At 40.5% G+C, this 250,927-nt stretch overlaps 1 protein-coding gene and 1 long non-coding RNA gene across 2 annotated transcripts; both read right to left on the reverse strand.

Annotated features, from left to right (window-relative positions):
* Positions 1-12,911: 12,911 nt before the first annotated feature.
* LOC106040351 (uncharacterized) lies at positions 12,912-17,279 on the reverse strand. Its single transcript, XR_001209862.3, has 3 exons — positions 15,833-17,279; positions 14,299-14,469; positions 12,912-13,508 (listed from the first exon to the last, which is right to left on the reverse strand). It is a non-coding gene; the product is annotated as an uncharacterized lncRNA (long non-coding RNA).
* A 13,600-nt stretch (positions 17,280-30,879) lies between these two features.
* DDX10 (DEAD-box helicase 10) lies at positions 30,880-224,559 on the reverse strand. Its single transcript, XM_013188158.3, is given in 19 exon segments — positions 30,880-31,396; positions 43,945-44,078; positions 89,262-89,318; positions 112,050-112,211; positions 114,450-114,563; positions 171,905-172,361; positions 178,266-178,354; positions 185,384-185,471; positions 193,908-194,009; positions 207,045-207,129; positions 208,712-208,874; positions 210,095-210,221; positions 212,396-212,484; positions 212,486-212,586; positions 213,710-213,830; positions 214,265-214,423; positions 216,126-216,256; positions 216,462-216,522; positions 224,297-224,559. Coding segments are annotated over 19 exon segments (2,631 nt in total). The 5' UTR covers positions 224,495-224,559; the 3' UTR covers positions 30,880-31,203.
* Positions 224,560-250,927: the final 26,368 nt, after the last annotated feature.

Consider the following 250,927-nt stretch of genomic DNA (forward strand, 5'->3'; position numbering starts at 1 on the left):
ATATTTTTTCCTCAGTGTCTGTGCCAGTAAATCTACACTTTAAGGGGTTTTCTGAAGCCTCAAAACCCAGGAGCTTGAACCTTTGCAGCTCTTCTAAACTGCAGCAAGAGCACAGTGCATTGAAGCCAATGAAGAGACCTCCCCGACCAGGACCTGACCCAGAAGCTGCCAGGGCCAGCAGACAGCCCTGGCACTGACGGCTGCCCTATGGCTGGGGATGTGGAAGAGTCATGAAGGTGAAAGAACAGGTAAACACTGGTTTTAGCCCCCAACATTCAGCCACTCTGCAGTGGGTAAAGTGCATATGTATGGTGGTTTTACTCTGCTACGCTGCTGAACTCCACCATAGCCTCTTTCTCACTCCTCCTCCTCAAAGGAAAAATGGGAGAAAATACGATGAAAAGGGCTCAAGGATTGAGATACGTATGGGGAAATTGCTCAACAATTATCGTGATGGGCAGCACAGACTCAGCATAGGGAGATTAGAGAAATTTATTAGCTATTACTAATAAGCTAGAGCAGTGAGAACTGAAAACAAACTAAAACCACTTTCCCCCCCACCATCACCCTTCCTACCTCCTCCCCCAGAGCGGCGCAGGGGAGCAGGCAATGGGGGCTGCGGTCAGTCCCTGATGCTTCGTCTCCGCCGCTCCTTCACGGTCCCTCCCTGCCCCTGCTCCCCGTGGGGTCCCTCCCACGGGATGCCGTCCTTCCCGAACTGAGCCTGGGGGGCTGCCCACAGGCCGCAGCTCTTCCAGAACTGCTCCCACACGGCTCCGTACCACGGGGTCCATCCCCCAGGAGCAAACTGCTCCAGCACGGGTCCCCCACGGGCGGCAGCTCCCCCCAGACCCCCTGCTCCTGCGTGGGCTCCTCTCCACGGGCTGCAGCTCCGGCCCGGGGCCTGCTCCTGCGGGGGCTCTCCATGGGCCGCAGCCTCCTCCAGGCCACATCCACCTGCTCCACAGGGGGCTCCTCCACGGGCTGCAGCGTGGAGATCTGCTCCGTGTGGGACCCGTGGGCTGCAGGGGGACAGCCTGCTCCACCAGGGGCCTCTCCACGGGCCGCAGGGGAACTTGTGCTGCGTGCCTGGAGCACCTCCTGCCCTCCTGCTGCACTCACCTTGGGGGCTGCAGGGCTGCTTCTCTCTCAGCTCTCACCCCTCTCTCCCAGCTGCTGTAGCACAGCAGATTTTCCCTTCCTTCAATCTGATCTCTCAGAGGTGCAAACAACATCGCTTATTGCCTCAGCTCTGGCCAGCAGCAGGTCCCTTTGGAGCCAGCTGAAACTGGCCCTTATCTAACACAGGGCAGCTTCTGGACTCTGCTCACAGAGGCCACCCCTGCAGTCCCCATGCTACCAAAACCTTGTCACATAAACCCAATACAATGTTCAGTCCAAGGGTTATGAATGCAAACCCTCTATCCTCAGCAGCACCACCAGCACTGACAGGTGAAATAAGAAAGGACTGAGTTTGTACACTCACTTATCTAGTAGCCCCTTGCTGCAGCTAAGAGATCAGAAGAAAGAGGAGAAAGAGGAGAGACCAGATATCCTTTTACTATGAAAGGAAATAAAGGTTATAGATGGAGATTAACATGTAAACTAGACTTTGCAAAGTGACAACAAACTTAAGTCGTCAGTCGCTGGTAAGTAAAAAGACTGAGGTGTCAAAACTGTGGGCTGGGATATTTCTTCTTATTTAGGCTCACAGTCCATCATTTCCAGAAAGTGAAACCAGGCCCTGGCAGGTGTCTCACTCACAACAGTTTTGGCTTATATAATTAAGCCAACACAACCAGGAGCCAGATGTTATAACCACAGAAGATAGCAATTTTCTGAACAAGTATGTTCCATGTCACAGAGTTTCAAGTGGTAGAGCAGAGAAAGCCGTCAAAGACAGTAAAATGCTCACAAGTGTGTTTATGGGAGTTTGGGAACAAAACTGCCTCATTTGCTTCAAACTAAAACTGGCATAATCCTACTGGTGGGAGGGAAGATGAGAGCTCATCTGGACTTCTTCCATTCTAAAATAGAACGGGAAATCTCTCAGAAGCAAACCTGTGCACTGAGCCACGTGGGGAGCTGAGCCTCAGGAGTCTCCTGGGGTTTTCCAGACCAGGGCAAGCACAGCTTCACAGGAGGTACCACTACCTGCAGGGATGCCCAGCGGATGAAGCTGGGGAGTGGTGGCCACGTGGAGGAGCGATGATCAGTGCAGGACATCGGTTTGCAACCAGTTGAGTCAGGGACATCCACAGAGCTGCTGAACCAGTAGATGGGCACAAACGGGAGGTTTTGATTAGCTAGAGGAATACTTCTGCACCAAAATACTAAATAGGGAAGAATGGTGTATCATCTTCAGAACTCTTTGGTACCATGCTTAGTCACTTCCTCACTGCTCCTTCCCTGGTCATGGCACTGCTTGGTGAAGGAGCATGTTCCCAATCCTCAGTAGGGTTAAAGAGAGTTTCTTCTGAACTGAGCCACGCACATAATCCTCTTCAAATTATTTTGGTGGCAGCAAGTATGGAGTAGAGTACAGCGCTAATCAACACAAACAAGGCTGTCAAAATAAGAGAAGAATGATAGATTGAATTCTCCATTTGTGTTTTTTTTTCAAAAGATCATGAAATTGCTTCTCTTTAAGTGTAAACACTTCAGTTGTTTGGTGCATTGTAAAATTGTCCTTATAATGAGAAATGTTTATTTTTAAAAAAATCAGCCAAAGATGTTATTGAAGGAATTAAAAAGACATTTTGTTATTTTCTCAGGGTAATTAAGCAAAAAAAAAAAATGGTATAACTGTTATACCCAAAACTAGGCAGAAGGAATTCAGCTATTTATGTGGGTTGTTATAAAACAAAACGTTAGAAAAAAAATGAATCAGAATTGTCCCTTCTGTTAACAAGAACACAGAAGGGGGTGAATCTATCTATATTAGAAATGTAATGAAGAAATGTGTTACACCTGAAAAATAAATGATAAAAATCCCTTCCAGCTGCACATTCTCCTGCTGCTATAGCACTGACCTACACCACTGTGTAGTCTCCCAAATGTTTCCCCAAATGCAGCCCTAGCAACCCTGTGTGAATGCACGTGCTTTAATGCAATGCTAGGTAAGTGCTGTAATACAGAAATATGAAACTTTGCTCATAATTTTTAATTGCATAAGGATTTTTTTAAATACAAAAATCACTTCGTTTTTCAATCTGTAAAACGATTGCAAACAAGGGAAAGTAAAATTTAATTAAAACTAATTCAAATCTAGTTCCTATCTCCCTGTGGAAAAGCCTTATCTACAAAGCCCCAGCTGCCAAGCATGCTGAGAGGGGCATATTCACGGTGGTTGACGTGAAGCAGTCACTGGATTAAGTGTATAAACTGTTCATGTAGCAGAGGCTGGGACCCAAATCTTTCAAGTGAGAACACGAGAGCTGCATGCGCTCAGTTGCTTGCTCTCTAATTCCATGACTTTTCTCATGCACAGGGCAAAAATCCCTTATTCGATGATAAAGAGAAGTGGGCTGAACTTCGTCAGGCGTTTGGCCTGGGTCTTCTGCATGTCAGAGAGCATCTCTGTCATTCTAGTATGGGACTGTAAAACAAAGGCCTGATCTCTGCTCCTTCTTTTTGGTTGTACTAATCCTCATGAAAAGATTCCAGGTGTTAATCCAGCCTGCTGAAGGTGCCCCCCTTAGTTCTGAGAAAGATCTAAGTTCTGGAGAAGGAAATTATTTAAACCGCATGCTCATCTTAAGTGACCTTTATTAGCTGGCATAGCTATAGCCTGTTCAGTGTGCTGCCTCCTGCTACTGCTATCCTTAGGTAGTTAAACCTTCCTATACACCTATATATCTTGCAGAGAGCCAGGTCTCTTACCTGAGGCTCTGGAGTCCACTGCCAAGTTATAGTGACTAAAAGTCAACCATAAAACACTCCACATCATGGTGCACAAGACCTTTTCTGCCTCCAAACCAGCATCCTTTTGGCCTATAAACCTACTGACCTCAGGTAATCAGCTTGTGCTCTTGTCACAGGCAGATCTGATGAGGTGGTCACAGGCACCAAACCACACCACTCAGTGACATATAATTTAAAATGTATTTATTTGCCAGGGCAGGTATAGCAGGTAGACAGCCATTCCTGTTTACACACCACAGATCAGAGCACCATCCCCGCAAGCCTTGTGTGGACCATTGCAGCACCAGGGAGCTGGGGTGCAGGACATCTCTCTGACCTGTCAACGTGCAGGTCTGTGGCTGGCAGCTCAGCTCCTATGTGTTGTGGTTCCTCCCCTCAGGCTTCAGCCTCTCCATGGTGCAGGGTGTAGTGTATGCTGCTCCCTTCCTGCCCAATTGTCTTAATTATTTTTTCCATGTTAATCAGCCTAACTGCCAGTGGCTTTGCTAGACATACAGCCCAAGGCCAGTTAACACTTGCCACCACAGGTTTCATCAGCTTCTGTCTCCCACCAAAATGCTGGAAAAATGAAATGTTACTTTCATTACCCAGCTCACACAGGATTAATTGGGTCCATGCTGGCCAGTCAGATGCAGACAGGCCTCACCAGCCTAGAAGGTGCCCCGAGGCTGGATGTAGCTTGTGACAGATCTACCACCTTGATACCTGGGGACCGAAAGACCCATCAGACAAACAAAAAATGTACAATATGGAACTTTCTGGCTAACACTGAAAATCGTAAGGCTGATTCTTCAGCCAGAGTATCTGTTACAAACAGGTCAGTATACCCATCATGATGCCAAGAAGTGACATTACAAGAATCAAAAGAAGGAAAAATCTTAATTCTCTCTCCTCAGATGCCTTCTCAAAAGCCACTGGCTTCTGCATCACCCCAAGAATGGAAGCCCATATAAATTCATATAAGTAGCAGAACTACAGAGTCATACATCCTTCTCATTGCAAAACTTGCATTTGTTTGTCTTCTCTCCATGGTGTGTACTGCTTTCACCTCCCCTTCACATGTTGTAGTGGGTGTACATAGCAAGGTTTTGGTAGCATGGGGACTGCAGGGGTGGCCTCTGTGAGCAGAGTCCAGAAGCTGCCCTGTGTTAGATAAGGGCCAGTTTCAGCCAGCTCCAAAGGGACCTGCTGTTGGCCAGAGCTGAGGCAATAAGCGATGTTGTTTGCACCTCTGAGAGATCAGATTGAAGGAAGGGGAAATCTGCTGTGCTACAGCAGCTGGGAGAGAGGGGTGAGAGCTGAGAGAGAAGCAGCCCTGCAGCCCCCAAGGTGAGTGCAGCAGGAGGGCAGGAGGTGCTCCAGGCACGCAGCACAAGTTCCCCTGCAGCCCCTGGAGAGGCCCCTGGTGGAGCAGGCTGTCCCCCTGCAGCCCACGGGTCCCACACGGAGCAGATCTCCACGCTGCAGCCCGTGGAGGAGCCCCCGGTGGAGCAGGTGGATGTGGCCTGGAGGAGGCTGCGGCCCATGGAGAGCCCCCGCAGGAGCAGGCCCCGGGCCGGAGCTGCAGCCCGTGGAGAGGAGCCCACGCAGGAGCAGGGGGTCTGGGGGGAGCTGCCGCCCGTGGGGGACCCGTGCTGGAGCAGTTTGCTCCTGGGGGATGGACCCCGTGGTACGGAGCCGTGTGGGAGCAGTTCTGGAAGAGCTGCGGCCTGTGGGCAGCCCCCCAGGCTCAGTTCGGGAAGGACGGCATCCCGTGGGAGGGACCCCACGGGGAGCAGGGGCAGGGAGGGACCGTGAGGGAGTGGCAGAGACGAAGCGTCAGGGACTGACCGCAGCCCCCATTGCCCTGTTCCCCTGGGGTGCTTGGGGGGAGGAGGTGGAAGAGGGTGGGGGGAAGGTGGTTTTAGTTTAGTTTTCTTTGTTTCTCACTTCTCTAGCTTGTTAGTAATAGGTAATAAATTTTATTACTCTCCCTATGCTGAGTCTGTTTTGCTCGTCACAATAATTGGTGAGCGATCTCCCTGTCCTTATCTCAACCCTTGAGCCCTTTTCATCGTATTTTCTCCCCCTTCCCCTTGGAGGAGGGGGAATGAGAAAGTGGTTGTGGTGGAGCTTGCCCACCCACCGGAGTAAAACCACCACAGATGTCCAGATCAGAGTCTATGCTTTCTAGGACAGGGAATATGTCAGTAGTATTTATTTATTTATTTATTGGCTTGTGCTCCGACCAGACCAGCACATTTTTGTTTCTTTATAAATAAATAATAGACAATGAACTTGATCTTGCATATCCTAACTTTAATAAAATTCCAAGTAACTTTATAAAGACACTCTGCTGAGTAAGCATTACATCTGGATCAAAATACATAGTGAAATACTGATACGACTAATGGTCACACACAAAGATGTAACTTAAAGCTGGGTTTATGGAGGCCTTCATTAAATTTATTTCATGAAACCCAGTAAATAACTGGTGAGAAATCCTTAATTACTTATTTCTGTAGATTACTTTTGGACCTTCTTCCCTCCTACTTCTGGACACTGCAATAATTATACACTCTTTCATTAAAAACATGCCAACTGATTATTTCTAACCAGAAGTCTTCTTTGTGAAAAGCCAGGATGGTTGCTAAAACATGTACTGAAACCATAGATGTGTGCACTTAAAGAAACGAAGCAATGATCAATATTCAATATGAAACTGTGAATGTATTTCTGTACCGCATGGCTATTCCTGAAGATGTAAAGGCAAAACTCCAGATCAGTAGCCAACCACCACAGGAGCCTTGTGGTTTAAAGAGAGGTCTTCTCTGCAAACTATACTCATTAGATGAATCTTAAGTCTGAAATCACTCTCTGAGTGATTGCAGACTGATCATTTGCTGCACTTCGAATTGATTTCTGGTGTCTCCTCACCCCACCTGATCTGGTCTGTTCAATGCAGCTGCAGTCAAGTGTCTACAGCTGAGTCTACTGCAGGCCTCGCCTGAGAGCTGCAGATGTTCTCTAGATTGCCCTGGAATATGCTGTCGGCCATGCCAAAAAATCAAGTAGAGCAGAGCTCCTGCTGAACAAAAGCACTGACTGTGCCCAGGCACGTGGGCCTCCACTGATCCTGTGCAAAGCTGTGCTGTGAAGCAGCACTGCTCAGCCCTGTGCAGGAGCGTGATATTCTCTCACAATAACATATCCCAGCCGAGCACAAAAGACATAATGGAGCTGGTTGAAAAATCTGTTTGGGATTTTATGGTGTGTTTTTTCCCACTTTATTTGTTCAGCCTGTCAGAAACTGCCCAGAGCAGTTAGAACAAGATGTTCAGGATGCAGTGTAAGGCAGGAGAGCAAGAGCAATTTATTCCATATTCAAAACAGGGCAAATAACTCAGTGTAACAAAGAGGAATGGAGAGAGAGACAAGCAAGCCGAAGATCTCCTTTGCAAACACTTTCTGCATTTATTTTTCTCACTGCCAGCATGCCACCCTTCCTGAGGGGACAGACTGGTTTTATTGACAGACTGAGCAGCATCGTGTTCAGCTTGGTGTGTTCGGCACAGGCACCAGCACAGAGAGCTGGGCATTATTTCCCTTTGTGTATGCATTTGATGAACCAGGCAGCTTCCCCACAGCACCAGAGGCGAGGAGGACCTCCAGGCTGGCCGCACCAAGCTAGGAGCTGAGACCACAGCCTGCAGGAAGGCACAGGAATGCTCGCTTGTATCTCCCTCTCCTCTGTCACCTAAAGACTCACAATGAAAGAAGAAGTCACAGCAGCGCATTTGGTGTCACTACAAGGGTGTATGTAGTAGGAGAAGCCGGCGGTGAGTTTGTCTTGCACCCCCTGCCCCGGTACTGCTGGATAAGTCACTGTGCAGCACCTCAGGCTGAGCATCACCTCTGACTTACTCTAAAGATCCACCAACCCACAAAGCACATTGCACCAGGCAGGAGAAACCCAGTGGGACTTGGAAGGCAGAAAGAAGGGGTATAAAAACCAATTGCTCAGGGGACTGGTCTGTCTCTCCTAATCCGTCAATGTTTTGGAGCCTTGGTGTGACACACGCCCAAGACTCCTCGGGTTACATCCTCCTTCATCCTCTTTAACAGCGTCTCAATGAAATGGAGGTGTATTAAAGCAAAAGGGGGGTTGATACAGTCTTCAAAGGACCCCTAAATTCACAGGAGTTGCTGAAATGGAAAGGCTATTCTGAGGCATCTCCCCTTGTTTAACTACCTAATCAGACTGATTCTTTCTTTGTCTGATTTGTGCCAATGTTGAGATTGAACTCGAGATTCACATCACATAGCTCCTAATTCCATCACATTAGTGCTCAAATGAGATACTGCAGCACACGCTCTTTCCAAATGGTAGCCTGCAGGACTCCTTTATGAAGTGGGTTAAAAAAGACCTTTGGTACTTTTCTAATAGATAACCTTCATTATTTACAGGCCCTAGAATGACAAAAAAGATTCACTGCAGAGCTAAAGCAAGCTGACAAGCTATATTCGAGTCACATCTAATAGATAAAGAGGCATTGCAGTAAAATAGACTTAAAATATTTCTGCAGCTCTGTTTTTCAGCCTGTTTTTAATAAGTGGAGAATTTGCCACCCTGTTCTGCTGGACTTTTTGAACATAAGAAGGGTATATTTTGAGACAGTTCCTTTCCTGGAGCCCACGTGCTGCTCATTTAAACTACGGGAGATGTGATTTACCTTCCTAGTGTCAAGGGGTTTTAAAATAATTTAGAAAGGGGGAGAGAGGGGGGAAAAGGCATTTTGTGAGAATTTCTCTTCTCCTGACAGCTAACAAAGCAAGAACAAAAGGGGCTTTACAGGGTTGTTTTCTACCGAAACCTAAAATACTGCATGTCCAGTCACAATCTAATGCTCTTTTGCTATGATGTAATAAGCTATCCAATGGACTAAGGGCAAATATTGGACCACGGATTTGGGGACAATATTTTTTTCCAAATTTTTTCATCATGAGCAAAATAAGTGAAGAAGCTGATTCTATGCCAACATGGGTTATCAATTTCTCTAGTCATTAGTTACAATTAACTGTGTAATTATACAGTTTGCTGTTTTTTGCTTCCTGGCAGGCTAATGTTTTATCTGAAGCAGAGGGTGCAATGCGGGGGATTTAATTGCTGGGCCTTTTGTCAAGCAGCTGTCATCTCTTCCACATGCACAATCCTTGGGATGTTGTAACTCCAGAGAAATGAACACGCGACAGGTTTCCTCTCCACAAAAGACAGAGTAAGAGTAACCACTACCATTTCTTTTGGTATTTGTATAGAAAGAATAGAGTGCGTGCTGGGAACTGAAGGATGAAGAGGGATGCTTACTACTGTAGCACGTTGACAGCTCAGCGAAAGTCCATGTCCCACTGAGTGAGGTCCTGACCAAATGAAAAATAAAACCCACCCTCAGTCTTTACGTGCTCACAGCTTAGAGACAGGCCAAGCAGGGAACAGAGGGCAAACTGGGACCAGAAAGAAATGGCGTTGTCCAATGTGGTGGTGAGGTGGAAAATGATCCTTTCAGCTCTGTATTTGGGATTGTTCTCCCTTCCAAGGATACAATCAGTCCTGTTATACTGACTTGGTATTCACTAAAATGAAGGAGAGCACATTCAAACACATCCCTTTAGCTAAGGCAGTTCCGTTTACAAAGGTTTCAGGATACTTGCGGCAGACTGCTACTTGCCCCAGTCATTGGGCCATCTCAGACATTTTCACCCAGATGCTCAATTAACCCAACAAGAGGTGGAACACAGGCATTGTGATTGCAGCCTTCCCCCGTTTTTCCCTATCACGGTCCCTGCCTTGCTCAGAGAAGACAGCAGAGCAGGCTGAGGAGCCACATGGGCATTCAACATCCCTCCTGTGCCCAGGATCCAGGGAAGGCTGTCATTGAAACTCATCCAAAGCAATGAGATCATGTGGCATGAGTCCATGATATTTGTGTAGCCTCAGAATTCATCCATTGTATGTGATACGAAACACACTCATATGTATATAGAGACTTAAACAACAGACGGGACATACAGCGAAGGCCAAGTTGTGCTTATGTTATTTACAGACACACACACACACACAGCTGAGTCATGAACAATACCCAGCTTTCACATGAGGGCAGCTCTGAAAGATCCCCGTAAGCTCAGAAGTACGACTCCACAAGTTCCACCAGAGACATCCATGTTCAGATACCGGTGACCGCAGAGGAGAGCATTCAAACTCAGCCCAGAGTCACAAGAGTTGGTGGAAACCTGAGGTGTAGAGGTCTCAAGCAAACCCCAAAGCGATGCTCAGGCCACCCTGGTACTCACTGATCTTCCTTTGGCTCACTGGAGTGGGGCTTTTCCCAACACAAGGCTCCCACTACCTGGGGAGAATACTGCGCTGTCAATATTTCTTCTGCAAAAGGCTTTGACACTATTTTTCGTAAATGCCAGATTATTTCTATTCAACCAAGCCCACATTAAAGAGCTTTATCAAGTCCCAGCAGTACTCATCCCACCACCTAATGTATCTTTTAATGTGACATGCTTATGACCTTGTACCTTTCTACTCTTCCAATGCCCAAATTTGATCAGGGCAGAGCGCACACACAAAAAAGGCCCTGACGGGGCAAGCAGAAGCTGACAAAGACAACCTGAACGTCCATGGAGGTTTGTTCCCTGCACCTGTAAGAGAAACCAGCAAGTACATGCTCCCCTGTCCATCCAATTTGTGCCATTATCCAGGCAGCCAGACTCACCAGATCAGGTGAGTTTACCTTTGCATTAATTCTCTGTAAAATTGGGCATCACTGCGTCCAAAAAGCAAGGAAAGAAATCTCTTAAGTCCTTGTGCATGCAGTCAGCTGTAGGATGAACTGGCTAAGTTGACTAGAGCTGTCCCTGTTGAAGGACCATCAAGGAAAGGTGCCAGCAGGGGCATGTACACGAGTCAGCTCCATCTCACAGAAAGTTAACAGGGTGTCCTCGGTGCATAGATTTAAATTAACTAAAAATAAAACAAAGATGCGGCAGCATGAAGGTGATCCATTAAGAAGGGAGTGGAGGAGGGAGTGATGGTGGTTCTGAGCACAGAAGTAATTTGAGCACAGAAATTCGCCCTGTCTCCAATAAGCAGGGTGGGTGCCTGGTCGTGGGAGCTCTGCTCTGAAAATGCAGAGTTGTGTTCAGGTAAGGCTGCAAGTGGACACAGTGGGAACATGCTGCTGAAAGTACCTGTCACCTTCAGACCCCATTGCTCCCTACATCTCAGTCATCCTCAGAGAGCTGCCCTCCGCTGTGCTTTGCAGGAATCAAGAGAGCCATCCTGTCCCTAACCTACGTGACACAGTTCAGCTCCTGCGCGCATCACAGCGTTATCTGTCTCCTTGTGAAAGGACAGAGATAACATCCTCCTCCGGCTCATCAGCACGTGTGTCCCCAAAGTAAATTAACTACAGCAGCTGCTTTTGGTTTTCTCAAACAAATTAAGATTTTGTTCTCAAATTAGGCTCCAGAGAAAACATGTACAGCACAGGGACAAAGAGATTATGGGCTTCATTCTCAGGTTGCTTACTGTTCCGATGTCATTTCAGGGGATTTTCTCTCCGCTTCCACCAACATGATAGTGATCAGAATCTCGATGTGCCCCAGTTCTCCTCCTGGAGAAGGTCAATGAGATTCTGTCCTAGACTTTGATACATAAGAAGTAAGATGATACTTCACTCCTATGATGATAAATTGCTCCTACAGATTCATTGAGGCTTTCATCTTCAGAGTCAGGGGGTTGGCATTAATTTCAGCAGCTTCAGAGCAAGACTGTTACCCTAATTCTTGCAAATATGAGACCTCTACTTAACAAGAAACTATGAAGTGGTTAAATATTTGAAGTTCACTTCTAAATAAGATTGTCTAGAGCTTAAAAATTGCCACGCCTTCCTGTTATTTCAGCAGAATGTAGAAATGCTCCTGGATGAAGTAAAAAGGCAGAGTGTCCTGTGTGATTAGGGAGAAGATAGGCAAATTATTTTGTGTGAACATTACTCAGTAGCTGAGCTGGAGAGCTGAGACTACTGCCCACCGCACTGCCAGCCCTGTCGCATTGTTACAAGGTGTTCCCCACCTCTGAATAGGATTTTGCCTCCTCATGCCCAGAACAGGTCACCCAAAGAGGCTGAGCAATCTCCATCCGTAGGGTGGAGTTTGAAACTCAGCCAGGCTGAGCAGCCTAACCTGACTGGAACCTCTTCAAGCAGGGTGTGGACTGGTTGGCATCAAGGTGCCATCGCCAGCAAAGCAGGCAGACAGCACTGGCATGGCTGGGAGCAATGAACAAACCCACAGCACCGTCAGCCAACAGCACATAGCCCCAAAAGACCCAGCAAGAGACCCAGCAGGTGGGACAGGCACACACGCAGTGTCGCCCAGCTGCTGGACCTGCACACTTACATGGTGAAAGTGGAGCGCTACCTAGGGCTTTGCTGGTAAAAGGACAAAAGGACTGGTCCGATTCTACTTTACATTGCATTACTTTGCTTAAAAAAAAAAAAAAAAAAAAAAAAAGGAGGTAGGAGACATTTTGGTGTTCAGTGCAGAAGAGTGCTTTAACAAAAATTGCCTGCACAGCACCAGAAATGTGCGATCTGCACTTTGAATAAATATTTAACACCTAAAATGGAGACTCCAACTTTGATCAGGGACCACACTTGGGAATAAATAGTCATTGCTTTTTAAATTGCTGCAGTTAAGCTATAGCAGGTTATATACAGCAGTTACATAAAGCTATGTACAAGGAACTGTTTCCATGCCACCACGCCAGGAGCAGAGTATGAGTTATGCAATAGACTGAGACAGTCTGTCCAAGGGAATCCATATTCCTCACTCTGAGATTTCACATTGGACGTTTATAACCTGGGCAAGAAAATGGATTTTCATAGGAATACATACCTATAAATCTTATTCCAACACAGCATTAAAAATGCCCAAAGCATTTTTAAAACCAAATTAGAATTGAGTTGCCCAAAGTGTTCAACGTCAGGTCTCCTCTTCCTCTGAACAAAACTATCTGAGATATTATGGACTTAAAAACATCCTAATTAAAGCATTGCTATTCATTAAGCTGTTCGTTCATAGTGTCTGTTGTTTAAAATGAACTGATACCTGGTAATCAACACCAGCACTGTGGTGGTTGCTGACTCTGGGTCCTGCCATTGCACCAAACCACAAAGAAGTTATTTTAAAACTCTGTTACATATACATGAAAATAATCAGTGAGAGGAAGAAAACAAAGCAAAACAAACCAAAACAAATATGATAATTACAAAAATTATAGAACTGTGTAACTGTTTCCAAATACCTGACAATTCCTGCCTGGAGCACCAGTTCTCTCATCTTTTAGACACCCTCTTGCATACTTGGAAAATAAAAATGTCTTTCCCTCTCCAGAGTCGTAAGTCATCCCAAAGTGATGTAAAAGACAGACTGCAAAGAGCTGACTTGCCTGTGGCAGAAAGTATTTTTAATTTCCACTGGAGAACCAGCACAGCCAGCGGCCATGTCCCCGGGATGATGGTGAGACTCTCGGTGGTCTGGAGAGCAGAAAAAGCCACCCACTAAATCAGTGACTTAACTTTCTGCAGCCAGCAGATGTTCTCCAGGTGTCCCTGAGCCGAGCCAAGCTGTTTACAGCATCCAAGAGCTGTCCCCAGCAGCGCGGTGGCTGCGAGTGGTGATCTCCTCTCTCAGAAAAGGCAGCATGCACTGCCTCCCACCTGACTTGCAACCATCAGCACGCTTTTGGAAGGGTGGCAGCCTTGGGCAGACACCCCATCTATCACACACACGTCAGGGCTTCCTCCTCACGTCCCCTTTTCCACCTGGCAGCTTTTACCCAGATCATGGATTTCCCATGTGCCCAGCACTGCCCTGCATCACCCCCATCACTTCTCCTGCAAGGCTGCTGTTCAGAGAGGAAAGCAACGAGTGAAACAGCTTCCCTGTCTGTCCTAGCATTGGGACGGGTTGCCCAGGGTGGTGGAGGAGTCACCGTCCCTGGGGGTGTTCAAGGAAAGGTTGGACGTGGTGCTTAGGGACATGGTTTAGTGGGTGACATTGGTGGCAGGGTGATGGTTGGGCCAGATGATCTTGGAGGGCTTTTCCAACCTTAATGACTCTGCGATTCTATGATTCTAGCAGAAGACAGCTGCTGGCTCACCATGCAACTCCAAAGGATAAAAAAATAATTCAGCTCTCCACATCGCCCAGCTGCAGCCCACGTGCCACGCCATGGGAACTGCACACCGAGCCTCCAGCAGTATGCACAAAAAAGCAGCTTGTGCATTAAAGCTTTATACGTAGTTATCGTGTAATATATATTACCTGTTGCAAGGTGAATGATTTGAGTCCTTCTCTTCTTAGAGGTTTCTAACAGCCATCTCAGCTCGAGGAAGTCTCATTACCCGATGTATGAAGCCAGCCTGGAAAGCCTGGAGCTGCTCCTGGGCTGGCACCTTCTGCAGGTTTTCAGTCACACCAGGAAACCTGCAAGCACTGAAAGATTTTTTTTCAGTTTTTTTTCAGTCTATTTGTCCATAGCTTGTTCGTGGCTGTGTGCATCTGACCTATGGCCCCGCATGCAGGCTGTCCCTCTGGTGGCCCCTGGTAGCCAACACCAGCTCAAGAGCCACGGGTGCAAGAGGAGCTCCGGGTCTCAGAGGGCTTTGGATAAAGCTGCTGCGAGTCGTCCTTCCCGAGCTGAGGTGGGAAGCACAATCAGCTCGGAGGAGGAGGACAGCTTGCAGGTTACCCAGAACAAGAACAAGCCAGTGTCAGAGGTCAACTGCAACAAGACCGTGCTTGGGATGAAATGGGAAGCCTCTGGGGAAGGGAGACTAATGCCAGCTTCATGAAGATTTACCAAAAGAGAGCATTGCCAGGGAGAAAACACAAAATTAGTTTCATATAAAAACTAACAAATTCCTTGCCCAGCCTAACAGAAACAAAATCTTTTCTTGATGACTTTTCGCAGTTGGGCAGCAGCAGAAAACCTTTCTGTAAATGTTGAGGAGATGAGTCTCTCTCCTCTCGCAGCTGCCCCCAGCACCGAGGGAGATGAGATTACACGAGAGCTACAAAAGGCCAAGCATTAGCAGAGGTAAGGAGCGTTGTCCTGGGAGGACGCTGCAGCTGCCTGGGCCATAGCAGGGGATGGACTGTGGGCAGCGATGTCCCTGCAGGACAGTGCTCCTCTTTCGGACTCCTCTCTGACACGAGGTCCTGGAGGCTCAGCTGGGGGTTGACCCAATCAAGACGGCTACAGGAGAAGAAACGGCAAAATGAAGCCAGCAGGAATGTGACGGGGCTTGCAGGAGCCAGCAAGCACTTCCTCTGGTGCCTGCTCGGCTCCCTAACCCAGAGGAGTGACCTTACCAGAGCCAGCGCGACAAGCCGAAGGGCACCCTGAGGGACTGAAGCTACCTGCTGCACGTAAGGAGGCTGCAAATGAGAAACTCACCCTGTGCCAGAAACACCCACCAGCCCCTCGGGCTGCCCAAGCACAGCCCCACCGTTTGCACGCTCCGGAGGGCGAAGCAGCCGCCCTGGGGACGGCAGCTGGGCAGGGGCTGCTGCCAAGGCAGAGCTCCGGCGGCTGCAGACATTGACTGAGCTCTGCGGAGCGCGGGGCTGGTCTGAAGGCAGGAGGAGAGAAATGAGAACAGGAATCAATTACAGAAAGGCAGATAGAACTCGTACCTGCCACAAATGGAAGAAAATTGAAAAACGGTCACAGCCTTCAATAGCAATAAAAGGAGAGCGGCTCAGCCTGGGCCAGGGGCTGGGAGCAGATCCTGCAGAAGCACCCCCCGAGGAGGACAGGCTGGGTGCTGTGGTCTCCTTATCCCCCTGTACTTACCTGTGTGACCTCAGTGACCTCCTCTCCAAAGATCTTTTAGATAACGCTGCATTTTCAGATAACGCACACACCCGTCTGTGCTGGTTGGGGGGTGATTGACAGTGAATAATTAAAGTGCTATAACAATTCTCCAGATATTTCACTGACAGCGAGACAGGCAGAGATGTGTGTATATGTGGCAGAGCACAAAGTAATTACACACATCTAGGTCTTCACTTTTCCTAGTCTCAGCTGCTTGGCAGTTTCCTCAAGTTGCCTGTGCTCGTAGCCAAGTTTTAATCACTGTTAAATCACACCATATGACTTGCATTTGGGAGCACTTTGTCAACATCAAAAATAAATATTATTCCCACAAGGAATCCAGCTGGCCTCTAATTAGGTTTCAGAATATATCAATTAAGGTGTTAACGTGCTGTCCGATGATGAAAGCCGTCATCCCATCAGCTCCTAGAAGATCAATACAACTGTATGATAGGAGATATCCACCCATTTAGTTTCCTGGCAAATGAATCAATACCGCAATTTTAATGGGACCAATCATTAAATGAATATTATTCCTGAAGAAGACCCAAAACCAAACAAAACCAAGCATATACAGTCTAGCAGCATTTTTCAACAGTTGCAAACTTCTTTAGTCCTGAAACCTCCCACTGCAGGGAAATGACACTTGAATAATAGCAGCAATACCACTAATACAGCTAATCACTGTCCTGAGCTTCAAGCTATGCATTACAGGGCACTGCTGTCCTTACTTTTCTGAGGAGCCATCTCCTAGCATTACTTTGCTGTCAAGGAAATGTGCATGAGATACCAGAAAAAATAAAAACCACAACAATTTGCATTTGCTGCCATTCCATCGGCTATGTTGTATTTCTCATCTGAAAGTGGCCAATAACGTTTGCTTCTTCAGAAGTCCCAACAAACCCCATGGATTTCATGGGCACCTGAGCAGTGTCTGAAACGCCTTGAAGCCAGGTTTGCTGCATTTGTGCTTCATTTTGAGATTCACTTGGGTCTATTCCATAACCCTGAGTTTTGCTAGGTGATGCCGGGGCGGCGGTGCGAGCTCCGGCACCGAGCTCCCAGAGTGCCACTGCCCAGGACACAGGGTCAGGGATCAAAGCAGAGGCCGTTGCCGCATGAAAACATCTCATGGAGGTGTTTCTATGAACTAAAGGAAAATCCTAGAAGAAATCTCTGATCAGACCTAAAAATGGATCACGAGTCAGCTCCGCTTAGACTGACAGAGGTACAAAATGCTACAAAAGCGCCTTGGCTGTGTCAGGGGCTGTCATCGCCTGCTGCAAAGCGCTTGTCAAACCAGAAGAAAAGCTGAGACAACGGCAGGTTTCTCGTATTGCTGGTGAGAACACATTTGCATCACTGCTCGCAATAGGCAATCATTAGTGTAAAGTGTTTGACTCTACGCTGAGCAGCAGCAGCAAGCTCGCAGGCAGGGGACTCTGCAGATCACCACAACCAGGGGGATGCCAGGCATTCAAAGTGCAGCATCCACCACAGGCAGCCCTCTCTCTACCTCCCCCTGCTCCCAGGTGTTGCCTGGATGTTTTAATTTCCATCTTCTTCATCTCCTGAAGACTCCAGACCTCTGTCCATACACCATACACCGAGCAGACAAACCCACAGCTGACCCAAACTGACACAGATCCACTGGGGTGATGCTGGTGGCCACCAGCTACATTTCTGGCCGTAGAAATCTCTTGGTCCCGGCAAGCCGGGGTTGTCCCCTTGCTTTCTAAGCAGCCCCGCCTGCCAGGCTGGAAGATACTCCTCTGGGGACATGGTCACTGCTGCCACCTGCCCATCTCACATCTCTGGGTGGAGGACAGCCCCAGAAACAGCCCGTCTGGATCCACATCTTCTGTTTGCCAGAGCCTCTCTCATGGTCAGTAAATAACAATTAACATCAGTGCCAACACAGGGATTAGGGTGTGTTTTTCACATATGAGCTCAGATTTTGCAGATGCAAAATCAGTCCCTTGTCTCATTCCGAGGGTTTCTCCATCCTTTTCTTGCCAGCCACCAACTCCAATTACAAACCCATGGTTTGCTCCAGGAGAGAAAGCAAAATGAACTTGGAGTGAGCTCAGGGGCTACTTTCAATGCTAATGCATGCTGCCATTGCTGTTGCCTACAGTAGCTCCAGAGCAAGATCCTGCTTTGGATATTTTCAGACCCTGATCAGATCTGCTTCACAGATGAAGGAACTTTCTGTTTTCTCTCCTGAATACAGGCAACTCTAAGTACATTCTTGTTTTAACACTACATTGAATTATAACTCCTTCCTGACTCTGTGTAATTACTTCTGCAGTTGGATTGCATATGCATCAAGTGCAAATTCCTGAAAGAACAGCAGATACAGAAGCTGCTCCTAAACAAAAGGCACAGGCTGGTAAAATGAACCAGTCACCTTTGCAGTTGCGTTCACCACCAGGGTGAAACTGTGCCAGAAAACAGCTAAATCCTTCTCCCCCCTTTAAAAATCATTTCTCCGCCCGGTTCAGAAAGTGCCTTTGTAAGGCCACCAGACAGTGATGAGAAAGGAATCAATGGTTTCTGTGCTAATTTGCAGATTTATGTTTTGTTGGTGGCTGATTATTGCTGAATTCTTCTAAAGCTATAAGAAACGTTGAAGCACTGCAGCAAACTGCCTGACCTAAGCACACTCAGCTCCTAAAGGATTGATTTACACGGCACATGGGCTTTCTTTCTACCAGCCCTCATGCAGCCCGACACCACCTGTCTGCTGCTGCTGCTCAAACAACATACTAAACAGAGAAGTGTTACTTAAGCAGAATTTTGTTTATGAGTTAGATTATTCTTTATAAGAATAAAAAGAGAAAATTTTTCAAAAAGTGGCCTGAAGCGAACAAAAATGCTTTTTCCCGTACATCAACCGCTCCTGTGTTCTGGTAGAGCACAGGTCATCTCTTAGAAGGCTGTAAAAGGCTGCATTATGCTAAAAGGCGCCTGGAAAATCCCATCCCTACAAAGGTCTTGCTCTGTAAGAACGAAAAGACAGAGGATTTGCCATATGAGCAAATTGTCCCAAAGTGTCCCTTTTGGCCAAGTCATCATCAGCCCAGCTTTTACATTCTTTTTTGAGTATATATATCCCGCTGCTGCTGGGCCAGGGCAGGTCTCCACAACGTGGCATGGCACAGTGCAGTGCCGTGCACCTCCCAGCAGTGAGGACAGAGCAGCCTTAATGTGCCCTTTTGGACCTCCACCACCAGTTTACCACGGCTCTCCCAGCCCCTACACCAGCTCTGGGGGGGTCACTGTCAGCCCCTGTTTCTTGACTACCTTCACTTTCCTGTGTCTTTGCAAGAAACCTAAGACGACACAAAGGTGCTCCCAAATTCATTACCAACCTACTTTCCCTTTTCCCCCACGCAGGAGTTAGCTGCCAGACTTTTTAGGACCCCTACACCAACAGGTAAGGTGGCATCACTAGCTCAAATACTGTTCTCCTGTCTGTCCAGGCCTGGACACCATCGCTGGTGCAACTGAATCGCTGCCCAGAAAACTAAAGCAGTTCCCCAGAGCTGCCTGAGACAGCCTCTCTGGCTGCCGTTTCATAATGCTCTGGCTAAATATAGCTCCTTGAACACATCTCCAACTGGTAAGTGCTGTTTGGTGTGAGCACAGGTGACAGGTCACGAGCTGGGCCACCATTTCTCTGGAGCTGGGGTCAAATGTTAGGCTTTTTGTCAGAAATGCCAGCCCTGAGCCCACCCCTGCTCTTAACAAACCAGCAGGATTTTTATTGCTGACCTCGAGGTGCAGAAATTGCCCAGCATTTCAAAGAATCGACCCGGTGACTTTCAGACACTTCGAGGGGTGCTTAAAGCACCATAAATGACCGTAAATACACAGAGAGATCCTTGGTCACGCTGCAGGTTGCAGGCTGGTGCCAGCGGTTCCTCAGACACTGATGTGAACAAGAGGGAACGAGCAGGAGACCGTTTCAACACACAACAAACCTGGTGTCTCCTTCTGGAAAGGAAGGCAGAGAAACCAGCAGGATCTGCACCCAGCAGACCATTGCACCCAGCAAACCATTGCAACCAGACCCAGATTCTCTTCCCAGCTCCACCACTGGCTCAGAGTTAACCCGGGGTAAAATCCTGGCTTACAAAATGGGTGCAGCACCGACCACAGCCCAGGAGTGCTGCAGAACTTCCCTAACACCCTGCCGAGGAGCCCTACAATCCGTAGCAGAGACTGTGCACTTTCGTTAGCTGCAGCTGAATCCCAGAGCAGCAAATGGCAGCTGAAACACCTATTTTTAATTGAAATGAGCCATGCTAGAGAGGTTTTCATTTCTGTCCATACATAACACCAAAAGTGCTCTTCATGGGATAACCACCCATTAATCTGATCAAGATCATGGTTTTCTTAATGGTGTGGCAACTCCATGCAACATTTTCAGTAAAGTGAAAAATTTCTCCTCTCACTCCAGGTTGAGCGTTGTGCATTTCCACTCACTGCGATCTTCCTTACGCTGTGCGTAACATCAGCCTGTGAAGAACTGGCACCATTTTCTCTGTGCTTGGCTGCAGGCTTAGCGTTCCCCTAGGGCACCCCTTGCCCAGAGAGCACGGGTTGCACCAGGGACGTGCTCAGGACTTGCAAAACAAAATCAGGATGTGCTCTCGGCAGTTCTCACGTTGAGCAGGGAACACCAAAGGACAGCGGCCCTGCCGGATGGGATGCTGAGTGTTAGGGAGCACATCTGCTCCTTCACTCAGCCCCTGCTCCACTGAATCTTGGACACATTCCAGGTGACAGAGCAGGTGATGGTGAGAGCTGGCAGTGCAAAGGTGACATGTTCCTCATTTCACATGTGAACCACAAGAAATCTGCAAAGTTTTAAGTATAACAAATGCAAGGCTAACCAAAGACACTCTCCACAAGTAGCCAGGTAACACATTGCAGACGGCCTCTGAGAGCTACCTGGGGACATGCTCTGACCCTGGATTGCAGAAGGACTAACGTGGGCAGCTCAGCTTTGCCTTTGGTGGAAGGAGAGCACAACACAATCCGATCTAATATCTAATCTAAATCTAAAAAAGGATAGATTTAGATCGGATGTTAGGAAGAAATTCTTTACTCTGAGGGTTGTGAGGCCCTGGCACAGACTGCCCAGAGAAGCTGTGGATGCCCCATCCCTGGAGGTGTTCAAGGCCAGGCTGGATGGGGCTTTGGGCAACCTGGTCTGGTGGGAGGTGTCCCTGCCCATGGCAGGGGCGGGGTGGAACCAGGTGATCTTTGAGGTCCCTTCCAACCCAAACCTTTCTGTGATTCTGTGACCTTGAGCTGGGAGACATCAATCCCACATTTCAGGGATGATCCTCATGCAGGCACAGACATGCAGGAGCAGTGGTAGAGGCCAGCAGCATCGTCCTCTGCCCTGCACGGCCCCAGTGGTCCCCAGAGGCAACTCTCACCATGGCTGCAAGGCTTCACGTGGAGGGGGACATGGCAGGCACTGAGGGAACAAAACTAGAAGGCTGAGAGGAGTCAAGGCAGCAGTGAAGAGGTGCTGGAGAAGGAAATAGCCTCCTGTTGGGCCTGGCTGCCCAATGAGCCCATGGAGGCTTTGCCCCTGGGAGGCTGTAGCAGAACAATAATAGACAGCAGACCAGGAAAATGGCAGGGGGCTGTGAGCTGAGGGACAATTTTAGGTGGGTTACCACAGAGGAGCAAACTATGACCTTTGTGTTTCCATAATTTAAAATATATACATATATATATATATATATATAATTGTGTGGTGTCACTCGTTCCTGGGGAAGCGGTGGCTGTTGCAGTCACATACATTAACTGAACACAGAACAGATGCTAAAATCACTGCAGAGCTAAATAGACAAGTTCATATTTTCACTTAGTTAAGAAAAACTGCCCCTCTTAATGCTTTATGACTTGGCTGACAGAAAGAAAATTTCAGTGGCTGTGCAGACAGTCAGCACTAGATGGGAAAATGATGAATATTTACAATAAGGAGGAGAATATTTAGGTGGGATATTGAATATTACCCACAAGAAATGTGAGTGGGAATTCTTAAATATCTAAGACCCCACATTATCGCAGAGAGAGTCACATTTTGAACATTCAGAATAATTCTCTAAGTAGCTAATGCAGTGGAAGAGCTTATCTTAAACACAGTCTTGCAAACCAGCATAGCTTGCCGGATCACGCTTGTCAAACAGAGAGGATTCGGTCAGATTTCAGGAGACCAATGCTTGTGTGTGCACCAACAGCCACGGACAGTGTGGGACAGCTGAGCACACCGGTCCCCAAGCATGGCTGCACCCCGGATAGGAACAACCACTCCAGAGCAGGCAGCCGCTGCCGATGCCCCGGAGATGTCACCTCCTGGCCCTGCCCTGCATGTGTGTCCCAGGGCCAGTTTACAAGGGGTGGCAGCCCCATGCCTTCAGGACAACCATGAATCCATGGAGGCAGGAGCCATAAGCTCATCTTGCACTTGGCTGACAAAGCAGAAATAGCCCCTCCGGCCCAATCTTTCCGATGTGGCTGTGCTGCTTTGCTGAGGTTTTCTGTAGATCTCTGATAATCGAGTCCCCGTGAAGGGAAGAGGATTATTCCCTGTGGTTTGTGTAGCTGCAAGTTTTTGTTTTTACACTAAGGAAATCTCTCAGGGAAACTGCCAAATTTCGGCACCATGCCCGGGTTTTGCAGTAAGTTAAGCCCAAGCCCATGCTGGCCCAGGGCCATGGGCTCCATCCTCCTCACCAGCACTGGGGGAGCAGCCAGGCACACCCATGTGGGTATGGAGGGGCCCACCAGGAGGCCGGAGAAGCCACCGGCCACAGCCACCTCCAGCCCCATCTCACCCCTCCAGCTTTGCTCTCCTTGGTGTTTTCTAGCTCCTTGGTCTGCCAAGGGTCTCCCAGTGCTTGTCCCTCTCCTGTGCTGTTGGTCTCTGCAAACCCAAGCTGGTATGTGAATGCACGTGACGCTGCTGGGGGCCTCAGCGCCGTCATGGTGCCCACCCTTAGCAGGAGGAGCTGATATCCAGGGGTGGGACCACCCTGAGAGGCAGGCAGGGATGGCCTGGCAGTGGCCCAGTCCTACCCTCCCTTCCCCTGGAGGATGGAAACAAGAACCTCAGATACTTAGCAGGATAAATTCACTGTGAAAAAAAAAGAGACCTTCATGCAGAGTTTTTACCCTTCCTTGACTTTATTTAGCAAGTTTCTGAAGGAGAGCAGCTCTCTTAGCCAGGCAGTTCTGCATCACTAACAGCTTGGTATTGTTTATGCCGAAATTAGGTGCTGAAGAAGCACATCGGTTCACAAAAAAAAAAAAAAAAAGTATCAGCATTCACACGAAGAAGCAGAAAGAGTAAATGGGCCTAATTAGTCACTAGACAAGGAACTAGATTAGCACATTCTTACACATATATTTAAGAAATGCAAGCTCTTCATCCACCGCGGCACACTTGCTGGGGAACTTATTTTTATGGAAAGACCATTTGAACAGCTGCATGGGCCAAGGAGCACCGGCCTCTGCAGCTACATGACAAGATCCCCAGGATCCTGGACAAGAGCCCCAGGGAGGACAGTGGTGGGGCTCCCCCTGCACGCCGGGCCCTTGTAATCCCCTCCACCAGCCTTCTGCTAGGTCAAGTTTAGGAAAGGCGGTTTATGGAGTTTTCAGGAAAACAGTTGTCAGCAGGGCTGCAGGCATGAGGCCTACAAGGCCCAGTCCTTGACATGACCTAAACCTGAGAGCACTGCTTTGCTGGCAGGGACGCTGAACCTCTTGTGAGAGGGGTGGAAGGGCTTTTGCAAGAGGGTGCCCAAGACAAGCTTGACATAGGATGAAGAGATTTGCAGAGGAAAACCCTAAAAGAAGTCAGATAAAAGCAAATACCACTATTTATCTCTTGGAGGAAGAGAGGGGGCTCATGTATTTCAGCCAGTGTTAGAGTGAAGTGGGATGCTTACTGCCCACAGTAACCTCGCTGGTTATTTTCTACTATATTCCTTAGCCATGTCCTGGGTCTGCATCACACAAATGTCCCTGTAGGCCAGGAACACCAAGGGCAGGTTTAGCAGCACCCATCTATTTATAAATTGTGGTATTTACCATAACTGTGAACTGTGAGCAGGACATCTGTCTTCCCTTCAGGGAACAGCATCCATCTGCAAGCTGACTTGCAAGCATTTAAGCGTGCAATATTTTGCAGGATGACACCAAATCATTTACTGAGTTCCCAGCATTTCTCTGCACTCATCAGTGACCATTTTAGCCAAAGCCAGTCAGGATACTGTTGCACAGATACTCAGAGTGTTTGTTAATAGGGAAAAACCTAAATTACTGCGATCTTGGCACATGGCATCACTCACGTGGGGAATCCAATTCCCAGCTGGGCCATCAGCTGCTTTCCAGTGGCAACAAGAGTCTCCATCACAGGCTCCTTGCAGCTGCGTCTTCAGCTGGACCAGGAGCGACTCCTTGGACTTCTGGTTTGCTCAGTTCTTGGCATCCAACCAGTCTTGATCCTGTGTGACCATCCTTGTGCATGCAAAGTTTGCTGCTACTGATGTACCTTAACTACATAAAAAAATATCCTTTAAATGTCTTAATTGCATGCAGAAGACTGTCCTGTGTCAACAGTTTTGCAGGAAAAATTTCTAACAACTATTTCCAAATGTCTTATCTGCACACAACAGCCTAGGCAGGTCCGGGACACTTCCCCAGGACGTCCATCACCACACCTGGGCATACGAACTGGGCCAGACACAGCTGCTGGCTTGGGGAAAAATTCTAAATCCATCCAAAATTCCCACCTGGAGGGCTCCTGTCAGTCAAGTGCTGAGTCGGGAGGCCAGCAGTGAGCTCGCGCTGCTGCTGCAAGACCCAGGATCAGACCCAAGGCAAGGCACGCTTGTCTGCCTGGGAGCAGCCCTTGTATTGACAGGACAGCATCGACTGGAAGCATGATAGCAAGTTTTTCAGTGCAATTGAGTGTGTGCTGGAATAGATTCATCAGTACTAGGAGAAAGGGTTCACACATAATACGTGCTTGTAAAAAGGGAACACAAAGTTCTTTTAAAAACAAAAACATATCCTGATGTCTTCCACAAAGGCCTGGTTCCATCTCCAATTAAATAAAAACCCTGCTCAGGGAAGTTGCATCAAAAAAGCCGTGACCCTGCCGAGATGTAATTCATAAGACGTTTGTGGTGACTAGGAAGCTTAATTAGTTCCTAAGGTACCTGCATTAACTTTCGTGTGGAATAAAAACAGGCTGCATCTCAGTATAATCTAATGTAGTTGGTGGAGAGGATCACGCCAGCATGGCCACTGAAAGTGCAGGCTGAAGGAACCATTTCACAGGCGCAGCACAATGAATAGATGACAGACTTCCAAAAGATGAGCCAAATTTCCTATCACCTTAGATGTGATAAGCAAATGCACATTAACATTCCCTTTACAGGCTGTACTTGCACGCATGCATTTTGGTAACAGCTTAAGTTTAGCATCAGAGGCACAAGCATGCACGGGAGAGGCCTTGTGTAGCGCTGCAAAAGCCACATCCAGGAACATCACCCGCCGTCAGCATCCCATGCGTGGTTGGGAGAACAACGCTCGTTACTTCCCTCTTCATGCCGCTGAAATCTCAGCACGGCTACTCTCAGCTCAAAAGGATCTCACATGCTGCTCCACAAAACTAATTTACTTTAATTAAACTTATCTATATTTTATAGACAAAACACATCTCAGATGATGTGCAAAACTTGCAGATAGCGTCTACCCAAGAGATTCCACTCCTGGGTAAATCCGCTAGCTGGTAGCCCCGTGTAATTTAAGCAATCATTTTTACATGACTGAATCTGATAAATAGTTTCCTTTGCAAAAAAATGGCTTCCAGCCAGACATGGACAAAAATAGGCAATGCACAACACATTCTTGGAAGAGATAGACTTCTCTCGACTGATTTAATCATAGCAGAATCTCCTAGCAGGCCTGAAAAGAATCTTCTTCTGCACTGGGCTTTCTAATTTGTTGGTGTTCTTAACTGCCTCATTTGCCTTTAAAGTTTGGGGAGTACTTCATTACAAAAGCATTCACGTGGTATAAACTAAAGCCTCGATAACAATTTTTATGATTTACAAGGACGTCGACAATGCAATTTTCTAGCATCTAGTTCCACCTTTTAGAGATAAAACTTGAAGATCCTTCAGAGAATAAAAAAATTAATCTGAAGGGATGAGATTAAATTCAGAGGAGCTACAAACACCAGAGAAGAGAGTAATAAAACAAAGAAATCTGATAAAACATGGTCAAAAAGGTATGGCAATAGCCTTTTCTTACTAAAACTATTGATCGGAAACTTTCTTCCTTTTGGAGTTGGGCTGTGTTCTGGATCTTCTAGCTCGAGGCACGCTGGGCGCAAGGCTTGGCTTCACTCCACACAAGGTCGCAATCAAATTAAAAGGGATGCTTCTGCCCTCCAGCTGTTCTCAGCTTTCTGCCCAGTTAGCAGAACGGACGGCACCGGGATTCATCTGTTTCAGCACGGAATCAACCAGCTTGATTTCAGCTCTGCTTTGAAAGCTCCTGTTGTTATTCAGGGGAAGGTTACAGCTGGGGCAGCGACCTCCAGCATAAAAGCAGCAACATCCTGAACCACGGTGGCCATTTCTGCAGCACAGCCCAGCTCAGCATCCCTGCTACAAAGCACAATCAATCTCACAAGAAACAAGCATGAATCAGGTCAAACTAGAGTAGCACAGTAAGGAAAAATATCCATTTGCAACCTTTACCAAGACACGTTTTCTTCTTGTGTTTTATTTCAGATTTTATCATATGTATCCAGGATTATAGGAACCCGCAGGGTCACTCCAGTATCTTCAGATCTTGCAGTACTTTTTATAGGCTGAATTGAATGTTCTCTGCCATAGCTCTCTGGTTTTTAATGTTTTGCTTCAGGCATTTCTCTCTCTTTATGAGTCTGGCCAGAGAGCAGGACAGAGCAGTCACTGCTCGAGCAGGACTCAGTCAGTTGCAAGAGGAATAAAAATTATTTTTTATTTCTGTTCGTATAATATTTAAAGGAAAATACCCATTAAAATGCTAAAAAATAATTTACAACCACTTATGTCAGAGCCTAAATTTCTCATACTCTTCACCCAATTTAATGTGCTGCATCAATAAGCGCTTTACAAAGTGACCACCTAACAGAAATTTCTATGATGCTGAGGCAAAGCAGGATCTTTGCAATGACACTTCTATATGCCCCATGAAAATACTGCAAGCTGGATACCCTCAGTTGCTAGCACATTTAATGTCAGCCTATTTAACTAACTAAAAAATAAATAAAATCTCTTCAATGCTGACTTTTACCTGGCTTCCAGTTTCCATCTAGAAGAGACTTGAAACAAATTGTAATAAATTGTCCAATAAATGAATGGCTCTATTCTTCTGTATGCAACAAACCAAAAATTTTAGACTCTGAACAAATCCCCGCTAAAGTATGCCATACATATGTATATATACGTGTAATATATAGTTTTAGAACTAGCTAAATGTACTAGATTTAGTCTTAACATAACACCTAGCTATAAATCAGCACAACTGAATTGTTCTAGCAGCAGAAGGAAATTGATTGCTATTAATGTAAAGTACAGATGCAAACTATTACAAAACCCCATATCTAAAACAAGATTTCCTGCTTGGCAGCTGAAGGATTTCTCCTGGCCAGTGGCCTTGGGAGACGCTGGCTGCCGTAGCCAGACCTCGGTGCCGCTGCCACCCGCGCAGGAGCAGCCCCACCTTCCCCCTCCCAGGAGGGCTGCAGGAAGCCCAAAATCCACCCCGGGATGCTCGGCAGCACCAGTCCCTGTGACTCCCAAAGGCCAGGGCCAGCACAGAAGGCAAGTCAGACTCTGCTCTCGCTAAAGCACAAGGGATTTAGGGTATGTGGATTCCAGTACCTAAAAATGTCAGTGGATTCTTTGATTACACATCAGCTGAATGATAGCTGCACTTCCATTTCTCCTGTGTAAAGCAGGGATGTGAAATACAAGCTTGCAAAAGCTCGGGATCTGTTCTGATACTACAGCACCACATACTGCAACTCCACAGCCAGGAGAAAGGAGATGTTGGGTGGTGTCCCCAGCAGGAGCCATGCCCCAGGGGGCTGGCCCCTCTCCGCCTGCCCCTTAGCCCTGGACAGACGTGTGGAGCCCTTTGGCAGCAGGTCACTGCTGAGGGGTTCACAGGTGCGAAATGCGAATGAGCTCCTGGGAAAACACCCTTCGGTCAGGTCAACCCTTGCAGTTCTGGTATTAATTTGTGTGCTTTGTGCTTTTCTTCTTGTTGCAGAAACACAGCTAAAATAAGGGTTGGTCAGGAGCCTCTTAAAGCAGATCTACAGTTGACAGCAATGCCAACCCACTGCCATTGTCTCGAAATGCTGAAGCCTGCCTTTTTTTGTCTTGTTCTTTCTAGTTCCCAGATGCACCCATCACATACAGCATCTGCTTTAAGGACCTTCCCTCTTCTTTTTCACAAGGCTCCATTGTTGTGGGCCTTACGCTCTGGATATACACCTCCCCTCAAGGACAGCTGCATTGGAAGTAGACAGACAAAATCTGTGAGGATTCTAGAAACAATAGCTCTGTATCAGACAATACAAAAATATTAAAATCTCCATTATCCCTATATATATATATATAAAAGGGCACTAGCAAAATTATTGTATGCAGACAACGAATACATCACAAAGACAGAAATGCAGCACAATCCTTCCAATACATGCAGTTTGTATTTCCCTGGGTAATAATTCTTCCCTCACACCCACACACATCATAGAATCACAGAACCATTTAGGTTGAAAAAGACCTCTAAGATCATCATGTCCAACCACTATCCTAGCAGTGCCAAGAGTGCCACCACTAAACCATGTCCCTAAGCACCACATCTACACGTCTTTTGAATCCCTCCAGGGACGGCAGCTCTGCCACTTCCCTTCCGCCTGCTCCAATGCCTCATGTGAATGGGAATGTTCCAGTAAGAAATGTTAAATCCTTCGTTTGCCCTGTGTGCAGGCTCCCAGCAAACTGTTCGACCTTCTCAGAACAACGATTTGAATGAACAGACATCAGATGATGTGCAAGCCACTGGACCACTATGAAGTACACCCAGCCTGTGAACACATCTGAGTAAGATGCACACAGCACTGCATTATCACCTGCATCCAGCTCAGTTTTGAAAGGCTGCTATTGATGCCCCTTGCTCCAGTTCTGAGGGTTTACTGCCTCCACCCACAACGGCAGAAGCAGGACCTCGAATAGCTCAGTGCAGAGGCATTTGCTGACACCGCTCATCACAACCCCTGCAGCTGCCCACATGATGAAGTGTAAGCACAGTCACCACAGCGTCGCATCAGATCCTTCTTCATCCACAGATTCATCAGCAGTGCTATTACCAGATCACAGCGTTTTCAAGGCCCACTGTGGCACCGTAAACAACGCTGCCTCGGATGCCAACAGGTCCCATCTTTCATGTTTAGTATTTGTGAAACTCGGTCATTTCTTCTTGTTCCACATTGTCAGGAAAGAGCAGATGGCAGATGTGCTCTGCCTGTAATACTGTTTTGATGATACCCTGCCTGCTGGCAGAACAGGGGAAGCAACATTTGGAGACAAGAATTTCCCATTTTGAGTAACCAAGCTAAAAGATAATACAGGGTACGTTGAGAGGATGAAAGACTTTTGCTGAACTGATGTTGACAGATTTCTGTAATAAAAATAATAATAATAATAAAGGAAAAAGTGATATTGAAAAAAAGGAGTATTTAATGTGTTCTTAATATATGTGATGGGGAGACCAGACATACACAGCTTTTTGAGACCATGTGTACTTTTTGATTTGCTGAAGAGCAGCAACAGGCAAAAGCCCTCAGGCAATTATACATACTCAGTGTTTTTCTCCAGATTTTGGAGCTTGCCATGTAAATTTGCTAAGACACAGGTCTGCTGAAAACAGACAATCATCACTTTACATGCTTCTTCTCTGCCAAAAATAAAAAAAAAGTCGGCAAACGAAACACTATTTTCCTGTTCTCCCTCATTTTCTTGCATAGCAACTTTCCCTTTGTCTAGCTCATTTCTGAAATGTGCAAAATTTAGCAGTCCTGATCGTTCTCCATATTGCCTGCAAGCATTTACCATGCTTTTTTTTTTCTGAATGATGTGCCAATATTGTCGAGGGGGCAGTCAAGAATGCAAGCAAGAAGGCAGCAAGTCTGACTTGTAGCTGGTGTTTGGGTGCAAGCAAGAGATGAAAACCTACTTGAATAACTCAGAATTTGGTATTGTATTCATTTTTTGCTTTGCTTTGGGAAGAATGGTGCTGCTTCTCTTTGTTGAGAAAGGACCAACAACAGCACACGCCTGGTTGCTGTTCGTCAAGATGTAACAGTTAGGGGAAAGCATGCACAAAATCCACAATAAACAACCATGGTTTGGCAGGATGAAACTTCAAAATATATAGAAAATAAAGATAAATAATCTTTTCTTCATTGTATATTGTCTACCAAAAAAAAAAAAAAGTAGCTGATTCCTGACTGGAAGTCCTTCAGGTGCTCCTACCACAAAACCTGTACCTTGTAACCGATTTTATCAGGCAGTGATACTTTTGGGAGCATCACTGTGATCTCGCTCATATGGCATTCAAACCCAAGAATTTACCTTCTAAAAGTGGTTTTATGAATTGCCTAATACAAGTGACAGAATCATAAGAGAAATTATTAACTGATGGATAAATAAATGCTTTCAAAACAAGGCCAAAAGAGACAACAGAAGTTTATACCAAAGCTTCAGGAATTTTAATAAAATATTTTAAATATATGTGCATGATACACAGAAGAAAAAAAAAAGTTTTTTATTTTTAAGTAGTATGGTTTGAGCTGCCAATAATATTCCTCAGTAATCTTAGGACACATTTATCTTCCAAAATAGCAAATCTGACACAGCCAAGAAAGGAGCATTGTATTTTTATTTAAGATGAATTATTTATTCACTTTTTTAAAAAAAGATAATTGCTTCAAAACCTGTGGATTTAAAATTATAAACCTGTTATGGCAAAATGACATACAGGGATTTAGGTCAGAAAGTTGGTTTAGAAAGCCTTACATATCAAACTAAACCCTGTCTATAATCTCCAAGTCGATAGAAAACAAGCCCGTTGCGCATGGAAAACATTTTTCTCCATCCACTGGTACCCATCTGCCCAGATGCCAAATTGTGTAGACTACTGACAAAATTGTGAAGACATCCCTGAAAAGAAAACCTGCAGGAAAATAATTAGCTGTGACTGTTGAGCAGCTGTAGCACAAGCTCTTCATCTTCTGCCAGAGAAAGCCCAGTATCCAATGGCAAAAAGGGATCCTCCTCCTCTTGGCTGATTTTAGCCTTCTTTCTTTTCAGTGGCATTTCTTCTGCTGCATTACTGCTACCGTAGCTTCTTTTCTTTCTTCCGCTCTTCTCCTCAAGTTCACTGCAGAAACAAATCGATTACTCTTTTTAACAACTGTGGTAATCAATATCATCATGTAATCAAACAATTCATTTTAAACAAGGCATATTTATGTCGAGATAAGGGCAAACAAAATTACAATTCAGAAGGGTGAAGCAACAGAAGCTGATGAACTCTGCATGCCTAAATTAGAACTGCTTTCAGAGCGAGGTGGTGGTGGATGTTCTGCTGTCTTAATTGATTACAGTCTATCAAGATATTGCCATCAGCCTTATCCAATATTCACTGCCTTATGCAGTGACGGACAACTTGACAAAACTGGTTTAGTAATATGTCAGTGGACCTTGACACGCTTTCAGGATTTTGTCTGAAATAAATATGCACCCACAATAAAAAGATAAGAATTGTCATTTCATTGGCAAATCCTACCCTGACTTAATACAGTTTTGATTTGAGTCCATCTCACCCAAGCCACTCTTTCCTCTTCTTTCAGAATAAGTCCTTGGAAGCCATTAACGTCCTCTTTGCCATCAGAGGAAGAGACAAAACCAAACCCAGTTACTTCCCCTGGTGAGTTCTTATTCCTTCTGCTGCCGTTGTTAAAACTGGAACAATTTGGCTTTTGCAGCCCTCAGTCTGGACAAAACAGCCGTGTATCTGTTTTACCACTGTGACTTCTGTCCCATGGCCAGATGACAGCAAGAGGAGGAAAACCCAAGCCCACTACCGGCCTCCTCCTCAATCCCTCACGCTGGCTGGACCCGGGCCTCGAGAGGAGATTTTACAAAAGAAGGAATTTGTCATCTTTGTGCAGATTACCCTTGCGTAGGTTTTGTTCGTAACACAAAAAATTTGTTACAAACCTTCTAAGATTAAAATAATTTCATCTAACAAAATCTAATCTGAGATGTAACAACCGTGTAGCAGCTTACACAGAGCTGGCTGTCAGACGCCACAGGGCAGAATGAGAATTTGTACCAAAAAAAGGACTATGCAGCCCCTTGCACACCAGACCACTCCATCTGAATAACTGAAACAAGATGACATTCTCAGTTTTTTGTGTTTGTATTTTAAAGGAAATAGCAAAAATAAAAACAGAAGTCCACGGACCGAGCTTGGACTTTTTAAAAAATAGATGGTTAAATTCAGATTTTCAAATAAATATGGCAAATTTCTACCCAGAAGACTGAATCTACTTCAAAAAATGTTTCAACAAGATTTTTTTCTTAATTGCCCTAATTTTTGAAATTACTTCAGTGTAATTTTTTTTTTTTTTTTTAATATTTCACTTGGAAACGCTGTTTAGAGATTTAGCAATCAGCAACAGCCGTTCTTACAAATCACTCAAGTTGGTGAACGCTGTGTCCTCCCAACTTAGATGGCACAGGAACCCCACGTGCACTTCAAGCCACTTTCAGCTGGCCACCTCGTTTTCCCATTAATAGAAACGATTACCAGCACATGAAATGTTGATTTCGTAATCCACTGAAAAACAGCATAATGTAGCAACTCCAGACAGGGCAGTTTTCAGGAATTTCCTGAACACAGGCAAACATTTTCTCCCTTTTTCCCAGCCTGCTCAGGAGCTACCATCGTGCACGCTGGTGCCTCTGCATCAAGACCGAGAAGCAGACTGGACCGGGGAGGGCTTGCAGTGGGCTGCGGGCATGCAGCTGCCTCCTGCTCTCTTCTACCCCACCTTCCACAGCAGAGCACCACCAGCTCCTGCCCATTCATTACAACACAGGGAGAGGAGGAAAAACCTATGAGAAGTACCTCACATTCCCACAATTAAAATAAACCATCCTGAACTTACATGGTTCTTCCCCTTCCTAGCCAGAAAAACTGGTGTAAAGCAACAGCTGATGCATTAAATACTCTTCCTGAAATTGGGACATTTCAAAGGATATAGCACCTTGCTGGTTCTGAGCTGTCATTTGCATGGGGGGAGCTTTTCAGTGCTTGCTACCAATGTTTATTTTATTCCTTTTCTGGGGAAAAGGGCTGTTTTTTCAGTCATCTGTGCTTAAGATATTCCATAAACATTAAAGCTATATGGAGAGTATATAAAAAGATTGTCGAGGCTTCCTTTCCTAAGTGGCCACCGTGGGTTTGGGATGGAGTTTCACAGTGCCCTCTTCAATCAGGACAGATTATGGGGGTTCGCTTTAGAAGCATTAAGGCTGAAACCTCATTAAGTAAAAGCATTCTTAGCTTGTCTGCAAAAGAGTTAATTATTTCCGGCATTTGAATGGACTCTGAAGCCTACTTTGCATTCATAATTGACTAATGCTTCATCTAGGACACGAGTTCAAAACATCTCAGCAATTAAAATAACACAGACCTCTCACAAGTTATGAAATAGACTTTAAATGCCAAAAACCTAGCATTTCACTTTGGAGTTTGGATGTTTGCAAGGTGTAAAATTTAAATCTAAAACACATTCTAAAGGAACTGTGAGGCTTCTGATTTTTCCACAAACAAAAGCACAATGACAACAACTTTCATCACAAGCTTTGTGGAAAGGTTACGTTGAGTCAAGCTGTTCCTTATTATTACTGTGGGATCATGGTGCTGGATTAATAGTGCATCCTAAAGATGTGTCCACACGTCAGCAGCAGGTGTATTTTCACACTAATTTGACCCCTACTGGGCTGTAAGCTCACGAAGTAAACAAGGAGGGATGTGTAACACGTGAAAATGGCAGAAAAGCCATTGAGTGATGAAGAGAGCTAAAGGCTTGTGTTTTCGTGATGCACAAAAAGTAGAAACAAGACAGTATGTGATAAAGGTTACCTAGGAGAAAAAGCAGAGAACCACATTGGGGGTGAAATGTACAATTAAGTTCATAATTTTGGGACAAAGGGTGCTGAAAGACAGCGGCTGTGCCAGGAGGGTGGGTCTTACCAGCAGTGAGTTGGGTGGCGTGGAGATGGGCTCTGGAACTACTCTGGAGGAGCAGTCAGAGATGGAGCTTTCAGAAAGGAGCAAAATTTTGAAAAAGGTGCCAGGAAATGGCCAGGAGAGATACCTGCCATCATGACACCACGGCACATCCCATACTCCCTTCGGTGCCTCTCCTTAACTGGTCAGACAGAAAGCTCTCTGGAGGAGATGTACGAGGCGCAGCTCTCACGTGCAAAAGGAAGGTGGGTATGTGAAAACAACTACACGGGGATGACTTAGGCACTTTTTGTCAAATTAATTCCTCCGTGGTCTCCCTTGACCTCCTGTCAGCCCACCCTGCAGAGGTAGCCTTTTATTGTTGGTCACTTCCCACAGACATAAACGGCCCCTTACTCCTCACGTACACACACACCCCGATGCACTACCAGCTGGTGTCCCCAGCAACAGCCAGAATAAAATAAAGTAATTCTGAGGTGAATTATTTTCTGACATAAAAACGTAGTTAGAAAACAAATCCACAATTCAGATCCAAACCAAAGCCAACGTGTCTCTTGCTCTCCTATTAATAACACTCAGAAAGCGGCACGTACAGCTGGATTACAATTCCTTCCTTTCACCATCTGGTGCAATTTAGTTTTTCATTGCTGCAGCAGCCCGAGCTGCCCACACGTCCTGACGCCGCCGATGGAGTGATTTACTGGGCTGGGCTGTGTTTATACAGGCAAAGAGACACCAAGAGCCGACTTATCAGCACTCACACTGATTTCTGGGGTCACCGTTTACACAGCTGTAACAACAAAGGAAGATACTGTCCTGTGGTAGGTAACGGTTATTACACAGGCACTAAAGCAGATTTTCTGAATCCAGGCCCTGAAATGAATGCCAGCATATACGGCATCTGGGCAACAGGGGGTCTGAGACCCTGACAGCAAGACACCAGGGAACTTTCTTAATTTAACCACAAACAAATAATCTCAGGAGTGTGTTTTGAGGAGATACCAGACCAAAAAAAAATTAAAAAATTCTTTAAATTCCTGGTATTCAACCTGCATCTGGACTTCAAGGTCTGGCCAACCTCTGCTCTGTGAGGTTTAGCTTTTTAGGTGCTTTTGAGTCAGCTATTTGAGATGTAAGGCCACAGAGCTACGTTGCTGCTGGTTAAACAGCAGCAACTCCAAGCTCTCCAGACAGGCTGTGCTTCAGTTACCATTTATCAGAGCTTGCTCTGGAGCCGAGGTTTAACAGCACTTGGAAATAAACTGCCCTCGCCACTGAACTGCAGGCCATGAGTTGAGTTCCCAAACCGTAATACAGCTGCACACGAGCTCTTTCCCAAAGAAATGTACATGAATAATGAATGAATCTGTTAATAAAATACAGTTCAGAAAAGTTAGGAATAATTTATACCGTAAATATTAGCATTTTGCTAATCAAACATGTTGCGCCACAAACCTTCTTCCACGTAATAAATTTTAATTCATAAGGCCATGGCAGCAGTCCTAATGAAGATTAATTACTGCAGTCCCTTCCGCAAAGCCCAGTGCAGCTTCTTTCTTACTTGCTGTCAGAATGCTATAGCACACTGAAATGGTAATGAAAATATATTGTGTTGTGTTATTCCCTTTACTGGCCATTCTACTGATGTAAATCAAAACCGCTCTAAAACTAGATTTATAAAAAACAATTGCAGGAAAAGGGAAGATTAATCTACTTGTAATGAAATACCAGTGTAATCATACTAAAAGCGGAATACAAGCTGAGCATGTCTTGGAGCTAAAGCACTACAATCTGGAACAAGAAAAAATACTCGAACAGAAATCAGACCAGCAAGACAATATGCTGAATATTTCTTCTTATTGCATGGGAAGCATACAGAAGATTTGGTGAGGAAAAGCACCCAAACCAACCATCAACATTTTGCTTCTGCTCTGTTGTCACCTTTACTTCCTAAAGGCTCTAGCAGACAAGAGGCAGTGGATTCAAAGGGGGTGGCTGAAGCTCTTTTCTTGCCCATTTCTGGGCAGACACCACTGACCGTGAAGCAGCAGAATCTGATCCAGCCCTAGGCCGCTGGTTTCCACTCGATGTATTCAGGCAGAGCAATTTTAGCTTATCTTTATACAATAGTCTGAAAACTGATATTATTCAGGGGTTGATTCTCAAATGGATGAAATAACACCATTCTGGGTTTAAATTGCTCCAGCTGAAGGTGCTTGATTTTGCTTTATGTCCATCTGTCAGAGGCATAACTCTCTCCGAAATGCACTGCTGCCTTTGGAGATACAAGTAGCCACCCACCTAACCCTTGCATCCACTCATTCCATCTAAACTTAATGTAGCACTGACATTCTTCAGATTTTTTTCTCTGCCTACCTATCACCTTCCAATTGCTGATAATTAATTTCTAAACTACAAAATTTTAATAAATACTAATACCATTTTTGCTCCGTACCATTTTGTAGATGTACAGCATGATTAAGCCCTTAAAGAGATTTTTTTTAAGACGCTTTTCTTACAGTGCTTTTCTGGGTATCAGAACATTAAGTTCTGGCCTTCGTGAACATACTGATGTAACAGCCTGGAAAAGAGGAGGCTCAGGGGGATCTCATCCATGTCCCTCAATCCCTGAAGGGAGGGTGCAGAGAGGCCGGAGCCAGGCTCTGCTCAGCGGTGCCCAGTGCCAGGACAGGAGGCCATGGGCACAGCCGGGCACCCAGGAGGCTCCCTCTGAGCACCAGGCAGCACTTCTGTGCTGGGCGGGTGACGGAGCCCTGGCACAGGCTGCCCAGAGAGGCTGTGGGGTCTCCCCCTTGGGGATCTCCAAAAGCCGCCTGGACGTGGTCCTGGGCAGCCTGCTCTGGGTGTCCCTGCTTGAGCAGGGGTGGCACCAGGGGCCTCCAGAGAGCCCTGCCAACTCCAACCATTCTGTGATGCTGTGATTAGAGGGAAAACCATGACTTGCAGGTGAATCATCTCAGCAACTTGGCAGGTCAACATCAGCATCTAGGTTTAATATACTGAAGACGGTATAAAAAAACTGCAATTTGCCCATAATTTTCAAATAAAACAAGGCACACAACTGAGCAGCAATGACTGCTGACTTGCACACCTGTAACCTGCTGACTGGCCATAAAATCACAAACTAAATGGTACCAGAACAAAGACATTTCTCCTTTCCCCTAAAATTTTCTTCTCAGAAAGAGCAGTCAGGCATTGGGACGGGTTGCCCAGGGAGGTGGTGGCGTCACCGTCCCTGGGGGTGTTCAAGGAAAGGCTGGACGTGGTGCTTAGGGACATGGTTTAGTGGGTGACATTGGCGGTAGGGGGATGGTTGGATCAGATGATCTTGGAGGGCTTTTCCAACCTTTATGATTCTGTGATTCTATTCTATGAAATCCAGGATCTCTCCCATGCTGATCTAAGAGTTAACATGATCAGTTACACATAATAAAGATTTAAAGAAGGTAATGATGAGGTCATTCATAACTTTGTTCTTCTCCCGTATTTTTATATAAAGAGGTTAAGGGATTAGAAATATCAGAAACTCAATTTGACTGCAAAATAAGTATTTAAGAAAACCAGCTGATTTTCTTTCACCCTATTTGATACACTTAAATTTTTCACCTCATTAACAATTTACATTGATAGCCTTAAACCAAATATGATGAATGTTGCTAGATATACAAAAATTAATCTCATATTACATGCTTGGAGTCATTAATTACTCAGCTTGTGGAGGTATTGCTGGAAGGGAATTCTATTCAAAGGCAAATTTAACTCATTATTTGTATAGCTCCCCTGGTTTAAAAAAAATGCTGGGGGCAGGATAGAGGGGAAAAAAACAATGACAACATTTTTGATTTCCTAAACCATGGACAGATGGTCTCTATTTTTAAAGACTGCTGAAGGAAGATACCCTAGGTCTTATATACTTGCTTTGAGTTACCCCTTTCAGAAGCACTTTTTTCCCTTACAGCAAGTAGTAGGTGGTATAGCCCAACATATTTATTTCTATTTTAATCCAAACACTTCTTGCAAAATCTCTGAATTTTGAAAATATAAAACAGAACAGAGTTGTATTTTCCAGTTTCAAAGCCTAATTTCACTGTATGCTACTTTCAACTGATTTGGTTTTGATAAAATCATTATCTTGGTATTTCACAGCCCCTAGAGTGACTCACTCATCAAACAATTCAGGGACAATTTTAAGAAAAGTGCATGAGGCATCACTGTTGATTTAACACAAACCCTTCCTCCCCAGTGACAGCAAGACTTCTTGCCTCTGTTCTTCTTGTCCTACGCGATATCTCCATCATCCTCCCTCCTCCTTCCATTCATACATCCCCTCTGCCTGTTTTCTCTCTCAGCAAAATTTTGTATCACTTTTCCATGGCCTCATGCTCTACAGCCTCTTCAGCTACCGTTTTTCTTTAGCTCTATGGCTTATTGGTCATTCAAATTCTCTGTTTTCTTGATTTCCTCTTTTTCCAGCTCTGAATTAATTTCCTTCACTGAAGCTTCCTCTTTCAGTTGTGCCTCTGCTTTCACAAAAGTCTGCTAAGGGATGCACAGAAGCAGCCCACAGCTCCCAGTCCATCTAACAAGTGCCTCGAGGCGTTCTTCAGAGCTGGAGAACAGAGAAGAAACGTGACTTCATCAACGCTGCCTCCTGGAAACAGTCCTTGGCCTGTCCTACCACAGTGAAATACGTTGGGACTTTGCCCAGAGGAGCTCTAGCTGGCACTGCCCAAAATCCCACCAGTTGTGGGCAATATGGACAATCATGCGCCAGTACTCCAACCTTCATCCTGGCCTCATCTATTTAATCTGTAAAGACACGACTGCTGCTTTCCTGGCAGGCCCAAGTCAGCTCTAGATGAACTGCAGCACGCTGCGCTGCACATCAATGGCTCTCAATTCTGGCACGGTCCTTTCAGGCACTCCTAGAAATTTAATTTTTCCTGGATCCTGTCATCTTCAAATCCATCAGCACATTGTCACCCACCATTATTCTCTGCTCTTGCCCTTCTGAGCACCCCACCATTTTTCATTCTCCTCCTCCTTTTGTGTGCCTGCCCTGGCTGTTCTCTCCTCTCGTTTGAGTTAGTTACTATCTCTACCACTTACTTACAAACCCTCTCCCAGCCCGTCTCCAACTATAACTCTTACACTGGTGTCTCTGCTATCTAATTCTAGATATTGCTTTTGACAGTAAACTCAGAATGGTGGTTTTTGACATTACAGGTTTATCTGTAGTACTCTTCCCATCAGAGCAATGCATAAACCAATGTGGCCTATTCTTCCAGCAAACTCTCAACGTCTACCTATCGATCATAACTGTTTTGTTTTAAACTGCTTTCAGGGACATTGTTAACTTCCGTCCAGCTTAAAGGCTGGAGAAAAATTTGAAGCAATTTGACACACACTGAAAATTTCGGTCCTCATCCCTTCTTAAAAAAGGCTGAAAACATTTACGATCCATTTCTCCAGTCCTCCAGCAAACAGAGTAAGGACTAAAAGCAGGAAAGCATTCAGTCTGATTGTGTAAAGAAGCGGGGGGGGGGGGAAGATAACTTTAAAAAAATCTCTTTGAAGAAGTTAAGTACCTTTTCCATTATTGAAAAGTCATCCAAAATTCTGGGCAAACAACCGAGACCAGTATTGTTGTGGTGGTTTAACCCAGCCCCAGGTGGGGCTGACAGGCCTCAGGCCTCAAGCAATGGCATTCTTGAGGCCTGTGTTACCCCAATGTCTTGCTACAAGCCAGAGGAAGCTTAAACCCCAAAACTGATAGCAGAAAGCAACCCAACCAGATTATAACCCCCCAGAAAACTAAACGGACGTGAAAGATTTACACAGTTATGCTATTTAAGGAAGAAAAACAAAATTGCAACTTTGCAGGCATAAAATGAATGCTAAACACTTAACTAATTCAGCAGGGTTTGCATGCCAAAAATGTCCTGATACTGCATGTGAAAATCATAACAGAAACTATGTTTCAACAGATTCTTTGCATGGACACCTTTTTAATTTAAAGAAATTATAAGATAAAATTTGTTTTATTTGATGTGCCTTCACTTCTCCTATTCAAAACCTGAAACACGATTTTTTAGACAAAGTAACTTATACGCATGCCTAGGTTTCAAAGACCAAATAAAATGCAACCTTCAAAATAAATCATTCTTTGCCAGGCTCAAGGCGAAATTCATAAATGAAAAGGGGAAAAGACTATTTTGTTGGTAAACCTCTCCTAGATTTTAAGCTATCTTTCAAATAAATGAACACAATGTAGATAGCATTGTAGCATGGAAAATGTTCTACCATTGCACTTCATTCCAAAGTCACCTCCAAACATGCTCCAAACAACATACTTAAAGTACACTTATTAAAAGAAAACCTGACAAGACTTAATACATGGCAGAAAAAAAATCTATATGCCAGCTCAAGTTTTGGATCATATATATAGCATTTTTTTTTGTGCTCAAAATTACTCTCTTCAGCCCAAATTGCATTCAAAAGTAATCTCCTTGGGAGAAACTGAAATACTATAGGCACAGAGAAGTTCAAAAAAAACTATTCCCTGCAAAGGTAATTCAAGTGAGGACAAAACCAATAAAATGGTAAAGCAAAAACTGGGTCTACAATGGTATTAAGTTTATATGTGAAAATTTGGCATACTGACAAATATAACAAAAATACAAATATTTTTATATAAAAATATAAAGATTAGTTACTGTTTTTCCCCCTCGTTACAAAGGGAACGCTGTGTCTAGCAGTCAGAGCACTCAATAGGCCCCCAGGGCACCTGAATTGTATTCCCAGACCTGTGTCACCAACATGTTATGAAGCTACTTCGTGATTCAACATTCCTTTCTATAAAAACCATACTGACCTCCTCTGTAAAGCGTTTTGAGATTTGCTGAGGAAAATACTTTGTCAGAAAGTATTACTACACTCCCATTTTCCTTTTTAATACATTCTTCCTTCTCTGTCCTACCTCACAGGGAGGGGTAATGACCAAGGCCCTAACCTTATCCCTCTCTCTGTGAGCTGACATTCTGCCTCCAGTGGGCCAGGTCAGCTGCTGATTCCAAAAAAACTGCACTGATTACCACTGCCAAGAACCTGTCCAACCCTATCAGCTTTTATTCTTAAAGCTTAGCAGATCTTGAGTCTAGCTGACATCTTTGGGGAAGGGATTAATATAAAAAGTGATGTAAGAATACATAAAAGAGAGCCAGAAGCGATCTTCCCTAATAAATGGCTGTTTAATGATACTGAAACAAAATTCCCAAATTTTAAACTGAACACCCCCATCACTTTTTCAAAACACTTTTTGAACAGTTATGCTACAAAACATGGTATTGTTGAGACAGCCTTTCCTAGCTAAGGCTACAAGCAGAAACAATACTAAATCTAGTTTAAGAAATGCAGCACTGCAGTACCTTTTTCCTACACTAAGTACATAACAACTTAGGAGTAATCAGGAAATGCCTGAGCTACTAACTATTTAATGAGTAGTATTCTGACATTAGGTTTCCTATACTCAGTTGCTGGTAACTCCTTCCCACCTACATGCTGGTACATCAGCTTTATGGATTCCAGGAATCTGTCCTTCAAAAGTGACATACTAACTAACGACACAAATACTGCTTAGTGGCCAACCTCCTACTGAAGCTCTACTTCAGACTTTCCCAATAAACTCTTGATTTTATTCCTCCCAAGAAATGCACTGCCAGTGGTTACCTGTTATCTCAAGATACCCTCTCCACTTTTTTTTTTTAACCTGCAGCAAAGCATTACTAGCAAAGTCACCTCAGAATTTGCTCTCAAAGACAGAACAACAGAACCAGCACTGCTAAGGTCCCATTAGTATCCTGAAATACTTCTCCAACCACCTTTGTTAATCTTCTTTGTAAATCAGAATTCTTAAATACACTTTTCTTCTGGTCTCTATCTTACAGCTAATGTCAGAACAGAAACAGTCCCTTCCAACAAAATGGGGTTCTACAGGATCCTCTGGCTCAAGTCGCTGCCTTATATCCAGGTATTACTCACCAGAATCTCATATATTAAAAAGGCAATATTGACCACATTTCTGATATTATCTGGGTAAAGCTGATTAAAAATTTCACTCTATTAACCCACTTCTGCTCCATGCAATACAAAAATACCACTAGAGAACACATTTATCAAGTATGGACAGATATATTTGAACTCCAGTAACACATGAAAAGCAATCTACAAATCCTCTTACATAACCCTCCTCAATAAATGCTGAATCTTAAACTTCATTAAAGAACATCTTTAACAAATTATGCTGCTTCCTCCCACCAAAAGCTGATGAGTAGTCAAGCTGTCATAAATACTGCAGGAACTGGAAGAATCTTGTTAAGTATTGGTGGGTCTCTGATGTGCTGCCTGTTTTTAGAAGGCTGTATTGATATTTTACACCCAGCTTTTTCGCTCATTTACATTGCATACAGATACTGAATCAGCTTAGGGAAATAAAAACACAGAAGGAACTACAATTCAGTTACAGTTAGCCTCTTTCTCCCCCCTTGCACTGAAAAGCAACAATTTACTGCTGCTTAGGAAAAGCTCTGCATTTACCCTGCCCTTGTCAGTTCTAATGACCAACACACTGGGAAAGGGGCTAGAGGGGGCATGGTCTCCAGCTGTTTACTTAGGGTAATCCAGCTCTTAAATCCATGTCCCAACACCCAGTCCTGCATACCACCCCCACAGCAGGCAGTCACATCAGGGCTAGTGACAAACTAGCTGGTAAGATTTAGCTAATTCAGATGTGAAAAGCAAGAGATTTCTAAACCTAGATATCTAGAAGAGAGCAAAATAAAGATCTTTACTCCCACTTAACAGCACAAAGTGTCGATAATATGTTTCTGAATCTGTTACACATTAGGCTTTTTGTCAGAAACACCCAGGTGGACCTCTTGTTGCTGTGAAGCCAATGACAAAAAGCACACAGGACTTTGCTTGGAATCCTTTGGTCTTCCTGCAGTACATGGTAAAACATGCAGAATGTTGCCATCAACTACGGATCCTCATCCCCACCCTGTGCTTTTCTGTTAAACTACAAGGAACAAAATCTCCTGTTTTATATAATTAAAAATGCACTTTAAAATTAACAAGAAATGTCTAACATAGTTAATTTCATTACACTAACTCAGATTTCACTTCTTTTGTAGTGTTGATGAGCCTGAGCAACACTGAATCAATCATGCAACTCAAGTTTTACCATGCGCTAATTTATTTAATATAACACAGGTACAGAAGGCTCATCCAAATCCTCAAATGAGTTCAATGTTTTCTCTTCAAACAGAGCCTGGAACGTGACAGTAGAGAAACCTATTTCTGAAACACGTGAAACCTCCTGGGAATTAGTCAAGATTTTTGCTTGTGGAACATTCTTACCGAGATCCCTTCAACACTGACTCAAAAAAATCTTTCTCACACAGCTTCACAAAAGGAAATGAGACCCTTTTGAACAGATTCTGTTTAGTAGTTTCCTCACAAAAAAATCTCTTAAATATTCAGTACTGGAAGCAACAAAATGACTGTAAAATGAATTCTTAACATCTAAATACAGCAGTTTCTAAAAAACAAGTACTTCAAAATCAATGTAGAAGACATGTACATACCTATGACTATCTTCGCTTTCTGAATCTTGCTCTTCATCAGAGTCTTTGTATTTATCAGGATCTGGAAGAGTACTTGGGTCAAACTCGTCTTCACTTCCACTGTGTGCAAGAACGGCCACTGTTTCCCCTTCAGCCTGACAGGTGACAAATGGAGAGTTATAAGACAGGCAAACAAATCCATGTTAATTACCATGACTCCATTAATAGAGATGCATTAACAAAAAACATTCAACCACACTCAACGGCCACCACTAGCATAGCCAAGAAAACAGTATCGTTTCTGCCATCATCATCGTTCCAGGCTGTTAAAGGCTGAAGAAATACTATTCAAAATGAAGCTCAAGGATTTACATTCAAATTCTTCCTTCCTAACACCATCATCTTAAATCTACCAAAATTGGAAGTGATTTTGGCAGCAACTAATCAACAGTCATCTGAAGGTATTTAATATGAAACTCTATGGTCTCTCAAACACACTGGCAAAGAGATGTGAGCTAGAGGACACATTAACCACTTGGGTAAGGTGTACCTTATAACGCACCCTGACTTAAAATTCAGACGGTTGTCTTTGCAGTTAAAACCCAAAACGTCACTTGAGCTGAAGTAACTGTCCTATCCACCACAAGTGATGTGTGGTCTTCAGGCTCCCTCCCAGAAGCTCCCATCTCCCCTCTCTGGAGCTCAGCTCCCCTCCTCTCCACAGCCCAGTTGGGGAAGGCAAGTTTCACCCAGGGTGCGGCAGCGCCTCGTGAATTCCTTAACAAAGAGGGCACAGAAGCTACTTCTTCATAATGGATAATCTAATTAATCTGACTGCTTTGGAAATACGCACTCTGCCCAACACAGTCCTGAACTAACGGCACCACTTTTGTAAATATTACTACTACTAACAGACACAAAGAAAGCAGATGGGCTGGAGGGCATATGCAATTGCATATGCACACAAATAAAAAAAAAAAAAAAGTTTACAAGCATTTCTAAGCAACACAAATGCTAGATGCATGCATTTTTATAGTGAAAAACAAAACAAATGGAAGGAAAGTATAATTAAAGACATTGCTACCTTTTGTTTACATTTCTAAGCAATATTCACATGGCTGAGTTTCCAAAACAGTACTCATTTAAACGACACTTCATTCTATGAATAACTTCACTTAATTAAATATTTGAAGTTCATTTTTCTTCCGATTTTTCCATCTACCTCCAGGCCACAGTTTTAAAAGCACAATGTCTTCAAGTGCACACACCTCATCAGAATAAAAACAAACAAAAAAAGCCAACCCATATCAAAGGTCCCTATTATACTGACATATACAGTATGTGGAAGGAAACAAGCTGCTTGGGGTACGATTAGTCACTGCTGCAAGAGCTTGGCCAGTGACACTTCCACAAAGCGTTGAAAGCAAGCAGGAGAAAGTGCTAAAAGCCAGATTTGCTGTTAGAAGGCAGAAGAAAAACATACTAAGCATGCATTTTATTCTTGATTATTTTGAAATACTAGTAAAGGTAATTGCACAGGTGGGTGTATAAAATCACTAAGGGCATCATCAGACTCAGCAGCACTGTGAACTACCTACAGTGATATAACCACCTACTGAAAAGCATGTTGATTACCAGGGAACTTCAGGTGCAAAATTTCACAACAAAATCAAGAGAAAAAAGTATTTTCTAGCTTCCAAAAATATCCTCTAGCTCATCTTCTAGTACAACATCACAGAAATTCAACAGAAAACTATTTTGAAGGTTACCTTTTTCTAAAGCATTTCCATATTCAAAAAGCATCCTGCATTAAATTACAGCTTTTTTCAATTTCTTTTAAACATTAAATATTTACTCTTTACTTGTCCCACTGCATCTATTCTTTCAAAAGAAGTAGCACATAACAATTATGTATTAAAAAAAAGGCAAATGAGAAACAGTATTCAAAGCTGTGATATGGAACAAAATATTTTTAATATTTATGCATGACACTATGCCACAGAAGGCTAACGTTTAATGGCAGTCATCTTTTAAGACTTGGGCTGTTCACATCCGTATTCTCAGTTATGTCAGCAAAATGTTGATATTGCACCATTTCTTAAGTTTTGTCATTTATATATGTGCACATAAGACAATTATGCACACACAGATCAAACCTTCACTTTCGTTACACACTCATATTCATTTTTCCAGCAGAAAATTTGCAGAGACTTGTTCAAGGTAATGCTTACTATTACAAGAGAAATAATTGGCAAAGATGCCTCTAATTCATCAGGAATCGTGAGGTCATATTTCTTATGAGCACTGCCTGTTACATATTCATTATAATACTCGTAAGTCCCTGAAATTGTTAAGAACTTGAGCATGAACATTTATCATCCACAGTTGAACAACAGAAACTCATTATTTTTCACTGTTGCTTCAAATTTTTATCAGCCAGTCAGGAGGAAGAAGTCTTGTGACTTCACATTACTCACCACAAGAACTGGAGAAAAAAGTCACATCGTAGCTCAAGATAATACCTGCAAAAGTTCTTTATATAAAACTTACAAATAGGATGCAATTTAGAGAACTGGGACTGGATGCTACCTAAGGCAATCACTACCAAAGACAGTATTAACTGTAGAATAGATTTGGACCATCTGTATTTTATGTCTAAGGATAGCGACAACGTGCTTTGCAGCATGATTTATTACAAAGTTCTGCTGTGGACAGAAACCCGTTCAATCATCACATCAGGCCAGTCAGGAGAACAGGATTCGGTGGCACTTAGCTTGTTACCCCTTGGCAGAATGAAAACAGTAAGGTATCTCTTTTACTATACCAGAGAGGTTGCCCCCCTTTATTTTGCAGTCTAGTTCCAGACCATACAAACTTTCTACGAAGTCTTTCAGTTTTAATACGGCATTGGGTAGAAACATTTCTGCATTTACAAAGTCTCTCTCTAGGGCATAAGGAGATCATTCTTATGCAAAAACTTTGCAGAAAAAAAGATCAGCAAAATACCTTTGCTGGAATCTAGCAGGTTTGTAAACCTCATTGCCATCGACTTGCCATATGTATCAAGTAACAATAACTCACTTCAGGCATTTTGGAAATGCACATAAGATGAAGCAAACAGGGCAGGTTCCTCTAGAGATTTTGTCCTGCTTGAAGACAATACAACTTCTCATTGTCTTTGTTGTAAGATACAACAACTCAGTTTCCCCTATAAAGCAAGATGAATATGATGAAGATAGGTAGTTGTGCTAGGCAGACTGAGAGGAGCTTAAAATGAAGAAATTAATGTAACTTTTAAAGAAAATGAGCACTCAAGGGGTTAATTTTTTATAAATAGCAAAATGCTGTCTCCCTTCTACCACCCAGTAGTCATTCAGGTGAAAATTGTCTATTATCATGAGATAAAAGAAAAGCTGAAAAAATATGCCATGAAAACCTATGCGCAGACAGAAAACTTCACATTTTCCAAGATTAAATTACAGAATACATTTATTGTGGTATTTAATTTATATCTAATTTAATTTAATAGGTATTTATTTTTTACCTAATTAAATTATTTGGAGTTGCAACTTTTACATTCAACCCTTTAAGCAATTCATTTGTCCCTAGCGATCAGGTTGAGCTGGGGGAAGAATTGTTTCAGTGGTGCCAATCTGTCCATAGTACTTTACACAAAACACAGTGGAGGAGTATTTCTGGTCCACTACAAATAAAGAGTTTTAAAGTTAGTTTAGAAGTTGATCAGACTTGATTTACATCTGTCAACAGTCACACATTATAGTGATGTTTGTGATTTTAATGCAATACAAAAATAAGCTTTAAATACTGTTAGTAGGTCATTACACAAGTACACAATATTTTAAAATTTAAATATTAATATTTGCATAAAGGGATATTTAAAAATGTAACCCCTTTCATGACCTGATAGCATTCAAAATTGTATTCACTTGCTTCTTTCTGACAGTTATTTTTGAGATGAAAATGGGAGTTGCTTCTGTGCCATTTTTATGATGAAGCACATTCACAAACAAAGTGCTTGTAGGTTTGTAGCATTTCCTTTAAGCCTTCTTACTCTAGATTCACCTGCTCGCCTCGGGGAGTTTTTTTCATAGCCTGAAACCCTAACCCAGAAGTAAGCCCCCTGCTGAAGCGTGGTTGCTCTGATATCCCATCACTTTGTTTGCCCCAAAGGAAAACAGCTATTCTGGCAGTTCACAAATAGAAATACAATCTTTGATGTAACCAGGGTGTTTGATCCGATAGTTGCTTTGAAGATCAAGAACAAAGCCTCAGACAACACTGGAAACTGACTGGGAGCCAGTGGAGCAAACCAAGTGCAGACCTGAAACAGCTGCGTAAACCACGATGAAACTGGGCAACTACACGGCCTACTGTCTAAAGCTCATCAATAGCCTTCAAATCCAGCTCCATCTAAACTGAATTACAACACTTCTAACTGGAGGTGACAAAGTATCATTTCCACTGAGGCAAGGATCTGTCTTAAGATGATTTTTTCTTGTACGTTAAGAGGGGAAAGGGTGTATTTCTATGTTGCGTGCGGTGGTATTTAAGATTAACCTTCATGAATTGTGATCACAGAATCATCGAATGGCTTGGGTTGGAAGGGACCTTAAAGATCATCTAGTTTCATCATGCCACCTACTAGATCAGGTTGCCCAGGGCCCCATCCTACCTGGTCTTGAACACCTCCAGGGATGGGGCATCCAAAGCTTCTCTGGGCAACCTGGTCCAGGGCCTCATCACCCTCCTAGTGAAGAACTTCCTCCTAGCCTCTAATATATATCTCCCCTCTTTTAGTTAAAAAAACATTCCCCCTTGTCTTGTCATTATCTGACTGAGCAAACAGTTGCTCTCCATCTTTTTTATAAGTACCCTTTAAGTTTTGAAAAGTTGCAGTAAGGTCACCCCTGAGCCTTCTCTTCTCCAGGCTGAACAGCCCCAACTCTCTCAGCCTTTCTTCATAGGAGAGGTGCTCCCAGCCCTCTGATCATCTTCGTGGCCGTCCTATGGACCCGCTCTAACAGCCCCACATCCTTCTTGTGCTGGGGGACCCAGACCTGGACGCAGCACTCCAGGTGGGGCCTCACAAGGGCAGAGTAGGGGGTACAATCACCTCCCTCTACCTGAAGGCCACCCCTCTGTTGGTGCAGCCCAGGACACAGTTGGCCTTCTGGGCCTCAAGCATGCACTGCTGGCTCTTGTCAAGCTTTTTGTCCACCAGAACCCCCAAGTCCTTCTCTGCAGGGCTGCTCTCAATGAGTTCTTCTCCCAGTCTGTGCTCACATCTGGGATTGCCCCAACCCAAGTGCAGCACCTTGTGCTGTGTAACCTCGTTAGGTTCACATGTGCTGAATTCTCAAGCTTGTCCAGGTGATCAAGTCATGTGAGCTTTTTTCCCCAGTGTCATTTACCCTACCATCTGCAACACTGAACAGGCAATATACATATCCTTTCCAAAACTGTTTTTGTCAATCCTTCTAGGCTAGTTTCTTCTTGTGGATAAGTAGGAAGTGGTATACAAAAGGGTAGGAAGAGCAGAGAACACGTTGTTACAGGAATTTCTGTTTTCTTGGTGTGAAGCACACAGAACGGATCAAGGCACACAACAGAAAGGAGATGTGGACAGGAACAGGGTCCTCTATTTCAGAAGGATTGGTCAAATTCAATGGGTCTGGCCAGAAAGACTGGTAACCAAAAGATGGAGTAACCAACAGTTCAAGTTAGTCAGGCGGACAGTCTTTGACACTACGATGATCTAATCTGCCTTCCCGCCTCTGGGAGGAGTATCAATCTTGGGTTTTGGTAGAAAGGAGAGAAAACTCTTAGCTTCATCTTCAAAATATTTGCCCTTCCCAAGCATTAGCAGTCACGCCAAGATTCAGTTTCATCCAGTCATTCTTCATTTCTTTTTAAGCAATCTGACTTCTTAATAAAATTAGCCTAGTTTAGCTACCAGAATCTTGCTATTTAGCAACCATCTCAAATAACGTACATGTAAATACCTAATTTTCTTTCTTACTATTCCTATATGCTCAAAATTTATGATCAGTGAATGGGTGAGCCTACGGCCCAAACTAGCACACGCTGATGCATATATACTGACATTCAAATCTTTGCTGTGTAAATATACCAACACAGTTCATGTTGTAAAGGGCTCGTGGCACAAGCACAGTTGAGAACCATCAAAACCACAAAAATCATAGATATTTCCACATTCACTTCTAAATTTTTGAAATTTCTGTGAAAAAATTCTTTGAAATTTTTGAAGTTTCTGTGGTTATCATAGTAGTAGGTATACATCTTATCTGTAATCTTGATCTCTATGAAGTATTGATATTCTCTATCAGAGTTAATATCAGCACAACAAATGCATATAGAGAATGATAATATAATTTGCTAAATTTAAAATCACAGACTCAACAACCTCAAAATGAAATGTTGAGAACTCTACCCAAATAACTTTTTTTATTTCAAAGTATCTGTTCCTATTTGTATTTGAATTATAATAGTTATGCCTCACAGTTGGAACTTATGCTTTTAATTTTTTATTTTCTTCCTAGAAGGCCAATGTAGAATACTTACAGTAAATACAAGATTTTTCAAGTTGTTACTAGCCACAACTACCAATGTGATTTTAACAAAAGGGCAGACTAATACAATTCTGTTGTGAAAGCTCAGGATAAAACCACAATACAGTTAACTTAAATGCAATTCATGCTACAAACATGAAAATACAACTTAGAAGAAATTAAGTTACTAGGTTGGTAGCACTGGAAATGAAATATACAGTGGAATATATGAAATTTTGACACCCCCCCCCCCCAAAAAAAAAAAAAGAGTTTAACCTACTGCTTATATTGTTGATTTTAGAGATTGAGCATACCCAGATTGCACAAGAGCGCAAGCTAATAGTTCCAGTGACATGGGCATGTGCACGCAGTTGTTTTATTTGCCATAAACGACCAAAACTAAGATCTTTAGTACCACTAATAAAATCTCTGGCATTTGAATTAACACAGTAGTAGCTTAATCTCTGGCCAAACAGAGAGGTTCCAGTGTCTGCCATGGCAGCAGCTAGACAGAGATGCCATCATGTACACTAAATCCTTGTCTGAAAGAAAACTGATGTAAAACATTTGATAACACAAAAGCCTCAAAACGAATTTTCAAAATCTTTCTAATGCTATGTTGTCAGGTATTATTTTGCTTGCAAGTGAGCAAGTAATACGAAAAGAAAAAAAAAAGCAGGGGGGGAGAGGGTGGGAATAAGAAATGGCAAAGAGGAAGATGGTAAAGAGTAAAAAGCCATAAGACCTGCCCTGGAGCTGATTGAGAAAGAAAGCAGAAAAATAGCAAAGAGGGAGGAGAGCTGGTAGCAAGTGCAGAAGAATAAAACCAATGGGAAATGGAACTAGGGAGCGCGAAGCCAAACAACACAAGCACCTCCTTCGTGCAACAAGTGGCAAAGCCATGAAACCTTCTGCCAAAAAATACAGAATGAGCTAGGTGTTTAAATGGGCTCAAGAGGTAGGCAGATAGTTAACAGTGAGAAAAATCTATCAAGGGTTATTAAGTACGGTCGTGCTGTGCCTTTGCCCCCGAAAGTCTTTGAGCTGCAAATTTCTCCAGCCAGAGAGCATAACACGGTAAAAGGAACTATTAGCGGTTGTCCTGTTTCTATAACAGTCCTGTCTGGTCTCAAGCAGAGAAACAACAGCAGAGTAGCTAGGATCTCAGGTCCAGCAGCCAGCTCCCCATCTGTTTTTACCTTACGAAGGTGAAAGAAGTCACAATGCACAACAGTGCACCATGGTCATCCTGCAGATATCCAGAGTTACCAAATCCGAGTTTGAAAACTACCGTGCAGGTACCATTGCAGGTTTTCCTGCTAAACAGCTAGAAAGAACTATCAAATCTGACCAAGAGAAAGGACGAAGGCTGTCCTTGTTTGAATGTGTAGCCATTTATGGAAGTAATTTTTTATCCCCCTGCTGCACTGTATTGTATCAATCTCTTAGGTCTTCCACAAATATGGTATTTTGTTAAATGAGTCAGGTGAAGACTGTCATCTCATTCAGCACAAGTACAAAATGTTTGAAACAATGCAGGGAGGGGAAAAAATCAAAATTGAGACAAGTTTCCATCAAAAGCCTAAGCACGTGGCTAACTATATTTATTAAATGTAACAGTGACACCCCTATCCGATGGCTCTTTAAGGAAACAACACTGTACTGTACTCAAGCAGTCTTTGGCTTTTGCACTACTGTCAAAATGTTTTCACTCTATTTCCAGTGACTGAGTAACAACTTTTGGTTTCAGTAATTGAAATACAGGTGGTATGCAAACGGTGAGAGCAGAAGATCTGGCACTTATCCGTAGGTATAATTAGTGTATTAACGACTTCTTGCTGCTCCCCAGAAGCCTCCACCCCATACTTACAGCAAATCGATCTCAAACATGCTGTAGTCATTGATGTTGTCTTCACAAATTTTAACTTAAGAAATTGCAGTTTTCAGCTAAGGACACCTTATGCCTTGCAGTTGCTCATTCGCTTGCTTGTTCATTTCAACATCTGAAAAATCTTTATACTGCATAAATAATGTATTATATCCATAACAACAGGATACAGTACACTGTATGATCGATTACCTTGGCATTTAGCTCTTGTGAGAATGGCTTTTGTGAAACATGGCTCTACTGGGTTCCCACAAAATTACATTTTGGTAAAACTGTCTGAACTATCAAACTTAGGTATGGCTAGACATAACGTTATTAACAGTGCACAGGCAGGTACAAACTTTAACTTCTTATACTGTACCAAAACAACACTATTTGTTGTCAGGGTGGGTGGACCAATTTAAATCAGACATTTAAATCACCAGCTATAATCCTGACTACAAGCAGCAAACATTTAGTTCACCGAGTAGTAGATGCAAATAACAAATGTCTCCCTTGCTCTTCTTTTCAGTATTCTGAAACACGGTTGTTTTACACTGGCTTTGACATGAAATTTGGTACTACTTTATGCTATTTGAAGTCTCAATTTTTCTTTTCCATTTTCTTTTTCCATAGTGATGTTAGCAAATGATAGAAGAGCCATCATGTACTTGTCCAGTGATTACTGTTCATTTTTGAATCATGATTAGTGTCTCATTCTATCTGAAATGGAAACAGATTTCAACCAGAATTTTAATTATTTTGTAACTTTTAAAATTTGTTATATAGCTTATGTATATTATTTTAAAGTTACTCCTAATTAATAGTTTAAGTAGAACCATCCTGAATACTGCAGATATGTGGAAGAAAAAAATATGAGTTTATCCAAGCAGGTGCTGTAATTTAAACTAACATTTAACAAGATACACATTCTCTGTTGCTGAAAAATAAAATTTACTTCCAGGTATCCTGCCTTTCATGATTTCAGTATGGTTGATGACCTCAGACCTAATTTCTATTCAGAGACTGAACGAGTAAAGGAAGAATAAACAAAAATGCCCAGTTCCTCAAGTACATATCGAACTTAGTTTAAAATATGTATTTAAATAACTATTTTTGTCTTCTTACTGAACTTTTGATTTTTATCCATCACACTCTTAATTTTAAGATGGTTTTCAGTTGTGGTGTTTTGCTGTTTTTTTCCCCCATCTTTCTCCCAAATACTTGCAACATACACACAAACTGTCAAGGAAAGGGAGAACAAGGATAAATGTTAGACTCACTGATTTAAAAATAAATTGTAGCATGCTTAGAAAGGTGTCAGAAAAAGTAATTTTAGCTTAACTTTACTGCTCATTATGAACTCCAGTGCGAACAGCTCACTTGCTCTACTGACTTCTTGGTGTTATGCAAGCTGCTTGCAATTGTGATTTGCCGTACATTAGTAAATACTGGAAACAGAAACAGCAAACTGAAAACAAGACTGCTGGTTTGACTGTAGACATATTGCCAGTTCTCATGAATTCACTGGCCACAACAAACAGAAAAGTGTGAGCTTTTATTACCCCAGAGGACCTCCACCAGAAACAGAATTTAGTACAGATCCACAACATGCTTTCTGTATAGGCCACACAATGAAAACCACCATCTTCACTACAAATAAAAATAAATGCACTAAATAAATGCTTAAGCCTAGATAATATTCATGAGTTCACACAATGTTATTCTGTAAAGTAGGGCTTTAAGTCTTCGTGCTATCTTCATCCTCCACAACCTTTGCTTGTTTTAAATTAATAAAATGCATTAATTTTGGTTTTCAGATTTGCCATTAGAAGGTCAAATGCATGAACTAGCTGAACTGATGTAACGATAACTTCTTGAGACTGAAAGCAACTGGATGCTTAACACTCCATTAATCTCAGTATGTTGATAATTTCAAAACCCACAGAAAAATACTGTTAAACGCTCTCTTAGAGCAGCTTCCAAGAAAAATCCAGTCGATGGATTTGTTCCATAAATCTGTCTCTGTCACATTCCTGGATGGGATATTTCTGATCCTGACACAGAAGCCTCTCAGCCACACACAGCAGCGCAGGTGCATCAAGACAAACCAGGCAGGACTTGCAGGACATAGCTGGTGGTCACCTTCTCCATCCTCCCTCAGCAAGTAAGCTCAGTTACATCGTTACCACCTTTGTTTTTCGAGCCTTCAGTAAGGAGGATCCCACAATCTCCTCAAAAACTTGTTCCAGTATTCAGATAACCTCACCATTGGAAGATTTTTCTAGTGTCTGTACCGAATTTCCCTGTTATAAACCTGTTATTTTTGCACCAACCTGAGAACAGATTGCTCATTTACTTTTCAAGTTTTCGAAGTATTTCCTCCATTTCTCTCCTGTAGATCACACCAGCTAACGCGTAGCTCATCAGCCAGGGTGCAGCTTTGGAGAAAACTCTTTTGGCCCGATGAAAGCTGAGGTAAAAAGCCACTGCTTGTCCTGTTCTAGGGCAAAAAGGCACTGCCTGACTACTTTCTGAATGGGTCACCAGTTAAATAAAGATGCATCCACCAGCTGGTTTGGCTCCTAACCGGCAGAAAAATGTGTATACTGACTGATCAATCTGAGAAGAAATTTCAACAAATTCAAATCATAATTACATTTTCAACAAAACCTTCACAGAACATTTGGTTTCAGTGCCATACAATTCCTATTTGGAAACTCTGCAAGCAGACCTAGAATCCAAACTACCAGGAAGCTGTGGAGGTCTTGGCTCTATCCTAAGATATAAACAATAATCCACCCATCAGACTGTAGGTGGACACTTCAACCAACTGAATTTAGGAAACATGTTTTACCACTGGTAGAAGCAAATATTTAAAAATCTTTCCTAAACTGCTAAAGGGACGTACAGGATTTACTATGGCCTTGTTAGTACCCCCCAGAATCCTCCTCAAGATTTTATAGGTCTGAGAATTTACACAGTCACATAACAGATCAATTAGAAGTCATTGGTATTTGTTGGTTCAATCTCAACAAAAATCCAAAACCAGCAACTGTAACATACCTCATACATAAAAAATTATATTAAACTGCCACTTTCTCCAACACCTGTCGTACAATGCCTTAGACTTGCATAACTTTTTCAATTCTTGACCTAATAATTAAAATGATAGATGAAAATCAATCCTTTTTTGCCTCACAAACATTTTTTTTCCACTTGTTATAATAAACAAAGGTAAACAAGAAAAAATCAGATGTGACTTGAAAACAATGTTAAGTTTTAATGTAGTTTTACAGACATAGCAGTATTGCTTTGTTTGAGAAACGGCAGAGCCAAAGTGCCTGATCCTCCTTACATAAGTCTCATATATTTGCACAAGGAATATTTGATCTTGAAAATATTATTTTTGCTTTCTTCAGGACTACTACTCTTTGCAAAAGACAAGTTTAGGATTTCAGCTTTATGGAGTTACTAAAATTATTTCTGCCTCAGTAGAACCACCTGATCGTAAAAGCCAGTTGTGATTTGGTTGCAACTACAAACCTATCTCCTCTCGCACGTTTAAATGTGTTATGCTTTCTTTTTAAGTTCTTGCAGTTTCACAAAATTTTAAGGATAAAATTTAATGACCTATATAAAATAAATAAATCATTTGTTATATCACATTCTACTTGGCATACAATATTAGCACAGAGAACATTTGCTAGAGGTACTGTTAAGCGAAAACCCTTGTTACATTATGCATGACTCCCCAAAGCACTGAGTACATAATATCCATCACGAAATTCAGAATATATAACTAAATTTAGAAAGAAGTACTTTCAGACCTGTGATCAGCGTTCTGACATCTCCGGTTATGAGTTTTAATTAAACTTGCTTTTTGTATTAAGTCTATTTTTATTAAGTAGGCACAGAATCATGTTTTATACATTATGCATAACTAAAAAGAGATAAAGTTATTTGTAAATGCCTTTTCTTAAAGCGACATCATAATTCAAGTCACCGTTCTGTAACTTTTCTTCACAACTGTGATGAAATGGAAACACCACTGAACATAATGTACCTCTTTGAGGGCTTCAGCCACCTCACTGGCAAGCTATTTCAACACCCCAAGTAACGCTTCTTGCGCAGACAGGCTGATAAATGAGATCTTTGGATGATCCATAGCATGTTTTACTTTTGTCAGGAATTAAATTATCAAAAAATAAAAACAAAGAGATTCCCAGACAGCTCAGTTGCACCAGACTAACCCTCAGATTCCTGAATTCCCATCTTCTGGCACTGGAGATCTCCCATCGCTAACCAGGTGAGGTCTCAACTCTTTTTCTACACAATAATCACATTTGAAGTTTCATAACTCCCTGCTATCACAGATAAGAAATACAAAGGTACACCTAGATAAAGCTCGGACAGCCGAAGAGCTATCTGTCCCGTCTCCAACAAGCAATGGAGTCCTTTCATGTAACCGCTGAACACCAAATCCATTTAATCCAAATGTACTCGACTGTACTTTAGCCTGGTGCCCAGCACGTGCAGTTCTGACCGAGCTCTATACGCCGCGCTAGCTTGTACAGACACACATGAGAAGTGCCTCCATCTTCGCCAGACGAAGTTGACAATGCCCATTAAATCCAGCATCTCAGCTTTCTGAGCACAAAGGACCACTCGCCCAACAAGAAATAGCAGCAAATTTACCAGCTGCTCTCCCTCTGCAGATTCCACCCGCAAAATGAACCATTCAAATAAGTCTCAAGCAAGAAACAGACTTAAATTACCCAGCATACCAAATTACCCAAACCAACAAGCACCTCTTAAACAACAAAGAAAGCCCAGCTTAAAGGAGTTGATGTTTACAGCTCCAGGATATCTGCCTGGATGGTACGCTGAGACCTGACGTTGAAGAAAGGTTTTTAACAATACAACGCTTTTCTACAAAGCATTCCTTGAAGGACTATTTTCTTCAAAGGTCACTCTTTCCACATTTGTCAAGAAAGAGTTGTAACTAATGAGCCTAGTACTACAGCATTCGGCTTTTGGATAAACACCTTTCCAAAACAGTCCAAACTGAAATTCCTTGGAATCGGCACGTTTATATTTACACATCCCAAATCACTTCCTCTTTGGCTGCAATCAAATACATGATCAGATTCACTGGCTAACCAATGTTAAAAAACATTGGAAAAAGGGCTTTATTAGAAGACCAGAAAGCTATTTTCCTGCTGGAGAAAGAGCTACTTGGTATTCAGGTGAAGAAAGAAGCAACTTCTGATTTATCTGAGCAACTTCACTCCATTTCCTGAAAATCAGACAGCCAGAATGCAGCACCTGCTAATGTAGCACTACTATTATCTTCAAACTGGGCTTTTACCTGTCTTTTCTTTACCTCCAAAGTAATCCATACCACCAGAAAATTCTGATTCTTCACGTTCATTTCCTCCTGTTTTTTCAGACTGGTTGGTAGCCAGAGGATGGGTATGGTGCAAAGAACTCCCAGCACACTCCTGTGCTTTGCACAGTGCAAAGAAACACCTAGTTTTCAGAGTCATGAACAAATAAAATATACAGCACTTATTACAAGTTTCAGAGAAATTAAGGTTTTTCTGCAGAAAGGAACCTGAAAGAGAATTCTTTTCAAAATATTTATTCACCACCTTATTCCTATAACAACCAAATTTTGTGTACAGGCTGATAAAATGCTGCTTCTAAGGAAAGAGCACAAATAAGAGGATATAAAGTGCTTTAAGGATGAGTGCAGATAAATTGAGAACCACCATCAAATAAATTAGTATCAGAATAAATCTAAGCATTGGAATGCTATTTTGGTTCTAACTTTGCGCTTCATTGCTAACATTGTTAAATTCATTTTATTGCAGGCATTGCAATGCAGTGTACTGCATTTTCAAGATCAATTTCATTTTGCAAATGTGAAATACCTAGATTTTCATTCTAGATTTTTTTTGGAGAGAGTTTTGGACAACTGGTTTCTCAAATTTGTTCTTAGCTTTATTTAGTCACTTCTCCCCATCTTTTCCATCTATTCAGTGCTTTTGATCTGGTTTGCATAATGTACGGTGCAGTCATTTTCCTTTTGTTAACGAACGCTTATTTGGAAATGAAGATTCACCAAATTATATTCCATAGCTTCTGATAATGAGAAGTGAACACCAGTAAACCTCCTGCATGCTAACTAAAGCTGCTGCCTGCAAGACATACAAGAAGTACTGCACCAAAATGCTCTTGCTGCTGCACCACTGACATCTCTGAATTGGAACAAATGTGGCTCATTAAACTGAAGCAGAATAGAGACAAAACTGGAATGGAGATTTTCCAAAGTGCTCCATTTTCAGGGACTTTTTATTTATGAATTTTATCTGCTTTCCAATATAGATAGAACGGCGAGAAGCAATGTATTGCATATGCTGTAATAAGTTAGAAGAGACTTATTCTCTTATTATTAGATCTTATTCTCTTATTATTAGAGTGTCATGGCTGTGCTGCAACTCCCACTGGGTTCTGGTGGACCTCAGCCATTGCAACCATCAGGGCAGGAGCTGCCAGGGAAAGGTGGTTCCCCTCCAGTCTTAAATCTGCGGTTGCTTCAGAAGGCACAAGAGTGAGATGAATGGTCTTAGGATAATTCTACAGATGGCTAAAACAGGCATTTTTGAGAAAAATTTAAGAGAGTTTTTTTTGAGAAAAATTTAAGAGAGTCATCATGGCACATTCATAGGAATAGTTGAGAACAGTTAATTCTGGAAGCCTTCCAAGACAGAGCATGCTGACACTTATTTATTTTTAACTGAATGGTGAACTTGAGTGCAGTGTAATCCTGCGTCAATGTTCAAATCCCTGTACTTGACTGATATTGTGATTTTTATATCTATATATATATAAACAATTTCTGAAGAATACTGTATATGCATTTTTCAGCAGATCAGACACATTTTCAGGGAACTAAATAAAATTCTCCCTGGTACAAACAAATTAAACAGGGATTTCTCAAAGCTAATCACACAGGTTGGAGTTGCTAAGAAGAATACAAAGCAAGGAGACAGAGGGCCAGGTGAGGTTCACACTTTCAAAATCATGGCCCATAACCAGCATACTGGTCCCCCACGTATGCCGTACACTGGTTGAAAACAGCATCACAGCTGGACTGTGCTATCCACTGCTCCTTCCTAAACCTGAAGTTTTAACATGCCTGGTGATAGGACGAGGGGGAATGGGCGAAAGTTGTGCCAGGGGAGGTTTAGGTTGGATATTAGGAAGAACTTCTTTACCGAAGAGGTTGTTAGGCATTGGAATGGGCTGCCCAGGGAAGTGGTTGAGTCACCATCCCTGGAGATCTTTAAAAGACGTTTAGATGTAGCCCTTAGTGATATGGTTTAGTGGAGGACTTGTTAGTGTTAGGGCAGAGGTTGGACTCGGTGATCTTGGAGGTCTCTTCCAACCTAGATGATTCTGTGATTCTGTAATGTTCCTATATTCACTTGCATATTCTGGGAATGTTACAGGAGCAGCTGCTACAGACCAACAGCGAGAAACAGACTGCCAGGGCTGTTCTGATGGCAAAAGATATCACACAGAAATGGACTCCTGATGTTCCCCCCTCCTCTGCACACGTACCGGGTAAATTTTGCAGAAAAATAACTGGCTAACAGAAAAATGTGCAGCACATACACTGACGCTTTTCACGCTTCTGTAATTTAACAAATGTCTCAGTAGTGTCTCCAAAATTATCATTAATAATTTACTTGACCATTTAGCAAAAACAGTTCATATTGGTATACACATTCTCAGGATTTCTTTATTGATTTTCATTACCTGCTATATTATTCTTTTTATTTCTTCTCATTCCTATTTAGTCTGTTAATAAGAGCAGTGATTTACTATGTCATATACCAGGTATTTGGAGAACATTTACACAGCTACATCAATTAGCTGTTTTCCTGCAGTCATGAATTTATAATATTTAATACAAATATACAGAAGAAAACACAATGGGCTACACTGGAAGGGCTGCAAGACTGATTATGTCAATGAATTCATACATAAGAAACAAAACTAAGCTTATTATCCATTCCAATTTAAATCAGGTGTGTTTATTTCTCTAGGAGTACTTCCAACTAGAGGCAAGCATAATTTTCAACAAGCAAATTATCTTTTCATCTAACGCTTCACCCTAGTTGAAGTTGCCCAGAACCACAGTGAGATGGGGTCCCACATTGCCTACCAGTGCAGAACAACACGCCATCAGTCCATTTACCTTCATTCAATAGGTGAACACTCCTCACACAACTCAGTCTAGCACTCCTATGGAGATGGTCGGCAGCAGTTTTATGTCAGAAGATTAATTCAGTATCTACCAATTCATTCTTAATTAAATGAACTGACATCTCTCCGTTAGTGATCCAATATTCAAAACAGAACCAGAAAGCAGCCAATTTCCAGTTAGGATTGGCTCAGGAAAGCAGGCACGTTTGGTTTAATCTGCATTCAGTGAAAGCATAAACTGCGGTCGTGGGTTGCAAAATAAGGCAGTTGTGTCCACCTTCTCCTAGATGAAGCTAATCCTGATTATACTCGTGCAAACGCTGGTAGCTCATTAGGACAGTATTTTCTGGCAGGATCTTATGGGTATTTTTCAGTGCTAGCAGTGGCACATTAACAATCACATATTACTGAATAAATCACATAGCTGAATAAATTTCCAAACTAAACTTCTAGATGCCAGCCAAGACAAAGCATGGCTATCTTAGCGTGCGTCTCACTGACCGGGTTACAGCTCAGGGAGCAGCCTGAAATTTAACTGTTCATGTAACATTGTTTGGCATGTAAAATTTTAAAATCCAGAATCGTCTGTAGTGCCATACCTTTAATCCTTGCTTAGATGAAGCCAAAATGGCAATTAGGCTCAGCTGTACTTAGCTAATTACTGGAATCAATATATGCTTTTAAAATAAATCCTAATTATAAATGTTAATTAGTAGAATATGCAGTTACTCACAGTTACTTAAAAACATTAGCAGGCATCTTTAGGATCAAACAAATTTCTCATTGCTTTCTCACAGATTGTTCAAGTTTCACAGAATCACAGAATCATCTGGGTTGGAAGAGACCTCCAAGATCACCGAGTCCAACCTCTCACCTAACACTAACAAGTCCTCCACTAAACCATATCACTAAGGGCTACATCTAAACGTCTTTTAAAGACCTCCAGGGATGGTGACTCAACCACTTCCCTGGGCAGCCCATTCCAATGCCTAACAACCCTTTCAGTAAAGAAGTTCTTCCTAACATCCAACCTAAAACTCCCCTGTCGCAACTTTCGCCCATTCCCCCTCGTCCTGTCACCAGGCACGTGGGAGAACAGACCAACCCCCACCCCGCTACAGCCTCCTTTAAGGTACCTATAGAGAGCGATAAGGTCGCCCCTGAGCCTCCTCTTCTCCAGGCTGAACAACCCCAGCTCCCTCAGCCGCTCCTCGTAAGACTTGCTCTCCAGACCCCTCACCAGCTTAATCGCCCTTCTCTGGACTCGCTCGAGCACCTCCATGTCCTTCTTGTAGCAAAGGGCCCAAAACTGAACACAGTACTCAAGGTGCGGCCTCACCAGAGCCGAGTACAGGGGGACAATCACTTCTCTAGACCTGCTGGCCACACTGCTTCTTATGCAAGCCAGGATGCTGTTGGCCTTCTTGGCCACTTGAGCACACTGCTGGCTCATATTCAGCCGACTATCAACCAATACTCCCAGGTCCTTCTCGGCCAGGCAGCTTTCCAGCCACTCATCTCCCAGCCTGTAGCGCTGCTTGGGGTTGTTGTGCCCCAGGTGCAGGACCCGGCACTTGGCCTTGTTGAACTTCATGCAGCTGACCTCAGCCCATCGCTCCAGCCTATCCAGATCCTCCTGCAGAGCCTTCCTGCCCTCGAGCAGATCGACACACGCACCTAACTTGGTGTCATCTGCAAACTTATTGAGGGTGCACTCGATCCCCTCATCCAGATCATCGATAAAGATATTAAAGAGGACTGGCCCCAGTACCGAGCCCTGGGGGACTCCACTAGTGACCGGCCTCCAACTGGATTTGACTCCATTCACCATGACTCTTTGGGCCCGGCTACCCAGCCAGTTTCTAACCCAACGAAGTGTACGCCAGTCCAAGCCAAGAGCAGCCAGTTTCTCGAGGAGAATGCTATGGGAAACGGTGTCAAAAGCCTTACTGAAGTCAAGGTAGACCACATCCACAGCCCTTCTCTCATCCACCAAGCGCGTCACTTGGTCATAGAAGGAGATCAGGTTCGTCAAGCAGGACCTGCCTTTCATAAACCCATGCTGACTGGGCCTGATCACCTGGTTGCTCTGTAAGTGCCGCATTATGACACTCCAGATGATCTGCTCCATGAGCTTCCCTGGCACTGAGGTCAAACTAACAGGCCTATAGTTTACCAGGTCTACCTTCTGGCCCTTCTTGTAGACGGGCGTCACATTTGCTAGCCGCCAGTCGACTGGGACCTCCCCCGACAGCCAGGACTGCCGATAAATAATGGAAAGCGGCTTGGCCAGCTCCTCCGCCAGTTCTCTCAGTACCCTCGGGTGGATCCCATCTGGCCCCATCGACGTGCATACATCTAAGTGCTGTAGCAGGTCGCCAACCATTTCCTCGTGGATTGTGAAGGCCACATCCTACTCCCCATCCCCTTCCACCGGCTCAGGGTACTGGGTATCCAGAGAACAACCGGTCTTGCCGCTAAAGACTGAGGCAAAGAAGGCATTAAGCACCTCAGCCTTTTCCTCATCTCTCGTCACTAAGTTTCCCCCCGCATCCAGTAAAGGATGGAGATTCGCCTTAGTCCTCCTTTTTGTGTTAATATATTTATAAAAACATTTTCTGTTATCTTTAACAGCAGTAGCCAGATTGAGCTCCAGGTGAGCTTTGGCCTTTCTGATTTTGTCCCTACACATCCTTACAATCCTTCTGAGTGGCCTGCCCTCTTTTCCAAAGATCATAAACCCTCTTTTTTTTTCTAAGCTCTAGCCACATCTCTCTGTTCAGCCAGTCTGGTCTTCTTCCATGCTGGCTCGTTGTTTTCCTAAACACATAGGCCAGTTCTATAAAACGAAGGTGCTATTTTAATTAAACTATTTACACTGACTGATTTAAAGAAAACAATTAGCTATATTCCTAGAAGTCAATGTACAATCTCACAAATGATGGGCTATTAGCAAATGCGCTGATTTACAAAAATCACAACATTACTTTCTTCATTTCAGCCTCCTTACTGGAAGACGGGAAGAAAACTATGAATTCAAATTGTCTTCCCTATTAAGGCAGACTGCGATTTAAAACTCAGAAAAGGTGTATTAAAAAGAAGCAAATGCATTTTTAAATCAGAAGACTCCACAGCCTGGTTTGACATATAGTTGCATGAAAAGGTGGTGGCAGAGGTAACTTCTGGCTGTAGAGTGCAAGAAGTGACAGCAGAAATGAGATGATCAGGACACAGAGACAAGACCTGCCTTCAGAGGAACAGCAGGAAAAATAGCCTAAACCTAGAGGAAGATCTGTAGCTGAATTTTACTCCAACTTCCTTGCATGAGTTTCCACATTTTAACAACCTAACTTATTAGGATATTGAAAACGCCACGGGAACACCAACAATCTCAGCTCTTCCCCAAAGCTCTAAAATTTCCAGTTTTGCTATTCTTGTTTCTTCACTCCAAGGCTTAGCTTGAAATAAGGTCATCATTCCATTTCCACTATTTTTAAGCTTTCTTAATAGTTTATTATTAATAACCCATTAGTTACATTAACAATCCAGAACTCCTTGTACTCTAACACGTCATAAAACAAATAATTAAAAAAGAAATCAAAAGTTAGGATACCAAAATTACCAAAGAAGGTTTATTAAATAAATAAATAAATAAAATCCCACATTGTTCTAGCTGGCAAAACAGATTTTGCTCTTTCTTAAGAAACCTTAATTCTCTGTCAGCCACCACGTTATTAGTGAAGTGACCACTCAGATGCTGTTAGGTGGAGATTTCCCTTGTAGGAAGCCCAAGAGGTAGCGACATGAACTAGTTGGTGCATTATTTCAGTTACAATGCTGTGACGCCTGAAGAGCTGTGCTAAAGAGTCGTTTTTTAATGAACTCCCCATTTAAGAAAAATAAATTAGGAACTGTTGCCAGCATGCAACTCTTTCAGTGCAGTTATGATTAATGTAGCTGCCATAAGGACATATGCAAGAAGCAGTTTAATTTATTCAGAAATAATTCAGGACATTTGGGTGACTGGAGGCTACAGCAACACCTCCAACCAAATAAAATTGCATTAAAGCACTTGCTTTGTAATTATTTTCTCTCTTTATTCCAACAAGTTTTCCGAGTGCACAGGTTTTCAATATCAAGAAGAAATCACCTATCAACATGCAAAAATAATCTAGAGATGAGATAAATCATTTGAGCTTTTTTCTTGTCTGACAGTGTATGTAATAGGGAAAGTGACAGATTAAACATCTGCTCTGAATACGGTGTCAAGTAATTGAGATTACAGCAAACAGAAAATCTGGCTGAGGCAACTGGTTATGATTTTTATTTGAACTGTGATATAAGCTAAACAGTGAGCATGACATTCAGAGCAACAATATTTACAAGCAGTACCATGCCAGAAATGCCACTACCATGATTGTGCGAGGTAGTTTGAATTAGACAATAGTACAATAGTTTATGTACTGACATGTTTAAACTCCTTTTCATTTGCTATCTTCAGCACTGTCTGGTTCACTGAACTTCTTCCCACAACAACTGACCTTTGAGTAAGTTCAGCCAGTGGAAATTTTCCCTAAGACAGTAACCACTTCTTCTGCAAATAAAAAGTAGAGTAAAATACTACAACACAACCTTTTTCCCCTTTAGCATTTATTATTTCAAAATATCAATTCAATTGTAATAAAATTATTTGGAAACAAAATCTAAGATAGCACCAAAAGTGCAAGCAAAGGAGGAACGGAAAGGGTTGCCTTGGTTGCTGGATCCAGCATCTCACAATTGCAGCCAACTACTCAGCAACAACCGTGCTGCCATATACTAAAACAATTCCCCAAATTATACATGAGAAACTTCAGATCCAATATAAACACCAAAAAGCACAACTATAAAATGCCCCAGGAAGACTTTTCCTAGTTTCTGTGAAAGGTAGAAATTTGTACAGGCAAATTCTCAGAAGATGCTGTACCTTTAGTTACAGAGCAATGAAAAAAGAAAACCTCAACTATAATGATCCAGAAGAAAATATATAAATAAAAACGTTGGTGACTGATTAAATCCTGAGCTCAAAAATAAAATGCACCCATGAGATATCTAACAGATTTTAAACAATCCTCACCAATAAAACCTATTTTCAGCTGCCAGAGAAGGCAGAAAGAACTCACAGACAAAATTAACATTAAAATGTGCTATTACTATATCAAAACCTATTCATGTTAAATATACACAAACAATTTGCCTTTAATTTTAGCTCAAATTTAAAATACTTTGACCATAGAAGCAAACCCAGAGAGAACATCTCATCACGATCCTTTTAAATGCAGTTTACCCATACAACTTTTGATAGCCTACTTGACCAGATGTCAGAATTAGTATGAATCCTGTTAATTACTCTGCAAGACAATTTTCACCTAATACAACAACATGTTTTTCAGTGACATCCTCACCAAAGGAAGATCATGTTATCAGCAACCAGGACAGAGAGCAGCAGCAAGCTGGCCTAGCACACAGCTACTCAGCAGCTGAAAGTCCTGGACATATTTAGGTAACTCCAAACAAATCCCTGGGTTATGAAGTCCCCTTGAGTCCTACATATTTGGTCTTCAGAATGAATGTGTTGCTGTCTCTTACTAAAACAATTAAACATAATAGTCACTTCAGGATTTAAAAAACCATTCGAAGTTCTTCTACATCATCCTGAAGTCTCTGCTTCACCACATTACAAAACAGTGCAGTGGTCTGTGCTTTAAAAATGACGGTGAAACATCAAAACCAATTTGAAACGTAAGATCAAATCCGAATGAGAGAAAACAAACAAACAAAAAAGCCTAACTCTAAGCTAAGTGGGTTTTAAAAGCACTGAGATAAAAAGATGGAAACACTGATTATAAATGCATTTACTGAATTCTGAATGGAACAGGCCATAAGATTAACATAATACTTTTTTTTTTTTTTTTTTTTTTTTTTTTAATAATAAAGCCTTGGTACAAAGAAAAATCCTTAAATATTTCCACAGCCGAAATAACCCTAATACTAACAGCTGGCCATGTTTTACATGTTGCTACACAAATTTGGAAAAGAAGCTATCAATTGCACTGCTCCCAGCTACAGGCAGCACAAGAGCTGATGTACAATTCATGCAACTGCCATGCTCAGCCTGACACTGGTCGGCTGGTATCTGAAGTCTGACACCTCAGCTTCACCGTGTTCCAAGCTACCAACGAAAATGCTTCGCTGCCAGGCACTGACCATTGCTCAAGTCTTCTATGATGTATTGGGTTTAGGTGGGCAAGGTTTTGGTAGCAGGGGGACTGCAGGGGTGGCCTCTGTGAGCAGAGTCCAGGAGCTGCCCCACGTTAGATAAGGGACAGTTTCAGCTGGCTCCAAAGGGACCTGCTGCTGGCCAGAGCTGAGCCAGTAAGTGATGTTGTTTGTGCCTCTGGGAGAGCAGATTGAAGAAACGAGGGGAAGAAAAAAAAAAAAAAAAAAAAAACTTCTGCCCAACAGCAGCTGGGAGAGAGGGGTGAGAGCTGAGAGAGAAGCAGCCCTGCAGCCCCCAAGGTGAGTGCAGCAGGAGGGCAGGAGGTGCTCCAGGCACGCAGCACAAGTTCCCCTGCGGCCCGTGGAGAGGCCCCTGGTGGAGCAGGCTGTCCCCCTGCAGCCCACGGGTCCCACACGGAGCAGATCTCCACGCTGCAGCCCGTGGAGGAGCCCCCGGTGGAGCAGGTGGATGTGGCCTGGAGGAGGCTGCGGCCCATGGAGAGCCCCCGCAGGAGCAGGCCCCGGGCCGGAGCTGCAGCCCGTGGAGAGGAGCCCACGCAGGAGCAGGGGGTCTGGGGGGAGCTGCCGCCCGTGGGGGACCCGTGCTGGAGCAGTTTGCTCCTGGGGGATGGACCCCGTGGTACGGAGCCGTGTGGGAGCAGTTCTGGAAGAGCTGCGGCCTGTGGGCAGCCCCCCAGGCTCAGTTCGGGAAGGACGGCATCCCGTGGGAGGGACCCCACGGGGAGCAGGGGCAGAGAGGGACCGTGAAGGAGCGGCGGAGACGAAGCGTCAGGGACTGACCATAACCCCCCATTCCCCTGCACCGCTCAGGGGAGGAGGTAGAAGAGGGTGGATGGGGTGAAGGTGTTTTTAGTTGGTTCTTTTTGTTTCTCACGTCTCTAGCTTGTTAGTAATAGGCAATACATTTTATTAATCTCCCTATGCTGAGTCTGTTTTGCCCATTACAATAATTGTTGAGTGATCTCCCTGTCCTTATCTCAATCCTTGAGTCCTTTCCATCGTATCTCATCGAGAGTAGAGAGTAGTGCAGTGGAGCTCAGCTACCCAACTGCATAAAACCACCACAAACAATGATAACGACGTATGCATGGTTCATTTGTTTTTAATTCCACCTTTACTTTTTTAATTCCACCTTTCCATTTATAAAAGCCTTTCAGATAACAGAGAAGGACTGTCAACTAAGCAAGCAACTAGCCTGGCATTTGGGAAGACTGAATCAGCTCTTTACTCCAGCCCAGTCAGAAGCAAAGTGTAAGGAATGCCTGCCGTATCTCACTCTGCTCTTTGCTTGCAGAACAGAAGTAAATCCTGATCACAGGCTGCTGTGAGGAAAACCGCATTAAAAGATCACGAGGCACTCAGTACTACAGCCACAAGGTTTGCAAAATTTAGACAGGCTAAAATACTTTACAATTTATTATCCTATCTAAGTAGCACGCATAGGAATAGCATTTCAGAATTCAGAGCTAAATGACAATTTAAAAATCAGTTTGTGAAGACCTCTATACTATTATTTTAAATGAGGCTTACATTCGCCAGCAATGAGTGTTCTAGAAATACCTTAAATTAGACTAAAGGCAGATTTGCTTCATTTAACAGCCTCTTACAGTGGAAAAGCTGTTTTAAGGCCAGTTTGTTAGATATGACTAGAATTTTAGAGGACATCTCCTGCTTCTTTGGCAAGTTAGATAGTTGTTGGTAATGCAGTACAGGCAACAGTTTGTCATTATTCCTTGTTATAATTTTTCAATAGGCAACTCAGTATCTTAGCTCGCAAATATCACACAATGCATTTATTATTATAATAACAGAAAAATTATAGTTGTAATGATTGATGGGCAAAGAGACTTCTTCACTGACATCTTCAGCATTATACAGCTGTCTAAAAGGAGTGATATGCAAAAACTGATGGAAAGTAATTCCAGTGAATGGTGAAGGTTATGGATGAATAACTCAAGCAGCTATAGATCTATTTGATGTATCAAGCTGTCAATAATTAAGAGCCAGGAAACAGGTAAAATGCACTGAAAAGATGCTGTATGATGTTATTTGATAATACAACATAAATCAGGGCAACTAGCTCAATTTTTAAAAACAGCTTTTCATGCTAGTATAGAGATTTTGATCGCAAAATTTTAAATGTGCTTGCACTAAAGGTGCCTTTCAAAGGATGGTACTATAGGAAGACAACTTCAAAGATGCTAGGCATCTTACTACCAAAGGTAATTTTAGAGATCAGTACGCAGAGGGACAAGATACAAGCCCTACTCAAAATCACCACAAAGACAGCAGATAAACAAACAAACAAACAAAAAATGCCAAACTCGAACATTTCAATTTCCTGCTGTGTATTCAAAATTATTCACCTGTTTGTATTCTGGATATGGTATCAAACATCTACATTGAAAAAAACTGCAGCTTGTTTTGAGGTACAGCTGACAAACGTTAAAAAAAAAGGTAAAACTGCAGGACAATTCTATCTACAAGATAATTAGCTTTCACCATGGCCAAATCATCTTTGTTTAACAACACACACAATCAGAAAATGCTCTACTTCTTTGGAATGCTTCCAGACTTCAGGAAGCAGGAAAACTCTTGCGGCTATTACCTGTTTAGAAAACAGCATGCTCTTCGTCCCTGGATCCTGCTGGTTAGACTGTAGCCAGAAGGCAGAATAGGAGAAAGGAAGAGACTACAGCAGCATTTCTCACACAAAGTAAAAATGCAATGTGTATGAGAACTGGTCATTTTTAGGACTAACATTCGTAACTGCAGTGTTAAAATGGGATAGCAAACAGCATGATCTGCAGGACTTTCTGTGATGTGTAAGAGGAACTAATACCTATTATACAACAACCCATACTGGCTAGAAACCTTACAATGTACTTTGCCTTTCTCTGAAAGTTACCTTTTTCTCTGAAAGTTATTCTGCTCTGAAAGCAGACTCCACTAGCAGAGAACAGCAGTGGGACTTGAATGAATCACTGTCGTAATCTTGTATCTCACAACTTGCATCAGTTAATGAGAAGTAGTCCAACAGGCACACAGAGTGTACCATTGAGACCAAATGCATCCTCTGTTCTCTCTTGGCCATGAGTTTTCCAGAACCTCCTTGTACCCTTGCAAAGTCACTTCACCCTGCCTCATTACTCTAGAGGGGCCTTGTAGACATGGTTCAAAACTGGCAGACAGTTCATAATCTGGAAAAGACTCGGTTAGGTGTTGTCTATAAGAGAACAACATGCATATCGAGTCAGCTCTTACCTTTGTTCTCAATGTAACAAACCATATCTGAACAAAATTGTTCTCATATCTCCTGCTTACACCGAAAGTTAAAAATAAGCTGAAACAACATTCCTTATTAGAGAAATCCATCCTTATATTCATAGAGCTTAACATAAAGAAAGCCTAGAAGAATATAAGTCTCAGACTGTCATGAACTGCTTCTTCCATCAAGTCAATAGCTGCCTGTGGAGGCAGATTAGAGAATAGGATTACACAATTATTTTTATGCACTAATATTCTTTTAACTATCTGTAAGAACAGGTGCAGTGATATTTTGTCACATATCTTCTAGTCAGTCATACAGTAGGATATTCTTCCTGAAGCTTGAAATATTTTGATGCTACTGTGAATGTTCTCAGTGACACAGGATTTTTTTTTATTTTTTTTTATTAACACATGCAGACTATATTAATCTGTTTAATACTCATTTGTGTTGCTACCAAGAAGCCTTTCAGGACTTTAATTCACTCTGTGTCTGACAGTCAAGCGCAATTAGCAATCTGTAAAAATATGAACAATTTCAACCAAAGACTGTTTCTGAAATACAATGCCTAATGAATTATAAAGGGAATTGTCTTCCAAATGCATACAAGAAAATAAAAGGGGGAAAAAAAAGCAGATTTTGTTTAGCAACTGGAAAACTTTATTCTCATGCATTTGCAATAATGAATTATGTCATTCCTTTTTAAGCAGAGCTAATTAACAGAATTGGTATTGTAGTTGGTCGATCAGGAGCCACCAATATTACCTGTGTAAATCTCTCAATCTTTGACTACATTTAGGTACTTTCTGAACATTTTTAATAACACCAGCATTACCACTCATAAGAACAGAGACACCAGAAACCACTACAGAGTCAACTAGAGTGTGAATTCACAACAGTTCCTCACTGATTACCTGTAAGAGTGCTTTCATCCCATGGTAATCGAAGTAGATGACTCTGAGAAGAGCAATGGCTACCACTTCACAATGGCTTCTTGTGAATAAGCATGTTCACACAGGGAAGCCAGCATGCTGCAAAGTACAACCCCAAGCTTATTCCTGACATGTACCTGTAGTAAATCCTTAAAGATTAATTAAATACGTGAACCTGTTTTTTCTGCCACAGTATGGATGAAGTATACATTCACCAGCAACAGAGAAAACTGGAAAGAATTTCCCCCCAAATACATTTACTAGAAAATTCCTTTTTGTGATGTAAGAATATAGTATAAAAAGTCCATTCTCTAACAGCTGATTGCATCCCATTGTTGTACGTTTATGATAATCTTATTCGAGAAATATCTTCAAAGTTCATAAATTATCTTTTTTTCTCTTTGGATGCTCCAACAGTGGACCTCCCTTCTGCCAAGGGCCAAATCCCAACATCTGGGTGATACTGGTGGTAGGAGGACGGTTGGACCAGATGATCTTGGAGATCTTTTCCAACCGTAATGATTCTGTGATCAACCAGCTTCAGAGACTTGACAACTTTTGAGAAACTTTAATGAAGTTAAAAAAGCCTTTTTACAGCACGCTACCGTACTCTTTTCTACAGATCCTTGAACTCTGTCTGAGCTACAGCCTGACCTAATAAACAGAGCAGACCTAACTGGCAGAATGCAGCATAAATTTGTTGCTGGTAAGATTGTTCAGACAGCTTCCCAGCCTTTGTTTTTACCTCTTCTAATTTTAGCTGTTTCTTTGCTTTACATCTGTCAACTGGGACCTTTATGTAACTTTTGTATAATCTTACTGGGAAAAATAAAACTATTTAAAGAAAGAAGGTACTGTATGTAGTAGTGTAGTGCTAAGACGCATTCTGGAGGAACAAGCAGGTGGCACAGTCATTTTTTCAGTGCCAGATTTAGCTGCTGCCTGCTATCTGCTTACCTCCTACTGACTGAAAACTCCAAGGTCTAACTCTAGAAGCAGAAAGATTGGAGGAAGGAACCAAAAAACCGAGTGTGCTATTCAGGGAAGAGATGGAAAGGTAGGTGGAAAGAGATCTCTTGAGATCCCTAGGCTCATTTCCCATGCAAACTGGTACTATCACCACCATTAGATCAGGTCAGCTGAGGCTTTGGTACATCCGAGCCTGGAAAGCCTCCAACGAGAGAAGTCCAGCCTCTCCGGGTAACCTGTTTCAGTTCAGCACTATCCTCTCTGTAAACAAGTTTTTCTGAGAATCCAATCAAAAATTCCTGAGTCACAATTTTTGGCTGCTGCCCCATACTATGTCATCTATCACTACCAATAATAGTTTGGCTCCACCATCTCTGTAACTGCCCTTCAAATGCACTATTAAGTTGTCCTTTAGCATACTCTTCACCAAACTAAACAAGTCCAGCTCCTTCAACCATTCCTCACAGACTGTATCTGTGCTCCTTTCCACTTCCCAAAATTTTCCTCCTTAGTTTTAGACCACTGAGATGCTCCCTGCTTGTCCAAGTCCAATACTCTCTGACAAGGTTCTTCCAAACACTCCACATGTGGAGGGCTGAATGTTTAATATCAAGGCTACTTATTTGAAGTTATTTGACATTACACAGGATTTTTACTTAAAGACTGATACAGCAATGTACGTAAATCAACGCACAAGTACAAATTACACTTTGAGTACAGAAATGAGAGTACACAGCTGAATCACAACACATATGTGATTCCCATTACCAGTCCTTGTAACGTCCTCACCATCACGACACCAGACATCACCAGTAAGCAGATATCCAGTAAATCTGATATATCAAAGGGGAACACATGCATAAAAAATAAACAGATCTGTTCTGATGAATCTGGGACCAACCCTCAAAGTATCACCTGGGTACTTCTCGGGAATTAATTAACAGCATTTGTTAAGAAGCAAAACAGTGAGCTTAGCTCATAATCAAGAAAGAAAAGGAGCAGACACTCCAAAGAATGTCATCTCCTATTTATCAGAGAAAATAACACTTTGTGAACAAGACAGGAACAGCCACCAAAAAAACCTACAGGAATTTACAAAAGAAAACGAAACAGGATAAAAGATCGTTTTAGAAACCTGCTAGATAAAAACAATATCCCTGGAGAAAAAGGATAGGAAAAAGGTAGTAAAGGATACAATCAACAAAGCATAAATTCTAAGCAAAGGTTAGTATGACTCATGCACGATGACAGCAAGCTCTGTCTAACTGTGTCTTTTGTTCAGATCAGGCCCAAACCAATTGACACAGCCGAACTACAGGAAGGATTTCTGGGTTAACAGTGATCTATGAGAGAGAAAGGAAAGGCAGTGCAAAGGTTTACCTCTGCATGAAGGACCATATGAAAACAGTTGTCCTAAGTCAAGCCAATGGCCCTTCAGGCCTAGTCTGTGATGGAAACCACACTAGAAGTTTACAGAAAAACTGTGAAAGAGGGCAACCAGATGGATGCTTCCCTGTTACGTTTTTCCAGCTTCAGTGCCTAGCAGGTGAGGGATTCTTGAAGCAGAGGATACATTTGGGCAGCTACAGAGCAATAACACCTCCCTAAGTTTTTCTCTTCTATTCTCAAACTGTAGGTTTCTCATTATGCAGTCACAATGTGATCTACGATGCTACTCTAAACTTGGTAAAAATGTATGTTTACATACATTTTGATATGTAACAATTTTTTTTTCTTTAGCCCGTTTCAAACCCACTGTCGGTCCCTTCAACAGGCTCCAGCAGTGCACACGTTCCTGCAGGTTTAGCCATCGGCATTCCGGGACAAACAGAGAATCTCTAACAGGAATCATCCAATACATTTTCATGCCACTGTCCACACCTGTCCCACTCTCTCTATATCCTTTTTGAAAGGGACTGCCCAGAAACTCACAGAGTTGTAGACATATTATCTGCTTTGTTGTGTATTTCTTTTCCTTGCTGTTGCAGAGGAAACCAAAAGCTAAGCTCTAGAAGTATAAGGTATCTTCTGACCCCAGTCTGACAGCTTACGCCTTAGGACAGCTGCATTCACGTACAGCCTCTGTGGTTTGAAAACAACGCTTCCCAGCACCCTCACAGCAGACTCTCACACCGCGATCTGTAACACCTCACTGGCCGGACTTGCTCAGGGATAACGACTCCAATTGCCCTTCTCATGGGGATAAACTAGACTTCATCCCAATTATACTTTCTAGAGGTCACAGAATCACAGAAATGGTGGCAACTCTTAACCTGGTACAAGAAAAATAATGCCAGAGAATTTGAAAGTTCAGCTAAACTAAACATAACAACAGAAACACATGAATGATTTTAAAAAATAAATCAGAGTAACACAACATTAACCAAAGAAGGGGGAAGTTAGCTTTTGTATTATTCACGGAGCTTTGCCACACGAGCTCAAGGACCTGGGAAGAACAACTTTCCTAAACTGCATGCATCTCCTAAGTCAGTCAATACTTTGATCGTAGTGATAATTACTCTAAGCACTACTTTTACAGATATGCGATCTGCTAGAATATTAGCTGACAGGAAATTAAAAATGCTAATGACTTTTGACATCTTTAATAGCACATGAATTATCAAATAAAATGGACTGTTTGAGATTGCCATTAAAAGCGAAGCCTACTGATCTTTATGAGTTTTCAGCTCAAATAGCTGCTAATGTAAATCATGTAAATGTAAGTTGACTGTGACTGTAATTAATCACTCACCTTCCCTTGTCCACCCACAATTCCTCGTGCTGAAAATTTCAAAGCTCTGTCAGGTTGTCCAACATGGATGAACGGAGGGTAGCGATATACTTGTATAAACTAAGTCTAATCCTGTTACATGCTGCTGACTGGATTTTTAAATCATCTTTATGAACATCCATTTGAAAAACTCATTTTTGATACAATATACAGGAGTGCTGTATTGCAAAAACAGTAACCTAAAGATCATATGTGTATGGAGTACTTTATAAAACTGCTATGGTGTTATCCTTATAACTACACACAGAAAAACCAAGTGGCAAATAGAAGGCTTAAAAGTGCTTTTTCAGCATAATATTGGGGTTTTTCTCCACAATGACAAATGTTGAACCTATTGTTCTATCAGTGGTAGCTGTCTGCTTGGCATAACTGCTTCCAAGGCACTTCTATCTATACAGAAGTACTTTCCACAACACAGGAGGAAGACCAATGTCAATATACCACCAAAGTTGCTACCAAAGTGTAGCAACCTATTTTGGAAGATATGGGGCTGTTTTTTCTCCCATGCCACAAACAGAAGGGCATCCGGCGATCCCACATTAGTCTGAAGGGTCAGTTGTCTATATTGAGTATCAACCACCACATGGGAAATGGTCGGGAAGTTCTGCACAACAGAAGCCCAGAACAAAACCCTGTAACTACAAGGTCCCCTTCCCAGCTGTTGTTCCAAGTGGACAACAACGTGAGAACAAAAATCTCTCAGATTATTATGGACACTGCTCCATTCTTCAGTAGTAATTTAGAAAATCTCATGTGGTAAGCCACTAATCACTCCTTTTCTAACTCAAAGTTCAAATACAAGGGAAAATCAAGAACCAAACAAAACTAGAAAAAAATCTGCACAAACGCAAAAAAGGATAAGAGGAAATGAGACTGCAGGCAAATACCAGGCAAACAGCAAGGCAGGCTGTGACCATCTGTGTAACAGAAATAACCACTGACTGAGCATCTACGTGGTTACCACAAAGCAAACCTATTTCCAGATCTTAGGGAATTTCAGGCCTAAAAAGTAAGATTGATGGCTAGGAATGCCACAACACACCTTGCAAGAACTACGCACGGAGCTCTGGCGTGGGTACATTCATGCTGACTGTACATTACCTCACACCCAAGTCGCAGTTCTCAGCTGTTGTAATGCAGCAAACTGCATTTCCCAACAGTAACAGAGAGAGAAATGATGTAAAGGAAATTAAACATCCCAGTTAAGAAGCTCAATCTCAAATGTTTAGCAAACTGTTTGCAAACCAAACGTTCACTAGCCTTAGATTTCCAGCTCTCACAATTAAGGATAAGGTTTGAGAATGGCTCCATGTTCCCCCTGTCCAGTTTTACTCTACCAGTTTTTCACAGTGCTCTGCACTGGGTGGTCAGGGAGGGAGGAGAGGAACCTGAGCTCAATCCCTTCGCTGAGCCAAACCAAAGCTGGGCTACATGTCTGGCATGAGCCTGATTTCAGAAGGAATTACACAGGGTGGGAGACCTTACCTTCTGAAAATGTTAGTGAAGAGTTGTACTTTCAGTCACTGAGGAAATACCTTGTTATCTATCCTAGCCTAGCTTGCCTTTTTTCCCTACTGATATCGGGTGTTTTTTTGTTTGTTTGTTTGTTTGTGTAGAAAGAGGTCCAGAAAACACGAGGAAAACTACAACATCCATTCTGAGCTGCAGGGGCCAAAACAGCACATAGTTCCACAACTACTCTGAGGCTCTGTGGATTTGCACCTCCCACAGAAACCTTCTAAAAAAAAAAAAAAGGGTGTCATATAAGTCCACGCGAGTAGTTCTAAGAGTTTAAAAGACAATTTACATATCACAACTGCCCATCCAAAAGAGAACTCGGGTTTCCCAGACCCAACTACTCTTAGAGGTCTTTTCCAACCCAAATGATTCTATGATTCGCAAAATTAACATCAGCAAAGACTGAAACCTGAGTTTTCTGGGAAATAAGCCAAATGGCTCTGCTTGTACACTCAATAGGGTCTCTTAAGAGATGACTCAAGTTTGCAAAAATCAAGAACTCAAGAATGCTAGAAATGAAGCTGATAGCAACAGTCCAGCTCACTGTTTATGTGGACGTGTCGTTTGTCACGAGAGGTTTTTTTAAAGCCATTTAATGGATGGCACTCTTATGATGAGCAAATGAAAATCCTAAATAACTGAAAAACACACAGCCTCCTTCACTCGTGGCTGTACACTAAGCAAGCTCCAAGTTGAAGATCTGGCTCAGCAGGAAGTTGAGGCCAGCGGACGGGGAGGAACAGAATCGTCTCTTCTAATCTGCATCACCGGATTTATACAGAAAGGGACAAGGACTGCCAACTTTAATGCTGGCTTTTCTTAGCTTAGGAGTGATTAGCTTTGAACCCTTACTGATGCTCTTTTAGCAAAAGGTTTCGTGCAAGAATATGAATGTGTGCAAGGAGCAAGAGAGACAGCCTCTCAGCTCTCCATAGAAGGAAGGAATGGGGGCACTGGAAAACAAACTTTTATTCAGCCATACTAGAGCGGATCAGCCCAGCAAAACACAACCAGTATGCATTTTCTTGAAGCAATGTCAAGAAAGTATGACACAGTACAGAAGGAAATCAAGAAAAAAAAGGAAAACAATAAAACCAAAATAAAACTCACCAACCTTTCCCTAAAAATACCAAGCACATTTATTAAAGCTTAGCTTCCAGATGATGCTATTATCTTCATTCCTGCTGTTCTCCATTGTTTGTACTCTCAGGTTCCACAAGGCAAAAAGTAACCCAACAGAAGGAGTAGCAGCTGGAATTTCAGAAGAAGGAGCAAAAGATAAGAGTCCCAGAAACTCCCCCAAAATTCATAAAAGACCAGAGAAAAAACAAGAGGGAAAGAAAACAATAAATGGAAGGTAGAAAATTAAAGTTGTGCCTTGCCATAAGGCAAAGAAACCTTGAGGGAGACCTGGAGTCAGCATACAAAGACACCAGGAGTCCTAATGGACTTCTCGAAGAGAAGGCTGTGTTCTGTTTGGGGCTTACTGGACTCTCCGTAGAAACACACAATATCCTGAGTTGGAAGGGACCCACAAGGCTTCAGCTCCTGGCTCCACACAGGACTGCCCAAAACCCAAACCACATGCCTGAGAGCTTTGTCCAAATGCTCCTTGAACTCCAGCAAGCTTGGGGCTGTGACCACTTCCCCAGTACCTGACCACCCTCTCAGTGAAGAACCTTTTCCTAATAACCAACCTGAACCTCCTCTGCATCCATGAAGGATGTTTAAATGACCATACATGTTTATTACTAGCTTGAAGTTTCCTAATAACAAACTGTTTGCTTTATCAATGCAGATGATAATACAAAAGAACAGAATACCTACCATGTACACTGAGTGCTGTCTTAAAGCACGCTGGGATAGTGCACTACTGCAGATCTAGTGTATTTGGCAAAGGAGGAATCTGACAAAACACAGAATCTTTAAGAATGGTCTGAGATAAAAACATATTGAGACAGTCATTAAGAGCTTTTTCCTTTTCTTTTAAAGCTCACGTAAAATTCAGCATAAAGCAGCTGGAATCCTGGTGACTACATGACCCGGGAGTATTCTGAAAACAGCCATCACAAGAATTTTAAAACATTGGCAACTGCAGCATTATCAGTCAGAATGCAGATAATGATTTTCTGATTGCACAAATCAATTTTCATCACTAGTAGCAATTACGACTGCTGAGAGTAGCTATAGCTGACTACGTAGAATGCTGCAAGCAACACGTTCCAAGAATCTAAACAGGGGCGATGCTGAGAAAACAGAGCTGCTTAATTTAAACTAACTATGATTCCTTATTGCATGAGGATGTCGGCATCATCCAAACACATCTGAAAGATTAACCCTGCTCATCAGCCAAGTAACTCGTTCTTAAGAAGTTTATACCTGAGATACGCAGCAGAGTAGAGTCCCAGCATCTGAAGACTATGCTCTAAAGAAGTTTCAAACATAACAAAAGCTGGGAAGTAACTCAGAGTAATACCAGAACAAACCCAGATGCAAATAAAGAGGTTTGAACAGTTCTGATCCAGCTTACTTATAAATATTATGCAGATGGTTGCACTTCATAGAGCCAGAACTGAGGCATGTGAATACAAGTGCTGTTCACAGAAGAACATATACTCACTAGATTGCATTGCTCTCAGAAAAAGGCTTACAAATACAGAAAGAATTTCAACTTCACAAATAAAAGCTGTGTGTGAAAGCTGTTGCAAATCTCAGATTACTAGATCTGGATTGTTTGGGGTTTCCCACATCTTCAGGACTGAAGATGCAGACAGAGAAGAGGGTCTCCAAAGTTTCAGTTCCAGGCTATTCTGCCGTGCTCTGTTGGTTAAGGCATCCAAGGACTGTGGTGAGGCACAAAGAATAAGAGCTCCACAATAATAAAAAGCTTGATCTGCTGTTTAAAACATATATGGAACAGAGCAAATGCTAGAACAGCAAATACTTTAAAGCATTTAAAATTTGTGGTTGAGAAGGAGGAAAAATTTAAACGCTGGTTACTATACGATAGTCGGCTGAATATGAGCCAGCAGTGTGCTCAGGTGGCCAAGAAGGCCAACAGCATCCTGGCCTGTATAAGAAGCAGTGTGGCCAGCAGGTCTAGGGAAGTGATTGTGCCCCTGTACTTGGCTCTGGTGAGGCCGCACCTTGAGTACTGTGTTCAGTTTTGGGCCCCTCGCTACAGGAAGGACATGGACGTGCTCGAGCGAGTCCAGAGAAGGGCGACCAAGCTGGTGAGGGGTCTGGAGAACAAGTCTTACGAGGAGCGGCTGAGGGAGCTGGGCTTGTTCAGCCTGGAGAAGAGGAGGCTCAGGGGCGACCTTATCGCTCTCTACAGTTACCTTAAAGGAGGCTGTAGCGAGGTGGGGGTTGGTCTGTTCTCCTACGTGCCTGGTGACAGGACAAGGGGGAATGGGCGAAAGTTGCGACAGGGGAGTTTTAGGTTGGATGTTAGGAAGAACTTCTTTACCGAAAGGGTTATTAAGCATTGGAACGGGCTGCCCAGAACCTAGAAATCTGTGATACTGTGATACTGTGATATACACACCAGTGTGTGGCTCCAGCACTGTCCATTTCCTCTTATTCCTTGACCAAAGTCAGGGCAATGTGGCCATTTACGTTCTGCTGAGGCTGGGACTGCTGAGGAGAGTGTCAAATCAGTGAAGAAACTGAACAAGAAAATTTGGAAGCCAAGAATCCCAAACACATCCCAGTGGCTAGTTACATTTAACCTGCACACTTGCTACCTTTACAAGAGAGCATTGTGAAAAACAAAAGGCTTACATACTGATGAACTGTGATCACAGCACCTTAAACAATCTCTCTCTCACATTTTTTAATTAAAGAGAAAGGATAAAGAGCAACAGGCTAGAAATACAAAACAGTCCCAGTGTGCTCTTCTTCCCCTATTTAAGTTTACAGAACATGGTGTTGTGCAGGTAGCATGAAAACATCCAATCAGTGCTGAAATGGAAATCTGAAGCTCAGGTGGGAAGGTCTTTGCCCCTGAATACACTGTGTTCAGTGGTTTGCGCTCTGCAATACACAAATTGTTCTTGTTTGGTTTCTTGCGTGCTTACTGTTTTTCTAGATACAACTATTGAACTGAAATACTGGATTGATGAAATGTGCATTCAAATGGAAAAATGTATATAACCTAAGTCACTGGCGCTCAGTCATTAGCCTCAGAAACGAACCTGCGCAAGAGTAACTCTTACCGCTCTCCCTGTGCTCCAGCACACTGCCACGTGAGAGGAGGAATGTGACGGTGGAATCCTGCTCCTGATGCCCACAGACATAGGAAAGGAGGAAAAGGGAATGGAATAATACACACCTCCTTTGTGCAAAGGAGAAAGAGAGCTCAAACAGCGACTCGAGCAGCTACTCGGTTATTTGCTGATCCCCCTTCAAGAGCCTGGATGGACTGGTGCCAAAGCACTCCTTAATTCTACAGCTATTGAGAGTTAACATACCTCTTCCTCACTAGCCGCATCATTTGATTTCCTCGCACCCTGTCTATTCCAAGTCTCCTTGAATTCCAAGAGCAAGAAACTTGGCAAGAGGTCACCAGCTACAGGGCAGCCCCTTTTATGGGGTGGGTGCCAGCGTACATTGAGGTGACATCAGAGTAGGTGGCAGCTGACATCACAGGAAGCCCCTTCGTGGCAAAGGAGGCAGATACTGAGTACCCCCAGGATCATTTTGCTCATCCTTACCACAGATATAAGAAGCAGTCTTCTTCGTTTCATCTCCAATTCATCCATGGCTCAACAAATGGGCTACCTTGCAGTGGGAGATGGTGCCGATTAGGAGAAACTTCTTAGAAAGAGTGGTTAGGCACTGGAAGGGGTTGCCCAGGGAAGTGGTGGAGTCACTGTCCCTGGGGGTGTTCAAGGAAGGCTTGGACGTGGTGCTTAGGGACATGGTTTAGTGGGTGACATTGGTGGTAGGGGGATGGTTGGACAAGATGATCTTGGAGGGCTTTTCCAGCCTTAATGATTCTATATGATCCTAATAAACCGTAACGCAGCCCACAGGATTCCAGAGAAAGAGAGAAATGCATATATGTTAATGCATACTTATTTCAATTCACAATCTTGCAATTTTGGTAGCCTAAGCCTTTAATAAAAAAATACTCAGTTTTTCCCCAATGCCAAAACATTGCTGTTCATGTTTCTAACAGGTTGAAAATTTTGGAGCTCAGCTGTGAAAGTAAGTCTAAGATAGCTCCAAAGATCCTGTTCTAATTATTTCAAATTTATATGGATAAACCAGAAACAAAAAGTTCCCTAATGAATACTGAATTAAACACTGCAATCTGCAAAGCTTTAATACTGGTGAAATTTCTTCAGAATTATACTAGAAATTTAAGAAAGTCACTTAACAATAAAGACAATAACTTTTGTCCTCCCTAATACTGCAGAGATAAGGGACACCTCTCCTGCGCCTCTGTGATCACAAACCTGTATCACATCTTGCATCAAAACCACTCTCAAAACTGCAACCAAAAATTAATTAACAAAAAAAGCATTACCATACCTCTGATTACCATAAATTTGAAAGCAAACACAAACACAGAGTATACATGTGTCAGGCACTGTAATGGAAATGCATTTGTTTTGAAGCACTGTGCATCTGCCTTACTGCAGCAGACCTTCTGGGTCTTCAGGCATGTGAAAGGTCCACGTCCACCCAAAGCTATGCTTCTGCCAAAGACTGGGAAGAAATCACCTCAATAACTGGCAAATCATCAGCTTACTGCGTGTAGAGCACTGGGCTGTCATTACATACCACATATGATTAAAAATAAGAGTTGTGAATTTCATACTCACAAAATTCAATTGCTGTGGCTATGCCCAATTATTATAAATGGTCACTTATAAACATCTTTAAAACTCCCCATGTGCTGGTGGCTGCAATGATAAGGTTCGCAGCAGTGTGCATAACTGCAAATCAATCCATAAGAATCCTTCCTTCTCATATGTTCAGGGCTACAATACATAAAAGCTAATTTAATCATATATTTTTATTGGCAGAAAAGGCAGGACTTATTACAGCTTTACTTAAAGTAAAGTAAGTCTATGTTAGCTGGAATCATCAACATGATATTTTCAGTAAGCAAAATATAGTTGACATTTCCATACAGGCATAATAGCCTTTTTCAAATATGAACTTAAATATTGTAGAATATGTTTATTTTTAAAATTATTTCAGAATACAGATAGTTCAGAATCACTTATTTCTTTATTTCCTTTTAACAACTTGAACCTGAAATTGAGATTCTGCCTCAAAAAAGAAAAAAAAACTGTTTGAAATTACTGAACTAGAAGGTTACAATATTAATTTTCCAAATTTCTGTTCATCCACAGAGCTTCTCATGAAAATACAAAACATTACAAAACCAAAATGGTAATAAATACAGCTACTTACAGTTTTGGTTTTTTTATGTGTACAGAATGCAGGAGAGACCAGATCTACTTCTAAACCGAGGTTAATTAAATTGTTTTAAGTATGACTTAATAAAAGGGAGCTAACTCTCAGAGTAATTTCAGTTGTACACTCTCCACACAAGACATACTGGAACATTTTGTAGCTGAATTATCATTCAGCTACAGAATTCTCATTGTTCTATTTTTATGTTTGTTTGTTTCTCTTTGTGGTTTGCAGAATCAAGAGCAATGATTGCTGAGGACTCAGCAAATCTTTTGCAACTATCAAGCAGCAGTGATAAGCCATAGCCTGTCTTGAGGCTTTACTGGGCCATGATAACCCTCTCCTGAGGTCTTCTATGAGCAAAATAAACAACGTCTACATCCTGCAGTCCACCAGAAGGATCTAACCCTGAAACCCTGCTCCACTTCTAGAAGTCGCAGGGAGCTAAAGCAATGGTTCCTCAACACCATCCACCAGGTCATGAGAGGTGACCCAGAACCAAAGCACCTTTACCATTAACCAGCTACCCATCACAATGCAGGGTATCCCACAAGACTTTCCCAAGAACACGTAGGGATAAACTGGTCAAAGGGATTTGGGAACCTGTACTCACAGGAGGCATGGACCAAATTCCTCTCCTTCAGTCCCACACACCCCTTTCCACAAGGAAACTACTGTTCACATCTGCAGCACATCTGGAGTCTCCAGCCTACTGACAAGGCTGTGGGCTAAATTCTCAAGGAAAAGGAAAAATCAAGGCAGAAGCCAAGCTCTCAGGTAATAGAAGTCATTTCCAGTAACCCCAGGAATGACATACAATGGATGTCGAATTTTCATCGTATCTTGAAAATTGTATTTCTCCCACAGGATTATTGGCAATAGGTTCCCAAGAGATCCAGTTCTGTCCCTTTGCTACCTGGCACAAAGATCTCTTGAGCTACCTTCAGCCAGTTTATCACAAATCCCATGGAGGGTACTGAAGAGTAAAAGAAAATAGGGTTTTAAAGTTGTTTTCCGGTTAACATCTCAACAGAGCATGGCATAAGGAGCAGAAAACAGAATGCTATACTGAGGATTATACCTTGCAGTGATGTGATACATGCAGATATCAGTGCTTTAATCTGTCTTGGTTTTATCTTTTAAGTATATGCTTCCTGCTCACCCAGGTGTATTTTGTAGATGTGCTCACATACATCCCTTCATAACAGAGTACCAAGATTCCTAACTTCATTGCAACTCTGAGAAAATTTTAGATTATATATAAAGTGTACTAAGAATACATTTAATAAAATATGTAAAAACTCATACAGGAGTGCTAACTCTTGTCAGAGTACCAAAACACATTGAGGAAGAACAGGGGAAGAAGAGAGGATATCAGAAATGTTAAAGCATACTTATTATCCTGATTTTGCTGTTCATCTTGTAATGCTCTAAAATTATTCAGCAAGAATTCATTCCTATGAAAAACTGCCTCTGAAGACTGAGTACTTGGATCTCTCTCTGTACTCAGAGGACATCAGCTTTCCTGCCTGATAACAATCCCCAACCTCAACTGTATTACAATGATTTGTCTTCCTCATTCTTTTCTAAAACAGAAAATCCCTCTCGTGCTCAGGCTGGTTTTCCCTAGGTTTAAGTAGGCAACACTTTTCTTACAAATGTTGGGATAAACAGCCTCTAGTCTTTCAGACACTCCTTTTTCAGTTTTGGACATTAGCACGGTGCAAATTCAACCACAAGTGTGCATCCTGTTATATGTCAAGTAACTCATATCAGTGAACATGAATGACTTGTGAATTACCTAGGAGAGCTATATTACTTTTACATCATGCAACACAATCAGTTTTCTGTAGTGTTGACAGTCTTAAGAGAATGACTCTAGGAGAATAATGAATAAAGTGACTGATCCAGTAACACAGAGAAAAATAAGCTCGTGTAGTATAAAGCCATAAAATATAGAGCTTTGATACACTGATCATCTTATCCAAGCAACATGGCACGAGTTGAGGGTCAAACATGAGCAGAAGTTAATACCACCACTCACCACCAAACTGTCAACGCTGTCAAAAATTGTATTAAGCAACTGGTGAGATGACAATCCCTAAACAACCAGTTTACACAACGTACAGTGTAAACTCTTAAAACATGAAGTGCTTGGGTAGACTGCTCTCAGAGTGACTCAACACCAGTAAGTTCAAGATGACAGGTACAGGAAGGCAGCTAAGTTGTGTAGCTTTATTTTTATTTTAATGCTTAGTACTTTTCATTCTGTAACTGCTACAGGATTGCCAGTGGCTGAAGTGATCCACCCAACTGTCATGACTGAGCAAGTTTCTCCTCCTGGCACTGCTTACAGATGCTGTCCCAGCTCTTTCTAGCAGATGCTGATGCAGTCCTTCAGGGGCTAGTTTGCATTGTTTTTGCATGATGTTGGGTGTTGGCTGCTGAGGATCACAAAGAACATCAGTGCTGGAGCTGGAAACATCACCTTATCCTGACTCCTGGTCTGCTCCCTGCCCTTAGTCCCACAGAGCTGTACAGCTGCTTCTAGAAAATGCCTTTCCTACAAAAATAATTTTCTTAAAAGCAAGAATTATGAAGCGAGGAAGTTTCCTTAACACATCAACACTGTTTTAAGGCACAATAGCAGAACAGTAAACTCACTAAATGAAAACTACAGTCATATTCAGCTAAACTGCAGCTAACAGCTGCTTGCACAGTAAGGACCAGTAAACACCAGCTGAAGCCTAGAAGGGAAGGGGTAATTCGGGGCCAGTAAGTGCCAGCCACATGGGGCTGCTCAGGCACAGAGACATGCTATGGCCAGGCCCCAGGTCAGCGGCCGTCAGCCTGTGCTTCTGCTTCTTCCGCACACTGCTTTACTTGCCCATCAAAAGACAACATGATTACTCAATTTTCTCTAGACCATTTTCAAGAGCAAACCACAGCAAACAGTATCCAGACTTGTTCAAGGGTTCAAGGACTGCAATTTTATCAGTACCAACTAAAGATAAACACCTGCTTTTTTCAATCTTGAAACACTGCATTTGTTAATATCTCATCCAATTTGCCTACACTGGGGGAAAAATAAATATCTATTGATAGGGGGAAAAAAAAACACTAAACCTATTTCCAATTCCTCTTTAATATAAATAGAAGACATCTTTTATCCGATTTCACATACCTTTACACTCAAATTCAATTAATGGCAATAAATTCCAAGGAATACTTTCTCCAAAGTGTTCTTTAAGAGCCCTTACTTCTTACCTGGTTTATTTATTGCATGAGGGATTTCTCCAAGGTGGAGTCAATAACACTGCGGCTAACTACTCCTCTAAGCCCCTGTTCCAGGACACTTAGTAGAGTACGCCAGAATTGGTTATTAAATTCCAGTTGCAGAGCCCATCCCAGTACAACAAAGGTTGGGGAAAACCTTCCCTGCAATTGCTGTAGGCTCCTGTGACACCAGGAGAAAAATCATAAGGCCCATCTCTCCTGTGACCTTCCCTCTTTGTTGGCATACAGACAGAAGAGTCGTGCTCATGAAAGGCATGAAAACTCCTGCACTTTGAAATGAAGGGAAAAAATTGAGATATTCCCCTTCTCCCCAGAACAATCTGGGGCTATAAAGCTGAAGGAAGGCTGTTATTAAACAAAAATAGGCAACGAGTGAAAAGAGCATAGGCAGAGTAAATGAAAAGTGTCAGTAAGTCAAGATTCCCAGCACATGAAATGGATGAAAAATCCTAAGCCAGAGAAATCCTAAAACTAAGAATATCATAACCAAAGAAACTAGGATTAAATTAAGGCTAAAATAATGATGAAAGATAAAATCCCACAGATGTATAGGTTAAAGGGTGAAAATGAACTAACTGTAAGCTGTTGCAAATAGATTCCATTTTCATTTTCCTTTTGGAAAGAAAGCCAGCATACATTAAGATTTACCATACTAGGCACTGCACAATCAGCAAAACAGCACAAGAAACGTCAGGACAAAAGGTGCAAATGACACCAAAGCAGAGATACAGAAGTTGTCATTGATGAATTATTATGTAATATTTAAAATGGAAAAATAAATAGCAGTTTTGGTCATGTCAGACCCTGTGGGCTTGGTACTACAGAAAGACAATAAATAATTCTCTGTAACCCAGAGTTTATCATATGACAGAAGCAGTTAATAAAACAAACAGGAATGAAGCGGGTAGAAGAAGTGGAACAACAATTTACGACCCCAGCTGCTTTGAAGCAACTGACTGTTCAGAACTGTTGATCTAGTCCTTTTCTCCAGCTGCCGAACTGCATTATTATATAGCTAAAAATACCTTTGCTGCTTTTTGGTTTTCCATATTCTATTCTCTTTTAACAAAACCCTATTAATTGACAAAGGAATTTTGTATGGCAGAGCAAGTGGGTCACAAGCCATACTCTGAAAGCACTAGTGAAAATGTGAAGGTTTCTGAACTCCTGATTTAGGCAGCGTATGTTTGCTAAACTAGTTTCTGTTTCAGTAGTTTCTCTGTTTTACTGTTTTCCTTTGTTGTATTTTTTTTTTTTTTTTTCCCCTGGGTGTCTCATAGGAGCTACTGGAGTCATATCCCACACAGACTATGGAGAGCTTCAGCTGCTATAGCTTCATCCATAAGCTTTTGTGAAGCAGGGAGTGTTCTTAATTAATTCCTCAGACACCTCACAGCCTGAAACCGCCACCTTTATCTATCGCCTACTGCTCCCTTGCATGTCCAGGACTGCAGTGCCCAGCTCCAAGCTGTCACAGCCTTTCCCAGTGGAAGCATCCTCCCTTCAAATGAGCCCCACAGAAAGTGACAGGACCCGATTGCACAGAGTTTTGGCAAAAATAGCCTCTAAACAAAACAAAAAGCCCAGCAGTTTTCAAAGAGGATTATGTCAGCTTCTGAGGCTTGCCTCTTCTTGCACAGAGTGAGCTAAGCACTTGAGGAGTAAAATGAAGTCCAAGTAGTGGCAGGTTTACGCAACTGGCACCCTCACAGAAAGCGTGTGCCACTTGCACACTGCAAAAGGACTAGAAAGTCTGCCAGGCAGCATTCAATGTGCCGGTGTTGGAAAGAGGAGAGAAAATTTGTCTTTTTTACCTTACACAAATTGTCTTTTTACCTTACACAATTTTTGGGGGGTGACTCTGCACGTAACCCATCCTGTACACATGTGCACGCTCACACAGAGCACAGACAGATCAGTCCTTTCCCATCAGCAGAGAGATTCGTTTGATTACCAAAGAATAGGATAGGGGAAGTACATCAGTAAGCAGAGCCTTTTAAGAGGACTGGGCTTATTTCTCCAGCTGCTGAGTAATGTGACATAGGGCTTTTTATTCCTGAAAAAGAGGTGAAGTGAACTAGGAGCCAAATATTTACAAATGCGATGCAGCCTGATCTGATCAGTGTTTTCTCCCTATATTAAGACATTTGTTAATCACTCATTCGATAATTTTCCTACAATGCTTGCTGAATATATTAAAACTATGCATCTCTATACATTCAATTACATACAGAAATTTTCTACTGCTTGACTGGGGAGTCATGATGCCAGTGGCTCTCATAGCTTGCCACTCTGAAGACAAAATCATAATTAATACTTAGTATAACTAGGCATTCCATCTTAAACTGTAATTACTTTCCACTTCAGAACTACAGTAGGAAGTACCTTCCTATTCTCAGGTTTCCCAATGCATGGTCAGCTTCAAAAAAAAAAACAGAACATTATCCAATTTCCTAAGGGAGTAAGATACTTGCTAACTGCTGAGAACAAACAGCAACTATTCTTGTATAGCATAGGAGATGCACTGTGAGAAATGACACACATTCCCCTGTCTATATTCTGGAAAATCACTGCAGCTGAATGAAACCCCAGTTCCTCAAAAACACGGAATATGGAAAACTAGAACAGTTAAACACATATGAAAAAGGGGAGCAAAGGGTTTGGGCCTAACAAGAGGCAGGAATAAACTTCAGTGTAAGTAATTGCAGCTTAAAGAAAAGGTTCCGCAGAAACAAGTTGAAATGAGATTTCACCAAAAACCTTACTGCCTGCAATACTGCAGCAAGTTATAAACACGTCCAAGTACTCAGAGGAAAAGAAAATGGCATCAGCACTGCAGCTGAAATGGCAACTCACCTGATATACAAAATAAAGTGGTTAAAATTCCAAAAGGCTTCCATCTATATATTACTTATTAACCCTACTCAGTACCTTTCCGTAATAAACCATTACAACCACATCACAGCGAGGGAATGACAAAAGATAAGTAAAAAGAAAATATCCGGAAAAAGTCATTAATCAAACCCTCTTTATTATAGAAAGGAATGCAGTAATTAAAAAACAATTTCAAAACCACAATCATTCACTCGATCAGAAATAAGAAAATAATAATCCTTACCTCGGCGTTCTTATTCCTGGCTTCTCTCCTTGCTGCTTTTTCTTTTAGCCTTTTCTCCTAGAACAAATAAGAAGATCCACAGTTTTAAAACAAATTCCTGGTATGTTTTTCTTCTAATATTTTAAGATTAAAATTCAGACACCGAGATGTTTAATGCACATCTAATATACAGGTGGAATTCATCCTACACATTACTGATGAAAAATGATATAAAAGATCTGATTGAGATATTATTTATAATTCTTGATCTTTAAAGGAAATCAGAACTATAAGAATGGTTCAAACTTACATTTCATCTTCACTGAGACTTGTTACTCTTAAAAAAAATGATGCAACTAGGCATTTTGACAGTTAATTAGTACTTTGACAGAAAGTTAGAACCTGTCTGTAACAGGTTAGTTAAAAATCACACCAAGAAATCAGTTTCCTTATTCGTCCCTGTTTTAATATGAAACCCAATTTATTTAACAAGCAAAAATGATCATTTCCCTAACTTCTAAACTGCTAAAGCCACTGGAGAATGAAAGCTAAACCATATTCTCCCTAGCTTTCATATCTCCATTATGAAGTAAATGCTACTGCAGAGTTTTTATTAGTAATCGCATATCGATTCAGAAGCCCTAAGAACATCAAGCTGCCTCCACCAAAGGAATTCTGCTATGTGAAAATGAGTGAAAAGCAATGATAAAATTCATTCAGAGCTGCCAGCCAGATATTTGAACATCCAAAAGTAGCCAAGATCTTTAATGTAATTGTTATTAATTGCCTTGGTTGTTTGTTGTTGTTGTTACTGAGATTTGCTTATTTTTAAACCATCTTAAAGATTATGTTACACTCCGTCAGGTCCTTGCAATTTAACATCCTTTCAGTTATTGGTTTCATGAGGTAAGGACAGAATTCAGACTAGGGCACCCATCAGTGAGAAAAGCACACCACTCCCTATTTTTCATTTGTCTTAGCAATGCTAATGACTGGTTATTCAAACTTTTTAATGCCAGCATAAAAAAGCCGATGCAATGCAATGCTCTCTGTTTCTTTATGCAACATAAGCTGTCCCTAGCATCAGCACATCTAGAACCAAGTCCACATAAAAACCCTTTACCATCAGTCCCAGAACAACACCTCAGCATGGAGGACACTCAAGACCATTTCATGGCATGCGGTCACATTTCAGATCACTTTGGGGAATAACGAGAAAGCTCCAACTGTCCTGGTGCCATATCATCACAATGAAAGAAGAGTCACCATAAAATTAATGAGTAAGGTGATCTGGTCAGGAAAAGCACAGATGACAATGTCAGTGCTAGCTGGGGATGACAGTATCAAAGCTACGACTGCACAGAGACCGTGGGGTAAGGGACACCGACGCAAAACATTCAGGTCCCTCTGTCCCATTTTTCTGTTGGTCAGCCTTCATCCTCTTTTCCCATGCCTTATTGCTGCACTATTAATTCCCAACAGACATTCCTGCTGGTGCTGTTGAGTCTCTAGCAGATATTTTTGCTGCAGTCTTTTCAGCTGAGGACTGACAAAGGCTTATTACTCTGCCACATAACTCTACTGCCAAGCCAATTTCAATTTTCCAGCACTAGCCCCAGTTTTACCAAGGCGTATTGGAAGCTACCACACAAAGCTGCTTGGAAAAGCAGTGTGGTTCATGTGCAGAGATGGGAAAAGAAGAACACAGCTGCCACGATTTTCAAAAACGGTGTCTAAATTCAACTTCTTCTGAGACTTCTGTCTGGTATGTGCCAGTTTCTATCCTCCCAACTACCCAAACTACAGAAATGTTGGTTTTCTTTCAAACGTTGAGTAAATCAACCTTTCCTCTCCAAATCAAAACTGAACAGATCGAGTTCATCCCCAAAGGAAGGCAGGGACAAAACTGCATGACGTCTGTGTCTCTCTGCTTTGCACAGTTCTCCAGTGCTGTTCCTGACAGCTTTGCACACCAACACCTCAGCACCTCCAGACCTACACGCCAGGGCATTCAACACATGCCATAAAACAAACCAAAGACATCACTGGAGTCAGATCTAACACAGCTCTCGTATTATTTCAGGTATTTTAAAACACAAAAAAAGCAAGGAAAAATAACAATTATATTTAAGGGCATGTGAGCCAAAAGAAGCCCCTGGGACCAAATGCTACCTGCTGTGGACACAGTCAGAGTGCTCTGCAACAAACGAGACCCACAAATCCTGAGCACAAGCCCGCTGCATCGCTTAACCCTCAGTCCCCAAGACAGACAAATCACCTAGCAGCACAGACGTATGCTGGAAAAAAAAAAAAAAAGAAAAAAAAAGAAAAAAAAAACAAAACATAAAACAATTTTCCAGCACCTCAAAACAGTTTGTTCTTTTTTTTTTTTTTTTTTTCCATGATCATAATTTCCTGCATCTTAAATCAAACTGATTTTATTTATTTGCCAATATGTATCGGCTATATTAAACTGATTGCAGAACACCTTTCAAATTGCCAAAACGTTCATCATTAAAACACTGCAACCTTTACCACCAACTTTACGTGACTTATATTTAAAGGTCCCTGCCAACCTAATTAAAACAAGAACAGGTAACAGACTGAAATAGCTCCCTGATTGACAATAAATGGACAAAGGAAAGAAGAGATAAAGCCAGTTCATTGGGATGAACACTGCTGTGTTTAAATATACAGTGGCACAAAGAATGAAGACCTGGCTTCTTTCTGAATGCCAATAATATGAAAGACAGGAGTAAATGCTTTTTCTTTCAAGTATGAGCCAGGTACCTTTATGAAAGAGAAAAGAGAGAAGGGGAAAAAAGTTGGAAACACTCAATGAATTAACTTGCTCCAAGCAGAAAGACCAGTAATGCAGACTTCAGCAAAGGTAAAAGGATATTAGACAGGATGTCACCATATTCCAGAGGGAGATATTATTCCTTCTCTTCCAAGTCAAATCTGTATTCATTTGATCATTTTTACTTACGCTTTTCTAATGCTTTTACTGAAGTTTTCCACTGTCTCCCACCCTTTTTCTAAATGCTTCAGTTGGGCATTCTTTGCTCTTTCAGGTCACCATTGCTCTCTTATTTTTCTGCTAAAACTGTGATCCCTTTTCAAACTTTACTTCTGAGCTAGAAAATAACTCACCAGATATTACAAAGCAGGATAAAGCTGTTTTTAAATTGGATAGAACAGAAAATTTTAGATAGAAAGTTTCTATGGTATATGAAAAGACAGTGTCTTAACTACAGCCACAGGCTTAAACCAATAGAGTAACAGTTGAAGTTCCTGCTCAAGGGATTTACAACAGAGCACTGGAACGACAGCTATGAAAGCAGAAGATTGACATAATGCCAGAGCAGAGCAGTATGCTGGACGGCATAATATATGTAAGTCTCTAAAGAGACAAAAGGTCTCATAGGTGCAGAGACTGAAATCAGGAGTACAAAACAACAACAGGAAAGAGAGGTGTTACCAGGACCTTTTTTTTTTGGTAAGACTTGGTTCCTTGTCAATGAAAAACAAAACCGAATTTCATATAGAGTGCATCTACATTAGCACTTGGTTGGAATTAGGAGTGTGTTTCAAAAAGTAACACCCTCATCAGCCCCACTTACGTTTTGCTTCACGCTACGAGGCAGTCTCCAGGAGCACAGCTTACATACTCCAACCAGTGCTGGGCATTCACAGGATCATTCAGGCTGAGGGACACATCAGGAGGCCTCTGCCCAGCCTGGTCCAGCCTCCTGCTCACACCAGCGTCATCTCTGAGGTCAGACCATGCTGCTCAGGGCTTCATCACTTTGGGTTAAAATCCCAAGGATGGAGACTGCAGAACATCTCCAGGCAACCCATGCCTCTGCCTGACTGTCCTCACACAGAAAAGGTTTCTACTTCGCCCCAAGCTGCACCTCTTGCTTCAACTCATGCCCATGGCCCTCTTGCTCTGCCCTGCTCTGTAGAGCCCGGCTCTCTCCTTGATGACCTCTCTGGAGGCACTGGGGGCTGCTGTGAGGTGCGCAAAAGCCACCCCTGCTCCAGGCTGACCAGACTCCCCCAGCCTCTCCTCACAGGACCACCGCCTCAGTGACTTCTGCCGAACTCTCTGCTTTGTCAATGCCTTCCCATGCTGGGAGTCCCAAAACTGGGTGCAGTATTCCAGATAGGATCTCAGGAATGCTGAGGAGAACAATCGCTTCCCTCAAAGCGATTCAATTCAAAGCATCAGGTAAGAGGTAGTCGGGTGTAACCTCACCACCACCTCACACTGCGCAGTCTGGCTCTCAGCTCCAACCACATTACGCTGCAAACTTGCTTGCTGATGCAGGAATAGCCATCATGCTTTAATGTAGGCTTCAATGCAGGAAAACAATCTTACTGTGGCACTGCTTAGATTTATGTGCAACTTCAAGCACATGCATCAGTACATACAGCACGCTATCCTGAAAAACCACGTGCTGAACAAGTGCCAAAACACTTTTCCCCAGCCAGGACTTTATTTTCTATTACCTAATGGACAAATTGTAAATTTTACTGTGCCAAAGTAATATCACCATGTAATAAAGACACCCTATTATATACGAGTGCATAAAACCAGAAATTAACTGTATTGCCTTAAGTTACAAGGAAATGCTTCAGCATAGCCAGGAACATAGATTTTCAAAGACTCATTTTGAGTATTTTAACATGATGTCACACTTCCTCATTTCTACTGCTAGGAAGAAATATGGGCACATGCAGAACACACAAGGACAGCATACTGTAAGACAGTTGTAAAAAAGTAATCACATGAGGCAAAGTTTAACCAAACAATCTGATATTGATTTATTTCCTGTCAACAGATTCTGTTCATCTATGGATATGCCTGTAGCTATCTGTACCTACTCAGTGTCTAACACTGGTTTTCATAGACGGGAAAAAAAAAAGTTACACAAAGTCTGGGTTTTCTTGGAATACTTAACACAGACCACAATAAGAATACCAGATTTTATCACTATCCTATCAAGCTATAAATCATAACTTGTAAAAATAGCACAAAATTTAGAGACAAAAAAAAATCCTAGCGTAGGAAAACAAAAGGTTGTTTCAACATATGAATACTTCATTATACATGCTACTGGCTGACTATCTGTAAGGCATAACTTCACATCATAGCACCACAAGGTTGTCAGATAAAGTTTTAGAGCATCACAGTTTGATTACATAGTCTGGTCTACAATGGTGAAGTCAAGTATGCATATTTTATTTTACATTTATATTGAATTGTAGCTCTCTTTTGCACCTATATAGCATCTTCTTTACAGTTTAGAGCTAGCTATGTGCTTTTGGGGCTATCAACATTAAGCACGATAAAGAAGTTTAACCAAAACTCAGTGAAATAATTTGCTGCAACTTAACTTGGCCCCTTTAGACGAAAAACAAGCAATCTCACATTAAAAGACAAGGGCCAGAACATTCTTTTATTATCTGATGTCAGCAACATGATGGGTTTTGAACAGCTGCTAAATACAGATTATCAGGACATCATTTGCAGAGCAGTTGGGACAGATCAAGGACCACAGGTTCATGGACTTATGGAAACAGGTGAGGAGATGGGATTAATGTGCCTGACTAGCACAACATAGGACTGAATTAACTTCTATTACAATACATATCCTGGTTTAGAAAGAACTTTATCTAGATTTTAAAAACCTTTCACTGATGGACAGTACACCACAGTCACTCAAAACTAGCTGCTGTTTCTAATCTGATCTACGTATCTTTATTTTTAGCCCCTGGAACTTTTCTTCCTCTATCAACTACTCTGAAGGACCCCATGTAATCAAAGTTCAGGTACTTACATAGATACATCCCAGTCATGCAACCTCCTAACTTTCTTTTGCAAGATAGAGAAAATCAGGTCCACATGTCTCTCAGCATTTAGGTCTACTTTTCTGAATATCCCAGAAACAAACATATCTGAGATCTCACTATCTGCCCAACCATACTTGTCACTTGTTTCTATGCTCAGTAATTCTATCATCCCCTTTCATAGCATCACAGAATATCCTGAGTTGGAAGGGACCCACAAGGACCATCAAGTCCAACTCCAGGCTCCACACAAGACCACCCAAAAATCTGACCCTATGTCAGACAGTGTTGTCCAAACGCTTCCTGTACTCCAGCAGTCGCGGTGCCATGCCTGCTTCCCTTGGGAGCCTGTTCCAGTGCCCAACCACCCTCCTGGTAAAGGACTTTTTCCTAACAACCAGCCTATAATTATATTAAATATTTATCTAGCTGCATGCTAGACATTTTGTCCAGAAGGATTCTGTAAGAAACAGTATCGAAAGCTTTACTGAATTCTGAAAAGATTACATCAACTGACTTCCCCTGGTCAACTAGGCAATTAAGTTCAGGACTTTCCCCTCATGAACTCCTGTTGGTTACTACCAATGGCTGCATTTATCTTTCAAGTGCTTTTCAGTAACTACCAGAATAATCTTCTCCATCTTCTTTTAACAGGCCCTGATGTGACACTGGCAGGCCTGTAATAGCCAGAGTCTTCCTTCTTGCCTTTCTTAAAAACTGGATCAGCATTTGCCAGCTTCAAGTCAACCGGGACCTCCCCAGGCTCCCAAGACCATTGAAAAATAATTGAGAGAGGTCTTGTGATGACATCAGCCAGCTCTCAAGTATTATCCCTGGGTTGAATCCCATCAGGCCACACAGACTTGCACGCATCCAGATGGAGCAGCTAATACTGCACAAGTTCAGGGTTGGCTGGGGATCACGCCAGAAGAATCCCACTGCAATAGTTCACATCAACCTGATCAGCTAGAACATGCACCCAAATCTCTCTCAATGTCTCCATCTCTAAGAGAAGAGCTCAGTCCTAAAAATATGTTCCAAATTTCTTATTCCTAGAAATCTGTATTCATGCCTGTCTTAAAACACAACTTTCTTTGTTCAAGCACAGCTTAGCAAGAAAGTCTTCTTCCATTTCACCGCAAAATAATCTTGAAATAGCACACCGTGAAGAACAAATCCCATAGTCCCACTAGAAACATCTACTTAATCAGGAGCCACTGGTTTGGGATGTTGCAGTTGCTGAAGTTTTAGTCCCTTTAATTTGCACAACGTTAATTTTGTTAAATCTAACTTATTAATCAAAACATTTAAGTGAAAAGCTTGCAGAAAATTCAGTATATTCCATAGATTTATTTACCAAACCAGATTCTGTTCTGATAAAATTACACATACATGCACATTTTACTACACTTACTTTCCACAAAACCATACTAGTTATTGATACTCCCTTCATTCAGTTCTTCGTTAAGGCAAACTTAAGTCAGTCATTTTATTATTCTGCTGTAGATTACCAGCAGGGTAAGTTACCAACTTATTATCCTTAAAAGTATTATCATGGTAGTTCTCAAATCCTTCCAGAACTCTCCTGCTGTTTCAAGACCTTTTTTAAACCAACATTAATGGTATTACACAGCTCAGAGGCCTTCTTGATCAGCTTTTAAAATTTTCCTGCGAAGTACCATTCTTTTCCCCCAGTTACACATCAAGTTCATGAGGACGGTTAATAATCTCAGTGATTACAGGAATGAAAATCTGTAATCATCATATAGTTTGACTATATCATTTGGCTTTCAACTACACAAAAAGCAGTTACAGCTACTGCACCCTTCTACCTTTTCTGCATTAGAACTGGCAACTGCTCTGCCTAACAAGGAGCCAAAACCATGGATATAAAACTGCTTCTGTTTCTAATATATGGAAAAGTTAGAATCTTAGCTCTGCAACTGACTTTTCAATTTTTCCTCTTTCACAGTTGGATTTTAAAACAAAAATTCATACCCTTTTTACTTCTCCCTCAAGACACTAACACATTTATTAGAAGACAAAACTCTAACATTCCCATTCTGTGTTCTTAAGTTGAGGCAAAAAAGGAACGAATAATAACAGCCCTCTCTATTTGGTGAGGTTAGGAATATGTGAAAAATACATATAAACTCTGTTTATATGGATCAGCCATAGTTTTTAGATATAAAAACAAAGAACTGCACTTTTGAAAGCTGAAAGTTCTTTTTTTTTTTCTCCCAGAAAGCCCCTTTTTCTTTGACTCTCTTCTTTCTACAGTTGAGAGTTCATTTTATTTTGTCCAGAGGTTTAACGGCAACATTAAAAAAATACACAGTTTATTGTCACGTGTTATTAATAGATTTATTTGACATAGTTCAACAAGGCTAAGTGCAAGGTCCTGCACCTGGGATGGGGCAAACTCAAGCACAAATACAGGCTCGGCAGAGAATGGATTGAGAGCATCCTTGAGAAGGACCTGAGGTGCTGGTGGACGAGAAGCTTGACATGAGCTGGCAATGTGTGCTTTCAGCCCAGAAAGCCACCTGTACCCTGGGCTGCCTCAAAAGCAGCGAGGTCAGCAGGACAAGGGAGGGGATTGTCCCCCCTGCTCTGCTCTTGTGAGACCCCACCTGGAGCCCTGCATCAGCTCTGGGGCCCCCAGCACAAGAAGGACATGGAAGTATTAGAACAAGTCCAGAGGAAGGCCACAAAGATGATCAGAGGGCTGGAGCAGCTCTCCTGTGAAGACAGACTGAGGGAGTTGGGGTTGTTCAGCCTGGAGAAGAGAAGGCTCCAGGAAGACCTTACAGCGGCCTGCCAGTACCTGAAGGGGGCCTACAGGAAAGCTGGGGAGGGACTCTTTGTCAGGGGGTGCAGTGATAGCACAAGCGGTAACAGCTTTAAACTAATAGAGAGTAGGTTTAGATTAGAAGAAATTCTTTATTTAGATGGTGGTGAGGCCCTGGCACAGGTTGCCCAGAGAAGCTGTGGATGCCCCATCCCTGGAGGTGCTCAAGGCCAGGTTGGATGGGGCTTTGGGCAACCTGGTCTGGTGGGAGGTGTCCCTGCCCATGGCAGGGGGGTTGGAATTAGACAGTCTTTAAGGTCCTTTCCAACCCAAACCTCTCTATAATTCTATCATATTAGTGTTTTTTTCTTTCAGCTTTTCAATTTCTGAATAGCTTCTGAGTGTTTTTTGCTTTTTGTTCTGTTTTACAATAAATGTCTCTCTTCTTTTTCTTAAGGAATTTCTACATAGCTAATAACTCAGATTTACTTGAAATAAATTCCTGGTTTTGGTGATGCACAGCAGTTTTACCAGCCTTAAATTTCACTGACCTCTTCTATTTGCTTACCCATAGGCATGAAATAGTCTCACTCGATACAAGTAATGCATCATTCCATATTTAGCCCTGAGAGCATTAAAATAGCCTAGGGCAAACGTATTTCCTATAAAAATTTCATGTTCATCTGAGTCTGAAGCTGTTGTTTTTGTTTTTGGTTTCTTTGGTTTGTTTTTAAATGCTAAAGAACTCCTGCAGGGTTTGATCAAAACTTTTAACGCTGCATTTTTAATAATCGATCCTTTACCTACTGGTGCCATATTTTGGAGCTACCAATCTATCACATTTAACAGCTGAGGCCATGGTGTACAGTTCTCACAACTGGTCAGGGTTTGGAACAAGTCACTCTGTTGCCTGAAAAATTCTGGTTGTCATTTGCCAATAAGGCCTTGCTAGTTGATACCAGTACCAGATATCATTTCTCCATATCTACTATATTTTTGTAGGACATAGAGACTCCAGAGTCAGCTGTGCTACAGAAAATATACACACAGCTCTTCAAAAATTCACAGCATCTCTTATATACTGGCATCATCATATTCAAAAGCTGGTTTCCACCCAGATTTTAAAGCGCAGATGTGCTCTGAAAAGTGACTTAATAAATAGCACTGTGGTATCCCACATTTGTCTTCTCTCAGATTTCACACCAGGTCTGTGCTGCTTACACACAAAAGAGTTTTTTTTTCAACGGCTCAGCTTGCAAGCAACTTGGGATCTGAAAATCCTGCTCTACTAAACACGCCACCAGCCCATAAAGCAAGATTAATCTTCTAGCTACACAGTCAGCATGCACATGAGCCAACATAGAAACAAATGATGCCCTCCTCCACAGTGCTTTTATTCTGCACAGGTAGACAGAATAAAAACTAGAAATTAGTGAGAGCCATTTATTATTTTTAATAACTTAAAAGTAAACAGGAGAGGGCTGAATACACAGAGTAAGAAAATTCCATTTCAGCAGTCACTTTTTTAGCCATCGCTACATTTTATTTAGCTTTTGTATTTTGTATATTTTCTGTCTTTAAGTGTGTATTTTAATATCTGTTTTCTAATAAAGATTAGCAAATCATCTACGTGCAAGCAGTGGTCCAACTACCAAATTAAAAGAATGTTCCCAAAGGAAAGATCAAATTGAATAGACATTGAATATTATTTTCAACCAAGGGAAAAAACAGAAATTAGGTTAAAAAATGGTCACTACTGAATAAACAAATGTTAATGTCTTCAAAGAAAAAAAAAGTTTTTGTGACTTCGGTGATTGATTTTTCTTTTAGTCTGTTAACATATGGTTGTAGACATCTATTAAACAATCCCTTTAAGCAAAAAACTATATGAAGATAACAATGTAAACCCCATCCGTGGGGCTGATGTTTATTTAATAGGTAGGGAGAATGAAACACACAGGTTTAGTATGACCTGTTTAAAACAAAATAGGGAAAGTGTGAAAGCGCATCATCAAAAGCATATGAAAGATGGCCCAATGACAAAACGACAATCTTAAACATTAAGCAAGCAGTGGAAAAGGTCTTAAAGGTAATTGAAAAAGGCATCCTCAATTAAGAGAAGAAAAAACAAACTGGAAGAAATTGACCCTTACAGGGCATAGTTAGAACAAAACCAAAAGAGGAAAACAGTTGAAAAAAATGAAAATGATTCCTTTCTCATCTAACATCTGAACACATCGAAGATGTTTCTGGGGCAGATTTTTTTTTAACAAGTTGCTAAGTAATTTCAATAGGCCATCTGTTTTGAACATATGTATACTTAACACATGTATACAAATATATACATACAGTTTGTTTCTAACAAATAGCTTTGCAAAATTAACAAATAAGAAAGATGTTAAATTGTGGTAATTAAAATACAGAGGCAGTCCAGTAACATTTTTTTCTTTTTTTTTGGTGCACATTGCCATCAGAGCCAGATTCTGAACCTCCAAAAATGAATGGGATTCTTTCAAATGAATACATGGACACTTCCATCAAAACCTATGCATATTCATATACAAACAATAATGTGTAGAGGTAAAGGTAACCCTAATTCAACTTAAAATACGCTTTCAAAATAATTATATCAGGGATTCAGCTAGTTAATGATGCTCATAATTAACATTTAAAACCAAACAGAAAACTTAAGGACAAATTCAATGGGAGTTGCACTGCAAAAAATGCCAGGATTTTAAAGAGAATGGAGGAAAGTCTGATCAAGATGCATATTGTCTAATTCTTCCACTACTTTCTGTTTTACAGGAATTATACCTTTTAAGACTGAAAATTCGTAACCTAGATGGGTCACAGACTCTGAGCTGCCTTAACTCATACACCATCCTGAAAGGCGGCAGATAGCCCAGAGCTCCCTGTGCCTGCTCATACAGATAAAGGCATCAGCAGTACCCGAGCGCTGAGCAAACAGAGGGTGCAGTCCCCATCAGAAGCTGCTAGCTTGTCTCGAAGACCCAGGAAAGGCAGAGGCTGGCATTCTGTGCAGTCATGCCATTACATCCTACCCTGACAACATGATGGCTGCAACCCCACCTCAGCTGAAGTTAATGTAAGCTTGCACTTCTTCAGCCTCCCCCCACCTTCCACTTGCAAATTCCTGCTTACAAGTGGTATTGGCGTTCATCTGATCAGGGTGTACTCAAACCACCTACTCTGTTACTTCATTTCCTTCTTTTCCACATCAGTAAGATGAGGCCAAGAACTCTGATTTTGCTGGAAAACTCTTAGAAAACATTGAAGGGCACTTCAAGTTTTAAGTGCAGCCCATCCAGCTTTTGAAGTGAAGAAGAAAAAAAAAGCAAGCAATGAGCAAGCTGCTGCCTCCGCCAGCAAGGCCAAACGGATTCTGGTGCTGACTGAAAAAGGATGTCTGTCAACCCACCTGTCAGTGCCCGTACCCCTTATCTTAATAGCTCTGCACTTGGGCTATAACAGCAGCATTGCCTGCATACAATAGCTATGAAAGTGCTCAGACAGGCTTTCTAATGAAGTAATACTCTCTTGATTTATTTTACACATCTCTCCATCTCTAATACTTCTCTTTGCAGCTGAGCTAAACACTCCTCTCAGCTGCTACTTCCTTTCCTTTATGTCCTGCTCCCACACTGGCGCACTCCTTACATGGCAGAACAGTACCATCCCCACACAGCACCACACTAAGCCAACTGAACAAATACACCGAAATCTGAAAAATTTCACCTCATAGTGAAGGACTAGTTCAAGTGCTTAACTTAATACAGAGTACATTTTTCCCCCTTCAGATTATTTCCTTTGAAATACGATGCAATCTTTCCTCAGAACTAATGTATTGATCATTTTCCAGCTACAAATACTATTTTTCAAGGGTTGCTTTATCTTCCAGCACAAATGGTTTGTGTTGCCTAACATCTATTTATTTCTTTATCAACTGGACATAATTTCTTTTGTTTATCATGAGTAAAAACGAGAAAAAGAAAATCCCTGGAGGGTCTGTTCTGCTTCTTGAACTGTTATTCACAGTACTCAGTGATCTATTACAAGTATTTTCACAGAATCACAGAATCGAAGGGGTTGGAAGGAACCTCGAAAGATCATCAGGTCCAACCCCCCTGCCAAAGCAGGCTCCCTAGAGCAGGCTTGCCCAGGTAGGCGTCCAGACAGGCCTTGAATATCTCCAGAGAAGGAGACTCCACAACCTCCCTGGGCAGCCTGTGCCAGTGCTCCGTCACCCTCACTGTGAAGAAGTTCTTTCGCATGTTGGTGCGGAACTTCCTGTGATCCATTTTGTGGCCATTGCCCCTTGTCCTGTCCCCACAAACCACTGAAAAGAGGCTGGCCAAATCCCTCTGTCTCCCACACCTCGGGTATTTATACACATTGATGAGACCCCCTCTCAGTCTTCTCTTCTCCAGGCTGAACAGACCCAGGTCTCGCAGCCTTTCCTCACAGGGAAGATGCTCCAGGCCCCGTATCATCTTTGTGGCCCTCCACTGGACTCTTTCCAGGAGATCCCTGTCTTTTTTGTACCCGGGAGCCCAGAACTGGACACAGTACTCCAGGTGAGGCCTGACCAGGGCATTTTTAGTATTAATTTTTAAAATTATAAACCAAACATGTTTAATCATAAATTTTCTGTCATCGATGGAAATCGTTTGCAAAAACAGGTTAGGGTCTGGAGAGACAAGGCCCAGAGCTCCAGATGGAGGGGCCCAAAGGAAGGGGCAAGTTCGAGGAGCTCCCCCCAAAAAACTCTTTCACTTGGGCCATGGCTGGGGCTGTAGTCAGGAGACAAAGGCTACAGCTTTAATTGGAAATAAACCCAAAGAGTGCAGTATGGTGTGAGGTATGTAACGGAAAAATAACCACTATAAATACCAGCTGACATTTTAACTGATTTGATCTGATCATTCTTCTCCTGCTGGTTAAAATCACCATCATTACTGCTTTTAAAATTAAATTTGCTGTTTAATTCTAACCTTCAGCTAATTTAGGTTATAAAGAAAAAGAAATCTTCCTCCATAAGTAAACTTACGTCTCGTTTTCAAGTCTAAAAAATTGTCAGCAATAAGATCACGCACAAGGTGCCCCTTTCATTGTGTCAATTCCATTCACACAGATTTTCAGTCATAGTTAGGTGACCATAGATATCCCAAGTACTCTCTCTGAGTATGCTCAATATACTGTATAACTATACTATTTTTTCTGCCCCTAAACGCATCCAGACATCTTCATGTTTTTTATGCATCAGCTCTAAACTGAGTACCATGGCTGTTATATCAAGCCTCTTCTTATGACTCCAATTTTTCTTCCTTGGAGGAAGCATCAATTCCAGATTCTGAAGAATGGTATGTGAATTAATACAAAATTAATAAAGTTTGTTTCTCTCCTACTCTCCTTCCTTCATATATATATATACAACCATAAAGTCACAGAATGGCTTGGGGTGGAAGGGACCTTAAAGACCACCCAGTTCCAACCCCCTGCCATGGGCAGGGACACCTCCCACCAGACCAGGCTGCCCAAAGCCCCATCCAGTCTGGCCTTCTGCACCTCCAAGGATGGGGCATCCACAGCTTCTCTGGGCAGCCTGTGCCAGGGCCTCACCACCCGCATTGTGAAAAATGCCTTCCTTATATCCAATTTAAAACTTTACTCTTCTAGTTTAAGACCACTGTCCCATGTCCTTTCCTTACAGGCTCTGGTAAAAACTCTACATCTTTCTCATAAGCCCCTTTTCTATACTGAAAAATCACTGAGGTCCCCCATAGCCTTCCTTTCTCCAAGCTAAATAATGCCAACTGTCTCAGCCTTTCTTGATAGGAGAGGTGCTCCATCCCTCTGATCATCCTCATGGTCCTCCTCTGTACCCGCTCCAACAAGGCCATGTCCCTATAATGCTGGGGTCCCAAAGCTGAACACAGTACTCCAGGTGTGGTCTCACAAGAGGTCTCTATACTGATGTAAAAATGAGAAAACATTCCTTCTGACATCCATGCTTAGATCTACCTGGATGGTCTCTCTAGGGATACCTGGAATTTAATGATGTAGTTTGTAAGAATATCTAGTTAACAGAGAGACAAGCACAACAAACAAAAGTAGTAATAAATTTCACACCAAATGCACTTAAACAAGCAGTGAATAATAACAGATATACCACTAGAGGAACCACACAAGCGCAACCTTGAAGAGGTTCACACAGACCTTCATAACTAATCAGAACAAGAGAAGCAAGATTATCTTTTTTATTGGTCTCATGGGAAAAAGCAAACTTATTATGGAGTATTTAAAAGGCATTGTGAGACTGTATGAAAGACCAACATCTCAAAGACCCAAGGTGTGAAAGCCACTCACTATGTAAGGGCCCTGACTTGTGGGTAAGGATATTCAACATAATTACAGCTCACGCTGTTATTTAAGTGATCAATGAATACTATTGTGCTTGTGAATCAATGGAGTGAGGGTGTTTGCATGTTCTGCTAGCACACATCAACCCTGATCAGACCGGAAGAAGGAATAAAACTGTGTGCTGCGTACATGTTTATTTTCTGCCTCTCTTGTCTCTGTGGCCAACCATGCATGCACGCATTGTACATGTATGTCTTTGGAGTAGATGCCCAGCCTTGACTGGTGTCTTTGTGCACGTCTTTGTGCACATGCCCAGCCAGGTCCATAACCTGAAAGCACAGCAGCCTTCATCTAAGAGGGCCCACAAAAGAAACCTCTTAGATGTTGGGAGTCCACGGGATTTCAATTTCCTTACCAGTCTGCAACCTTCTATTTTCAAGAATGAATTTTAAACAGAAAGTTATTGAATAAATTCACTGGGATAAGCACACTCTTCCTGAAGCTCCAAGATTTTTATTATATAAAAGTCTTTCCATAAGGTACGCCTTGTACCTTGCAATATCAGGCCCCTGAAGACAGCCTGAGCTTATTTGCTACTAATGCCACCGAAATCAGGGAAAACATTACTTTTAGCCATCTTCTCATGTTGATCATGCTAAGTTCACAGCATTTACTTGCTGGAAAATGAGGTAAAAAATAAGGCTACTGTTCATCTTTCCTTCAGCACCTATTTTGCTGAGCTTGGGTTGGCAGAAAGAGAGGTTATTAAAAAGCAAGATGAATCCCTCTCTGCCACTATTTTCTTCCTAACAACAGTGCATTTTCAGCTGAAAACTTGAAAAATGGAGTGTTAAAACATGTTCTGAATACTTTATTCCCTTCTCCCTTTGTTGTTGTTTATAACGTTTTACACATTTCAAAAGAGCTCAAATTCATACCTCTCGCTGCGATGTCATTAAATACCCATTAATGCAGAATTCTTTTCACAGCGTCTTGATCAGTGTTACTGCCCTTTCCCATGTGGTCAACTGCTAAGATTTACTTTGCTTCCAAAATTTCAATAAGCATTAATTACGTTACAATTATACTTCAGATTTGTATTTATTTTTATCCATCACATTTTCAATTTCTCCCCATTTGCAAAGGAAGGAGAGGATAACAGAATGTGAGACTCATGAAGGAAACCTAATTATAGCATAGATGCTTTGCAAGTTTCCACATGCCTTAAGGCACTGCAACACACATCTCATCTAATCCAAGCATCTCATGAATGCACCAAAACATATTTCTGATCACACTGAAAACTGTACTCATTTGGAAGACATTCACAAATAGCTTTAAAAGCAATGGCCTGTGGATACCTTCTGGCCTGTGGATGAATACTGCTAATCATCAGAAATGATTCTGTGAAAAAAGTTCCTATTAAGCTGACAGACCATATTCACCTTAAGAAAAAAAAAAAAAGTATCTAGTGGAAGTTTTGATTTTAAGAAGCTCTAATTCCCCCCCCAAGATCTTTCATTGTCAAGATCATACTGAAGAAATGATAAGGAGAGGGATTTTCAATGGGAGATGGCCTATAAAATGACAGGCTTTTTGTTTTTTAAATAAAAAGCAGTGTTTTTATAAATCTACTCACTGATAATCTAAATCAAAATATGAACCCACATGTAGGACATAAAAAAACTTGTTGAAACAACCAATACTTGCACAGCATTCCATAAATTGTTTGTTATTCACCCTTTTAAAGCCAATGAAGAGACCTCAGGGACTAGCACACGCGTCATTTCAGAGGATTTTTTGATTACTGAGGCACCTGGCCATGGAGCAGACTGCTGCATGTGGTTTATACAAAACCAAAATGTATTTGCTTTCTGGTGGTATTCTCACCCATCTGAATGATATTTTAAATTTAACATGTTTCAGAAATTGTTTCAAAGGAAGAAATGAAAACTGCCAAACATACAAGGAACTACACCACCAGCATCACATGTAGCAGGGAGGAAAGGAATAAAGAGGAGGAAATATGAATCAAGACACAGACATGTGAGATTTGCTAAGTGAAAGAACAGAAGTTAAATTGATGAAGTTAAGTGAAGATATTCAACAGATCTGAAGCAAAAGCAGAAAGGAAAAAAGTCAGTAACCACGGCAGAAGACCAAGAAACAGAGTTGCCATACTTCATGCTAGAAAAGATGCCAGCTGGACAATAAAAAGTTCTTTAGCAGTCTGCTTGCAGGATGGAAATGAAAACAAAGACAGGAAAGAAATAATGATTGTTACTGCAAAAAGTAAAGGTCAAATGACAGAGTTCGTGCTATATTGTGATATATTTTGGCTGACAGTGCAGCGGCATACAGAGGAGTTTAAGAGAAGGAATGACAGTCACAAGTGATGGATTTAAGACTTTGTATACAAGGGACTGCTGAATGCCAGTGAGAGAATGTGCAGGAAGGGATGAAAGCGTGTGACTGACAGCTGTATTTTCTCTATGAAAAAACAGTAAAATCTTAAGCGAAGTGGAGGCTGTAGGAAGAACACAGCATAAGAAATGGAAGAAATCCACTAGAAAGCAAAAAGCATAGAAACACCTGAGCCTAAATTACTTTATTGTATGTATTTTTTTAAAGAGCTTTGATTCTGTTACATATTCCAGCTCTAATATATGCCATGAGCAAAATGAAACATGTCTTTCAGTTAACAGTGGAAAGGTGGAAGGGGAGAACCAGAGTTACTCAGTTTTCTCATCGCTTTTTTAAATTGACTTTTCTGTTGTTCCACAGACTTATTAGCAAGCCATCAGCTACGTTCTCCAAATGTTCTTTCCAAGTTATATTTAGCAAGCTGTCACATGTATAATTCAGAGTAATCCCCCAGCAGTGGGCTCGCTATGACATCTTATTCCAGTAAATTTTTTTACCCATTCCACAACCTGCTACATCATTGTTGGAGAATTAATTTCTACTCTGTTTGGAGAGCTTTTATTTATTTATTTTTAATAGTTCTGCCTCTCAACCACAATAAAAACACTGAGCATTGCTAAGTACAATATGTGAAATAAATCTCTCCTAAATTGTAATTCCCTCGATCAGCATTGCCACATTGCTCTTGTGATCGTTTTTTTATGTTACCTAATTGGCATCACTGGGCACTTGCACTTCTCATTTTCAGACCTAGTATCTTCAATATGCCAATAAATGAAGAATATATCAGATTTAAATTTTGCTTTTTAGTCATTTTTTTGATAAATGTTAGATAGCACAGAGAAACAAATGTACTATTTATTGTACTAGATTAGCATGAACAAGATACAGTCTTGAGACTGCATCCAGTAGGTTAGGTATAACGTAACCGAACCTATTGCTTATAAAATAAAGACCTAGCACTGAGGGTTTCTTTTCAGCAGCAATACTTATGCATGTACATGTGTATGCTACATCTTCAAGTTTCATAAATAAAATTTCTAGAAACAAAGTTATTATCCCACCAAGGTGTCTTCTAACACATCATGTCCTAATATTATATCTGAAATGGAGACTCAAGATGCACACTCAAGTTTTTCACACGTAGTCAACACGGGTCATGACACCACGATACAGAAACAGATCTTTTTAGTCAGAATTTTAATATTTAGAATATTCTATTTTAAAACACCCTGTTTTTTCTCTTGTCAATTACACCTGTGTAATAGATACAAACTAACAGCAATTTTTAAAAGTATCTCCACTCTGGTAACTTACTTGATATATTTAAATAAAGTTGTTGACTTTCAATTGTCAAAGTTATGAAACAGGCATGGGCTGAAGTCACACATGGTATGCCTAAATATTTCCACTCGCTTCTACTGCACACACCTAAGTCCCAAGACACTTTGCTGTGTTCTTATTACAAAGGACAAATGTTGTCACATTTTTACACTACCAAACAGTAGGAATTTCAGACTTAAAAACTGAGCTTTTGCAGAGCACTGATTATACCTTCTGTATTACTCTGCATCGCAGATTGCCATGGGAGCTCTCTAACCTAAATTCAATAGTTACTAGACTAAACCCATTAAAAAGCAACCTGAGGATGTATTAACCATGTGTCCCAACATAATCCCATCCAAGTCAAGGCTTAAAGATACATGCCATTTTGATTCAGCACTCTTCAGTTAATATCTGCTCACCACCTCCTTTGCTCCTGCATTATTTGTCAGTAACAAGTGCTTCTGCATTTAGTTCTCTAGGAGCACTCACCAGCTCGCACTGTGCCTCAGGAGGGTGCAACTACCATTAACTGTGCCTTGCAGGCAAGAAGATGTAGGCAGAGGTAAGTGACTTGCTGAAAGGCTTACCACCAGCTAGTACCACAACAACACGCCAAAATTCCTGTCTTTTGGTACAGTTTTTAACCTACTAGATTGTGCTGTTTCTGTATTTCTCGTTATGCAGACAGGGCTGCATACGCAACTTCAGTAACATGAAATTCAAATAAATCCAAATTTAACTGCTAATGATGCGCTCCCTAAGGACCATACTTACCACCAGGCTTGAGACCAAAAACGTACGCAGATGCCTCAATGTATAAATTCACACAAGAAAATAAATCTGCTGCTCATTGTTTCCTCTAGGTTATAGCACAGAAGCTCTTCTCTCAATGACACATGAAGGGGCACTAAGACAACCCTACCTTCCCAAAGTAAAGAAAAAAAGATAAAGTTTGTTGCTTTCATGTCCTTTTTAGTAACACACCTGAATCTGAAATTACATTTCCTCCTCTCCCTCCAAGCGAGGCTACAAAATAACACGCACAGCTAGTCCATCAGGCTCAACACACACAACCAAACTTCTAATAGCACATTCAGACAATGATCAGGCTCCTGATCAGGCCTGTCTAGCGCAGTCACGATACATGTAGTCAACAAGTCTTCTTCCTTAACATCGCTGAGATCACAGTCAGAGGTTCAGACTCAGCCAAGTCTCTGCTGTTCACCAATTCTGTTACCTTTTGTGAAGGGAAACCTTATGAGGTGGGCATTTTTAAATACCACTCGGTAGTCGATGTGAAAGTAGCCACATAATTCCTTTTTATTATCAGGCAGTTCAAATTTTAAATACTGATGTTTCCCTTGGCCCAGTCTTAAAACACCCTCCACAAACCCTGTCTGCTCCCTAGCATGTTTTTGGTAATTCAGGCCTGACAACTTGCCCCACTGGCAGTGGGGTAAGTTCCAAAATAATATCAGTTACAAACCAATGGCTGAAACCGGATACCCTAAAATACAGTTATCTGTAATACTCATTTATCTACAATCTCTAATTTATGCCAAAGACCTTCCCCCTATAGTGTGAATTAACTAATTACATATTTTCTGTTCAGAAAAAATGGAACATCTGCCCTCTGTAATAAAAATGCAGCTTCCTCATGAGCCACTGGAAGAGTGGCTCTTCTATCACGAGACAGCTTAAAATGACCTAAGAGGAAAAAGATAGCATTTGCTTCTGCTCACGTCAAACAAAACGTAAGGATTTGACATATTCTCCCAACTATTTCTACTAAAACTATTTCCTAAGCAGCAACAGCTCGCTGTCAGCTGTCCCAGACATAAAACACGTCTTAGTAATAACATATAGTAACAAAAACGCATTCAATCCATGTTACTTTACCTTATAAAAGGTCCATCAATTTCTATTGAAAATGAATTAGCATCTCAAACTTGAATGCATTCTAAAGTGAGGGTGGAAGATCATCTTCAACCACAAGGTTAGTGAGACAGTGGGGAAACAAATGAGACCCTACCAAAGGGAACCCTGAAATCCCATTTCCTGTCCCCTCTGTCCATCCTTTCAATTTCATCTCCTTTAAATATGCGAAAGTGAAAAATTATGATTTAAAAAAATTTTTAAGACCATTGCAAAAATTAAATGACAATCAGGAAATTGAATGCTACGTCACATACAAAGAATTTACTATAAGGAACACTTTCACCTCCAATTGTTAAGCCAAAAAAAAAAAAATCTGAATGTGCATGCAGTGCCTGAAGGCAGGAAGGCAGCACTTAAAACTACAGACACATTTCACAGTCCCTCAATCAAAAAGCCTTTTTTTTAAAATATATTTTTCTTTTTGTTACACTACATTTTTTTTTCTCTTCCTAAAGGATAAAAATTAGTCGTAGTGCAAAAAACATTCATGCAGTAAGGCAGGCTACAAGAAATATGACACTTTTCACAATCACAAAAAAATTATAAATATTTATGATGTGGCATGTTCTGTTCATTGTGCTTGTCTGGTGTTCAAAAAGATGCATTCTCTCATCATTGCATCTGAACAGGTGAAATACTGTTTTTTTTAAATGCAAGTAAACATCTGATCAATGTCATTTGTTCTCCTTGGCATTATAAAGGCAAAGATGCGTTAACAGACCAGCTGATAAAGTATTTAATCATTACAGTCTTTTATCGAACAACAGCATCACTAGAAGTATACGAATTCGACAGTAAATAGCAGATTGATTGTAAAGTCATACATAAGTCTCTTCTTCCCTATTTATTAAATTGCATCTTTGAAATCTAATACCATTATTTCCCAAAAAATTGACTATGATTTCACCTGTATGATAGAGAATAGATGATATCGTTGCAGCTACCCTCAAATGCAACACTTCACTAATGAAAAACAAGGTGAGATTTTCATGGTCCTCAAATCATTATAACAGGATTACAGGGGTAGACTTTCAGATTAAGTGTGTGAAGTATGCTTTGACTTCAGCTGGAATACTTCTGTGCCTAAATGTAACTCGAAGATTTCATAAATCCTCTCTGAATTATTTTGTTTAAACACAAACCTTAACAGACACTAGAACATCCAGCATCAATCACTAGCAATTAGTGGGTAAAGTCAAACTGGATAAAGTCAGCATTTGCAGAGCAGAGCAATAAAACACTTTATAATGCTTTGGAAATCAGGAGCTTTGAGTATAAAGTAGGCCATTAATCGCATGTGGTTCTAGGATCTCGCATTTATTCATGACCTGGAGAAATCCAAACCTTTCTCACAACGTCTAACAGAACTGCACTGAGCACTAAAAACATTCAGTGGTCTTCCATATGTGACAAAGTCAGAAAATTCTGCTTTGGTCAATGACAAATAATCCAGAAGCAGTTTGCAAGTATATGGTATGTAAATTTAAAGGTTTTTAAATGCCTTTTTTTTTTTTAATGCCCAACTACAGTTACTAAAGTTTCCAAATTAAATCCAAAATTATACGACATTGAATAAATCATGAAAAAAAATCCAAAAGCCTTAATAACACTGATGTAAGAAGTCAGCACTTTTTCATATCTGAAATTTATTACTGAATGTTGAGCTCACGGTAGTCTAGAGACATTTCTGAGATTTTTTTAATTCCCCTTTTCCCCAAACACTTTCAGGGGAAAAAAAAAAACTTTTTTTTTTTTTTTGTCAAGCAAACACTTCCACTGAACACTGCTTTATATTAAAAAAAGAAAAAAAGAAAAAGAAAAAAAATGCTCCCACTAAACTCTTACAAGATTTTAAAGTTGGAAATAAAGACACATCGTTATCAACAACTGGCGTTGTATATAGCTTCATGTTACCCAGCTACTTACAATGTCAGAACAATCTGTGTCCTCTGTAGCCTTGAAAACACTGATGAATTTAAATGAACTTGCACGGCACTTACTGTGCAATATATTTAAGTATTTTCCCTCACTGAGTAATCTATATCACAGTACCTATTTCTGCACTTCAACAACTGAGGAAGAAATCAACTTACCCTGTGTTTTTCCTTAATTTTCTTCCTGTATTCTTCTTTGTCAAATTTGTCTTCTTCCCGCAGTATCTCTTTCACTTTATCTAAGTTGATACCACTGGCATCATCATCTTCATCTGCAAAAGCCAAACTGGATTTTTGCACAGGTGGCCACTGCTGCACTAACTGGATTATAGATAAGAAAAACAATGGTTAGAGATGTTTTTGAACATCAAAGTTTTTATGTCCTAAGTAGTCCAACACATTATTTTTTCTGGACTAAATAAAAAGGCCATTTGCAAAGAAAAAAATATTTTGAACAACACAAACTTAGATACCTTACTCAACATCACATTCAGTCAAAAATAAGTATTTAAAAATAAAGTCTTCATTATACCGTGTTACTATTTAATAGATTCACTTGAACTTTTTTCCCTTTGCCTAATGGCATAAATAATTTATAACCATATTAGTAATTTGGAGAGAAAAAAATGGTATTTTCTTTCAAGAAATGATTCTCCAAAATAATGCAGAACAGAATGTCAGTAAGTTTAAACAGTATATTTTCAAGTAAATTATCAACATTCCAATATTGCTAATTCTCCAAATGGAGAGAAAAATCAGTTAAAACTTCATCACAGAGTACATGAATAACTCTAACTGCAGGTCTGTGTTTTGGCAGGAAGCAAGGAGGATAGACATGAAGGTTTACTTTGGTTATTGTACGAATACTGCATTGGAAATGTTTTAAGATTCACGTTTGACATGTGGATGACATGCTGAACACATCCAACATAAATAACTGAAGCTCTAAACTGAAGACAAAGACTACATATTAACAAAAAACAGCCCCACCTATCTCATGACATAAGAGCTTATACTTAATGAGCCGACATGTTTGCCAAATCATTCCTGCATATGGATTGACAGAGTAGTAACTCTTAAAAATAAGCTATATGATAGAAAATACTGAATGTCTTTCAGATAGTTTGTAAAAAGAGGGACAAATGTAAAGGCATGTTTAGGACTCTCTAATGCACGTAGGGTGTTAATCAACTGGATCCTGGTTATCCCAACCGAGTGTTTCCACTTGGTTTCATAAAATGGACTTTGTGTATTTGCTAGGAAGTTACATTTCTTAAAGGAGATTTATTTTTAAGCAGAAGCATGTGGAGGGGAACAGTAAAAGTTGAAAGTACAGTTTTATACAGCCCAGCAACAAAGTAGGAACAGATGCAAAGTTTCTAACCTTAAACAAGTCAAGCATCTTCTCTACTGTTAATATAGTCCCTCTGCTAATTTTTGCTCCACATCCCATTTGCTTCATTGTATGGGCACATGAAGCTTTTGCACATATGTTTTAAGATGAGACAACTACTTTTGAATATCTAAAATATCTAAATAAGTGTCTATTGAATATCTAAATCTAATGTAATATCTATCTATTTAAATATCTAAAAATATCTAAATCATTTCCAGTCAATAGGGCAACCTCTAAAACCTTTTAAATTTTGTTTGATGACAGTAATTATATGGCTATACCCCCCTTCATCCACAATACAAAATCCTTTTATTTTATTTGGTCACAAAAGCAAATGAACTACTTGTAAAGGTGACCTCTCTTTCAGTTTATGCCTTACTGAAATTAATCTAGAGTTTAAAAAAAAACACAAAAAACATTACTTTCTTCTTAGTGCTGGAAATGGAAAAACAATGTACACATCTGAAGCTGTGAAATCAAATGTTAGGAAAGTTTATGGAGCATGGAGACTTGCTCCTGAGGTTATCACCACAATGAAACCCTACAGTAACTAGCAATCCACAGTAGTTCCTTGCTGTATAAAATCAATACATTTTTCCAGGGGCTATTAAAAGATCCAATTAAATTACTGGCCAATTTCAATGCACTGCTGCATCAGCACCAGCAGGCAGAAATTTGGTACTCCCTTAGGTTTTCTAACAACATTTTCCATCTAGAAATAGTGAACATTGGAAAGAAAACCAGGAACTTCCTCTAATTCCAATAAGTTAACTCGACTTGGGAGAGCTCTGGCAACTACCTATAGGAAAATAGCATTACCTACCTACAAGTAAAAAATAGGTTCTCTATTCCACCTGAAATTGAGGATAATAGGCAGGAAAGAAGTACAGATAGCTAAGTATAACAACAGCTCTCATCCAAATAACTTACAAATACAAATGTAAAACAAGGTCAGTACTCAGCATTCCTCTTTTCCTCTGTGGAATAGAATATAAATGGAAGCTGAACAGTTTAGCAAAATGTAAACCAATTATAAGAACCACACACTTATGAAAGGTTGTTTTTTTTTTTTTTTTAATATATACATATATAATGTACTTTTTTCTTGACAGAAAGTACAAATTCAGTTCTCACCAAAATACACTTATTCTGAATTATCTTACCTCTCCATCTTCAGTAAAAACTATTCTTGTGTTGACTTTAAATTTCTTCTTCAAGATTTTTTTGGCTTCTTGAGTTCTGGTTACTTTTTTCTTTATCTTTGAGTTTGATGCATTCTGTATAAAAGAAGAAATGAGATTTCTTTGGTGTTTTTTTTTTTTGGGGGGGGCATAGAGCATATGTTTTCAATTTTCTAAAAGCAATTAGACATTAAAATGTTATTGCTAAAACATATGAATGCAAGAATGATGCCAAGTGAACATTAGCTAATAGACATTTTTCTTAAACTTGCTTTTCATAAACTTGCTCTATATCATGACAAACTCATTTATTGTTAAAAATTCAGCATCCCTAAATCCTACCAGCAGCAGGACACCAGACTCGTGCAAATCTCATGAACCTTTTTGGAACAACGACACTAAATTCATCGGCATATGCTGTCAGCTGGTAAGCCTCGTCATACAAGAAATCCAGTGTAACTGACTGAAGCCATTAGCCACAGCTGATCAGATCACTTTCATCCCACTTGTCCTCAGGTGATGAAAGTAACTCACACCAGCCTATTTCTGCGTCAATGAAATGTAGAAGAGGCCATTCAAGAACCTTTCTATTTCATAATTCCTGTTCTGCACTGTGGTGGGATTGCAATGCACAAAGGTGCTAGGAGATGTTTAAAAAACTTAGCATTTAACAAAATTTAGAACCATAAACGCTACTAGCATCACAGGAGAAAGTTTTAAGTGCTGAAGATACCAGGGAAACTAGAAGACTGAAATCCACATTGTTTCCAACAGATAGCAGTTATTCCCTCCTCGCTACCACCAAGAAACCAAAACTGACAAGAAAAAGCAAATAATATCAGCAAAACAGTATCCCTGTATAAAACACACTCATCCTGAAATTATGTTAATTATTCGTGCGCACCATCTTGTTGTTGGAAAGGAGAGGGGAAAGAGGTCATTCCCATTTTCAACAGAGATTGACGATTTACCTAGAGTATTTTTGGATATTGGAAGTAGTTTCTGACTGTGGGATGACCATTTCAATTAATTTATTTTCCATTGCATTTTACAAAAGTAGCGTCAGGTCCACAGATGGTCCGCAAAGGTTTCAGAGAGCCTCCCACGTGATGGAAGCAGCAGAACGCCACGGAGCCAAAGAACGTGGAGATTCCTCACCTCCAGCTCTTTTCCTGATAACTCTCATTCCAACAAGAATAAAAGCCATACCTGTAGAGATACCTAACGGGATAACACACGCAGCAGACATTTGAAGCAACAGCTGCCACTGCAGCAAGTACTGCGAAAGATAGCAAAAGCTATTCCACTGGAATATGCACAAGCTCCTTAGGAGAAGGCTCGTCATAATCCTGTAAAGACTGCAAAGCTCCACTACGCAGGAAAAAGTGACTGCCTGAAAACCAGCCTAAACTGATAAATAGCGGAAAGTGGTCAAAACAACCAGACAGAAAAAGGAAAACCCAAGCCTCTTTATTACTATTATTATCATTCTTATTATTATGGTCATTTTAATCGGTTTTGTATTCCATACCAAATCCACTACAAAAGGGAGAAAAAAAATTCAGAAAGTCACTGTCATTGTGGTCAGTACACTAATGCACTGAAATATGAGCTACAGAAGAGAAAAATTACAGTCTTCCTAACAGGAAAAATGGTTTGTGACAGCTACTGAGCTCTGTTATTGAGTAATGACCATATCTATTATAGAAAATAGTAAACTGTAGCAGCACTCACGAACCCAGTATTGTCACAGGAGTTTTGTTGCACCGCGCAGGTAATACTGCTGGGTCTTACACACACCTTTAGTAGCTCAGGAAGCTGTGCTATTCCTTCACTCCTGTTGCTTATCCCATAAGCACAAAATGTTGAGAGTCTACAAAAGCATAAAACCCTTACCTCAGCGTGTCAACTCATTAGTAGAACAACGGGAATTGTCCAGGGGAAGAATTTAAAGAGGGATGTACTTCAAGCTGGTACAACACTTATTATTATTACATCATTTTCTTTCACCTTTTTCACGTTTGGTTTTCTTTTTTTTTTTTTTCCTCAGTCTTCTTTCATTTCTGCATTGCCAGTATTTTTGGTACCAGCATAATATGTTGATGATATGTTGATCTGCTAGCTAAAGAGCACAGAAACCCAATGGACTGTCTAGCACACATACAATTGTAATATTTTTAGTTGTATCTCCATCCCTGCCCTGTTTTGTGTGATTTTGAGAAGCAGAAGTATTTTGCTGCTGCAAAGTAACATGGAAACAAATGAGACAGGTCAAAGTTTCCAGACAAAGAGAAGGAACAAGAGAAGGAAGAAACAAACGGGAAACTAAATTCCCTTACTATACACATAAAAGCACAGTGTAAGATCAGTGTGTGAATTCGGCAGATGTACAAAATACAGCATGAATGAAAGGTAAAAGATTATGATAAAAATACAGGAAAAGCATCAGTACAAAATTCTGCATACCTCATAGATAATTAAACTATTCTCTATTAAGACACTTTTGTTGCTTTACCAAACTGAACACTCTTCAGAAAAGATGGGTATCAAGGCTTCCTTAAGACTCCATTTCCTGACAATTACAGTTTAAGACCACACAGTGTGGAGACCAAACGGACTCGGACACCAAAACATGTAATCACAGACGTAGGCCCAATTTTGCCAGTTACGTGACTTGCTGTTCAGCAGAAGTGGCACAGCCCAGGGGGAGGTTAGTGCTGTGGTTCCTCTCGCAGCTTCCTTGTCCCACCTGGTTCCCATTCCCGTGCCCTGCACGGTCCAGAAGAGCCAGGCAGGTTGGTTGTGGTGTGTATACAGTCCTGGAGCTACTGTGGGATCCCATGACTGTTGCTTCAGTCCTCTCTTGAGGACATCTCTCACACTGCTCTGGAGTCCCTAAGGCCCTAACGTCTGTCCACTAAGTCTCTCCTTCACGTGTCTCCAGAAGCATTTTTCAGAGCATCTAATTTCGACATCTCCTCTCTTCACTGGCCGCCGCCACCCCCAAATGTACCTGAGCCAGGCATTTCTCCATCCGGCTGCCGTTTCGGCACATGATGGGTTGTTTCCATCCATCTCAGCACACGGCCTCCTCCCACCCACAGCCCTCCCGCAGCCCATTACTTCAGCCCCGCCATTTATGCCCAACACACTGCCCTCACCCAAATTCCTCATGCCACTGCCTGCCTTGGCTCTCACCCTTGCATTTTAACAGCTACTTTAAAACATCAGGTCCCCATTGGGGAGGGCTCTGATTCATCCACAGTAAGAAGCATGTACATAAGCAGTGGATGGCAGACCTCGGATTTTCCTAATCTTCTGTGCCAACTGGTTTCCTGCATTTCTCAAGCCACTCTGCTTGCTCGGTTCCCATTTTCAACTTTTGTACTGGAAGATACCTGAATTTACAAGCAGCAGGCTGGCATTTAACCCTCATTCTTCATGGCTTCATCAGTTTTCTTTACAATGAGTTCACCCCACCAGCAGACACCACCAGCTGCTGGAGACCGCCGAAAGATCTCCATCTGCTAACCTCAGGCACTGCAGAAAACACAGCGCTGGCAGGAGCGATGTCTCCTCTCTAACTGCTCAGAAAACAGAAAGCTGAAGTCGGAGGTTACAGGCTACGCTGACAGAAACACCACCACACCAGCAGACATGGGTGGACAGAAAGCTTCTGCCGACATCAAGGCTGCTGCTAGCACCAGAGCAAGGCTGAGAGCGCGCGGCTGGTCCTCACACTGACCTGCTCACCCAAAAAACGCTGTGTGTCAAAACCTGCTCAACCTGTATCTGCCTTGGTAAGCCTATTTCTAGAGCTGAATTACACCATCAAATAAACCAGATGCAAACACAGTGGGCATACATGAGCCAGGCTCAGAATTTTATGTTACCATTAGATATTAAACGGATTCTGTGGGTAAACTCAAGTTGGTAACACAAGATGTAAGGACAGGCAGCATATGCTTCCTTCTCAATTACAAGCAGCCACCTCCTGTTAACTAACACGTATACACTGCCCCATGCCTCACAAATAAGGCCCTTAAGTCTCAGGTTTTCTTCTATAAACATGTGGTGATTGTTGAACTGATAAAACAAGATCAGAGTGATAATCAACCTCTAAAACACCATGTAACAACCATTAGAAGTTAGCTGCACGAGTCTACCAAAAATTCATAAAACATCGACTCAGCTTCATCACTGGGGGTTTTCCGTTATTATCAGTCAAAAGCCTAAATTTCCCTTTCCTTTCACACACGCACGTGCCAGATGGCTTGTTGGATTATGTAATGACTTAGAATAAAAATCAGTTCTTAGAAGCACAGAAAATTCAAATATTTTGATATACAATCCAGAACAAAACAGTTAACATGCAGCAAGTTATTTTTTCCTTCAGGAAGAAGCAGGCTTCTGCCTTCTGGTTTAATAGATCTGATATTCTTAGCTGAATCTCTATGAAAAAGGTTTTCTTAATGACGACACTGACAAGTTTCAGACATAAGAACTTACTATCTTTAATTACAACTTTTAGCTCAAAAGACTGTGTCAGAAACAGAAATTTTGCTATTCTAATATGGAATGGTTTTCCATATTGATACATTTAATACAATTAACACCACTGATAAAGTCAATAGTTTAGACTTGGAGTATACAATACTCAATAACTCAGGGTCAAAGCATTTCCAGTCTCTTACCCTGACAAAGACAAACACGTTTGCTTTGGCCTTAGACTTAGGGTCTTACAAACCACCAAGTGTGACATTTGGTTCTTTCTAACTTCAATTTGCCGGTTTAATTCTAACTGCGCTAGCCTGTGAAAGCAAGCACAGTGCATTTGTTACAGAAGCTGCCTAAGACAGGACTGCATTATTGTGGCAGGGTAAAATATCAGTAGGAGAAAAAAGTTATAATCAATTCCTCAATCATGTTAGGTATAAAAAGCATTACTGCTTTCCTAGTTTTTTTTTTTTTTTGGGGGGGGGGGGGGGGGGGGGGGGGGACACGGACGGACAGCTTTTCTCCCCTGCTTATACCTTGCAATTACTAGAAAGAATAGCTGTGTACCTGGAATTTTTTATTTTTTTTTTTTGTCTCTCCCAACATTATTACATTACTTTTACCCAGAGTTCAGCAGCAGCAGGCTCAGAAACACAAATCGATTCAGTAGTCAATGTCGCACACTTGTTTTGTATTTCACGGAACCACAGAAAGGTTTGGGTTGGAGAGGACCTTAAAGACCACCTAATTCCAGCCCCCTGCCATGGCCAGGAACACCTCCCACCAGACCATTTCTTCATAAACTGCCCAGAACAGGAGCAAGGCTTGTCACATCTGTATTATTGCAGAGCATTTCAATCCTCCTGTCAGGCTGCAGAATTCAGACCCAGAAGTCATTCTTTACACAAAAAGACACCATCCTGCCAAATTAAAGGTACCATGTCTTAGACAAAGAGAAAGGCTGCCTTCATCTTTGCACAGCATAGAGCACACATCCAGTGCTTTCACCTGACGGGCACTACTGAACTCTCAGAAGATTCAGTATCCTCCAACCAGAACCATTACCTCTCAACCCCAGAAACTCACCAAACTCAGACTATGAAACTTTTAATTACTTACAACAGAGATAAGGTTAGAGGAGAGAGAAATTTTCACTCCTGCTGACAGATATTGAACCATAAAAGCAGCAGTGAGACACAAACTTTACCCTCCTACACATAATTATAAAACATGAGAAGGAAAATATCAAGAGAAGCAAAATAACCAGACTCCAAACTACAGTCCACATCACTTTAAGCACCTGCAAAATTATTAAAAAAAAAAAAAAAGGTTTCCTCTTAGAAATACAGTTTGGCCCAACCAGTCATCTGTCTTCCCAGTAGAAGGAGTAGAAAGTATCCAAGAAACAGAAACCTGGGGGCTTAGGATGCAGCTTGACCACAACGAGATTGGTGGATGCTGCTTTTCTCTTCTCCACCAGGACAGCTGGTTCAGTCCTTCCCGATTCCTGCTGGATGCTGATGAGCCACAAGTGGCTATCCATGGACTTGAGCACCAGAACAAGCTGATGCCACTGAGCAGCAGCCGCACAGTGCCCTTCAAACCAGCCCTCTGTTTACACCATGCAGCTCCCCCAGTCACAGCTTTCTTTTTTTAATGTAATACAAGCAAAGCTAACTTTGTTTTGGTGAAGAACCCTTTCTTTTTTTTTTTCTTTTTTAATCAAAACTTTAAGAATTAGGAAGGTCAAATTTACAGGCTTTACCTAACAAGCTTGCACAGCGTCCACAGAATTTACCAAACACAGCTTTTACCATGAAGGTTGTGAATATAAGGACATAGCCAGGCTGGTACTCAACAGACAAAAGCAGCACTCCTTACATGTTGTTTTATTTGCTTCTCTGTGAATTTTTAAAGTGCATCATTCAAGTATCAAGATCAACACGATCTTGACTTTTTCAAGCGATAGCTTAAATTAGAAGGGTGGGTTGATTTTTGTTGTTTTGGGGTATTTTTCCTTCGAGGGGATGAGGTGCCGTTTTGTTTTTAACTAGTATCACACAAGCTTCCAACCACGACACTTGAAAAAGCACCAAGTCAAAAGTAATTTCTGGTAATTCCTTAAGCAAGGTTGGAAAGTGAAATTTTGGACATTACGTTAGTTGCTACACATATGTATTACTTACTTTTGAAACCTAATAAAACTGAGATGCTTTTGAACGAGACCACTTTCTGGGGTAGAAGAACATAGGCAGAGAACTGAAGATGGGTGTTAGAGTAACAGTTGTGAAAGTAAGAGTAAGCCCTGGTCAGTATTCAAAAGAACAGCTCTCACCATACACAACAACACACACACTGCGCCTCCCAGAGTCCTATCAGGGAGAAAAAAAAAAAAGAAAAAAGGAAGAGGAGGAGGAGGAAATAAGGAAAAGTTCTAATAATGGCTGTTTGATATTGCTACCTGCACTATGGACAAAGAGCCCAAGACTAGCAGCTCATCACACTATCACTCCAGTTTAAATTACCCTTCAGATCACAGAAACAGCAACAGATAGAAGAACCCACAGCTAGGACAGAACTGTGCTATGGCAACCACACGCTTGGATGATGCTGTCTTTGGTTCCTTTGGTTACCGTTAGGACAGAAGATTACATCTGAATCTGAGTTTCATTAGAGTTTGTATGCGATTGGGTTTAAGACCTAGGTTAGAGTGTATATCTTAATAAACCACATACTTTTATTTCCTATAAAACAAATTAAATTAAGGCAGGGAAGCTGAAGAGATTAAAACTAAGAGATTAAAATCTCGATGTCAAACACATAATGTAAAAGTGAGGAACAAAAGACTTGCCAGCTTACAACTTGCTAAACCAACTGCAATTTTCTGCAATAAATTTATGTGATGAGTTTGGGTTTTTTTTATATGTAGACAGTTATTTACTATCCCTTGTGTTTCAAAAAAAAAAAAAAAGGTTTCATTAGATCATTTTTACCCATATATAGACAAATGACAGCAGAAAGGAATGGATCCATGCTCAGTACTTGTCTCCAGCCACAGCTAAAAATTCAGCATAACAGAAAGGTTTATTAAATGGTTCTTAAAAGATAAATCATACTCCCCTTTCTAATTGACAGCATATAGTGCTATTTCTCTAGCATACTTCTAAAACACTCAAAACAATCAGAATTGTTTTCTACTGAATTGCTGCACTTTTTATATAGATGAATGCATATTCCACATTGTACTCGATCATTCATTTCAGCAACTGCTATCAAAACTTAAAATTGGAAGTTTCAGTAAAAGCTAAAGAGAGCCCACATTTATCAAAAAAGAAACTTCATTTGATTATTATGAATTATATAATTGTACACATAGCTCTACTTATATACCAGCTAACAGTTTTTAACATGGATCTGCAAAGTCACTGCACATCATTTTACTGTCACTGAGAAATCACTAAGAAATTTGTTGAGTTGTATTAACTAGATCTCACACTGAAAGATGTTTCTGTTTAATACAGAACTTTGTGGTACCGGTGTTGTGTTAGCCCCAAAATCTCCATATCCTATAAGCATTAGCAGCAACGACCTCCCTTTCTAAAGCATTCAGCTCTCAGCAACACAAGACAATGACTCTTTTAAAGAGAAGTATAACAAAATAGTGAAGTACTTTATATATTCCTTGGCAAAAAGTAAGCTAAATTATAATTATGTCTAACTAAATGAAGAATAAGACATTTCAAAAGCCTGTAATTCAAAACCAAACATATAAACACATATTTACTCCTGTGGTTAGAGTTGGTAGAAAGGTGTAATAATCTAAAGATGACCTTAGGCTGTTAATATACAAGATTTATACAATGATGATTAACACTACTACTAATTCCAATGCCAGATCAGGACATAAAATGTTTTCATTCCTCCCCTCCCTATGTCATCACAAGTTGCTGCATCATTAGAACATGACCTTCTTTGATAAAATCTAACAAACACAGTAGCCATCAAATTTTCCTGCACTTCTACAGCCAAGAAAAATGTTGAGCAGTCTAATCACTTGCAGTTATCCTAAACTAGGGACTGCGGCTTAGTAAATGAAGAGAAATCCCTCATACAACATCAATTAACATGCAAATATGATTTGGCTGACTACTACTCATACTCCCTATTCCAGACCTTCTGCTTTAGGTAAGCAAGAAGAGGCCATCATGAGGATGCTGTTTCCAATAAAACACTGCAAACCAGAGAGAAAAGCATTAACATGCATTCCATATTGAACTACATTAGAAACCACTTCTAACTTACACATCTTCTTCTGTTACTTTCCAAAAAAATCCCCAAACCGACAAAACAGTAATGTAAAGTTGAGAAGCAACTGCTTTGCACCTTTTGTTCCATTTCAGATCTCCAGCAACGATAACATTGAGATAATTTCTCACTTTCCAGCAGCTGGAAAATCCTTCCTATTCATCCCCCCCATTAAGCGACATGGAACAAGACCCACATTTAAAATGGGAGGGAGGCAAGCCAGCTAGAAAGGGGAGGGGAGTGCTGCCTTGTTTTAAGATTAACAGAACCACTAAGCCCTTCAGGTAAATTGAAAATGCAGAACTTCCTTCCATTTGTACTTTTTCAGTCTCCAAAAGAACCAGAATAGCTCCTTCTCTCCCAAGAGGCATTTAGTATCCTAGTGCAAGAGAATAAAATTGAAATATTCAGAGAAATGCAAACACTAAATGCTACAGCAAGAAGGCAATGTTGAGCTGACATTTAATGAACTAAACAGAGAAAATCTGAGGCTTTTTTACTTAAAGAATAAAGATCCCATTTTTTATGCTATTGTATTTTCTAAAAGGAAGAAAAGGGTTTTCTAAAAAAGTGACATTTGTACTAAGGCAGTTAAGGTTTAAATACATGCCGTAACATCATTAAAATTATGGCTTAAAATACTCTTCAGAGGAATCTCGGGTCAAAAGGGGAGATGAGAAGATTACTCCTTCATGCTGTTTTTCTTTAAGACTGAACATATTTTACCATCTGTGACTAGCAGAACAAACCCTTTCTCCCCCTAAAGCCATGATGTGTGGCAGCAGGAACACAGCAGCAGCCAAGGCTCCTTAAAACATTTGACTTTGCGAAGATAAATATATTTACCTCAGCTTTCTCCCTCTGCATCCTTTGCTACATTCAAAAACCGAAATTCGAAAGCTATGCCCATTAAATAATATCATTATGGTCTGGTAATTAACGGGCTATTGCTGTAAATAGCAAAGTCTTCATATCCTTTCAAACACCCAACATTAATTTCCATTTATTTGAGCAGTGCAAGTTTTTCAGCAGTAGACTAGTGCTGATAATCATCATTACTTTATTTCACCTTTAGATTAAAATAGATGGTACACGCTCCTTTCTCTTTAGAGGCCTCTAAACTAATTTCTCTCAATACCCAAGAACTTACACAAGTAAGAGCGTTCATCTGGCCTGCACTTGGGCATGGCAGTACTGAGGCCACTCGAGAGAAAGATGTAATACTAGACGCCAAATCCAGAAGGGTTTACCTCTAAGACAAAGCTTATTTGAGTTTAGCTCCCAAGCAGAGAGTGCACAATCAATCTCAAAAGCACATCAGGGCCTCCTCTGCAGACCAAAGGAGCAAGGAAACCAACAGCGTGGCCTGGGAGATCCAGCTGGGCGAAGGCTGCAGCAGAGCAAGCACGAGGTACCCACAGCACAGAAGAGGAGGGAAAGAAGGAGGGGTTAACCGAGTGGCAAGAGACACGAAGTAACGTAGCTAGTTTCTTCCTGTCACGTCAGTCAAGGATAACCTGAAAATACAGAATTTCTTCACAACTAAAGGCTGAAATGCCACGATAACAAACATAAAAGATTATTTCCGGACTATGAATTATTTCATGACTACGTAACCGTTAAAAAAGAACTTAAAAAAAAAAAAACTTTTAAAAGGCTGACTCCTTTCTCAAGGTATTTGATGCAGACTAAAGATGCCACAAGCAGAAGTGATCTCGTACTCCCTGAGCCCTTCCACATACTCTCACCACTGCCCTTCACTAGCATAGATCCTTTCCTGCCCCTGAGAAAAGGTGCTTTACAGGTATAAAACTGGCAGAAAGCCAACACTAAGAAGACTGCAAATGGTATTCTGCCATTTTAGTTAGCTCCCAGGGGTCAGACAAGCACTCGTGCAGACATGTGGAAGGAGCAGGAGCCGGGCAGGCAGAGACACACAGCTCCTCCACTAACAGCCAGCAGTGTCTCAGCCGTGCTGCTAAAGGGAACTGCTCCTTCAATAAGTTTCAGGTAAAAAGCCAGGTAAGAAAAGTAGCAGAAATTGTTTTGAGAATCAAATGAGATTCTCAAGCATTGATAGACATGAGAAGTACCTCTACTCTCTAGATCCCAGTATAGGAAAAACACAAGTGTACGTGGTGCCACTGCCATCACAAGTACACAAGCCATCACTGCTCTCCAAACTCAGTAAATTATGATGAGAAGAAATAATAGGGGCCAACATCCATTTGAACTGGCACAGTCAAGATGACTGAATCAGTCTGCTAAGATTTAGCTTTTGTTCCACTACAGAAGTGCCCTGGCCAAAACCCCTGCCAAAAAAGATGCCCACTCACAAGTTGTATGAGGGAGTTTGATAACCATAAGCATACCAATCTATATAACCAGACACTAAATTTCAGAGCACTAGAAACTACTTATCTTGGGGTTCTAAAACTGTCTGCAGTTTAAACTGCCTTCTCATCTCTTTTAAAACATTTTGCCTGATCTGAAAGCCTCCACACCTTCTGTGTTTGCAGAAGTCAACTTTTAATAGGAGGTCAAATTAATATGGAAGTTTATATAATGAATATTTCCAACCTGCTTGAAAAAATAATTTAAAAATCATTACACATCTCCTCTGTCTCTAGCTGAAGCAATTAAAAGTTTTCAATTGTTTCAGCAATATATATGCAGATAGCCTAAACTCTACCTAACTCCCAGTGCTCAGTTACAAGAGAGTTAAGAATCCATTAAGAACAAGTCAGAGGGCTCAGAGCTAACTTACAAGTGAGCAAGGCACAAGGCTTTCAGTAAATCATACGGTCACAGCCAGCTGGTCCCAGACACACATACTGTGAGCTCCTAACTTCAATATTTTCTATACTACTCATTCTTGCATGCCTTGCATGGGAAGGGATGTTGCTAGAAGAAAACATGCAAGAAGGTGTGGTGTTTCATTTAAATATTTGTGTTTTCTCAGTTTTCCTCATTCCTCTAGAATCCCATGGTGGTTTGTCTGCCACCAGAAGTTTTCAATTTTACAGTTTTTTGACTTATGAAAGTGATAGACCGATGGAAAAACTGAAACACTGAACTAAAAATACCTTCAGTTGCCAGGATACAACCAAAGTTTAGTAGGCTGATACGCTGAGGTACACTAAGATTTTTGCTGTTGTCTCTGAAGCAGCACAATACATGGAAAAGTCTTCTTCACTTCTTCGAACTGGAAAAGTATTCAGGTTTCAAAAAGCATGCTCAATTTAGTGACATCTATTTTCCTTCCCTTTAAAAACAAGGAAATTAGGTGTAAAAATTGCATTAATTCAGCATGAAGGCTCTCGTGGCAAAACATTCAGGATTTAGATCTTTACCTAGAGAGAACAGGACCAGAAATTTTGGTCCAGACCAAAAGAGAAGAATAATCAACCCTAGTTTAAAGGACAGTAGACAGAAGAAAAGGGGGAACTCCTATCGTCAACGAAGAACACACATTGACTGCACGAAGTTGAAGGACAGAGAAGTTGAAGTGACAGAGAAGGTCACAAGCCAAGACTTTGCAAAAGAAGCAGTAAATCATTTGCCAGCAACACTATTAACATCAAAACAAACAAAAAAGTGAAACTGGTAAACACTATGAGTGAGGTAGATACTGAATATAAATTTGCTGTGACTTCAAAGTTTAATACTTTCGCCTCGGCTTTCAGCAAGACCACTGTGGTACCGGACAGGCAAAGGCAACTCAACTTCCAGGAACCAGGACACGAGAACTCTATTCTATCTTGGAAGAAAAACTAAAAATGATTTATTTATTTTTAAATTCAGACATAAAAAAGACAGTTAATCTCCATCCTGGAATTCTAAATGCATTAGCACATAAAATCACAAATCTGGCAGAAGATTTTTATTTTTTAAATAAATCTTTCTTACTGACAGGTGGTGTAGAATAAGAAATGATAATACCTACAAAAAGCAGTGAAAGGGAAGAAAGCATGACCTAGGGCTATTCCTGATCATTACAAGCCCTCGGTCTGACCTCAACAGAATGTGAAGCAGAAAAACAAGTTTTGGAGGAATGATGGATTACAAAGATAGAAGAGAAATTGGAATAAGGAATATATTGTACCACAGGAATGCCAAAGACGCATTTGTAATACAAATGGGATCTTAGCTTTTCTTTTTTTTTAACAAAGGAGATGTAACCGCACTAATTCATTTAAATTTCAGAGCAACGTGTAACATAGCACTACATTTAAAAGTATTAGCTGAAGTTTAAGACAAACGTCAAGGATTAGTTACAGACTGAGACTAGAGTGAGCTGTGCTGAAAGACAAATGACCACGGAGCTGGTGACTCTCCCTGGCCCCTCCCGGGCTCCCCATGCTGCCCAGAGCATCCCAGTGACACAAAGCTGGGAGCTGGTGCAAACCCGAGAGAAGGCACAACAGGCCACTTGTATAGAAAAGGGTAATTCTGAAAACCAGACCCATTAAAATGAGATGAAAGGCCATTCAGAATCTGAAATTTCAAGTGAGAGCTCAAACCGAAGCAGGAGAAGCGGAAAGGGAGCCAGGCACTTTCAGTCAGACTGTGAGCCCCGACTGTTCCAGCAGCCACAAAAAAGACAAACAGACACCCAAAGACCTGCAGGGCAAGCTATTTCCAGTCAAAGCTGACAAGTATTAATGGTACCACAGAATGCAGTGGTATGAACTCATGTGGTACACTATGCATACCTCTAGTACCTCAGACTGAATAAAGGCAACGAGCACATCTGGGACAAGGGCATTCTTTCAAGAATTCTTTCAAGAATTTTGATATTAAGTTACAACCGATGTTTTGAAAGAGGAACAAGCATCTGTCACTCACAATACTAATTATCTTAAATTGTTTGGAGAGTACTTAATTGCATTTTAACACTCAAAAGAATGTCTTCTCCAGAGCTGCATTCACAGCTCTGCTGCTGTCACTGGGAAATATCTCATGCTCTGGTTGACCTATCTGAGCAGTAACACTTATTTTAAAGATCCTTGGAAGAAAGTCAAGTTCTGAAAATTATTTCTAGAGGAACATACTGGATTTTGCAGACCTCAAAGAATGAGCGTAATCTACTTATTACAGTTATTTCATCACTATAAATTTAACTTTTTATTTAATATAACATTACACATTTCTCTCTTCTTTCAATTTCATTGTACTGCTTTCAAGTTTGTGTGGATTTCACATTTTGTGTAGGCAGAAAAATCAATCTTACAGGAATAACGTATGAGTAAATGTGTTCCTTGTTAGCTATTCACCAAAATACATAGCTCAGACCTCTCTTGTGCTAACTGAAAGCCATTAACATTTAACAACAAAGTTTTACAAACCAGATGATGCAAACGCCTTGGTGACCTAGCAAAAAATGCTCTAAAGCCAAAGGGAAGACACGTGGCACTGATCAGCCATCCCCATCCCTCCCCGCACCACCACCCCAAGACCACCACTAGAGCCAGGTCTCATGAAGACAGGAGGCAGGAGTGGCATCAGCATTTCGGCTCTCAGTGCCGGACCATCTGCTGTCTAAAGTTGTTCCCAATCTTCCCACTGGATGCGCAGTAAATTGTTGAGAAGTCTGTTGCAGGATACAGCTGGTACACAGGTCAATAGCTGGATCGTACCAATTTAAGCAATATCGACTAAATAACACATTCCCATTCCTGAAACCTTTTTCTGAGTACCGCCAAAGAAAAGCTGCAAGTTGTCCATTTTTCAGGCTTACGCCACATCTTTGTAATTCAAAAAATGTACTGGTCTTCTGAGAAATTTTCGTAAGCTGAGAAATCCTCTCTTGACAGATGTCTTTTGGCTGGACTTTATTGCACTTTACTACTGCCAAAGAATTATCCAATTTGAGCCTTAGCTAAGCTCCTGGGCGCGCACACAAATTCCTACAGTGCCTAAACTGATGAACTAAGCTTGAGCCATCAGGCATACCAAAGAGCAGCCTGGAACTTGTAAGACAGTGGGGATGCATCAGCATCTGTTAGCACAACGATCATGAACCCCCCCCCCCCCCCCCCCCCCCCAGCCTGCCTCAAGGTCATTCTCACTCAAGTGAGATGGGGAAGCCCACCTAGCTCGGCTGGAGCAGCTTTACAGGCTCCAAGTCAAGTGAACTGCTGCATTGAGAATGAAGGGCTTTGAAAAAATAATTGAAATCAATGAGGAGAAAAGGGAGAAAAAAATAGGTTTATGCTTACTAATCTGTTATCACTACCCTAAAAAAAATGTTTTTGCTGACAAACCTATTCCTTACATGTAGTCCCTATGGGCTAACATATTGGTCCTACTGCCATCTCACTAGAATTCTCCATAAAAGTTTCCAGATAGATTGAGACAAGGGAGATGCTCATCTCATACAAAAAAAAAAAATCCTTTCTGAAGTCATTTCAGAGAATGCATGGGTTAATAGTAGATGACATTTATTACATTAAGAATAATCTGTCTGAAAGTCAAGATTTCTAGGATGGTAAGAAATGTTTCCCATTTCAGTTGCAAATGTTTCTACATTATGTCAAGAGCCACTCATCGATCACATCAAGGAAAAGTTTAGAAAAGCATGAAAATCAGGAACAAAGGCAAATCAACTGCCAACGTGGAAAACGGATTTTAAACATGCACTCAAAATGACAACTCTTATTCTAGAAGATGAAACAAAAACATCCTCTCAAAACTTTTTGGCAGAAAAATTGTTTCTGTAATTTGTGATCCTCAAAAAGAAACAGTGATGAGTGAGTAGTCATCCGTGTTCTCCGGATTGGTAGTGATCTTTTTCTATTAGAAGCAGTAATCCAAGATGGAACCACTTGAGATAAAGAGTAATTTAAATTCCTCTTCTCCAAAGTAAGTATTTTCTCAAGTTATGTAACTGTGATAATACACTCAGATACGGATGTTGCAAACGGACCAGTTTGTAAGAACAGCCAATTCGACCTTCTGCACAAGCCACTGAATTTAAAACGACAAAGTGTATTACTTTGAGATAACGCTTACAGCATTTCATACTTTTTTTCCCCAAAATCATGAAAGATCATACATAACAGGAGGCAAGCTCAAGGAAGTAATTTTTTCTACTCCATCTGCAGAAACTGAGGTTTATCCCTCTGTATTGCTGCACAGATATTGTTTTGATTTGTCTTAAAAGGCAACAGATATTATGACTTACTCTTACTCCAGTAGGGAAAAAATTCTGAAATGCTTTTATAAGCACTTTTTACAGTGCTTCCATGCTTGAACAGTACATCTTTTTATGGCGCAGTAACTTTTTATCATGTGTTCAATAGATTTTATTCCTGTAGCCATTTACAGAAATGTGGGTAAGATTCTTTTTATCTATCATTTTCAACTGCTCTGAGGAAAACCATAAAAAAAGCATATCCAAGTATAGGCTAATGTAGACAAGCAGAGTTTGAGAGATCGTTATGGATAAAAAGTAATCTTTCATTTCAGTCTAATGTTCAATGGTCTCTTATGCCTTGTCTAACATGAAACTTTCCTTATTCAGTAAGGAAACTTGACTGATTTGTTTTTAAACTGAAAAAGCAGCTCAGCATATTCAGTAGTCAATAATCAGGACAAGACAAGAAGCGTGATAAAAAGTTCACACTACATTGCACAAGCAACCTTCTTTCAAGGACATAATCATAATACATTTTCTATCTGTTTAGCAGTTCCCAGAAGATAACTGGCATAATTTATTATCTTATTTATCTACTTTGCTGCTTAGAACATCAGTAGGTTTCAGTATTTAGTACAGCTATGGGAAAAATAATGAGGCAGCTACAGGCCATTAGTGCAAAGAGATCAATATTTCAGCTAGGATAAGACTTGAGCGTTCAGTAATCAAAACTACGAAATACACAGAGCCAGTCTACAAGTATCTCCTCTTAATATGTTTTATGCCTACCTTTAATACATGCTTATGCAAAACAGACGATTAACTTTAGAATCCATCTGCTCACTTATTTACACTGCTTCAATAAAATTCATCTTTCGATAAGTCCCACCCTCATTGCTTAAAATAAAATGTATGTGAAGAAAAAGCCATACTTTCACTTGAAAAAATAAATCATCCAGTAAGCCAAATTGCAAAAAAATACAAGCAAGAAACCACTTCTCCTCCTTGAAGGGAAAAAAAAATAATCACTAAAAGTGGCAGCAGTTATTTGCCATAAAAGAATTCTGACTTTGAATAGTCCGATTGAAAATATGGCCACATTTCCCATGGCAGAAATAAATCCCTCTCCCATGCACACTTCCTCAGTCGGTTTTTACTTGTTCATAGTTTCATGGATTGCTCATTTGCAAGGGCTGTGGTTCAGACAGACTCAAATTTTTCATTCTGGAGATCTGAGACTTGTAAATTCACTTGCAGAATTTTAACACTTGGATTTTCAAAGAAGCCACTGTGGTTTGTTTTCTGGTATGGGATTTTCAAGATCATCATAAGCATCTTAAACTCTGGGCAGTTAGCATGCTCTTAAAACTGCTTGGATGGTTTGAGAAATGAAGTTAATTTTAAAGGGAGTAAGACATTAGACTCCTCTCACACCTTCTGAAAATCCTGTCTGGAAAATTACTACATGTCTAGAAAGATAAGAAATAGAGGGGGATAATAGAGGACAATAAAATAAATTTAAGAATGATATTTTTCTTTCAAAGTTGAACTGAAAAAAAAATGAAGTTCTCAAATATCCAACACAACACAATTTTCATCATTACCACATTCTAGCTTCAGGGCATACTGTGCTTCTAGCTATCAGCAATTCTTACCAACATAACTCAGGACTTAAATACGGAGTGGTGAGCAATTTACTGAGCAGCAGGTATCTACACAATAGTTGTAGTAGTGCTGAATACGTTATTATAAAGTCATCTTACTCAAAAGCATTAACATGAGACTTCACATCAGATCCTGTAAAAAAAACCCTGCAATCATTATGTCACACATTTAAAAGGACAATGATTCAGCAAGCTTTTTAGCTAAACATTTTCTCTGGCAGAGTTTTAACAACTATGCAGCAAATTGGTTTGTTTGCAGGTTAACCCCTTCGCCCTAACACACACAGCAGATGGCTACTGTTCGAGATGTTATTTTTTTAGCTGTAGAGGAGCCATTTTAACTTAGAAGCTATAGGCACAATTTGTGATGCAGTAAAACTACCAACTATGTACAGAGAAAATGTATTAGGACAAGGGGAGGGTGGGTTAAATCTAAAAATGGGTAGGTTTAGATTGGATATAAGGGTAATTCTTCACTATGAGGGTGGTGAGGCCCTGGCACAGCCTGCCCAGAGAAGCTGTGGATGCCCCATCCCTGGAGGTGTTCAAGGCCAGGCTGGATGGGGCTTTGGGCAATGTGATCTGTTGGGAGGTGTCCCTGCCCATGGCAGGGGAATTGGAACTAGGTGATCTTTATGGTAGGTCCCTTCCAACCCAAGCCATACTGTGTGGTTTTTTTCCCTTCTAAATACTCTACCGAGCAAATAGCAGGCATTCTACAGACTGCAAGACCATGTATTATGGACCTAACACTGCTCTACCTGAAGTGAAAGTTAAGACAGACTTTCAAACACAGTGGGGACAAAGCAAATCAGAAAGGCAGAGAAGCATACAAGGAAGCAAAGAAAAACAAATCTCTCTTGGCCACATCTTGCAGACAAAGAGGGATGATTTTGAGCTGGAGATAGGCATTACGGGCTTTGAATCTGCTCAAGGATGGAGAAGCATCCCCTTCCCCCTCTCCATGACAGGAGCAACCTTGGAGGACTCGACTACTTGGGAGAAACTTAAGCTTGTGCCTATCCTTACCATCCCCTCTACCCGTTCTCCATCACGCGTGGGGGTGATTTTCACCAAGACCTGCAGAAAATGCTCTAGCTCTTTGCTGAATATTCTCTTCCCTACAAACCTTTATCCATCCCCAGAAATCTTTAGATGTGCCCTCTGCTCCTTTAACCCCTGCGAAAAGGTTTTGTGCTACTGGACTGCCTGTCATTGTCAAATGGCACAACTTACCAGCATCAGACCTTCCTCACTATTATCTTGATCCCTCATGCGATTTTTTCCTATTTCCAGAACCACTTTTCAGACCCTCACTACTCTAAGCTTGCCCTCATAATAAGACACAACCTCATTTGTTCACTTGTGCTCAGTTCTTGTTGAGACATTCTGTTTCAGGTTAAAGTTCCCCACATGAAATGCTCATATAACTTTCTGACATATGAGAGCCTGGAAGATAGAAGTTAGACTAAGCTGCCAGAAACAAATACCAGTACTTATTCATTGCCAACCCTCTGTGACTTTTGATGTGCTATGTCGTTCTCAAGTGGTTTCAACAAGCCAACTACACATTAAGGACAAATATATTGAGAACACATCATATGCCTCCATGTTCACAATCAAAGAAGCAGCAAACTGCTTCTTTGCAAGCAAGAAGTACAACACTTCCTGATATCAAAGTACCAAAATCAACTACACAATGAAAGCCACGAGGCCGTTTCCTGGGGGATCAGCGGCTGTCCCCAGAGTGCTGAGGTACTGCTGCTGCCAGAGCAGCCATGCCACCAGCCACCTCCACAAGTCTCCAGCCAGAGGCCTCAGCCACCACCATGACTGCCACAGAGCTCCCCTCATCAGCGAAGTGACTTCCCATGAGCAAGAAACACCCACGGCCATTACAGCTTCCCCTTCAGCAAAGGCTGCAGATGACACACATGCTGATCAGATCTCTTCATACCTCCGATATTACTACTCTGTAAGTGATATAGGCCCTGCCCCACCAACATCCAAGACTGGTCACAACTAAAAGACCTGAAAATGTTCCAGATGCGATCAAACTTTCTTTTCATTTAATCTTGTTAAGGCCTCTCAAATGTTGGTCACCTTATTACTACAGTGGTCAAAAAATTCAAGGAAGTCTCTAAGTAAGATAACAGCTGTATCAAACCGTATTTTCTATCGAAACACGCACAATCTTCACATTCTCCCCATGCAAATTAAGCTCCCCAAATCACATGTTAACACTTAATTGACTGACATGAATTTTAAGCATCCTGCTGTATACCCAGTTGCATTTGATCTAGCAGTTCTATTAGTCACCGCAGTCAGCTTGACCCTAAGCCTAGTATCGAACTGGTCAGCAGCTTCCCAGACCTGATGGAAAACGGCCACTTGACTGCCCCACTACTTAAAAGGAAGCAAAGCACTCAGGATTATTTTAAAACTTCATCTAAATTCTCTAATCTAGGAAAACTTGGGAACGCCACATGTAAAACACAAGTACTCCCTGTTACGTCCCTAACACCATTACCCTGCATGAAAGGTGACTACTGTAGCTGAGTCTGTCAGAGCAAATCTCAAAAACCTCAGTCAAAACTAGTCAAAACAGCAATGCGGCACCAGCAAATACTTTGTTCCAAGAGAGGAACAAGTATTACTTCAGTTATTATTACAGACAACGCTCATCGACAACCCCTCACCACACATAACCCAAGGCAGCATGCCTCAGGCGCAGGCACGTGCATGCTGAACGCACCTGAGGGCTCAGGGACACCTCCACTCTCTAACAGACTTCACCAACCAACGCTGCTCAGGCATATAGTTATATATGTGTTTACAGCACTACATCCCCAAGACAGAACGAGAAAACAGTTTGCTACAATAAAAACAATATTACAAAATTTGTTTTCGTTGCTGGGCAGATGGTGCATTGCAACTACAGCTTATTACAATAGTCATAATCATCTCCATTACCTTGTGTTTCCCCGTCTGTCTCTTATGTCCACCTGTTTTCTTGCCTTAAACAGTAAACTCTGTCACAGCATATATCCAGTATGTTAAGTGCCTAGTGCAATGAAGTCCCAAACTCTGCTCAGAGATTTTCTAATCTATGCTAAACAAAATGGAAATTGAATATTCTCAGGATTGTATGTGGATTATTTAAAATGCACATTATTAACACCCACAAATCACGTGTTATATTTTTGTTGATTTAGTTAATAAACATATCTGTAATGTTCCCCTTCCCTCAAACACAAGTTTTTTACATTAGCAGCTCCTCTTCTACAATGTAGACCACAGAAATCAATATATATATATACACTCTAAGCTTTATTATCTTGCCTCTCAGCTTCCTCCAACACTATTTAGTGTCCGGTTTGCCTCCTTCTGTAAACCACCTTAAGGATTAGTCTACACCAACTTAGGAACCACCAACTTAGATGCGTTCTGGAGCTGAGATGCTTCACTGGAATTCTACTGGACTCAGCCCAAGACATGCACAGACAGATTGCCATTGCTCATAAGACATATAAAAATTTCCATTGCTACAGTAATGAAAGGCACAGTGAAATACAAGGCATTTGTTTTTGTCCTGCTGTTTCCCACTGTCAGCATTGTGATTACATTAAGTGCTCCCCGCCCACAGTTTCCTCAATATTATTTATCAGTAGTTGTAGCCTGCAAAGGAAATTCTCATTTACTGTGCCACTGGGTGAGCATCCCTGGTCTACATTCAAATAATTCTTCAGTAATCACCACTGTGAAGCAAACCATCTCCTTTGTGTCCCAACCTTCTCCTTCACAGTTTACAAGTCCTCATTAATTGTGCTGTGGATGCTGTACACTGTGTAGGAAAACACAGCATCAAATACAGAAACATTTATGCCCAGATTAGAGACAGTCTTAATGCTGAGCCATTAACCAAAGCGCTCAGCCAAAATATCACTCTACATTAGTGAAATACATGGGTAAGAAAAGATGAAAGCAAGCAACAAATCTGATAGAAAATATCTGACAGGTTGTTTTAATACACAATTAAAAAGGATACTGCATGTATTAAGCCTTTATATTGGTCTCTTTTTTCAAATGCAAATGTTAACCTCTAACTGAAGCTAACTTTATGTTTAAAAATCCATTACTGACTTTGCCTGTGTAACATTTAATGGAAGCAGTGATAGCAGGGCTATTTACACTAATACCCTAAATTTCTTCCAAATTATACCTGTAATGCAACTTTTATTCTGATTGCAAATTAAATATTCTATTATTCTCCTTATCTATAAATTCTTTTTAAAGCAATATTACAGAAACACCATAGCTTGAAAAGAACAGCATACTGTTTTTTCTCGAGTCTCCAGAGCTCCATTTCCTAAATAAACAGAAATTTCAATAAAGCTTTACATCAACACTAAATATTTCTGAAAAATAATGTATTCCTGAAGGCAGAAATGCCAATTTCAGTAAGCAGAAATTACATAATACATTAAATAAAAAGTAGAAATACAAACAACAAGCTCTGGGAATAAAAGACACCTGGAAAAAAAAAAGCTTTAATCCAAACTGGCATCTTCTGAAATTCCTTTTTGTCTTCTAGAGATAGCAGTTTACCTCCAAACATGTCATTGCATTCACTTGTCTACTGCTTCTACACGTACTACAGTGCTGTCGTGTCTTTTCACCTGTGACTTGTGTGTGTGTGAGAGAGAGTGAAACTGGGAAAGCACATGAAGGTAAAAGGAGGGGTTAAAAACAGAAAGGATGTAAGAAAGGCTTAACAATAAGGTCTGATGAGAAAGGGAATAAAGTTAAGTGCAGCAACACAGCGCATTAAAGCTGTGTTAGAATCACAGCATTAGTGCATTAGAGACCAAATCAACTCCCATTGGCAGCAATCCCAGCAAGAAGAAAAATTTAAAAAAAAAAAACAACAAAACAAAACAAACATAGTTGTGCAAAGGTAACTAATTTTAACACAAAGACTTCTTAGTTTTATATGCAGGTAGGTTATAAAAGAAACATTAGGCTGAAGAAATAGAGAGTAAAAAAAGGCACATCAGTTGGGATATGGAATATGCTGAGTATAGGGTGACACAGGCACATGGAAATACACAGAGAATTTTAAGTATTTCTACATTAACTGATAACACAAAAAAAAGAATTATGATTCTTAAACACAAGTTTGGATACAGCCAATGACTTTAAAATGTTTGCTCATTTACACCAACACACTGATCACTTTAGTTTTATGGGGATAGTCTTAGAACAGCTTCTGATTTGGACTATTTTGGTATAACTAACATAGTCATTCATAAGGAATACCAAAAATGAACAAATGATGGAATACTAAGGTTAAAAAAAGGGGGGAATATGTAACATATACAAAAATAAAGTTTTTCATTATTAAACTACAAAAATACAAGTATTTTCAGGGAAGTAGAATAAAATTCAAGGACAGAAGTCAAGGATATGACATAAAATGAACTTTTTAATAAATATAACAAATATAAAAATATATAATTCCTACAGAGCTCAGGATGAAGTATAGTAAGAAATTTAGTGGCTATGAAAAACATATTTTTTAAGAGAACTAACAGATTATAACTTCCCTACTGAACATACTTTTCTCAGGATTTTTTAATTTCCATCCTTGGCTGTTAATAGTCAGTAATGCCTGATATAAAGCAGGCATTCAGAAATCCCATCTCCTCTTCCCCCAGGCACTACATAAGGTGACAGGATAAGCAGCGTGTATTACCGTTGCAAACACACACAAAAAATAAGACCTAAGTCTTCAGCAGAATTAAAAACTATCAGTTTGCATTAACGTCACTTTAGGAAAGCAGGCTTTTGGGAGCTGCACATACTACCTCTAGAGTCAAATTTGTGCTGAGGCCCCTGAAGATGGCATTTCCTTCTCTCCAAGGAACCGGTCCCTGCGGAGCCACGCTCCAAAGGCACAGCACCAGTGTCCCCTGCTCTGGCACCTCCTGCCTTGGATGCTCTGAGCAGGAAAACTGAAAGTCCCAAAAGGGCAGATGGAGAAACCAAGAAACCAGGTATCAGCTGGAGGACTGAACAGCTTCATTATGAAGAAGGCATGGCAAAAAAGCGTGAAATTCTTCAGAATATATACCTGAAGAAAAATAAACTTGTAGGATTATGTTGGAAGAGACCTCAAGATCATCGAGTCCAACCTCCGACCTAACACTAAGTACTCCACTAAACCATATGCCTAAGCTCTACATCTAAACGTCTTTTAAAGACCTCCAGGGATGGTGACTCCACCACCTCCCTGGGCAGCCTGTTCCAATGCTTAATAACCCTTTCGGTAAAGAAGTACTTCCTAACATCCAACCTAAAACTCCCCTGTCGCAACTTTAGCCCATTCCCCCTCGTCCTGTCACTAGGCACGTGGGAGAATAGACCAACCCCCACCTCTCTACAGCCTCCTTTCAGGTAACTGTAGAGAGCGATGAGGTCGCCCCTGAGCCTCCTCTTCTCCAGGCTGAACAACCCCAGCTCCCTCAGCCGCTCCTCGTAAGACTTGTTCTCCAGACCCCTCACCAGCTTGGTCGCCCTTCTCTGGACTCGCTCGAGCACGTCCATGTCCTTCCTGTAGCGAGGGGCCCAAAACTGAACACAGTACTCGAGGTGCGGCCTCACCAGAGCCGAGTACAGGGGCACAATCACTTCCCTCGACCTGCTGGCCACACTGCTTCTTATACAGGCCAGGATGCCGTTGGCCTTCTTGGCCACCTGAGCACACTGCTGGCTCATATTCAGCCGACTATCCACCAATACTCCCAGGTCCTTCTCGGCCAGGCAGCTTTCCAGCCACTCATCTCCCAGCCTGTAGCTCTGCTTGGGGTTGTTGCAGCCCAGGTGCAGGACCCGGCACTTGGCCTTGTTGAACTTCATGCAGTTGACCTCAGCCCATCGCTCCAGCCTATCCAGATCCTCCTGCAGAGCCTTCCTGCCCTCGAGCAGATCGACACACGTACTTAGCTTGGTGTCATCTGCAAACTTACTGAGGGTGCACTGGACGCCCTCATCCAGATCATCAATAAAGATATTAAATAGGACCGGCCCCAGTACCGAGCCCTGGGGGACTCCACTAGTGACCGGCCTCCAACCAGATTTGACTCCATTCACCACAATTCTCTGGGCCCGGCCATCCAGCCAGTTTCTAACCCAGCGAAGCGTACGCCAGTCCAAGCCACGAGCAGCCAGTTTCTCGAGGAGAATGTTGTGGGGAACGGTGTCAAAAGCCTTACTGAGGTCAAGGTAGACCACGTCCACAGCCTTTCCCTCATCCACCAAGCGCGTCACTTGGTCATAGAAGGAGATCAGGTTCGTCAAGCAGGACCTGCCTTTCATAAACCCATGCTGACTGGGCCTGATCGCCTGCTTGCCCTGCAAGTGCCGCGTGATGACCCTCAAGATAATCTGCTCCATGAGCTTCCCCGGCACTGAGGTCAAACTGACAGGCCTATAGTTCCCCGGGTCTGCCCTCCGGCCCTTCTTATAGATGGGCGTCACATTGGCTAGCCGCCAATCAACCGGGACCTCCCCCGATAGCCAGGACTGCCGATAAATGATGGAAAGCGGCTCGGCCAGCTCCTCCGCCAGTTCTCGCAGTACCCTCGGGTGGATCCCATCCGGCCCCATCGACTTGCGCACATCCAAGCTCCGTAGCAGGTCGCCAACCATTTCCTCATGGATAGCGAAGGCCACATCCTGCTCCCCATCCCCTTCCACCAGCTCAGGGCACTGGGTGTCCGGAGAACAACCGGTATTGCCGCTAAAGACTGAGGCGAAGGCGGCATTAAGCACCTCAGCCTTTTCCTCATCCTTAGTAACTAGGTTTCCCCTCGCATCCAGTAAAGGATGGAGATTCTCCCTAGTCCTCCGTTTCGCGTTGATGTATTTGTAAAAGGATTTTTTGTTGTCTTTAACGGCAGTAGCCAGATTGAGCTCCAGATGAGCTTTGGCCTTTCTAATTTTCTCCCTGCACAGCCTCGCTACATCCTTGTAGTCCTCCTCAGTGGCCCGCCCTTTTTTCCAAAGATTATAAACCCTCTTTTTTCTGCTAAGCTCCAGCCGCAACTCTCTGTTGAGCCAGGCCGGTCTTCTTCCACGCCGGCTCATCTTTGGGCACGTGGGGACGGACCGCTCCTGTGCCATCACGATTTCCTTCTTGAGGAGCGCCCAGCCTTCCTGGACTCCTCTGCCCTTCAGAACCGCCTCCCAAGGGACTCGGCCAACCAGCGTCCTGAGCAGCTCAAAGTCAGCCCTCCGGAAGTCCAAGACAGCAGTTTTACTGGTCCCCTTCCTGGCCTCGCCAAGAATAGAGAACTCTACCATTTCGTGGTCACTCTGCCCCAGACAGCTTCCGACCACCACATCTCCCACCAGTCCTTCTCTGTTTGTGAAGAGAAGGTCTAGCGGGGCACCACCCCTGGTAGGTTCACTGACCAGCTGCGTCAGGAAGCTATCTCCCACGCTCTCCAGAAACCTCCTAGACTGCTTTCTCTGTGCCGTGTTGTGTTTCCAGGATATGTCCGGGAAGTTGAAGTCCCCCACGAGGACAAGCGCCGACGATTTTGCAACTTCTGTCAGTTGCCTATAAAACTCCTCATCCGTCTCCGCATCCTGGTTCAGTTTCTTGAATAAATAAACATTACAAGACAACAGACAGGGAACCCTAAAAGGAGCTGAAACGGGGATCCACGTGAGCAAAAATCATACAGGTCAATTTATAGGACTGAAGTCAAACTGATTCCTAGTACTGTAATACAGACCAAATAAGAACAATCCTGGTGGGGTCGTATAGTAAGAACAAAGGATCAACGACAACCTAAACGTGCTTTCAGAACTATATAGCACAGCAATGAAAGGAGCCTAAGGAAAGCACAACAGCTATCACCGGGTGTCTCAGTGGCATCAAAGGATCTGGAGCAATGCTTGGTAGAAACAGAAACACAGAAATACAAAACAGGACAAGATTCAGCCACAGCTGATCAAAGACACCTTGCTGAACAAATATTCTTCCAGTGTAAAAGAAATAGCTTTAAGAAAAGAAATGCAGAAAATCCTGTTCTTCAATAAAGTTTTTGATGGAGCACCAGATGCAAAGTTACCAGTTAGGCTGAAAAAGAGACACCAGCGTAATTTAGCTTCAAGTCATCTAGCTACAGTGAAGAGAGCACTACGGTGTTTCTGCGAGCTGAAGTGCAGGGCTGCAGAGGAGCTTACAAGCCCCACAGCGCAGCCCAGGTGGCCTGAAGGTGGCAAGAGCAAGAGGCAGCATGAGTACCCACCCCACGGATGAACCCCCCAGAATAACACGAGTAGCTGCCACTGTGATTTGAGACTCCTTGAGTGTAACAGAAGACAGAAAGGAAAGAGCCAAAGAAACCATCCGTGGAAAAATAAAGAAATATGAACAGCTGGAGGATGGAACTGCTGAGGTAAAAAGGAAGTACTGCCAGCTTGTTTGTATCAACAAAGAACAAAAATGCGGGAAAACTGAAAAAGGCGACCAAATCAAAGGAACTGCGAGCACCCTGACAGGAGCCAAAAACTTTCCTGGCACCTCCCCAGGTGACCTGCCCATGGACAGCGAGCTCCTGCCACGGGGCACGGCGCAGCCCCGCTGCCGCTGTCCCCAGGCCTCTCCCCAAGGAGCAGCGGCCTTCTTCTCCCAGCGGCTCGCCGCTCAGCTGCCCGCACTTATCGCTCTGGCAACAGCAGCACCCCTCTCGGCGTTACTATTTTCAGACTTCTAATTAATTCCTTTTGCACAAAGGCTATGGTAATGATATTTTGTGAGGAAAAGGAACGGGGAGGCAGCCACAGCCTGGAAAGCCGCAGAAGAACACAAAGGAAGAAATGCTGCAGGGTGAGAGGGAAGGCCCTCTTACCTGCTGACAAAGAATTAAGTTACAGAAAAGGGTGAAGATTCAAAGGGTGTTTTTCACCATGTAGGAAAGTTGGTACCAGGATCTTCCAGGATTTCAGCTAGGATTTACACTGCTCCACACATTCCTAATTTTGAAGCAAGTGTAAATAACGGGGTGAAAAAAATCTGTAGACAAACTTACTGCAAAGGATCACAGGGATATCGAGTATCTTGACAGTAAAATGATGTACTGAACTACAGAAAATGCAAAATAACACAGAAAAATAGCTATACAGTACTCTAGACACAGTGATGAGTTCTACATCGGCTCTGTCACCTAGAGAAACATCTTAAAATCACTGTGTGTAATTTTTCATGCATGAGCTAACCAATTTAGCGCAATCAAAAAGGTAAATAAACCAAGAACAAAACAGAAGACTAAATACTACTATATATTCATGATAAACCCTGCATTCTGATGACTACATCTGCTCTGAACATCTTACCTGACAAATACAAACCCTTTGTAAGAGATACAGAATAAAGCAACACAGATGATCAGAACTACAAAACAGCTTCAGTACAGAGCAGCCACAAACGAGTCCTGTATGTTAAAAGGACCACAGGGATGAGGGTATGTGATGTGACAATGCCTATATATATGAAAAAGGTCTAGACAACACTCCATCACATAGCTTCGATCAAACGATGCACTTTTAAAATATTGAGAATATATACAAAATTTACATTATTTAGACTTAAACATAAAGCCTGCACAGGAAGAGGTAAATCTAAACCGAATCTAAAAACATTTAAGCTGTAGACCAGAGAGAATGGTAAGTGTATCGTCGTAATAATTCAGGCAAGAAGTTTAAGCCTCTCCTAAGATGGAACTAGGAAAAAAAAAGAGAGAAATTACAGTACTGCTATATGCAATATAAAGACTTGTTATTCCTAAAGAAAAAAAAAATCCAAGAGGATAAAATTGTCTTTTAGATTCCAACTGTTCACATAAAGAAAATGCTACAAATCCTTGTACTGCAACTATATACACGGAAGGATTTAAAATAATTGAGACAAAGGAGAACATTTTGAAGGACTCTATAGTGATGAATATCCTGGTGCCATACGAGACTCGGTGAGAACTTGCAAAGTAGAAATGATAGCTACATTCAGCAAGAGAGATAAGGACATGAAGACTTGACAAACCCAATATTGTTTTAACATAGATCTGATACTAGAATCTTCTTGCCTTCTAGCTGTATTCCAAAAATGTACTTTTTTGTTCAGCAAATTTCATCTGTAGAACTATTAAATCCAAACTATGCTATTTTATGAATTGCATCAGATAGCTAATAGCATTTCAAATTTTGTCTCTGTCCATTGCCAGAGATTTAATTTCTCCCTTCTCTCCAATGATACCTCAAGAAAAGAGTACAGCAGTGACATCTTCTGCCTTCTTTTCACTGTAAAAGCTGAGGCAGATTACAGTGTTAGAGAAGCTCTTAAAGAGTTCTCCTAATTCTTAGTTGTGCAATTGGCTGGTGGTCTGGAGGTGTTGGCTTTAGAAACTTTCCCCGTTTTGACCATATCACCACGACTGACAAATAATCTTGATAATAGGTCTGAGGTTTGAATCCCAGCAAATCCTTCAGTAAAATAGAGCTTGCAAGTTCAACCAGCCTGACTGAAAAAAAAAAAACGCTTAGATCCCAGAACCCCTTCACTGCCCAACCCTGCAGAAGATCCCCACGTGGCTGATACCACCAGGCAATGGCAGCTCCAAATTAGAAAGCCCCATGCACGACTGGAGAAGTAACATTTCACAGTGGGATGGAGAGTTAAATTCCATCAAATACACAGGTACAGATTGTTCAAGGTCAACTGTACATTGTAACCTCTATTTCTGGATGCACTGACTAGGACTGTGCATGCCATGAAACCATTTCTCTCTCCTGATCTTCTATTTAAAAGCTTACCATTTTTAATGTCACCAAGGGAAGCAAAGAATTTCACCTGCATATCTAATAGCACCTCTGAGCATTCAAATTTTACGTTTAAAGCTTTCATAAACAAATTATAACAAACAATTATAAATCCTTTCCTCCTTTAAATAAGAAGTCACATTACAGTAGCATCTCAAGATCAAAAATGATGACTGCATTACAAACTGCATAAACATGCCAGGAAAAAAAAAACACCGACCTTGTAAGAGCGAATAGCATGTTTACAAGTCACTGCGTCCCACTGTTTGAAGTGATCTCATAAGACAAGGAATAATGGGAGTAAGAAGTCATGAAAAGGTCCCCCAAAGCCTGCCCAAGTGTTTGGAGCAAGCACCTTCCCCCGGGCAGAGGAAAAGGACCCACCTGATTACAACATTGAGATGAAGCCTGTAAAGGTCATGGTTGGTTTCAGTGCAATAAGGACATTAACAAGAGCATTAACAATGATTAATGTTAATCTTTAATACTGGGGACATCGCTCCATCCTGAATGTCTGCCTTAATTAATACCGGGACAGTACTGGGTCAGAGGAAACAGAACTTATCGCCTGTCAACATACAAACTGTCTACAAAAAGTATGTGCAAGCATATTTGTGGGTATACGTATGCACATACGCACCTAATTTCTACACTCCTAAGAATGAAGGTAAATTGACATGGTAGATCACAGGCCAAATACATGTCAGCAAGAATCACTAATGTGTAAGGCTCAAACCATACCAAAAATGGCATAATTTAATCAAAGCCACAAAATATACCATGAGTACTACAGCATAAGCCTTCACTGATGTTTCCGTCTCCATCAAAGGATACTTCTGAAATTCTTTTCCTGGTTATTCCTACCTACCGCATTTCGGTTGGCACAGCAGAGCAGTTTTGGAGCACCAGGAATGGATTCGTTGTGATAAAATGAGGCTTGCAGGCAGACTCCCGGAGTATACCTGATACACTCTGACTGCTCACAGGTAGTCAGTCCATAGGAACAGACCGTATTACTCCATTATGCATGTTAAGTACAGACATGGGGTTTGCTCTGCAGACCCACTCCCACTGCATTACACTACTTGCTCCTGTAGCCACAGATTTGTATAACTGTACTTCCCCACTATCAAGAAACAAAAACAGGCACCACCAGATTTCACAGATTTTAAGTGCCTTGCCAGTTCGTATGTCCCCACTTCTTCCCTCCTAGTGCCAGCTTGGTATACAGTCTTCTATAGAACACAACCTGCCCACATGCTGTCACATATGGGACAAATTGTTAACATACTGATCTATATTTTGGTGGAAATGATCATTTAAGGGCTAGAGACCACTGACAGCATCAAGGAGTATTTGCTAACTAAATTCATTTACACACCAAAAAAGACCCACAACCTACTTACAAAGACTCTTCTTCCAACTGCAATGTTAGTTCCTGTGAAACTAATTTATAAACAGTCAGCTCATCACAAAACTCACCATATGTACAAGAATTAGGCCTGCTAAACTCACTGATAGCAGACACTGAATAAAACAGGATCAAAGGCAATACACTAGAGATGGAATTTACCCATACTTGAATGAGACACATCTGTGTTACCAGGCTACCCCGCCAGAAAAGTTCATAATGATATATTTAGAATTAAACAAAATATGTTAAGACACACCGTTATCAGATCCCAATTAAGCAGGTTTATGACATAGTGAATGATTCCCAAGAAAATAAAGCACCACTGGACTGAAAGCTTCAAAACGTTCTACAAATTGGAGGCTTGAAGGTGTTGCTTTTCCTAATGCAACAAGAGCAGACTGCTTCAGATTATTAAAACTCTCTGTATGGGTGCAGTGTGCCTTTGTCAAACTCCTGATCTTCAGTTTATATCTTATCTTGTCTTTATACAACATGTGATGTAGTCAGGCAGAAAAAAATAAGTCAAGACTAAATATTTTAAAGGTTAATCTGATAGCACATGAGCAACCTGTAACCTTGCAGAGATTGAAAGATGCATCCCTACCTGTAAAAATGCTCGACACTACTTAAGCAGAAGGCACCCAGTTCAAATGTCTCAGCAGACTTCTTTCAGGGTGAACGAGGCAACAACACATACAACAAACGATGCTTTCTGCACAAGGGACACACAAGAGGCCACAGCACTTGGTGACAGCTAAGCCTGCTTTGCAGCAGCTCCCACAATTTCAAGGGGTCATGCCACACTTCCTTTCCCAGTCCCCCACCACCCCCAGGGACTTGCCTGCACACGGTCACAGGGTGACCTCGAAAGCACAACGTTCCCCCCTGCAGAAGGTATACTGACTTTAGCTACAGGGAAATACAAGGTAGAAACCAGACAGGTGAGTCTCATTCCATGTGCCAGACAAGACAACTTTCACGCTTCAATACTGAGCCAACGTTCGTTTCTCTTCTTAAGCTGAGAGCACAATCACTGAATAGTCAGGGTAAGGATTCAGAATAAGAACTGCTGGTTTTCTGTTGTTGTTTCTAAGAAAGCAAAACACAAAGACTCAGCAAGTCTTCAGAGCAAAACACTTGAGCTATGCATGAGGTCTTATCTAATGAAAAGATCCTTTTATAACATATACACTTATATCAGTATAAACAGTTCCCTCTTGACATAAAAATAAACAGCAAAAAAAGATCAAGAATCTATTTTTCTCTTAAACATCTTAAAAACTGCAGGCTGAAGTACGAAAACTAAGAAGATAAATGAGAAGACATACATTTTTTACATTTAAAAGCTTTGTAAATCTCAGTAAATGCTGTTCAAGTTATTTTGCATAAAATCATCATTTTTTCAGCATATTAAGAAAATATCATAACTAATTTTCAGTTTAGTTTTGTACCGTTAAAGCTCCAACCATTTAATTTAATATGAGGTAAATTACCAAAATTTTTAAGATGAGTAAGTGGTAAAGCCCCGTAATTATGTTACACTGCTTAGCAACTTGCTTACATAAACGCTGGTACAGGGGAGGCAAACTAGTATCATCTTTAAATTGCACAAAAGGTTTTACACTACTTCTGAAATGTATACAGCTGAAGCCAATTAAACTCTTATCCGTACCTCAAGGTTCATGACTGGGGAGGACGGTTAAAAAAAACAGAAGGATACCTTAACACTCTTGTTCTTGGTCTGCAATGGAGATGAACTTTAAACAACAAGAACAAAAAAAAAGGACTGAGGCACAGGAATGTCTCTCAGGACCCACTCTAGCTTTAACACCTAAATTCCATGAAAATAAAGGCGTCGCTGAAAGGAACAGAGATTGCACTGAGTGCTCTGGAAATACAATCAAACCTGTTTGGCCCTACGTAGTAGCTCTAACTATGCCTTTAAACTCTAAGGTACCATTTAAAAAAAAAAAAAAAACTCTTAAAACAAGTTACAGAATCATCTAGGTTGGAAGAGACCTCCAAGATCACCCAGTCCAACCTCTGACCTAACACTAGCAAGTCCTCCACTAAACCATATCACTAAGGGCTACATCTAAACGTCTCTTAAATACCTCCAGGGATGGTGACTCAACCACTTCCCTGGGCAGCCCACTCCAATGCCTAACAACCCTTTCGGTTCTTACAAAGCAAAATTCTACTTCAAAGTTAGGCACAATATAAGGATCTTGACTTGATTTTTAGCTTGCTTACTCATTACTGGTACCGCCAAGTCAATGGCAATTTGAAGTCCAAGTATTCTGATAGCACCAACCTGTGAATCGACACTGATTTAGGCAAGTTTTTCATTCTAATTGTTACATGGAAAAAAGGAAAGCAAGATATACCAAATCAAGCTGTTTAAGACCACCAAAGAGAAGCTATGCCAAGGCCAGAATGAAAAGTGGCTTCAATTTCGTATTTTTAACAACAAACCATTCTTTCAACTAATTTGGTCAGCAAAATTAACTTCAGATTTGATTGTGAGTACTTCAGGTTTTCCCAATCACCCTTCTAACAGAACCACATATGACACTAGGAAGCTGCACGTGCTATACAGAACAAGAAAGTCAATCTGGCTCAGTGCTGAAGTCCATGCAATTTCAGGAAATCCAAAGAAAATCCTTCCCCCTGTTATTTTTAAACTCTTTTCCACCCGTATTATTCAGAGCTATACATTCAAGAAGAATAAATTACATACAGGGATGAAGACTTTTTTTTTTTTTTAAATGATTACAGTTATTTTAAAGGATCTTTTTACTTAACAATGAAGACAACTAAAAGAATGTGATGTTTTCAACCTGCACCCATTTTATGGGCAGTCCAGTAATCTGAATTATTGAAAATAATGAAGTTTTTGCCACATCAAAGCCGCCAACTTTTTTGGCACAGAACTAAAAACTGCTGCAACAACAATCAGATGGTTACCCAGAGCATAAAGGCACTGCATTTCCAAATCAGATAGCACTCAATAAATATGAACTACATCGATAATTTCATTAATTTAACTTTCAGTAAAGAGCCAAAAGTCTAAGAAGCTACGTACACTTGCAAGCTGGATAAGTACGCAAAATACATCATGGAATACAACAACAAAACTATTCCCAAATGTTGAGTCCTAATTTTCCACTTGTTATTCTAATTAGACAGTATTAATAAAATAATAATTTCAAGCCATAAAAAAAACAATCCAATGTTGACTTTGAATAGCGTTTGGCTATTCTGCAAATTCAAATCTGCTTTTTAAGATATGACAAATATTTTCTTAGAATAAGGAAGGTGTTTAAAACAGTCCAAGTCTTTTTATTTCTACAGCTTATTTTTCTACAGCAGCCAACATTTTTAAAGATCACTTGTACTGAAAATTGTACTCTACATTTTTATTAAAATACGACAGAACCACAAACATTTGCATCTGAAACCTCTCAGGCAAATGTTAAAGCTCTATTTTGAGCACATATTGGCACCCCAATAACTCAAGCTAGATGAACTTCCCATCTCCAAATGAAGAGGGAGGATTTTTAATGCACTTGTTTCATAACTGTGCTTACCAACAAATCATTTTTATTTTAGGGTGACAGTCACACACAAAACCCATACACAGACTTCGGCCAACACCGCAACTGTGGCATCCTCTTGAACTGAAAGGTAACAAAAAGGGGAGGCCTCGTACAGAGGACGGCTGAATGAGAAACTGGAAGCAACGACAGAAAGACTTACAGGAAAGTTTACTTTTCCTTTGGTATGGTATTTTCATTGACTTTACCAATTCAAGTTGATCTGAAAGTCACCTCTTTTCCTTTAAAAGAAACAACATACAGAAACCTTTCTATTTAACGAGGATGATATATCGAACTTTTTCAACCTGCCACTCCAAGAAGCACCATAAATCACAAAAGCCTTTTCCCCACACAAATTTGAGTGGCTCAAATAGAGGTTTGTTGTGGAGCACTTAATCAAGCCGGTGCAAATAATATGCAGCCAGTTTCATTGTGATTCATCTTGGTTTATTTTAGGCAGAAAAAACAAACATGTAAACTCTCACATTAAAACAGATATCCACATGCAATTTATTCTGAGCTAACCATATCTCTTTACACTTGCATTTCAATATTTGAAATCCCCTTACTTTTCAAACTGCGGTCCTAGTATAACTTGTTTTTCAGTTCACTCCGGATAATTTATTAGTCCGGGCACTCATTCCTCGTAGGACAACTTGCATTTTCCTGAAACTGCTGCACAACATGCACAAGCCTTTATCCTTTCCCTGTAACCCTTCTCCATATCTAATTTGTAAATGGACCAGCTGTCAACACTGAAAACAGCATCTGAAATTATTGCTGTTCCCCTTGAGAACACCACTTAATAAGCTTATGTAAATTATGTACCTTTTATTTACTGCCTTAACCAAATCTAAACAGAGCCCATTGTCAGTTACAGCTACACTCTGCAATCGTATGCTCAGCCCACTCATTAAGGTGGTTAAGTGCAGCACTTAGATTGCCATTCAATAAATAATAAAAGCACCTCTTGGGACACATCGCCAAGACAAGTGTATTCATGGAGTCTTAATAAACGACAAAATTACAAATTCAATTATTTGATAACAACCTGTGCAAAGTGCTTTTAAACTTTTGGTTTATTTGAAGTATATCCTAATACTCAAATGAAAGCAAGGAAATACACCGCTAGCTACTGCAAGCTGGCTGCCGCTGCAGCTAGAGAGAAGCATTTCTGAGATGAGGCTCATCAGACACAGAAGTGGTTGGTTATACAAATGGATTTGGTTACTTAAATTTTTCTGCTTTAGATATGCAAGTACCGATTCTGCTCAAATAGCATGGGACATGGACCAGATGAGTTGAGCACGGGTAAGACACAAGCTTGTGCAACGGGAATGAAAAGTTTCTCAGAAAGTCTAGAGACCTGACCTGTGCTTTTTGGATATCAACACTGTTCAGAAGTGACAGAGGAGCTTCAAAATTGTTTTAATAAGGTACTGTCTCTTCACAGCAACTTACAGTACGATTCCTGAAAAAAAAAAAAAAAAAAACAGAAAGTACCTACCTCAGGAGCCTACCTTGCCCAAGCACCTGAACTGCTAGCACCTGCCCACCCCAGCATTTCAGTTTACACACAAGGTCATATTGGTTAGCTGATTTATAAACATGCTAGTTGCCAAGGTCAAGGTACTGCCTTCATTTGCCAAGTAACCTGCAGCCAGTGTCGCAGAACTGATTTACACGTAACAACAGAATGCAACACTTTCATAAAACTTCTCATAAAAAGGCTTTTATATACATATATAATTTACATATATATATATAACTATGAAGTCATCAGGTTTTGCTTTTAAGTAGGTAATGGGAGGATTCTGAAGATTTGCATACACATGGCTACTGTCAAAGTAAATGATTCATTTATATTTTAAACTGCAGTTCCTCACTTTGTGCATATCAGTTAACTTTTCTCGTTTCTCACAGCTGTGAAGTTATTCAGGGTTTCACGGTAAAAAATTATGTTTAGCAATGATTTTGTCATGAAAAGTTACAAGCAATGGTGTATCAAGTCACCTTTACCATGCATGCACTAAACTGTTTCTAAGGTCAAATCTCAGTGTGCATCCAGTAACGACTGAGTTATACAGGCTTTTTGGCACTGAACTTGTTTGCTTTCAGAAGGAGTGAAAAGAACACAAGGTATTTTTTAAAGCAGCAATTCAAGGGGATATTAACTGTCTTCGGCAGAATGGGAAAGAGTAAGACTAAATTCTAGTAACTCTACATCACGGTTCCCTGCTTGCTTCCTCACAGCACAAATCACCAAAGCTCCAGCTATGACTGGAGCTTTATCATTTTGACCTCCAGCTGTGAAATGAGACTTTTCTATAAACGAAGCAAGGGAGGAAGGCTCCCTCCTACACTTCTGGTATCTCCAGAAGGCGGACGCATAAGAGATGCGAACACGCTGTGTGTGACCATAGCTCTTTTGCATGACTGCTCCCCAAACGCTCACCCACGTACGAGCTTGATCCGAGAATTCTCAATGGCAAACACACAGTGAGCATACAGCAAGAAACCACGCTTCTGCGCCTTCACTGGCCCTTTTTCAAATTAGGAATGACGGTGCTTTTCTTCTGACTTAAAGGGCAGGGAAGCTACTTTCACAGAGGAATGGAAGACCACCTGAAAAGTTTCTTCACGTTCATGTCCTCTGGGCAGATGGGAGCTGGGTAACCTTGCATAATGACCCAGCTTCTGCCACGGGCACCTACTGCTCTTCCAAAGATGACCCTGCTCTTTCAGGTGTTTTTAATGCTGATGGCAACTGCTGGCAAAGGCAAGCTAACGGCATCCAGTTGTTTCAGTGAACAAAAAAGGCCCTATTTCAAGGGCAGAGGTTAGTGTTAGTAACACAAGGGTTTCCAAAACCCACAAGAAAAGGAAGATCAGAAAACCTACTCTTCTGTAAAGGCCCCAACAAATACTTAAGCGATCACTTCTTCCCCTTTACTACTACTTCACACTTTTAAACTCCATCTACCCTCATCAAATGCCCTGTTTATTTTAAGTGATAATCTTAATCACTCTCTATCAATGTCTGTTCTCATACTTTCTTGTGAATGGCCACCTGAAACAAGAGGCAAAAATAGGGTAATGAAATTCTTCATGTTCCATATATATACACACACAGAGTATATGCAAAACTAACATCCCCTGAAGAATTTTTCTTAATACAACATTTACTTTTCAGCACAAGGGAATGAGATAATTGAGTCGGAAGACTAGCAAGGGAACTGCGGCTGCTCCTTATATTAAGAAACCTTCTGTTGGCTGGGGAAGCAAATTTCAGGCATTAATTAAAAAAGCAAGTCTGCCCAGACTGAAAAATTTCATGTAGAAAAGTGTTTTATCAAAACTGATCTGATCTCTTCGCTTTGTTTTCTCCTGAGTTCTTTGACTGAAAATCTTTTAGTAACCAGAGTTTGCAGAAGGAAAGAGAAGAAATTTACTGGGTGGTGAAAAGGGAAATTCTAGAGCTTAAATTATTCACATAATTTCCAAAGGAGAGAATTTCCTTTTAATTACCTTGTTTGGTGACTGCCAGCATCTATAACAAGTAGTAGCAACATATCACATTAAGTCAGGAAAGACTTTAGGGGATATCATACTATTATCACAAAACTTGCAGTCTACAGTAAAAGGTGAAATATTTGCTGGCAAAAATATGGGAAGGGACACTTCGCGACACCTTGCTATTTTGGGAAAGTTAAAAAGATGACCATTTTCTTCTTTGATGCGTGAGAAACAAGATGAACTTGGATTAAGAAGAGCAGAACAAATCTTTGATTCTACTTATCACACACTGCAGCAAGTTCTGAGCCCTGGTTTACAGGAAAGTATTTGGGTAAGAACTCAGCAACAGCGGCACCAGAACGTCCATTGGCACTTGACCACCCCGCAGGTCCTCCTGGCTCTGGAGAAGTGGTATCTCCCTGCTTAGCCCAGAGGTCACCATGCTCAAACTGGGTCAGAAATTTGGACCCGAGCACACAGCTGAGGCCCAGCACTTCAACCTGAACTGCTGATACCAGCAGTCAACCTGAAACAGATTACAGACAAGCACAGTCAACTAAAACGTGCCAGAGAGCTTTTCAACTGATGGCCCTAGTAGTGTTGTCATCCCCCCCCATCATAGCTTCCTTTTAATAAAATTCACGTAAAACCCCGTGTTTATTAATAGCCAAAGAACCCTTATACAAGGGTTATGAAATAAGCCATGGGAAGTGATTCACAGAAGAATCCAGACAGAAATAAAATGCAACATTTTCCAAGTGCAAGGCACATAACTATTTAGCTAAATTAATTAATTTAATAAAAACATTTTGAAATATTTTATGGGTTTAAGAGCAAATTTCTGCATACCTAAAATTTCGTTTCATAAAAGACAAAGCTACGTTATATGAAAAATAAAAGTTTCTGTAAGTTCATCTGATTTCAGGGTATCAGAACACAAATGGTACCTTAAAATAGCACTAAAATCATGGCATCATCTGACCACGTGCAGGATTTCAGGGTACAGTCTGCAGAAGACAATGTGCCAGCCTTGCTCCTACTACTACACTGGAGCCAGACCTCACGGCTGTGTGCCCCAGGGCAGCTCAAATTTGAGACACTGCACACAACTGGACAATATATTCCTTAAAAGTCTCAGCACCTTGCATACACTAAACGACTGTTTTATAACAAAAACATATTAAGATACTCAAAAGACCCTGTTACACCATCCTTCAAAAGTTTTATTCCAAGTACTTTTTAAATATTGCTTCTTAAGGGAATACTCGCAAATGAAAATTATTAAAAACCATTCAATACAGCAAATAATAAAGTGTTAGAAATCTCATGCTGGCATGTTTCATAACTAAGAGAAATGACATTTCCAACAGTTTTAAAGGATATTAACTTATTGTTTGGGTTTTGTCTAGCAGTTAAAAGTGTGATAAAGAGATTCATTAAAACACAATACATTATGCACAGTGAGAATCAGAGTTTTGTATGGTTTTCAGGTGCCAGCATACAGCTCAGAACTATTTCATCTACAGTGAACCTGGATTCAACATGGATGCACAAACACTACTACTCTGCTGAAGCAGCTTACTGAAACAAGGCCAAACACTTTCTCAAGAAATGTGCTTGCTGGGTCCCCTCAAAGTCATCAGGCAAACAAATTCAGGACTTAATCTGTGTCACTTGACTGAGAAATAGCATAGAATCACAGAATGGTTTGGAAGGGGCGTTAAAGACCACCCAGTTGCAACCCCCCTGCCATGGGCAGGGACACCTCCCTCTAGACCAGGTTGCTCAAAGCCCCATCCAGCCTGGCCTTACCGTCTCTGACATCTGCAGGTGGGTTAAACTGTTCTTCTTGTACACTGCGAGGCACACCTTAGAGAACCGAGATTTACGTCAGATGCATCGAAGTCAATGAAATCAGCATGGCTACTAATACAAGTCCATCCAACATCTGACACCACAACACAACCAGTAAGCTCATCTCAGGGTACAGCCATCACGTATTTTGCTCCTGACTGCACAGTAGGAACAATCCTCTCTAAACTGTGCTATGCATTCCACACCCACCACTCTCTCCCCACCAGGCCAGACAATAAAAAGTTTCTATCCCCTTTACAACCTAACGTCACTGCCTTGAAGGCTCTGGGAAACAAGTTTAGTAGATTACAACCTGGCACATCTGGAGAGCCAAGATACAGAACATCATGCAAGTGCTTTCACTCAAATACTCCTACATCGAACCAGGCTGACTTAAGCTACTAAATGAGAATGGTGAGCTATTTTACCCACCTTAAACCACTTATGTCTTGTCCAGTTACCTTCTCTCTCTGTATGTGATAAACTGGAAGAGTCTGGTATAAGCAAGGCAGCACGTGCTCTGACAGACTCGTTATTCACTTGCACCAACAGAGTTAACCTCCACTGCAGTTATTACAGCCTTGCTCTGTCACTTGATTTTTGTACTGTTTCTTCATCTAAAAAGAAAACATTGCATCCACTCAGTTTATAAGAATTTTGTTGAGTGTTGCATCTCCTCTCACAGCCTTCTCTGCCAAGTAAATGCTCAAAATTAACATTCTTCAAGGAATATAGATGATGTAAGCAGGTACTATATAATAATAAAAAAGACCCTCCAGCTAATGAAAGATGCTGACTCCAAATTCAGAGGTTTGCCAGAAAAAAATATGCTCCTTTTAAAAAGGAGAAATTGCTTAAAATGAAGTACGGAATAAATGCTAAACACTCAAAGCTCGAGGCAAGACATAGCTCTAGCTCGCACATAACTATGGAGCTAAATAAGAAAGATGTTTCTGGTCTCCATCTAGAAGAAAAACAAAGAAAGTTTCTTTATTTTCTCTTGCTTGTGGCTCACTGGTGTCAAAAAGTTCAGAATTATTTCTAGGCATTAATTGCAAATAAATACGTGACCAGTCACTGATGCAATGGATCTTGAATGTTTGTGCCTTTGTTCCAATCAACCCCTGGTTTTGCCTCATGGCTTATTGATTCAAATAAAAAATTCTCAAATTCTACTGCTTGTTCTCCTAGATTAAAAAGCCAAGCCAGAAATGACATCGTAAGATTGTCTGAAAAAGCTAAACAATCAGTTAACAATGAATAGGCATTTAGAGCAGTTTTTTAAAAGAAAGGCTCATAAGTGACTGGTTTTTTCCAAGGGCAAATTCAGCCAGTAGTCCTTCCAGTACCAGAATGCAATAAAATATGCAGTGTTTTTTTCGTTGTAACAGTTCAGATTTCAAGCATTGAGTAATATTTCTCCTGGGTAATTCTGTAGATAAAATGTGCCAATTTACTCCCTATCTTCAGCTGCTGGAAAAAGTTCATCTAAGGTTCTACGAGGTATCTATAATGCATTTTATTCTAGCCTTTAACTTACTGAAACGTACAGCATTACCTTTTATGTTCTGCATATCCTAACACACAGATATATGCAGAATCATAAAATGAAGGTGATCGAGAACATTCTAAACGCAAAGTCAGTGGAACATACTTTGGAAGAACATCCACGGCTTTGTGGTGCTACAGAACATTCTTCTTGCACAGCCCAAGTAGCGTTACTTGTGACTTCAATATGTACTGCTATCCATTTTACACGTCACCTTCCAGTTTTCTAGCAATTCATTTATAACCACAATCCTATTCTGCAAGTCAAGCAAGAGGTTTTTGCCACTTCTCTTTGTTTGCTTGGATGCCTCTGACCATACAATTTCAGCATGAGAAAGCTGCTAAGACCAATAGCTGTATGGTTTCTGCAGCACAAACTTCAATCAATGACTTCTTTATTGGAATGAAAGGAGCATAAATGTTACCAGACAAATGATTACACTGTTGAAGGAAGTAACATAATTCTCTCTCCAAGCTATAAACTTCCCAGAAGCCCTCACTTCAAAGCTACTACTTTGTAACAACTTTTATTTGGATTTCTCCATGAATTGGTTTTGTCCCTGCTGGGAAATAATTACAGGAAGTTCAGAGAAGATGTACTGAAATGGTGAAGAACATTTAAAAATAATTCTTGTACAGAGAAAATAAAAACAAAGAATCATTGCCTCTGAAAAGAAAACAATTATTAAGAACTAAGCAATACATATAATTTAATAAGTGAAGAGATGCACTCTGTTTCACAACCCAAGAACAAGACACTATATGAAATTAAAAAGTCACAATTTAAATAGAAGGCAGGAAATACTGCTTCATACAATACGTAATTAGATTATGAAACTCATGCACAGGTAGTAGCTGATATCAGGAACTTGTTTTGACCAAAACGCATTAGACTTTACAGAAATCAAGAATGAATTTGGATATAACAATATCCACTAACAGAAAAATAATAATATGAATAAGGAATTTACTCAACCTCATTCTGCCCATGCTCTTTTAACTAACAAAGATCAAAATAAATGCTCTGGAATTCTTGTGAAACATAAAATGTATCTTTCAACAATTATTTTTTTCTTGAAATAGAATTATGAGAAACTTCCTTCATATTTAAGAAGGCTGGAAGGAAGAAGCCTCCAATTTAAGGATATTATCAGGTGTGAGGGTTTTGTTCATTCATTTGTATTTTAAAAACAACCAGAAACCCTGGTGTGACGAAATTTTCCCCACAACTACAAATATTAGTTTTTACCGTGTCCATTGGAGCCACCCAGCACTGAAACATCTGGAACTTGCCCTGTGCGGTCACAGAACATGATGTGTTGTTCTCAGCTCAGCCTAACCCATAACCCTACCCTGAAGCCCCTCCGTCCATGCTGGCAGTGACCAGGACCTGCTTGTGCTGCTGCAATTACTCCTGAGAAGGGGCTCAGGATGTTCAACTGCTCACAGGAAATCTTCTCATCCAGCCTTGAGAATATACAAAATGAGCTCAAGATGGTGTCAGCTTACCTTCCTGAAAATCTGACGACCAACATTTCAGAATAAATATGAGGAAGGGAGAGTGGGCAGCTTTCTCCTCCTGCACAAAGAGAACTGATCGGTAGGAAATCTGTCTTCTAAGTCAGCCACCTCTTTTTTTTTTGTGGCTGAGTCAGCACTAACAAAGGAGAAACAACGTGCATGAAGTAACAGAGAAGGGACTGTGAAGTGAGGTGCAGCTTCTGCACAACAGTAATAGTTTATCCTGTAACCATCATATGAAATATCTTCAATACCAAAATTGCCTGAGAGAGGCACACACCATTTCTCTGCAGCCTTCGCTGATTGCCTCCGAACACAATGCATCTTCCAAACGACCACAAAACCCAACACGGAAAAATTCTTATTACAAGTTGGTACTCCTCGCTGAGTGAGTACGACCACAGAAATTAAAATGTTCATCATCGGGCTCTTGCCACTTACATTAGCAAAATTAACCCCATATAAAGTGTGCTAAGTTCAAGGACTTAACAATAAATTTTCTTAGGAAAGGCACTGGAGGAAGAAGTATTTCGGAAGCAACTTTTACATTTACACATATGTACACATGCATGCATATATAGGTACATAAATTAAATACGTATAAATTAATATATAAGATTGTTATCTTTATTCATTAAACATGTTTTGTACACATAGTACACATAAGGGTTAATTATTTTATGTACACAATTTTTTAATATATATATTTTAAAATGTTTAAGACAACCCCAATCTGTCAAACAATTTAGTCATGCTCTGAATCCTGAAAGGCCGGTAGCCTTGCAAGTCAGTAAATTAACTCAAGTGAAAAGAAAACAGGGTCAATTCCAATTCAGCTCTGATCTACTTGCTGACCTTATCCTTATGACAACTATAAATTTAAACTATATTATCCTCGCAATCCTATTAAAGTAGGAGAAGAATGCAATTTCATCAGATAGAGTTTGACATTCAGATGCCCCAGGTCTCACAGCACAAGCACTGAATTTCTATTTTGTACCAAGTCGTTTCAGACTGAACATGGCAAGTGCAGGAGGCTGTGTACTTTGGCCAGATTTTGGGACTGTTTGAAAAGGCAGACAGACAGACAGAGAGATACAGAGCCCTAAACTGCTCTCACTGACAGATTTTGGCCCCTCCACTGGAGGTAAGGGGATGGCAAAAGATCTGGAGAGAGAGAGAGTTATTTTAGACTGATGCATTGTAAATGAAGTCCTGCTTTCAGAGCACTCCAAAGATAATCAGGTAGAGCTTTTACTTGTTGAGATATAAAAAAGAATAAATAAAAAAGGGAAAGGATAAGTTTGTTTTATAAGGAGGAATGCACAGTTCATAGCCGTATTACGGGCTATCGTGAGACGTAAGCTTTACTTCCAGCATTTTTCCATCACTCTGTGAATGCAGCGAACAAGGGCTGCAGACAGTCCATGAACAGGACGTTAACACACGCAGAACTGCTTCGGGATTTGTAAGCAACCTCTGTCCAACAAAGTGGTTTTACATTGCAGCAAAATTGTGCTCAAAGAGTAAACAAACCAGATACAGCAAAACAAAGCAGTTATGGGCTTGCAATTAAAAATAATAAACCTGGCTTTCTCCCACCACCTTACATTTCCTAACCACAATCTCTCTCCTGACTGGGGAACGTGAGTCCCCCTACATTACGCCTCTATGTTTAAACACACAGCTAGATTTGTGAAAACCTTCACGTTGCCCATATCCAAATAGCGGTCTGTGGGTACACTGAGCCACCTCATTAAACACTCCCATGGTAAATCCTGGCCACTGGTGCCTGTAAAGATACTGTGAGAGACTCCACCTCTTTGCAAATATGCTCATATTCACGGTTTCCAGCAACATACGGAAATTATAATTGCCCATTAGATTTCAAGGAGGATGAAATTCTAAAGGAATTGATCAAAAGTGCTTAAGAGAATTAAGAATATGGAAGTCTGATTTTACTCTTGAAGCAAATCCATCAGATGCAGCATTTGAAGATTAAATACTCATTGTATTCTACTGATTTTGAAGCCCTATTAGCCTAGCTTACAATTTTCCTTCCCTCTCCCTAACCCCAATTTGGATCATTACTCCTCCTTTCTTTGTGTACACACCCACGCCAATTCTTGAAAGCTAACCTGAGACGCGCTTTTTCATGTGCACTGTTTCTTACGGTCCCGCTGTCTAGTTCTGCAACTGTAGATTACCTCCCAGCCCAACCCAACCCCTCTGAAACCGTACACAAGCATCAATGAAAACTACCTGAAATATATACAAGAAAAAGAACACTTTGATCTATGACCAAGATTTAAGAGTTTGATTATTTAACATAAACATTAATCAGCTAAACCTCAGTCTGAATTCTTATTAATCTTTTTTTTCTTTTTTTTTTTTTTTAATAAAAATACTTTAAGTTAGACTTGAACTTTCCTGCTGCAAAAAAATGTGATCTAATTTAATTGGGAATGTATCTATTAGAAGCAGTGCTCTTCTCACGTAAATAATTTCAGGAAAGAGCTAATAATTTTTTAGCTGTAAAAGCTCTCTTTACATATAGTTACACTAGCATAAAAATTGCTTCTGTTAATTTAAATCCCTGCCCAAGCAGGGACACCCAGAGCAGGCTGCCCAGGACCACGTCCAGGCGGCTTTTGGAGATCCCCAAGGAGGAGACCCCACAGCCTCTCTGGGCAGCCTGTGCCAGGGCTCCGTCACCCGCCCAGCACAGAAGTGCTGCCTGGTGCTCAGAGGGAGCCTCCTGGGTGCCCGGCTGTGCCCATGGCCTCCTGTCCTGGCACTGGGCACCGCTGAGCAGAGCCTGGCTCCGGCCTCTCTGCACCCTCCCTTCAGGGATTTAGGGACACGGATGAGATCCCCCTGAGCCTCCTCTTCTCCAGGCTGAGCAGCCCCAGCTCTCCCAGCCTCTCCTCACAGCAGAGATGCTCCAGTGCCTTCATCATCCTGGTGGCCCTGCCTTGGGCTCTCTCCAGTATGCCCAGGTCCCTCTGGTACTGGGGGAGCTTTTAACTTTTTAACTATTATTCCAGCAACTAAAGGAAAAATTGAAAACAATGAGCCAAGGCCTGCGTTCCAGTGATATGCTCACACTTGATAGAAACACTCAATCTAAAGTTGCATTTCCTTTCTCCAGTGTTTTTCCACTGAAAGATTTAACATTTCTTGTACCTCTATTTATTAGTCTCTTCTCAATTTATCCAGTAAATATTCCATTACAGCTGTCTTAGCTTTAATCATTAGCAGCTGTCCTACATTACATCACGAAATGCTTTAGAAGGCTATTATTGCTCATAAGTACCTTAAAAAGTGTCCAAAGGTAAAATAAAATATGAAGATTTTATTTTTCCACCCGTATAAGAAAATTAGCAGTAACAAGAAATGTCAAGATTGATTAGCTTCAATGACCCACTGAAAAAATCTGCTGTGCTAAAAAGAATAAAATACTTCTTGAAAAAGGAGAGAAGTCAAAGTAATTTATGTTTTAAATTTCCCACGTTTAAAGGAGGATCGAGAGAGTGGAGCCACAAAAACAATGGTGGCTAATGAAAATGTAACATTTCCTTGGCTTGGTGTAAATGCTGACCTTGAAACCAAAGACAGAAAGATTACCTGCAGATGTGGTTCGTCCAACTTTTTTTTTTTTATATATATATATATTTTTTTTATTTATAAGCTTGCCCTGTTAAGCTAATTGTAACACTTGACCAGCCAGGAGCAGAATCTTGACTCAAGTTCAGTCAGTCAAAAATACTCAACCTTCAACTCCTACACCATTTTTTTTTTCCATTTCTAAGCAACTATGGGATGCCTGCCTTCCAAATTACTTGCAACATTTGATAACATGCAGTAATGAAGTGTCCCTAAGCTAAATGCTGTCTTAATTTGCATTTGCACGTTGCATTTCCAATTTACATCATATTATTCACCTCCTCCATAACAGTATCACATTTTCTTCTCACATTCTCTTGTGTGCTAAAATAAAGTCTCTCTTGCAGCCCAAAGGAGTATTTGCTGGAATATCTTTATTCTCAGCTCCTGTCCTCTTTCCCCCACATCCACCTCTTCACTGCAGCACTGACAAACGAGCTAAACCACTGGGAGAAGTACTAGTAATGGTGGACTTCGGATCTTTTTGTGTCTTCAGATACAGACAAGATGCCTTTTGAAAGCAAAATTAAGCAAAATTCAATTTTTGTACTCAATACAAGTGTACCAAATTAAAATAAGAGGGTTATATCTGGGGAGCTCAGACCAGATGACCACTTCTCTTCTACAAAATGTAACTACGTTATCACTAAAGACCTATAGAAAAAACTACATACTATTCAAGTGTCAAGATTCAAAACTAAAGAAGTGAACTTCACACTAATTCTTATTCAAAAATCATCCCATAAGAGGTGGTATAAATCTTCATGAAACATGATGCTGAGAGACAGAAATCTGCTGACAATATCATACGGGCTTCCCAAAGGAGCAGGCTGGGAAGATGCCTTGTGAGTTTGTCATTCCCGTACAACACCATTGCCTTTCCGTTCTCGTCTCATCTCAGCGCTCTCCCTTCAATCCCCCCCCCCCTTGACATCAGCCTCAATTGTTCGCCACAGCTATTTGGGGAGCTTTCTTTTTTTTCTTTGCCTCCTTTTTCTACAGCTGAAAGTAAACCGAACAGCTGCACTTCCTAGAAACGCCCACTCAAAATTTGTGTCCTAAAGCTGGAAATAACATGAACGTTTCTTTCAGCCCACGAATCAAAATACATTTTGCATCAACGCTCACTGACCTAACACAATACCTTCTTGATAGCAATTCTTCAGCTCTGCTACAGGTCAGTATTTTCTTGTTACCATGTCATTCTGACACGGAGCGTACATATAAATAAATTCCCAAGAGCATATTCGTTTTTTAAAAGCTTCAGCTTTTTGTAACCACCATAAAACCTAGAAGACAAACAATTACTTATTTACGCTTTTCAGACTGGGGAACCTATGGGCACAAAAAGTAGAGAAAGCAAAAGTTCACAGAGACTTATTCTTTCACAGAGATGCCATAATTCTAGGTCAACATCCAATTCCCAAAATACATGAGCAAATTAAGGAATTACACATTCCTACAAGCCCAAAATGGTGAACCTCTGTGGCTGGAGTATACCACAATCCAGCTGCACATGCACTTACTAGGTCTGTAAGCAGCTGTATATGAAGAACCCCTGGGCTTTCAGTATATACTAATGTAAACAAACCCCAGATAGAAAGGCTTAAAACAATTGTTAATACCCGTTTCAGGATTATCAGCTCGTTCTTCTATCTCCCTTTGTTAAGATAAAAAGGCTTGGTGGTGACATCAGATTTGTGATCTCACCAAAAAGACCTACTGTCCTGCATTCACGATTTATAAAATGCCAAATTGAAAACCACCACCCAGAAGTAGAGACCAATAAAACTCAGACCAGTAACGTATATATAAAGGAAGAGTGATGACTGTAAAAATAGTATTTCTCCAAAATCACAGGGCAGATGCATAATTTCTCCACCAATGCAGCAAAAGATCTACTGCAACAGAAACACGCTGTGTCCTTTTATGCTCTGCAAGACACAGCCCTTGCATTGTGAACCTGAAGGAAAGCTGCCACAGCACGGCTGGCGTTTTTAGGACACTCTCAGCTCTGAGCCAGAGGTAAGGAGGCATCACTGTAAGCAAAACAGCAGCTAATGTTAATTTTGCTCAATGCAGAGGAGATCATGGAAACAAGAAAAAGACGCTGGTCTTTCACCGACATCTCCCTAAAAAGCCAAAAAGGACAAGAGATATTTGTGCTTTCTTAGAGAGTCAAGCTCTTGTTTTCTCTTCCCAGCTTGCTCATAGCAAGATCAGCATGGCAAAAGTGTCTCAGAAGTATAAGATATCCCTCCTTCACATTGATAGAAGTCATTTAACCACAACTGGCACAGGCTGCCCAGAGAAGCTGTGGATGCCCCATCCCTGGAGGTGTTCAAGGCCAGGCTGGATGGGGCTTTGGGCAGCCTGGTCTGGTGGGAGGTGTCCCTGCCCATGGCAGAGGGCTGGAACTGGGTGGGCTTTAAGGTCCCTTCCAACGCAAACCAGTCTATGGTTCTGTAACAGTAACAGTGAGACAGGCTTGTCTTCTCCAGCCTTCTTCCTGCCAGTTGCAGTCCCTCTACAGGAAGCATGCTCAACCTCACCAAAGAAAAAAAAAAACAAAACTTAAAACAGAATTTTAAATAATACTTCGTGGTCCTGATCAAGTAAGAAGCAGATCCGAGAGAAATTATATCATCATTTAGCTCCTCAAAAAGCTACTCTTGTCATTTTGTTTTCCCATGGGTTTCCCCACTCAAATACACCACCACTTTATCCCATCTACTTGATTTTTTGAGAGATTTACTAATGCACCCCCTCAATTTTCTTCAGGCGTGCTTCCCAGACCTCTCACTGCTGGAGCACCACCGTTTTTACTTCACTGAGAGCTGAGAGCTACCACAAGAGGAACACGGTTTAGATAATGAAGGACGGGATCCCACTAAGCCTTCCCCAGACGGGATGCCACCAGGCTGGTCCAAAGCAATTTATAGCTCACTCATTTTTGACACAAGTAAGGCCAGCAGCTGTCATCCTAATTGTTTTATTTTCTCAGAAAACAAGCTCCTTTAACAGATCTTTTTCCCCAGGGGCAGTAGCTGTTTCTTTACCTGAGATGGAGAGCAAAGAGCCCAGCCTGCAGCAGGCAGGAGGCTCCCTCCCAGCTGGTGCCACCTCCACCACTTCACAGCTGGGATAAACCAAAAGCTCACGGAAACATGATGTCACTAAGCAGTTTGTCTGTGATTACTGTCCTTTTTCCCAATCAGTCAGCAGGTCAGAATTTGGAAACCGTGTACTACACATTTTCCTTTTTAAAATACCAATTACACTACAATTTGCATGTTATTAATACCGTAACAGATTTCTCTGAAACTCATTTTGGCTAACAGCTCATGAATCTTCACCAAAATCATGATTTTTTTTGTCAAAATTGTCAAATTATTCCACCTAAAAATTATACCATACAGATAAGAATTCAGAAATCTGCCCGAAAATATTGTTGAAAATGTGAACGAGTAGTTCGTTGAGAGGCTTAAAGTAGCAGATGTCTGCATCGCAGAAGACATCCACATAAACAATTGAAGAATTATTCTCATAACTTCAACTACACGCTGTGCTGACAGCAGTCGGGAGGCTCCGGATAAGTATTTGTTAGTTGGTCTGCTTTATTACTATTTCAGGAAGCCGCATTTCCTTTGAAAATTAGTGCTGTATCATTTCTGGTGGCATTTCAGAGTATTAGCGCTCAACTTTTCGAAAACCGCTCATCCAAAAGCTGTCATAGTTATAAATACTTCCAATGCCATCACCCAGCAAGCATTCGGGCACTAAAGATCTTAAAAGGAAATCGCAGCATTTTAGAATTTACAAATCCTATGGATTCGGAGAATATTGATTAAAACAAAGCAGTTTTAAAGCAGAGTATATGGCTCATTCATCCTCATCTATGAAACGATTACAGTATATTAAACAAGGCTATAAATCAGTCATTAAGCACACCAAAACTGAGGGTGTTACTGCAGGCTTCAGTAACCTACTAGAAGTATTTAACAAGTTATATTTTAACGAATCATTTTAAATACAATACCCTCGTATCTTTTGAGATACAAGACCATGTACCTCAGTCACATCGGGTCTGTCCCATCAAAAGACAAAGTGTGCCTCACTGCAACCTGAACTTGCACCGCATTCTGCACCGTGAGCATGTGAGCAATATGCTAGACTGCTAACATCACTCTGCACTTCAGGAAGCATCAACCCACCAGAAAAATATTCTCTAAAGGAGAGATTCAAGACGCGCATGCTTAAACGCAAGTATCGCAGTCCTCTGGTGCAAGTTAACCACAGGAACACTTTGCAAAATAGCTGCCTCTTGCTAGGACAGCAAGCTCCGTGACACTGCAGCAGGTTCAGCATAGTGAAGGCTTGGGAGGCTGCTTCAGAAGGATTTTTTAACCCACAGCTCCAGGAACTAAAATAAAAAGGCTACACTGCTTAGTTCAGGAGCCTGCTTCACTAGCTAGTAATTTTGTGAACAGCATTTCCTCTAGGAGATGAGCAGCACGCTCCTGGAAAAGCTGCTGACTTATGAGCAACTCGCCTCAAAACTGGGGGAACCTCTCTTGGCTCAAAGGAGAAGGTGCTTCTCACAGAGCCGTGACTGAAAGCAAGTCCCTGACAGGTGTGGCATCTTTCTTAATCACAAAAGGTCCTCAAGGTGCACTGTAGACATCAAAACTAGCACAGCCCACAAGGGTTCAAAAGCACTTTCCAATGTAAAGCTTTTCACAGAAGCAACACCTTGCACATCAGAATTGGGTACCCTGTAGCCTATGATACAGAAAGCTAAGAGCTATGATACAGGCAGATTTTAAATAAAATTCCTAAATGATCCTTTCTATCCAGATTTGAAACAGGATTAAAAACATTTAGGATGACCATTTTATGCTGCACCCACAGTTAGAGACGTAGAGCAGCCATTTATTTGAAGTATATAGCTCACCTGTAACTCAGAGAGAATTCTAATCCTATAGATTTTCCAATCTTCCTAAACATCACAGAGATTGACACAAATACCTGGAACGCTGCCTCAAAGGTGTAAGAAACAATTACAGTGAATTCTCCATACACTTCAGAAGTTTTCAGGAAGTCTCTAAAAAAACTGATTGAAATAGAAATCAATAGAGAAAAATCTGAAGATGCATTTGGAGCAGACACAAGAGCTGCCAATGCAACTAAACCTGAAAGAACAATGAAGAAACATTAAAGCCATTTTAAAATAATAAGTGATTTATGGATCTGGAGTCTAAAACAGATTATGGGTTCTCACAAAGGACTGCCTCAAAAGCCTCTGTTAAACACTTTAAACTAAAAGAAGCTCATGAACGCTCTACTCAAAAATAATGATGACAGGGAAAAATCTCAAGAGCAAAAGCTGTCCAAGAAGGGAAAGAAATATTTTTGCTTAACACCGTGCCTGGGTCTAGCACTGTCTCAATGCACAGCTTCCAGAAGCACCGCTGAACAACAAGATTTTTTTAAATTATATGGAATATAATATAACTGGACATCACAGCTTTTCTTAAAAAACAAGTTTCAGTAGCGCTTAAGCTATTGAAATTGCACAGAAATAAATTGTGATTTCATTTCAATTTCCATCCACTTTGTAGGACACATTCAGCGCTCGCTGCTGGGCATGAGGAGGCTCAAGGTTCTGTCAGCAGGTTTCATTTCCATTCACGGCTGACAAAAGTTATTTTTTCATAACACTGCCTTCTTGAAGCATTCAAATGTAGGCCTACCTCACTTGTGTGCGAATGTTTTGTGCTTCTTATAAATCATTACTTGCTGTAATTCAACTTGAGGTACACAAGCACAGCATTACTAGGCTAGGAACATAAGGCCCATTCTGTAGGATGGAGAATTTATGGTATATAATGCATCACGGTATTGACTTTTATTTAACTTAAAAATAAATAACCTCTGTATTTCCTCTGCTATAGTGCTAGCTTTGCAACATGCCTCCAAGGAATAATGTGCCTTTTATAGCTAGCAGGTTGCCTGGGAGCAGGTTTGTTCTCTTGGACACCACACGCTGCTACAGCAGGAGCAAAGAGGGGCATCCCTAGGGAACCAGCACTGCTTCCAGTCAGCCAGCTTCAGCCCTTGCCTCTTGCCTCCTTTGAGTGTCTTCTATCTTGTCATCCCCTGAAAAGCACCAAGGAGACCAAGTCATATGTTTAACATGAATTAATACATAAAAGTAAGAGGTAATAAGAGCTGATAAGAGGAAGGAGATGCTTCACATTGATTTTGACCAACCTTATGTTTATATACTGCTTTTTCTATCTCACAGCATGGAACAGAAGGAGAGAAATCCCATTCAGAAGGGAAAGCCGATAGAAGCAATCGAGATGAATCACAACTCTGAAAAGTAATTTTGATTTATCTGTATGGTAATAGGCTTTCTTTTCAACATCACAGGAGAAAATTCAAGAGGACTATGTCCTCACTTTGGTGCACATTAAATGATGCTTCCTTGCTACGCTCTGTGTAAAGCCCACATTACGACCAGCTATTACTGTCTGCTTGTTGGTATAGACCCCTCCATCATCTCTAGTGAGGGAGACCTACCCTTGTCTGTTCTTTCCTGCTTCCATAAGTTACCATGTTTGTGTGTCTGAGAACTGTAAGAAAATTTCATTTCAGATAACATTACTGGATTATAAAGCAAGCCAACTAGCTGAGACAGAATCATGACATAAAAAAAGAAATCCCTCTAAAGCCACAGCATTCAAACTGAAAGCTCTGTGAGTGTACAGACTAACCCCACGGAAGCTGCGAGTATTATTTAAGGCAACCCTCTGTCCATAGGCTTACACATCTTCCGAGCAGGCAGTACCTCACTAGAAAAGCTTTACGAGTCTATAAATCAAAGGATGGGAGAGCAGGAAGGGAGTCACGGCAATCCTAAGAACTCAACAATTTAACATACTCTATCCTAAAAAAGAAAATTCACTAGCAGAAAACAAGTCTGATAGTATGCAGCATGTCTGACAAGATGACTAAAATAAAGTATAAACAAAAACAAGAAAAAAAAAATACTGTAGGCTTAATCTTAGTTCTCCAATAAATAATGTTTTACGTGTAAGTACAGCCTTTGCACTTGAAAATGCAACAACCAATTTTGTCAAAGTAGCATTAAAAGCAGTTTGTAACCTGGGATTATTTAAAGTCCTTGCAACATCTATACTGCTAATATTGTTAGATACACTTTAAGCGAATAATTTACATAATGTTAATATAACAACTAAATAATACTTGTGCATCTGCCAATTGATATTGGCAGTTCTGCTTGTCACCTTTTTATGCGCAAAAACATTGTACTTCTAAATAAGTCCCATGAGTTATATCAACCAGCTAAAAATCATGACATATTTAAGTAAAATTCATAAACAGAGCAGCTAGTGAGTACCTCTGGAGCTCAGAAATTCATAACAACTTTGTAATATGTGCCAGGGTGAAAAGCCCACATTACTCAAGGTTTCAATTTTTTATATGGCAGTGCTAAAATAAATGTTTTCTTTACATTTATTATCACAAAAACACAGAGACAAGATACACACAACAAAGAGACACACTAAGCAAGGGAAAGCATGCAATCATTCTGGAAGCGGCGTTATTAACCGAGCTAACATTGGATGTGTGTCACTTCCCATCACAGCGTAACTTTCACTGTCAGGTTAGGCACCACAGACATTCAACAAAAGCAAGATATTCCAAGGAAGTCACACACATCCCCTTCCACTCCATCAGCATAAATAAATCCTGCTCTGCACTACAGCCCCACGGGACACGCGGCGGTGCTGCACCTCCCTGTGCTCTTCCTGAAGCTGGAGTGGCTTGGAAAGACACGAGGATGAGGAAGGGCTGGTGCTCCTAACAACAGCTCTTTAAAAACTGAAACCGAATGTAAGGTTTCCCCTGAAACTGAACTGCTGAAGCTCAACAATAGCAGCGGGACTGGTTTGCTGTCAACAAGCAGCATAATACAAGAACACCGGAATTGCAAAATCAATCACACGCATTAGAAGTATAAAGGCAAATTTAATTCAACCTTTCTAGGCATATTCATGATCTCCCAATCAGATGATCACATACTAGCTTTTCCACAAGACTCTCATTTTTTTAGCACACAGAATAGATTTTTTTCAGAACTAAATGATCTAGCCAAGAGCATACTTCATTTTCAGACTCCTCGACCCTCTGCAGCATTTGGTACTGCTGATTAACACACTGCCTCATCCCAGAAATGCAGCACGGATCCCGTACGCTGAAGTCAAACTGTTTTCTGAGTCCTTGCTGGAAGGACATTCCAACATGGAGCAACAGGAAAACTGCCCTTGGACTGCTCGGCGCCTTTTTCTCGCACCCCAGAGGAATCGGCTCTAATTCTTCAGATGTCAGCTACACGCATTCAGTAGGATCTACCACAATACAGCATTAATCACCTCAAAACTTTTATCCAGAAAGTAAACAGATGGGGAAAAAATATAAGTAGTGTTGCGAGTTAACAATTCATTTTTAACATGCATAAAACGTGGTGTCAGGGTATATATATGAAATAACAAAGATGCGCAATGACCGCATCTTTCAACGTAATTTCTGTCATGTGTATTTGTATGCTAAAACATTAAAAGACAGCATACGGTTAGTGATATAAGCCTTTACTCTCTTATTCCTACCGAAAATAGAAACCATAAGTTTAAAGCATTCCACAATTTATCAACAATTTTCACAGTAACTAAGGCAATAAACACCACACTCCCATATGCAGTGATTAGTTTCCACAGCTAGGCACAGTACGCCCTGCGTTTCTGCTTTCTAAAAATTATATATTGCACTGTCACTGGCATTTCTGTAGGAGATTATTCAAATTATATTTCAATTCTTAACGATATAGATCTTGAAACTTAATTTTTCTTCACAGCTGCTTAGAGTATTATGCCCCCATGAACAAGTGGATTCAGGTAGTACGAGCTCTTCCACACTTGTAAAGCAAGTATGAAACATTAACAATACTAAATCACAGAAAAGAAATTCTAGCTTGCCTAACCTATAAATGTTTAATGCTAGAAAATTGTTAAAAGGTTACCCAGTGAGGTTCCAAAGCACTTGTTAAATACTAATATTTTTTGTTAAAAAAATTTCATTCTTTTACATTACAGGTTTGTGGTGGTTTTTTGTTGGTGGTGGTTGGTTGTTTTTTGTTTGTTTGTTTTGTTTTTCACTATTTTCTGAGCAGAACTTCCAAACCACTTTCCCACATACAAATTCAACGTAAAGCTGTCTGTGTATTTCAGCATGGAAAATTGTGGAAGTGATAGGAAAGCTGAGACAGGAGCATTCTTTAAGGCAGAAATCTTTCATTCTACGTTTTGTTTTGAAAACTGCAGTTCCTTTACCACTGAAATAAACTGAAATTTATTAATAATTACAAGCTACTGCCATGTCCAGGTACTGCCATGTCCAGGTATTGCCACTCAGCTCTGCCAAGTACTAGCACCTAGCCAGCCACGGGCTGCGCAGAGGCAGGATGATTCAGGTTTAGAGTAAGAGGAACAGAAATGCAATCCCTGGAGCACCCTTCATCCACTTCCCACACCTATCCTCCTCCCGTGCTTCTGGCAAGAGATGGGAACCTGTGACAACCTCCTCGAGGAAGAGGAGAGAACGCGGGCGGGGGTTAAGTTACTGAGCAACTGCTCAGCTGCGACAAAGTTGGCTGACGGAACTATTTTATACGCATTGCTAAATACTAACGGAAAGATGCTGCTTATAAATGCAGCCAGTGGGCTGATAAGCATAAGTTCATGACAAGTGCCCTGTGCTGTTAAATAACAGCACGGAAAAAGAAAGGTTTAAAATACCAGTTGGAAAAATACATACATCGCTTAACAGGAGGCTCCCCTCGCATGCATGTAAGTTAAGAGAACCATCTTGCTGAAGCAGATGGCTATTTCACTTGGATCTCTTTACTACAGATAAATAGTTGCTAGATAGGACAAAGGACACACAAAAAATTCACAATATGCACTTACCAAATCTGCTTTATGGGGGGATGGGATGGGACAGGACTTACTATAACATTGCATTTAAAGATTAAATGAAAGCAACATTTCTGGGAATACTGAGTACGGAGCGCAGAGCAACCCTCAATTACAAAGCTACTGACTAAGGAAATGAAAGATCTACATGAATGAATACTTTTAATACACCTTTATACCTATGTTTTAGAAGAAGTGCTTGTCCACTTGCCCTCTGGTATCAGATGAATTCCTAACAGCAAAGGTAGGTCTTGTTGAAAGTAAAAATCTTGGTTTTAAGCTATTTAACATTAACAGTTTGGATCTTTAGGTTAATGTAAAGATCATTTGTTACGATTTGTGTTAGGAAACAGCTCATCATCTACTGCAATTTGGTTCCCAGTGTCATAAACTTCGTAACACCATCAAAATTAGGACTAAAAGTTGCAGCTACTTTAGGAAAGTACAAGCAAAGTAGTAAAAAAGAATAAAAACTGTCAAAAATTCCCAGGTATTCAAGTCATGTTATTCATAAATTAAAAACTACTCTAAGAACATATTTTATGTGAATAAAATTACTTACTTAACGTTAATAACACAAAATGGTAAAAGCATAAGTCACACCACCACTTATCTCCTGGGAGCAATTCTGACCTTTGATACACTTTGGCAACGCATCTGACTTCAAGCGAGCATACTGCTAAAGAGCAGAATTTTCTCCTCATTCTTACTTGGAGTATGTCCAAAACAAAATCATCAAGATTCATAAGCCTTACTGCAAAGTGTACTTACCTGTGCTGGACCGTCTTTAGCTTCCACACCAAAAACATTCCGTCGTTTCACTGTCAGCAAATCCAGATCTTTAGTATCATCGTCGTCATCTTCGAAGAACTGCATGGAGTCTGTGTTTGGAGCCCTGCTTGATAACGCAGCTTCTTTTTCCTCGTCCTCAGATACTTCTTCTGATCCATCCTCAGACTCATCACTCTCCTCAGCACCTTCACTGGAAGGGGGGTGCTTTTCTGTTTCTTTCCTTCTTTCCTCTTCCTTTGCTTTGTTAGCAGACACCTTTCCACTGAAATTAGTTCTGCATTTCTCCACTCCTTCCTTGTTTATTGAGGAGATGGTATTTTTGTTTTGCTCTGTCTCCGTTAAGGGATTTGTCTTATCAGCCAATTCATTCGCAGATAACTGTTTCTGAACTTTTTGAAGAAATCTCACACGAGGTGCCATTGCAAGACCAAGCGATCTAATGCATGAAATTAAACAAACACATTAATCTGAAAAGCATATACACAAAATTTGACTAAATTAGAAGCCTTCATCGAAGGCTCAAGTGCTTCAATTTTAATAATTTACATTTACACATTTTCACCAATATATTCACAAAACAGTATGTGGCACACAACAGGACACTCTAGATTGTACAATATAAGTGAACACTGGGAGAGGAATGAAGATTTAAAAAAATCGATAAAACAGTCAAGGACAATTACAGAACTTCCCAGGAAAGGAATCAAACAAAGAACCTGAAAAGTTATAGAAAAGGATAAATTAAATATGATCTATAATAAATACAGTGGAAGAAACACCAATGTAATTTGGTATGAAGATGCATGGACATCATGTCAAGGACTGAGATAGTACTGATATCTGTCAGTGTCCTTCACTGCTAGAAAGCAGTGCTTATCAAGTCAGTTAAGAAAGCAATAGAAGATAAGCTTAGACCAAGCTGTGTACAAACAACCTCCTTATTATATAACTTCTGAAAGAAACTTCAGGATTTGGGGTCATTACTGTCTCTTTTCTATAATATATTCCAAACTGAGAATAATTTGAGAAACACATTCTACTACTGCTGAAAGTTTCCTCATGTTCTTAGATTTGACAGTATCTTTAAAACTTATTTCTTAATCATTTTCCAAATCTAGAGTTCAGTCATACTAAAAAAAAAAAAATGAATATATAAATAAGCATTTCTTTGCATCAACCAGAAAAGGCAATATCAGCTTTCATTAATTCATTAGATGCCACTCAGACCAGACCACAATCCTACTTGCACTGTAGTTACAGCTGTTCTTCCTTCAACCTTAGTGCTAGAATTCGCACATGCTTCCATAATACAAAATTTGGAAGATTTTCTCATGAAGACAGAGAGCAGGTAAGTTATTTGTTGTGATTTAATCAATTCTAACACAGAACATTAAAAAAATACTAACACTACAATATAGTCCTCAGACTTAAGACAGCCTTAAAATGCCAGCAGAAATTCAGCTGACAAACTGAAAAACAATTCTTTGGTATGAAATGCAGTAGCTACTCGGGAACAAGCTCTACAGAAAATGTTTTAAATCAACTTCTGAAAGCAATGCTGAAACCAAATACTTATTTTGCTACTATAAATGAAAGCACAGTTGACAATTCTATCAACTGTCAGAAAATGAAGTGGCCAGACAACATCGTTCCCTAAAACTCATCAGTGAATGTGTTAAAGGAGCTGAATAAAACATCCACAATGCTCAGGATGCTCAGGTACATCCTCCAATTCAAAGCAGGTTGACAATAATTTTCAGGAAATAATTTGAAAAAGTAAAACTCCAAAGGTGTTCAGAAAAAATATTTCATGACTTTAAGAGGAATACTGCTTTTATTTCCTATTGAATAAGGAAAATTAAACATAAGTAAACATTTTAGAAAATGAATTCAAAGAAATAGCATAGACTAAAAGTAATGCCTCTTCTGAGATCTGATAATCTCTGCTTCTATGAAGATCTTGAGTATGTTCGTATTAACATAGTATCTTAAAAATCCCTCTATTTCAATTGTGTGAAAACACGGGCACCTCAACTCTCTGAATGATGGTATCTTAAATACTAAGCAAAATCTGTTCTTCTACAGAACAAATTAAACAGGAACTGAAACACCAGTATAATCTTTTATTTTTTAACTGTCACAAGACTGCCTAACTTGCAGCCAGAAGATTTCCAGTCCTTTTTTAAATGTGAGCCAGTTGTAAAGTGTGTGGTCATTTCTGCAGGAGAATTGCTACACAACAATTTTTTACAGAAGTTAGTTCTTCATTCTAGTGCTGCAAGTTGCTACATTAACTAAATATAAGACATATTGCATTGTTAAACTTACTCAGAATGATTTGAACGCACAAAAACACAGCGCAGTGATTTCCATCACTGTAGAAGAGGAAATGATATAAAATAGCCTGAGAAAGGTTAAATACTTCAGAAGCAACTTCAAGAGACGAAATGTGTATTATTAACCTTGCAATATATGCTATGCGCTCTCAGTAGCTAAGCCACCCTGACACCTGCTCAAAAACACAGCAGAGAACAAGCAACAGTGGTTTCTAGAGTGCATTAAAGACCATTTTTTCAACTTGGCTGGACTAACCAACCATGAGAGGCACTCTACTGCAACGCTACTCATGCATATGCAAGCACTTCTGAGGTAAGTGAAGGTCGATAGCAGGCTTGGCTGCACTGTGAGAAAAGATAGTTTAAGATCCTAGCAGAAACGAGGGTGATGAGTAAGAGAGCTCTGGGATTTGAGAGGAGACTGCAGCTTGCTCAGGGGACTGTACAGCAGGACCCGAAAGCTCAGAAGCTCCCAGAAGCAGTTGTAGAAAGCTCAAAAAGGGATGACTGGGTCTCACAGGTGGTTGAAGGGGAGTGATGTGAAAAATGCCCAAACTCCACAGATCATTGGAGGGGACACTGGGGTCTGTATGTGTAATACTGTGTAAGGCTGAGATTAACTAGGTAACAGCATGCAAAATACTAAGTCTGGTTACAGGTGTACCAAAACTGGAACCAACTTGGAAAAAGCAGTTAGGGATAGGCCATTGATTTGGAAGGAGGTTGGAGTCTAGAAAAGAAACCACAATGGCAGCAAAATGGAAGGCCAGGAAGAGGCTGGAGCACCTCTCCTATGTAGGAAGGCTGAGAGAGCTGGGGCTGTTCGGCCTACAGAAGAGAAGGCTCTGGGGGAGACCTCATTGCAACCTTTCAGTAGTTGAAGGGGACATATAAAAAGGATGGGGAACAACTCTTTGCTCAATTGGATAATGACAGGACGAGGGGGAATGGTTTTGAACTAAAAGAGGAGAGGCTTAGATTAGAGATTAGGAGGAAGTTCTTCACTCTGAGGGTGGTGAGGCCCTGGCACAGGCTGCCCAGAGAAGCTGTGGATGCCCCATCCCTGGAGGTGCTCAAGGTCAGGCTGGATGGGGCTTTGGGCAACCTGGTCTGGTGGGAGGTGTCCCTGCCCATGGCAGGGGGTTGGAACTGGGTGGTCTGTAAGGTCCCTTCCAACCCAAACCATTCTGTGATTCCATGAAGCAGCCAAAGGATGAGATGTACAAGCCCATGGCTGGCACTGCCTGGGGAGCGTATTGGGCAGCCCTGCACTTGCTGACAGCGGCAGAAGCAGGACAACAAACCAAACCTTCTGTCCTGACCATGCCGTAAGGGCCAGACCTACATTTGCAGTGCAGTGGGTGCTTTCTCTGGTCAGCGACAGGACAGACAGATGTGGACAGATGGATCATGCATCCTGGTATCGCCTGTTTCAGGTCTGAAAGCACCTGCAGCTACCTACTGCTGTGTACCATTGATCTGTAAGCAACACTGGTAAATTAGCTGGTACTGTGTTGTGTGTAACAGACATTTCCCAGACAATTTGGCTTCGACCTGCTTTCTTTATTCTCTGTGTACCTGTACAGGGATAAACAGAGAAAAATATGCTGCATTCCTCCTAGAAGACATGAGGAAAAAATCAGGGGAAATTACCTCCCTTAGCAGCCCCATAGAGCACTAACTAGCCTAAGTCCAGCAGACTGCCTGTTAAAATATACCCTTGGAGACTGAAATACGTGTTAGCATTTAACAGAATAAGGTGCCTGAGAAGTAAAATATTTAGATTCCCTGCCTCCTCTTTACCTTGTCTAGTACCCAGGAGGACAGAGTAAGCAATTATTCCTTTTCACCCTGTTATTTGTTTACATTTGCTTGTATTTTCAATGCTGTTTTTTGCAACAAAAAGACAAATTTCTCTTTTATGCATATGTGGAAGAGATTCTCCTTCAGGAAACCTAAAGGCTAGTTATGTTCACAACAGGCCTATGCAGGTCTTCTTCCAGCAAATTATTCTGGGCAACAATTTGTAATGAGAGGACAAGGAACAGAATACTAATGTACCACAGCTCAAAGATGATAAATCTCTAGAATAAATATGTATATGTATACACATACACACAGAAGAGACCACTGCTTTCTGCAGAGACTCTTTATCAGCAGCATTGAAGAGAATCTCAGTGCACAGACAGGCCAGGCAAGAGAGCAATAGAGACGACGGGCAACAGCCAGGCAGACTGAAATGCAAACCTGACAGAGGCATCGAGCAGCCTGTTTTCTCTATAGGTTTTTAAGTGGAGTAACATCTATCAAGGTAGCAGTAAATCTCTGAAGAAAGGCTGAAATACTTTCAGGAGAATCCATAAAGAAGGTAAAAAGGAAGAAAGGACACTTATTCCAGCTTTTGACACGAGTTTGTGCACAGACCGCAAACCAGAGCTGCTTCTGAATGCAGAATTTAAACACCCAACTTCCAGGGCCTTTCAGACAAATTGAGCTGACTTATCCACTGTATCACTGTGGTACGTGCACTGAATTGAAAGGCAGGGGACTGCAGGGTGTATGTTGGTAGACTATCCGTCTGGAGAGAGGGGAAGAAGAATGCCAACAGAAACTGTTCATTTAGAAGAGAACCTCCAAATTATCTTCCAGATTTATTATCTTCTGACTTTTTGATTATGCTTCCGTATATTTCATAGTCTTGACTAAATCTATGCTACTCTACCCAAAAACTGTCCACTTTCTCCCATTTTAACACAGAAATTAGTAACTTAGCAAAGCTGAAATTGGAATCGTCTTTTATGAAGGACCAAATCCTGGCACAGGTGCCTAAGAGGAATTGTAGGCTATTCTGTCTACACAAATATCAGATACTAGATGGCACACTGCACTGAAATCCAGAAAGATGCACTGGGATTCCTAAAATTCAGCACTAACACCATCTGTCAGTAGACTTGTTAACACTGGTTAAATTTTTGTGGTCAGCCCTCTAAGTTCTTATCAGCATAGAGTAAGACCTATGCTAAGGTTTTAAAGATGCTGCAAACTATGCACAGGTCAAGGGCAAGCAATAGTTGTAGAGAAACTGTTGAAGTTTTTGCTAGCTCTCTTAAAAACCTCAGTCCACAAAGCATCTTTTGTAACAGTTGTGTTACCTTTAAAAACATAATCATGTTAATTGAAGCAGAGCACAGGAAGACCAGGTGTTCTACAGTCTAGTAATTTGTCACATTTTAGTTCATTACGCTACGTGCTGACAATTTTGAGGACTTAAGTCTTCTCTGTATGAAATTCCAGAGACACGTAAAATTAATTTATCATGCATCTTTGAGCACCTTCCTGCTCCCTCCTGACTACCCTACGTCCCCTGAGATTGTTCTGAAGCTTCACATTTTAAAACAATCTCAGACGGTTGTCATCTTTAAAGTCAACCTGTCAGAATTAATTTCCCTCCCCTAGAAAATGTGGAAAAGATCACATATATGCACAAAAACAGACATGGTAAAATGGATGCTACTCATACCAGTGCAGACAAGTTAACATCTCTACCAAGCCCAGAGCATCTTTTGAAAAGTAATTTACATCCAGGGAACAATGTCCCTTTCACACTCAAAATACGACTGCAAAATAACATTTTTACATAATCCCATTTCTTTCTAAATACTACACTAAACAAGTCAGCATTTAGCTATGAGGTTAGAGGGTAAACCTGAACAAGAATTATATTGTTCTCTATCCTTTTACTTAACAATTTCTGTCTTTTATTGTATCTTCGGCTGTAAGAATTATTTCTGTTTGTAGAGGTATACTGTTTTTACACATAATTTCTATTTAAAATCTCTTTTAAAATATGCAAAAGCACAGCGTAAACATGAAACTGTAAATATAAGAAACTTTACAAATCTATATGTTAACAGTCAAAAAAAGCTTTTTAAAGCTATTGTACACCGCAAAACTACTTGTTATATACTTTTCACTTTCCGTATTGTGTTTTTTGTCATACTTACAGAGCATATTCTGCTAGAGGCAGTTTGAAAACATCAAATACTTCCTTATTCTTCATCAAGTAAACGGAACGCAAGTAGGATACAAAACACTGAAAGGAAAATAAAAAGTATTTTAAAAAAACTATATATTTACCAACACATGAAATAAACATTATATTGTTGTTCTAAATACAAAAAGATTTCCACTATAAGCTGGTCTGAAGCTAACTTCAAAGTGAAATTCTTTTACCCACTACTGATAACCCAAAATTTAACAGTACTACGGAAGTGATACTACCTCAAATATTCAGGTATTTCATTAAAGCACATTAATAGGCTTAATTTGCCACTAGAATGTCATATTTTCACTAGAAAGTAAACATGGCAAATTAGTCAAAAAGGAACCACCACTGATGTTTTTCCCTCCCAGATTTTCTAGATGCTGTTACACTATTCTGACACCTGAATCACATGGAAGCAAGAAGAGACTGACTATGCTGCTATCAATCTGAGGTGTCTCGGCTTAATTGCAGCCCCTGGCGAACAGAAAGTGATTCAACTCAATGTAGCTGTCTTTCACTGTAGCCTAGGATAATTCATATTACCTTGCTTTTGCCACCAGCTAACCATACACACGCAGTCAATGAATGCAGCTCAGCTGACCAACATCAATTCGCTGCACAACATTCACTAATACGAGTCCAAGCTTGAAATTTTAATTAATCCCTGACATTCACCAGGAAAACTGGAACCAATCTGTAACAGAACAACTTAATCTTGTGTTATATTTTTCCTCCACCCTTCTCAAAAGGACAGATTCCTATTATTCCTTTATTATTCAGCTTCTCATCGTTTTTTACATAGTATATTTCTGCCTATCGTCAGTTCATTTCTTAAAATCAGTATTCTATCACCACTGACAGTACTAGATAGCTCTATTTACAGCTTACTCCTATTCAAACTGAAAAAAAAAAGAGGAAAAAAATACTAAATTGCTTTGTAAAATTTCACAGCACTTTTTTGCTGCAAATGTAGGTGATGTTCTGATAGGTTAACGTTCATTAGTCAGTAAATTGTATTGTTTATTCCAAAGCAGTATTCTGTTGTTTTTGTTTTGGGACACCAGTTTAAAGAACTGAAATCGGCCATCTATTGCTTTTCTTACGCATTAACAGAATTTTGGGATGGCCTCTTGCGGTCAGTCACACAACACTACAATTCCTTCCCCCTCCATACCCAATCTAAAAAGCAATTCTTTAAATCTATTAATCAAGAACTCAGAATAGTTCGTATCACTAGTATAAGTATTTGCTGGTAATCTTAATCTGATCTCCCAATAAATATTGCTGTAAAATAACAGACAAATACCCATCCATGTGATGCTACCCAGACATACAGAGTATTCAAAGCCTCGAAAGAAAGAACAGACTGTCATTTACCCAGTCATGACTTAAGAATTTTGACCCTCACGTATTACTTAGTAGTTCTGTACATTAAATTTCAATAAAACATATTAAAATATGTTCTGCTCAGCTCCAAAGGTTTGTCTTTCCTTTCCATGGCTGCATGTCACCATCTATTACCAGAAAAGCTCCAAATTGACTCCTAAGTTAACAAACAGATACAGGAAAACCACAAGTAAACAAACCCTTCCTACAACATCTGCAGTTGAAAAACTCGTTGAGTTTACCAGTTCTTATGTATATAACGAGTTGTAAAAGCAGCACAGGTTATTTTATTCTGATAGAAAAATCTGCTGAAGATTTTATGATTGCAAAACCATTTCCAACTCTCTAAAAGCTGATGGATGAACATTTCTGATGCTGATGTTTGTGACAACTATGTCTTTTACCCCACTTCTAGGAATAATCCAAAAAAGCAGAAAAAAAAAAGTTATCTGCGTTTTTAGGCTAAATACTTTTGATAATACACTAAATTTGCCTTAGGAGAGTCTCGACTAGTGAAATACCAATACAAAGAAACAAGTCAGTAACAGCAAACATTTATCATCCCCCATTTTAAAAGTCCATCATTAACTGTTCATACAGCACTTGGGGGTCTCTATACAGCAAAACTGAACTATCTAAAATAATAGCAGCAGTGCAGCATAATGTACTGCAATATCTTAAGTATTAGAAAAAATCCTTGGACTATCATTTGCAACCTAACTTCTGATACATGCCAAAACTCCTGCCACCAAGCTTAAACCAGCAGCCAGTTAAGCTACTCTGGTTATATTCAGGTCTATCACAATCACACCCTTGTTCTGCCATGTACAGGCACCTGTCAGAGAAAACGTTTGTCTCTGTAATTCAAGGAGAATTAGGGAAAAAAAATCTATTTATTGTTAACCTGAAATAAAGGAGAAGAAAAACAACAGTTGAGGCACCAATCTTCTATGGGGGTTCTTGAAATTCTTAAGAGAAAAACTATTTGCGAAGGTGAAAACGATGAGACTGTAGATTAAGCACTGCCACAAAGCCATTCTTCTTTCCCTTGGCAATTTGAAATAAGAACTTGTGTGCAGAGCTAAGAGAAATGCTTTTCAAGCTGCCCAACGCCTTGTTAGAGACGTTTTTACTTGTTTGCTTTTCCAAATGCTAAGTTTTTCAGGTAACTTTCTGATCTGATTATCTCTTTCAATTAATTTTAGATGTGGAAGGTTTTAGCACAACCCATTTCAGCTGGTACCAAGACTAAGGTTTGGAATAAAACACTTGCTTTCTCACGTTAAATTATTAAATGTTTTACCAAGATACCCAGAAACCTTTAGGAGAAGCCTTAAAAGCTGACAGATCTCATTAACCCATTGCAGTCTAGCAAGCGGTAACAAAATTAATAGACAGAGCCTCTTCCTTCTGTATAGTGCCAGATGGGCAAAAAAGAGGTTAAATGAAAACTGCCCTTTCTGGGAACCTGAGAGTTGCACTATCCTTTTTCAAGTTTGTCACAGACAGGATTCAGGCTGGAATTGCTCTACGTTCAAGCAAAAAACTGTTCATCTCATTAAGATAAGAGGCATCAAAGATCATTCAGTATTAATATAATGATGATTAAAGTCTTCAGCTGACCTCACTTGCTATTTCAGACACTATGAACACTTCCAACATGAGATATTCCTCACCCCAAAAGCTCTCATCCAAAACAGAAAATTACATATAGCATGGAAGAGAAGTTCTACTTTCAAAGAAGAGAAATGAAGTACAGAAAAAAGTAAATGGCTTCTTCAAAACTGTGGCAACTTAATCTGAATTCTGATTTGATTTCAGTGTCTTTACTTCAAGCTCCTTCTAAAATATTGTCAATCCTTTGGGATTTTATTCAATTCTCCTAAGACTTGGTCACTCCTTTGCATACAGACCAGAGAGCTGAGGAAGATAAATTTCATCAGTCTGAACTCTATTCCTTCTCCTTTATTTTTTTTATTATTATTATCCACTTCTATTTCTGCTGTTTTGATATCACTTTCTTGTTTTTTTGTTTTTTATTATAACTGAAAGTTACAAAAAAAATCACATGAATTAATTTATACCCTTATGGATAATGTTAATGCTGAGCATCAGAAAGACCTTACAGCTTTACCACAGCAGTATCTAGAGGCCCCCAGATTGATTCAGACTAGAAATAGCTACGGCAACTATCTATACTAATTTGCTACATTTGCAGTTTTAATTTATTGATGTGTTTCTTGAATAATTGTTTCAAGCAATAATAAAAAAATCAATTTATGTGTTGTTTTGACAGAATTCAAAGTTAACAGGGCTTGACTGGAATCTCAAGCCATAACTAATTATGTTACCAGAACACCCTGCAAGTCCTTCTGGGAGAGATGAAAAATTTAACAGAGACACATCACTCTGGTGTCCAAGTCTCCCCCTACACAGAAACATTCAAGTTAGCAAGAAAAATACTTTATTTTTAAAACTCTTTTTCAGAACTGGGTGAATTGGCCTATCAAATATTAAAATTACAAAGAATGCCAGAAGGCAGCATCAGTCCATGAGAACTGTGGCGGTTTCAGAGGAGCCCAAATCTGATACACCCTCTCTTTCCGATCAACAGCAGAGGAGCCAAGTCCTATGAAACGAACCATGAAATTCCTTAAACCAATTAGTAACCAAGAATTTTCTTTTAGAAAATAAAGGCGTCTTGAAATAAATCAAGAAGCTGATGCCACCAAATCATAATTCTCTTCAGACATAAACATAAGCAAAACAAACATACAAAAAAAAAAAAAACACATTAATTCTCTCCCTTATGAAAATGTTTCCCAAACAGAGTTTTCACTTTTGACATCCCAAATGCAAAATGCAATCACTCAGATCTCATGCCCTCAACATACTAAACTATATCGTACTCAAACCTCTGTGCATAGCTGTTGCAATGCTGTCTGATCCATCCTGGTACTCCAGTAGGGAATTTATTTCTCACATATGTCAAGAAGTTAGCCGCTTGCAACAGGCAGGCTAGATAGATAGCACAACACCCATGCCTTTGACAAAATTGGCTTTCCAGACAAGAACCTGAAGTCAAGATTTCAGCTGTTATTGTTTTATTCACCAATGTGAATAAATAATATGTACTACTACTAGAGGACATTAGCAGAGTATGTTTGAACACCCAAATCTTATTAAGGAGAGCCAAACTCCATCTATGACAAAATACTTGACCATATTTTAACATCTTCAAAAACTGATCACATATACAGCTTGCCTGAAACTGCACTAATAATATTCATAAGTGAAAAAATGCAACAAAAATAGCTTAAAATGGTAATTATATGATAATTTGTAGTTTTTAAAATTAGTTGAAGATTTTATCTGCAAGCTTGACACACAGCCCATGTTTGATTTCCTTCTTGTGTTATTTTGAAACTTTATCATTGTTTTCTTTTCTCAATTCAGAAATCTCTCTCTCTTCCTTTTAAGTGATCTTAAAAAGCCAAAGCCAAAAACTGAAAGGTTTGTTAGTATTTTCATTCCAAGTAAGAGAACGCTGGCTCCCTCCTACTCTCATCCACCCCCTGCCAGCTGCTCTGCCACTTCTGATGTAATTTGTGTAACTGCAACTTCCTGTGGCAGTTGCAGATGATCACACTGTGTCACCAGTACATCTGGCCTGTGTAATGTCATGATGAAGCTTACACTGACAGTCCACATGCTACAACCTCACTCTAGGAGTTTTAAACACTCCAACTGCCTTAATTTTACATCCCAATTCAGCAGACAGGCTACAATCCTCTCGAAACACTCACAATCCCCTTCTCATTTTATTCTACCACTCCAGTTCACCAGAATATTTTCAGGTGTTATTTATCCTCATGCTAGCAAATAAGTATCTACACTAACCCAGAATTTCAGTGATCTTTTGGATCCTTGGATAGCCTCTGTATTTCTCTGAATTTGGCATTTCCAGATTTCCGGTCACTCGGCCTTCGGCCACTAGCTCATTCTAGTACAGAAAGTTTTTCTACCTTCCCCAAGCCTGCTAAGTTTTTGATAAAACTCACATACTGTTCTTGGAGTCCCCCAATATTAATCAGCACAGCAAAGAAACACCATTCACACACTTCTCTATCTTACTTGGAAGAGCAATTCTAAGCAATTTTGCTTCGTATTAAATTCCAAATGAAAGTAAAAATCTCTTATTCAATTCAATAATAGGGATTTTACAGCCGTGATAGAACAAACTGTCCTATATATTCAGGAGATATAGTATTAAAAATTGATTAAGAAATTAGGCACATGAGACCAACATGATTTCATATTTCTTACTTTTTAAGCCAAGGAATGAAATCTGTTACTTCCCAGTAAGATTTTGGAATAATAACAACAGCAACACTATCAATAGTAATAATAATAATGTTCTGTATCAGCTCCCCAGGGCAAGTCCTCTCAGGAAGAACTACCAATTTACCTATCCCCTTCAATTAAACCAGTTACTGAACTGAAAAAAGGTACACGCACAGTCCTATTCTCCATCGTGCCACTGAGGATACATGACAAAAAATATAAACTTGGACTGAATTAACAGCTTTAGGCTTTACAGAATCAAAGTTTAGTTGAAGTCGAAAGAAACTTCTGGAGATCACCTAGTCCAAATCACTGTTCAAAACAGGGTCAGCTACAACAGGTTGCTCAGGAGCACATTCAGCTTTGAATCTCTCTGGAGACAGTCTCTGGCTAACCTGTTGAAGTGTTCAAACACCCTGATCATAAAATTTTTTTCTCACATTTAAATTGAGTTTTCTCCAATTTGTGTCCATTGCCTCCTCCCCTGTCACTAGGCACCATTCAGAAGACTTCAGCACCATCTTCTCTGTAATTGTCCTCTAGTACAGGACATACTCCAAGCCTTTAATCATCTTTGTGGCACTTCACTGATCTTGCCTCCAGTACACACATGTCCCTCTTGAACTGGAAGCCCAGAATCAAACCCAAGCATTTCACCAAGGCTAAGAAGAAGGGAAGGACCACCTCCCTCAACCTGCTGGCAACACCCTGCCTAACACAGCCCAAAATGTGGTTGACCTTCTTTGCTGCAAGGGCACATTGTTGGCTCAAGTTCAACCTGTTGCCCAGGGTTGCTTTCTGAAAAGTTGCTTTGCAGCCTGTTGGTCCCAACCTGTACTGGCAACCTCCACAGGTGCAAGACTCAGAGAGCTAGGAAAGGCTTGAGCAAACTAAAAATACATAAATAAATAAACCTCAAACAGCTGAGCAGCAGTGCCTAGATGATCTAGATCTTTTGGACTAGATGATCTTCAGAGGTCCCTTCCAACCTCATCCATTCTGTGACTACCAAATCAAAAATTACTTTTACACCCCAAACTCTAAAAATAGTACGTTCCCACCTATGCCTTAACTATGGCACAATAGCAGTAAGTCAGGATGGCTCTTCAGACATTAGCGTCATGAGCCCATGTTCAGAATCAACTCACCCAGGCCATACAGAGACACTTACCACCACTTGCTAAAACATGACTGTTCTTTCTACTGATGCCACACTTTAAATATCAGAACAATTTAGCAGTTCCAAACACTGCTGCTAAGGCACATATCAGCAGGTCAATTATTCCAGCAGCAGTTCTATTCAATTAGCATACCTCAAGAACCATAGTACAGCAGATGAGTACTTACCCTTTGAGCTTTCTCTTTTAACTCCTGATCTTGGGCTAAGAAAGCTTGCATCCTCTTTTGGATGTCTGTAAGCTTATCAGGATTGATTCTAATTAAAAAAAAAAAAAAGTTAGCTTTAATTATTAGAACATGCACAAATAAGCACCTATTAAATTCTCAGGAGTATCTTCAAATTTTCTACATTGCTTTAATATGCATAAAACTATCTTCACTCTGAACAAGCTTACAGAGGAACCATATTACATACACTCTTCAAAAGATTAACACAGAAAAGAGAAATGGGAGCTCAGACTTTTTAACCAGATAGAGTTTTTGGTGAAGGAGATTAAACTTGTCCCAAAGCAAAGCCGAAGTCAGCATTAAAATAATTCTCAAATTTATTAAAATGCTGAGAAAAAAAAATACAACTGCAATGAACCACAGTACTGCTTTATACTGAGACAGCAGTCTTCCTAAGGAAATTCTCAGTGTTTTTGAAAGCTTAAATAAGATCCAGTGTATTGAGAATACTAAAATTAACTTTTCTGTTACAACCAGATGAGCAAAAATAAAGGACGTTGAGATTAAGCAGATTTAAGAGCTCCTCAAGATATTTATCAGGTGGATGGAGAACAGCTACTATATTACAAGAAATGCCATTAAACCTGGTAAGAAGTTATGCAAGTCCTTTCCCATTTTTTACTCTTATTCCGGTGATATCTACACTATGCTAGGCTTATTTGCCAAGATCCTTACTCACCTATTTCTTGTTTTGACCTGCTAATACCACCCTAGGATATCAAAAAAGTTACTAAACATGGTTGGAGTATACCCCTCAAGCAGAGGTCAAAAGAGATGCTCTAACACAACTACCAGATTTCTCACACTGGATCTTGCTGCTGTGTCATGTCATCCCATACTGTACAACAAAACATAGCTTTTGTTTAAGAAAACCAAGAAAAATAAAAGAATCAAAATCATGTATCTTTACATAACACTGAGTCAGTCTAAAAAACATGACTGATTGAAATACTAGGCAAGAAACATTTCACAGTAATTTTCTGTAATGTAAACCATTATGATCATCTATTATTCTTACTAAACAAGAAAGCAGCCATTAAGCAAAGGGTTGTGGGTTGTTACTGAGCAGTACTTTAAAGACATGAAAGCTTTATTCCCTCACCATTTCAATTTCATATGTCTGTCAGGTACAGCCAGTGGAAGACTGTAGTGCACACAAGCTGTTTGGTGACAGTTTCAGTGAAAGATCAAATAGCTGAGTGCCAGTTTCAAGACAGCATATAATTTGCTCTGAATGTGTAAAAATGTAAGACAGAAGTCAAGAGGCATGAAAAATTCAGTGGGACACAAACTGACCAACAAGTTTTTGAAATGCAGTGCAGAACAGAGTGCACATAAGATACCAAAGACGGAAAAAGTAAATTGAGAGGAAGCTCTTCTAGATTTTGTTCTACCAAACAAGATTAAGAAAGTAACAGCAAAAATATTTATGGTCCTAACACAGGAAACATGGTAGAATAGCAAAATAAAAGCAGCAGCTTCAGGAATACTGAATTGTATTAGAAGGTACAAACACGAAATATACGACCTCACTGCAGAGGAAATAAAGGAAGAAGAGTAAAAAAGCTAGCTAGACAAAATCAAGAGGTTTACAATGACCTGAAACTCAAAAAGAAACCTAAAAGCAGAACTGAATACAAGTATAAAAACCAGCACAAATACACTGGAATAAAGAAATAAGAAAAAATTTATGTGTGTATACAGATAGACAGATAGGAAGGGATAGCAAAAATTACAAAAAAAAAAAAAACTTATCACTGATAGTAAGACATCCCAGGAAAGTGTTGGATTACTATTACGTTATGGGAAAGTTACTAATAGATAACATGCACTTAAATTAGCCTGTGTCTTTTCCCCCTCCCTTGTCTTCACTCAAGTGGCAGCTGACAACAGTTACAGCACAGTCCAAGCTCACACCCGAACTGGAAATCCTGGGTTAACAGCTACTTTGATAAAACAACCGGGTCAAAAGAATCTTGCACCTTATCTAAAGAGAAAGCGTGCTTCGGGACATAGCTGTATTTATTTGTGTAAACTCATCTGAGGTAGATAAAAATCTAGGAAACAGGGCAGATAAACATAGTGCTCATCTTCAAAGGTGGCAAGAAAAGAAGTTAAACAATCATTTCTTCTTCACTTGGTACTGAAATATCAACTTGTAAATACCTGAAGAAAATAAGCAAACATGTCATTAATTGGCAATACAGCTTAGTCAATAGGAAAGGAACAGCAGATGTGGTATCTTGACGTCAGCAAAGCATCTGGCAGTCTCATATCCTCAATAAGCTAGGGAAACACAGTCTACATGAAAGCTCTGAGTAAACGCAAAAGCAGCTGTGGAGCTGTTGTAGTTATGACTTACTCACTGTCAAAGTCAAAACGCATACCAAGTTCCAATTCTCACCCAGGCCCGCTATTAGGTCCTCCAAGCATTATGAACAACAGTCTTAGACAAGTTGTAAAAAAAATAAAATCCATGTGCAGTCAACAAATTTTAAGTAATTTAGAAAACGTGATACTTCGTAGCTAAACGCAAGGCAAGATATTGTAGTATAAATCGAAGTTTTGAGTTTTCAACTTGTACTCTTGTTTCAAAGTCTTTACAACATAAACTCACTGATAACATGTCCCTTTTAGACAGCATGAGCAGCAGATAAATTGCAAGATGTCAGTACATCAGAAACTGAGCCATACGTTCAGCAAACACAACATGGGGACACACTGAGAGTCAGGCCATGGTGCGAATCAATTCCAGCCCCAGCTGCTTATGAGATGTAAGTATTCTTGAGAAAATGGGCAGGGAAGTTTCATTTCACCAGCATGCAATACATCTAGGGGAAAGGCTGCTAGTTAAAAAAATATGACATGAGAAAAACTTTAGTAATTATCTAAACTTGCAAGACTGTACAGAGTAAGTCAGAAGTATTTCCAACACTTTTTTTCTCTCCTTATGATTTATTTATTTCAACTTTATGGATTACCAAAACCAGACGGCTGTTTAGATGGCAAGTCATCCAACACGGGATTTTCAAGAGAGGATGCCCACATGAAGCCAACTCTAAGCCAACCAGTGCAGGCCATATTGCTATTTTGTTACAAAAGCATTACTTGTAGTTTTTAAACTTAAAATCACTTTTTTTTTTCCATCACATAGTTTCAGTATTCCACCCAGCTTCTAAGCAGCAGCAATTTTTGCTCTCTGCTATCAGTCTGGAACTTGGCTTCCTGAAGAGCAGAGACAACCTGTAAGGCTGTAGAGAGCAGGAAGAGCTGGGACAGCGAGTGACTGCACAGAGCTGCCAGCCTCACACCAGCACATCACGTACAGGTATGTAACCACACTGGGTAGTGACACAAATGGTTTTCCTACAGTAATGATGGCTTTCAGGAGGCGGCAAGTTTTAACAGAATCTCCAGTATTAATAATACTGCCATGTAGAACACATATCTAAGTATTCTCCACTGTGAGAATCAAAAGCAGCAGCTTCTTTCAATAACCACATTCTTGTTATAATATTAAAGCTAGCAATATTTCTTGTTGGCTATATACCTCAGGAAAGGTCATGGAGATCATCTTGAGTGCCACCGTGAGGCACTTACAGGGCAAGCAGGTGATCAGACCCAGTCAGCGTGGGTTTATGATAAGCAGGTCCTGCTTGACTAACCAGATCACTTCTATGACAAGGTGATGTGCTTAGTTGATGAGGGAGAGGCTGTGGATGTGATCTACCTAAATGATCGTAAAGCTTTTGACACTGTTTCCCACAGCAATCTCCTCAAGAAACTGGCTGCTCATGGCTTGGATGGGCACACACTTCACTGGATAAAAAAACAGCTGGGTAGCTGGGCCCAGGGTCATAGTGGATGGAGTTAAATCCAGTTGGTGACCAGTCGCTAGTGGTGTCCCGCAGGTCTCAGCACTGGGGCCAGTTCTCTTCACTATCTTTATCAATGAGGGGGGTTGAGTGCACCCTCAGTAAATTCACAGATGACACCAAGTTAGGCACGAGTGTTGATCTGCTCGAAGGCAGGAGGGCTCTACAGAGGGATGTGGATAGGTCGGACTGATGGGCTGAGGCCAACTGCATGAGGCTCAACATGGCTAAGTGCTGGTCCTGCACATGGGGCACAATAACCTCATGCAGCACTACAGGCTAGGGGAGGAGTGGGTGGAAAGCTGCCTGGCAGAAAGGGACCTGGGGGTATTGGTCAATAGTCAGCTGAATATGAGCCAGCAGTGTGCTCAGGTAGCCAAGAAGGCTAACGACATCCTGGCTTGTACCACAAATAGTGTGGCCAGTGGGACTATGTAATTGATTGTCCCTCTGTACTCAGCTCTGGTGAGGCTGCACCTCAAATACTGTGTTCAGTTTGGGGCCTCTCAGTACAAGAAGGACATCAAAGTGCTGGAGCATGTCCAAAGAAAGGCAACAAAGCTGGTGAAGAGTCTAGAGAACAAGTCTTACGAGGAGAGGCTGAGAGAGCTGGGGTTGCTTAGTCTGGAGAAAAGGAGGCTCAGGGGAGACGATACTGCTCTCTACAAATACCTCAAAGGAGACTGTAGTGAGGCAGTCTCTTCTCTCAATCAACGAGTGATAGGACAAAAGGAAATGGCTTCAAGTTGAGCCAGGGGAGGTTTAAGATGGACATTAGGAAAAATTTATTCACTGAAAGGGTTGTGAAGCATTTTAACAGGCTGCCCAGGGAAGTGGTTGAGGCATCATCCCTGGAGGTATTCAAAAGACATGCAGATGTGGTGTTTAGGGACATGGTTTACTAGAAAACTTAATAGTGCTAAGTTAACAGTTGGACTTGATGATCTTAGAGGTCTTCTCCAACCTAAGTGATTCTGTGATTCTGATTCTCTATTTGCACTTCCTTTGGTAAAATTTTCTAGAGAGAAGGAACTTGTTATGATAACCCTTTCAGAAGCAGCTTTGATCTTGTTGCTCAACAAAATTAGATGCAACGAAGAAATCTCAAGGTATTATCAAAAATAATTTCAGTTCACAGTTTGCATCTAAAACTTTGAAGTTACAGACTAATAAATATGCCTATAACATTTAATACCTTCAGAGTAGTTTTTGCTATAGCTGAATACTCTACAGTACTATATTTATTGTTGCATATTTTAGTTTCTCTTGCTCTGCTTGAGCAACAAAAAATGACATCATTAAAAGCACTAACTGTAAATTTGCAGCTTGTGCTGATTAGAAAAGAATGGTATACTGTAGCAAGCTCTACAGGGAGCTTCGCTATAAAATTGAAAGTCAGGAAAACAAAACAAACCCTAGCCTTTTATTTTCCTAAATACACGTTCAAAAATTCTTCCCCCTACATCCTTCAAATTATATAACTTTTAAAAGCCCTACATAAACGAAGTAAAGAAATGTTAACAGCTGTTTGTAGAAGAAATACAAAACAAGGAGCAGAAAACTGTTTCTTATGATACTTATGCAAGATAAAATGCTAACAAAAACAGCAAAATTCTATGAGTCTATGATGTTTTAGAAATAGAAAGCTTTCAAAATGAATTTCATAAAGTTGAAGAGTTAAACCCCATTTGCAGAAAGCAATGCTCATAAACATCTAACTCACCATGTAGAACAATTCTTGAGAATCTATAATTGTATGAATATGTATATACAACACAGGAAAACTTCAGCAAGAGACCTGCAATGTCATCCATGAGCTGATGGAACTTCTTCAGCAATTTACCAACTGACAAAACACACCAGGGTTGTAGTAATTGGGAAACTGGTTAGAAGTAAACAACCTGACAAGAATTGTCATTAATAGCTTTTAGGATGGAGGTGGTTTGAAATCTAGAAGTAATTACAAAAATTTTTTTTTTTTTTTTTTTTTAAGAACTTCAGTCAGCCTTTTAGAAGTGTGGCGCTAAACAAGTTTAAACACACTAAGTAGACCGTTCTAATTAAAAGTAGTACCCTTCGTTACAATGTTGCAAATATTAATAAGGTGTCCCTTGCAAACTGGGAAACTCAAGCATAGGGGGCAGGCTGTTAAAAAGTATTATTTACTGAAATCCTTGACTTTGCTTATACTGGTTCCATAACCTATTCAAACAATTAACTATATTATTCATGAAGTTAAAACTTTAGCTGCCAAAGAAAGATGAACTATTTATACTGTGCATGAGAACAGACATTTATTTAGAGAAAACCAAAATGAGATTAATGATTTGATTAAATATCATTTTAAGAAGACAAAAGATGATGTCTGGAAAAAAAGACATTTTGCTTAGACTGTGGTGGTTATACAATTGATTCTTTTAAGGTGCTATCATGCTTAAAGGAAAAGAAAACACCACAGACAGTAAAAGAAAACTTCAGGAACAATTAGACTTTTAGTAGCTATTTGACTTCAGTTTTGCTGTCTTAGCAAAAGGTATCTTTTGTTTCAAGTTCATGCATGTTCTATACAGAATTGTTACCTGTATTTGCCAAGAAAAAGTGTATTTACTTCACTGGCTGCTGTGTAGTCATTCTGTTAGAAGCTACATTCACAAGCACAGTTTGCAAGTACAACCACTAGAATTTAAAAAAATCCACTAAATCTTAAATCTGGGAAGCGCTATATGCATGTTTTTATACTCCGCAGAAATGACAACTTGTGTCCAGGCATTGCATGTTTGGAGTGATGATATTTAACTGTGATATTAAAAACGGCAATCATCAGCGAAAACAGTCAGGAAAGTCCTGTTCGTAGCCTACTACCTTGTGAAGCTGAATGCTGGTGAACTCAAAGAGTAAGATTCAGTAGAAACTAACAGTATTCTGTGGTTATCATTCCAAGCTTTTGCTAATCACTACCACCACAACTGTAGCGGGCCACTTGAGCCTTACTTTCCACTTAAAAAAAAAAATTGCAGTTGAACACCTTATCCTGGCTTACCTTAATGCATCCTATTATTTAATTTACAATAGAAAAAGCTAATTTAAGTGAGAAAGTGTCATTATTCAAATCTAGTGAATGAGAAGTCGTAAAGCATGTGTTCACTTGCATTTCTTAACTTGACAAACATGTATGGAAGTGTAAAAAAAAATCAGGTAATGATATAAATAGCAGTAATTTCTTACTTTTTCTCATTAGAATTCAAAGAATATACTATAAGTTATTTTTAAGCAGACCTGAAGGTTTAAGTGTTGAGGTAATAATAGCCACTTAAAGTTTCACCCTATTCTGTTTTATTCTCCAAAACAATTATTCCACCAACACTCTCTGCATACAGTTAATTATCTTCTAGTCTTAGGTATCTTCACCTTCAAACCATAACTTTTCAAAATAGAACAGTCCTAGCCTTGCTTTTATCAACTGGTAGAAATTAATTCCTACCTTGCATCATCCTTTTCTGTATTTCTTCTAGCTCCACTCTGTGACTTCTGACATGCAGTAACCTGAACTATGTGAGCATTCAAAATGGAGTCAAGCTCACAGTGTATTTCCTGGCTTGCATTCACGCTATTTTCCCCCCATATTTTTTTACAATTCTGTTTCTTCTGTTGATTTAGCATTGGGCTGACAGCCTCAAAAAACATAGAACTGCTAAGTAAGAAATCACCACTGATTTATTTTTAGTGTTTTCTTTATTTATTGTTTTTAAAGCTAGGGCTTATTTCTTTCCTACAGGTACATTACTCTGCATTTAATATATATTGAAAATATAAAGGGGGGGGGGTCCTTTTTTTTTTTTTTTAAACATAGTATCATTATATAATTTTGTAACTCTTTCAAAGTCAGCTCTCATTGGTACAGAGAGCATAGATCCCTACTGGTCTCCATTAGTATATTCTCTCCAGTAACAAAGATGACCACTTAGTCAAATTTTTACTTCCTGTTCTTCAACTAGCCAATTCAGAAAGATCATGACAAATTGGAGAAATAGTCTAGAACTAAAGAAAAGACAGGTAAGAGAAACCAGAGTAGTGAAAGGTCTAAAAAACATTACAAGGAAAGATTAAAGAAATTGTAATTATTTAATCTGCAAATGAAAAGGGAAAGAGATAGGGTGATAATGCTCAATTACATAAGAAGTAGCTGCAGAGAGTATGAGAATATCATTTTCAATAAATTCTTGGCACAGGATAAAAGAAATATTTCACTTAAATTATTGTAAGACTTATCAGACACTTGAGGAAAAAAACTTAATGACAAGAACTGTTGAGTATAGATGAGATCACTTTGCGAAATTGTGGAAATATTCATTGGCAAATTAGACAAGCATTAAGTACAAGTAATTTGTACAGCCAACCCTGCCTTTAGGAAGAGATGGAATAGGTAACCTCTCAAGGTCTTTTCTTCTTCTTCAACAGCATCAAAAACAAATCACTTCCCTTGTTTGTCCAATTCTAGGCAATTCAAGCATTTGATTCCACCATGACTGTCATACTCATAACATGTTATTCCTCGGGAAAGGCTGGCAGACAAACCATCAGTCACTTACTTTATTTCATTGACAGGTACTTTCTTCTGCACCAGCTGCTGCACCATGCCTTTTTCTTCTGAGGGAAGCAGCACTAACAAAGCTTCACCCCCTTCTTTGTATCTGATCCAAAGGAAAAAAAAAAATGAAACAAATTAAACATGCAAAACATACAATTTTTTGTAGTACTCCTCCTGCCTTCTCCACTCGTATCTGTCTTGTTTTTTCTACGCAGGTAAAACTTTTCAGTCACCTCAAACATAACTGGCTTGTTTTCTGTATGGGAAGTTAACTTCTTCCTCTACCTTTATTCCATTCAGTCTGTTTCTATGCCAATAACTCTCCCACTGTCCCTTATCTATTCATTTATCTTCTTGCCATTCAAATATCTTTGGCTGCTTTTACTCCATCACATTTCCCTGCTGGGCCTTTATTCCAATTGCATTCATTCTTCTCCGTCAGGAGAAACATCAAGGAAAGGATATTATACAAAAGATACCAACTGTCAGCAGGAGGGTGGGAGATGTTACCAGTTTGTGTTCAGGTCAGAAACCACAGAGAACAAAACTGTGCCAAGGTAGGTGACATATTCCAAGAGAAACTTGGCAGCGATGGAAACAACCTTACAAGCTTGAGAAGCAGGCCCGTGTGAACCTAAGCACAAGAAGGACATGGACACATTACAGTGAGTCCAGAGGAGGGCCATGAGGATGATCGAGGGGCTGGAGCACCTCTCCTGTGAAGACAGGCTGAGGGAGCTGGGGAAGTCCAGCCTGGAGAAGAGAAGACTCCGGGGAGACCTTACAGCAGCTTTCCAGCACCCAAAGGGGGCCTACAGAAAAGTTGGGGAGGGACTCTTTGTCAGGGAGTGGAGTGATGGCCTTAAACTAAGAGCGGGTAGGTTTAGACTGGATATAAGGAAAAAATTCTTTCCTGTGAGGGTGGTGAAGCACTGGCAGAGGTTGCCCAGAGAAGCTGCGAATGCCCCATCCCTGGAAGTGTTCAAGGCCAAGTTGGGTAGATGGCATCTCTGCCCATGGCAGGGGGGCTGGGTTTAGATGGCCTTTAAGGTCCCTTCCAACCCAAGCCATTCTGTGATTCCAGGAAATCACCAGTCCAGTCTTTGTGCATAGATACAGGGACAGAAATGCTGTGTAAGGAAGTGCTGGAGTCAAGACTCTGACCTCCAGTGAGTTATCTTCAGCCACGGAGAGTGCAAAGTACATCCTTCGGCACGCCAAACAACAGTCACACCATTAACTGATAAAAACCACTTCAGATGGAATATAGAGAGCCCGTATTTCACCAAGTATAAACAGTTATCACTTGGCAAAAACAGAACTGCAAAACTGTTTGAAAACTATAAACACTATCTGTCACAGCATAGTAAGCAACACAAGCAGCAACAAAATCTGCAGTTAAAACAGTCTGACAGCTTTTATTACAGCTCTCTGCTTTCATTTGATGAATCTGAAAAATCACAACAAAATGTTCTGGAATGCCTTTTTCTTTTTTGCTCCGTGCTATGTATTACGGGTTTTGGGACTGACTTTTAAAGATGATTTAAAAAATTATCCTGCCTTTAAAATTTTTACAAGACCTTCATCGTTAAAATTTAACCCTTACATTCTATATTTTGGCATTTCACATAGAAATCAAATTGATACAAGAGGAGAGCTTCTGCCATACACCAACACCGCGAAAGTTCATAGTTTTTAAATTGTTTGGTAAGAATATATGAAAACAAACAGTAACACATTTGGAATTTGACCCCAAAACAATACTGTTTGGGGGTGAGGGAGAGATATTGTAAATATGTGTATATAATTGCATTATTTTAATGCACGTAATTAATAGACTTAAAATGTTCTTAATGCAGAAATATCAGCTTGTAGTCTTTTTATTCAAAAGAGTTCTAAATAAAAGAACTCTCAGGCTTAAGGCAAGTAACTGTCTTTACCAACAGCACAGCAGGCCATAAGCCACTGCTGACAGAACATTCCATGAATTTTTCAGCTCTTTATATAATGATTAAAGTTGGGAATGACTTGCATGTATAGGTGAAGCCCACTTTCTAAGAAAGCTCTATTTACTTCAACCCAACCAGATTCCAGGCTGTATTTCCACCAGGTAGGTAGCAGATGCTGCCACTGTCTGAACAAGCAATGGATTCCTGGAAAGCCAATGAACCACAGAAGATTCTGCCCTTTATGGCAAAAAATGATGATCACAGTCCCAAGGCAACTAATTATTCATCAAAAAGAACTCTCAGTACTGTAGAAAACAAGGAGAAAAAAAAATACTCTCTTTTATCTACTGAAAGCTTGTATGAGACAGGAAGACAGAAATTACATTGCTGTCAGAAAGAGTCTCACCAATTCATTACACAGAGTAACACACACAGACCTGTCAGTCTCTTCGAAATAGATGCTATGACAGGAAAGTATTCAGAAAAGATCTATGAGAATGACCAGGTATCTGGAAAGAGTACCTGTCTAATCTCTTAATAAGAATATTCCTCCTTTATCAAGATGACAAAAAAAAGAAAAGTCTTAATTCCACCATATATATATACACCTACAAAGGATGGTCTTTGTAGATTCCTTACCTTTAGTTAAAGGTAGGAAGTGGTTTGTACAGTTTTTTGTTTGTTTGTTTGTTTTTCCTGGCATTTCTTGTCTTTGAATGCCTGACAAAATTCTTAAATTGCTGTTTAAATATACTTCTTTTATTCAGTGTGCAAGACACTGTGAAAGGCCAGTGCCATACAAATCATATAAGAAATACCCATCATGGGTCAATAAATGCAGATACCCTCTCTGCAAGCCACAGATCCAAACTGTGTTATGATATAGTATGGGAAATGTCATTCTACATCAGTTTTGCTTTAATAGCTTTTCCTCAGTACACCCGAGGTTACTCTCAAAACATCATGCAGGACCAGATAAAGCTTCAAGCTGACCCTTGAAAGGTGTTCTTGCATTGTTAGTGCTAAACACTTCCTTTCAGGAAGTACAAGTTCAGGAGATGTAATACTGCAGGTACATTCCATACATAATTCACACACAAAAACCTACCACAACCTGTTATCTATGAACAACAATGATTTCAGTGTTAAAGTCTTACAAAGCCTTTATAGAGAGAAAATAGTACTATAGCTAAGTAGAGAAACAATCACATGAAAATAGACAATAAATAGATAGAGGTTTCGAAATATCCATACGTTCTCATCTTTTGGCAACTAATAAGGAAAAAAAAATTAAATATTTCTCAGAGCTGATGCCTTCAAAGATTCAAAGGGACTGAAAGACATCTGATAACTACTGATGCAGTATAAGCCTTTTCCTTACCTACTTTGGAAACGTTCACTCTTTTAAATGTCAATATTTTAAACCTACTTAAGGAGTCTTTGCCCATTTTTATACTGCAAGTGTGATTTAATTAATTAAAACAGATGGTTTAATATTAATGCTGCTCTTTCAGAGCTAAACATGAAAATGAAATTATTATAGAATTGAGTAAGCTGAAAAACAAATAATCTAAAGTACCATCTGGGAAGGTTTGTATCTGTTTAGTCTCTCCCATGGGTGTTTAGTTACAGAAAACAAAATCCAAGCCTACAAAAAATGAGTTTTGCTTGAGCAAAGTTTTATCTTATTTATTGAAAAGAAAAAGAACAACTTACTAACGTGCTAGTAAGAAAATTATGGTCTTAAAGATAACCTCCAAGACAGAGGTTGCAGAGGAAAGCTTCAATTTTCAGAAGTTTTTCTCTGTGTCCTTCATACCAAGAACTTCTATATTAGCAAACTTATGAAAGCACTATCTACTAAAAACTGTCATAAACAATAAAGAAAAGAACACTTAAATTTTCTGCTCAGCATTTGTTTCCATTACAATGCCTGAAATATAGGAGAAAAGAACATCCTTCAGCCTCTTAAGGGAATAAAGTTCTCCACTAATGCCAACAAAAGAGAATTCCTGTAATTACTTTCAGTAGACACAGACGAAACCTTTGAGCCTTTATAGATGACAAAGCAGCAAAGAGTCAACCTCAGTTACTGAAATTCTTCAGTACGAGGACTACTTCTACAGAAAAGATGACATTAGGAGAAGTTCTCCCCATTCCTGCTAATAGAAGCCTTCAAGTTGCCTGTTATCACTGAAGCCAAACATCTGTCTTAGTGAATAACGAATCACCAGAATTAATTGAATATGCACCTCAACTGTGCTGGACAAAAGTAAGTTAACCTCGAAGTAATCACACTTTCTCAACTGTTTAGTAATTGATGATATTACTTATCTTGTCATATCCTCAAGGTGATCAACAAACCAAAGCAGGGAGTCATCTTCGCATTGCAATTTTAGCAGTCCGTTAGTATTCCAGATACTATTCGTTCCCGTTCTGCAGAAAATTGCATCTTGCTTGCAAAAAGTCTTTGAAAAAAGATATTCATCTCTCTCCTATTTATTTATTAGTCTGCTGGCTTCAATACTTATCAAAAGGCAAGTAACTTCTCTGTAACTCTATCTTGACTTACAAGCAAAGAAGCAGTGACAAATCATAATTAGCACTATAAAGCAAAGGGTAGGAATGATGTATTTACATTGATTGCAGATGAAAAGATAGTTTAAGGCTAGCAATAACTGATCAGCTACTTGGCCTCCACGAAAACCATTTTTTCTCATCCCGCTGTCAATGAGTGGTTGCCATGCTATCAGTTCCTTCCTACTTGATACTAGCCAGCAGCTCGAGGTGATTTTAGCTGAAGTTGAAATAGTTTATTCACCATGACAGAACCTATCCTCTTGATTTTAACCTTTTTCTTTAAGTAAATGAGTTATTCTGCAACTCTTTGATCCTTTACTGGGGAAACAGCCCTCTTGACATTTTTAACCATTTTTCTTTTCTCTACTTATAATTAGCCAGTACCACACAGCCCTAAATAATGGATCCTGTTTGCTTCTCATCCAGCCTTTGGATGAAGGCATAACTATGTGCCTGCAAGTAGGTAAATATTCATAAAATTAATGAAGGAGAAAAAACAGAAAGATAAGTTTAACAATTAAAATTGTGCTGCGTATTATGCCATAAAGACCCGAGTGAAGCATATCTCATATCATTAAGAAAATTGTGGTTATGATCCATATCTAATAAACTAAATGATTGCACTCAATGTGTATTTCAGTAATATTTCTATTATATTGCTGTGACATCTGGGGAAGGAAACTAGTACATATGGACTGAAATCCAAGAAACTTTATAAATAGTTTCTTGAGCTTATAGTTATGGCCTTAGATAAGAAGCTTAATATTTGAAATCAGATTAACAGGATTGAAATTTTAAATTTGACTGACTTCAGAAAGATTCTTTAGCTGGGCTTTATAATCAGACAACACCTTATTAGTATTTATGTAAGGCTGAACAGCCTGGTAATAATCCGACGTTCAAACTCTAGTCCTACACAGACATTAATTCAAGGTATCAGTTTTAATCTCATTTATTAAATAATTTAGTTCTGAAAATACATTTTGGTCAAACTCAAAACCATGAAGGATAACGGTAAAATTTGTGAGAGCAATGAGGCCAGCACCTTTAAAGATTTGTGGACGATAACTACAGTGTCCAGAGAACTTCCCCTAGAAAGTCAAAAAGATTTCTGAAATACCCAAGAAACACACACACACACACACACACACTGTATTTCCAAAATAGACTATGTGCATTACACAATATATTATTTGAAATGAGTGCACCCTCGGTCACCATTACCTGTGTTTCCCAGTCAGATTTCTATCAGTTTGCAGAGCTTAAAAACAGAAAACAAAACCAAGTATGATGCAGCGTAAAGATTACATGAAATTTAAGCGTAAAATACCTGTTTCATTAATATCTCAACTGTAATACATGGGAAGTCATGCCAGTCATTATAACCATGAAACATTAAGGTTAAATAGCTGTTAACAGTCTAATAACATCAAAGCCAAGCCCACTAACTTTGTTCACTTTTGCATGTCCATTACACAATCTAATTACATATTTCCACGGTTCTTCCACTGAACCCTTTGTTTATCATACATGGAGTCGAACTATTAGTATGAAGCTATTTAATAGTTAATTCCACCGTGATACCTAATTATTCATCATGTAAAGCCATCATTTATTCACTTGACACAATTTAGACCCCTCCCGGAACACTTCCTCAGCACTTGATTTCGCAAAAATAACATTCTTTAAACCTTTGCACACAGTTCTTGTTTCCATAAAGAAACCAGAACAAAACAATTCCATCACAACCAAAGCTAGAAAAAAAAAAAATCCCTGCTTTTAGAGCAAAGATTTATAAATGTCCTGTAAAGACAGAAAGAATAGATCCTCTTTTCCAATGGAAGTCTATCTATTTCTCAATCTACATATGACTGCATTTGAGATTTGTGGCTGAGGAAAAAAGCAGGCATAGCATATTTCTTCATATTTTGTAAGAAGTACTTAGAAATATTATTAAAATTAATATTAATATTTAAAAAGAGAGAGATGGCTATCTGCGTATGCAAATATACATCTAGTTTTCAGAAGCTAGGTTATAGTGACTTCCCAATCTACATTTTCATTAAGTTAGCTAAAAACTTGATCATACTTAACATAATAAGGACTAGAACAAGTGGAGTCAAGTTCTATTATTTCTACCATGTAATTTTTAAATTATTTTCATTTCCTTGATAAAATAGCTACAGTAGTGAAGGAAAAAGCATTTCACTGATGCACGTTTGTCTGCACTGAACTCTTTTTATGTAAAGCAACAACATAAGACACCTAAAAAAATCCAAAAAATGTCAAAATTGAGAGCTTTATTCTGAGAAGACCTATTTCAATCTGATGCTCATATGAATAAATCTGTTCACCCACACACTACTCTTCAACAAAGAGGCACTAATATCCATATTTATCCCTAAGGCCTTCCACAGAAATAAAGTAATTCATACTTTTGTTTTAAAATTCACCTATTAAATCTGATTATATAAACTACCATCTTAAAACATATATCTTAAACAAAGTAACAGCTTTAAGTCTTTCCATATTGGGCTCAATTCAGGCACAACTTTTTATACTACCTTCCAGGCCTTCTGCCACAAAGAGGATTGGTGAAATCTAAGCTTCAGAACAATAAAACATTACTCCTCTAAAGCCCAGAAGCAAGAAGAATTTTATCTGCTGTTTATCATACCTTCTACACTGCTGGGTTTCTTCCCTATTGTGGTAATTTGTTATTCCATTTTTCTCAAGAGACAAAAGAGCAGAGAAAACAAATGGATGAATATCAGAATTTCTGCCCTATCTACATGATCAGTGGTCTCTTATTCGATAAAGAATATTCTTTAAAACAAGCTTTAAAAAGAGATCTGTGTGCACCGCTATCTGAAACTGGTCTTTATCACCTACAGCCCAACAAAAATCACAACAGACCAGAAAGTTTACCTGCCATATACAGCTGAGCAAACTCTGTAGATAGCCTGTGCTCACTGATGGTTTCTAGCTTCAGCGAGAAGAGCTCTGTTTTTTTCCATGGGTTGCAAAAAAAATCCAAAGTTCCACAGAGCATTCAACACAAATGCACATCAATAAAAAGTGAACTGGCCTCACTCTCAGTTTCTTCTTTAGCTCATTTCTAGTGCTTTGTCCTCTCTTAGTTCTTTATTGCACAGAACTTAGTTCAGTATCCTAAAAAAATGTATCAGTAAATATTGCTATGAAGTCAGAGATTGCTTAGGGTTTTGTTCATTTTTTTTTCCTCTGATCATTTCATAACCTTTTCCTTCTCGTCTGAACAGTAGCCTTTTTGTATCTATTAACAAGTTCTGAGAATCATGCAGCTCAGTTGTATTTATGCCACAAAGCCTTAATCCCTCCCATTCAGTCATATATCGGTTACTTGTCATTGTTTGCCAGAAAGGCAGACGAAACAACAGACAAGAACAAGCAGTGGTTCACCATAAATTGATCTGAAAAGGCCTTTGGGATGTTGTTGGTCCTCCAGCCTGGACTGTAAGCAATCCATTTTCCACAGCAGTTGCGCCCACTCTACTGTGCCGAAACACAGATGCTTGCTTATTTTTTTATTACAGCTTCTAGGATAGCGTCATGTCAGCAGCTAATAACCTTAGCCAATTAATGCTGCAGTTTATTGAAACATTCCTGTCATTCTGCTGTAAAAATAATTCTAATGGCCAATACAAAAGCAGGTAAACATGGCTGCAGCATCACAGGCCACTGTCAGGTATGTACATAGGGTACAGTATTTAGAGAATTTAACAGTATGAATTGCAAGGTAAATATGTGGTGTCAGCTATTTCTTGTGACCTTTAGTGGCAGTTATTTTTTACCTAACTTGAGCTAGGATAATGATTTGACTGCAATATAATATGAGATGGTCTAAATACTGCATTTATTATAAAGAAACATCAGTAAAAGTGCTTCACTATGTCTCAAATAAGAAAAAAAAAATCAAACAAGAAGATGCCATCTTGGTTATGCCGTTTATTCATGTCTCTCTCAGATTTCCCAATGCAAAAAAAACAAGTTTCCACCACTGAAATATAGTTCCATTATGCCACCCACATTTTTAAATGATTTACTGTCACTTGGACATATTATTCTAAAGATATTTTAATCTCATTTTCACACTTATGGTGTGCAATTACTTAAGGAGAGCCCCAATAAGCATGTTTCAAAGCAATTTATCTGATGACAGAGTAAGATCATTTCATGACTACAGCTCTTCTTAGTCTTTATTCACACTTCTTGGTTCTAATCATCATACCAGCCACTACAAAATAGTAGCTTGTCCTGGTAATACAGTACTTCGCTTTGGGAAGGACTTTTACTATCCCATTTTCAGAACAGAGTTTGCCAAAAGGAAAAAAGCATATGTACAGCTAGACAGAATATGCCTACTTATATTCATATACACATTACATTTAGCAACCAACAAAAAAAAAAAAACAGTACTTTCCTAAGTCAGTTAAGCACCTAACAAACCTAACCACCTAACTTGGATTAAACACCATTAGTATCAGAAATCTGAGCCTGAGTCGGACCTAAAGCCAATATAAATCTCTGGATTTAACAGAGGAAAACTGCAGAGCAAAAGTTTTATTCTGTTTTACATTTCACTGTCTCCTGACAGAGAGAAGTACGAAAGAAACAGTTTTTATAGTCCCCTCTGAAGGAAAAAACAGAGTAGAGGGAAGAATGTAATGCTAGGAAAGAAAGCAATTAATTACTGAGACATGCCAGGATATGGGTACATCCAAAATGCAAGATATTTACGCATGAATAGAAAGATAGAATAGACGTTTTGATGTCTTTTCTACTCATCAATGCAATCACAACTGAACGAAAAACATCCCAGTATATGTTCCTTTCATGCCACACAACTTACAAATTATGTTTGGAAAAACATTTTGGGAAAAAAAAAAAATGTTATCAGGGTGCTTCAGATACTATTATCTTCTGCTGTCCCCTAGTGGCTCTGCAACTTGTTTCACAGACCTGATCAAAGAATATTTTCAATTGTAGGCTTCATGGACTACAGAAAAGAAGGCATCAACAGAAATTAAAAGACAGAAGTAATGATCATTTGCAAAACTCTGTTCAAGTATCACTTATTTACTTCGAGTTTTTTAAACTAAAACCCACAGGGAAACACTTTGATGTAGTATTTTAAATTACAGACTTCACTAAGAGACCATATGACAAAAATCTAGCCAAAAATATTTATGGGCATGGCCACGGTATTGTCAGCATTTTAGAAATTCTGTTACTGAACTAGTTAAGACTTTAAATAAATACTTTAAAACGCAGCTAGGAGAAATAGCTTCCAATTACTCCCATAATGGCACACCTTTCAAGGTAAAAAGAAGAGAATCTATATATGCCAATTCCACTATAAACTAAAAGCATTACTGGACAACACCCAGATTTTCTTGATCTTACTTTACCATAAATCAAAAATGCAGAAGTTGCAATTTACGTTCTTCATAGGATGCAATGCAAGTGAAATACTAGTTATGGAACATGGCGGTCTTCTCCATTTAAAAAATCAATCTTCAACTTTCATTTTAGATAAGGTTTTGCAAAACTGCCAAAATAGAGGTGGGAACACATCCACAAGTGTTAGTCAAAGGTTTTTCAGCCCCCTCCCAAAAATAATTTATCTCATGACTTTCATATTTACTTTTGTATCACAAAATAATTTGATTTCAAAAGTAAACAGTGTTTGGCATCCCAGTTTTAATTACAGCTTAACACAGTCTCCTAATTAGCCGAGATATTTAATTTAGCTTTCATTCCATGCAATTATACACTCGCATAACCCATGAAAATTTGTAATTAACTCTAACCTCATTAATGAGGACTACTAAACTGCAGTTGAGTTCATTTTTATCAAGTTTCTAGAAGAAAGATGATCTTCTTTCATACTAACTGCATATACTGGAAACAAGTAAAGTTTCCTACTCAACATTCAGAGTTAACCAAGAAGCACATTCACAATTATCCACATTTAAAACTGCATTAGCGTACTTACTTAGTGTACAATATTTACCTATAGCTATTACACATATCCCATATTTTATTTTCAATGATTTATTTCATAGTGTTAAGATCAACAAACAAATCTGTTTCCAGAACGCCTTACTTCAAGGATGGGGAGCCTAACAGTTCTCCAAATGAAAGCCCTGTGTAGGGCAGAAGCTCCACTGATCTTTGTATGAGTTTACGAGGGAGAAAATACCTGTGAAGCTTTCCCTACAGAAGGAATTTGCCTTCAGTCTTAGTCTCAATTCTGCCGGCTCCAATAACTCACTCAGAGATGCTCAGAATTTCAGTAAGGTCTGGCTACTGAAAAATTGATGTGAACACAAGTCTGAATGACAGCTTGGTGAAGCAAGAAGCAGGCACCTGACATGGCTTGTCGCCTCTGGGACAAACCCTCTGCCCCAACAGCCTGCCCCAGTCCGTCCCACGCCATCACAGGAGTTTGTATTCAAGACGCCTCTGAATATAGACCCTTAAGTCTGCAAGGCTAACGTCTTAATTAGTGGTATTTTATTAGAAGCATTGTGGAAAAGGGGTGGTTATTGAGCTTGATGTAGCTGTTTACCCGTTCACATCTCAACAAGCCTTCTGTACTTGTGTGAACTGCCAATTAAACAGTGCCAAATATAGAATCACAGAATCATTAAGGTTGGAAAAGACCTTCAAGATCATCCGGTCCAACCATACCCCTACCACCAATGTCACCCACTAAACCATGTCCCTAAGCACCACGTCCAACCTTTCCTTAAACACCTCCAGGGACGGTGATGACACCACCTCCCTGGGCAACCTGTTCCAATGCCTGACTGCTCTTTATGAAACAAAATGTCTCCTAAATTCCAACTTGAACCTCCCCTAACGCAGCTTGAGGCCATTCCCTCTAGTCCTATCACTAGTTATCTACAAGAAGAGGCCAAGCCCCAGCTTCCCACAACCTCCTTTGAGATAGCTGTAGAGAGCAATAAGGCCTCCCCTGAGCCTCCTCTTCCCACGACACAATAACCCCGGTTCCCTCAGCTGCTCCTCACAGGACTTGTGTTCCAGGCCCTTCACCAGCTTCGTATCCATTCTCTGGACATGCTCCAGGGCCTCGATGACCTTCTTGTAGTGAGGGGCCCAAAGCTGAACACAGGACTCGAGGTGCGGCCTCACCAGAGCAGAGTACAGGAGGACGATCACCTCCCTGGTCCTGCTGGCTACACTATTCCTGATACAAGCCAGGATACGGTTGGCATTACTGGCCACGTGGGCAAACATCTGGCTCATATTCAAGTGAAATATGAACATGATATACTGTTTACCTTTCCACAATGACGTTATGCAATAAAGACAAAAGACATGTAATAAAGACAAAATTGCAAGCCTTCCATCGAATTCATACAGGATTCAAACAAAACAAAAACCCACCACCCCACAGAACACTAAGCTTATAGGTTTTTTCCTCCGTTGGGACCCATAAGAATAGCTAAATTCAAATCTACATGTAAGTAGTTACATGTTTTATCTAATTACCTAACATCCATTAATTTTGTTCACAGACATTTTTGCAAGAACATTTAAAAATGTATTATTCTGTTCTATAATAAAAGGTCAATAGGAAAATAGAGTACATAGGAAGGAGCAGAGCAGAAATGTTAGCAATTACAATAAAAATTCTAGATTGTGAAAGAGTTCTGTAAGTACAAAATTTAATGCCATCTGATCCAGAAACACAGATTTCAAATTTCTGTAGTGCTGAGTACTACATTCTATTCTAAAAACCTTCCGTCATTGTTTGATTTCAACTTACATTGCAACGCACATGATAAAAGCCTATCACGAACAAATTAAATTATGTACAAGATATAATGCTAGGTTTCACATTTCATCCTTCAGATAATAAAGTTTGTAATCGAGTGAATTACACAATAACTACTAGTGTTTCTCTTAAAAATCTACTTCAAAGACCAAGGACCAGGTTTTCATTAGTATAACTGGGTAACTCCCTTCCTTCATGAAGACTTAGCCACAAATATTTTAGCTAAGGCTATGCCTAAGAACATAATTTTAAAAAAGACTTAGAAAATTAAAGATTTGACCAGTTATTAACATTGTTTGATTCTTTCCTCACCAAATTAAAATAAGGAAGAAATATTTCAGTTCTTTTGAAGAGTCTGCAATGACACAAAGAAATTGCATCCATACTCTAAAGCAGTTATTTATCCATGTATGGCAGTGGCAAAACAAGCATTTCCACCCACAAAGGTGCTCAACTCAGCCATTAAAGTAATCCTGCCAAGTGCAAAAGACAACTTTGACTTCCTCACTACTAATTTTCCCTGATCAGACTAAACAACTAGACATGTTCTTTTCTCTCATCTGTAAGAAGTCTCAGATGCTCACTAAGAAAAGCTTAAGTCAAACAATTACACAAATAATCGCAAGTGTCTTTTAGTGATAACAGCCCTTCTTTTCTTTCTAACTTGTGCCTTGATTTTTTCAAGTGAGTGTGCAGCCAATTAGCTGTTCTGATAGCTATATAATTTTAAACAGTAAAATATTAATGAGAAGTGAATATGAACCTGGCTGTTCTTCCCACTCTGTGGATATACGTGTTTGCGTCCTCTGGACAGTCGAACTGAATGACCCAGTTTACTGCTGGAAAATCTGCATAAAGAAAAAAACATCAAAATTTAAGCTCACTGGACTCCCAATTCTCCTAATCAAGAGCAACATATTATTTTGGAGCATTAATTTCTGTAAGAACCATCATTTAGGACAATTTACAGACACTGAGTGTAACCTCTGAAATAAAAATAAAAATAAAATTAATTGCATGTATTAGCATATCATAAACAGCCATCCCCTTCATCAACGAAAGCTAAAATTAATGGTGTCTTCGTTTTCTAAATTATGACACTGCACTGAATGGAACTTAAAGCATGTCTGTTCTTAGCAATTGTGAAATTGTCTTACACAAATGACAAAACACCACTACATTTAACAATTAAATAACAAGATCTGACCCACTTCTCACCTAGAGTTTCAATATTCTACACAGTTGGGGTTTGAAGTTAGCTGTGGTGAGACAGCACTACTTCAGCTATCCATGTACAGAAATATCACACACCCTCTCAATGACAGGGAGGGATTGACCAAGCCTGCCAAAGAAGTCAACATTCAATGTGAATTACAGTATTTATGAGCACTTTCCAACTGCTGCCCTTTATCCACCAGCAGCAGCATGCTTTGCATTGTAGAAAGTTAGTGTTACTTCCTGGCACATCTGTAGTTATGCCATACTGCACAGGTATACCTACACTCTTAACCTAAACACACAACCACATTAGTTCCTCACTGGTGAGACATCCGGAGAGTAGAAGGTATGATAAGCCACTTGCACTTCTCTTTTCCATTTTTTGAGCACCTTCCTCTTAAAACATACCGACAAAACCTTGCATTTTGGACAATGAAAGTTTGCTATCTAAAAGAAGAACAAGCAGATTCCTAAAACAGATCTTGTCATAATTAAAATTTTCAAAATACAAAATAAAATAAAGTTTGAAGTATCTACAGAAAATATAAAGAATGAAATCATAATTTAGCAAGTAATAACCAATGGAAAGAAACACAAGCCAAAACAGATCCTATAAAATATTTGTGCTTTTCCTTTTATCTAATATTCTGCCTCTTTAAGAATAGAGTGCTTATAGTGCTATTCGTAATTCAAACAGTAAAATTTCTTCAGGTTTTCATCTCTACATCCTGGCAGGTCAGTAATTTTCCATATCCTTTGGAATAACCCACAGGATACAGAAATATCAGAAATACTTAAAGCTGCTTCCATCTTGCCTTAAGGCATGTAGTAAGCCAATACATCACTATTTCCATTTTCTCTCATTCAGGTTATTTGTCACATAACATGGCTGGGAAAACTAGATTGTCTACAGAGTGGGGAAAAAAAAGATAGCTTTCACTGACCATTTTAGTATTAAACATTACAAGACAGTAACAATTTAGGTCTTTCTAGAACAAAAAAGCACAAATGAAGTTGGCCTCTCTATTAAAGAAACAGCAGAACTAATTAAGAAGCATATCTCTTCTGAAATACCTTAACGAGCTCTCAAGCAAACTACAGTTTCATTTCTTACAGATCAGGTTGGTCTTCAGAGCACACTGTCATTGAAAAAAGTCTTAATAGGATTAAATCATAACTTTGTGAATAATTACAGCTTTTGTGGGTACATACCCAGGCCACGAGCTGCAATATCTGTAGCAAAAAGTACTGCTGCCTTCTTCCGAACAAAACAAGTGTAGACTTCCATTCTCTTGAACTGTTGCTGTTTGCCATGCAGTGCTAGTACAGGAAGACCAGGTTGAAGCTTACAGAACACTCTGAATAAATACTGGACCTATCCAACAGATCAGGAAAAAAGAAAAAAGATTTAACATTGAACAGTAAAAATCACATCCAGTAAATCACAACAGACTTAGCACTTTAAGTAAAATACACTTTTTTCCACATCAAAGATCTGACATGGATTTCTGAGACTTTATCACACACCCAGGTACTATAATAGGAAATGAACAGAGACAAAAGCCTAGTATGCTTTTTGATAGCATTTCCTAGAAGAAACCAGCAAGAATGATTTAGGACATGACTAGTAAAGCTGTACACAATGAACCGAAGTATCAAAAGTCCATCAGAAGCACTGCTTTTAGACAACACTGGAGGAGTACAATGTCTTATGCTTGCACTCAAAGCAGTCTACACAGTCCATTTCAAGCTTCAACAGCTTCTTCTATACAATCTGTTTACTATCATACACAGTACCATGACGTAGCTTATAGTAGACATATCTAATAATTTTTAAGAAGTTACAGAAACTATGTATATTGCAGTAACAGCTGCAGCTCAGAGGACTTGTGTCCAAATAAGCCCACAACCTCACTGTCCTCAGTAGCCAACTGCAGAACAAAAATGCTGTAACCTTGTGCATAAGTGAATGAACTGTAATATTTACCACATAATTGTATGTTGAATATACACAGTAAAATATTTAATACATGCAGAAGTTATAAGAATAAATACTTATGCCATCCAAACACGGAACTTAAACAGAATAGTACTAGGCCAGTAGATAACTGAAGGATTACTTGCTTTATAAACATAAGAAAAATCCTTCCCTGCACTATTTTACAGATATAATGTCTTATATAGCCATTTTTTAAAGCTTTTAAAGAAAGCAGGTACATCTATTAAACATTCTTTAACCCATTGAACTGCCTCACCCAGCAAAACTGCAATCGATAGCCCCCTTAGTGAGGCAACTTTTAGGGGAAGATTTTTTTTTTTTTTTTTTTCTTTTTTTTTAAAAAAACAGATGAGCACAGAAGTCACTGAATACCCTGAGGTCTCCATGACCTTCCTGCTCTGAGCTTGCTGACAGCCAGGCCCTGCCTGCATGACACACGTGTAAGTGTAGGCAATGTTTAGCTCCTCCACAATTTCCTGTTGCAAACTAGCCCAGAATGTCACCTCTGGTGCCTTCACACCAACATGAATGTCTTAGTTTTCGTACAGTTTTAACGTGCTACAAAGGGAGGAAAAAAAAAATAAGGATAGACATACCTCTTTACAGCTTGCAAAAAACACAATGGTCTTCTTTTTCAAGTGACTTCTCAGGAAAGAGTATAACATGTTTACTTTTTGTTGAAGCTCACAAACAACATAGTTCTGATCCAGAGTTGCTGGGGTACTTATAATATAAAAAAGGAAAAGAAAAAGAAAAGAAAGAAAGAAAGAATTAGGTACCATAGTTCCCATGACTTAAAAATGACCAAAAAAAAAAAAAAGGAAGGGAAAAGAGAAAATATGGGTATATAATATCTACAGAGCTCTCTGTCGATTCTTTTTACTTGAGTGCCAAATGTCCATAAAAAGGGGGGAAAAAGAGTCAGTTGAGAAAGTTCTCCCACTTCGAGGTACAAGTCTTGCAGCTCCACTAGAAACATACTGTTGAAAGATGAATCAATTTCCTTACTAAACGTCAGGGGCGACTTTTGACATGACTTCATTTCATTTACCTTAGACTCTTTTACTAGCAGTAAGCCTAACTCTTTCCATGTCTAAGCAGCGACATTCAAATTGCCTTGACTTAAAATGCAATTTTTGTCTATCAGTGCTATTAAAGCATCATTTGTGCTTAAGGCAATGTCAAAGCACAGTCTAATCATGCACACAAAAAAAGCATTGATGTATTTTCACTGATTACACCCTGACATGCAAAGTGACTTTGTAAAGCTCTGAATTGTCATCTTAACTCACCTTGCCATTATTTGTAAAATTAAAAAACATAAAATAAAATTTAAAAAACATTATTTGGCATTATTGCCCTTGAAATATATCTAAATGCTCATCTCACAGTCCCTCTGCTTCACCCAAGACAGACGAAGGGTATTTAAAATCATTTTATTTTATTAGAGGTGCCACTTACGAGGATGAAATTACAAGACACTGCTCCAGATTTTATTCTGCTATTCAGTTTGAATTATGCCACAGTACTTTTTGTCTTGTAAGTCTTTCAGAGGAAACTGTTTCCATAACACAACAGTATACTGTATGCTAAGGATGTAAATTCTAAAACAAAGGAAAATGTTCCTTTTTTTTATTCAATTTATTACCTAACTCTACTTCCCCAAACTCAAAAGTACTTTAAAATAGGCTTCAAAAAAAAAAAAAAAAAAGATTTGTGAAACAGTCCTCAAACTGAAGCCCACATATTAAGCTCATACACCCTCTTCTGATGAAATATTCACTTTTTTTTTTTCTAGGAGTCATATTTAATTAGGACACCAATTTAAAAAAGAATAGTACTTTCAAAGAAATTTACAGCAGAATCTAGCCAAATAGTTAAAACACTACCTCAGGATTCAACCTCATTCTGCTGTTTGTTTTGCAGATGATTTCTCATTTGTTCTTGGGTGAGCCATTTTTATCAGTGTGCTTCACCTTTCTCCACCTTCATCTTACATATGGAAAAATTTACATACTCCATAAAACAGGAGAAAAAAGTCATGCGTGTTTATAAGCCATTTGGCACTGAGATATCTGACAGTCTCCAGAAATGTAAAATTTTAAATTGCATTCTTCACTTTTTTTTTCCTTTCAAAACCTACGTGCCAGAAACCAACATGCATGTTTTATCATTTAGTGACACATTCATCATGTCTGGGATGGGTCTCCCATTCTGATCCAAACTACACAGCAGGACAAATTTACTTTGTGTGCACAGGGCTGGAATCCTGAACGTGCACAATAAGCCCAGCATATCTGGAAGCCACAAGTCTTGCTGCAACACAGACGAATGCCAAATGCTTTCTTTTGCACACCCAATATCGCACACACAAACAAGACTGTCATTCTGCACAATCCTAGAAGAGTAGCATTTTCTTGGAATGCCAGATTCATCAACAACACATGGATGAACTGTATTTGTGGAATAAATCTGCTGGTCCTGCACAGTAAGTATGCGCACACAGAAGGAAAGGAAGCCAAAAAACAAAAAGTAGCAATTCAGAAGTGACTCCTGCCATGGCCAGGACACTGCTCCATACAGGCTGTAGCCCACTCTGGAGCTTATTCCCAAGGAAAAAAAACTTCCAGTCAGAGAAACTGCCTGAGGTACCACAAGCAAAGTACTGGTTCAGTCTCCTGTAATGAAACAATCAGAACTAGTACCATCTTCCCTAGAAATTCCTTGTTTTCAGGATAGCACAGAACAGGATCCGACAATGACAGAAGGAAAAAGACACATGACTTCTGATTCAAGAAACTGACAGATAAGCAGTTAAGTATGATCACCATCTGTTTAACCACCCCCTGCTCCTCCTCCTCCTCCCCCATTTCCCCCCACAAAATATCCCAACATACCTGAATTTGGCTTTCTCATGAACCCAAACATATTCTGGATCTTTCAGACTCAGCCGCGCAAGATCCTTCACTGATTTTGTTTGTGTTGCAGGAAAAAAGCAAGGTCTGGCGTTTCTTAGGCAGATTTTCTATGATTGCATTCATTGTATCAGCAAACCCCATATCTAGAATTCTGTCAGCTTCATCAAGAACTGAATTGAAAAAGATTTGAGAAAAACTAGTTTTAGCTTTACTCTGTTAAAAACTTTAAATCCATGCCTACTTACACTGCAGAGATTAATTACCATATATGACAGCATTTGGTTTATATATACTTGTATTCCAAAAATGTTGTTAAAAACTGCAATAAAGTCGTAGCATTTCCTATATGAGTTCTCTCAGACTCTTCTTTCAGATCCTGAAACAATACTTTATACACTCTAGCCCTCCATTTCACGTGCTGAACCATTGGAAGATCTGCATTTCAAGTAATCTGTTCAGCAGTTTGCAGACAGAATTAAAATTACAAACTCCCTGTCCTATTGCAGAAACAAAAGCACGGAATATAAAACAGTGCTGTACTGCTCTTGACAGAGCAAAACAGACTCTCCAGTGCGTAAGCTGAATTTGCCATTCAAACACAGGGAATGAACAGAGTAGCACACAGACAAAACCTTAAGAAAAGGGCATGTATTTAATGCAATTCTTGTCTAACTGCCATGAATTGTACTCAGTATACAGAGCTTAATTTTGCACTTTATCAGTTTCATTAGCCTGTTAATTGCTTCTAAGTTCCTCAAGCTATGCTAAAAATTATGCACAGTTCTTAGAGGAAGGCAAACCCTTCCATTAAACTGAGATTTGTATTCAGGTTGTGAGGATAAAAAGAAGCAATGAAGGGAGAAGTAATCTGGCTTAAAATTCAAAAAGAAATGTCTTCTACAACGGGCATGAAATACATACACTGTAATGAATATTCCATACAATTAATTATCATATCAGGAAAAACAAGAGAGCTATAGGCAGAAAAGGCCAGCTTTTAGCTAACACATACCTAAAGGATAATATGGCATACCACATGCGGGTTTTATTTCCTTACTTAACTTGCCTACTTGTCTTTATCATCTTAAAGAAGGCACACTCAGTAATTGTTTTGAGAGAAAGTAGACACAAGAAAGGGGTTTTGTTGTTTTCTATTTTAATTTGTACATATGCAAACTTAAACGCCCTTTCATCTACATACTAGGATAGTCAAACTTTTTAACAAAGGAAGTGCTCCACAGTTATGATCTACTAAAAATATTTCTAAGTACTTTCGAGTACTTAAAAACTTACTCAACATTTGCAGATCAGATGCGTAGAAATACGAAGTTTCATCCATGTGCTGTAGAAGCCGTCCTGGAGTACAAATCAGCATATTTATGTGGTGGATTCTCTCAGACTCTTCTTTCAGATCCTGAAATAGGTTAAACCAGCTGAGCTCTAGCTGTTCACACCAGAAGCCCAGTGCTAGAGATCTCAGCCCTCCTTAACCTATTGATATCTTTTTGAAAGAATCAAGCCTGTCCTCTTTCTACACATATACCACATCTTATCAACATGCTCACACTTGTGGCTTAAGCAAATATATATATCAGAGCAATCTAGTTTAACAGGACAGGAAGGGCTGGTAGGAAGTTCCATCCAGTCACATCACCTGGAAAGATGGTAAATATGCAAAAGCTTTAAAAGACACAGAGTACACAGACAGGCTAACGAGTGGGTTGCTGACAGGTTCCCATTAACTAGTATCTTCTCTGACTTTCTCTTTTCAGGATTTCCTTCCTAAACTAGCACTTATTACAGCACTCATCCATGCTCCCATACGGCAGGCTCCAGCAGAGGACACACCTTTCCTCCAATGATTAGGCCAGCTGAGAAGTCGTGATTCTTTCCCACTTTACGCAGAACCTTAAAAGTTTGAAATGCCAGTTCCCGGGTAGGCGATATTATCAAAACTCCCAATCCATCCGCTGATGTCCACTGAAGGCGATATAGAAGTTCCAAAGCCTGAAAAAAGAGTCACCATATTCTCATTACATAAATCTTCAAAGGAAAATACATAAAAAGTGTCATAGAAAAGATGACGTAATACTAATTCAAATAATGTCGAAACACGAGTACACATTTCATACGGTTTGATTACATATGAATTCTAGCTGATGTTACTGATACTTGTTGAAGCAAAGTTCCCCAGTACCGATCTACAACAAGCAGTAATGGGTAGTAAACCATAAACATTTTACTGGACAATTAATCTTCCTCTGTTTGATTCTGGAAATTAAGCCTTAGTAATTTATACAAAAATGGAAATCAGACGTACAAACAGACAAGAAATTTCCCCGGTTTTAAGGGAACCAGAAACAGATTGACCAACTAGAAAAAAGTCAATTAGCGCGGCTTTGATTTTAGACCCGCAGGAGTACCATACACACATGCTATATAGGAGCATTCCACCTAACGTTATCATAAATCTCAGTCCAGGATTACTCCTCCTCTCATGAATTTATACTGCAGAAATACAGCCTTAGCTAATATTAATACAAAGACCTCATGGGTATAAATAATTGAGACGTTTTTGGAAAAAAATTTATGAAGGTACTAAACAGCCCTTAATATTTCACTCTTCATCTGCCCAGCTCCTCCCTTATCACTTGTTTTCCCTAAAACGTTTTTAAAATAAGGTTTGTAAAAAAAAAAAAAAACAAAAAAAAAAAACAAACACTTCTGCTCCTAGGTCAACTAATTCTGCAATCTCACTTCTGTTTTGTTTCTCAAATCCACAAGACTATCTTTTGAAGACACCTACCACCTACATTTTTTCCTATTCTTTACTAAAAATAATCAGCATAAAGCATAAGTCTTCTCAACTAGAGTGGGTATTCAAAACACATATGAGTGTTACCACAGTTACTGACAGAACAGGCTCCAAAGTAATTTATGTTTGCAAAAACACAAGTAATGTTTAAACCAAAAAAAAAAAAACAACCTCATAATCAAAACCACATTTCTTTTTCCCTTTATCCAATCATAACATGATGGGTTTTGTATCCATTTATATGTGCACTTTAAACAAACAAGATTCTCAATTATATTTTCAATCTAAAGCAATCTAATGTTGAGCATAATGTTTAGAGGAAAATAGTCAAACGTATTATTCACAACGGGAGTTTTCATCCTGTTTTCCTGCTTGAACCTGGAAGCGATTTCTAAGGTGTTCAAAATAGACAACCAAGAAAAGGAAGCCTATTACCTCTAGGCTTTGATTTGCTATAAAAGGTCCAAATGTTCACATTATTTCATTCTTTTAATTTTAAAATCACACATCTAACAAAGAAGAATGCTGAAATTTCTATGGTTTCTATTCCATAGATTTAGCTTGCAAATTTTAAAAGAATCAGACAACTAGATTTGCACAGGAAAAAAACACATTCCTGAGAGAAAAACAAAGCACTTCCTAAATCACAGAGGGCCTACTGATGTAAGGATCAAAATGAGATTTCTAAGCACCAGAATACTCCAAGGGACAATAATATACTTCTTCCAGAACTTCAAGCAGCTTACTTAAATGAGATTGTCTTGGCTTTCTAGGAACAACTAGACCACTTGAATTACACCCTTTCTCCAAGGATCTATTAACCTAAACTGCTTAACATCCCCTACTTCCCAGGTAACTTCCCAGGCTTAAGGGCAAATGATGTAAATTACTTACCGGGACAATAAAAGCCAAGGTTTTGCCTGATCCAGTCTTTGCAGCTCCAAGTACGTCTTTACCTTGTAAAGCCAAACCTATGGTTTGCCTCTGTATCTCAGTTACCATGCGGTACTGAGCTTCCTGCAGTCCTAGTATTCGGGGTGTGGAAAGGGAAAAAATATATATATATTTATTTTTCTTTGCCCAGAGCTGTATTTTTCCATTTAGAAAACACTGCACATAGCAACACTCACGTAAAACTTAGTTTAAGACAAAAGATTATTTATATGCAAATAAATAATACATTCATTTCTAATGTAATTACTTTCCAAATTAAACTTTATTTATACTCACCTTTTAGAGTTTTCTTTGACAACGGAAAATCTGAAAATCTTTCAATTTCATTTGCATTTATCTGAAACAAATTAAGTTTAATCAGTGCTAAAATCAAACGTAATAAAGAAATTAAATAACCTTTAAGTCGCTGTTAATTTTCCTAGGAAAAATCCAGAGGAGCAATTTGTTTTTGCAGGCTACAGCAAATGGAGTAATGACAGTCACATGCCATAAAAAGGAACTCCAGGAGCTCCCATATCTCTGCAAAAGAGAAGATGAAGTCTCTTCCAGCTGCTGTATGAGATCAGACATCCCAGGTAAATGTCTCCAGCCTGGTCTGTGCCTGGCCAACAGTACAGTACCACTCACAGCTGATGGCACCAAGACAGCACCCACCACTGCCCTCCTGTCCCCCCCATATAACTCTTATTCAGAAGTCATCTCTGTCTAAACTGCAAGCAAGACAAACCTAAAGCAAAAGGGATTCATATTTACTATTATGTTTCTCCCTTTAGCTCAACCAGCTTGTACACTTGCATCACAAAAAACCCTTAGTGATTTTAAGAACATTTTTTCACACTGTTCATAAAAATGTTGACACTATTATATTAATTTTATTTTAGTACGATCCTTATTTAAGTTCTTTAAAGCTCAACTTTCTAACTGTATATACAAATGACAAATTAATTTAATTTAGGTGGAAAAAACACACAACTCTAGGCCAAACGGAGAAGTTTTCTTATTAAAAAAGGCTTAAATCTGTTGTGAATGATGCTATAATGATGGGTTTACAAAGTTTTTCATCTCTATACTGCTGCTGCGTATCCCGTGCTCCAAAGATGGATTGAGAAACAGGAAGTCATGATAACCTTATGTGTGAAATGATTGGCCTGGTAGATGAGGGCAGTGGATATTGCCTACCCAAACTTCAGGAAGACTTTCAATACTGTCTTCTCACAGAGGAGCTGCAATATGAGCTGGATGAACAGTCAGTGCAGCGGACTGAAAACTGGCTGAACGGCCAAGCGCAAAGCCTACTTGGAGGCCATTACCTAGTAGAGTACCTCAGGAGGCAATACCAGGTCCAGTCCTGTTTAAAATCTTCATTGATGATCTGGCCGAGGGGACAGAGCACGCCCTCAGCAGGTTTGCAGATGAGACAAAGCTGGGAGGAATGCCTGGCACACCAGAGGGGCGTGCTGCCATCCGGAGGGACCTGGGCAGGCTGGAGAATTGGGCTGACAGGAATCCATGAAGGTCAACAAGGAGAGGCGCAACGTCCTGCTCTAGGTAACAGACACATCCCCACTCCACATTTTTCCATTTTGACTCTACAGCACTCGCATTAGATTTTGGTAAAAATGGGGACTTTGTACAACCTCTTATGACGTGTTTTCGAGTCCACTGTAGGAATGTCAATGGCATTACAGGATGTTTAGGAGAAGGATCAAAGACAAAGAAAGGGAGGGATCAAGGTGGACTGGGGAAGAACAAGTGTGAGGAAATAGAGGGAACTGGAGATAAACGGGGCTGGTCAGTATGCTCGTCTGACTGAGCCCTGCACCTGATTACCACAGCCTCTCCTAGGGTCTTACTACATATCGCTATGTAATAATTATTATTTACCAATAATTACTCTTACTTTCCTTCTAACCATTCCCTGTATGGGTACATGCTCTGTTCTGAGCCCACACCTGAGACCACCAGCAGACGTCAAGCCAGAGCAGCCAGCAGCAGCAAGAGAGTCGAGTGCCACAACTGGAGCAGGACCACAAACTTCAGAGGCCTGAGGGTCCAGGTGCCAGCACCAGGGAAAACCAGGGGCTAAGGTCAGCTCTTGGACAGACTGAGCAGCTGATGCCAGATACTGCCTATTTTCTATGTGTGCGCATATATTTCACAAATAAATGTTAATCCTGACCAGCAGGAGTGGAACATTACCTGCCCTCCGTGTTGTTCAGGTGTGTGCAGGTACAGAGTGTATTCATGTGTCTCTTACAAGGGTGCTGGCAGAAGCACTGCCCTCTGTGTTCATCTGTGGCTGACCACGTGTGCACACACTCAGCCCCAGGAATATACTCACCCTCACTGCAGGCTGCACCTCAGGACCCAGCCCTGCAGCAGCCTTACACCTGCCTGACCGGGACAGGAGGAAACCCCTGGGTCCTGAAGCTCACCAGGTTCAGCAACCTCTAATACTTGGTGTACTTGATTTTCTTTGGCTGTCCTGCAGGGTACAAAACATACTAAAGAAGTAGCTCAGTGTCCTGACACCTACTAATTTACTTCTCTGTATACATCCACCTCTCGAGCGCATTGTGAGGTGTTAACTTTATACACACACACACCAAGAGTATGCGTTTGATTCCACAAGTTGGCTGAACAATTTACAAAAACGTTGAGATGTCAAGTAGAGATCTTAAGAAAAATGTAGTACTTTCAAGTCTTCTCTAGTCAATACCGTATCATCAAAAGATGCCAACAGCTTCTCCTAGCAAAGTTAACAATCAATAGCAGTAAGACAGCACAGAAGTCAGAGAGAGAAGAGAAAAGAACAACCGAAAGTACAAAATAAAAGAGGCTAATGTATCTATAAAGCCTGAGCAGACTAACAAAAAGGTAGATGACAGCTGTGAATGCATACTGACTAGCAGCCACAGAGTGAGATTTCCAGATGGCAACCTCGGAGCTCCCTCAGCTCGTGCATTCCTAATGGGCACCGGTACCTCTAACGGGCTGCGGAGCAGAAACCTCCCAACAAAGGAGCCAACCAACATGGTCCTCAGACATTTAAGACGACTTGTGATAGCACTTCTCAAGAAAGCCTCAAATGAAGAGTTTCTGAGCTGTCAAATCAGGCTTGAAATACCAAACTTTCTGCCAGCCCTGCCTACTACAGAAAACTGTGAACTGTACTTTCTCTGAGGATCTATGCCTGTTTAAAGCATCCAGATCACAACACTGCTCTCTTCAGCTGAGAACTCTTCAGTAGCAACAAGGAAGTAATTTAATGTACGAACTTGGTCTTGAGATAAAAGGGAGTAACACCTTTATTAAAACCCCTTTTTGACATGTTCCAAGACAAAGCTCTTGCAAGACAGATTTCAAACTTTCACTGCGTCCTAGCAGAGCAATTAAACCTTTACCAAACATTACTCAGAAATCTTCAAGGTGAATTATTTAACTTGTGCTCCGAGAAGCACAGACTTTAAGCTAGTACATTTCTGGGACAGGGAAAGAACTCCTGTCTGAAATCACTATTTTAAAAAGTCTGACTGTCACAAATTGGATTTCGAATCAATATTTCCCAAATTCAGTTGATAATTGTGCAGATATTGCATGGCATGCAGTATTGCATATTGTGCTAATTCCCAGTCTTGTTACTTTGCATGCTAAAGGATAACAACTCCCTGACGTACAGAGGTTCACTTTAATTTCAACCAAGAGACTGTTCACATTGGAAAGCAGTACGCCTATAGGAGGAAAGACTGTTTTACTAACATTATTTTACTATTTCACTAAGAAGAATTAAAGCAGTCCACTACGTGCAAATAAAGGGATAAATTTAATAGGTTTTGACACAGAACAGACTACCACAACAACGTGAAACTGTTTAAATAATTAGAACTGCTTGAAGTATTTCAGTGGACAACTTATTACTGTGTCATGTAGAGTTAAAAAGAACAGGTGTATTAATCACAGCAGAGACTAATACTATTTTGCTTTTCTACCTTAAACTTCGAAAAGTCAATTTAAAAGTCATAGCATGTATAAGTCAAGCTCTTTCAAGACTTCCAAGAAGGAGAAAAAGTGAGAAAAATACTAAACGAGCGAGCACAAGAATGTAAGGAAAGGCCACATCACCAAAGCTTCCCATGTTACTTCTCTGCCCTACAAAGAATCATCAGTTGAAGTACCCTAAAACTCCAAAGATACTGGCTTATTTTCAAATAAAGTCAGGATGGCAGGAGTAAAAGGGATCGATGCCAAAGAGGTATATCTGCTGATAGAGCTTCATTTCCATAACTACATGCGCTGGTAGAAAACAACACCAGCTTCAGCTACTTCATTTATTTCCCTATCAGAAGTTATTACCTCCTTTAATCTGCTGGAAATCTGTCCACATGAGCTCCCTCTAATCTGTCCCAGGTGAGAAGCTCCAGCTCATTTCAAATACCTCGGATGGTAGCCTGATCTAACCTGACTAATGTGACATAAAGCAGACTAGAAAGAGTTCACCCAAGCATCTTCCCAGCACCTTGACTAGGCTGTTAAGGCTTTTCATTGGCACAACTGAACGGAGAAGATAACATTCATCAACAGCTTTATACAGTTAGGCAACAAGTTCACTGGTTCAACCAACAACAGATCGCCTACAAACACATAATACAGATAATGGTCCCAAGATTTGAAATTTTCACATTTTCTGTCTATGCTGCCAGACGTTTTCCATCAGGTGACAACAGATGACAGAAAAAAAAAATCCAGTAACAAAGTATCTTGGTTATCTCTTTAGTTTTGTTTAATTTTGTCTTGTAATATCCATCAAAGTGGTTCTCAAACCAAGAGCTACAGACAACATACTCTAGGGCAAGGTGAATATTCTTGTGTCCAGCAGCACTGCTGCCCCTATTCCATGCCCCATCCAAGAGCATCTTAAAGCATGGTAAGACCTAACCACCCATAGCTGATGTGCGAGGAACCTCAGCCAGTGCTCTCTGAAGAAAGAGGGGCTTCCTGAAGAGCCTTCTAATTCTGCAGTCCCTAAGCAGGGATCTGTCTCCTGCAGAACTCACTGGAGACCCCTGAAGATCCAAGCACATTGCCCTTCTTCAATCCCCACTCTTGCTGTAACCAGATTCAGGGAAATAAGGAAGAGATGAAGAAGACCAATTGAAAAACCTTGTCAGGGACCAGAAAAGGAGACATGAAGGTCTGAAGATAGGAAGCAAAGCAGTCACCCACCATATGTTCACCAAGAGGAGACTCCTGGAGCTAGAGAACAGCATAGACCCAGAGGAGTTGAGGACAGCAACCTCTACAAACACACCCCAAGACAACCTCCCACCACCCACTCCTTGCCTCTGCTCCTCCCAGCTCCAGAGAGTGACAGAGAATGACTACCCATGTCCCAGAAGTAGATGCACAGGCAGATACGCACACCGGTCACAGAGCCTGGCATCCATATGTGCTCACATAACCATGTGTATGGCAAATTAACTCAAATATTTGTGGAATTAATTGACAGACGTGTCTACAAGGCCATTATAAAGAAATCTATGTAAAATGACTAGAAATTAAACACAAGTACCAAATGTATAAAATGTGTTTCAGGGGGAAGTGACAGCATTTAAATATTATACAAAAATATTTAAGTTTAGGAGTAGCTGAACAGCCTACTGTAAAAAAAAAATAAAAAAAATAAAAAATAATAAAATTTATGTGAGTGAGAAAGGAACACTGACCTCACTATGGAATTGAGGGGTGGAAACTGTTAGAAGAACACAGTTTCATTGACTGACTGTTTGTGTGTGTTCCTTTCAAACCTTTCTTCTGCCTACGTATGTCTGTGAGCAGCACAGCCATACCCTGCTACCTGCCATGGACGCATTCCTGTAAAGTACAGTGGTATGACATAGCAAAGCATTTTTTCCCCCCTAAGAAGTAATGTAATAGACAGGGACACAAGGGGATTTAACACATGCATACAACTTAAATGTAGCAAACTGTATGTGGGGAACAGACATTGTATGTACGTGGAGAAACAAAGAGGCAAAGGCAGCATCAAGAAAAAGAGATGTCAGCTTCCCAGAGCAGATCAGTTATCGAAAGACTTCAGCCACTTCATCTCTGAGGCTCAAGAGAAATCTTTTAATTCAAGCATTGCTTGCTACCTCCTTCTAAACAATTACATTTTTTCATTACCATCTTTCTCAAATAATTAAGCTTAACTACAAGCAAATGACAGATGAATGGAGGTCACACTTTGCCATTCCGTCTCAATGATGAAGAGGCTGTAATCCACTCCAAAAGGCAGCATCTCCTCCAATTGAGGATTCTGGTCATCCTGTTCTTGCCTCTTAAGACTCCCACACTGTATGCATATAATTTCAGCACACAAGAGCACCGTACTACTTAGGCTTCTGCATATATCAATCTATTACATTAGAGAAAAAAAGAGGAAAGGGGGAAAAACTATCAACTGAACTAAGCTACTTTATGAGACTGATGGCAGTTGGCTGCTTGGAGTATTACATGACCAGTGATGCACCTCCAAAACAAGAGGTTGAGAAGAAAGAATAGCTAAATATTGCCATAGTACCCTAAAAGTAATGCAGAAGCCTAATTTGTGTATGACATTACCAAGTAAAAGCAAACTATTGTCTTATGTAGAAACAATTAGGGCCTGAAGATACGCAAAGTTAACTTCACACTACACATATCAACTCCTGTTTGAATATACAGAAATTAAAAAAGCAATCATAGAAATACCGCAGCTAAGTATATAAACAGCAAGGCCACCACTCAGGGGCCTGGGCAGAGTCTGCAAACTGTACCTGGCCTGTGTTGAGCTGCTTGAACCCAGTTTCCCCCTTGAACACACACACACCTTCCGGAGACCATGCAGAGCCAGCTGCCTAAGCCAAGGTGCCGCGGTACCATGACTGAATGCAGGAGGTTTTTCGTTCCTCAGCAAAGAGCACATACCTGACAGTGGTCATCCCCCTCAGAAATAATACAAGCTTCTAGCAGTGCAAGTACTATTCAGCACCTAAATCTTCTACAGTGAGTATAAAAATAGTGCTGAAACAAGTCAAGACTCAAAATTTATCCACAAGATGTATTGATCATTTATATAGGTACCATCTTTACTTTTTACCATGAAAACAACACAGAGCACAAGCAATAAGCTCATTTTTTCCCTAAAAAATAATCTGTGATTCAGAACAGCAGTTTGACCATTTTTGAAACATACCGTTTGCTTTCAAAACAGTAAAACCAATGACAATGTGAAACTGGATCTTAACTAAGGAGCCACCTCGACCTCTGCGTGGTGACAAACATGTTCCTACCATACCTACCCTCATTATCTTCTGCTCAGTCAAATAATATCCACCAACATGTCTCTACTAACAGCAATGCTGAGTGCTGCATAGCCAAGCACAACTGCCACACTCCTCGCCGATGGCAGCTGCAAATTCAGCAAATGTTGGCAGGACGTGTGCTTGGCATGTATTGCTGCCCTGAGTCGTTATCCATAATTACAGTATTTTCCGCTACATGGCTTAAAAGATGGCCATCTCCCAGAGGAGCATAAGGGAATCAGGGTGACAATACCAACACCACCAGCCTTGGCACAAATATTCAGTTATATGTTTCCTGACCTGATGATAACTAACGTGAAAAAGTGATGTTTGCCTGTGCAGCACCTTCTATGGAGACAGATGTGTCCCATCTCCAAGAGCCATGCATCCATGCTGCCTGGTCAGAAGGGCCACGTGCCACTCTTCACAACCATCCCCACCATCTGCTTCGGTCTCCTCCTCCTCCTCACTGTGCCCTGGACCACTCACTACCCCTGACCACCCCACAGCACTGCATTAACACCCCCTCTTCCTCCGTCTGGAGGGACGAATGGAGGCACCTCATGGAGGTGAGGAGTCCTTCTGCCTGCACAAAGCACTGTCACACGCTGCCCTAACACCAACAGCCACACAAAGCTCCCTCTCCCTGGCCACGGGGGTGCTCCCTCCCCTTGTACATCCTCCTCCTCCTCGCAGGAGCCCCCTCTCCTCTCGCATCCCTTCCCTCCGTCGGGACAAAGCCCCCCGGCCCTGCAGCCCGTGCCGTACCTGCGGGTATTGCTGCACCAGGCGGCTGATGCCCTCCCTCTCCACCTGCCACTCGGGCCGCTCCCTCTCCTTGCGCTGCTGCCGCAGCCGCTTCGTGCGCCGGGTGTACTTCTTCTTCCACCGCTCGAAGCTGCGCACCGGGTCCAGCACCGCCGGCCCCCCACCGCCATCCCCACCACCACCAGCAGCCCGTCCCATGCTCCCCACCGTCCCGCGTGGGCCGCGCACAGCTGCCGGCTCGGAGACCGTCGCCGTCGGAGCGCGTCAGCGGCCGCGCCGCCGGGGGTGTGCCCGGCCAGGCCCCGCCTAACGCGGCCAGGCTCGGCCGCCAGGGGCGCGGTGCGGTGCGGCTGGGCTTTCCCCGTCGCTCCGGGCCAGACCAGGGCCCAGGGCTCGCAGGCGTGGAGTTAGGCCAAGGCACCGTCCCAGCTGTGCGGTCGGTGTGAGAAGCTTGTAGTACTGCAGCTGCTGCTGCGGAAGGCTTGCAAAGGGTTAAATAAAAAGCGCCCTTCGTGGAGTACAGCCGGAAAAGCGCACTTCATGCATTGTAACCAGTGAAATGCACCTCGTGTAATTTAAGCAAACTGCTGCTTGGTGTGTCATGCAGTATAAATGCACTGTAGTGGAGACTATTAAACAGAAAAGAATGTTTTTGTTTTTAATTTAATAGGAAAGCAGTATGTGCTTAGTACTGTCATAAACATCCTCTGCAGTACCGTGCTACGCAGGGAACAACAGGAAGAATTCTGTGATAAAGCCTGTTATTGGTTTACTCACTGCAGAGAAAAATCTGTCAAATTCGGAAAAATCAAAAAGCAATTGGTCGAGGGGCTGGCGTATGGTAGGCCTTGTGTTTAAGACGGTGGATTTAAGCTCCTGTTTTGGCCCTTCACAATATCGTTGCAGTTACTCTCACTGACCATAGCTAAAAGCCTTGAAACATGCACGTGGCTGGCAGAGTATCACTGGGAAAACTACAAAAAATGCAAATGAGTTTTACACTGTGCAGTGGAGGGGGGCTCTTTACAACACACAGACCAGTAAAATTAACTAGATTTAATCAACCTGCAAATGTACATTATCTTTATGTGCGCAGATTCTTAACATCTTCCTAGAGGGAAGGTCTGCATCATATCTGGTTGTTCTGCAGTCACAACCAATGTGCTGAGTCAAGTTTTAGCACCACATCAGCACACAGGATTAAAAACAAAAACAGGCTACAGAGTCATCAGGCCACATCAGGAAGAGAAAATTACAACGCACTGTCATAAGAAGGAAGTAAACACTTCAATTAGGGGAACAGTGAAAGACTCCCAAAATAATTAGGTCTCTGATGAGGGTTTGGAATTCCAGAAAGCCGAGGGAAAAGGGAGTGTCTGTTAATTAACTCCACTTTTGCCATAAATATGTTGAGTGTATCACTAAGGGTGTTCTCCCTCCTCCCCAAGACCATGGAAACCTGTGATTATAAAAATGTTTGTTTTCCCTTTAAAATACATTACATTTCCAATTTCAGGAACAGATGGAAAAATCTCCATTAAAAATGCCCTGATTGGATCTCTCCTCCCAGATACAGCTTTGGATGCAATGGTTTTCTCTAGGGGTTTATTTGCTGTTAAGATTAATAAGGAATGATACTGAAGTTTTTATTCTTAAAACAAATATGTTTGCACTTGGTGAAACAAATGTTCGTAGGAGGTGCTGTTCCACCCCTAAGGATATTCTGCTGGGGCCTGGCACATCGTTCCCATGATTACAGCTCTGGACCTTGACGTATAAAGCAAGGTCCCAGTCAAACATAGTCAGACTGTTGCAGAACTTAAGTGTCACTCTAAATTTTTCTATTTGTCTGCCTATAATAGCAAAGCAAACAAACGAAAACCCTCCTGTATAAATTTTTCTACTGTTGCAGCAGTAAAATTTAACGTATTTATAAGTAAATGTACACGTAAGTGTTGTGTTTGAACATGCTATCTTTGCTCACCATGGTCTATGTTTTGCCTACAGGCTCATTTCTCTAATAGCAGAATAGCAGGAGTGGTCTGATTCACTACAGACATAAATCCTCAGTGAAAAAAAGTTATACGGAAAAATGTATCTAGCAATTGTATTTCTGAAACAAGGCTGTATGCTGCTTTATGAAGAACGCTTCTAACTATGCCTGAATGCTCCCAGTGCTTTTTACTATTTTATTTGTTCTTTAGCCAAGAGTCCAGATGTCAGAAAAGGAAGAACAGGAAGCCAAAAGCCGCCTGTTCCATAACCCACAAGAGAAGGTAAAATTCTGGAGAGCCTCACCAGCCCTTGTGTGGGAGTTCTGGGGTCCAAAAAGGCCCATGAGTTACCTTTCTGTTTAGTCTGATTTCTCTGCTCTCCTCCCGAACCAAAGGGCTTGCCCCTCAGAGAATGGTTTGTAGAAGTTTGCCTTCTATGCAGGAAAAAATGTTACCCTATGAAATTTGATGTATTTATAAGGTACAAGACTTCTGCAGTTGTTTTGTATAATATTATCCCTGAAACTGTGGCAAAATCAGAGATCTTTCTGAGTAAGAGAGGGGGAAAGAGACAGAGAAAAAGCAAAGAAAAAATTACCTGTAAAAGCAGACAAATAAGTGACTCAAGCATTGTTGTTTATGTGCAATTTGGGGGAGTGAAGGAAGGGAGTATGGATATAGCAATAAATGTAGGAAGGCTCCATGCAAGATCATATTGTAAAAGGCATTTTTTTTATTAAAAAAATGATAAACACTGGTTACACTAACATCTGCACACACATTTCACTGTCTCTTTCATACTACCTCTTTTATATTCATTCTTTTATGCTCTAAAGCAGAAATACATATGTGTCTAGCCAAGGTTATCTGTGGTGATAAGGGCCACTGTGTCTCAAGGTCAGAGCCCTGAGGGCACTCATAGGCTTTAATGGCCCTGGTCAGCTTCACCTGGGGCCTCCCCACACACCCAGCCCTCAGGTCCAGGAGCCCTGTTTTGGCTCCACCCTGGGGCTTCAATCCCTGCCTGAGTTATGTCATAGGAGTGCTGGTCTCCAGCTCAGCCACGGCCGTGCCCGTTCTTAGCCACAGAGTCCATTGATGGGGACTTTGAGACCAACTTCCTGGCTTGACCTTGGACCTACTTGGGCACTATGGACCTGCATGGTCATCAAAGGGCTATGCCTGACCCTGGTTTTTGCCACCAGACCATAATCATGGCCCTAACCCAGCAATTGATTTCTCAGCTTGACTTTGGACCTGCCCCATCACCACAGACTTGTCTGCTGAGATGGATTCTTGGTTGACCTTGGTTGCCACCCATGGGCTTGTCCTGCTCCTTCAATTGAGGACAGTGGAATAAACACCGGTTCTTGCCTTGCTGGCCACATTATCATGCTTTGCTCCCAGCTCTAAGGGAGCAGTCACCTTCACTGTGCCCTGACAGTCAAGCCCTCATCACTTCTTCCAGGTCCATCTTGAATGGTGACAATGGTGCATGACCTTTGGCATCCTTATATGCTCTCTACACAAAACCTCAGGGGCAAATTGAGTTGTGTCATACTACTGTTGCTCCAGATCTGTATTGCGGGGCCTTCTCCATGGCATGGCCTTTGTACAGATGGCCTTACACCCAAGTTCTGTCAATTCCATTATTCTCACCTATATTCTTTCTTGCAGTGCATGGTTGTTTGTAGTCTCTTGGCTTGCTGTGCATGCATCACTCCCTGTACTACTGCTGTGCCGTTTCTTCTGGTGCCTCATGCTACTACATAGCACTTTCATTCACGTTCCATGTGTCCCAGTTTAACATTCCCTTTGCAAATCTCATCAGGAATTTAATATAACTAGGGCTTGATTTCATTTTAAAAACAATGTAAAATTGTGTATGTTTAAGTTAAAGCTTGGGATTTCCATTAAATCTTTTATTGTTTTGTACTAACCTGTTTTCTTTCAAATTTTCCAAATAATCTTTATGACTTATCTGAAGAAGTAATTAGGAAAGCAGAGGAATTGCTCCCAGAAGCACATTATGTCCACAAAATACTACTAAAGACTTTCTCAATGAAACAGCCAAGTACTAGGACAATTTCCTTATATGAGATACTATGGACACTCTACTCCTTTTCTTCTGAAGCTTACTTGATGTGCTTCAGGAGGTTTGAAATAAAGCATGTAAGAGTTTGCATCTGAAGATTGTGCTCCAGTGTCTTTGAATGAGATGGAAGCCTGACAACTCCCATAATGAAAAGATGTACCTGCAGTGTAATATTTTCAGTACTAAGTTGTAACTTCAGAATGTTTTGGAAAAAAAAAAAAAGAAAATGGTAGACAGATTTATGAATGTTGGTTTTAATAAAGTAATGTTCCTATAAGAATTTATTACAAAAATTTATCTGGCTAAAGACTGTGCATTATGAGATAGAAAAGTGGTACTCCTACTTGAAAAAAAGAAAAAGAAAAATCACTTTAAACAGGCATTAGTAGGTACGGTCACCAGAACTGTTCAGAGAAGAGGTGGGTGTCAGGGCCCTGAGGGCATTATCAGATCTTGATGTCTTGATGTCTGGACAGTCTCCCCTGGGGCCTCCGTGACCCCTCCCGTAGGCTAGGACCCCACTTCAGCTCAGCCTCTGGCAGAAGTATTACTCTGAGCACTGCAAACTGAAAAAAATCAATGCTGTCAGTGCGAAACAGAGACTACAGCACTCTTATGCAGACCCAGGTTAAACAACTCCAGGAGGGAGGCACAGTAAGTGTCTGTAATGGAGAACAACAACAGCAAAAAAGACAGAGAATAGGAACAAAAAAAAAATAAAGGAAATCCACAGAATTGACTTTTCCTATATGGGGTATCCCTCTAATAAAAGGTCTGTCACCTGGATTTTTAAAAACACAGCTTTTAAACTGGATTTTCAAAAACACATTAGAAACATTTAAAAGTAATTCCTGGTCTGAGTAAATGGGTAAATTGTGACTGGGTAAATGGTAAATGGTGTCAGTTATGGCCAAGGTTATTGTGTGGTGTAATTGAGTGTCTGTCCTTTCCTCTTAGTAATGAGCTACTGTTTCCCAACAACAAAATAAATACAATCTTGCATATGATATTATGGCCTCTTCCTGTGGAAGTGATAAAATGAAAAATCTTTTACCAACTATACACAATGGCAGGAATTTAGTTTTATGTGGACACACCAAAACGTATTCTGGTCTGGGAAAAAAAAAAAAAAGTAGTTAAGTCATTATTCTAAACATCATTGCATGATCCAGCTTAAAAAACACAGAACAAACTACTGACTGCATCTTGGGCAACACAGATGTACATAGCAATACAGAGTTAATTTTAGAAGATTTCTCACAGGTACCTGAATTAAAATGTTTCTACCACAGAAAATTTTAGAATTAAGTCTTTTCCTATCCTATTGGTAAATAGCTTTGTATTTTGAAAAAAACCAAACAGCTATCATATATAAAATAATATTGAAAAATAGCTGCTTCTTGTTTGAGCCTGAGCTTACCAGAGGACAAATGATGTCTTCATGGGAAGAATATGGCTGTCTTCAGTGAGTCCTTCACTCATTCTCCTTGGCTATGGACAATTTATGAGCCACTACTGCAGAAATGGCCTTAGGTTCTTTAAAATGTCCTTCGACAGGTTACCAAATTGGGGTTCTTTTAGGAGATACTGGTTATACACCTCTTAAAACCTGGGTGAAATAAACTGGGAAAAGGGGAGGAGGAGAGGGAACTTACATGTTGTTGTTCTCTTGATTACCAGGATTTTGACTCAACACCAACCAATTACATTGATCAGAGTGACAGCAACCAATTTACTAATTGTTTAAACGAAAGCCACCCTCCAAAGGACAGGTTTAAGGTAGCACAACAACATAAAACTTTGTGCCACAATGTTTCAAAAATATGCCATGTATGTGAAAAATGGTGCTGGGGAGGAATTAGCCATGTTTCTTCAAAAACAGAAGTAAAACAGGCTTGTGAAGTCTGCAGAAATGCCAAAAGGAAGTGTTGATGGCGGTGTTGGATGATATTAGAGAGTGTTTTAGGAAAAACTATTTGAAAGGATATCATACACACATTTCTTCTGGGAAAGATAAAGGACTCTTTGTTTTCTAGGGGTCTGCTCTTGGTGATTCTATTATTCATGATTTAGTCTGCAGGGCCATCCAATGAACATTTATCCAGTGAAAGCCTACCTGAATGTTAGGAAAGTTGTGATGGAAGCCCTGGACAAAGAGAACATTTATATAGTCAAGGAAAAAGCTTTTCTCAGACTGTCAGACAACAATGTGACCATTTATAAAATGGAAAAAAAAGGAAAAAAAAAGAAAAAAAAAAAAGAATGACTTACACTTATACTTATACACTTATACTTACACTATACCTACTATACCACACTTTCAGTCTTCTAATAAAACCATCTGCTGCTTCAAAATGTTACCATATGTAGATGTCTTTTTAAAAAAGACACAGAATGGAGGTTAAAGCCTACAAATACAAAATCAAAATATTTTCCCTTAAAGCTAACAAAGGACTTTTTATTGAAAATTATAAGCATGATGAATCTTGCAGGCAGCATGTGACGCAGGTTGCCGCAACACGTTTTCCCTCACAGAAATGTCACGCACACCCAGTGTCTCTGCAAGCCCTATCGCTTCACCGCTTCCTGCAGTTTGCCCCGTAGCACTTGGCACTTCTCAGAGCTTTTGGCACAAAGACTGACATCATGTTTATGTATATCTAAGCCACTAGGGGCCGTAACAGAACTGTAGAAATAAAAATGACTAATAAATTGTGATCATGATAGATACGTGCGTAAAAGAACCACGAAAGAATCAGGCCTGCCTTTACATGCTGGTCAGGGTCTGTATGCAGTCCAATGACATGGGCTGCCATTCCAGTCCAGGGAACTCTGTAAATACCTGCTGAATTTTGAACATCTTTGACAGTTCTTTCGCAAACTGAGCTGATTTCCTGACTCAGAGGTAGAGTTGACAAATCGAATTAGGAACGATTACTTAACCTTTCAGACAATCACACATTTTGGAAGAACACCATTTCCGAAACAGAACGGTACACACTATGTTGCTACTGGGGCTTAATATAAAAATGAAACATATGCCGTCCTCTAATTAGTAAAGAATTTTATGGAAAAAAAAAAAAAAAGGACTTGCAATTAGCGCAGTTCTTGGGCTATTTGTATTTCAGAGTCATTCAAGGAGACAGTTAATGCATTGTTTTTCCCAGCCCATTAACATGGTAAAATATATATAGCTCTTGTCAGATATGCAAAAAAATGGCGCTGCACTAATGCAGCAGGCACTTATGCCTTATTATCCTTGTGTGTGTATGCTTGATTATTCTTACGTTTAGAGAAAGAGTCATAATTTATTATTTTGATTCTGTAGTTTATTCACTAGGCGTATTGCTCAACTCTGAAGTGCATATTTCTCTCCTGTTTATAATGACTTAAAAACACCTCTTTGTGTGGCTGTGAAGTGTAATCCGCCCAACCAGTCCTATCTATCTGCATATTTCTGGCTGTAGCAATTAAATTTGGTTTAAATGTTTATGCTCATTAGAGCTATATTTGATAGTAATGGGTCATTAGACTAGTTTTAGAGAGGAGACGTAGGCTGGGAGTCAATCACAGAAAGACAACGTGGTAAGGCAAAAGGAAGCTGAAGCTAAACTACCTCAGTAGTACCTGTTTACGCTGATAGAGGTGAGGCCAGACCGATGCCTCTCCCTACACCTCCACCATTCCTACTAACAATCCCTGTACTTGTCTTCTGGTGGGAACCTAGCCTGGGCCAATATGAACCGTGTGAACTGTTAAGTTGTCAAACCAAGTTCATCCCATAGGTAACTGCAAAATCACATTAAATATATATATATATGTATCCTCATGCTTTATTATTGCAGTTGCACCAGTACAAGGTCTTTAAGACTCAGGTGAAAACTATACTGTCCCTATGCCATGTGTTGATTCAGCCGTGAATAACCAATTGTGACCTCCAAAAACCAGAGTGATAGCTGCGTTCTCAAAAATGGAAGGGGAACAGCAGCAAGGCTCACTCTCAGCAGGCATAAAATACTGCCACCCCAAGCTTCAGAGGGGTGATGCTATTCCTCATCAGCCCAAAATCTGTGGCTGCTGTGCTTGATGTCCTTATTTACACACTCGTTAACACACAGAAAGGGCACAACTTTTTCTTTAAGGGGAGCAGCATGGTGATGAAGCTGTGCAGATTTGTCTACTGTTCCCTTCTGAAGTATTAGACCAGTTCTGTGATGGTTGGTGTAGAGAGCCATGTGCATGAATAGTTGGATTTCTGAAGCTAACAACTATAAAATTTCTGTACTATTGCTGTCTTTAAGAAAAGAGGAAAAAATGAAAACAGAAGCATTGTTAAGAAAAGATTTTATATATATATATATATATATTTTTAATGGGAGACTCTGGTTACTTTTGATAGACAAACCAACACAATAATTTAACATTTTTTGACAATCTGATCCCAGGGGTGGCATTCAGCTCCATGCTGTATGCATGTAAATTTAGGCATCTAAACAGAGGGGATAACACGTGTATGTCTGTTACCATCTGAGATAGGCATCCTGCCTGAGCCCCAGTGGCTTTTCCCGCAGGGCACAGATCTCCCGTCTGCCCTGTGTCACATCTGGCAGCCTCATGCAGATGCCTATCTACCCTAGGGCAATAGATGCTTATGTGTAAGCCCGCTGGAAACTGTAGAGCTAATGGCTAATTTTGAAAGAGACATCTCATTTAGTCATCTGTATCCCACTGTAGAGTCCATTAGCTGTATTGACTAGATCTCCACTGACTATAATGGCAGCGTGACATCCAGACATGACATTTAAGTGCCTGTAAGCTGGAACTGATGGTCTGTCACCCCTCCCCAAAGAATTTAATGTTCACCAAATGTAAGGAGACAAAGTCAGAGGCATGTGAAAACACAGGATCATAGAATCATAGAATGGTTTGGATTGAAATGGACCTTAAAGATCATCTAGTCCAACCCCCCTGCCACTGGCAGGGACACCTTCCACTAGATCACGTTGCCCAAAGCCCCATCCTGCCTGGCTTTGAACACCTCCAGGAATGAGGCATGGACCTTAAAAGCTTCACTGAGCCTCTCAGCAGATTAGTGCTCCAGTTTAACTTCATTTAGCAATCCTGTAAATCATTTTAGCATCAACATGAATATTCAAGAAAGCAGTTGTTTCAGTAAATGAGGTTGGTTCATGGGCAAAGTTAAAACCTGGACAAATCTTTTTATTGAATTTGGTGGCTATTTCTTTGGATCCAGCTCACAAAATGTTCAGTACTCTTTAATCAAGTTAGGATCTCTATTTCAGATTTAAGTTGTGCAGGTGTAACAACTCTTAAAACAAACAAAACTAAACTAAACTAAACTAAACTAAAAAAAAAAAAAAACCTCTACACAGCTCTGCAGAGCATTGGTCCCTACCAAATTCGGAAGCAGCCAGTCTAAGCTAGCCGGCTGTGCCTCTTAGCAGTGTTTGGCAGCATGAACTTCCTATCACAAACCTCAGATTCATTGCTTGTGGAGGGGACGTGGATAACCATGCCCCACACAACTGTCTGCAATCATCAGTGCTGATATTACTTGGTAGTCTCCTGTTCTGCTCACAAATAGAATAGCAATACAATACTCTTAGCTGTAAAACAGGGGTCAAATACGCCTGAACAATATTTTAGCTATACTTACAAGTGCCTCTGGTGTAAGTAAATATTTTGAAGAGTAAAGAGAGATTACCAATGGCAATCTGTAGCGTCTTTTCTAGGCTGTGACTTTCAGCATATGAAGAAGTGATCCAAAAAAGGGGTAAGGAGGCAAAGCCTGCTAGTGAAGTGCCTTACTTCCTGCCTGGTCCTTGTCTGAGTTATGTTGAAAGTATGCCCGTGCCTGGCCTGGCACCTCGCTGACCTGGACCTGGACCCTGATGTGCTGAGTTGACTCCCTGGCTTGACCTTGTGCCACCACAGACGTGTCCGCCCAGCAGTCACTGGCAGGAGGCTGAGCTGGGTTACCACCCTGGGACCTGCTCGCCCTGCTCAGGTGCTGGGGACTGTGCCTTGCCAGTGAGGACGCTGCTCCTGCCTGCCTTGTGGTCGCTCACCTTCCCTTACAGCACAGCCTTGCTGCTCCCGATGTCACGTTATCTAGTGTCATAAAGGATTTCCTGTGAAGGCTGTAGAATAATTGACCAGGTAACAATACAGCAATTAAAATTCAGTGTAAATAAAGGTGAAATTATGTACATAGAGAAAAAAAAAGTCCCAACTTTGTAAATACCAATGATGAGCTCCTAGTTGATTGTCACCACCCATAAAATTTCAGAGTTATGGAGAGACTGTTTCTATTATAAGGTTCCTACTTAGGCATTCACTATCTATATTTAAGCTAGCAATTATCCTGTAAGGTACAAACTAAAAGTAAAAGCAACAGAAAACCCCAGTGCTATTGCTGTATACCATTCTGTTGTGTATGTGAATGTTGTCTAGCTGGATGATTACGTGCAGGGCTTTAACAGCAATGATACTCAGCTTTCAACCCCAGATTGTAAACAGTCTCTGAAGAATTTATACTGCTATGTATTCAGTTAAGTGCAAGGAGAAGGCAGACACGCTATGGCTTTCCTCATCCAGCACAGGAGAAAACTGCATGCATGCATTCACAGTGATCACTATCCTTCAGTTTGGATTCTCCATACCACCCTGTTCCTCGGTAGCTGTCTGACATCGGGAAATAGTAATACCTAAACTGCACTGAAAGGGCAAATAAAGTAACTTAACTTCCCTTAGAAGAGGACCCAGAACACAACTGGCAATTCAGATATTGCTAGGACTTGAAATTCAGTCCTCACTGGGGTTGTGCTGTAGCTGTCCACAAGGCCTAGGTTTCACTCTGTTTGTGGTACTTCAGACATGGTAAACGAAAAATGAAGAAAGAATCTGTAAGAATCTGTAAGAAGCACAGGTAACTATGCAGAGAGTTTACAGAAGCACACCATGGCAAGGAAGTGTCGCATCATCAAGCATTGCCTCTGTGCTCAGGATAGTATCCACAGGATCAGAGAAAAATAAATGTGAATTCAAATTCAGGGTGACAAAAAACTTCTGTTCTTCCTCACATTTATTATTGTTACTGCATATCATTGTAAATCTGTCTTTACTGTGTTTATAGCGGCATAAAAATTGGCATAATACATAGCAACATAATATGGCAAATTATACAAAGATACAAAGACCAAAAGAAAAGATACGTCTTCACTGAAAGTAAGTGCTTGAAGAGGAACTAAAGAACAAAGGAGAAAATCCAGAGTACACAGCAAGACCTTTTAGTTTAATTTTAGGAAAAAGGAAAAGGCATTTGAGTTGCTACTTATATTCAAATAGTCATAGAAGAGAATAAAAATATTTATTTTCTCTACTGTGGAATTGTTTTATATAGTATAGCACCAGTGAACATGATGAACTGGGGAATCCAGACCAATAGCTTTAAGTTACAACCATTTCTCTGTGTGTGTTTTGTTTTGCTTTCCCTTCTGTCACCTTTCAAAGCAGCAACAACCAAAGCCACCTATGCATCACCACCTGTTTGATCCTTACTCGTGATAGCAGCTATTTTGCATCTTCGTTCAAATCACTCCACCCCATTCCTTGCAGTAATGTTAACAACAAAACTTCCTGTTTGGGGATGCATTTCCGCAACAAATCCAATTACTGCGGCTCCAGGGAGGGGCTCAATGGGCAACAAATGCAACCGGGAGGACAGATTGGTGTCACATGGATTTTTTAAAAGCTGTTCACGAGGTCCTCAACATTGTGAGGCAGGCAAGACAACTGCTATAGCTTGGAATGGATAACTGCATTTTTAGCCTCCCCGAAATCCTTGTGACAGTGAATTGATTCTGTGCCAGTTCTTGGCCAGTATGGACTGGAAAGTTGTGCTTCGCGAAATAAAGGCTTTGGAGATACACTGTAATTCATGAAGGACAAAGTTAATTCAAAGTTAAAAAAATGTAATGAAAAATAAACTGTTGAAAAAACATGCTCTTTCAAGAAAGACAGAAAAGATTATATAAATGCTGTGATAGACATAGTTGATTGTATCTTTAAAAGGAATTACAAGCTAGCCATATTATGAATTATCAAATCGTATCTCTATTATGCAAGGCATTTATCTGAGAAGTTCAGGCAAACGGTTCCATGCACTCCCTGGTCTCAAAAACTACTTGCCAACACAATGGTAGGATGCTAAATTTGATGTATTTCATTGATTCTTCAACAGCTTGATACCATGCTGCAGGGGAGCATGGAGGAGCAGGGATTCACAGCAACGCTTCTGTGCTTCTAGCAGCTGCCAGGAAGAGGCTGCACTCACAGTATGAAAACTCTTCCAAAGCTTCCGATGATCTGCGGATTTTTAAGGGCCCCCGCTGTAAATTTATCACTGTTTCCATTGTGCTTAGCAGCTTACATGTGCAAGAAGCTTTCACAGTGTGTTACTTTCGAAGTATCTGAATGGTCTCAGTTGACATTCTGGTATTCAATTAACTTTTTACTGGATGGAGTAAAGATAAAATGCTGCTACCAAAAATTATCAAGATAGCAGCACTAAATTAGTTTCTCATGTGGAATTCGAGATGTAGTTTTTCAGTGCAGAGTGCAGACACAGAAGTTGTGCTTGTCAATTTATACCATACATAGGTGCATGCCTTCAGAGACCTTTCTTCTCACTCAAGACCTGATTTGGAGATATCTGAGCAGATGAGAACTTGTGACAAAGGTTCCCCTCTTCTCCTGAGTTCCAAAATGAACAAAACCAACTTTTGTTTTCCTAGGAAACAGATCCTTCGAAAGCAGTGGCATATGTTGATTTGTTTTTAAGTATTTTTTAAACTCCATATGTACTTATTTATTTACTTATTTTTCATTTAGGTCTTCCAAGAGCTTCCAATCAGATCCATAAAGTTACAGTAAAATTTGTGAGTTACAATTGTATTTTATTGCCTTGTTGATCAGGCTATTTATAATGTGTGTTGCATAGCTACATGCTAGGATATGTAAATTGTTATATCTACATATCTACAGCTCTACAGCTGTTGAAGTGACATCATTCCCAAGTGTTTAAATGGATACCTTCATTGATACCACATTTAGTGAGATGAACTGATTTCATTAATCTTCTGCAAAGGCTTCTACATGTAACAGTGTCAGAGAAATGAAATCTTCCCACAGAGAGTCAAAACCAGGCAATACTGGATGAAAAAAAAAAACGGAAGGAAAAAAAAACACATCAGTTTGACTCTAGGATCACTCACCAAAGAGATTCAGATCATCTAGAAATGTAACACTACAGCAAAGACATATGTAGCTGCACCTGAAATACTGGATTTATCTTTTTATCAGGAAGATGGTTTAGGAGGAGTAGGTGGAAAATAACAGTAATATTTTGGGTACTGAAAAATAGACAGAAGATAAGAAAAATCTTCAATGGCTCCACTGCCTTGTACTTTGAACAATTGCTTACATTATCACCTAATGAACATAATATGCTAGCATTTTCATTAACAATGCCTCCAATTTATAGTCACTTTGCACTGAAGCAAGATCTTATTTCATGAAGTTACCAACAAATTGTTTGGATTAGGTGTATGGTTAAGTGGATCCCCATTTAACAATGTTACTTAGCCAGTTTGCAAATACCTCAGTACATATAAACTGTGTTTACCCTTAAGCCAAGCAGCTAGGCAGTATGCAGGACTATTTGGGTGAGATCATTTTCACTGGAAGAAAAAATACCCATTATCTCACTGCATATCCTGGTTTGCTCATCATCTGTCCAAAGTCCTGTTTCCTAAGAAGAGTGACAATGCACCAGCAGGAAGGTAATGTCCATGTCCAGAAGCCAAGCTCTATTTCCAGATAGGTCTGAGAATTTCTGGTCCATATAGAATTACAGGTGGCAAATTTTACTGTTTGTTTTATTCCTGAAGTGGAACAGAGGAATGAACACAAAAATGATGTTTGCTATTTTCTGGTATATGAGAACTATATAATTCTATTACAGCGATAAGAGAATTATATGTCATTAAATAATGTGAACTAAAATCTAATAGAAGTTTTGAAGCAGGCTGTAAGCCAGTGACTAAGAAATACTTCTTCCTTTGGGTCCCCCTTCAAGCCACGCTACTAGTGCTTTCCAATGCTCTTTCTAACCTCCCAGTTGCCTTCAGACATGCTCACACAGTCTGATACTCATGCAGCCAAATCAGCATCCTTCTTCTTCCCCATTCTCAGAGTCACTCTGGTTTGACCATCCACTAAGGTTGAGTTGGTGCCTCCTACAACTAGGTCAGCGATACTTTACCTTGATGACACAAGCCAGTGACCTAGTCAGAAGCATTCTGCCAGCTGCAAGTTATTCCAAATATGTTGCTGGGTCAACTGTGCACTAGCAGACTTTGCCACAACAGGCATTGCCTCTCTGTGCAAGTGATCCACTAGACTCTCCACAGCTGTCTCACCATCTTTTTCACCAGTTCCTCCTTGCTTCCTCCTAGTCACTGATGCTGGAAATTGTCAGGTCTGGATGCTGCAGGTTTCAGTCTGGCATTTTTTCTTTCTCTCCAGGCTCTCACCTCAGCCAAACGTTTCCTAATTTTTCACTCAATCTGTCCATTGAACATTTGCCTTCCTCAGAGCCCGTCTTGTTTACCCCTCTCCCCTTGCATCTAGTGCACCAGCACGGTATACAGCCCACGCTGGAGCAAAAATTGGGTTTCCCAGGTAAGAAGGTCATTTGGCAGGTCCTTTCCTGTTTTCCTTTTTATCACTTGCTGGGCACAAAGCCAGGAGCAGGGCACTTTGCCAGCACACAGGCTGCTCTCACCCCACCCTGGACCTCGTGTCTTCGTGCCTACCTCACCTCTGGAGCGGTGCCTGGGGCCGCACCCCTCGCTACACCCCTGCAGCGGAGCCACTCCTGGCCCTGGCGCTGGCCCCAGCTCCTCTGCCTCTGCCCCACCTGGGAAGCCGTGCCCCGGGCTGGGCTCCTCCCTGCATCCTTGGCCTTGTGCTTCCTGGCCACCTTCCTCCACGCATGCAGCCAGGGCTGGTTCCACTGCCTGGGGTCTCTGTGGTGCTCGGCGGCTTGCACTGGGAATGCAGACAAGGCATGTGCATAGAGAGAACGGTAATTTATTCCGCCTGAGAAACGGAGAGAACGCTGGCTGTAACAATGCTTGTCTCCCAGATAGGCATCAATCAGACATTTAGCGTTACGCATTTTTAATTGATCTGTAGGTTGATGTGGTGATATAGCACCCTCAGACACCTCCCCAGAGACAATAGGCTCCTCTCCAGGTAGCTCTTCCAGCACCGCTGTTCCCCTTCTCCTGGGATGACTTTTGCTTCAGCAGCAGCAGAATGCAATCAGCACTTGTCTGGCTGGGATGGAGTTCACAGAATCACAGCATCGCAGGATGGATGAGGTTTGAAGGGATGCCTGGAGGTTATCTGGTCCAACCCCTGCTCAAGCAGGGCCACCTAGAGCTGCTCTGCCCCCCAGCAAGGAGGGTGAGGGTACACAGAGCCAGAGCAGCTGTGTACAGCCTAACCAAAGGGATATCCCATATCATATGACAAGTCCAGCAATAAAAGCTAAGATAAAGGAGGGAGGGGCGAGTTTTGTGGTTTTGTCATTTGTATTTCCAAGTAACCATTACACGTGCTGAGGCCCTGCTTCTCTGAAAGCAGCTGGACATCTGCCTGCTGACAGGAAGTAGTGAATTTATTTTGCTTTGCTTGCACATGCAGCTTTGCTTTACCTCTTAAACTGTCCTTATCTCAACCCGTGAGTTTCCAACTCTTGCCCTTCTGAGTCTCCCCCATCCTTCTTGAGGGGGGAGTGAGCATTTAGCTGCTGCCTGGGGTCAGCCCACCACAGCACTCGAACTGCCTTGGGCCTGGCTGACAGAGCATTTTCATTGTCTTGAATTAATACAGATCTGTTCTTTGCTACCAGGGCTGACTGAAAATGGGTACAAGCATCACGATCAGGGCATGAAGGAAGAGCTGGTTTTGCTCCTGATCTTGAATGAGGAGGTGTTTGAAGGAAAAAGTATTTTTGCTACTCTGACCTTAATAATGATCATCTATGACAAGGATTAATTGCAAAGGCACATAATTATTGTTGGCTCCTCTTGGAGCATCTCCTGGCTGGGCCTCACAGTGCCAAGGACATTAAGGAGAGAGGGAAAAGCCTTGCTGCTCTGAGTAGCTCCTTCTTAGAAATATATGACTGCTTTTTCCTTATTATTCTTCCCTTACTCATCCCCAGGGCAGCGTGTCCAGCTGCTAACAATGTGCTTTTTTTTTTTTAAGATCATACAAAAAGTAACTGCCATCATTAGAGCTCACTCCTACATGAGACAGAAGCTAAGGGTGCTAGGCAGCTCCTGACTCCCTCCAGATTAATTAGCTGTCCTGCTGGTACAGGCATCTTCTGCCAGTGCTGAGTAACAGTGTGTCACCCAGGTAATCCTTTTCAAAGGGCTGAAACACTTAGGTAGTCAATTCTACCAGATTAAGGTAGTCAATCCCACCAGTGCCATTTCCTATTTCCTGAGCAGCAACTCATCTCAAAAACAGGCTGTGAGGTATTCCAGTGTTAGCATATCAGAACCCCTTTAACGCAACAGGACTGACATCAAAGGACCTGCAGGGCGGACAAGTCCTTGCAGATCAGCCTGTGATAACAGACTGAATACCCATGCTGCATGTGGCACAAAAACATCATGGTGCAATTTTATTAATTTGGTAATGCCTGTTACCATTCTGATCACGTGGCAACATTTTCACCGCCAAATCCAGCACAGAAGATGAACACGATTGTTCTGTGAACATACTAATCTCACATAAATCCCCTTGCCTTTAAAGCACAGGCATTACTAAGGCTTTTCCTGCTTGGTCTAAAATTTTGGGTAGACCTGTGTGGTGCCAGGAGTTGGACTTGATGATCCTTACGGGTCCCCTCCAACTTGGGATATTCTATTCTACGATTCTGTGATTCTTGATTTTTCATCTGCTTTTAAGAAAGAGCCTTTTATACAGTTCATGTGAGCTGGTAAATAAAATGAAGCTAAAACTGAAGAAGTTATTTTGAAAACTCTTGTGCCATCCAAGTGCTTTTACTAGCATTTTTGTGCTAGTAATGAAGAAAGTGAAACTCCTCCTGTTCTTACAGCATTACAAAACCAGTGTGTAACTCTTTCTTTCTTCTGATGAAATACACCTGTATAATACAGAATTTATGGCTGGTGTTAAAAGAAAATGAGATCATATATAAATTCTTCAGCATATCACCATGTAAAAAGTTACCCAAAAATGTTGCAGTGATATGAATTAATACACACGCAGCCTCTCACACCTTCCCTGTAAATTATTGATAACATTTCTCTGTTTTTTCTTTATTCCTCACCAAAAAAAAAAAAAAAGTAATGGATTACATATCACTGTCTTTTTAATGTGTACAAACTTCATCTTTCAGTATGAAATACAAAGTCTGCAAGGTTAATTAACAAAATGATAATTTGCAGGAAAACTACTGAGGTAACTAAATTAATTGGAACAGGAAAGACTTCTTAATTCTGCATCCCTTCAGGACCCAGAGTTTTAGTAAGTCTGTACCAAATTTTCCTAAATACAGGTTGACACAATTAGAACAATTCCAGCATAGATTTGCCAGGAAGCAAAGCACCAAAGGTGCCGCAGTTACCCTGGCGGCCATTATCTTCAGCACTTGTCACTAAAGAACTCTGCAGAGCACACAGTCCTCCCTCACATGCTTACAGCAGCCAGGATGTTGGGTGGATGAAAGCTAGCAACGGCACGGCAAACAGAGCTAATCTACAGAACTGCTTGTTCAGCAAAAAATCCGTTTCCACAGGAATGGGGTCGTCGGTTTCTTTCCAAGCTGCTGTAGCTGCTTGTATTTCTCCACCTAGATAAATCCTCATCTTTTACATCCAGGTGCACTGGCGAGTCCCTCTCATTCAGCCACTCCCATACTGATCCAGTTCTTTTAATTTAATTTAATCCTGTTATTAATATGTAGAGTTACTACTTTGATTCTTAATGTGTTTAGAAGAATCCTTCCGAGTTGACCTCTTTTGCTTTTGCACTGGTGTTGTCAAAAAGGGTGGCTGTGCAACTTGTTATCCACAATTCTCAGCATTCTTGCCTTCGACAGAATTCCCTCTCTCCCCTTTTTCAAGACCTCTATGCTAGGTACACATGCAAATTTTTTAACTGTGAAGCCAGATTGATATTTAGGATGAATCCAGCAAGGAGGAAACAGCACGAATCACTTGGCTTCCCCTCCCATTAGAGCTAGAAAAGGCTCTGGAGTTACATGCCACGGTCACAGTCATGCAAGTCCATGCCCCCTGGTTCTTCAGTTCCTCACACTGAGATCAGGACTGGATTACACCTGAGCTACACAGTAAATCTTCATTTAGATAGAGATTCATTTTCATCACCTAGACTAGGTCCCTAATGCTTTTATCAGACTTTCCAACCAAACCTCCGTTGTAGTGCCTACCTTTTATCGTCTGGGGTCCATCACTGAGGATCTCTGCAAAACTGACAGTGCAAAGCAAGTTCCAAAGCCATCACTTAAATAAGGCAGCAACATCCTGCTGGGCTTTTTTAATGTATTACACATATTAATTAAAGGGCAAATCATCCTGTGTAAGGAAAATAAACATCTGTACTTCCTGGCGTTATTTGAATTAGAGTTATTAAGTGCATATATCACTAAGGATTTATCAATACTGCTTATATATTTAATTTAAAACTTGGAAGGAAGAAAAAACGCTGTTTCAAAACAATCCTATTCAAAGTATAAACACATTTATAAAATATCCTTTCTCATTAAGCATTGGATATCCATTTCTAATTGAATTTAGTTAAATACCCTTGATGAGAGAGTAAACAAAGCTAAGTGACAAGCCTCATTAAATTCCTCTCAAAACATACAGCTATTGACTTCAATGGGAGTTGAATCTAACCCCAAATTAAGAGCTGAATTGCTCAAGATTAAAACAACTTGTTTTAAAGCCTGGGGACAGTTTGTTCATTTTTCATTTTTATACTATATTGGTATTCTTCTTTTATTATGTGTACAAACAGGTGGGATGGGATTCCTCTCACCTAACTTCAGACATTTGCAGCGTACACTTCTGAGCCAGTCATGCCAGACTCGCTTTATATTCAGTGCAGAGAAACAGCCTCTTTTAAGGCATGATTCATCTGACCCATTTTAGATGTCTACTTCAGAATGAGATAAATTGTGTGCTAGAAGTATCTGGTTTTCTTCATTGAAAATAAAGGTAATTAGGCAAACTCACTTAAAGAGAGCTGTCTATATTACAAGTGTTCACATTTGGTAAAATGAATATTTCCTCTGGCAGCTGAAGCCATTTAGACTTCTTGTCAATGTATGTAGAAGAGGACTAGCTAGTGAGTTCAACTGAAGCCTGAATGTGTCTTTTACCTGACCTTGCAGGTGGAACTTGCTTGCTATAAACAAAGCAAGGGTAAAAAAAATATTTTTTTTAAAGAATGTTTATTCTTCTGACACTGTATTTGTAGATGACCAACACCAATAGCCACTGGTATTTAAGGATGTGAATGGGCTACACCTCCAGCTTCCACTGTTAAGGGTATTTATGCAAAGTTAGTAGAATAAGAACCAGATTCTGATAGAATTTCCCAATTCAAAGAATCACAGAATCGTAGAATGGCTTGGGTTGGAAGGGACCTTAGAGATCATCTAACTAAAACTCCCTGCCAGGGGCAGGGATGCCACCCATTAGACCAGGTTGCTCAAAGCCCCATTCAGTCTGGCCTTGAATACCTCCAGCATGAGGCATCCACAGCTTCTTTTCAAATATGATGGAGTGAGGCTTGGCAATCCCATCAGCCAATTCCCTCAGGGCTCTGAGATTCATGGCATTGGGCCCCATAGACATGTACCTGTTCATTTTCATCGGGTGGTCTCAAACCTGCTATTCGCTTACAGTGGGAGGGACTTTGCTCCCCTAGTCCCTGCCTAGAATTTCAGGGACTTGAGAGATGTAGGAAGATGTAGGACTGAGGCAAAGAACTTGTTGAGTACCTCAGCCTTCTCCGTGTCTGTTGTTACCAGTTCTTCCTTCTCATTTATCAGAGGAGGTACGCTCTATGAGGACTTTATTTTCTGGCCAAGGTACCTACAGAACCCCTTCTTGTTATTCTTTGCATCCCTTGCCAAGTTCTGTTCCATCTGTGCCTTGGCTTTCCTGATCCCAAAGCACAGAATTCTGCTTTATGTTAGTAATCCTCCTGCAATAAAAGCACTCTTGGAGTTATGCACTAATGAAGATCAGAGAATTATCTGTGATATAATTAAGCTATAGACAATCTGCTTCTTAGCTGGAATGGAAGGCATTTCCACTCAAAAATTTATATTAATTTTCCCTGGCATGTTCTCAGAGGCATTTTGATTTCACTATACCACATTTGTTGTATCTTGTCCTCCAAAGAGAGGATTTTGAATAAAAATCTTTTGGTTATGCAACTTTATTTTAGATGGTGAGATTTTTATTACATTTTACCTATTTTAACTTTATTAAAGTAAAATTGAATTATGATTTTTTATAAAATCCATTACCTTTCTTCTTCACCAAGTACTGGATATCGTGAGATTCTAAGGAAACCAGTCAAAGTTGCTGATAGTTAACGTCTCTGATGAGAGGTTATCAGGCTGAATCCTGTGCTCAAAACTGGGCTAACTTCAATGTTAGACACACAGAGCCTTCAAGTTTTGCCCATTTACAATCTCCTTGGATAATCTGTTACAGAGTTTTATCAACTGGTTTTTTGTTTGTTTGTTTTTCTTTTTCATAATAGTAAGGTGTTTTTTTAAATGCCATTTACGTACATTTCCCCTTTTCCTTTTGTGGTGCATCTCCAAGAAGATCCTGGGTCTGTTCTCTCTGTAATCACTGGCTAGAAGGATATACCCAGCAATTAGATACACTTACCCTTTTCTTCAGGCTGAACAAACCCATTTCTCTCAGCCTCCACTCAGGTGTCACATGCTCTGTGCTCCTCCACTGGACTTGCTCCAGTTTGCTAATGTTTCTTGTAATTGGGAGTCCAAAACCAGACACAGCATTCCAGGTGCAGTCTCTTGAGTGTCATGGAAAGGGAGTAACCAATTCCCCCAGCATGCCGGTTACACTTAGTAATGCAGCCCAGTATACAGTTAGCCTTTTTCTGTGCAAGGGCACGTTCAGCTTGTTCACCATGACCCCCAGGTCCCTGAAAGACTGCTTTCCAACCTGCCAGTTCCCAATTTATGCTGTTGCATAGCATTTTTCATGAGCAAATAAAAGGCTTTACTTGCCTTTTTTAACTTGCCTTTTTTATTTTTTCTTGCTGTTTTGAACTTTGAGAAGTTTTTGTCAGGCTCTTTCTCTAGTTTGTTAAGGCTATCGACTGTCCCTCTGAATTGTTGCCTTGCCATCCAACACACCTTCCACTCCCCTCAATTTAGTGTCACCTGCTATTGTAGTGAAGATGCATTCCATCTCATCATTCAAGTTGTTAGTGAAGATCTCATGGCAGCTGGTCGAGACCACATTTGCAGAACAGCTGAACAGAAGGCAGACAGGAAAAGAAAACCTCAGGAATTTGTTTATAGGATGGGGAGTCCTCTGCAGCCACACAAAACACATGCTCTTGACCACAGTTATGGATCTAGCTGTGTGGCAAGCGAGATCCCAGGAACAAATCACTAACACCAAGGCATTACTGCTATGGAATGCCTAGGTAAGGCTCCACAGCTGGTCCACAGCCCATCCAGAGATGATGGTACCTGACACGAGCCCACCTTCCCAGATTTCACATATATGCTTTTCTGGCTATGTCCATTAGAACATGCAAATGCTCATATTGGTTCAAACCACCACTCCATCTAGCTGAGTATACTGTCAACACCAGTGGCCATAAGCAAACACCTAAGGAACAAGAACATGAAAGGGGTATATGAAGCTCTCTCAAAATCTGACTATTCTCAGCTCAGGCATTTTCCTGAGTGCCTTTTTTATTAAATAATCTTGAATGAATCTGTCCCTTAAGTACTTCTGCCATCTCCTCTTGAAGCCATATAAACTTTTGTATCCATAAAATCCTTTGGCAAGGAGTTGCACAAATTCTTCTTTTGCTTGGATTGAAATCAGCTCCTATCAGCTACATTTGATGGCCTCTCATTCTTGTGTTTGAATAAATCCCGGAGTCAATCCCTTTCCACTCTTTCTATTCCATATAGAAATGCAGAATTTATAGAATTCTGTATTCTAATTCTATATTTAATATATAGGATTACATATTCATATACAACCTGCATATGAGTATATAATATATTCTCTATATAAAGAATATATATGAATATGTATTTATTATATATTCATAGTATATATTCACTAAATATTTATATGTGAGTATATTTCTATTTTATATGAATATATTTCTATTTATATGAATATATAATATATGTTACATTCCATGTAGAATTCCATATTCAAATACAAGCTGTAGGTGAACCATGGATTTATTTCTGTCCTAATAATTCTAATATTTGTTTTGTTTTTTTGATATTTTCACAAGTTATGCATGGCATAAAGACTTCACTTCCAAATGTAAGCCAGCTCAGAGTCCATTGCTTACATGTGAAAACTTGCTTATATGTGAAGCTAGGATTTTTTTTCCACACATACCAATATTTCAAGAAGTTAAATTTTAACTGCCTTTTAATTTCTTAGTCATTCAGTCTTACAAAGGCCTCTTGTGGTCCCTCACAGTCTGTGTTTGTCCTTTCTATCCTGAGTATCTTCATATCACCAGCAAAATTTCTTACCTCACTGCTCACTTCTTTCGCAGGTCACTTCAAAATGTAATGAACAACACAAATCCCAGCACAGAGCTCTGGGAAACTCCAGTGATGACCTTCCTCCAGTGTAATAACTAACCATCTTTTTACCATCTGTTTCCTAACTCATAACCAGTTATTCACACATAAAAAGTATCTTGTATTTAATTTCATGAGTACTAAATTTCCTTGAAAATTCACGTTCACAGTCCCATCAAAAGTCTTTAAAAGTTCAAGCAAATGGTATAAACTTGCTGTCTTTATCCAAATACTTGCTGACACCCTTCTAAAACCTCCAAGAAGACTGCAAAGTAGGACTTCCCTTTTTTAGAAACCACGTTAACTTTTCTGAGGTAACTTGTATTAACCCAGGTAACTACTCATTCTGTCCTTTACTAGAGTTTCCATAAATTTACCCAGATGTCTGATGCATAATCCCGTAGTTCCCTCAATTCTCTCTGAAAACTATTTTACAGTTGGTATTTATTTGTCCCACTCCAGTCCTCAGGTATCAGGGACTACAGTTATAGACTACAGTAACTTTAGTTGGAACCATTGAATGAAATAACTTCTGGTACTGGTGATCTCTTAATGTTTGCATTGCTAATTCATCGCATAATCAATTTTACAGTCACTTTGGCTTCAGTCAGATCCTCTTCTGGGAAAGGATTCTGGTATGTGGGTTTTCCTAGTTTCTTCCACAGTGAACACCAATTTCTTCTCTGAAAAGGTCTTCTGCTCTCTGTAGTATTCCTTTTATATCCTGATCATTGATCAGGCCCTGCAGATTCTCTGATGAGCTTCTTGATGTGTCTGAAGAAGGATTTGGTGCTGGTTTAAAGTTGTTCCTCCTAACTCTTTTTTTTTTTATCTGCTTAATTTTATTTTCATATGGTATCAGCCAGGATTTTTGAACTTTTCTAGTTTCTTCATTTGGATATGACTTTAGCATTCTGAAGGTTGCTTTCTTGATTCTAATAGCAGCTCTTCTTTATTGCTTAGTCATGCCTGATTCCTCTTACCTTTACTCAAGACTTTCTTAATAGGTTGCATGCACTGGCATATAACCTTAATATATTAAATGCTTAATTCTGCTGTGTCCCAGGTACTGGCCTCTGGTGATTATGTTTATGTGCATATTATTTAAGGAGGAAGAGAAGGTTACATAGTTTCTGCCAAGAGAACAGATGTTATACACAGTACTAGCCAACCTATGGCTCTGTCAGTCAGGACACCAGACATGGAAGTACCCCCTGATGAAGCAGAAATCCAGCATCATTTCAACAAAACACATTCCTTCTGCCATCCCAAGCAGTGCCGTTATGCTCCTGTACAGAGACATACAGGTAAGCACCTTCTTCCTTCTTCATATACCTCTCCAGGCCACAGTCCCCTATAGCATCCCCCTAAAATCCCAACCTGTCTTGCCCTGTGAGGGATCCTGTTCACAATCTTGCCTCCAGCCCAGAGAAAGTGCAGTCCTGAAGGGTATTCACAGTGGAACTAGTCATTATCTGAATCCTAGAAGTAAGGGAGGAAGGACAGACATCCATGCACGAGAAAAAAGCAAACAGAAGGGATGTCAAGGCGTCATTGTCCAAAGCAGCACCAAATACAAGGAAAGCAGTGTCACAAAGTGCAGGGATAAGACTCCATGTCTGAAGTCTGTAAGTCCATAAGACTCTGTTTCACAGACGTCTCATGACCAATTCTCCTTGCTGGCATGCAGTGCTAATATGTATTATTAAGATGAGAGGAAACAAAAGCAGTGAATAGTTGAATGGCGCAGAAAGCCAACATGCCAGCAGACCAGAGTCTAAAACTGGGAGAAAGAGAAGCCCATACTCAAGTGGCTGGGAGGAAAAGCAAAGAAGGTGAATGAGAGACTCTGAGAGAGGAAATGCTTGAGGAAATTGTGAAATGGAGCAGTCTGCAGCCATGCAGGCTGCAAGATTTGACTTGTGAGTGGGGTGTACCTCGAAGATTGACTTTCCCTGTAGGAGCAGGCCTGTGGTGCCTGTGGCGGTTTCAGGGTGGACAAAATGGCCTACGCTCTGCAACCTGCTCAGCCCAGTCCTGGCTCCTGGCTTGCCTCACAAGAGGTTGTGTAGTGCACAAGCAGCTATAATAACACGAGAAGCATTTGGATGTTGACATCCCTGGCATTCTTCAAAGCGCAGCACTTCACAGTTAAAATGCCTAAATGAAAGTCTTAAGATCTTTTGAAGTGGTAGCTGAGGGCCCAGTTAAGGATCCTGCAGGACACTGCTGAGTGGAAATGTCTGCATGTGGCAGTGGGAACCACACACTGCAACCCACTGTGTCCCGTGAAACTCAGCAGGACAATTAGTTAACTTAATGCAATAACTCCATCACCACTGTTACAGTAAACTGAGATATAAATGATGGGCTTATTAAACACAGTGAGAGGCACAGCTTTTGTTTTCGAGAGTACTTTTGATCAAACTATTTTTGACCTAGGCTAGTGTTGGAAATATTTATTTCGAACACAATGAGCAGATTTAATACATTTTAAATGAAGGACGCTTCATATTTATTCTTTGCATTGCCATGAAGGCTTTTTCACTTAACGCAAAGAGTTAATTAAACTAGCCTTCACTAATCTGCGTGACAATTTACACAGTAATTAGTCCAACAGGATTAGACAAGACCTTACAGTTCTTCCAAGGCTCAAGGCCAACTGCTATAAGATGCAACCAACCCTGCTGCACATTCCCCTCTACTCTCCAGCTACAGATCAGCTTATAGAAACAGACCCTCTGGCTTTCTGCAGTTCTACACTTTGAAATCCTCCACTGAGAGCAAGTGGAGTTAACACCACCCATTAGTACAACAGTATTTGTAAAGTGCAGTTTTTGAAGAATTTGCCCTGTAATTAAGGTATGTGTCAGCATCCTCTTTAGTGGCATTGGCAATTAACATTACTAATAGACATGTCTCATGTCTGCAGCATCTCATATGTTATTTTGGCCCTGTGTTTCAGGTTGCTAAACAGAAGAAATGCTGCATATTTAAAAGAAAACACTTCTGTAGCTTCCTGGAACAGCTCTTAGCTAAAATCATGGAAAAAGTTTTAGAGCCTGTATCCTGTCTTGAGTTTATACAACAGAAATTAAAGCACATGAGGTGCCAGAGTCCCTAAGTACTGGAATGCAGGTTGTGTTTTCTTGCCATCATGATCTGTATATGAAAAAGACATCATCTTTAAACTGAGAGGGAGTAATGAAGAGATATGGAAAGGTGGTTGTTTTTCACAAAATAAGAATGTGACAAATGAATCCATAAACAGGACCCATTTCTAGTCATGATCCAATACATGTTTTGTAGTGGTGATATAACATGCTAAAGAAGCTGTGTAAAATGAGGGTCTTTTTACCAGATGCCCAAGTTTATGCCCAAATCTCTAAAAATTCTGGATTTAGAGGGCATGAAGTAATAACTACTGTGACGTGTGGCAGAATCTTTCTGGAGGCCCTAGTGTACCTACTCAACACCCTACTAAATAATCCCATCACTTAGTAGAGAATGAAAACTTATTTCTTTCTCATTATTACCTGAAAGACTATACA

The sequence above is a fragment of the Anser cygnoides genome, chromosome 1, assembly GCF_040182565.1.
Source record: "Anser cygnoides isolate HZ-2024a breed goose chromosome 1, Taihu_goose_T2T_genome, whole genome shotgun sequence".
In the NCBI taxonomy this organism is placed as follows: Eukaryota; Metazoa; Chordata; class Aves; order Anseriformes; family Anatidae; genus Anser; species Anser cygnoides.